At 38.4% G+C, this 219,045-nt stretch overlaps 1 protein-coding gene and 1 long non-coding RNA gene across 5 annotated transcripts; both read right to left on the bottom strand.

Moving 5' to 3' along the window:
* Positions 1-27,413: 27,413 nt before the first annotated feature.
* On the bottom strand, positions 27,414-204,192 carry GRM1 (glutamate metabotropic receptor 1). 4 transcript variants are annotated; one of them, XM_079298907.1, is made up of 10 exons: positions 203,643-204,028; positions 201,282-202,179; positions 166,483-166,732; positions 92,107-92,342; positions 69,444-69,690; positions 63,448-63,616; positions 61,451-61,577; positions 54,971-55,901; positions 38,790-38,870; positions 27,414-28,529 (listed from the first exon to the last, which is right to left on the bottom strand). In XM_079298907.1, the coding sequence occupies exons 2-9, from the start codon at positions 202,042-202,044 to the stop codon at positions 38,810-38,812; spliced, it is 2,784 nt and encodes a 927-aa protein (XP_079155033.1). In that variant the 5' UTR covers positions 202,045-202,179; positions 203,643-204,028; the 3' UTR covers positions 27,414-28,529; positions 38,790-38,809. The 4 variants fall into 4 exon arrangements, with proteins under 4 accessions (XP_079155033.1, XP_079155032.1, XP_079155030.1 ...); XM_079298906.1 differs by having other exon boundaries at positions 27,414-28,494; positions 203,643-203,749; XM_079298904.1 differs by lacking the exon at positions 38,790-38,870 and having other exon boundaries at positions 203,643-204,192.
* On the bottom strand, positions 138,069-142,159 carry LOC306798699. The gene is made up of 2 exons (XR_013773445.1): positions 142,066-142,159; positions 138,069-138,809 (listed from the first exon to the last, which is right to left on the bottom strand). It is a non-coding gene; the product is annotated as an uncharacterized lncRNA (long non-coding RNA).
* Positions 204,193-219,045: the final 14,853 nt, after the last annotated feature.

Raw genomic sequence — 219,045 nt, 5'->3', positions numbered from 1 at the left:
TGCTTGAACCATGTTTTTATAGCCTGGCTCTCAACCATAAAAATACCAAAACAAATAAAAAAACCAAAAAAACCCAAACAAAACAACACCTCCACCCCCATCTGTCAGGCTCAATCTGTAACAAATTATCTTAGATAAATAATAAAAGAGAATGTGTTTTGCTAAACAAAATAGTGGGGTTTTTTAGTGATCATTTCTTAACGAAAAGTATGGAAATAGCATGTTTGGAAGACAGTGTGTGACTACTATGAATGTATGAGAGTGAATGAGGGTTTAATGCCTGGTCACTTTACCTGTATCTGCAGACGAAAAAAAAGTCTTTAGATTCATCATTCACTGAGAAAATGAGAAAATCACTACTATTTTTTTTCTAATTGGTTTGTGAGCAGGATTAGAGAGCCCTTGAAGCCGTTTTCTTTCTTGAGTGTGTATTCCATCACAATGTTCCAGTTCTTAACCTGCCCCTGGCTGTATGTGCCTTTTTTGCCAGATCCTTCCTGAGGAGCAGCACCACTCAGTCCACAAAGAGCTGGCAACCAGGGAACGGGGTCTGAGCACTTTTGCCAGCTGGCTGATCAGCTGAGGGACAAAGACAATAGCTTATCTATGCTTGCTCCCAGGACATTCTTGTCCTTCAGACTGGCATGACTCCTGGCTCAGTGCCAGTTTTCATCACTGTGCTGCTGTTCTACATGTACACAGCTTCTTTTTGCTATAAATATTTATCATTTTGGCATAATTTTCCTTTTATTTGTGGTGGCCATCTAAACCACTGCTGCCTGTTTTCTGCATTGTTGGCAACAATCATCAGCTACTGTCTGGATCTTGTTAAGCTGCAGCTTTATTCCATCAGCCTCTATTCTATGGACACCTCATTGCCTACACACCTCTAAACTGTCTGAACATAAAAGGAAATAAAGACCTCACTCTGGGCATAAATCCCAGCAACTGAACATCTATATTTAATGCTTTTGATATACCCTTCCTAAAGTTAGCTGCAGGTGGCTTTGTCAGTGAAAAGTTTTGCATTTATCCGTATGTAATGTTTCAAAAGCCCAGATTCACTGGGTTTTGCTTGCTTTTTGTTTTTGGTTTTTTTAATCCATCAGGCTCCATAGCTATTTAGAGAGTTGAATTAATTAAAGAAAATAATGAGCTATGCCCGTATCAGATCAATATATTTGGAAATTTCCTACAAGCTAAATAACAATCAAGCTGAAAATTAGAATGTAAATGTTGCTAATTCCATGGACAGTAATGAGCAAGGAAAGGGGCTCTGGTTTAATGTCTGCTATCAAGATTATTATTTGATAGTTTTCAAAGTACTGCCAGGAGAGTACATAAAACTGCCAGTGAGTTTCATATTTAGGTTCAGTATTGTTCATCCAACTGGAGTACTTGGAGCTCAGTTACAATCTCTATCTTGCTTTCCATCTCACCATGGTAACATGAGTTAGGTACCAAATCTTTCTACTTCCAAGTACCTTATTTTGTGAACAGTCTGTTTATGTCAGAGATAATATTTTCAGGCTGTACACTTTATGTCATTCACAAGCAACTCATTCAGCACAGACATCTCGCAGTCCAGTCAATATGAAAATTGTTGCAGGCTAAAATGTAGTGCTGCTTTTTTATTAATAGCTATTTTTGTTTCTCCAATGTCTCTTTTTGTTTTTTTCTCCCGGTAAGACATTCTACTAAAGAAATTTAACTTCTCTAAATATCTTTTTAAGATACCCTGTTAAGTTTACAATCTAGACACTATTTGTTAATCTGTCACTTAATTTATAGAAACAAAAAGTACCTGACTACTTCAGAAATTATGTAGTCTACAGTTTGTTCCTTTGTTTCTTTAACCTAATACTGTAACTAATGGTGTTGATCTCAACAATTTTAAGGGTGTCTATTTGCTTTTTCCATAGAGATCATTCTCAAATATTAACCCTGCCTCGAACATCTGCACAGCAAATTCAGTGCAATAAAGTATTGTGGACCACAAAATGCAAAGCCACTCCTTTTCCAAGCTGTTGTAGCTCTGAGTCAGTGATTTGTCTCTGTGACAGACATACTAAGTTCTTCACACATAACTTCCAGATGAAGGACATTTTCTTCCTAACAGCAATCTGGCTGGTCACAGAGCTCAGGACTCATCTCTTGTGAGCTACTTTTGCAGTTTCTTACTGTCTTAGATGCAAAACATCAAAGAATCTTGTTCTTGGCAAAAGTAAAATCACTTGCAGAACAGAGAGTTACAGATTGCATATATAGAAGTTCAATTTAGAACTGAAGGTGTTTATTCAAAATGTCCCAGAGCTACAGTTGACATTACTTCCTTTTGCTGGGCCTAGGAAACACTTTCTGTCTTACATGTGATTGCGTGTGTGCTAGAGATCAGAGAGCTTTTTCATCAGAATTGATTCTCAGATGTGTATAAAGTTTTAACAACCATAAACAGTGTTTTCAAAAAGCAGCTTGTCACATGACATGTATGGATACCAGCCAAGTTTTTTTTCTTTTTGTTCTTTTTCTCCTAAATGAAAAAAATTCTACTGGCAGCCTCCTATAAACTACTTCAAAGAAGTCTCAAGTCCTTTTTTTCCCCCAGATGACCTACTATGCTGCTTCTTCTCAGAAGTCAAGATGCTTGAAATTTGAGGAGTGTGCAAAACACCAAATGTGAATTTTTTTTTAAACCAATAATGTATTACAAGAGTCCTGACTTTATTTTCAATGAGTTTTTATTTTATAACTCTCAATTACATTGAAGATTTATTTGTAAAGGGGTAAGGCCTGCAGAAAATATAGTAGTTTTGGAAAACTCCAAGGCTGACAAAAAACAGTCTCAATCCAACTCAGTACATAAGTTGTGCTTAGTGTCAAACATATGAGTTAGTGTAGGAAAGCTGAGATTCATGCCTCAGAGCTAACATGTTCCAGTGCTGTATCAAATGACTGCTGAGAGAGCAGACTGCACTTTACCTGCACAGATTTGGCACATCCAGAAGTGAGAGTTTCTTCCATGCCCCTCATTTGCTGGTTTGAAACAGACATCAGCCAGTGGTCTCTTAACCTCTTTGTTTAATATGCCAGTAACTGCTGCCCATTCTAGACAGCATGAATTCTAACCACACTTTGGTGGGTATTTTTCCATGGACTTTTTTCACAGTACAGGTGATTGAAACTGTGTTTTTGCTTAGTTAGGAAATAGTATTCTACTGGAAAAGCCAAGCATTCAAAATTATGAAATGCCAGAAATGAGGCTATCCATCCAACTTTAATTTGGCACCATACATGTGCCAGTCCTTAACAACACAACTATATTCTTTCTCTGTTCCCAGCTCCATTCATTGTGGTGCAGTATGCTTAGAGAATCCAACATCTGTTCACTATTTTTATCCTTGTAGCTTAACCAGTGGCTACACCATGGAATGAGTGCAGAATTATTTCTTTCCTCATGATCCTTTCCAGAGCATACTAGAGTACAATGGTGCCCAAAGGAATGATGAACTTCAATGATCATATGGTTGCTATGAAAGGAAATCTGTCATTATCTCCATTTGATGTCTGTGAAAGTGGGACAAAAATCCTATCTGGAGGCCACACAGGGAGCAATTGGCAGAACTGGAATTTCGGACCCAGTCTAGTGTTCATTCTCCTGGATGAAACCATTTTCCTTTGGGAAGTGCTGAGTAGCCTTGGCTCTCACTGACTGCAGTTTTGAACATTTATGCCTGTTCACCATCACAGCACTGGTAATCTTAAAAAGCTCAAGCTGAAAATAAAAGCCCAAATACACAGAGTGGTTCTATGCCTGAAGCAACAAGAGCAAATGCCTCATTTAAACAGGCTTTTCAATGGAATGATGAAACTGAATGAAATTGTGTATTTTCATTGTCCTAATGTTTCCTCCTTCTCACTTTGGAACCTGCATTTCTTCCTTGTGACTTCTTCAGTGTACCCACGGAGGAAGACACTGCCCATGCACAGAGCTACACTGGGGACAACTGCCAGAACTGGTGTGGCCACTCATGAGCTGGAGCTCTGCTGCCCAGATGAATGTGGGATGGACTGCTCCACCTGCTTTCCTGTGGTGGGATTTGGGCACGTGGCATAAATCCAGTTTCTTACTTCTCTGAAAGTTATTAGGACTTAACTAAGGCTGGAAGCCTCTTACATATGACTGAAATGAATGAACTTGTTCAATGCCTGGTGTTTGAATGATGAATGGCAAATGAACACGCAGTCCTTATAAATACACAGACTATCTTTCCTTGGCAAAATTGCTATTTCCTACCAAAAAACCCCCAATGTTCAACAAGAGAAGTGTTTCTAGTTCTGAGAGGGCAAAAATACTTACAGATATATACGAGGTTTTGCTCTTTCTGTCTCTTTTAAATGAAGGCTGCTCAGATATTTGCAGGGATAATAGCTGTAGAAAATGTTTGGATAGGTAAATCAAAAAAGTTTTCTTTCAACTGTTATGTTCTTAAACTAGACAAAAGAGTGCTAATGTATTTCAGACACAAGAAAGTACATAAATTAGTTTGAAAAATCTGGAAACTAAAAGCTGTGCACTTTCATACCAGTGCCTGAGGTCATGCAATTTCTTTAGATTTTCTGACAAAATGTGCCTCTTGATTAATATAATTTAGCTCAGTTAAACTTGTTAAAGAATAAAGGTAGTATATCCTGTGATAATTGCTGTATGATGAATACATTGTGATTGTCCATTCTTTTGCTAAAATGCCCTCCTCAGTATGCTGTGGAGAGCATATTTTTCAAAGGAATTGCAGCATAAAGAACCATTTCCTGGATTTGTCTAGAATGTGCATTCATAGCTAATTAGCCAAGCCTTCATCTTTTTGGAAGCAGTTAATTGGGCTTGATGTGGTATATGCCCCATAGAATTTTCAGATTAGTTTTAAAACTAGATCCTGTGTGCTTTGATCTGTGGACATTTTGGGTAGCGTGGTTGCATGCAGAGAAGCTCTGCTCTTTAGTAGAGGTTGGCAAACCAGAACAAGTCTTTGTGAAACACATGCAATGAAGTCTGGCAGACCTCCTCCCACTTCAGCACTGACTAGCATGTGGATTTGCTGTCTGTCTCATGCTATGTTCACTTCAAATGGTTCATGATGATCAAAACACACCACTAAATTATCAAGAGAATTTGGTGTTTTTTGTGCCATTAGAGACTGCTCAAAGTTTGTATGACAGCTCACCTTCTCTGCCTGTCCTAAATTATCACTGTATTACACCAGGGTTTTCCATTTTGCATCCTCGCTCCATGAGAGCTCTGAAAAGCTGTGAGAACAATCATCTGGGAGCTCCAGGTAACTGGTACAGTATTTTAAAGAGTCTCAAATTTAAATACCTAAATTGTTTGGTTTTAAGTTCATGCAGCCCATGTATAAAGACTGAAAGCAGAGATGATAGCATATGTGTGGCATATAATTAAACCTCTTTAATGACACCCACAGAGTTCACAGAGTGGAGAAGCACCTCACAGCCGTTGAAATATTTGGAGTTGCAAGGGAAAATTGCTGTCATTGTAAACCCCAAGAACTTGCAGTCAACTTGCACATAGAGAAGACACCAAGGAAGGCAATTCTTGCTGTGAACTTCACAACCTAAACAAGGCTAATGGGCAGCTTGAGCAGAATTATAGAATTATTCTAACCTAAAGAACATTGTCTATTAGTCTCTTTTTGTTTTGGTTTGTGTTTCACAAATGAATAAAAACTCACTTCCTTGAGTGAATTGGGCTCATGGATATAATATTAACAAAGGAAAAGACAAAATGTTCCCAAACAATTTAAGGAGCATATTGTTTCAAGAAAAATTATGCCACAGGCATGGAAGCGTTTGAAAGTATTTCAGCACAGCATGACATGATCCTAGGTTGTTCCAGGACAACTCTCCCTATTTGCAGTGAAACAAATCCATCCTACAGATAATGAACAGGACAAGGCTGTCCTTTCTTTTTTGTTCTCCTTTCTGCTAGGAAGGATAAGCATGACTAGGAATGACTTCTCTTGTTGAGCTGCAAACATTGCTTAATGTATTCTTAGTTGCTTGACAATGAGTTTCTTGAATTGTAGGGTTGCTGTGAAATGTAATGAGCAGACTGTGCAGATAAGAAACTTCACACCAGTGGATCTAGTTTCATTATGTAATCTTTCATTTCTACTCTGCAAGCTTTTGCTTGCACACCATGTTCCTCATCTTTGACACCCTTAAATTAAAAACAGGCCTGCAGGGACCTACTTATATTTAATAATGATCCCAATAAGATGAGTCTTATAAGGCACAAGAAATATATAGAAGTGTAAATTTTTCTCACATTCCAGGCTCTTCTCTGTAAACTAATCACATTTCCTCATTTAACTTGTTAGAATGTGTAGTTATTTGAATGAATCAATCACTCCCTTAAATCCAAAGAGTGATAATCCTTGGTCTTAATTTAAAACTGCTTGTGTTACAATTTTCACCAGACATAAGGATACCATGTCTAATTGCAGAGGCATAAATCATTACTTTTATGGCTCAAGGCCCTGTTCTCAGAGGGTTTTTTTCACTTTTTTTGAAGTTCACTGCAAGGTTGGGTTATGATATTTTTTCATTCACAATATCAAATTTCTCTCCAGTAATCTGACATCTCACTATGACCCGAATTACAGAAGACTGAAGTACCAATGACATATCCAATTATCATGTGCATTATCATAGCACATTGTCACTTCATTATTTGTGTTCCTTTCCTTCCTTACCAAAAGATGAATTAATACAAGCCACCATATTAGTTTATGTGCACGTGTCCAGCTGTTGAACTGTAGTCAAGACAGATGAGGAGAGCCATAATATTGCTAATTAGTTTTAATGTTAGAACTGTCAGGCAGGGATAATTTTTCAAAATTCTGAAAGAGGTGAAAGCGAACTTGTGCCTAAGAATTATGAAATACAGGAAATTAGATAGTGTTTTATAAACATCTCATTCCTATGATTTTTTTCCCCCAAGAGCAAAATGATGTTCACATAAAAAGCAATTGTAACCACACTCCAGTTGTCTCCCATCTTTCCCATCCAATCTCCTGAAAACATTATGACAGCTGTTATCTTTTTTAGACAATTTTGAAATATTTTAAGTATAAAGTTCAGATACTTTTCCCTACTTACTATCAATTTAGACAAAAATGTATCCCCATCCACACTAAAAAAGACACGAAATCTCCAGAGAGGAGGAAGGTTCTGTTTTTTTGATCACCTGTAGCAAAACAAAATCATTAGCAAAACCAACACATTTATAACTTCCTATTGTACACATCAGACAAAAAGTGTTCCTTGTCCTGTGTTTTCTTCCTATCACTATTTTGACTCTATTTGCACAGCAAATAGTTTTTCTGAGAAAAGAAACACACCAATGCTTCTGTTTGATTAGTAGAGATCTTTCCTATTATTGTGCCTCCCTGACATTCTTGTCATAGACTAAAATGGGACAAGGATCTTCTGTTAATTCAAGGTCATTCATTGCTGGGCTAAGCAGCTCTCGGGTAGAAGGGCCTGAGCAGAGCATTTGAACAAATCATTTGTGTTCTTAAGGGATAAGGTCTAGTTTCATAGCTGTTGGGACAAATACTTCACAGTTATTCTGAGAATGACTGATCAACTATGTTTGCTCTTTTTACAGGCTGGATTAACTTTTACCATGCATACTAAGGTTAAAGCTGGATCTGAATCCTGAGGATGTGTCCAGACTGAACACTGCTTCTTTGGGAGGTAGATGCAGTGGGAGCTGTGCAGGGTAGCAGTGCCAGCTGGTGCTGCAGAGCTGTGTCACCTCACTGGGTAACTCTGTGCAGCCAGGCCCCCTTGGCAGATGTAACTGTAGAGAAGAAGGGCAGCTTTTGTCAGCTCCACTTAGGCTATCTGTGTGGCTGTCACAACCAGACCCACAGGGAAAATATTCTTATGTGCTAAGTTTCCACTCAGGAACTTTGCAGAAAAAGCCTTGTTCACAATTCAAAAATTTTGGTATCTCTTCTGCCATCAATATCTGGGTGTGTGAAACAATAAGGACTGTCCTGTCCAATCACTTATTCACAAGGTTTTTTTTATGCATCAAGCCATCTGTTCTGATAAGCTTTTTCCCACCTATTTTTTTCAATTCAGAGCAAAGCATTGTGATCATTCTATTTATACTATTAGCCCAGTTCTCTGTAGCCTACTGACATTTACAATGTAAATTAGTTACAGCAGCAGAGTTTCTGTAGAGCAGGCATGAGATCTTTTCCACACCACTCCCAAGGGATCAGGGGTGTGCAAGAGCAGCTCAGCTGCCTTTGCCCTGCACACCTGGAGGGGAGCTCTGAGGAGCTGAAGCAGCTCCCAGTGGGAATGAGGCAGGATCTGGAGTCAGTGCAGCGAAGAGCTCCAAACCTCAGCAAGGAATTTCTCCAGTGGAGGCTGTGCCACACAGAGATGAGAGGCAGAGAGCTGTATCAGGTCATCCATTGCCTCTGCTTTTGACTCTAGGATTACTCAAACTTTTTGAATAAAATTGCATACCACTTACAGTGAGAATAAATATTTGGGCCTTTTTGTATATCAAAGTACTTTCTGGACTTGGAAAACACAAGAATATTTTAATAAGAGGATAAGGAGAGAATGTGTCGCAGGCACTTCAAAGCAAAAGATGAGCTAAGACATGACAAGAAACAAGTATCAGATAAATGAAGCTGAGATTGTCTGAAAGATGGGAGTGGCTGAAAGGATTTAATGGAGATGCAGACAATAATCTAAATCCCATGTAGGCAGCCCTTGCACTGAGCACTGAGCTAAATAAACTGGATCATGACCAAAGAGACAAATTGTGTACCACGTAACCCCCATCAAAAGTTTTTGCACAGGTGTTTTGATCCATTTAGTGATTAAGGTCACCCAGCAATGTCCCTTCCATTTTTGCAACATACTGTGCATATCTTACTGAGAACTGACAAAATGCATTTTATTCTAAAAATGATCAGGAAATTGTAGTGAACACCTTGAAGAACTGGAACTCAGGAATAGTAAACAATCACAGCACTTACTGCTGAGATGTTATTGGTTTGATCCTTTCATGTATGAATAGGTGAGTTTTCAAAAAGCTACAGTGATGTAACAAAGTTTGCAGTGCAAGCCTGAAGAAAATTTAGGAGCAGGACACAGCTGTGTGTTGTTGCTGTGGGATGATCACAGTGTTCAAGGCTAGGCAGCTCTCATGTATCTTCAGGTGAGCACCATGTAGAAATGCATTTTGGTGCTTTTGTAATGTTGCTGCTTTTATTTTTAAGAAACTTTATGCTTAAGTCTTGTAGGCATGAGTGATACTAAGAAACTGGATTTTTTTTCATCACTGGAATGATCTTAAAATTATTAAGTAATACAGCTCTGAGCAAAAAGAAGTCAGTTCAATATGGAAATATTCACATGCTGTTGCAATTCCTCTTTCCTAACCTAGGGGAATCACAGTTTAATAAAGTGAAGACTTAATACAGTTTAATGAAAGTGAATATGAGAAAACCTTAATGTAATTATGAAAATAAGATCAAAATAAAGTAGTTTTAATCTGGAATGGCTGCCTCATAAGAGCAAAATGAAAGCTAGACTCAGTTTTAAATATACTGAGATGAGAAATGTTCTGAAAATACTTGATCATGCATGTAAATATTAGGCAAGAGAAAGACTCTTTGGTTCCACTTCAGTGATATTAAATGTATTATTATATTAAGTCCAAGAGCACTTGGAGGATGGACATTCCATGGGATCCCTGAGCATAGTGAAGGGGAGTCTCTTCAACCAAGAGAAAGAGAAATGGGATTATGAAGGATTGTTCTTCTCATTTAAAAGAAGATGAACTGATCACCAGGTGATGTTACTTGCACAGTCAGTTATCAATAGAGAAAACAGTACTAAACTGGATTTTCAATTCATTTTAGACTGGATAAATTGAAAAAAAATTTCCAGAAAAATACTAATATAAAAATGATTTTTTAAATCCCATTTTGAGGGCTCTGAGTCCCTAGAAAATTAAGTAGAAGGAAATTTAGGTAAAAGACCTTTACATCAGAAAGTCAAACCATTTAACTATCAGAATGTTTAAAAAAGTACTAGCACTTAGAGGATTAGGAGTTTCCTGAAAAATATTATATAAAATACTTTGAAGTGCGGTTTGTTTGGTTTTTTTCCCCCAACTATTTCTGCTTGCTTTTCTCTCTTGGAACAAAAAGCAAAATAGTTAAACCTATATGAATTTATAACATGGGTATGAACTCCAATCAAATCTATTTGAAGAAAAGGCATGCTTATTTGTGAAGAGCATGTAAACTTAAGAGCTAGGAGGTAAATGTGGCACCAGTGCCATACTGACCCTGGGCTCCAAGGCTGTTCTACAACCCTGGTTTTCCTGCAAATTTTAAGGCTTATGCATGCATTACCTGAAACTTGATAATATTAATTTTTAGACAGGAATGACTGAGAAGGTATTTAAGAATTTAGTTTTGGTTGGAAACTAGTGAGTAAAAACTCTAAGAAGGCAATGTTTCTGTTTTGATGAAACTTTCATGAAAAAGTAGTTGCACCTAGAGTGGTTTTTCTGTTCATAATCAGTATAATATTACAATAATAGTAATTGTCAGGCTCTATAAATATAGGCAATAGAATAGAATGGAGAACCTCTTGATTCAGAACAAGACCTTAAATGAAGTTTACTTGTATTATTTTGTATTGCAAGGTGAGTCGCAGGCAAGAACTCATCAGAGCATTGATATTTTGTATTAAAAAATAATCGGATGTTCACTTGTTAGGTGACTAGAGTTAAAAAATAGAGAGATTGCTCTACCTATTGTCATTGGTCTTTTGTCTTGAACTTGTCCTGCACGTAGTCATATAGCCTGGTGCATTGTGTGGCTCAGAAGGAAGGAGGTGGTCAGAATTATGCAGTGGATTTCAGCATGATACCTCCTATATGCTGTGTTTTTCACCCATGTACCTTGTGGAGTTCATTCAACATGAAAAAATCTCTGGCAATGCTTTCTATGAGCAGCTCCTAACAGCCACTGAAGAGGAACCCTTGAACACACTGCAGCATCTGTTTGTCTTTGGTCTTCACCTTTTGGAAAAGTAATAGAGCACTGTGGAAAGTAGTACTAGTAGTTACTCTTTAGAAACTAAAAATACCACTGGCAGTGCTGCCTCTAGCTGAAAATTCACAGCCACTTACTCAGAAGGGTATAAAAATCTCCAGTCTTCCCTCTAGCCTTGACAGCTGGGATGCTCACAGGAACAGGGCAGGGTGTGGATGGCTGTGCTCCCCAGGAGGGCAAAACACATTTCAGTCCATTCCATTACCTACCTGTAGATAATGCAGCCAGTACCTTCCTCCTAGTGCAATCACAGGCATGAGCTGAAGTCTCACTGTCACCCAGCACAGAAGCTGGCCATGATTTTGTGTTTGGACTGAAAACTACATCATGCTGATAAAGATCAGAGTTAAAGGGCAGAGGAGAAGCAGACAGGGAATTGTTTCCTGCAGTAACCCCAAGGAGGGCTGTGCTGAGCATTTCATCCAAATGCAAGGGAAATCAGGAGTTTCTCAGAGCTGTTTTTGCTTGACAGCAGGTTGATGCAGGCTGGCCTCTGCACAGCCCATCCACAGCAGCTGGGTGCTGCTGCTCTCTTGGCACTGCCATTTCCTGTCCCTGCCACATTCCAAGCTTTGTTTCCTGCACCTGCCTCCCTCTTTAATATCCAATGTCTCTCGAGTCCAGGAGCTTCGTATCAAGCTGGCCACAATTTCCAGGACTTTAACCTCTTGGCAGATTTTGAAATCCTGAAGTGTCAACAAAAATGAATCAACATAATAGACTCCATAAATTAAAATATTTTTAGACTCTCAGTATAGAAGAGTGTATCTGATTAACAAGACTGGTCCTACGTGCAGGTCACAGCACCTTTTGAGTACCAAGATCAGTAACCCAATTCCTCCTGACTGAGAAGGTTATTGGCTTTGCTCTTGGCATCAGTGCTTTCAGAAGCATGGAAGTGCAATGAAATATATATCTTCTCTGGGGAGAGAAGAGAGTTTTAAGCCAGAGATTACTGGAAATCTTGGAGCCTGAATAAGCATAATCTATAGCACTTCCAGATTCTGTCTGTATTTCTCTCCAGGTGTCTGCCATTATCCAGGTCATTCTGGCACCTTTGAGCTTGGAAATGTGTGAAATTTAAAGACTATTGTTTTAAATTAAAATGATGCAAATGAGATAAGGCATGGATAGTGTCTGAAACTAGAGCCAGTGCCTGAAAAGAGCAGGCACTAGGCAAGCCACCATCTGCACAGCCTGAAGAATAATAACCCTGAAATGCTAATCTATGGATTGGAGTTTCTATCTGCTGTGGCTTCCAGCAAGCTTTCATTGAATTTTTCTCTGCAGCTGATACCTATTGTCATGTATGCTCTTAAAAAGGCCAGTGATTGAACAGAATAACATTTTGTTTTGTGCATGGCACTAAAATACACAGAAAATTAAAAGGAACCATGCTCCCACCACCACTCAAGTGCAGTCCTGTGTTCCTCTAACATATACATTTTTACATTTCTTAAGTTGGCCAATCTCAAACCAACCAATTTCAAGTACTAAGGAACTCCATGAGCTTATCTGTTCGTATTTTTCCTTGTATAAGCAAAATTAAGGAAGATGCCATCTTGTTTTTTGGTATAGGCCAAAAAATGAAGAGGAGTTCTCCAAGAAGTTCCTTTGTGTTGGGGAAATACCTCAAATACTATCATGGGACAGGAGCCATCCCCAAATGCAAGAATGACAATCATGTGTTGGAGAAATAAGGAATTTTAACTGCAGATGTTTGAGCTGTGCTGTTCCAGTATGATTCAGGGACAGGTATTGGATCTGATTTAGTCTTTTTAGTATCCCTGTAGCCACTGGGGCTTCTGCATAAAGCAGCACATGCAGAGCTGGAGCTGCAGAAGCCTCACCCCTTCCTGATGCTGCCTGACAATTGTCCTTGTCACATTTGCTGCATTCTGCAAACAGCCTGATTGCAGCCTCCATGCTAAGGACACCTCTCATCTGCTCCACATGAAGTGAATTTGAAAGGTCATACAGTGCCAGCACCTTGAAAGTGAATTCCCTGGTATTGGCAAGCTTTGTGCACTGGGAAGAAGCAAAATCAAACCCACAGAAATGTCTCAACCTCCTATCAGAGAGGCTCCTCTGCAAAGAGAGCTCTGTAATGCTGAGCTGCCTTCTCACCTGCAAAAGCCTTTATCCTTACTGGAGTGTTGGTGCGATTCTGAAAATCCAGCTTCCAAACTCATGAAGAAATTGTCCTTTGGGGTAACACAGATGGAAGAAACATCATTAAGAAAATTAGCATGGGCAAACTCAGACTGGATTTCTCCAAGTAGTCCTATCAAGCAGATTGTGTGCAAAAGCTAATGGCCTTCTCTCTATTAAAAAAAAAAATTTAAAATCGTGATTTACTGCCCTGTGCTTTTTAAAATCAATCTTGAATTATTTCCATGTCTATGTATGGAATTGTCTTTCAAAGTATAGTGATGCCATTAATAAAAATGGCAGTTCAAATGTCACTGTCTATTGTATACTTTGATCTGTGACCTTTGCAAATTAATGTTGCAGTCATGTTGACATGAGAAGGACAAAAGCTTTTGATAGCTAATTTTGCTCAGCTTAGATTCAAATGATATTGTTGTTTATAAACAACCCAGTGAGATCTTTGCATTTGTCAATCCTCCTGTGAAATATTGTCTATCTAAGAGAAACTCATTCTGACTTCTTTTTTGTTTTGTTTTGTTTTATGACTTCTTGGTTATTTTGTTGGATTTTTTTTTGTTTGTTTGTTTGTTTTAATCTAAACACCAAAATAGTGGAGTGGCTGAATTAAAAACTGAATTATTTAATTGTAGTCCAAATCACAGCACATAATTAAAGCACATTTGCCTTCACTTATTGTAGCATTAAAATATGTAATGGTGAGAACTTTTTATTTTACTGGAAGAGTTCTTAAAATATTTTATCCAAATGAACACCTATAATTTTAAAGTTCACTTTTACACTAAAAAGAGAATGAAAAATGTATTTCTTTGTACTGTGATACAACCTGTAGACTCAGTATCTCACCATCAGGTTCACATAGCAATTTGGAAATGCAATGAACAGTAGCTGGGTGTTTCAGCAGTTCTGAAATAATTTCCAAATGCAATAACATTGTCCCTCATTTTTGCAATACCCTCCTCTTCAGTATAGACTAGCCTTCATATTGTTCTCAACAGATGTTTTAGCTAATACCCTGTCAATTGTCATTATAAATCCCAATTTCCAAATGTGTACACAAAGATTATAAACACCTTGTGGTTTCTTACAGCTCATAGTTTTTATCAGAATGTTTCCTTCTGCAAAATCCATACAGCTACCCTGACCTCAGCACCAGAAGGGCAATCATAAACATATAAATAGCAAACTGCTGCTGCAGAGGGTGAGAGAGGTACATCAGGTGCTGCCTTTGCTCTGACTGAAAACGTGGAGGAAGGAAACCGTGGCATAGTGGGAAGATACAGGGCTTGGTACAAGGCTTTGTCCACAGAGGATAAAGGAACCTCAAATCTTTCAAACTACAGATTCATCAGGCACAGGCAGATGCAGATTAGGAGTCAAACCACTCTAAAATAAAACACTTGTGTTTCTTCATGCAAAATGGTGGTAGCTCCTCAGTACTGAGGAATATTCTATGTGGACAGTTTAAAATGTGCTGAATGTTTATCTTCCTCAAATTAAGCAAGAGGCACAGTTCTGAGCAGTTGTACTGTATGCACACTCAGATTCTGGATAAATGTATGAAGCTTCACAATTAGATGTTTTAATGGAGAAGCCAGTGCTCCACTTGACCTGGAGGCATTGATTCTTCTCTAACTTACTTATCTTTTAATGTAATTTTTTAACTTATGATGTGTCCTATAATATAAAATAGTGGTGATGTATCTCTCTATGCAAGACACTTAATTACTTATTACAGAGTTCTCCCTATCTCATCCTGACTTACAAATGTCTGACTGGCATGGAGCTTTTAATGAAATATTTATTCAGGAGGAAAACATTGCTTTGTCAGTTCCAGGTCCTACCTGCCTTCATTAAAGCCCTGCTCTCTCTCCTAGGTTCAGAAGAGAGATATTTAATAAACTCTGAGGTGTGAAGTTTATGGTCATGACCATGTGGCCACTTGCAAAGCTTCTGGGCTCATTGCATGTTGTGGCCAAACACTGATTTTATCCATTCCCACATTTACAGTCACACTTGCTGTTTAGCTTCTTGTTTACCAAGAGAAGAACCATTAGAACCATGGGCTTGATGGTGTCTTTAGAACTTTAGGACTGTGCCTTTGGGCAGTATTCATTCCCTTTTTGGGAAAAGAGGATTTTTCAGTGGTGTCATAGTAAAATGGTACTGGAAATAGGGCAGTGATGAAAAATATCAGTTGCCTTCAGGACAAGCTTAACAAATAAATATTAATTAATAAATGAACTCACAGCAATTTTCCAGAATTATTAAAAACTAACAGCTGAAAAACATGATCACCTATGTTTGCAGTCCCCCTGTTAGTGTAGGAGGTAATGTGTTGCAATGTACTTTGTGCCCTAAATTTGGAAAGAAGCTGAAAGTCTTGTTGGAAGACATCTCCTGTGCTGTGGCAGTAAGGCAGGAGATGTGTTTGGAGCTTGGATTTTTATAGATTTTCACTCTGGCAAGGTTTCTGTGGACAAGGCAAGAGTTACTGAAGGAATTGCCATATTCTCTGCAGGCTTCATGCTTGTGCCAGTTTGAATAATTTCATATTATTTGAATAGGTCTCTAGATGCATATTGAATATGTGTGTGTGTGTGTGTGTGTGTGTGTGTGTATGATCAGATATTTTTATCTTATTGGAGATTTAATACTTTGGCAGTCAGCTCTCAAGTGCTTGGGAGCACAGCCAAGATAATACTTTCTGAAAATATTTTTGAAGTTTTTCTTTTTTGAACCATGAAAAATGCTTCACTTTTTTTAACCTCAGTCTTTTTTTTAATAAGAGGATACTGCCAGCTTTGTCAGCCTCACATTATGTATCACCAACCACGCTTTGTGAATAACCCCAGATGAAAAGAGGTCTGGCATTCAACTGCATGTGTACATTGGCATCCTATGGAGAGAGTGTGCTCAAGGACTCCCTAGGATGTCTGGAGTCTCAGTGCATCACTGTGGAATAATAAAAAACTGCCTTCTTTGTGATGTTATGAAACCACAGTGTCTGATCAATGACCTTTTTATGAATTCCACTGACTATGAGTGATTTACCTGTATATCCTACTGACCCTGTAGGTGAGATACACCTGTCAAAATGGATTCATACAAAAGACTCTGGTTTTCTACCTTCCAATAACAGAAGCCTTATTTATTCAGGAACAATGAGCTCTGTATTCATGGAATCCAAAAATATGCCAGGTTCCCCATCTATAGGATAAAAATATGCAATTCAGAGGGAATCACAAAATAAGAAGAAAAAGGGAAGGAGCATCCAAGCAAAAAGATGAAACCACATCTACTGTTTCTTCCTGATTACCCCCAGTACCCTTTATGGTGTACTTGGAAATTACATAAAATGCCGCTTTATTTATTTATCTATTTATTTATTACTGTCCTATTGGCTGATATATATGTTTCTTTTAAGTTCAGGTGAGCAAAAGGGGCAAGAGATGAACTCTTTTTAAGATGATAAAATGTTTAACTAAATTTTTTAATCTTTTTGTCCCTTACTTCTTATATGTTGCTTAAGCTATAGGGAAATTGCCTAAGTAATCAGAGTTTACAGCATTTTCTCTTTTCTCACACTTTTTTTCTTCACTGAGATGCTTGTCTGTCTCAATGAAGATGGGATGTCTTTTGTTCCATTTTGGACCCATAGGACTATTTGATTGTTCTTTCTTTTCTGATTACAGATTGGAAGGTTTTTCCTTGCCATAGATAAATTCACATAGTTTTATTTTAGATGTGAGAAAAGAAGAAGTTGGCAATACCAGTTATTTGTCATTGCAAATGATCCATAAGAGATTATTATATCATGTTACATCTATCTGTACTAGATAAGTAGCATTCTCACCAATAATGTGGATTATAAAGTAAAATGTTAGGACTTCTTGGTGTTCTCATGTATCTGTAATTTATTTCACCAAAACAGAGACACCAGAGACCTGATGGCTCCTCTGTGGCTTCTTACATCATTCCCCAGCACTTCATGCTGCCTTCCACTGAAAGTGTCTGATGAAATACCAGGGCCCCACAGCACATACACACAACTAAACCAAAGGGAAATGGGTGGGAATGCCGTCATGGAACAGACTGGATGTGCCAGTGTCTGCACATGTAACTAGCTATAGGGAAAAAGGAGCTTTGTCAATCTTTGCAGAACTTTTTACGTCCTTTATTTTGTGTCTTGCCCATTAATTCTGAGCATGTGACACTGTTAAAAGCTACTGCAGAATTCTTCTTGCTAAATTGATAAAAACTGGCTTTATAATGGGACTGAATATCAAAACTAGCACTACTTAGTGAAGGAAGTTGCCAGATTTCTTAAATGAGCTATAGAATAAGCCAAAACAAAAAATAAAAAACCCAAACAAAATCCCACCACCAAACTGATTGTCTCTCACTAGATTAACTGTAGTGCAACAAAAGCTCAAAATAGCACCGTTTATATTGTCAAGTGATTCCCAGATGAATAACTTTTCTTTCATCTTAATAGCACACTGTCAGAATAAGCATCAGAAGATAATGGATGCATCTAGATTTTCAAAAGACTGCTTGACAGTAGTTTGGGACTGCCAAAAAATATGCCACTGAACAGGAATTACAGTAGCAAAGGTGCTTTCCTTTACTTCTGAATTTGGCTGATGGTCTACTCCAACATATGTTGCTGAGGAATGCTACTTGGCATTGCCTTAAAGCCTTAGAGCATCTCCTGCTGTAAGATTTTGTTTGAAGCTGCTTGAAACATTGTTAAATTATTTGGACTTTGATTTCCAACAGTTCAACCAATCTCAAAGTTTAAATGTTCAGATAAAAAACAGCCTTTTGTCATTTAAAAAAAATACATCCAACATTTTCTTTGACAAGCACTGAAATTCAGTCCGAATTTACGATGGGGATTAGGCATGTGCTGTGTCTGCCAGAGGGGTGGGAGGTATTTGGCATGGAGACTGGGACCCTCTCCCTGGAGCAGAGAAATTCTAGATCAGTGGGGAAGCAGAGACATCTGACACAAAGATCACTTCTCCCAGGATGAGGCAGAGATAACAACAAATGCTGTAAACTCCCTGGCAAAAGCAGCCCAGCATCCTGTACTGCTGGGCTGTGGTGGGGCTGAGGATTCCTTGTCACCACTCAGGTACTGCAGGGCTGAGCAATGAATCAACACAGCCCACACCATGAACAGCAGCCATGAGGCTGGTGCTGCTCTGCTGCTGAGTACAAACCCAGGCCATGTTACAGCTTGAAAAAAATGGTCAGTTCTCCCCATAGTAACAGCACTAACATGCTTAAATTAAAGCATAACCTTGTTTTGTTCCTTTTGTATGGACAAGCAAAGACAGCTTTTAAAATGGAAGCAAACACTATTTTCCTATGGGCTATTTTTCTATTCAGTAACAGGATGAACTTGTTTCACGAATTAATCATGTTCATGTAATAAATGAAAATTATGTGGTAAGTGAAAATCATGTAGTAAATGAAGAGGGGAATTGAAAGACATCAGACAACTGTCTTTCATCAAGTTTAAACATTAGTCTTTATTTCCATCTCCAGGAAGCCATATGTGGTACCAAAGTAGCAAAGCTGTGATCTTACTTATGACTTCTACATAATAATATAATATTATGTAAATTGAAGCAGCTTGGCCAAAATGAGGACCCATAGTTAATGGTGTGACCCTTCTCTCTCTTAGTTTTATATACATCTTTCTGTGACTAAGCCCCATGTCTCACAGGAGAGTTAGAGCATAAAATTAGTTTGATTAATTTAAAAGAATTTGAATAAAGAAAACTTGCTCACTTTCTCATCAGTGGAACCAACAAAGCATTGGGAAGCTGCTCACTACCTGAGCACATTCCCTTCACTGCAAGAGCGGGAGAGCAGATGGTTATGTGGTGACATAATGGAAGTATTTGACCTAAGGAATGTCAAAAAAGAGTTCTAAACTGCAGATGAATAATCAGTCTTTGGGCATGCCCTGTTCCAGAATGCTAGGTCTGGGGCTAGATCATACCAAGGCACATTAGTGTAGATTTAGTGTTCAGGATGAGTATTCATAAATAATCACAGTGTAGAAAGAAAAGAATCTCTTCTCTTTTTGCCCAGTGCCCAGTCCTCATTTGTGCTACTGGATCCCTGCCTTGGAGCAATAGAGAAAAGTACCTAAAACTATTAGAAGTGAGATCAACAGCTCAGATTTTATGTATATATATATATTCAATATCTGTGGCCGCCATTAATTTCAGGAGAAGACTATTTATAGAAGGCTATTTTTTTTTCTTTAGATGTCAAAATAAGAACTTAGTGCTTAGCTTTAGGAAAATATTTGCTAATGTTGGTGTTAGTATACAATGTGTCAGCCTCCTCACCTGCCAAGTGGGGAGGACAGTGCTACATCCCACACAAACATGCTACATTGCAGACAGACTGAATCCATAACTATTTATACTCTGTAAAACTCTAGGAAAGGAGTGCTCATAGACTTCCAGAAGTCTTTGAAGGGTTGGAATGTCTTGTACCAGGATGAATAATGACAGGAATATCAGAGGCAGAAAGGACATGGGGCTAAGCTGCTCAAGTGTAAACACATATTCTGTAAGATCCCATGCCATCAGTTTAAAAAAATCTCAGAGGTACTTGTGACAGAAAATGAAGATGTTCATGAGGCTTAAATCTCTCTTGACTAACTATCTGCCTTTAGCACCAAGAGGCCTTTGCATAGAAAAGTGTTTGTCTCCCGTTTCTTCATTCAGGCTTACTCCTTTGTGTCACAGGTGACAAGCTGTTTGTGACAGGAAGATGGAGCACATAGGTAAGGGAAAGCCCTAGCAACTGAGCAAGTAAATACTGCTTGCCGTGGTGTTTTTGCCAGCTGTGCATTGTTCATGCTGCTATGAACAGAGGTGCTGAGGCTCTGAGAGTTCTAAATGCAGAAGGAAAACACAAACAACACAGATGTCTAAAAGCAGCACACTGTGAAAGAAAGATTTTGCTACCCAAGTCTGATCCTGTTCCAGCACTGCCCCATGCCCAGTCTGCCATGGGCAGGGTATGTCTTGCATTGAAGCTGATGACACCTATCTCAAAAAACAGCATTAAGGAGAGAAAGGCTTGGAATATTTTGTAAGTGGTGGGGAAATGTCTGTGCACAGCAGCCACTGAAAATGATGGTATCTATCTTAAACAAATAAACAACCCAGCACTAAGAAGGAAAAGGCTCTGAGTGTTTTGCAAATGCTGGTATTGCAATCTGACACAGCTTTATTCTGGAGCTGAGATTCAAAGCCCAGATCTTCTGGGAAAATTGGTTCTTCTTAGACCTGCCTGCATTTCTGTCCTCCTGAGGGTTAAGTGTGTTGTGGATTGTGGTCTTATTTGATGATTTTAATGGCTACAGCATCTAAGCTTGCCCCAGCTGATGTGCCTTCTCCTTGTGTGATCTTTTTGTTCCATAAGCTTTCACAGATACTTCAAATCTTTCTGTAACACCGATCATAAGGTAACTGGAAATAACAAAAAGGAGGGATCCAAGACAAAATTATTGAACTGTATGATGCCACATCCACAGCTATGACATGTATGCTATAAAAAGAGTCTGGGTAAGAATGAGCAAGAGTGAACTGGCATTGAGAGTGAGAAGGTGAGAAAGCAAATAAAAGGGCTGTGAAAATCTTCTTTTATTTATACACCCTTCTCTTGTGTCCAGACCTGAGCTGAGTTTTTAAATGTATCTAAAGGATTTCTATGCTCGGTTTTCACTTGTGTCCATTGTAATTTTGAACCCAGTTCCCTTATGCAGCTTTGAAATACTCTTGGATAAATGAACATCATAAAGCCATTAAAATAATCAAGAGCTGAACTGGGGACAGAGCTGAGGGCCAGACTGTTATGCACCAAGTTCATGCTCAACAGCACACCAGACTGCCCCAGATGAGCACTGGATACACACAACTGGATAAATCCTGATGTCAGGAACCACAGGAGGGCAAAACTTTCTCATTTTGTTGTTTTTAAAGTCAACACCCATGTTACCCAAGCACAAACAGCACACTGGAGGGCAGGGCAAGCAGCATAACCACCTCTCAAAATGGAAAAGGAACTCAGAAGGAAAATCTCTTGGCACTGTTGGGGAGCTGCAGCCTGACAGGCACTTCCCCCTGCGATTGTGCCAAGGCTGGTGCAAAGGCATCACATCAAATGATAAGAAAAATGAGCAAAAGCAGCCTCAAAAATAGAGAGAAGAACTACATCCTCACAACTGCAAAATGGAGCTTGGGGTGGGAAATGAATCTTTAGGAAACTCAAAAGTTAACAGCACAGGTACTCAGCCAGCTTCTCAAGGAAAATGACATAATTCAAAACTTAACTCTGATTCACACACATTGAGGATCTCGGCACTTAGAGGCTTCAGTTTCTAAATTAGCATCACACAGATGCACATGAAAATCCTGGCACAGTTAATAATCTTGCTAAGTATTCTAGGCATTATTTTTAAGCAGAATAGAAAAAAAATCGATCCAACTCCCCCCACCAAAAAAAAACGTAAAAAACCCCAGCAAAACAGCTGAATAATTACCAAGATGCCTGCCAATTTAAAATATAGTTTAATTGTTTTGTGTAAGTATTCAAACAAAACATGTATAACACATCCAAGGAAAACAGACTCATTTTTGCTTCCTTCCCTAAATAAAAAGATGATTTGTCAGTGCATTTTCAAGTCTAAAAGACACATGAAAAATCTCCTATGTCATACATTTTAGAAAACATTGCTCAGATTCAGCTTCCATGAGAGACATTGCTCCCAGTGGTGCCATTTAAGCATTTTGCCTTGAAAATTTTGCAGTCTGTCTATGTTAGTGTTACATAACAAGAGTAGCTAAAGAATGAAGGGCCAACTCCTTATGTCTGTTGAGACACAAATCACAGGAGCTGTCAGGACTTTGTCAGAAGCTGTAAGGGACAACCCGCTGGCTCCACAGAACGGTCCTGCCTGCCTTTCTTGCAAGAGAGATAAAGGCAAGTTGTTGTCTTTCTTTTAGCTCCTTCTTTCTCCCTGTGTCATTGAGAACAGTGAAGGCCACAGCAAGCCCTCAGTGCACTCAGACCTCCGAGCACCAGCAGCTCAGGGAGTGACAGCATGAAGTTCCACCAAGCACCTGCTCGGGGCTGTACGTGTATCACCGACATTTGGCAGCATGGGCTGCTGGGCATCTGGAAACAACAGCTCATCACACCCTGGATTATGGCTGTAGGGCTGACAGGTCTGTTTAGCTGCACTGGGGGACACCTCACCATGGGCTGCTGGAGGGTAGCTGGGGAAACAGCTCTTTTTAAACAACTGACTTATTTTGAGGCATGCCACAGCACTGAAATCCCCTGTCTCTAGGTGATGCTTGCAAGGAAAATACACTCTTGGTGCATTGCAAAGACACCCTGTCTTAGTAAAACAGGGAGCTGAGCAGAGGCTCTCCTGCCCTGAGCCACTCCTCCAAGCACACCATCTTTCCAGGAGGGAGGTCTTACAGATCTGTTCCTGGTTCAGCCTCAGAGCAGCACAGGGAGGTAGGAGTCCCACACACCATACTGTGGAGTAGGTGGGGGAATGGATCTTATGCCACCTACACATTGCACGGTGTGCAATAAATAAAGTGGGTGGATTAAATGTCATAGATACATACCACTCCTAAACTCTTATCTGTCTGCACTGGTATCCATGCCAGCTGCTTCTCCACCTACCTAGAGGCCTTTTGGTTATGGAAACCCACAACTCACAACGATATTTTACTTCTGTAGAGATACATTGCTCACGCCCACCGTGAAACCAAGTAGAAAACAAATGATCTTACTTGGTACCAAAGAGTGACCTTCTCTCTCAGGGGACCAGTCCCATTCTCTGTGATTTACTGAGATCTGGAAGTTGAAATAGCAAAGGCAAATAATAGCTTACTTGTTTTGTTAGTAGGATAAAATTTACCTGTAGCACTGAAGTGGCAACCAGTAATTCCTGCTCTCTTCTACCATCTCTGCTTTGGAGCTTGCAGGGTTTTCCAAAATGTGAGTCCAGGTCCAGATATGGGGTCTGTGGTAGTACCACACACTTGGCTGTATGGACTTCTTTATCTTCTTTTTTGCTAATATCCCTGTTGGGAATCTTACACAGATAAAAATAGGCTACAGTGTCTGCTTGTCCTTCCCAATGATTTGCAGACAGATACTTGCCAAGTGTCTAGTGACTCACTGATTTGAGAAAAAAACTACCACAACAATGCAATCTGCAAACCCACACTTTTCCCACTCCCATCCATATAAGAAGCATTTTTAACAGTCACTCAGACCTTGTGTAGAACAGATATTAGCAACCTGCTTCCCTGTTTTTGTCTAAAGAGTGATGAATACAAGCCCAGGGCCCAAATTTCCACTGCCTTTTTCTTTTGGTAGCCATGCAAAGTGTACCTGACACCTGGAGACCCAAGTTATTGAGCAGAGTATGAGTTGGAGTAAGTGGAGGGGAGTAAGTGTTGTGTTTCTCTGAGGATGTTTTTGTAATTGAATACACTTGGTCAGCAGAACTTTTACTAAGACATAGATGGAATAAAAGAACAAAACAAAAATAAAAGGGGATAAGAAAAAAGAAAGAACTCTTTGAACAAAGATACTAAACTTTCGGCACTTACCACTGAATGCAATGTCACTGTCTGTACTCCTGCATTGCAGTAATTGTAGGTGGACTGATTCCTCACACATGGGCTCTTGCAAGGCCAGATCCAGTCAAAGAAGTCACAAGCCTATTCACAAGTGTAAATATAAAAATATCTAGATTTTCTATGTTTAGTGCCACTTGTTTCTGAAAATCCCAGCAGCACTCCAAAAAAGCACCTTACTGAAGCACAGAGCAGTTCAGGAGTCACCAAAAAGCCACAGTGTTTGTGAGTTGTAGAGCAGGAGCCAGGAGTCCCAGTACTTTGCTATATACAGAAGCAGTAAAGGTAGGATACAATATGCTAGGGTGGATCAACGCCTATCATTTACAGCTGTCAAGAAAACATATGGCAGTTTCTCTGATGGGAGAAGCAAACATCTCAAAGACAATTTTCAGAGAAGGGCTGGTGTTTTCCCATGTCCTTGGGAAGCAACATCTCCTGTCATTTTCCATTGAATTCTCTCTACAACTTATCTGCCTGAATGCATAGTTACAGCACTTCTGAATTTTATTAGGAAGTCAAAAAGCTGGGAGTTTTTATCTAAGCAAAAATCCTCCAACCCTCCACCATCTCACCTTTATGAAATAATTTAGTCAATACCTACCTCCATTTAAATATCCCACCATCTCTTATTTGTGATGCTGAAAAGGCCTGAAACGATGAATTATTACATATGACTATTTTCTACTCAAGAAACAAAAAAAATAAGTTTTTGGCATTCTATTTTTAAATAATAAATAGAAAATATTTATTTTACAGCATTTTCAATATCATTTTGACAAAAAGGCAGTTTTCATCAAGCATTTGACAGACCAAAAGAAAGAACTTCTACAGAAAGCTTTGTAGCTCATACAGCTGCATATACAAGGTGAATTCTTGCTCTTTAGATATATTTACGTATGTGTATGTTTCAGTTTTAACAATTACAAACTAAAAGCTAATCTACTGAATTTCAAGAAAACTCCTACTCATGATATACTTACATTGCAGTAATAAAATCAGTGCTTAATATGTTCAAAACAGACAGATATGAAAACAGTATAGTACCTTGCCTCATTGCTGTCTCCTCTTCTTTACAAATCTGTTATATTTCTTATCTCTCTCATATCTTCAAAGACTGGCTTCTTAGTGTCAGCTCTGTGCCACTGACAACTTTTGCTTTTGGAAACAGCACAGCAGATCTTATACTACAATTATTAGAATTCATTGCCAGTGCCGTGATCAGCAAAGAAGATGCAGTATTTTTCTAGCTGCTTTAAGCAGTAATCAGCATTTTAAATAAAAGAGGCAGAAACAACAAAAAAATCCCCCTAAAAGCCCCAAGCAACAAAAAATCAACCAACTAACCCTCAGGTGTCTTCAATTCATTACAGAGACATCAATATACTGACAAAAGTGTGTCTTTGGGCAAAGTCATTTTATGCTTTCCACATCAGGATGGCCACAAGTAATATTGAAAGAAGCAAACACTGTGAAATGAAGATGAGAAAAAAGACTTTCTCTGGTTTTGAGTATGAGCCAAACCTTCCAGTACCAATACTGCATAATTAGGGAAAATCTATGAGATTTGGATCTTCAGAAAAGAATTGATAATGAGCAGGGCTTCTTAAAATTCAAGTGAAAAGAAAGAAAAATAGTAGAATTATGATTAATTCAGAAAAACTCTGGTAGAATATTCAAAAGAAGCATGATTAAAATCAGGATTTGCAACTATATTAACAAGATCAGATTCGTTTAAAATATTTTTTTAAATAGAATGTGGAACTGTGGGACAGATCCTTATCCTCACCTGAATTCAGCAGCACAAGCAAAGATCATAGCAACTAAAATCTCGATCTGTGTATGTGTAATAAGCACATTTATAAATGGGGTAATCATCATTATAATTAAGTTCAGGCTACAGCAATTAGACCTGGACTTTTATTATGCCAGTCATTAGGGAGCTTTGAATTAGGCACATCTCTAGGAAACACATGAAAGATAGAGGAGGAGGAGGAATAAATGACAGAACTACAACCACCTGGAAGTGATCTTTAAGCTATATTGTATATTAAATACAAGAAGTGAAAGCATAAGGAAAGAACATGCAACTAAATATCATAAAGAATTTAAAAGAATTGCCAAAAGCAAAACCTGGGAATTTATGCACACATTAAGCACTGATGAAATTTCCTGTCCTGACATGATTCTATTTTAAATTATCTGAAGCAGTGAAATAGTTGAATCACCTTTCCTGTCTCTCACCTGCCAGATTCCTAAAACAGATATTTTTCTTTTTATTTATTTATTTATTTATTTTGTTAGCCACACTTGCTGCAAAACATGTAAAATAACAAGTTCTCAATGCACTGGTTATTAATATCATATGTCTACTTCATAAAATATTTGCAAAACAAAGCACTCTATTATAAGGGTAACAACTCTCAGCTTGTATATGAAAAAAGGATGTGTTAGCACAGCATACAAACCTTCAAAGATCTATTGAATATTTGTAACAACGCGATATAAAAACATGATTTAAACATAAAAATATTCATAATATATAAGACAATCTTCCAGTGATAGTTATTGGACATTACTCTTCACACATACCATACCCACGCATACAGATACACAAACTCACTCTCTTGTCTGGAGGCTCCGTAACCCCCAGGGTGGAATTGCCTTTCTTCCAGACTAACAGTTGTTGTTCTAAGTAAACAGCTATTTCTCAATGCATTTGATTCCAAAGTAACACAAAGGAATGATTCAATGGCATGGCAAAATATGTTGTTTTATGAAAAGGTAGTCAATAAATATTGTTCTGCTACAGGAAATGTTGTGTAACAGTTTAGCCACACAGTTTGCAACCTTATACAAAAGGGCAGTTTTTCTAAGTCCTTATCATATTACAAGTACTATGGCAAGGCTTTCTTCAGAAACTTCTTGAGTCATAACTTGATCATATTTCTTGCTCTGTTCACAATCAGCATTAAAAGAAGCCCAAATCCCCCAAAAAGCAGCCTAGTTTGAAGAACAAATCCTTCAGATAGGAGTTAGTAAGAGCCATGTGATTTCACATTACCTCATCTCCTCTCCCCAAGAAAAGTTTCACAGTTATGCCACCTGTAGAAACCAGGAAAAAAATATTTATGCATATATGTCTCATATATAAGTAGTTTTGTTCCCCTGGACCACACTCCGCCCTTCTAGCTCCTGGGTGTTACTCCCACAGCAGACAGACAGCAGTCATGAGGTGTGCTAATGACTTCTCCAGGTCACACTTCCCAGAGTCCTTTTCAAGCATTGCCAAGAGAGGGTGTGACTAAGTGTGATTATATTTTTTTCCTGTGTGTTGGTGTTTTGTTTTGTTTTGTTTTTTGCTATAGAAGTTGTTCCTTTAGTTTGTGCTTTGTTATAGTTTCCTAACATTTTCCCAAAGTACAAAATTTTTATTTTTAACAGATAGAGAATCTTGAGCCCTCAGAATTTTTTATTTTCTTTTTGTTTCATTTTAGTTATTTAAGTGCAGGATGAAATTTTTGCCCTGTCATTTGTCACTTTGTTCTCTGCACTCTCTCCCACAGCCCTGGGATTCTTGTCTCCGCAAGTCCTCCCAGGGGGCAGCTGCCAAAGTCCTTCGTGTCTTGTCTCTTGCAGCATCTACAGAGTGGACGAGCTTTGCTTATAATCCCTCAGGATGACAGAGGCATAGGTCACATCTGGGGGTGTGCAGAGCACAGACTCTGACACAGGGGAGCTGGGCGCAGAGCTGCCCGAAGCCACCGAATCCCGGAAAGGGGACGGGGGCGTCAGTGCCGGAGAGTCTTCTAGAGTCAGTTTGCTGGTTGCTGGCTCCTCGTCCTCCTCCTCCTCTGTGCTCTTTTCATACACATACCCCTGAATGAGCTTCACCTTCTCACTCTCTGCCTCCTCAGCCGGGGGAGACAGGGGCTCCTCGCTGAAGGCAGCCACCTGGAAAGGCTGCAGAGATGGCTGCTGCGGTGGCGGGGGTGGGCAGGGGGGCCGCACGCCATTCCCTGAGCCAGGAGTGGGGAGGACAGCGTTGAAGTCGGAGATGCCGGTGGCAAACTTGTTGACCACTCCTTGCAGCTGGTCCATGAGAGACTGTGGCTGCAGGGGCAGGGTCTTGGGGGACTGCTCGGGCAAGAAGAGCTGGGTTTCCTCCGCTGTGGCCTGCAGTGGGGGCGTCGTTGCCACCCGCCTGTGCACCACCATGGAAGGACTGCTGGACTGGTTGAGGTGAATGGGCTCTCTATCTTCTTCCTCCACCACATTGCACTGAGTCTTACTGCTGATGTCGGTAAAAGTCAGGCTTTGGCCGTGGTAGTCTTTAGTGAGGGGTTTGATCACCGCTGTCTGATTGCACCCTGTCTCCTGGTTCTTCACATGCACTGAGAGTCTGTGCCACGTATGTTCCCCCTTTGGATCTTGTCTTCCACCTGGTTCAGACCATGACACAGACTTTCCATTAGAACTATGAATAAAATAAAGATGGTTTATTTGCATTTACATTACGAAGACACAGGCAATATAACAAACAAGCCTACAAAAATACTGATTACTTTGCCTCATTTGTAAGCCTCCCCCCTCCAGTTTTTCATGTCCTCTCAGAAATACTATATGAGAAAACAACACAATGATTTTCATCCAAAAGTGGTGTTGGTTATCCATCCTACAGCCAACCTGGATAGGCTAGCCAGCGGGAAGGGCTCTGGGAGAGCCATCTGTGGTTTGAGGACTTGAGCTGTCATTTGGTGTCTAGGTTTGCTCACCATTTTGCAGAGGGGAAGAAAATACACAGGAAAAAAGTTGCAGAAAAAGCTTTAATTAAGCCTGATTTGAAGCTTATAGGAAACATTTTCAAGCTGCTGTAAGAAAAACAGCCCACAGTCATAGCCTGCGGCAAACTGGGTAGAGAGATAAATTGTTGCTAACCCCTCCTTTCCCTTTTATTCCCTCTCCCCCCTAGAATCATATTAGCTAACAGAGAAGTGAAAGACTCCCAGGGCCTCTCTCAGGTAGGAGGTAAATGCACTTCTTCCTGGGTGACTGTTATTTACAAACCAGGCTAAGATTCTGGGACCGAAAACAGTTGTTTTATGTGGGAGGAAGAACAAGCAGCAGCATGACCATGGTGAGTCAAACCCTCCTCACACGGGCTAGGTCCCATAAAAAGACTGGGCAGTTTGGCTGAGTGGGGATCTGAGGGTCAGGTCTGACACAGGAACTGTAGGTTTTTGCATTTCCCTGTACCCCTGAAGACAGCAGCATTGAAAGCTGAGTGAGCAGCTGGTGGGACAGGGAGCTCAGCAGTGCTTTAGAGGACCAAGCAACTGTTTAATTGAAGGTCAGGCAGAAGAGATGGTTCACAAATTATTAAATACATCATCTGGGTGGAAACCAGAGACAGAAATTCTGACCTGATCTGTTCAAAGCAGCCATATCTCCGGGTTTCATGCCTTGGACCTGAAGCAAATAAAGGATTGCATTTCAGGCCCTGAGACTGTCGTGCAGATAGGAGACAAAGTGAGTGGGAGGCTGGCACAGCAGCCTCACCTCCTGCTACTGCACACACCAGAGGAGATCACTTCCCCTACAGCATTGCAGTATTGTTCTTTGCTTTCCTTGCTCAGTCTCATGGTTCTCTTTTTTATGGAGTAAATAAATGCCACTTGAATTTTATATAAAAAAAACCATATTGACTGACTTTGTCATAGCTGAAAGAGACTGGTACAACACATAGTGTTGTAAGTCTGTCAAAACAGAGAAGAAATATATATGACAATGTGCCATTTTTCTGTCGAGCAGTAAGTACTCCTGGAGAAAAAAATAAAGGATTTTAAGTGGGTCCAAGTGGGGAAGCTCATCTCCAACTCCAGACTCCAAGTGCTGGACCTGTGACTCACCACCTCTGTGGGAACTGGGGCACATGAAAGGGCCAATCTAAAAAACTCATAACTCCCCAAAACATGTTTTGGAAGGATGGAGCTGTTTTGATTTAGAGCTTTAACCCAAGAGATAAGATAGCTGTGCTTCCAGCTGAAGAAGGAAATCTCTATATTACAGTGATCAATGAAAAGATAAGAATGAAGATTTAGAAGCATTCTTGTTTTGATCAAATGAGTTATGGTATGACTTTTTTTTCTTGAAGTGCTATAAAGATAAGCAAATGAGTGTAAGTCTTGGGTGTGAAAGATTTTTAAAGTAATGTTTAACATGCCAAGAACTGCAAACTCTTCACACAGAAACACATTTGGTCTAGTCTAACTTCAAAACAAGTCTCTTCTTGCAGAGAGGAAAATAAATCAAGTTCTCTTGTATTTTGCTGATACTGTCACTAAGCAAAGGGCTTTTCTAAAAAAATATTATGATTATCTGCTGCCTTTTATGCTAAGTCCACTTATTTCTTCATACCTAGTTCTGGTACATTGCCTCACTTTTGAATCCCTCCTCACACCATCTGTTTTTTCTCTATCTCATTTTATTTCCAAGATTTTGTATTTTACATCAAAGGCAAGCACAGCTATTTTAAGGAAGTCACTACCTCTCTCAAGTCTTGCTCCTATTTAGCTCATTTCCTCTCTCTCAAATTCTGCTCTTACTTCTTTCTTCTGTAGCACTCTCTATAGTCTCAAGCATAACCATGCTTAAACTGTGCTGGGACTGCAATGTCCAATTGTGAGCAAATAATTTCATCAGGATTTGTTTGGTAGCAATTTGCTCCTTGGGGAGAGCTGGTGCTGCTGACACATCTTGCCTCTGCTTGCCAGACCTCCCTGCTCATGGCTCCAATGGCCTCATGACAAAGAGCTTTAGGGCTGCAGTGGCTCTGTCCATTTGACAAGATCCAAGGATTGTTCACCTCAGATTGTTGTTCCAGCTCTTTCCCTCTACTTGCTCTTCTTGCCATGTCCAAGCACTTCTGGCCTTTTAATGAGTCACATTTTGAGATGGAGTCCCAAGACTGTAATAGAAATATTGGGGGTCTGTCTTCCTGGATGGCTGCCAGGGGGTCACATCGAGTTTGACCCATTCAGGCAGAATTCATCAATAATATGCAAGAAAAGGACTTGTTATGCTGTTATTCAAGAGCAGACATTTTGAATATCACTGACATTTAGATAAAAAGCAAAGATGGGTCTGCAAAACCTCAGACCTGAACTGAGTCTCAGTAAGAGAAGGAGTTGTCTCATTTGCACAAAGCAACGTTGGCAAGCCTGACATTTGCTAAGCGATTGTCATCTCCTTTTTTGTAGGAAGCATCCACTGGAGAAGGTCAAGATCAAAATAATCTGCCTAGAATAATGGGAGAAGGGATGGTTTTCCTCACAAAGGCAGGAGAGGGTACCAAGCCAGATCACAGTTGGGGTATTAAAAAACCTGATATTTAATTGCACAGCAACAAGATGGCACTGAGTGGTGATTTCTTGATTTTATGAATAGGAGGATTATCCAGTTCATACCCACAATGAATTTATTAATCTTTGCTCTGTCCTTTCTCCTTTCAATATGTCATAGGATGTAGACTTCACACTCTGCATAGAAGTGAACTTCTTGGAGTCTCAAGAGATCTTATGGTTTGTACTTGTATATACCCAGTATAAGACTCCAAGTACTATTTGTCCAAATCCTCCCATCTAGTTTACATGTTCAGGCAGATTCCTGGATATCCTATCAGCACATAGGGTGTATTTGCTTCTGCTTATAGGCAAGAACATACTTTGAATTTAGATGCTTTTTTCTCAATTTTCACCACAGCTTTATCTATGTGTTTTGTATTTTGGGGGAAATAGAAGTAAATATATTTTTTGTGTGAGTTTTTATTATTTTCATGAGCAGAGCTATTGCTATTTTTGGTAATTCGAAATTTTGCTTCTTATACATGCATTGATCTTTGTTACATACTCTCTGCATGACTCTGGGGCACTTTCAGCTTGCTTTCTTTATTATAGACACTAAACAAGAGGGAAAACATCAGATCCTAATAGTTACCTGCTGAAATTCTTTAAAAGAACTGATGCACCCAAGTCTGAGACTATGGTTCAAAATACCCAGTTCAAAATGGTTCAAATGCCTGCCCAACAGTAGGGCATGCCTTTAACTTGTTAGACAGCTCACTGTTCATTGTTAAGTATTTCCAGATGCCCAAAATCTGGCCCCTCATTGTGACCAGGAGTTCTCCAGATCCAAGTCCAGTTTCAGGCCAAGAACAGAGTCCCGCTCTTGGCAGTTCCTGGAGGATTTGACCTTGCTGGCTTCCTTGGAGCAGTGTCAAATCTGAGTGCTCTACAGCAGTTGGTTCCTTTCCATACTGCAGGATTCTGAAGATGCCTTACTTTAGAGGTTGGATAGAAAATGTTTCTTTACATCTCAGAGGCTGACTGCTTCTGAGGCGAAAAATTATTGTCCCATTGGTCTAAGGTAAGTTAGTCTGTGCAACTCTCTGATCCGTTTACCAGCAAACTTATAACTTGAGATCCAGAAAACAGAGAATTAAAACACCTTTGAGTCTGGCGTGCCTGAAAGTTTCTACTTTTTTTTTTTTTTTGCCTTGAACATTTTATGCATAGCAATCCCTAACTGACAGCACATGAAATAGTTAAGCAGAGTGGTATGTGTTCTGATGAGGTTAACTCCAGGAACCCACAGGTTGGGAAATGGCTTCAGACACAGTCAGGCAAAATGCTTGAGAAAGGGTCCTTTCTGTTAAAACAGGAAGGTACATTCTTTGATCTGTTAAGTGTTCATCCCCTGTTTTGTCCTTTCCAGATGCCAGTAGTGGTCTGCTATCCTCTCCAAGTGGCCATGAGCTGAGGAAGAATCTTAAGCTTGCTGACATAAGTGAAACTGTCTTTTGAGCCAGCTTGGTGATGTTAGACAAGAGCCAGCACAGATTTAATATATAAGGCTGTTTGTTTTGTTTTTAAAGCAAAAATGGCAATTAACCAGAGAAGAAGTTATAAGAGAAATAATAAATGTTACCTGTCTCATTGCCAGCCAGATGCTTTGGCCCAGCCTACCTCCTTGTAGTCACTGTAGTAACTGAAATGCCACAGCCAGTAGGAAGCACTGGGATTACCTGGCAGTCCCTTCTGTGATGATAAAATTTTAAGAATGAACATAAAATGCAAATTGAGAAGCCTAGCAACTTTGTCAGGAAAAATTAAGTCCTGAACTGTCATACCAGCAACCAAGTGCTGCTCCTCCTTTCAGAGAGCCCAGTTGCAGCCACTGACAGCTGGCTCCAGAGCACAGCACATGCAGAGCTGTCCCTGAACAGTGACACAGAGGTGACCAGCCTTTGGAGGCACTGGGATGCAAAGCAAAAACAAATGCTCTGTTCAAAAGCTGTGCATTGGACAAAACCTTTCTCACCCCCACACAGCACTTGCTGATGGATGCCATCCCAGGAAGCCAGTAGAGGTATTTCTGCCCTACCCACAGGGAGGCAGTCAGTAAACTACAAACTCTCTCCAACCCTGCAGTCACATAAGTGGCAGTGAGCTGCCTAAACCCTGTCCCACTGCTTCCTCACTGTTCCCATGGCCTAAGCTAACAAGCCTAAAATTTAAGTCTAATGCCTGCACTGCAGCACACTGCAGGTGCTTTGTTGGTATCCCCAAGGTCTCTTCCATTATTGTTTCCATTTCCACTGGGGCATGAAATTTGATTAAGGGAGTGAGCAGGTTTTAATCCAGGGTAGTGATATCTCCCTGCTCTGAGCAGCCGCTCCTCTCAGAGCTGCCACAGCCAGCCCTGGTGCTCATTAGCAAAGCAAGCCATGCTAGTCTGCATGTTGCTGCAAGCCTGACTTCTAGAATACTGGTTCTAGGGACTCATCTCTTAAACCTGGGCTGGTAAAACTTCTCTTCATTCTCTCATGAGTGAAGGAGCCATAATCAATCACAGACCCTGTTTGATGTATGGTCATGATTTTTGCCTCATATAATCACCTAAATGCATAAAAGAATCACAAACCAATTTCAGCCTTAGCTCCTTTAGACTATAATCTCTATCTTTGTGAAAAGAGGAACTTAAAACTGTTCTCACAGCATGGCTCCAATGCTTTTGTTTACTGCTGTATAATTAGAGCAACGTTTAACATCACACTTATGTTTCTGGAAATTTAAGTTACTTAACTAACTTTTCCTTGTTGCTCCTCCCTTCCCCCACCCCCCCCCCTCTTTTTTTTTTTATGGACAAAATTACCTTGGGCATGGGATCAAGAGCTTAGAGCACTGCTTTAAATGTCTAATGAAAGCTGCTACAGAAAATCTAGGAAAACATAATGCTGTCACACTGTCTTACCAGGGCAGAACCTGATGATCTGATAATCTTTAGAGGTGTTGTGAGTGAGCTCAAGTCCAGAGCTGCTTTTTCCAACTCTCTGTCTAGCCACTGGTTTATGTAAAATAAATGTAACATATTCATTTCCTTCACAAGTTACTCTAATGCAGAAGTTAAGTGACTTCATCTGAGTTACACATACACATCATCCCTGTGATGAGATCCTGTTTTCCATCCACAGGGTCTCCAGGCTGGGATCAGAGGTTAGGAGTCCCCCTCACCTCTCTGCTCTGGTCACCCAGATGGGGAAAGCTGGAACCAAGACTGGAGTCACTCACTTTACATTTGTGCTACCATAGGAGTGGGTTGCTGTTAGGGTCATACCTGGTCCTAGGGGTAGGGAATTACTTTCAAATCCAAAAGCTCAGATGTAGCCAAATATCCCAAAATAAGTAGATTTATTCACTTTGAGACTTAACTATAATTTTTATGTCCATAGGTGCTTTTGTGTAGCTGTGAATTTAGGGGAGTGAGGGTGGTGCGAGAAATGCTTTGCTTCAGTGTAGTTGAAGTCCTAAAACTTCAGTGTGCATCATAGATCTAACCTACCTAGCTCAACAGAGGTGTGAGAATATTACACTGATAATGTGTATGAAGGTCTGACTACTAATTATAATTACTAATAGAAATTTGTAGTCTCATCTGAAATACAGGAGCTGTCACATTTCAGTCATCCAATATTAATGAAAAACTTTGCTCCACATGTGTGTTCATTAGGTATTTTGAAAAAAATTATCCAAGAACTACTGAGGTATTGCTTTGAGAAAACAATCCAATAGATAATACAAAAATCAAGATAATAAACAATTTGTCAGAAACAGCAAGAAAATTCATCCAGTGATCCAGAAATTAAGATGAGAAACCTGCAAATCAAAGCGAAATTAAAAAGTGCTCTTAGTAATGAATAGCTTTTGAATCTATTTATTTTATTCTTATTAATAAGTAAACCCCACCAAATATTCAGAATGAATTCATCCTACTGAGTATTTTTGATAATTTTTTAAGGATAATAAAGTTAATACATAGTAAAACATTGTGTACATCATCATAAGTCCTCTGTTATCAACAGAGAAGCACATTTGTGTTATCTGAAGGCATGTTCCATGCTGCAAATTCAAATAAATGTATATGACAGTGCAGCCAATGTCAATGCCTGAGCTGAAGCATTTATTCTTACAGACAGAGAAGGAAGCACAGCTGATAGAACCTGAAAACTGAAAATTACAATGTTTTCGAGCAAAAGAACCTAGAAAGCTTAGGAACGTACAAGGAAAATGCTAGAACTAAATTCATTTACAAAAAGTGTAGGTGGGTGCAAATAAGGCAAAATAGTCTGTAGGACTGGGAGACTGTGAAGATCAACGACCTTCAAAAAACAGTACATCAAAAGAAATGCCATGGAGCTGCTGTTGAATAAGAAACACTAATTAATGAACTTTGAATAGAATAAACCCACAAAAATTGCTCATGAATTCTGTATTCCCCACTCAAAAGCACCACACCATGGTGCAGAGATCAGGAGGTCTTTCCTGTGAATGCAATTTAATAGTAATTAAGACAGTTGGAGGTTTTTCCTTGCTTTCTGTAATCCTCTGTGGTTCTGATGGAAAATTATTTGGGCCACCATGGTTTTTACCAAAAAAGTATTGACAAACTGAAAGCTGTATAGTGAACAGCAATTAAAAAAACACTGGGGACATGGGAGAGAGTGCACGAGATAAAACTAAAATATCTGAATGTATTCTGGTTTTTTTTTAAGCATCTCAAAGGCATTAGCACCGAAGCTGAAAGACATTTCACATGGCATAGAGATGCCCAGCTGAGACCCCTAAATGAAGCTACAAAAAGACCAAATTATATTGCACACCCAGGATATTTCCTAGTCAATAGCTGTATCAGAGAAGAAGTAATTCCTAATGAACAGAAAAGCCTGTTGCCTTGGATATTTCCTGCCAAAGAGTGTGCAACCCTTGCAGAGGTAGAGGTCAATGAAGCCCTTCTTCCACAATAACTTATCAGATTCTCTGGTATAATTGAGAATAAAATAAATTCCCAACAGTTTAAACAGGGCTTAAAGAGCCACCAGACTTGCCTTAACATGACAGCATTTTGAGCACTTAACCCTGTGGCAAACTTAGCCAAGTTGCCACAGGAAGCTTAGTCATGAGGCCTCTTGTTTGTAATATACAGCTCTCCCTAATATGCTGCAGTAGATAGAGCAGCCTGTAAAGCCTGTGGGTTTTTTGGGTGTATCCAAAAGTTTCCATGGTAACAAATGTGCAGCTTCAGAAGAAAAGAGCCCTGAAACTCTGAGCTGATGCTTCTGGGTTTTTTAATATGATAATAAAATTTTATGATTCTATATGTTGATGATTCTGCATTTCTAACCATCTCCAGCACTGTACAGAGAATGCAGATGAACATTAGTGAAAAAAATGATGCTAAGTATTATATGCATCAAAACACAAGACAGTTCCAAGAGTCTGCATCTACTTGCTTGTGGGTGGGAGCTGAGGGAAACAATAGCACGTGTGGTGATTTCTAGTGAGTTGGGGTGTTGAAGCAGGGCCTCTTAAGGAAAATCTGGACTTACAAACTGCTGGAGTTTTTGTGAATGAGGCTTGAGACCAGGTGGTGGTGATGGATAGCTGGTGATATGATGGACAATTGCTGCTAAACTGGGCTGTGTAGCCACAGGGAACTCAGGTTGCTGATGGAGGATTTGTCCTTCCCTGTGCCACAGTGCAAAACTGCCAGGCCACTGAACACATCAGCTCTGGCTAGAGGGAGAGGGAAACCTGAGGGGAAGGGATGGGCAGAGAAGCCAAAATAGTAAACTTCATGATCAGCAAATCTGAAAATCTCTTCTGCTTCTTGCAGCCATTCTTATCCGGGCAGCTACCACGGGCATTTGCAAACCTATTGACAGCCTGGAGTCTCACCAGAGGTGTTTCTCAGGAGCTCATGCGGATAACGTATTTTTTTCCGAACTGAAAATGCAAACTGGTCATGCAAAAAGCAGGAGGTTGAGCTATGCCTGTGCTCAGGAGTTTCACAGCTTGTGCCCATGCTTTTTTGAATAGAATCTGTCATTGCATTTGGTTTTGCCTCCTAATAGCATGCCTATGTGTTGGACTCCCATTTGAATTTCCAGACAGACAATTGGTGATCTGTACCCTGAGAATCTGCAGCACTTGTTCTAGCTCAGAAAAGAAGGGCATATTGTTCTGACTAGAAGATAGTAACAATTAGTTGTACTGCTCCTTACACTGCCGGTGTACAGTTTGCCTTTCAGGGTGCCAAATCTGGTTGCTGCACAAGCCCCATAAAGCCATTATGACTGCTCCAAATGTATAAAACATTTTGTGGATTTCTTCTGATCTGCAAATCAGAGGGGTAGGTTGGATTGAATTAACATCATTGCTACATGCCCACAAATTGCATAGACTGTCAGAGACAAACACAAAGCTAGAATGCTTTGCACTGCTCAGAGCACTGCAACAGCATCTCTGGTTGCAGCGAGCGGCACTGCCCAAAATGCTGTGTCAGTGGATCACAGCATCTTTCCACCAAGTCACTGCACAATCTTCCCTGGGGCAGGGAGCAGGACTGTTTCACATCTGCTGCTTATCAGATGGAAATGAGCACAAATCTGGAAGAAATGAGGTGAAGCCTTTCTGTTTTTGCAACAGCTTGCTTGTTTTCTCCCACGTGTTTGTATTTGCTCAGAGAGGGCAGCCTTCGCACTTCTTGTTTCTGAAGAGCTGAACTTCGCTATTGTTTGCTGAATGCAGAACTATGCAGAATCTGAATATCTTTCAGAAATTACAACAGAAAAAAGATTCACTGGTATTATATTGAGATGCTGTTTGCTCCTATGCCAAATCCTGCTGGTTTTATTTACATGTGCCTTCTTGTGATTTCCCTGTTTTCTTCAAATCCCACCAAACAAGTGTTTTCTGTGTTCCCTCAGCTGGGTCTGAATCTGCAGTTCACTAACAAGCACAGGTTAGCAAGAGCTGTGCACAGCAAAGGTGACTTGCCATGTCTAGGCACACAGGATAATGTCATCTCTATGCAAAACTACAAAAAGGAGAAAAACTTTGGCTAAATGGGAAAAGAAGATAAAATTAGTACAAAAAAGAGGACATATTTGCAAAGCTGTAGGCATTTAGAAATAAAAAAGTAAAAGCTGCAAAAAAATTATTCAGTGTCCTCTTCATCACACCTGGACAATTTTTAAAGTATTGTGTGAAACAAGGGGACATAAGTAAATTTCCCATCTTTAATGGCATGCACCACATTTGTCCCATCATTAGACATGATAAACCAATGAGAAAAAGAAAGCAAGGGGTAAAACCACTCTTTGTCATGCAGCTTCTCTTACACATTCACTGCAGGGATTTTTCAAAGCTGCACATGTGCCGACGGACACTGGCTGGTGGGCGAGAATTCTGGCTGCCTCTTCCTGAAGATTGAAAAGAAAAAGACACCCAGTGAGTGGCTATACACATGTGCACACATGGTGGCTATACCACTCAAGAGGTGCCTGTCCCTGACCTATGCCTGTGGGCTTTCCCATCTTTTATCCTCTTGTCACCTCAACTTCCACATAGATTTCTCCTTGGCTCCAGCACAATACTGTTTAAAATATATTTTCACAATGTTCATTCTGCTTCCTGTGCTCAGCTTTGATGCACTTTGCATACCAGATGGCAAGGACTGCTGTGCATCTAGCTGTCAGAGGAATTCATTCCTGGTATTCTCAACATAGGTTGAAATGATAAAAAAGGATCATCTGCCCTTCACATCTTATTTACAAAAACATCACCAAAAGTTTTTGCTGGTGGAGTTTTTAATATATACTCAGCTGTTGCTTTTTTCTTTGTCTCTTTTCCCATAATCTGTTTTTCTAAATGTTTCTTTTTCTTTTGGAGCTCTGGCTGAATAGTCACCAGCTTTCATTATATGTGATTTCACTGGTGTGCTTCTTTTTTTAAAGGAAGCATTGGGTTTATTGAGGTAGACATAAAATGAATAGCCTCCTAAGCACTCTATCTGCAATGATAATTCAATACAGAATTGCAGATTGCAGTTTGTGCTATTAATATGGGATGATTTCCACTTCATTTTTCTTTCCTTCCTTGCCCTGTCAAGCAGATGCAAATTCTCGTTAGTCTTCCCCAGTATCAATAAAAATAATATACACAAATGTGCATGCTTTGACAAAAATATCAGATATATTTGCACATGGAATGCATCACTGAATTTCTGAAAAAAACCAAACCAAAACATAAAACAAACAAACAAAAAAACCAAAACAAAACAAAACCCATCATTTTAGTGCAAATAAAATGCAAATTGAAATTCAGCATTTCTCCCCATTAAACAGTTATAGTGCATGTTTGCCAGACTTCCGTGTACCTCAAAATGATAGATTCAGGGATGGTGTGTGCATGTACTGCACACTCAGCACATGAGCCCAACAAGCCATTCCTCTCACCACATACTGGAGCACAGGAGCATGGCATGATGTACACGGAACACATGCATAACCATTTGGGAGTGGTAGATGCCTTGAGATGACTTCTGAACTATTATGGATAAAATACAAATGGAACATTTTGCTGAGCAATTTTGCCACTTGATTAGTTTGAAGCCTCTAGAAAAATTAAATTCTTTACCAAGGCGTAATGAGATTGCTGAGATTTGAAAATTTAAAAGTGATCATGACTAGGAACTTAGCTACCATGGTCTCTCCTCCACCCTTTTAAAGTTACAGGTTTTATTAGGCTTCTGATTAGATAGAATATTCAGCATTTCTACAGTCTTCCAGTTTTCCTAATCAGTTGAGAGAATAAGAGCTTTCTACTTCCCATGCTTTTTGTTCAGTCACAGGAGCTAATTTTACAAAACAGATAGCAACATGCAGTTGATTATCTGAGAGAAAAACCCAAAACTAAATGTATTTCACATGCATGCAGTGCTGTACACTCAACAGAGGGCACACAGCCACAGACAGCCCTGCTTAGGACTATGGAAAAGGTGGAAGACTTATTTCAGAGCACTGCTTGGAACTTGGATCTTTCTGAGTCAACAGGCTTTGGCAGCATCATTCCTCAGCTGCTGCCCATTCCTGTCACTTACTGCTTACTTTGCTGCACCCCCTTTGTATTTCTTCTTACTCATACATATCTCTGTAGTGAGTTGAGGGCATTTTGTTCTCCAAGCTTTGGGCATTTGTAAGTCTTGTTATGAAGTCCTCCTAAGTGAAAGGAAGAAAGAAGCCTGCTTCCTCAAGCAGTTCAAAAAGTCTCAAAACATGTTCAAAATACAGCAAACTCCTCTCTTACTGTAGCTGCAGTTGTGCACCTCAGGCAAAATTAGACACAGATGTTACATCCAATAGACTATGCAACCCCCAAATGCCAGGTTTGCATTCTGAAGGGGGTAGCTATTGTTAAAATGCTGCCGAGCTCCATCAAAGCAATGGTCTGCCTTTTGATCAAGGTCAAGGGTGATCCCCACATGGTGATGCCCAGCATATAAACAACAGAAATCACCTACATCTCAGGGTTCACGCTTCAGTAGAATTTGAATTTACAGTGAAATTGAGATTTATAGTATGAGAAATGTAGTGCATGTGTTGATTGTATTTCAGTGAATTATCAAATTAATGTCAACTGTATAAATACTAATAAACAATTTTGATGCATTGAATATGAAATATCCTTGTAGGCTTTCTTTTATCTTCCTAGTAGTGTATGCTAATACTGCAGAACTGTGATTCAGAATTAATGCCCAGATCTCTATACCTCTCTTTTTTTTGCTTTTATTTTTAATGATGACAATGTATCTCTTCTTTTTCCTAGTCTTGCAGGCAGTAATAGCACTTCACATACATTTTTCTGGTTATAAAACATTAGATACTCTGCCCATCTTTACAATATGAGGATTAATGAGTCATTTTGGGGGCAGTCTTCTCAAGGGTAATTCCTGCTGAGTAGTTATTTGTATCCTGAGCCCAGAGGCAGAATGGATCTCCTGTGCATTTGAACAAGGAGCTGGCATGCCATCATGAAAGTGTCTGAGCTCTTTATAAGGAACCCCTGGGTGCAATAACAAGGAGTCTGGCAGAGGAAACAGGGTGGCAGTGCAGAGGGTTCCTGAAAGAGGTGGCTTAATTGCTTTACTTTATGTTCTTTGAAGCAGAAAAATGCTTCTGGCTAGTCATTCAGAACAGAGTAGGTAACAAGCCTGTTGAAATTTGCAGTGTGGAATATAAAGGATCCGAGTGAAGAGTCACTCTTACCACCATCTTTCCTCTTAAGTGTAAATGAATCATCCCACGAGGCAAACAGCTGTGTCAGGATTATAGGAAGTGTAAATTGCTATCTGCAATGTTTCACATCTGAACAGCTGTGAATCTAGAAACATTCACCTTCTGATCTGGAATTATTCTCTCTGCTCAACCAGACTTCCCAAACACACACAAACTGAATGAATCTGTCTGGTGCTCAAGAAAACTGAGATGCAGTACAGTGTACTACTTATCATTTCAAGTCATGGTCAGAGATCCTCCTCACTAGATGTACTCCAAGCTGTAAAAAAACCTTTCACATTCCCCATGTGAAAAAAAGTACAGAATAGCATATCACCAGAATTTGTACAGTCTCATTGGAAACAACTGACCATCAATAGCATTAGGAAGAAAGTAAAGTAGGGATGATATTCAAGGGAAGTTAGGTGACGGCCCTGAATTAACTCATTTTAAGAACTTACCTATCTTTATCTAGCTTTAGTAAAGGAAAGGAGAAGCCTTGCACCATGCGCCCTTGACACACTGCCTCACATTCAAGAGCAATTCTTGCTCCAGCACTAAGACAGGCTGCCCTCTGGACTCCCAAGGGATATCTCAGCAACACCACAAACTTTCTGGCCTGCATTTCATCTCCTCAGTGCTCTAGCAGTCTGCAAGGTGACTAGAAAGGTAAGCAAATCTCACGTGCAGAACAAGACCACTAAAGTATTCAAATAAACTCCCATCCCAAATCCTCATCCCAAAGCCTCTCCAGTTCTAGCATCTTCCTGGGAAGAAGTATGTTCCTCTTCAGATGTTTGTGTCCTTGAAAGGTCAGGTTTTATGTACAGTTGTCATAGCTGGATCAAAAGATAACTACATAAAAAAAGCAAAGCCATGTCTTTTTCCTGTAGGATGAAGAGCTGAATTGTCAATGTCTTTCATATGAGCTAGGACCTGTAGAAGATTTATAAGCCAATAGATGAAGTTGGGAAGATGGACAGATTCTTGGTACAATTTAATTTTTAAAACACAAGTCCCAGATTCCAGTCTAAGTGATGTACAGAATTAATTGCCCTGGATTTTAAATTAATTATGCTAATCAATGGCACAGCAACAAGTTGTGGAGAGAAATAAAGAGCCATGGTGCAAAGAGCAGTACAAGTAAAAAGGAGTCTATAGGGTTATTCACCCTCACCCAGCAGAGTGAGGCATATGGATAATTATCACCCACAGAAGACTCAGAAGCAGGGGGGATTTCATGGCACTCCCTTTCTGTTGAGGTGTGAGCATCTGCTGAAGAGGACAGAAGGGTCAATTTCACCAAGGAGAACATAATCCCAGAAGGATGCCCAGAAAGGCCTGGCACTGAGCTGGATAGTGAAGATGGAGCAAAGGCTGTGTGCACTTCAGGTCACCTCAGGGCAGCAGGAGCCAGCTGTGTGCTGGGGAAGCGTTCTGGCCCTCCCCAGTTGCTCCCTTCTGCTGCTCCACCTCCCCTCTGTGTCAGCACATCCTTTGGTGCAATTATTCAATCATCTGGCAGGGAACAACAGGGACAGCTAATCTGGGTCACAACTATGCCAGAAAAAGAAAGGAGAAAAAAATAACCCTCTTATTTCCTGATTTGAGTTTACATGGCTGTCCAGATTTTTGTCTCTGCATAGGCAATGGATGGCATGGGATAAAGGAAGGCTTTGAGTGTCAGTTCTGGCTTAGGGCAGCTTAAATCATTTGATGATCTACAGGCTATGATAGCCCAATATAGCCACAGGAAAATCTCTTGGCTGACTGGGATGAGATTTTCAAGATAACTGATATAACATTAAGGATTAAGAAACGTACATAGCCTTATGTTTCAGAGGATGTGGGAAAGTAAAGGAGGAAGGACTCACTGACTGGGGAGGACAGAGATGCCTGGGGCCACACTGTGTTCCAGCAGATGCTGTAGTGCCTGGGCACACGAGCTCCGACTGCACACAGGGGCAGCCCTGCACTCCAGCCGGTGAGGCCAGGAATGGATCTGCCAGCTGGGCACAGAGCCCGCGGCTCAGCGGGGCTAATGGCACCCACACTAGTGCCTCAGTGCTCCCCAGGCACCTCCTGCCCTTGTCTGCCCTCAGGCATCGCTCCCTTCAGTCCTTGCCACTCTGCTCAGGTAGATAATCCCTCTGTACAGGTTTCCACAGATGATGGAATTTGCTTTCTTTGCTTTGGTTGGTTGCTTCCAGGGTGTGCTGCCTATCTGGTAAATTAACTTGTCTTGGGGTCTCTGAGATGAAAAAAAAACCCGAGTAATGTGAAATAAGTACCAGTTTCCAGACAGTGCTTTATCTGGGAATGCAAGGCTTGCAAACCAGCCAAAACAGGCAGAATGGTACCAACTGAAGATTTGGTTTGTGCCAGGAAAATAAATGGCCAGAAGATAACATTAAAAAAAAAAATCCTTTAAAGTAGAGGGGAAGACTAACAAGAACTAGGTAAGAAGCCATTGGCTTTAATACAAGGATAAGGAAAAATTAATAATGTTGGGTAAAGAGAAGGAGGATCTACTAACTAGAAAGTGGCTTGTAGATGGTTATTTAAACTGAACCTGTGATTCTCTGGGGCTGATCAGTCTGAAATTGCAAACACCAGCAAACAATCTACCAGCAAACAATCTGTGAGGAGTTGCTATAATCAGATCAAGGGGCACTTGTTTTGATAGAGTTTATTATCAGCTTTGACATCTCTCACTGTGATGCTGCAGCACAGCTGCACTAAACTAACAATTTGCTGCTGAAAGGGACAGCTCTCACCCCTGTTCCCCACACCATGGGCATCAGGGACAGTTTCTCTGGTGCTGACATAAGTGCTTATCTGACCTTGAAATCTGTCTCAAGGAATCCAGCAGACAGTAATTCATTTTATTTTCTGTTTTCCTCTTTGTAAGGTTAATTTTATAGTGGAGAAGAAAGTCACATCCTGTACACCACAAAAGAAGAACCACAAAGAGCAGAGAAAGGGAAATAGCTTAAGAAGAGATAAACTGAAGGAGTAAGTTAGAAATGGTAAATTATCTATAATGAACTAACAAAAAACTTGTCAAGTCGGCTTAAAAGTGACAAATTGTGTGATTACTTGCAGCCTGCACAATTGTTTGCTGTTTACACCAATAATGACTTTTAACCTATGCTTGTCAGGTGTGGGAGGCTGAATTCCAGAGCACATATATTCTCTGGAAAATTAGTTGACTTGTTATTTCAAAATTAAATAGTCTCTAACAACTTTAATGTGGAGGCAGATTGATACACTTGATTATATTGATACACTTTCAACCCATGCTTAAAGTGGTTTCTTAGAGTCCTTTGGCACAGCAGAGAACTTGGCTTCTCATGATGGCCATGTTCATTAGTGGCTCTTTGACTGTGTATGTCTTCTGTGTGGTAGAGTCTATTCTACTATTCTACAGATACACCTTGGCATGAAAAAAAGACCAAACCCCACAAAACAAACAAAACAAAAGAAACAAACAAACAAACAAAAACCCCCAACAAAACAAAACAGAAAAAAAACCATGTAAGAAAGTAGGTTGCTCCATTACACACATCTGAATGACAGACATTTAGCGAAGACTAGATCCAGATTTTGGACTGAGTAGTGCACCAGAAGTTAGCCTTTGCTTTTCCATATCCATCTTATGAACATCTGAATCTGCAGATTTAATTTTTAAGAGGGTGTAGAACCATGCCCACCCATATTCCCTTAACAGTGACAGACCATCTTCTCTCTCTGGGGATAGGATTTATTTGTGAATTGTGGAGTCTGGCTAAAAATTAGATGCTTTGTCAGCATGTGATCATAACATCTGCAGTTTGTCTTGTGGTATTTTGTTTTGTGAGGCATCCCTGAATAAAGGGGAGAGCTCATTGCAAGAAGGGATAAACTTGGTGGACAAACCAGAATGCAAAATGCCTTTCATGTCAGCGAAAGAGAAGACATGAAAGTGTTATTCCATTTTTGGGCTCTCATGTGCTTCTTGTGTCCCTAAGCAAGGAAAAGGATTAAATAAATAAGCAGTAGTTCTGCATTTCACATTAGTAACTTGGCACTGAATTGGCAGATGTCTTAATTTGAGGGAAAAAACAAACTCTGGCATTAACTGTACATAGATGTGTATAATACTTGTGCTGTTTTTTAGTCTTGTTCTTATATAAAGAATATTAGAGATCCACATGATATCCTTCAGTACCCAAGTTTTTTCACCCCTAAATTAGCTCAAAGATGTATGAAGTCACAAGGTGGCTCAGAGACCCCTGCAGAACAACTGCTTCAAGAAGAACACCCTGCACATTTATTCTAGCAAGTATTTGAACATGAATTATCATCTATTTGTAAAATGTCACAGCTCTCTTTGTTTCTGCTGAGGTGAGGTGAGCAACAGTGGCATAGGCTGAAACATCCCAAACTTTGAGAATAAAAAGGATGTAAATTGCATTCTTGAGTTAAAAAATCTTAGTGGCCTCTAGAAGACTTGTATTTTCCTTCATTATTCCATTTCCATTTTATATTTCAGAGCATCACTCACACACAACATGGGTTTGGGGATTTTTCTTCCTAAGAGCGGACTTATGAGAGTTGGAATCTGATTTCTATACATAATATAGAGGGTTTTAGGTGCTTAACTGGATGTAACCTTCAACACCTATTTATGCATCTGACACTTTTTAAAGGTGAAATTTTCTTCCTTATTTTTTTTTCACAGAGACGGTTGTAACCAAAACAATGTGAGAGCATGGTGCTAAGCAGATAAACAACATTTGCTTATCCCTACATGGGAACACAATTGTTTTTATCACTCAATATTGAGCTGGTGCACTTTTGCAGCATCCTAACTGGATATGAATAATGTATACAAATACCAAAATACAAGGAAATGTAATAAGTGATTCAGTCAAGCAAGAAATTAAATTACAAGCAGTGGCCTTATTCCTGTGGTTTATGCCAAGAAAGATACTAGCTTTCCCCAGGATTTCTGTAGTGCTGCCTTTGCTTCCTCTCAGTCAGGAAGCAGAGATTATGGTACATAACTATAAAGCTCGATGTGACTGTGTATCTTTTTGTCGTTGTGCTTAAGTATTGAGATTCATTAAACAAAGCTGCCTGCTGCTACAGAAGTGCCCCCAAGTAGGAAAACATTTTGTGTTTCAGTGTCTTGAGAGCTGCAAAACAAAAGAAGGAATGGTAAACTGAAGTTCTCCAGCAGTCCTTTGGCAAGACCCAGGCTGGACTCAGAGATCGTGCCTTAGACATATGCCCTGTCAAAATATCCTGGGAGAACAAAATCGTGACCACCCCTGAAAAGACAGTGGCAAAACTGCCATAAACTGGGAACTTCTGAGAAAGGGACGAAATTGCATAGAACCTCACACAACAGCCCTCTCATCTAACGCGACCATGCACATAAAATGTGGCTCTGACTGGTGATAAAGAAGCAGAAATCTGGATGGGAGTGCAGGTATTTAATGTTTCCTGGAAACTTATTCAGTATAACCTGGGTTTTGTCTGAGGGATGTTTACCCCCACTGCTCTGACTGGGAGGCCACTGAAGAACCTCATAGCTTTTCCAAGTTATATCTCCAAAATGTAGTCTCAGGCACTCTCTGTTTGGCTGTGGATGCAAAACATGAGATTAAACTGCCAGACCCTTTGCTTTTAGCTTGATCACAAACATCCCAATCATAGTATGTAATTTTTCCAACTTCTTCTCCTCATCTTGCCTTAGTAATGGCGTGTGATCAGCTATGCATAAGCTGGCACTCCCTTTAGCTGGTATCATTGGAAGGAAAATTTATGGCTCTTTATGCAGCTATGCCCCTTATTTTTCATTAGAAGGATTAAAAAAAAAAAACCCCACTATCACCAGACTGGATTTTTTACACATATACACACAGATAGACAATTTGGTATATAATTTGATATATGCGTATGCCATGCCTGATTTTTAAATAAATATGGGCTTTAGTAGTTATTTAAATGAGAAAGTATGTAAGTGTGGAAGTGATATCTGAGAGTGTTTTATCCCTTATTCTCTATTTTAATTTTGGTCTGTGGACCAGAACTACAATATATGTGCATCATAATCAAATGCAAATTCAAGGCTATGGAAGACAATATTAGATATAATTACATAGATCTAATTTAACAGACAACCCTGCAGCAGGGCTAGGAAAGATTGCCATTGGAATGTTAAGTTTCACACTCCCCCATTATTTTGTGCTTCTTCCCAGTTCTTTAACATTGGTTCTAAGAGTCTCTTTGGAACCATGTAACTGTCTTCTGGGAGTTTTAAATATTCACTCAAATCAATAAAATGACAAGGACAGAACAGGTTGACTGAGTTTGTTGTATTTTCTTAGATGAAATTCACATCACATCCACAAGAGAACTGGGTAAGAGCTGTTACATGTCATAGCGTTATGTGTCTGCAAAATCATTAATGGTTTAAGACCAGTAAACAGCCCAGCAAAGCCAGCAAACATACTGACTGCTGAGAGAGAGATGTCTGGCATTAACAACTTCAGCTATCCTTTGTGAGCATGCAAGAGGCTTTCCTGAAAAGGCACCACAGCCTCAGGAGAGCGTGAAGGGCTGCACTGAATACAGAAGCTGGGTAAATGTCGGGGTGGGGGGCTGCAACAGGAAAATGAATCAAGCCAGGCTAAAGTGCCACCTGCCTTCCCTCTGACACCTGTGTCACCAAGAGCCATTCTTGAGCTGCCACATCTGCAATAACCTGTGAAGGAAGCAGATTCCTCCATGGTGTGATGCAAGAGTGAACCAAATGTCCAGTGGTCTTGGAATCCCATGCCCTGGTGGGCAGCTGGGAGCCTCAAAGCCATGGACCAGCACTGCACCTTGTGCCCCATGGTGCCACTGCCACTGCCCCAAAAACAGGCTGTGGGTGCCAGCATTTCATTGGAGATTAATGGAGAAGTCAGATATACAGAAAAAAATTGTTAAAAAAACCAACCTCATCTGTCCTGTACAATTTTGCCAATTTTTTTTTGTTTCATCTCTGTATAATTTCCCACTGGCAGAAGTGCATATCCTTTCTGCTGTTCCAAAATTCTCTTTCATAATATGCCATTTCCCTCTGGGATAAGCTTCAGTAGGATGGCTGTGCAGGTAAAGCAGGTTTAAGGGTCTTCTTGAAAGTCCCTTGGAATGTGTTTCCCAAGGTCTGTAATGGTAAAAATTAGGGTCTGTCTTATTGTGTCTGCAATACTACTGCAGGATGTGAGAAGTTTACCCACTGCATCAGTTTTCTAAATTGCAAAGCAAGGTAGTCTACCATCTCCTATTAGATTCAGCAATCATCTCTATTCCGGTTTGGCACTGCTGTAGGAAGGTAAAACTACATGAGATGCTAATCTGTATAAGAAGCATTTAAAGATAATTCTTGTGTGCTGCAGGCTAGATGATGAGCTTCAGGACCAAAGAAAATACTTCTCACACTGGGCTTGTGTCCTGAGGCACAGGATTTAATGTATCTCTTTTACAAGAGAAGGCACAATGGTGACCAGTTATTATTATTCCTGCTTGCATTTCCACAAAATCTACTTGTTTCAGGAGTTTTGATATATTTCAAGCAGACAGAGGGAAGTTTTCCCTGTGTGGCTGTGATAGGTTGAGATAGATGGGTTTGTTTTGACTTCACCTACTTTAGCCTGAAGAGATCAGGACAAAAGGCATTGTTTTACTTACATCAAAAGTGCTTTCACCAATTTGGTTCACATTTTTCTCCCTCTCTCCTTGTCTATATGACCTCTGCCTAAAGATAGAATATTGACTGCATGGTGTAATAACATAATAGTGAGAAGATGGAGTACTCTGAGCACCTATTCCTGTGCAGGGCTGTTAGGTTGGATTAAGTGACAGGCTGTAAAATATCTGCATTTGAGCAACTGCAGCAGGGCATGCTGAACATTTACTGTCTGTGTCCAGAACCTCTAAGTCTTGCCATGCTGCATTGTGTATTTGTCTCCTCCCACCACCACAGAAACCAGTGAACCAAAATCTTCTGGACATACTTGTGCTAAGATTCCCCTCACTATGTGTTTATGGGTGGCTTTGAAAATGAAGGCGGTGAAGAGTCCAAAAGCCTTTGAACCCAAAAGCCTTTGTAGACTGTGAGTGGCCAGGGAAAGTGAGTCCAGAGAAGCATAACTTGTCAGTACAGCTTGCTCAAGGTGAAATGGCAACTCAGCAAGTCAGTTTAAAGAGAAACATTAACTTAAGTATACCTGGAGATAATTTATAACTGGCAAGATGAAGCAGGCAGTTCCCTAAAACATGCTAAGGGAACAGATGTTACTGAGAACCCTGATTCTCAGTCAAAAAACTGTATGTAGGGAGCCAGCACAGAGGGAGAAGAGACAAAGGGAAGCAGGAAGAAGTTACCAGGGGATGTTGTCTGCAAATTTTTATTGGAAAATAATAAATCAAATTTGAGAGATCCATGGACCAGGTGACTGCCTGGACACTGTTCAGACTGGATGTCTGTGATAGCAGTCTAGAGGCATAGACTGCTGAAATGTGTGAAAAAGATTAATTATATAAAGATTAATTATATTAATTAATGTTTGGAAGTACTTTAAATCAGCTATTCATTTCTAAAGGCAGACAGCTGGATGAAAAATATTTGAATGTAAATATACTAAAAGTACAAGGGAAAAGCAGGTAGCCTATGCATTAATGTGGTGTGAACTCAGTGAGTCTGCTAGTTGGCCTCCTATTAACTCTGATTTTTCTACATAATGTATATTGACAACTAAATCCTTAACTACTCTGATTCAAAATGAACTAAAATGTTGTCCAGACCTGGGGTCTCAACCATAAATTTAAAATAATTTATATATGAAGACTAAGGGAGCAGAAAAGCATTGCTGCCTGACCTGGAGTTTATTACCCAAGGACACAAAATGAACTTTCTCCCTGTGGTGACTCCTGCAGCACTGATCCTTCTCCTGCTACTGCAACCCACAACAAGCATGAGAGAAGAGGTGAGCCTTGCTGTGTGGCTCAGCTCTATTTGTGTGCATACTACAGAAAAGCAACACAACAGACCTGCAGGCTGCAGGCCTGACTTAAGTCTCCTGTACATTGTGTAGAGTCCATGTGAAGCAGTGGCTGGAGAAGGCATTTCCTGTACCCTCATCAAAATCAGCATCTGAAGTGTCACTTGCTACTTTTTCTTCATGTAGTACAGCAGAGAGCATTGGTTCCTCAGGGAAAGAATTATACAGGTACTGTAAAAGCGTCCTTCTCTTCAAGCCCATTGACCCTCATAGACCAAAATAACTTTTGTGGCCAAGAAGAAAGCTAAAGATCACAGCAAGATCCATACACAAAAGTTTCCGTCTAACATCTGGAAAAATAAAAAATAGATGCAAAAGGCTTTCCTAACAAATGCTACTATGCCATCATCCTACAATAACCAGAATCTTGTAATACCATCAAGCAGCAAATGAACAATAAATGTTCCCACAAAGCTTCAACACAAACAGCAGATATCACTCTCTCTTCATCTCTTCTGATGGAGCTGCTCCATTTTTTATACATATTTAAGTATTCATTTGACAAGAGGGAAAGAATGACAGTAGCTTGGTGCTGGGGATACTCACAAGGGATCCCTCCGACCCAGATTCAAGCTCTCTCATAGAATAATACAAAGTATCTCCCTAGGGTTTGCACTACAATGCTTTTTTTCTCTGTTCCAAAATAATGCTGGGCAAGAACATACAGAAAGGAGACTTGTCTGGACAGTGTATAATGCAGTTATAGAGCATCCACCTGGGAAATGAAGGAGATGCTCTTAGCCTGAGTACTTTAACTGTTGGGGCAAGATTCCCTCTTGATTTTCCAATGTCTTCCTCTCTCCATGGGAAAAAAAGAATGTCCCCTTGGCCCAGAGAAAAAGCTTACCAGCAAAGCCCAATTCTATGAAACATTTTGAAAGGCCAGAATTTTCTGGTGGAAAACATATATATTCCACTGGAAAATCCCCAACCATGTCTATGGAAAACGATGCTGGTTGCAATTGTTTGTATTTTAACTCAATCAAAGTAAGAATGAGTTCAAACCCTCAAGACTGTGTACCATCTTGAGAGTGCAACGTATCAGTAAAGGCAGTGTGCTTTATTATTAATGTGTTACTAGTTATTATTAACTAGTGTTACTAAGAAATTTATTTTCACTGAAACTCTGTTGGCAATGCTCCTGGGACAGATGTTTTTCAAGATGACTTTTCTGACCTCTATATCCGCACCAGACGCAGCTGAAGGTTTTGAATTGACTAATTGATCCTGTGTTAATAGACTTCCCTGGTTAATTCTTTTGCACTACTTTAGGAAAGAGAAAGAAAGACATTCTTGGCTTGCTCTAGTCCCCAAGCTATACTAGTTAAGCTAACAGCACTACATTGCATGAAAATGCTTTATGAAGGCTTATATAATTTTCATTTGCCCTTGTAAATGTAAACTAGTTTCCATTTTTAAAACTAATTTAATTTAACCCTATATTTCCACACCAATTTAATTTAGATGGATGCCACTTTTCTGTTTAGGAATTGGAATACAATGGATTAAGCAGAGAGGAGATTTGATACAGGCATGAAAATAGATGAAAATTGAAAAGCAGAAAAAAAAACAAGCTAGGAAGAGGGAGAAGGCATGACAAGAAGATAGATTAATAAATCTAGAAGAGAAATCTTTTAAGTGCTGGCCAATTACAGACAGAAAAACGTGGCCACAGAAGAGACTGTTGAAGAATCTAGAAGCAGAATTACTGAAAACATGACAAATAAATCCCAGATTTTGACAGGGAATTAAAACAAACAAACAAACCAACCAAACCAAATTTTAAAAAAAGCCTACACAAAAATATCAACAAACAAAACACAATAAAAAAGGCACAAACAAAACCATTGAAAATCAGTGTGGAGTTCATTCCTGTGGGCATTGAGCATGTAGCAGTAGCTTTAAGTCCTGTTTCAGGAAGGACAAAGTTACACATCAGAGTTATCCAGGTGCTTCAAAGGCTGCAGCAATTTCTACTTTTTCCTCTTTGATTTCCAGTGACTCACTTTTTTATCTGTTGTCACAATGTCCTCAGAAACTTTGCAATGGACTCAGCTAGGAGCTAAAAAATCCCTCCAAAGCCCTGAAATTACTTTTTGTTTTGCCTTGTGACTTTCTTTCCAAAGCTTCATGCTTGTCTATTAAACACCTTTCAGTTCTTCATGCCCATGAACAGAGAGATGTGCTGTCCTTTTCAATCAGCCATCCTATGGTGCCTCTGCACCTGTGCTGGTTTGGGGAAAGAACATGCAGTAACTGCATGAGAGGTTTAGGTCAGAGGTGGGAATTTGGCTTTATAAAAGACATGGATGTTTAACATGAGGAAAAAAAAGGAATACTGACTAGGTATTGAGCTTTTCATTTTAAAAAGCAATTTAAACTCTGTAGAGCTTTTTTTAATTTCATAACACTCACACAGGTTTAACAGAGAGATTGAGAAAATCTTACTAAAATCATGTAACAAACTAATTGCTAAAAAGCTCAGGTAAGCCCTGTTGAATTTTAAAGGTGACAATGATGAGGGAGAAGCTCAACTTTTGAACAGGATGTAATATTCTCTCATATTAAGAACTGTAATCTGAGTATATCACATTTGGATCTTTTAAATTACTTCCTTTTTTTTAAATAAAGATAGAAGAAGACTAAACAAAACAGATAATTAGTTATTAAGTGTCTCATGATCTAAAATATTCAAAAGTACTCTTTTTTTGACAGATATCAACTTAAAGAAACCAGAACTGTCAGCCAGAAACCACACTGCAGGAACACCATACTCATTTCTAAGAGATGTCTGAGTCCCCATCTAGCTACCATAGAGTCAGAGGAAGGTGGATCAGGCTCCATCTTTCTATTTGCGTGGAGTTCAAGCTCTTGGGCAACAGAGAGTTTTGGCCATGTCCTGCAAGTGGTGGCTGCTAGGACTGCTCACCATTCCCTGTTCTCTCTCTGTCTAGCTCTGGAGTCAGCAGCACACTGAGCTATGTATTTGGGTCCCTTATGTCACCATTCCCTTCCCTTCTGACCCCCCCGTCTAGGAAAAAGTAAAATGTACTGAAGTAGCATAAAGACAAAATTGATCACAGCATGGGTTTTCTACAGTATTAAGTCCATCACAAGGACAGATGAAAATGGTTCTTATGCAAATTGAATCAAAACCAACCTAAGTGACTCAGAGAAACCTGCAGATCCCCAAAAAAACTAGAAATAAACTGAATTTTAATTCTATTGGGAAGCTCAGAAATATAGGTTTCACTGGTGTTTTTTTAAATTTTAATTGGGACGAAAATCATCTAAGCTCAACTCTAGCCCTATGGTGGTTCTTTAAAGATTAAAAACAATAAAATAACAAAGAATGCAAATTTTCAGAGAGCTTCTCACAGGGAGATGCTGTTTGAAGTAACAGTTCTCTCTCTCACTCTGCTGCATCTGGCTTGCTTTAATTATTAGCAAGGAAAATAACGAGTTCTATAGATGTGAATGTAAGTTCATTTTCACCATCAATTGACTTCCACAACTTTCACACCAACGCTGAGTTTGAGAACATGGAGAGATTTACACGAATGATGAGTAAGAGTATTGCTCATAATGCTGAGTATTAAATAGAGCACAGGGATAGCATGGAGAGTGCTTTTGAATCACAGTCATGAGGACTGTCACAATACACTACCTTAAAAACTAATGTTCAGTCCTCAGCTTTCACACACAGCTTTTCCAGTGCCCTTAGGCAAGTACATGTGATTTACAAGCATTCAGAGACTTTTTTTCTAAAGGGCTACAGTAGCACTTCAGTTTGAACATGTTGTAGAGCAGCTGCACATTAGGGCGTGAGGTCCCTGTCACAGGCACATGTGACAAGGAGAATCGAGAAGCTGCAAATGGAGCTTGGTTGCTCTGCCACTGCCTGACCTGTCCCAGTAGTAGAGGGAACTGTGCACAGAGCTGCCTTCAGAGCAGGAGAGAAGATAATAAGCAATATGTCAATATCCATCTGGTGCTTAGAACTAGAGGGTCATTTCCACCTTCTCTGCTACACGTGAGATGAAAAACTGTTACATACCTTACTATCAGCAGAACTACAGTCAACCAAGAGAGGATGGCAAAGAGAGGGACATATACAGATAGATGTGTACCTGCAGTCAATCCACTTACTTTGGATTTCCAGCCCCTGGCTTCTTTCTCCGGAATATGTTGAGGAAAGTGTTGGACTTGCAAGGTGCCTTGCCATCCCCGACATGCATACGCACCACATCTGAGGTGGTGAAGGCACTGCGGACATTCCTCTCAGGCTTGGCTATAATGATGTACATTTTAGGAGTGAACATGCACCCCAGGGCCACCGTCACGCTCAGGCTCACTGCGAAACAGGTGGTGATGATCTTGTAGTTGCTCCCGAAATAGATGGGCACGAAGGCCAGCCAGATGATACAAGTGGTGTACATGGTGAATGCAATGTACTTGGCCTCATTGAAATTGGCGGGCACGTTGCGAGTCTTGAAGGCATAGTACGTGCAGCTCATGATGAGGAGCCCGTTGTAGCCCACAGGAGCCACGACGCCCAGGTTGCTGGTATTGCAGATCAGGTAAACCTCCTTGATGCTGGGGTAGGAGAGGATGGGCATGGGGGGCTCCAGGATGATCAGCGTGATCACCAGCGTCAGCTGCACGCTGATGAGAATGGAGGCGATGACCACCTGGGCCCAGGCGCTCATGAAGCGCGGCTTGCGGGTGCAGATCTTCTTCTTGCTGCCCGCCAGGATGCGCGCGATGCGGTTGGTTTTGGTCACCAGGGCGGAATAGCACATGGCGGAGGAGAGGCCCACCAGAAGGCGCTGGAGGTAGCAGGATGTCGTGGTGGGTTTAGCTATAAGGGTGAAAGGGCAGACGTAACCCAGAAAGATGCCAGCCAGGATAATATAGCAGAGCTCGCGGCTGGAGGACTTGACAACAGGGGTGTCTCTGTAGAGCACAAAGATAAGGGTGACAAACATGGTGACCAGGATCCCCAGGCAGGAAAAGACCACAGCCACAATAGACTCTATATTGCTCCACTGGAGATACTTTACAGGGATGGGTTCGCAGCCTGCAGTGTACAGAAGAGAAACAGAGTGTTAGAAAGGCAGCTCCTGGAGAACCTTTTTTGCTGGATCCCAATATAATCCAAACATTAGCATATCTATGTGACAAGGATTATTAAAACCATTTTACAAAGGAGTGAACTACATAATGCAAAAGTTTGGATGAAATATGTTCAAAAAACAGACATCCATTTTGGGTGTTCTGAACATTTCCTCATGATGCTGCAACAGGAAATTAGATTTGGAAATATTTGGTTTTAGAGATACCTGATAACAGGCTCAGCATATCAAAGGAACAGCTGGGAGCAGAATGCAAACTCACCATCACCTCTTCATTTCAGCAGGGAAAGCATTGTTGCAAATGGGTAGTTTTTTTACCTCCTCAGATTAATTTATTTAATCATTATCACAATTACTATTGTTTGATCTACTACATTTTTTGAGAATTATTTTATAAATAATATAAATTAATCCAAGGTCTATGGACAGAAAAATGGTAAGAAAACCAAAATTTTAATGGAATTATATCATAGATTCTACACCTCCTTAGTACATTTCTGCTTTTTTCTTTTCACATTATCTTATTCTTACTTTTTCAAACCCTCTGCTCATTCTTTTCCTACTAAATAATATAATTTAATTCTCTTGGAAAAGTCAAACCCACAGCATATGTATGCCTTCAAGTAAAAACTGGAAAGCCTCTCCTTTCTGACTAGTACAGACATGCAAATGTAGGTATCTGTTAAGAGGGTATTTAGCTGCTCTCTCCCACACCCAAGTTAAAGGAGTCTCTGGATATCTTCCTCACTGTGCTGAAGTAATACCAGTAATAAACACTACAGAGAAAATAAAATAAAATAAAATCCCTTGTGTTAATAAGATGTTATGGTTGTGAAGCTGTTACAGACAACTTTCATTATGGCTTTTTCTAATTTCTTTTCTCGACTTAATAGTTCCAAAATGATTTTAACATATTCCTTTATCCCAAGGGAAGTATCCATGGCCTCCCTACTTCTTGTTTCTGTCCTCCTCCAGTTTCCCTTGGACGCAACTCATCTTTTCTGCCTTTCCCCCACGTCTCAAGTATCTTTCCTCCCAGTGCCTCACCATCCCTGTCTCAGTTTGCCTTACAGTTCAGTTATTTTCTAGCCACCTCTCCACCCAGATGTCTTCATTACAAACTGCTGGTCCAGTTTTTCTCATCATGGACTGGCTGCTCATGAACTCTGCCTGTCTGAGTTGTTGGACATGGCTGAAAAGAACAGGGATAAGATGGTAATGTCAGCAAGTTTGTGTGAGAGGCAATTTTTCCTCTCATTTTGCTGCTAGATCTTAACAAAGACTCTGATGTTGTGATGGGCAAAAGTCGTGCTCAATCTCTTCCTCCTCAGAGTGGAGTTTATTTGCAGAAACCACCTATGAACTAAAAGCTGAGTCCCACAGTTTTGCCTAATTTATAAACATCTTCCACATGGTGACACAAAACTACCAACAGATACCTCTACTGTAATGTAGATACCTGTACTGTAATGTAAAGGCCTTCCTTCCAAATAATTGAGAAGTAAGACAAGTTATAGATCAGGGTTGAACAGTTTTACTGTAGTCTCATTTTGTGAAAGAGGAAAAAAAAATGTTTTTTGTTGAAAAAAAAAAAAAAAAAAGAAAAAAAAAAGAAAAAAAAATCAGCCCAAGGCAAAGTCCTTGACATGGTAAAATTTCTACTTGAACTTTTAACATTTGCCAATGTCATATGACCTGCAAGAAGGTCTTGTAATTCTGTATGTTTTGTCCCCAAGCTGACTTAACTACAGGTATTTTTACACATGCCTGTAACATCAAAAACAACACAAATTACAGCAGTGGTTACCAGAGGTCTTATTTTATAAAGAAAATACTATAAAATAAACAGAAAATTTTATAAAATTATTATTGCTCAATATGACCGGTTAAAGACTGAGATAGGAAACCTGTACTTTTAACCATACTTTTGTAGTGAAATATGAAGGAAAACCTCTTTATTAGAAGTGTGAACCTTTGGCCATTGGCCTCAGCAGCCCTGAGTGGAAGCTGTGTCCTCTATGATTTAATAAAAGACTCAGAATCAGAAGCTCCTGCTCATTGATTAATACATGTGAAGCTTTTCTCATACAAGAAGCTGGTCAGTGGTTGTTGGAAGGGTTAAGTTTCAATATGGACTTTAAGCTTAACAACATCAAGACATGCTTATACTATTCCATTTCAAACTATATTTTCAGGGGTTTAACCCAGATCCAACATGGTAGTTAAGCCTATCGTTGCTTTAAGCTTACCCTGTGTAAGATTTTCTTAGAAACGTTTCATTAAACCAGTGTAATTCCTGTGCACCAGCAAGCCGAGAACCACATATTGTGCAAACTACAAAAAGTTCCCTACACTGCTTATTATCAGCTAACAGCTGGCTATCAGCACCTGTGAAGGTTGAGGGTGGGTCATTTCCCAGCTAGGAGAAAGGGAGCTCTGGAACCCCACTGAGACTGAGGGAGGATACACACGAAATTGTGCATGCATTTACAAAACAAATCAAAACAAAAGGTGGGGGGGGGGGGGGGGAAAGGCACCCCCTCAGCAACTAACCCAAACGTCAGAAAGATCAGAGCAAAAGCCTCACAGTTAAAATTTTCTGGTAAAAGCTGTCTGCTAGTTTTTATAAAGCTGTCTGTAGTTTTCATGCATGTTCCTGAATTTTAAATGTGAATAATTTCCAAGATCAGAAGGCTAATCAATTTTTTAAAATACTATATTCATAGTACAAGGACAATAACAGAATCTGTGATGTTTTCTGAGGTCATTAATACATCCCAGGTAACTGATGGCCCCCAAAACTTTCATGAGTTTTTCATAAACTTTTCATAAGACTATAAAACTTCCTGTCATATCTTGTTTTAGTGCTTATTTAAAATTATTTATGTAAACTGAGTTTACTAGCTTGACATTTATCCTTCTTATATTTTATTTCTGGTACTATAAAAGATTTCTCTTGGCACAAGGTCAAAGGTACTGGCTTTAGAGACTGTTTCTCAGGTCAAATTTTCATCATCTGTGGTGAGAAATCCTTTGTGTCTGCTGAGTCCACTCCACTGAATTCATATTTAAAGGAAGAGATTAGAAAAATATGCACATTTAAAAACAAAATTCAAATGCCAGGAAATGATTGCTGAGCAAAAGAGACTGATTTCAAATGGAGAAAATGAGCACCTTGAAAAGCACGTCTTATGAAATAGGTTAGTATGTGCTTCACATTTCTTAAAAGGATTAAGGATTTTAGAGCCTCCATCTGTGGTGGAAAATGAGTCTAAAACCATGTACTTGTATAGCATTTAAGATTTAAGGCAAAGGGAAAAACAATCTGCACTGTAAGATGTTACTGTCTGTGTCTAGATGCTATGGTGACTGTCAGGGTATGAATACAACACATAAAATCAAGCTATAAAAACATGTTTGATGGGAGTCCTGGCAAGAAAAGAGAATTCCAAATTAAATCATACCAATGGTGACTCCCACAAAGTTCAAAACACAGAGTTTATCTAGATAAATCATCTTCTTCTAAAGATTAGGACGGCATCAGCTTCCTTTCACAGCTTTGTACTTCGTAGTATAGTTCAAGTAAATCAATTTTAGGGGTTAAAAAAGAAGGTTTTTTTCTTCAGTAAGACCGACTGCAGAAGCTGTGCAGAGCAGACTGCCATTTCAATGTTCTCTAGGAAATAAGTCGATGGCTGTGCTGTCATTTGGCTGACGTTGCTGTGATTTTAGAACAGCAGCAGTTCGGTCTCCTTGCTGAGAAGAAACACAAATCAGCAGGTCATCTACTGATTTCATTAAAAGTTAATAGATTGCAACATGCCCTGGAGATTTTTTCCAGCACTGATTCTTTCTGTAACTCTTTTCAGCAGTGCCTGTCATTTAGGCATGACCCCTTTTGAGCTACTTGGAGCAGTTGGTAGCACTGAACCATATTATCTGAAGTACATATTGATCTCTCACCAGGTTTTTGTTCTGTCTCCTTTTTAGTCAATAAATCCCTTTTTCTTCCCTGAAGAGTAGACACAAACAATTCTGTGAACCTCCAAGACCAGCAGAACCTGTTTGTGTGTGGATATCTGCTTTAAAATTAGCAGACACTGGTGTCCTAGGAGCTGGAATTAAATATGAGCTTTTCAAATGGTCAGGATATTATGAAAGGTTCTGTGGATTTTTTGGTTTCTATTAATACCAGATGCATTCCTGTGATTTGGGCCCTTACAGAATGTATTTTTCATTAACTTCTCTCCCTACAGTAATCCACTGACTGAAACTTGAAGGGTCTGAACGATCACTGAGGTTTCTGTATCCTGACAAATCTGTTGTCAGTTTAGCTACAAAACAGAGAAGAGGCAGGGCAAGGTGGTGGGAGTGGGAGGTACAGAATTTACATTTACACACACATCTGGGACATGACAATAACTTATTTTCCATAGAAAACCAAGGCAAATAATGGGTCACATTTCCCAGTCTCTTGTGAGTAAGAGTGTATTTTTACCCAGAGAAGTGGCTAGCTTTCCCTCTCAAAATACATGCCCTGAGAGCTCATTTGGCTTCAGTAACTAGCTTGAAATATCTCATAGAACAGGTTAATTGAAGTTTGAGGGTTTTGTCTACGTGCTAAATGTTGCAGCAACATCTAGCTGTCAGCCAGTCATGGTAAAGGACAAAGATGTGTTAATTTGCACATTTGATCTTTGGCTAAATAATCAGATTGTTTCTCTGACTAGGAATAATGATTTGCTGAATGCTGGCATCCAAGATTTGCATGGGGCAGAGGTGTGTCTAGTCTTTCACAGTGATACAAAGCAAAAGTTAAGGTCAGAGTGATACTTCTCAACGTGTTGCAGCTATTTTTGGGGGGGTAATGGTTATTCTGAAGCCCACAGCAGATGTGGAGGTTAACCTAGATAGGTAAAAAATAAACAGAAGGATGCCAAAGCATGCAACTTATCCAAAGAATATACACTAGGGAGACCAAGGCTAACTCTTTCCAGGCAACTTTTCTCAGGATTTTGTTGATATTCCTCTTGCTAGTGAGTGCAGTGGGAATGATCATTATACCAGAGTCCAGTAATCAGTTACTGAAGGTCCTGAAATCCCAGATGAAGTTCTACTAATTGCATGGTAAAATGATCAGAAAAGATTATTGAGTCAATGTGACAAGAATGCACTGAACTCTTGAGATAGTCACTGCTAAATTGCTGCAAATGCTGCTGAATTCATTAGCAGTCTTAACAGCTTTATTAATACTTGTGCTAAATGAAGGAAAGGAACAGACAGACTATAGCATTTCATCTTGGCAGAAATTTTGCTGTCTTTATTGTCTCTGCTGTTGCACCAAGCTGAAAGACAGTCACTCTAAACTACACTGGAATGTGTGCCCAAATATGTACTTTCAATATCTCTGGATGTTCCCATCTTCCTGTCGAGCACACAGCATTCTCCTTGTGCCCTATAGAAAAAGAATGCATTTGGGGGGGCACATCCCTACCTGTCAGGTCAGCATTTGGCCACCAGCCAAGTTCACAGGCTTTACATGTGAATTCATCCTGAACAAATTCATTCTCCTTGCAAGCAGTGCAAATCCAGCAGCAGCTCACTTCTCCTTTCCTGATCACCTGCAATACAGAATACATCCTTGTTTCTGATCCTCTATCAGACAACAAGGAGGCACACATCACCACCCCCAGCAAACACATAACACAATGCACTGTTTAAAACATGACAGGATTCCTGTGTATGGCACATTTCAAACAGCTAGAAAACATAAATCATGATTTTGTATTGATCCCTGTATTAAAATTTGTGTTTAGGAGTTCAAGGATAACCTCTGGGGACAATTTTATTTTGTTTTCGGGAGAGCTGTTCTGAGTTAAAAGTACAAAACCATTTTCCCTCCGGTACAGAGGCATAGTGAATGTCATATTTTCAATAAAACTTGAGGCTTAATCTGTGAGATGGCAGAGGTTAGGACAAGCAGCTCATGCTTAATATCTATTGCATAGCAAAAAGCAGTAAACAAAGTCAAAGATTAGAACAAAGAGTAATTCATGCATATAAATACGTATATATACATGTACACACAAGTGCTTTCACACATACATACACTCCAATTAATGTGGAAGTCTCTTTGGGGCTCATAACACAAGTATAAATAAAAATTAAAATAAGAAAAAATTGCAAAACATCCAATAAGATCTATTGGGTTCTAGCAGAAAAAAAAATTAAGGAGTTACCAACCTCATACTTTGGAACAGCTTGTTTAGGGACAAATATCCCTGAAAACTTTCTTTCTTTGCTATAAGGGCTGCTAAATGTAATGATCCAATGCCAAAAAGATTATTTCCTTGTCTTGATTCCTAGTTTCATTACCCTGAGGCTGAAAGAAAGATTAAGGATATCTCTGGCTTCTAGGACTCTGACAAAGACTCTGTTCTTGTTTGCCAGGAAGGAGGAATCCAGCCTTTTCTTCCAGATCTTCCTATCTATCTATATGCAGAGATAAGTACAGTAGTGAAATGCAAAATGTTTGTTTTATTGAATACTGGCTTTGTGGGCTTTTTTTCTTTTTTTTGTTAACATTTCCTCATGCAGTGTGTGGAGACAGTCCAATAGATTTCAATGAGAGCTGAAGCTGGCATTTTGTATGCATGCTGTTTACATATACACACATACACAAACTGCACAATCTCAAAAACAGGGAAAAATGTTTTGGAGGGTGGTAAATACCAATAATGTTTCTCCTCCAAGATGCTGCAGTGTGTCACTGTGTCTTTGCCAAATCATCAGTTGCCTATTGCTTAGATTAGCAATATAGAAAAAAAAAAGCTTCAAATGTGCTTATTAAATGAAAATAGAAAGGAAGGTCTACTCTAAGAAGATTTTGCTGAATGGGCTTCTTTCCATTTTAAAATTAATTCATCCATACCATTTTGATAGTGGTGAAACATGTCTCTATGCCATCCAGACATGACTGGTAGCAAATTATTTGTAGCCTGATGCAAGTGCTACTCTTTGATCAACACAGAGTGATTTCATTTGTGTTTCCATTTGTCTTGTGAACATGAGACACAAATAGTTGTGGGGTTTGTTGAGTTTTTTTCAATTTTTCCTTGCAGGAATAATTGCTGGAAAAAAATACCTGTTTCCCATGGGTCACGATATTTTCAAGATCAGCCCCCAAGTGAATCACATCCACCGAATGTTGTAGCAATGACTAAGTGAAAATCTTTCTCACATAAGGTGAAATTCAAATTCTGGCTCACTAGAAAATTCTGTGTCCCTACAAAGGGTAATTTTAGAAAATGTGGGCCTGTATATGGTGTAGTTAAAGAAAGATATTAGTCTAGGAGTCATTCTAAAATTTTGGCTTTCCTGAAGGAAAGGAAGTCCTACCCATTGGCTTGAAAGGAGCTTGCTTGGGTTTAGGGAAAAACACTGACTGGATATTCATATTTCTATAGCAGAAAGTAAGTGTCTGAGGCACACCTTAATCTGGCCCTTCAGGCAAGGCTCGCTGCACACGGACCGGACCATCCCGCTCTTGTTCATCTGAATCCTGTAGTCGTCAATGTTGAGCACGCCCTCGTGCCAGGTCCCAATGAGGACGTAGTCGTAGCGGTTGGGCTCTATGTACTGTAGGTTCATGATGTCATATCTGCAAGGAAAAACCAATGAATCACTGTCCTGCAACATAAAGGACAAAACTTTACCTAGCTCTTCTTTTCTGCCTCATGTTACCCCTTAATACCAGGCACTAGGGTTTCATGAAAACCCAAAGTCCTTTAGAATTTGCAGCAGAATCACAAGAAGTGTCAACTCTGATTGGCACACAATTGCTGACTGTCTGCCTTGCTTGCATTAAACTGTGGCTAAAAAGTTGTGTGTCCAGGAAGAACTGCACACCATAAACAGTAAACTCTGCTGAAGATGCCCATGTAGGCAATGTGTGGATGCTGTGTTTTCAAATAATTTGTCAAAACTCCTTTAACCTTCACTTGGTGTCCCCATGCAGGCTGGCTGTAATATAGCCCTGCTGGGAGCTCTTAAGCAGAAATGCTCAAACTAACCAAACTGGTGTGCCATAAGTTATCTGTAAGCTCTAAGTTCGACAATTCATATTATACAACCCAGTGATTCTGTCAGGAAAAGTTAGCACCTCAGTCATAACATTTACTTCCTCACCCTAGGCAAGTAGGAGAGCACTTCCCAAGACTAAGGTAAGGGAAGCATAAAAAGCTGCAACAATAAACATCCAGCCTACCCTATTGCCTTTCCATGTGTTGGACCTGATGTCTGTACATCCCTTATTGATTATTATTATATTCATTCTTTTACCCACAGAATAAAACTTGATTCTTAGTAGGAAATAAGCAAAAATGGAAGAATGAATGTTGGAGTGTGTACAGAGAGGAAGAACCACAAAAGAGGCTAAACCCACAGCCTAGTCTCTTAAGATGAGAAGGGGAGGACTTTGTTTAATAAATGACAAGAGAAAGAGCGTTGAGAACGAGGAATCAGCATTAGAGCTGAAAATAAAAAAGTATCTTATATTTTCCAAACCTGAGGTTTACTGCCTTGCTTTTCTGTACTGGATTGTCTCAGTCTCTGGAGAAAAATATCTTTTGTTTATAATGAATGTTGCTAATCTGTACATGCTTTAGGAATGAAAGGTAAAGCAAGCAAAATATGAGCCATAAATAAATTTGGGATATTTGGTTGTGTTGAACCTCCATTTTGAGGTTCAAATATGCAAATTTCAACTTTCCCTGCAATTCACAGAGGGAAGAGGTGCTAGAATTATTCTCTAGAGTAGAGCAGAGTAATTTTTCTTAACTAAATTTTTGGGGTTTCTCTAGTTAAATATGATTTAAAGAAATATTTACAGCTGTAATTAGATCTTGGTTTTGCAAATAGGCATGCTCAGATAATGCAAGTGCCACTGCAAAGCTCCACTGAATCCCATGTGAAAAGGGACCCCTGCTACTGAGCTCCAAGCAGGAGGCAGCTCCATTGGTAGGGAATTGGCCACTAATCAAAGGATTGCTTAGGAAAGGGGTAAATTTCAAATTCATTAGTGAAAAATTGCTTCACTTATCCCAGTTCTTTTAAAGGAAGTGCCTAAAAAACCCATGCTGTTTCCAGGCTTGTGAAGAATCAGGAAAACAAGAAACAGTGAGAGTCAGGCATTTCATAATGGATACTCAACATAGAGGAGTAAAGCTCAGTAGAAATATGCATGCCTATTCCTAGAAAGGAAAATGTACTTGGATTTTAGTTTGACCTTATATTAGACTGATACAAAAAGAGTTACTCTGGGCTAGAAAAGTAATTCAGGAAGGGGAAGAAAAGATTACTAAAGCCTCACATTGCCTTACTGGAATTTTTGAGCCCACACGTTTTTTCATTTTTACAAAAATACATCACAAGGCAGAAAGTGACATTAATGCAATATCAATTAAGTGTTTCTTCTGAGTTCTTGTAATACTATTCCCTTTCCTATAGGTTACCTGTCAAAGAATAAAGTATGCAGATTAAAAGCTCTTACACAGTCTTGAGGTATGACAAGTTGTAGTACATTTGCAGCTTTGATATGCAGCTTGAATTTTAAGTGGAAAAATGTGGTCTAGCAAATACACTTGGTATATGGAGATGTGCTTAAGTTCTTTATCCTTTCCTTCTTTTGCTTAATGAAAAATCTGTGCTTTTAGAAAAGACAAATTCTGTGCTGGAATACTTCCTCCCATCCCCTTGTTCACCTATGTACAACTTGAACAATTGTGTCCATGTTAAAAATTACGACCCCAAAAGAAGTGGGTTTGACAAGAGTTGTGAAGCTCTCAGAGAGTAAGACTTCTTGAAGGCAGTTGTATTTCACACACACATGGCAGCATTTAAAGAAGCCATTAAAACATTCAGTGTGTAAGAAAATTAATCCTTCTTTTAATATAAGAGCAAGGTCTCTGGTATATTAGGAAATGATGTGACACAATAGATGGTGTCATATGAGCAAGTTACTTGTAAGACAAGCTAGAATATAAATCAGCTGGTCACAGCACACTCTTACTCTAGTTAATCTGAGATTGCTGAAATTTCCATAGCCTTATGGAAAGCCTGATGCTTGCTATCCTGGAAGACAGGACAGAAAAGAGCAATGCTGAGCAATGCTGGAATGTAAATGGTTGAAATAACCACCAATGAATCCAAATTCCAAAGCAAAAATGCATATTTGAAAAAAAAAAAAAAAAAAAAAAAAAAGGTTTACATGCACGTTTGAAGGCTTTGCATAAGGTAAAATTGATTATTTACTCAAAGCATTGGAGTAGGTAGTGTTGTTTTGACTGAAGCCTGAACAACTACTGGAAATTTTGAACTAAATAGACCTACATGGTTCTAAGTCCAAGTCTAGTTAAGATGAAATATTACTTAGGTAAAATTTTTCTCTTAGTTTTGTAAACCTCAGCATTTCTCCACATATCAAAGATCCATTGTAGGGCTGAAAGTTCCCCTACCTGTTGTCATGAAACATTTTATGGTCAGATTTCTATGCAAATTGTTTGTTCTAGAGAGGTAAGGTTTGACCACAAAGTAAAAGGAGGAAATTACCTAGAATTGACCAGAGCTAAAATGATATCTCTGTATCCCAGAGAAGGAAATTGTGTTGGCTATTGTATCCTTCACAACTTCTCCAGCCATTTATGGAAATTTGAGTGATATGATTGCTACAGAGAAAGAAAATGGGAGCTACTCAATGAAAGTAAAAAGTGCAGCAAATTTACCAGCATGCTCTTAATGACAGTATAGCAAGCACACACAGCTGAGTTTCCAGAGTTGCATCAATGTCATTTTTTTTCCCAGAGGCAGTGCCGTCACAAATGACTGCATTTGTGCCCTTCCAGTAAAAGTTTGCTTCATATTTCTGCATAAGAGATTTTCAAAGAAAAGATTCTTCACAGAAGAAATGCACCTTTGATTACAGGCTTTGTGTTTTCCAATCTCATTCTGATTTAACCTTGAAACCATGAATTGAGCCTGAGACAGAAAAAGAATAGTATTTAAATAAATGGTTAAGGCTTCATGAAGCTGTACAGCATTCAAAACAGGAAATTATGTGAGTGTCAGACAAACATAACTACAGGCAACTCTATCTGCTTTAATCATGATGATGACAATTAGGACTTTGTGGGAGTCAATTGCTCCAAACCTCGCAGATTTTGAAAATTAGGAGAAAGGTGGCTGCCTTCTAAGAAGGAATATTATTCTGCCTTGTGAGGTTGGTTTGTTCACATGATTTGAGGACAAGATATCTAAAAAACTTTTACACATTTGTGTAACATTCTTGCACTTGCATAGAAAAGCCAAAAAAACTAGGAAATTTCATAGCAGGCTGATTTTGTTATATTTAGGTGCTGTATGTAGTGTTTAGCTTTCTATTTTACTGAAGTACAAAAACTCTTTTGGGTATTGACACACTGCTATGGTCTGTTCACTGACCCATGAAGGGACTTTCCACACAAAGCTGTGGAAACATTACAGCCAGTCTGAAGTTATGGACAATTCTCTTAAACCACTGCTGCCATACAAGGATCTGACAGACTGCCCAGATCACAGTTCATATACACATAGCCATTCCCTGATACAATATTGCCCAAGTCATAAATGCTACAGATTGATCCAAGGATTACAGAATGAATAACAAAAAGGTTAATTGAATTTCCTTCCCCAAACTTGCTAGCTTCAACTGTGAAAATACAAATGAGGAACAATAACAAAAAAATCCCTATCTAAAATAACCTATCAAAGTCTAAGTAGGCCAAGGAATCAAGAAAAATGAACCTTTCTATAGACCAAAATGATGGATGGAATAAATTCCATCATTCTGGCATATTCAGAGACATATCCTTATATTAACTCTCTTACATTTTGAATTCAGCAACTGTTCAATCTAATTCTATGCTTGGTACTGATGAGAGTTGTGGAAATGCACTCGGGTGACAAAATAATAAATAAGAATTAGGCTAAAATTGGAAAATTACATCCAAACATCAAACCAAATAGCTAACAGACAGAAAATGCAGCATATGCAAAGCTGGAGTAATGCTTTTATGGACACAAATAGTGTGCAAAAAGCATAAAGCTACACTAAGCAGTAATTTCTCTATATTATCTAAATTATATGTGCAAAGACTTGATTTATGCATTTGTGTTGATAAGTATGTGTTCAAATGCAAGGGAATTGCTTGCTTCTACTTACAAAGCCTAGGCTAACTGATCTCTATCTTTGACTAAAAAAATTCTGAAGTCAAGACTCAACAAGACCAAACTGACTAGCTTTTTGTAACTAATTAAATGTAACAAATTGTTCAAATTTATATACTATTTAAATAGGACAATAGAAAAAAATAATCTAGAAAACAGTAGTAGATTGGTCAGTTTTGCTAATAAAACCTAGTAAAAGAGATAAGAGTATCTTTAAGACCACTTGTCTTCTGAAGACTCTTCGGAGACATGAAAAGACATTAAAAGTCGTTTGCTCCAGAGCCCTCCCTTTGTGTGCTGCTGGCACACAGATGCACTTATGCAATAAGCCCAAAGATGGAGTGAGAGAGCCTTTTATAACACTGTAACAACTCAGTAGGAAAACAAACTTCAGTGAAGCAATCCCTGGGTAGGTTTCAATTAATAATGAATTTTGTACTTCAGCAGCTAAATTAAATGTATTTATAAAAAAGAAAACAAACAAAAAATCCATGTCTTAAAATAGAACCCACAAAACTAAATGAAAGATCCCTGTCAATTTGCTCCCATAAGAGAAACAAAGATGACATCCAAGTCCACCAAGGTCCTGCCTTACCCACTGCTTGGGTACATCCTGTGTCTGCTGGAAGGGCTAAACAACAGCAGCTGCCACGACTGGGACTAGACCCCAAATGAGTGAAACACAGAAACTTCTGCCAAAAAACCCCTATCTTTTGTCCTGTTCTACATAGACTTATCTTTAAATTCTGGGAATGATCTAATTCTATTTGGAGTAAAACAAATTAATGAGATCGTAAAGGAGTTTACCAATCAACACTAAATAGTCTCTGGCAAGATTTCAGCAAAGCTCCAGTTGGAAAAGGATCTGCTCTACAGCTCTCTATTCAAAACCACATCAGGTAAATGCTTCATTAAATTCCAATTATTTGTGTTAGGCTTTATACATACTAATACCCTGATGCTGAGACCCAATAGTACCTTGCACACCAGAACTCTGTGAGTTACAAGGTTCGTTATCTCCAGCAGCATAGAAATTTATAGGCTCTACTGTAGTTCATGCCCCAATATAAGATACCATGTATTGCCAGTGTTATTCCTGGCTGTTGGAAAGACTGGTCCATGCTTTATGGTTCAGAAAAAAAGCCAAAGAAATCTACATCACCAAACACAGTAACATTCCCACTTCCCATCCTCTGGTTTAATTAGTTGAGATGAAACCTCTTTACCTTCCAGGGGCATCTCCCTTTTCATCAAACCAAACTTCTTCTCCAGAAACACCAATGAATGAGGATTTGAGGAGGAACTCCAAAAGCTTGCTGCCATCAATTGGTTTCATAGCATCACACAGTCCAACATGTCCAGGGCAAAGGGAATGATGCATATTTTGTAGTCCATAAGCCATAGCATATATTGCATTGATGACAAACCCCATTTTACTGTCTTGCACATAATTTTCTTCTAAGCTCTCATTGCCTACAATAGTAAGAAAAAAAGTGTTACTATAAAGAAAGACGAGATGACATGAAAATATGAAAAAGCAATGATATATAAAAAGAAATTCCCTTCTTTCTCTTATAAAGTTTTAGAGGCATAAACAAGCTGCCAGTCAGGGATTATAAATAAATAAATAAATTTTAAATTAGAAACATTTAATATATTTTTAGAATTTTTTTTAAATCTCATGTTTTTCAAGGGCAAGATAGCAATGTCCCATTCAGTTTCAATAGCTAAATGATGTAAAAGAGCATCACTTCTTGAGATATCAGAAACAGTTTAAAGTGGTAGTAGATATGCCAGTATAGGATTGCTAGAAAGTTTATAATGGTGAGTTTTTGTGTAACTGCAGCCTGAGAAGACACTGAAGTCTCCTTCCTCCTATCAGGGGTTTTCCCCACACATAGGTTTTCCTTCTGATCTGCAGCTGGGCTGGCACAGTCAGAGGTGCTGACTTTGGCACTTCACATCGGACCCTGCTGGGTCCTGCGCTGCTCCCTGCTCGCCTTCTGCCGGCTGCACTGCAGCGAGCACTGCCAGCACAGACCCCAAGGCACTGCACACCTGTGCTGCAGGGCCCCAAGGCAGCTGGAAGTAAGAAACCTCCTTGTTTTGTTTCTTACCTCTTGAGTCATTCAGTCACAATATGCTCCAAACTGCAAGTTGCTTTTATCTGCAGGCCTCCCACGTTACTCGATGTTTAACAGGCAATTGCAATCCAGTCTCTGTTATTTTGTCTCAGTAACACCTTGTGTACACCAGGGAAGTAGGATGTGTGAGAGACTAGGTGTTAATTGACAATTCTCAAAACCAGGTTGGAGAAGATATTTGTCATTTTAATATGATGAAAGGAGGTAAAAATCTGCAAGTTCACCAAAACTTTCAAGTTATAAATAGTTTCTTACCCTAATGTATCTATGATACGGCATTCAAATCAAGCCATAAAGACTGTCCTTACAGCTATCATTGGAAAAGGCTCTGATTTGGTAGGTCTTCTTAGTTTGCTTGCCCTAAAACTCAGAAATTTCAGCTGGGAATTCATTAGGACAGAAGAGAGCCCAAATTCAGGGATGTCTATCTTGCTTTCCCCAGGTTGCATTGCAGCTGGACAAGAAAATTTTGCCTTAGTAACTATTTTCCAGATGAGCTTAAGATAACAAACAGATATGGTGGTGAATTTAAAAAGCTTTGTGAATATAGCATAATCTGACTGAATGAGTTCATGTGCTCCTCACTGCCATACATTTACCACCAGCACCACCAAGCAAGGAGCAGCTTGAAAGAAACGGAAAGAAATTCTTCCAGACGCAACATATCTGCCACTTTCTGTGTGAGAAGGTTCACAGCTCCCATTCAAATCACTTGAAACATTATTTGAATCAGATTCATGTTGAGAAATACAGAAAGAATAAAAACCTGGTATGCAAGATGACAGAACATTCACCCAGGGAGGCAGAGAACATGCCAGTGCATGTGCACTCTCACTTATGTACAGCATAGCCTAGATATCTGTATGCCTGTATGTGCCAATATGTATAGTCTCAATAAAGTATCTCTTGGTGTGTTTTATCAGCTGATTAGTCCCTTAGGATTGGTACACTATGAATTTATCACTAATTCTGCTTTCTTGTAGCTAAAAAATGAAATTGTTCATAGTCCCTAAGTGAATGAGAGGCAGGAAGAACCTGGGCTTGGCATAGCAGTCCTCTTGTGAAGCTTCTGAGCAGAAGGTTGTAGAAGAGATCACAAAAACAGACACTGCACAGCACTCACTATCTACCCTTTTTTACATGAAAGTTTATCTCAGATCTTCCTCAAATTTTTAATCAATTAAAAATAAATTTCAAAGGAGCATAAACATCAGTAGTGCTTGCAAGAGATAAGGACAGCACTCGTGTTTTCTGAGCCAAGTGTTCATGTGGGTGATGGAGGTAAAAAACAAAATGTAGCTTTTGGAGTTGCCAATGTTTTAAAACAGGCCATTTCCCTTAAGTCTGTATTAACTCAGCAAAACATGCTTTGTATTATCATATTTCAATATAATATGCATACCTCCAAAGAGAATAAATATTTGATTGTTGAAGGATTTGCTTTTGAGTATTTTGGTATGAACATCTAAATTAAGGTTGCGAGCATACAGTCCCACACTGCAGAGGTGACTGCCTTAATGTAGAAACAATTGTATTGTAGTGAAAAGCAACATGTGAATTGGCTGAATGAATTGTCTCCATATCAGTAATATAAAAATCTTTTTATGTAAATTTTCTAGTAAATCCAGAATAAGAAGTCATACTTTCCCTAAAATTAACTTCCCAGAGTCAAAATCCACTCTATTTAATTTTCATCATTGCAAGTTATCGATACACTTACACATTTCAATCTATAAAATTCACTTAAGACAATCAGTAAGAAATATGTGGGGTTTTAAAACAAAAGAAATAATGTAATTGTGTTCAGCCAGAGATAAAACTAAGTTTAATGAAGTTTTCATAGGGTTTTTAATAAATGCAATAGTATTACTATATTTGTCATGGGCTGTCTCTCTCCAGTTGTATTTTTCCTCAGTAAGTCTTTGAAATGTAGCACAGAGCAAAGCAAAACTCTGAACAGTGAAATTATTTTTTTTCTTTGTTTCTCAGCCCTTGGAAGAAAATATAATCTATGATTGATCAACAAAGACAAACAGAAAATTATTTTGTTAGCTTTTTTTTTTTTTTTTTTTTTTTTTTTAATTTTAGAGACCTTAGCAAAGAAAAACTAAGTCATAAGTCATGTGAATACTGGATTAATTGAAGTCACTCAAATTAGACCATTAATTTTTGCATGACCTTGAAGAATTCAGGTGTCCTAAATACCATACTTACTTAATTACCTATTGGATATAATGTAAATCTTTCTTTAACAATTTAAGTTTAACAGCTTCTCAGTATTTTGGGTCATTTTTTAATCACTGGTTTGATTTGAGTCTGTTTCTGTCAGTAAATTTGGAGGATGAGGGCACATACACAATAACTGGAAAGGAAAAAAAGAGAAAAACAGCAACCAAAACCCAGCAAAAAAACTAAGCACCACATCCTATGAGCACACAACTGAAAAATGCTCCCAATAGTGTTAAAAGTGATACTGAAGTACAGGGGGAAGGTAGGAAGAGAAAAGAGTCCAAATTTTCATGAAACTCACTGTTAATCTTTCCATTTACTATAATGCACCTCACAGCTTATTAATAGTAGCTTCAGCTAAGTCCTTAGAAGGATGTGACTGAAGAAGTCATGAATTTAGTTGAGTGCTTTTGCTGTGAAGTCAGTGTGGAGCTCACAGTGCTCTTGAGAACAGAGAGCCTATTTTACAAATCCCACATGACAAAGTGAAATAAAGAAAAAATATGGTATTGGAATTATGGCAAGACACAAGTTAACTATCATGTAAAAGCAAAGATAGGAGATATCTCTTCATATTCAATATAAAATTCAGCACCAAGTATTACTCGTTTGTAGTCCTCAGAAAGGTTAGGGCAGGAGAGCATTTGTGATGGAAATAAATGTAAAAACATTTTGGTTGGGGAATCTCATGAGTACCTAGCCAGTTGGCAAATTTTGAGCAAACACACACATTTGATAAAGAACACAGTCTGTTCATAGATGACTCTTGATCAGCTTAAAAAGCCAAAATCTGTTCAGCAAAATTATTATAAAGGACAATATTTCATCTGGAAAAGGCAGCCACTTTTATGGTCTGCTATGGTCATCTGCTGAATATTTACAGTGAAAAAAGGAATTACCAGCTGTCATAAAAATTATCTTCATTTTTGGTGGTCCTGACAGAGCTATGAAGGTATTAAAAACTGTATATACTGCTTTCTCAATTTGCAGTGGTCCTTTCCAGGACTGCCATGCTTCATGGGAAGGCCAAATGAGATTTTAGCTTTGTTGTAAATTACAACATGGGTGATGGCTGCACTCATCTTGAGTGCTAAGTTACGCCAAAAAAAAAAAAATCTGGAAGAACAATTGAGAAAAAATTTCATTGGGAAAATGAAATGAAATAAAATAAAATAAATCTCCCATACTTGGGTTGCATAAGCCAAGGAGGAAAGAGGGGGTTCCTCCCAAAAAATGCCAGGTAAGAACTGGTAGAGCAGTACCCAGACTCATAGCAAATATCCATACGCATTGGATAAATTGTGGAGGCAGGTTCCTTATGCTCCCCTTCAGTCCCAACATACACTGCCTTTACCACAGGGTATCCAAACACTCGAAAAGGCTTCCTACAGAGGTGGCCAATGCTTCAAGCCTATCAGCAATAGGAGCCAAATGAACACAGCCCTTAACAATCTCCTTTAACTCTGGTCAGGCCCAACAGAACTGAAATTGAAAAACTTCAAGGAAACAAAAGAACCCCCAGTGGCTCTGAGAGAGTTTGCTCATCTTCTTCTCTGCATGTCTGTGAAGAGAGGTGCTAGTGTCATAACATGTCCTTGGAAAACACTGGAAGTCACATAACTTACACTGTCTCATGCTAGAGAAGACTTGACAAACTATGACCACAATAAATTTGTGCCATAGAATCTTACAAGGAGCAGGGCAGAGGGTCAGCATTTTGAACTGACCAGTTATTTTAAATCTGGGACCCTAAAGGTAAGAATTAGAGGTTATTCTGGAAACTAAATGGCACATTAATGGTGATGAACAAACATAGCTAATGATGATTTTTGTAAAATTTTAGGATATTTGCCTACTTAGAAAAGTTGGAACAGTTTTACTTAGATGCTTAAATATTTAACGATGGTTTTATCTTTGCTCACATAGGAGAGAAAATGTAACAAATTCTAAATTTCTGTTTTGTCACCATTCCTTGAAAAAAATTAATTTTATTTAGAACACTAGAATAATTAGGTTCCAAAAGAATTTTAAGATCATTGAGTCCAACCCTTGATCTGACACCGTCAAGTCCACCACAAACCTTTTAATGTGTTTTATGACAGTAGCCAGATTGTATTCTAGTTGGGCTTTGGCCCTTCTAATTTTCACTCTGCATAATGTCATTAAACCCTTGTAGTCCTTCTGAGTTGGTTTCTACTTCACTCAAATGCCATAAACCCTCCCTTTTTTCCTTGAGTTCCAGCCCAAGGTCTCTGTTCAGACAGGTCAGTCTCCTCCCCTTGTTTATTTTTCCACACATGGGAACATTCAATAATGGCTAATCCTCTAGCCATGCCAATCTATGACTGTAAAAAATAATTTTTGCAAAGGGTTTGTTTTAACTCATTTGCCATTATTGATTCAGATGTTTTAGAAACATTGCCAGTTCACTCCCTCTCATATTCTATATGTAACATCTTTTTACATTATCTAACTTCAAAGACAACAAAAACATTTTTTAAAAAATTCATTTCAAGGCACTTCAAAATGAATAACGGAGGTTATAATGTCTCTACATATGGTAAGTACAATGATGTTTAAAACCTGGGCATCTTTTGTTTTTTTCTCTTCATTTCACCTTTTTGATAACAAATACATTCTGTTCATTAATAATGTATGGCTGAATGAAATCTGCATATTTTAAGAGTTAAAAGTGAACTTTTGTTCATGCTACTGTACTCACAATGTCCAAAAACAAGTCACAGGCAACAAGTCATTTAACCTATATGAAAACATATAAAAATCTCATCCAACCCACAATCAAATATGCATTAACAAGAATTCCAAAAGTTTTATTTTCCTGTGTAACTGCCTGCTTTCTAAAGCATTTCAAGCTATAGCTGACTGCCTGTGAGGAAAAGGCAGGAAATACTATTTAGTGACTAGAACAAGCAATTGTGGATCAGGGCCACATGTTCCACTTGTTGTGGGCTGTCTCAATGACTTTGCTGTCTTTATGAGAAGCTAATGTGACCACCAACAATTTGTGGAAGAATTATCTGGGGAGGGGGAGCACATTTTCCAAGCTAAAAAATTCTCAATTAAAAAACATTTGCAATCTTCATAAGACAAAATTGATAGGCTGAAAAATTTCTCACAGACCATAATAAATGCTTAATTCAACCTACAAGAAATTATCCCATCATGGTAAATAATTGTTTCTTTTATGGTTTCTGTTCCCAGAAAACCAGTTTGCTATGCTGTTTTCAAAGACAACAGGATATATGCAATGATTACCACTTCTCACTTTGAAGTCTATCTCTGCAGCAGGGAGGCAAGTCCGAGAGGCAGCTAAATACAGTGTAAAAGAGGAGAGATCCCTTACAGGGATCCCATACATGGAGGATAGAACTATCAAAAAGGCACAAGATGAAACCAGTAACTCAATTCCATTGTACATGAACTATTTTTTTGATGGGATGGAGGTACTCTTTTTGTAAGGTAAAGCTAAGGAAGGATGTATTATTGTTATATAAGACCTTTCCTTAACTTCCCCCAGAGCATCATGTCACCACTCTATAGGAAGAGATGAATTTCTGTATCTAGAACTGCAAGTTTCTCCACCTTTTGGCAAGAGAGGAAGCAGAGCTTTCATGGGAGAAGCTAAAAGGAAAGAATATCTTACAATATGCAGGTTCTGCACCAAATTTTGAAACATGCTTATACACATTCAACATCTTACAGTACTTACGAAGCAATAAATGAAGTTCATGGGGCTTCAAACTTTGCTTTCAGGATGTCATTAAATCAGAAAGGTTTCACTTCCATTCTTCAAATGGTTTTTATTTCCCCAAGCAAAGAGATTCAATTCATGCAATTACATTTGATGTATTTTTCCCTGAAAATCTAGGATACAATTACAGTTACCAGTTGAGATACCCTGCTATTTTCTTTCTGAGCATGGTAAAATCTATGAGACTGTCAGACACTACTGCTTTGTTACATCTGGTGAATGTTGGTTTTTAATTGGGATTAGTATATTTCTATCCTTGTATAAAACTAGAGAAAAGAGAATAGAAACACCCATTTGAAAGCTGGGTGTTCAGCAAAAGCTCCTCAAAAATTTGCACTAGAATTCTCCAAGGCATTAACAGGATGGTAATTGCAGCAATATTTGAATGCAAAGAGTTCTTTTTTATCACTAGCAAAGTTAGTCAAATCACTGATTAAATTCCTTCTTCTGAAATAAAGTTGATACTGAATTTGAAGGGAGTTGGGGTTTTAAAATTTATTTTTACCAGCATATCTTTCACAGATGTCACCTCCAGGCTAAAAGAAATCAGAATGTGAGTTCAGCTATTAAGGTACTGATTCTCTCTCATTTCAGATGTCTAACACTTAAACCTTAGAAGATCAGTTCCCATTTTATATACACTATGCACCACCAGAGTCTTCAGCTTCCTTGTTGCTTTTGTGCATATGCCACATTATTCCCCAGAGTTCAAAAAGAAGTGTCTTCCTTTTGTCTCTCTGTGTGTGTCAGAAGGAGTGGGGAAAGATTTAATTAAATTCACTTCCTTGTTTCTCCATATCGTGTTATGTAAGCACATTAGGGCTTTAAGAGCTTAGTGTCAAAGACTCTGGAACGAGTCTGGCATACAAAAATACAACAGTGCCACAGTGAAGCTGAAATATTATGAGGAGAAATGACTGTACAACTTGCTGACTCACTCATTAATCAGATGATGAGTGAGTGTCAGAGTGTCTAAGCCCAGGGCAGGAGAAAGGGGTCCCAGCAGTGCTGCCAGCTCTATGCCAAGTCTGAATTCACAGGTTCAACCCACCCACCAACTGACTTGGGAGCAAAAACAGAAGGAAACTAATCTGACTCCTCCTTCATTTCCCAGTCTGCAGACTTTACTAAACAGATACTGGAGTCTGAAGCTTGCTCCCCCTCTGCTCTTTCTGCCTCCTCCCAAGGTCTTCAGACTCTTGCACAACTATATAACTCCAGGAGAAGCAACAAGTGACAATGCACATAACTCATGCTTATGCTGAGGGAGATGATAAAGATGTGTTCTAATGTGTCTTTGTCCAGAATAGACAGTCTCCTTTCTGTGACCCAGAGAAGCTAAGCAGGGAATGAGAAGACTTATCATCCTAGAGATGGCTGCAACCTCAAGTGAATGGGAAGACTGGGCATGCCTGATGGCACAGAACAATGCAGGGGTGAGCAGACGGCATGTATGGGTGAGATTACATATTCCCAAGCACTTCAGCTGATGGCCAATGCTGCAGCCTCTGTGTGCCTTCAGAAGAGGCTGAAGGAAGGCTGGAGGCCTTTGCAGCAATTGCCAGCATGGCTTTGCCAGAACTGCATCACTGGAGTAGGAGGTAGATGAGGGCAAAATACGCTTGTGTTGGAGAAAAAGTTTGTTTTCCCCATCTCCATAAATCTGCACTTCCTACTCTGTCTCTTGTGCTGTTTAGTAGTAAAATAAAGGACTTGAAGGGAAATATGCACCGCTGGAGGGCCACGCTAGCAGCACAGCTGTCTGCATGCCAGGAGCCCCAGGAGAGTGTTGTCTCTTCCTTCATTAGGCTGTCCCTGGCAAGGTGTAGCTCTCCAACACCACAGGTTTTGCAATCTACACAAATTGTTCCCATGCATTTAGAACTCCTACCACTGAGAGATGAAGAAACTGATCACAGAGTTGAAAAGTTGCAAGTATGTAAGTCTATAAAAGTATGTATAATAGGAGGAAAAGCAACCAGACACTAGGTAACAAGCAGAGAAATTCCACAAGTTTGTGTACAGGGGGACATGCTGTTAAATGCAGGTCTGAAAAAACCCACTTAGAGCAGATGGCATGACAGAAGCTCATCAGCCTAATAAAGCTTCTGTAGGGAATGACATGGCCTGAAGCCTCTGTGTTTCTTCCCACTAGGCTAAAATTCCTCATAAGAAATATTGCTTACAAAAAATATAGGATTTATGGTTCTATGAGGATGATATGCTGAGATTCCTTCCTCTCTAAACAAGCCTGCAAGCTGGCATTTGAAATCCCTTCTATACACATCCATTGCTATGAACTGTTAAATTCTTGGCAGGACATTTTAGCATTTCGTCCCCTTGCTCCTAGCTTTTAGTGGAATCAACTTGATGAAATAGTTCTGCAGTGAAGACTGTTTTTTAATGAAATAGAAATGGACAGATCTACAGAGTATAGCTCAGTGCAAGGTGAAAAAAACTCAGCCCACTTCAAAGCATAAAAATAAAGATTCATACTCGTGATATTTGTGTGTGTACTCCAATGAAATCAGCTTGAGAAGTACAATTAACAGAATGTTCAAGAGTAAAGCCAGAAAACAAAAATCTGTCAAAAATGATAAGTTTTGAGGTTATTGATGGCCTCATTTTGGCTATTATCTTAATTCCTGTTCTTTGGAATTAATAGATTGTGAAACAACAGAAGAAAATAACTGCTCCTGTTTGAAATAAATTACTTTCTGTATCCTATATCCCCAAGTAAGCATTAGTTCAAAGGTTTTGAAAAGAAGCATGACTTTGTATTTATGTACCATTGTTTTCATGGACGCAGTCATGTGCGAAACCAGAAGTATATGTAAAAATGCCATAATACAATGAAGTTATGGACATTCATTTTTATGCACACTCAAATGAAAATGTTTGGAATTAACTCCATCATGAAACAAGTAAGCTGTAAAGATATTTCATCTACTTGCTGATCATTAAAATAATCAATATTTGGCCATTCTAGCTTATAGAAGTTAATCCCTAATTAAAATACCGTGATCACATGTTGGAAGGCTCATAGAACTGTCCAGGAAATCACATGGAAATATGGTGCTTTTCTATGGTCAAATACTCAAACATGATACGCCTGGCTTTAAACTGGAAATCAATAAAATTCTGACATTGATTCTGAATTTGGATATCCATCAAGTCAGAAGCAGTTTAGGCTAAAAGAAATCTATACCAGTTCAGATAGTTAGGACATAACATTAAATTGCATATTCATTTTAGAAAACAACAACAAAGAAGAGAATGTGAGGTGATTCCAGCATCTTTTTTTGAAACAGAGAGTAATTATTATGAGAGTCTGGCAAACAATTATTATGATTAATCTGTTTTCCTTAAATTCTGGACTGTGTACAGTCCACCTGCAAAATGACCACAATATGTTCTATTACTTATTTGAAATTATTATTTACTTTCTGCAGCAACATATTATTTCCCAGTTCCTATTTTAATTAGAAATTAATATTTCATCCTATAATCAAGAATAATGATGATCTTTTTCTTTGATTGAATAGTTTCTATATTTAATCAACAAAGACACTGATATAGCAAATCAACAAATCCTAACATAGTATTTGAAATCCATCTTCTTATTTCATTAATTGAATAAATTTAATGCCAACAAAGGCATTTGAACGGTCAGCCTCAGCCTTTGCATTTAAAGGACATAGGCAGCAGCACAGTTATTTTAATGAAAGATTCACAAGAAGTGGGAATGGAATGGAATGGAATGGAATGGAATGGAATGGAATGGAATGGAATGGAATGGAATGGAATGGAATGGAATGGAATGGAATGGAATGGAAGGGCTTTTGAACTGTCTCAGACTGTTCAGAGGCCATATTCTCATTGGGTGTTATGGGTTTTGTTGGGGGGTTATTTTGGGATTTGTGGTGGTATTATTACTTATTATTACTATTATTATTATTACTATTTTCTATCCTTTTCTTCTGTCCCCTTCCTTGGGAATATGAAAGCAGAGAATTTAATTTGTTACTATTACTTTGTCTCACATATCTACTTCTGTCAGAGTTCAACAATAAACTATCTCTAAGCCTCTCTCAGACTCCACAGGTGCCTATGCTCCCAAGGCCTCAGGCACCAATTTAATCCTAATATTATTTGATGTAGTTATTATCATAGAGACCTTGGATCTGCCTTAGTCTCTTGCTTTCTTCACATCCTTCTCCCAGTGCCATGAGGATTCTGACCAAGATTGTCTAAGGGCAGGATTCCACAGAAACCATTTTCTACATGACCTGACCTCCTGGGGAGAAACAATTAAAAAGAAAGAAACCTCAATCTTCAATCTTTCCTTTCCCTCAGGTAGCTATGTAACCTTGCTGCCTCACTCACACACTCAATTAAAGACATATTTAGAACTACTATTCTTAACAGATCAGTTATTTGGAACAAGTCTAGCAGATAATAGGTTGCTGCTACTCTTACATGAGACAGAAATGAACACAAAATCCAAGTCATTTACATATGTAAAGAAATTTATGTAGATTTTTATGCTATTTGGCTAGTTTTAATCAAGTTTTCACTCTTTATAAGAAGAAAAAATGCCGAGCCAGATACTCTTGCAGATGTCCCATTGTAACACATTACAATAAAAAAAAATTGAAAGTTCAGGTGATAGGACAGATTATATTTCAAGTGTCATGCTTTTCATGTGAAGCCTGAGACCTTATCTGAAAGGAGATTGAACACAGTAATTGTGCTGCAGCTTTCAGAACATTATCCACCATACAATACTTAAATTAGAAACACGAATACATATTCAGTCACCTAATTAATTGACTTGATTAATGCCTGAACTTCTCTAGCTGCTGTTGACTTTCATGGAAATTATGGGAGATCAGTACTCTTAAAATTCAGGCCAATTTATCTAGGTCTCAGAGCATGCACTTGAGGAACCTGATTTTGAGCATCTCCATCAGAAAATGCTGGTTCAGAATTTAAAATAAGGAACTTTCATAGTAACCATAGAATGTATTAACACCAAATAGGGCAAAGGAATTAACAAGAGACCTATGGCACCAGCAGAAAACCCTAAACAAAAAATCCTGTTCTTTAAAATAGAATGGAAAAATATGATGACGGTAATAAAATACACATATTCATCTATGTTTCTGTCTGACATGGAGACAGAAAATGGAGCAAATCTCAGACTCACTTCCCTCCATTGGTGTAGATTTGTAGATATCTAAGTAATGGCAGTAGTGGCCACCCTAACCAGCTGGGCCATGTTATAAATTATCAGAGTACACACATAGTTTTGGTGAAATTAAGCAAAGTTTTCAAATGATTGTTAGGAGGACCCACGTGTTCCCTTTAACCCTTGCAATATGCAATAATTTAATCACAAAGACCATCTTTATTTTCCCCTCACCCAGACACCTGCCCAGAGCTGTCCTCAGTATCACAGAAATGATCCTTCTTAAAGACAAGCTAAGATTAGAAGTTTCTGAATAATGTCTGCACAAGGACAATGCATCACTGATTAGCAGCAAACTAGAGCTAAGCAAATCAGAAGATATAATAAATGGCCTTAATCTGTATTCACATGTCAAATTCAACAAAAATGCTGAAGCAGATTTCTTTCTGATCTGAAAGAATTTTAAAAGCATCCATTTTAGCCCACCTCTTGTTTACCTGGGTGTAGCCAAACATGACAATGCAGAAAACACTCACAAGAGAATGGGTCCCATGGTATGAATTTTTAGAAAAAATAAGCCTAGATAAACAAAAGTAAGCTGGCCTCTGCAGAAAGACAGTTCATTGCTTAGCATGATGTATGCAGTGCTACTGCTTCAAAGGAAATAGCCCTGCTTTTTCATTCCTATAGAGGCGAGCCTGAATCCAGAGCTAAATTGAAGCTTTGAACTTGTGGGTTCCTCCAAAGCTAGTTTCTACTGTATGAATCTCAAAAATCTCAGCTGAAGGATACATTTTGAAATCATCTGGTTTAGTACCTTGCTGTGCCACAGTGGATTTCTGGCTTAACAACCAAACCAATGTAGATGCAGTATCTTATAATTTTTTCTGAACTCTTTCCACACAAGCAGACTTCTGCACTTCCCCAGACATCCCAGTATGAATGGGAAAAATAGAGATTTATTCTGGTAGCACTACTCTTCAGAGCACACACCTTCCATCAGATTACTCTCTCTTTAGATACTAATACAGCATATTCTGAGTAGGAAATTCTGTGGTTTTCATGGTTTAGGTTTTACATCTCTGGCTCATAATTTATTGTTCTTTATGCCGCTGTCCACAGTCTTTTAAGATGAACTCATTTATTTTAAGAATGCTACTGGCTATTTTTCAGAAAATATCCTTGTGTACAAGATAGACAGGTGTGAGAATGTGGGACTGTGACTACATGTGTTAGCCTCCATTGCTTCACCTTTCCACCTGTATTTGTGAGGTAATGCTGCCTGTGATGACAACCTGCAAAATTCCAAGCTGAATTTAAAACTTTCCACCTACAGGTAAATGAGGAAATGGAAGATATCTAATAAAAGACATGGGGGGCTGACAGAAAACAGTTTGCCTTGTGTTCAGAGCAGTTACTTGTGTTATTTCATCTGGCTGACTTCCTGGTTTGGTTAAATGTTTATATCTCTGCTAATTGTTCTGATGCGCAACCTGCACAAAAAATTGATTTCTAGGAACAAGTCAATTTTTATTTTAACTGTGTGCTTCTGTCCTCACTATGCTCCTGATAAAAGTTTAAATCATCTGTAGTGATCTGAACAGTCAGGAGTGGCCATGTTTCTCTCTAGGCACAGGAGACAGGAGCCTGAAGGAGGCACAAGGGAGCACGATTCAAGTGTCCTTTTCCTTAATAACACCACCAGCTAATCTGTGTAATGGAGAAGGGTGAATGTTACAAGCCTACCTGAGGATTTTTTAATTACAGAAGTGCAAGCTTTTACTGTTAAAATCCAAAATGGAAAATGTAGGAGTAGAGTCAGAAAACTTTTGTCATATGCTGCTGTACTATGTGTATGGTTCTGCAAACTGTCTTCTATACTGCTTACAAAGGCACATGTATATTGGTCCTCTCCTTTATTTCATCACGATGTCATTTTTTTGTTATGGATCCCAAAATAAGTAAGACATATATTTTTATTGTATATTGATAGACAACCTGGTTTAAAAGTACTTTTGGAAATATAAGATAAATGTAGCTGCTTTTTTTCAAACATGCTCACAAAAAGCTAGAGACAAATGAACAAAAACCTGGCCATTATATCTTTTCACATGATACAATTCATGTGAATAATTCACATGGTTTATCACAGATGGGCACATTATTAATCCTCCTCACCTTTAAGCCTTAAAAGCTGCCTGCAACATTGTCTGGGAAATCAAATGAAACTACAACTCTCCTGCCTTATCTGCTGTAAAAAAGACTTGACCAAGAAAGGTAGCAACTAGAATATTTTCAGACAAGATGACCCCAGTAGGCTTTGTTCTAGGTGGCAATGAAATTGCAATCAGTTTTGATCACTAGGCTCTTTTGCCTGACACGAAGGAAAAAGAGTGTGATGCAGGACCTAAATATGTAATGAGAATGCAAAGCAGAGGTGAACAAGTCACAGGATACTTAATGTAAAATATATTTTCAAGTAATTATGGCATATCAATAGCTTGATTCCTTCTTCAAAAGCTTAAAAATATGTCTCCTATACACCACAAAGATGATTTACCAGCAGTGGCTGACTTGGAAGAGTGCACACCAGGCTGTTGTCTTATAATTACTTTTTCTGAATTATTGTAGTGGCAGTAATTCCTAATGTAGGTGCTTCTACTGATGAAAAAATCTCATGGGACAGCTGCTCCATGGGGGTGCCCAGCAGATGTTGAGATCAAAAGAATGCTCCCAGAGAAATTCCTACACACTTGTCTGACACAGCAGGATGAGCCTTAATAATGCCTGCTGGATCTCATTTGTCCAACTCTGGAAACAACTGACATCAGTTCTCACCAGAATTGAATTCACTCCTTCAGAAAAATGTGGAAAAAGATATCCTGGTGTGTGTTGTCCACTGAGATAAGAAAAGGAGAACCCCATGTAATCCCATAGAGATTTATTGAAAGTAGGGTGGGTTTTGAGAAAAAATTCCTGATTTAGAGAAGCTCTGAACTGCATTACTGGTGGCCTGGATGTAATCTGAAAAATGCATTGGCCAAGTACAACTGTGTTTCAGGATGGGAATAGGCAGCCATCAGTCTTCTGTCTTCCCATGTGGTGCAATAAATGCAGTCGAGGAGAACATCACAAACAAAAACAGAAATACAAACATCATGACAGGCATGAGTAGAGACCCTGTAGATCTCTAAAAAAGATGTTATTATTCTTGTCATTGTTTCAGCCAAAATCATTGGGAGGGGCTGTAGCCAAAACTGTAATGTTATTCTATATTATCTCACATCATTGCCAATATGAGGGAAAGGGAGTTTCTCTTGCATGCCCCTCCCGTGCGAGAAAAGGTGGTCTGATGGGCAAGAGTTGATGGTTGGCATTTGGTTGGTATTTGATGAAGTTTTCCATGTAAATAATCTCTTTGCTTCTTTTTTCTATACCTTGCATTGCTATTATTGTTCTGCTGCTGTTCACTTTCTTATTTCATTTTTGCTTCCAGTAAATTTTTGTTATCTTAACCCATGGCTTTCACCTTTTGTGCCTCTAATTCTCAACTCCATTCCTGGACCAGGAAGGGGAAGGGTGTTAGTAAGCAAGTGGCATCTGGTTTGGGAGAGTCTTGGTGGAAGCACTGAATTGGGGAGCACCATTTCTAAACAACCGACATCCTATGTCAGAAAAAAATCCCAAAACATTTTGCTAAAATTATAAGAACTATGTATCTGGATGGGATAAAACTAGTTACTTTTTAATGAGTGGGTGATAATGGTGACAAACACTTAGGGATACTTTTCAGAGAAACCTAACTCCACCTGACTTCATAACCAATTGTTGAAATGCTTAGATAATATTCCACAGATATAAATACATTATTTGAACCAGTATGTTCATGTAACACTGCCTCTTTGTATTGCTTGTGTGTCCCTAATATCTAAACCACCTCAGCACTGTGCTTCACATGTCTTTCAGATTATGGCCATACTAAACGTAGTCTAAGGTCTTTACAGTCACAAAATAATCTATATTCCCTGACATTTTCATCTCTGCACTATTCATACCAAAGCATAAATGCCTCTTCTGGACTATTTAGCTTTCTTCCCAAGCTTTTTCTGCTATCATTATGTTCTGCTCATGATTTAATATATTATGAAAATTTATGGGGGTCTTTCAGAACTGGATAGGTGTGGTGAAAGTTTATGTCTGCTGCAGGAAGGAGATGGGAAAAGATACACATTCTCAGGGCCAAATTTGACACAGTATAGGGTGGACATACAGATCCTTGGCAGAAATGTAAAGCAGAATCCTATAAGCAAGATAGTAACAACAGCACAACCAGTGACTGAAGTATGTGATTATCTAACCACTGCCATCATCCTTTACTTGGCACTCATCAGGCTGCACCTGGTTTGTGAATCCCTAATACAGAAAGACACTGATAACCTGGAGTACCTTCAGCAGAGAGCCATCAAGATGATCTGGAGCTGCAATCCTTGCCCATGAGGGCAGACGGAAGGGCCTGGGCTTGCTCAGCCTGAAGAAGAGACTGCAGCCCCTTATAGCTATGGGGTGGTTATGAAGAAGAGAGGGACAGGTTTTTCATAGTGAAGCTTGGTGGAAGAATAAGAGATGATAGGCATATCTTGACACAAGAGAGGTTTAGACTCTCTTTAGATATGAGGACAAACCTTTTCACATTCAAGTTGTGGAACAGGTTGCCCAGACACACTGTCACCTTGGAGGTTTTCAAGACCTGATCAATCTGGTCTGAACTGATGAATTACTGTGCTTCAACAGGGAGTTGGACTACAGTCTTCCCAAGCTACCTTCTAGACTGAGTGATCCTGTGGTCCTTGTGACTCTGGATGCACTCAGACTGATTGCTTGCAGTTCTCTTGGGCCAAGACAGGAATTAGCAGATAAAGCGATCCTTATGGCATCACCAAAGTATGAGTAAGCATCCTAAAGGGAACCTGGACTATGACCTCCTTTGGAACAAAAAAAATCTACATTTCTTTTTCTTATCTACAACAAATACATTCACTGACAAATAACCCTGCTTCACAAAGATCAATTGAATCGATGAATGAATCATGAATTGCCCACTTTGTTCCACTTTGCTCTATTGAAAAATGTTTGTGCTGATTGCCTGCCAATGTATTTTGTTGTCCCAGCAGATGAACTGCTGTGAGCATAATCTGTTATTTGCATCAGTTCCATTACCAGTTTCATAACTGTCTCTTGGGGTGCAGAGGAGGACTCAGCCCACCTGGTTTACATAAACTCCAGCCATTGTATTATCTGCCAGGAGGAGAATAAGGCATTCTTTAAAAGAGCATTTAGATGTCCCTACAAGTGTTTGTACTGCACTGAATTTTACACAATTTCTGTGTGAGTATGATCTGCATTTAATTTTGGCCTTTGTGGGCTCACCACATGAAACAGAGAAAGATTAGCCAGTGTATTTTTGTGTAGAAAAAAACCCATTTGTTTGGGCTATCAGATAGATGAAGAATACGCATCCTACAAGTCTCTTGGAAAAATATGTGAACTCTGTTGCCTGACATACACAGTCTAACATCTAACCTTGCTGTCAGTGCACAGTCTGCAAAATTCAGAAAAGGCTGAGTTTTCTAATGAGCTGAGATAAGTAGGAACTGTTCCTTGGGGCAGTGCCTGAGGTTGTGTGCTAAGGGAACTTTCTGTCAGGTCTATCCTGGGTCAGATACCGTCTTAACACCTCAAATTCAGAAACAGCCTTTTTGTTACAGTTTAAACACTGTTCTGTTCTGACTTTTCCTCTGAAGGGCATGAAGAATAGTGTGAATTTCTGAATTTCACTATGTGTCAGGGAATGCACAGTTGTAAGACATGCTTTGTTTCCTACAGACTGTAGCAGCTACATGGGATACATTACAAGTACCTTAGAGGCACAGACAATATAAGAAAAATGCTGTACTAGAAGTAGTTTTGGCCTGCTAGATATCAAGGAAATCTTAGGAGAATATCCATGTTCAAATGTGTGTTTTCTACTGTGGTACATTGACTTCAACTGGCTGGCAGGTGCCCACCAAGCCACTCTCTCTCGCCTTCTCCTCAGCAGGACAGGGGAGAAAAACATATGATATAAAAATTAAAAACCCATGGGTCAAGATAAAGGTAGTTTGATTTAAAAAAAAAAAAAAACAAAAACCAAAGAGCATGTTTGGAAGAAAAGGAGAATGTGTTCTCTAACTGTCAGCAGATGATGTCTAGGTGCTTCCTGGGAAATAGAGCCTCAGTATGTTGCTTTGCAAGACAAATGCCTTAATAACAAACAATCTCCTACCTTTTCATCCTGTCTCTCCTCCTTTATTGCTGACTATAACATCATAGGGTGTGGAATCTTTAGGCAGTGTGGGTCAACCGTCCTGGTTATGCCCCCTCCTGGTGTCTTGCTCACTCCCAGCCTACCAGCCTTTGAGGGTGGGAATATGGGATGAGAGAGAGTATCAATGTTGTGTGGACACTGCTCAGCAGTGCCCTAAAAATCTGGTGTGTTACCAACATTTTTCTAGATACCAATACAATGTACTGCATTATGAGGGCTACTGTGGGGAAAGTAAAGCCCATCTCAGCCAGATCCAATACATCTACATGTAATAAAAATTCTATACTTGAATCCTATTGAAGAAGAATATCTCCTATAGCAGCTGGAGAAAGAGGGAAGGAGAGAGGCATTCCATTACAAGAGGCACTTGGCTAAGACATTGCAAAGAATGAATCAAAAATAGCTCCCACTCATTTGGCTGCCACCCAAGTGGGAAAACTAAGTTGTTTAATTTTTGCAAGAAGGGGTGATCCAAATGAGCAGTAACTGCAAGTCTTGATGGATTTGTTCTCATCCCAATAATTTGTTGCTACTGCTACCTAGTTTTAGTAATCCAGATGAGCTATTCTGAAAATGTGGCAAACTACTAGGCATCCTACAGCCTTCATGGAATAGAGCACACTCTGACTTGCTTCCTTCCAATAGTGCTTAGAGCAGATGAACTTTTTTTTCCCCCAAAATATGCATGTATATTCAGGGCTCCATGCAGTATGAGAATTTCTGAAGTCTTCTCAGAGACTGAATGAGGGAATTCCAGCAGTAATTCCTGTCATCAGAGAAGGGAAATTTCTAGGAACTAGCTTTCTCTTGCTTTGTAGAGAATATGCAATCCCAAACTAATGCTGACTCAACATTAACAGGGTGTGAGAAACTGCGGATGCAGCAGCTGTAATTGCTTGAGGAGAAGTCCTTGCCTATTCATGAATGATAAAAATTGAACCTCACATGCCAGTGGCAATTCTGAATAAATTACTCAGTAAACTGATTAGATTTTATATGAGTAAATTATAATGGGCAGGCAGTAACTGAAGATTCTCAACAGATACAAACTTTGCTATTAATCTCCTTTTAAAAACATAGATAAGTTCAAATGTTGTGAATATTTTTTCAATAGGGTATTTGAAGAACACTGTATTTTCTAATTTTTGCTTCTCACTGTTCCTGGGAAACCCCTTGCTATGTAAACACAACTACACTATGCTTGCATATCACAAGACCTTTTGTGCATGGTTCTCTTTTTCGTGATGTAGTTTCCTGAGATGTTCGTTCTCCAGACATGGACAAACTTGAGCAGTATTGCCTTTGATAATTGCAGTCTGCGTTAAAGTATGGGTATGTTTTGAAAGGGCTAGCAGCACACTTCTGTAATACAAAAGAGGTTGTGACCCAGAGATAGTAACAACACCTGTTAATGATGTCCCACTCCTGGGACCACAGGGGACTCAACTTTTCCTTGATGCATGGCCCTATTTGCCTTTTCATAGGAATATTGAGGTAGGAGTAAAAAGCTCTTAGATATACTGAAGATAATGTGTTTTATACCAGCACTGTTACTGATTATTTTCCTAGGGTGATAAAGGAGTGGCAATAGTATTTAAATTTGTAGTACCACAAAAATTCAGATCATCTGTTGGCACTTTTAATGGGTTTCAAATATTAGTGCTTATTTTTTATTGAGAATCATGGATTTTCTCCTTCAAAATTGTGTATGGAGATACTTTGTGAAGGAGGGGAAGGCAATAGACTCCTTTTTTTTAACAGAGAGTTTGTGAAAAGGCCTGCCTCCATATCTGTGAGAGATAAAGAAGGCGGTTTCTTGGCACTGTGGTACCAGACCTCCTTGGAGAGAAAGTCTCCACCAAACAGCTTTGAAGCTGCTAGTATTTAAAGTGACATTCTTAACCTTCCAGAAATGTCAGCTAAAGATATATGCACAGAAGGCTTTGGTGGTGCTAGACAGTCAGCTGTCAGATCTGTATAGTTAAATAAAAATAAGTATTGTATTGCCCACAGATTTGCTGGGGACATGGAGAGCTCTTGATTCTGTAGGCATGGCTTTATTGGGAAAGATTGCTTGTGATGCTTCCCTTTGGTGACTTGAGACATTTATGGATTTTTTTTAGTTGTGTGTGATAAGCCTGAAGTTTATCAGTGGTACACCACCAAATTTAAGAGCTGATTACTTTTCAGCAAAGCCTAAGTGTCACATACTTTGTGTTTTCATGCAAAAATGTACAGCTTTCTAGAGGAGGGTAAGATGTCTGAATGCCTGACTTGACACTATTAACTGTCAGAGTCTACCAATGTAGACAAATGATTTTGTGTTTCACTAGCATTATCAGAATCTAGTGCTCCCTGACATCTTGAGAAGCCCAGAATAATGGGCAGGCATGTGATGATACTTCTTAAGAACTTCTCTCAATCTTGGGATGTCCTGAAAAATTTGGGGTGTAATAAAATAGCCCCCACTGCTTTTCTTGCATGATTTCCTAATTTTTATTTTTAAGAATCTACAGCAATCACTGCCTGAAAATTCACCTACATGTTCTATGCAGAAGTACCCTATGCTGGTCATTTTGAAGTCACCACACAGGGAGTTCCCTTGCCTTTGATTCATCACATAAAGGGTGACTGTGATGGCTCAGAATCAAGTTTTTAGTTTCGTAGCCAAAGAGAGGATGGATAGCAAATTACCCCTGCTTATAACAGCTGCTAAAATTTTTCTTTTTTAAGAAAAGAAGGCTATGCATTTGCACTATTCAAAAAACACTCAACTCTCCTTAGCAATTTTTCTCCTGTTGGCCTGTATCAACTACTTTGTCTGAGTTGAAACATTTCTAAAGCAAAGTAAATATTTACACAAACAATATTTTGTGAAGTCCAAAGTTAATAACTCCTTTGAGAAAAAATTATCAGTATAAACTCAACATAGGTTTAGCCAATCTGGCCTGCTATTAGTCCCTCAGCACCCAGACAGGCCAGCCTGGCTGCCACTCAGCACATCAGGCCAGTTTTTAGACAGTGACAGTATTTAGTGATGTGCCTCAATGGTAAATAGGAGAACTAGGGAGAAACAAGAGGTACTGTGGAAGTTCCTATTAGGAAGTATTACTGATGGAAAGAGAAGAACTAGAGACTATGCATGGTTTATGCAACTATGCAACTAGAATGCAGCTCAGAGAGCATGAGAAGACGACTGAGATTACTGCTAGGGGATACAGGAGATCAAAATGTAAAGAATATGACAGAAATCAATGGGAAGTAAGTTATTAGTTTTGTTTATAATGAAATAACTTTGTATACTTACTATCAAGTATTCCTTTTTGACTACAAATTAAGTACTTACAGACTACAAACAAAATATTTGCAAAAATGATTCAGAAAGTATTGCATAGAAATGTAATCTTCTCTCACTTAATTGACTAATAAATTTCATCTTACTGAAACATTTTAGTTCATTTTTTCAGATTCTAAATGGAAAAGAAAAATTGTCTATGCACAGGTACACTTCTCTTGCTATAAGGTAAGAGTTACTTCCATGTCTAAGATAAGCTTTTTATATATGAATTCTACATAGCAGAAATAAACTACATGTTTTAATGTGTCAAGAATAAAGAAAAAGGTAAAGCAGATGACTGGCCAAGTTTAAGACTCATCAATTTTTCCTTAAAATTGCTTTTCAGCTTAATATTGTCTGTGAATTTCCTGATCCATCAGTTGATCAGAAAACCTGACTTAGAGGAAAAAAGTAGAAATTTGTTTCTATTTTTGTTAAAATTTCATGGCCCTTTATTTTTTACAAGCCATATTTCAAACTTAGGCACTCAGCCTTAGCATAGCCCTAAAACATAAAAACAAAAATGGAGCAAATCACTCTGCAATAGAGCAGAACTAAATTGAGAGGAAGCTGTGCAACCAGCACCAGATACACTCCCATCAGAGCTGAGATTATTATCTATCCAATTTGACGTGACCATCTTTCTTTGCGTAAAATAAATGAAAATAAACAACAACAAACATTTAATTTAAAAAAAAGAAACTAACAAGAAACCCCCCCCCCCCCAAAAAAAAAAAAAACCAAACAAAAAGCCAATAAAACAACAAAAACTCAAACTAGAACCAAGCAAAATATTTTGCCAGAGCACAGATTCCAAACTGGGAAAAGGATTTAAAATGTTTGGCGAGTTACCAGTGCAATTCTTCTGGAAGTTGGGATTCTCTAGCGGGTGCCCTGGAATGCGGCACTGGAATCTGTGCTGCCAGAACTCGGGAAACCAGGGGTTGCGGGTGTTGGTGTCCAGACGCAGCTTCAGGTAGTAGTCATCAAACGCCAGCACCTCAGGAGACTGCAGTTTGATAGTAATGCCTCCATTTGCTTCGGGTTCATAGCCTTCGATGACTTCATCTCTGTCTGCCCAACCGTCACTGAAAAGAGGCAAAAAAGCTCTTATTACACAAAGACAAAAAACTTGTTTTGAAAAAGGAAGCAGCCAAAGGCAGGCCGGCACCCTTGGAAGAAAGTGATTAATGGGAAATCTAAGGATGTAAAATTCAGGCAGAAAAAGGAGAGTGATAGCGACTTGTAATGAGCAGTCTGACTGATTTCGTGCAGAGTGCTCATTAACTCATCCAGAATAATGAGGTTTTATCCTTGTCCTTCTGGAAAGGTTATTTAGACATAGCTTATGCTGTGATGTCTCTGTGACTGAAGAGATTCTGCCTAATTTCTGCTGTCCTATAAGAGGTGGAAACTGAGAAAATTATCGTTGATGAAAAGGAAAACGAGCCAGGATCCTGGATATTTTTCAAAATAGACCTCAGCATGCATGGATCATACAGCTAGAAGAGCAATTCAAATCAAACATGAAGTGAGAATTGTGTTCTGCTAGAGGAGAATGGAGTAAGACTACTCAACCGAACCAAAAAAAACACATGCTATTCTCACACTGCATGGGATTTGTGACAATATGCTTCCCCCTGCTTATTTTTTTTCTTTTTTATTTTTTTTAATTAAGAAACAATGGCTTTCTACTTTACTTCCCTGTTTGTTCGTATATGACATGCTTTTGAAAACCTGAAGATAAAGCTCTTTCTTGTCAACATTACTTCATGGAAAGTCCATCTTAACAGGTTTGAACAAAGTCCAAAGTCCATAGGGCTTAGTATCTGAGCTTTAGTTTAGTTCTTTTCCTTCTTCTTTAGGAGTCCATTGATTTAGTGTCATTCTCCAGTTCTTATTAGCATCCCCTAAGAACAGAACTTTTACAGCCTAATTTAAGTGCAAATATAAGTCAGCCATTGTTTAATCTTAAAATGCTGGGCATGTAATGAGAGAAATAGATAATTCTGGCACCTCAGATCTAGGTCTACTGAACTCAAATCAGCTGCACTGCTTCTGTGAATAGCAGACAGATGAAGCACCTCCAGCAGCAAAGAGCTCAAGAGGAAAAATGCAATTCACCACTGAGAGAATCCCCAGATTCACCAAAAAGAGGGTTGCACCCTGAATTCCAGACAGACTGGTCTGGAAGGCCCTTGTCAGAAGCCTTTTACACACAGCCTTGAGAAGAATGTGGTGCAGACCATTAACAACTGTGGGCATTTATGAGAGACTCAGCACAGATGGGCCTGGGTCTCCACAAAAGAAAATATAGATGAGTTGAAGTAGCAAGCTTTGCCACAGTCCTGGTCAAACAGCTGTAAAGTGACAATGTACTGGACATATGTGAGCTTTTGGTCCTCAGCCACCACACTAAACAGCTGCATGGTTTAGTTGGCATTCACATCAACTCCTGCATCTCTGCTCTAAGCACCCAGAAAGAAAATAGCAGTTCTCCATGGAAATACAGGAAAACCCATGTACTAAATCCTTTCCACATCAGAAGCACAACACAAACCTCTATTACGGAAGTTATTTGAGACATAGGGCATCTGGTAGTGCAGAGTAATCTATATATTCCCTTCAATGTAGTCTCAGGAAATCACAAATCTTTATTTTAAGATGGCACCTTCAAGGCAGGATTTCTTTATTTCCCCCTTTGCCAAGGCCTTGCAGTAGAACCACCCAAAATTTCTGAGTTTACAAGTATTGACAAATATCTTCATACAGAGGTACATGTGTGTGGATGTTGCCTTTCACATGCAGTATAAAAGCAAAGAGCTGAGGGAGATGCAGGGTGTAGGTTACAGGAGGCAGACAGTGATTTTGGACGTGTCCCAAAGGGGCTTTCTCTGTCAAGCTGAATCTGGAAGAAACTGCTGGTTACTTCTTCCCACAGCCTGGGGTTCAGGTTACTCAGTGTCCTGTACCAATATAGCCCAAGTGTCACCCACCTGGTTCAGCCTAGGTTTGACAGCTGCACTTGAATTGCCACAGGAGTGCACAGAGTTAAAAACTGACAAATTTATCCATCCCTGCTCCCTGTCCCAGCAGACTGAATTTCTGGAGAGGGAAAGAAACCATGGTTCAACATCTCTGCATTCCCCCACTCCTCACTTGTCCATATGCTGAGGACAAATAATAAAATGTACTATGTGCCCTTGACTACTTCCTAGCAGACACTGTGATCTAGATAATCCTGGTCTAGATAACCTTACAAAGGTAAAACTATGAAGATCAACTTTCTGGTTTTCACATAATTCAAGATGGAAATTTTCACTAGAGAGGAGAAAAAGATACAGTATTTTTTTTATGTGGGGGAAAGGTAAGAAAGAGATTACTCTTACAGCATGAGTAATTAAGTCCTAATTGCATAATTACCTCATTAATTGTCACAATGGTTTTGGCTTTCAAATGGTAGACTCAAGCAGAAACATTATCGAGTTACAAAAAATTAAGTAAATTAAGCCAATTTTACAAGACCTTTTTGAAATGAGGTAGTTTCACTACTGCATGGATTCCTATCAGCCAAAAAATAGTTATTTATTTTTCCTCTCCCTCTTCCCAATATGTTTAGCTTGGAAAACGGCCACATAAACTCTGAAGGCAAAATCTGCAAAACAAGAGAAAGTGTATTTTGAGTTCTCTAAGGGCAGCTCACCAAAAACTTCCACTAAACTGGAACACAGATTGTCACCTGATGTTTCTTTGTCTCTTTCTGGCCCCAAATATTTTTTATTCTCTCTTCAACTTCCTCAAATTGTTAAATCTGTCTGATAAAATTTATCTTCAACAAAATGTGAAGAAAAAGCACTGGAATCAGAGAAAAAATAGCTCATATGCATTGATGCTCATATGGGACCTTTGCTCTACTTTCAGTAAAGTCAAAGAAGCGGAGTCCTCTAGTTTCTTAGGGGATCCATGCAATCCTAGCAATTGCATCTGGCTGAGCTGAAATTTTCCCTAAGTGGGATGTGCAGGCCTACAAACAGCTGTGGAAGGATTATTAGAGACCTGAGATCCTGTTACAATAATATTCTGGATTCCTTTTTGCTGTTTATATACATGTTAAAAAAAATTGTCTAGTAGCACTGCAGCCCTGGTGTCATATGAATAAATGGACAGTGTCCAGAAGATAGTAGGCAAAAAAAAAGACGTTTTTATTGCTGGGCAACAGCATGTTACTGATGGTCAGATGAAAGTGTAAATGTCAGTGACAAAAATCACAAGACTAATTGCTGAGTCAGCATAAAAATCAAATTCCATTTTGAAAAAGAACCACATACTATTCTTCTGTTGCCAGAACAAGTACATTCCACCTACTATGCTTCTTTCATCCTGCTGAATAGCAAGTAGCACTACATATAGCACTTTTTTGCTAGCCTGTCTTTCTATGTGCCTTTACTAGAGATTTCAAGAAGTGGCCCAATATCCATTACCCAAACTACCATCCCTGATTAGTGTCCATGCATGTGACAATCTAGCCTTGAAATGTGCTAGGTGTCTTGTGCAACTGTTGATCTGAAGCCGTGTGAGGGAGTTTAAAGTGTGATGACAGAAACAGTGAGGGAGGGAAAAGCATGTGGGTGTCAAACTAGCAACCACTCTTTTTGCTCTTAGGAGAGAAAGAACAGGTTTTGTTATGGTTCAGTAGTGTTTATTGCAGTCAAAACGGTCACTGATACTCCGCAAGCTGCTCTTGGTCCAAGTCCCAGTCTGGTGGCTGACATTAATGATGCCAAATCCAAATTTTAATGTTCATTCACAAACAAAAATAATGTGGAAGAGGAAAAATCTCAAAGCTACCCCAGAGGATCAGAAGTCCTTGTTCCCACTATCGCAGAAGGAGTTTGAAAAAACAAAACCTTTTTTTTTTCAATCAGTTTACTCTTCTGTTAATGTGTGACAATGGACATCACTGAATTGTGGCTTAAGCATCTTAGACTCCCTATACTTTCCAAACTGGAGCCACATATATTCTTGTGACTGAAACCCTGGGAGAAATCGAATGGATTTCCAATTTCCTCTCCTCTTCCAAACATGAATACTGTCAGCTGCTTTTCACAAGGGCTGATGAGACAACCAGCAATCAGCCCTTCTATTTTCAGCTCTTCAGGGCTTAACTCTTAAGTGATGCAGCAGCAGCCCTGCTTCTCAGCACAGTGCTCAGAGTTACTGATGCAGCTGCTTTTTCCAAATGGCAAACTCACAAAAGGAAGCATGCTGTTGTTTATGAGAACTGCTTTCCCTGTGATTATTGTCAAGTTAGCATCCTCTCACAGGTAAAGAAAATGAAACACAATTTTAGTCATGGATACTGACTGTCAGTTTGATCCCTGCACCCCTGAATGGTTTGATCTGACTGGTCAAAGCCATAGAGGGCAATTGATTTAGACTCCTCTGACTGGAGAGATGCAATTCCCTTTGCATTAGCTGAGGTTATGTTTTCTTAGAAGTTTTAATTCATGATGAGATATTTTCTTTTTCTCTGGGCAAGTTATAAAAGATATTAAGAGCAAGAAGCCCTTTTAAATGCTAAAATAATTATTTCTGCAATAATCCTTCTGCCTACAGCAGATATTCTTGTCATTATAAAACCAAATAAATCAGTCATATTAACATGATTTCTATCTCTTTAATTTCAAGTGTTCAACCTTCAAAGCAGCTCCCTACAGATATTCCATTCAAACAGGGTAGCAGGGAACTAGGTGACTGTAGCTGTATCACAAAAGCCTCAGAATCTATATTCTTGCCTTGCCTCCTTTCCACAAAACTAAAGGCCATGTCAGTACAGGTCCCCTATCATGCTGATGTACATCCCTCAGAGCCCAGTGCTGAACGCCTTCTTGACACACTCTCAAGGTTTCCAGCTGGCCTGCTGTTTTGTCAAACTTCTAATTTATTATTACTTACATTTGAGGACAGCACCACTCAGGAAATTCAATATTCAATAAAGAGCTAAGACTTGTTAATATCTGTATTTTTAAAAAACAATTATTATATGATGGATTATATACATATATTTTTTAAAGGCTGGACATTTTAATTGGAAAGTGCTTTTTGTCAAAATTGTCTTTCTCTGTAGTAGTCAGACATTGATTTTTTTAGAGGCTCAGGCTCTGCTTCTGTAAAGGTATTTCAAAATGCTACAAAACCCAAATAGTGATAAGTAGCATTTAAATAATTTTGTATTTGATTCTGGCAAATGCCAGTGCTTTCAGTTTACAGAGCTGGTCAGGTATGGAAGCCTGCAAATTTCACTTTCTCATTTTATAGAGGTCTTTTTTGACAGCACCCCACTGGAAAAGCCTGCACACATTCTCCAGTCTGCATGCATGGATGGAAACTCAGAGCTCAGCAAAAGATCAACCCAAAAAGTAGCAGTGTGGCAAGTGGAATAATTTCATAGGAGAAAAAAAAAAAAAAAAAAATCAGTGTTTCCACTTGCTATGATCATAGGTGGCAGAATCAGACCCAGAGTTATTCATTAACAACTCTGTAGCTGACTGCTCAGCTGCTTTCTTCTGGGAGTAGATTTTTTAAAGAATTCTTTATTTCACCAGCCTGATCTGAAGAAAGAACACAATTTCCTTATTGTGACGGAGGATGGGCCTTTTTTCTTGCTATAAGGAGCACTACCATAGATATTCAGTGTCTGTGTAATACATGCCTTAAACAGAAGATGCCATGTAAAGAAAATTGAGACTGTCCGATACTCACAAGTCAGCAACTCACAAAGTGACTTTCCTCCTTCGGCATATGCACTGTCAGTCAATCCCAGCAGTCAGCAATGTCAGCTAAAGGGTTCTGATCATTATTGCTAATGAGTGCTGTTGCAAACATTGGAAACAAAAGGCCATTTTTGCACTTACTCATTCAGTTGATTCACTAGAATTACACACTTGCATTAAAGGATGAGAGCTTTCCTTAGTTGCCAACCAGGAATTTTCAAAAAGTGTAGTTTTACCTGTGTTATGAGTTCTAACGATATTCGGAAAATAATCCCATGACTACAGAAAAGCCTGTATGTCACTGCTGGCAAGGGAAGGCTGAAAGGCTGTGTACTTCACTCTTAAACCTGAGGCCTGCTGACAACTGACTGACTTCCTCAAAACTAGAAGAATCAAGTTCACTAAGTTTTCTTAGCTGAAAGGAAAACAAACAGGTAGTAACATACAATCATAGTTTGGGTTGGGTTGTAAGGGACCTTAAAAGTCACCCAGTTCCAGCCCTCCTGCTATGGGCAGGGACATCTTTCACTACTAGGTTACACAAAGCCACATCCAGTCTGTCTTAGAATACTTCCAACTATAATGTCCTACAGAAGTAAGTGATTTGACACATTTCTTGGTAAAATTCCTGTTCTTGTCAGGTTCTGCTTCATATTGTGACATACAACATTTTTTGCTTCCCATTCATGATTACTGAAGGCTCACAGTCACAGTAGCACATTAGTTATTACATTTCACACAAACAGAAATGTTGGCAAGGGCTTGAAACTTTCATTTAGTCAATCAGAGAAATTTTTTTTAATGAAAGATACTCTGTAAAGAATCTAAAGTTGTTAAATGGTAGTTCACTTTGTTACAAATTATCATCATTCACTTTGTGAACGTTCAAAGTTTTTGCACTGTTCATTTTAAAATGTAGATTATAACCTTGTGGACCATGATGGATTGTATTTTGCAAATATGTATTTACAAAGGTTTTAATTATCATATGCGGTGCATACATTTGCATTCAATTTGCATAATGCAATTTCACTGCCTATCATGCAGGCAATATCTTGGAGAGTCTTTACTGTGAAGATTGCTGATACGTTTGGCATTTTTAAATGTAGTTGCTGCTTTTATGCAGAAAAGGTTTTACTGTTCTCAAGGGTGCACAATGCTGCGTATCTTGGAAAATCAGCAACCATACATGTATTCTCTAAGGCAATGGCTAATTTTTCAAAAGGAATACACATGCTTTCACCATAGACTGACAAGCGGATTAAATCCTTGCTCTGCATGTTTGAAATTCATAACACGAGGCATCATGAAAGCACAATATCTTTTCCAAATGGAGGCATGTGTGTAGAGAAGAATATCTAATTTTAAACATACACACACAAATAGAAAACTTTAAGCATTGTGCCTCATCTGAGGTGCTTCTGGGCACAGGAAATATAGAATAATAAAATAAGCTGAATTGGAATGGACCCACAAACGTCATCAAAGTCCAACTCCTGACCCTCCACAGGACACCCCAAGAGCCGCAGCACGTGCCTGAGAGCATTGTCTGAATGCTTCTGGAGCTCTGTCAGGATGGGTGCTGTGACCCCTTTCCTGGGGAGCCTGTTTCCGTTCCCAAACACCCTCTGAGGAAAAAGCCTTTTCCTGATATCCAGCCTAAACCCGCCCTGACACAACTTCAGCCACATGCAGTTAAATCCAAGACTTTTACCATTTTAATAATACACATAAATCTGAAAATAGAGAGGTTTAGCCTGATATCCCTGTACCAGTTCCTGCAGATTTTTTTGTATCCCCTTGGTGCTGCTTTGCTTTGATGTATGTGCAAGAAGACTCCACCAAAAAATGACCATGGATAGAAAGGCTATGGTCATTTCTACTATAAAGAGCACTGTTATAATCCCTTTTCAGGAAAAATAATTAGGAAGAAATATTCCTGCTTGTTCTTCCAACCCATCTGAAAGTTAGAGACTGAGGTCTTTTCTGTGCAACCATGTAAAGGCATCAAGAATCATCCCCACCTCTGCTCCAACCAGCTACAGTCTTTGGGCTGGATCTGAAGGACTGGAAAGAGAGATAACATATGGAGGAGAAACAGTCTGGAAACACATGAAAAGGTATATATATAAATACAGGAAAGAGATCAGGTAAACACAAGTCCCTCATTGCTCCATGTCACTCCAGCAGATATTACTGTATGCTTGGATATTAATTTTTTGCACTTATGAACAGAATAAAGCAAAGATGTATTCCCTAACTGCAAGCAGAAAAAATGGAAGCATAATTCCTTTCTTCCCTCCTTGTTTTATTTTTTGAGGTCCTGTGAAGGAACAGGAAAATAGAGAAACATCTTAGAATTCCATTTCCATACAAACAATATTTTCAAAAGTAGCATGAATTGCAGTCTTTAGATTTCTCCATAATGTTTGCATATTTTCACAGGATAATCCAAAGTTTCCCTTTAGGTTTATATTTTTAGCAGATTCTCTCAAACATCTCATCTTACAAGAGTTAAGAGAAATACACAGAATTTATAGTCCTTTTCTCAATATAAATCAAATTTTAAATATGAAGACCTAAAGAGGACATCCCATGTCTTACATTAGCTTGGCATTACAGGTTTGCATATGAACTGTTTTTTATACCCTCAACAAGGTTTCTGGAATGGCTTTTCCACACTCATGCTTGAAAACTGAACATTTACACACAATTGTTTAGAAATTGCTTTTTGTAGCCCTTTAAAGAAGCTGTGTCTGCAGAGGAGCTGGCAGCTGTGGGTAAGAGCCCATTATCCATTCCATACCAACACACACTAAAATGGACTCTGAGAATCAGATTGAATAAAATGAAGAACAAAAGAAGAATAATTGAACCCATGATAAAAATCACAAAACTCATTAAGATATTAATCAAAGTTATCAGAATATCTCCATAAATTACTGTTTCTACCAAAACTATTTAAAATTTGTTCTTATCTACCATTCTCTCTTTTTCACATTCTGTGCATAATTTGAACATCCAGATTACTATGAATGTTTATGGATAGAATAATTTCCATTCAAATATTTATAAGATGTTTGCTTGAAATAACATATTGATACTGGAAATAGAAAATTCATATTATGCTAGTGAATCTCCTAAGCACCTAAACCATTCTGGTGAGAAAAACAAGTGATACTTTAAGGCTTGAATAAATAAACACAGAATAAATAGAATTATTAAACTTCAATAACCTACAAGCATAGTGTTGTATTGTGTCAGAAAAGCTCAAGAACTTCTGAGAAACCAAGAAACCAATGAATAATTGAATAATGAATTCACCTGAAATTAGCCAATTTTTTAATGAACAATTGCTGAATATTAAACAGACATAATACCTTGATGTTTTTTTATAATCTAATTTGTTCAGACAATTCTACTATACTTGACCTGAAGCATATGTTAGAGAGCATTTAAAAATGTATAAAAGTATTAATGATTCACCTGTCTGCAATTACTGATGTCATAAAGTTGTAAGTGTCTATTCCTGTAGCTATACACTTATGAAATGAGAAATTTAAGCACAGTCCTATGCTTGTCTAACACAAATTTAGTTCAACACCACCTGGCTAATCTCTATAAAGTTCCTGCTGCAGCAAGCAGAGCTAGAGTAGGACAGTAACAGCCTTTTAGGCATTTAGGTCTCAAGTATCCAGTCCATATGAAAACCAAAAAGGTCCTGAATAAAACTGAAAATTATCAGATATCTTTCTCCGAGGAACCACTGAAATGTGCCATCTTGCTTAAATGTACTTACTAAAGACTAGATCACGAGTTTATCATTCAGATTGTTCCAGTGTTATTCCTTCCAGAGGTCATGCTGGCATCACTGAAAGCTAGGCAGATACTGACATAAGGAAAAGGTTCACACTGGCTCCTGTTAGCATGCAGAACAATGTTATAATATTGCATCCCACAGTAACCTCATTTTGTAGCAGGTGGGGCATAGAATAGCTGTAGTGAGGTGCATACTTAATACTGAGTTTGCATGCAGCAATACCTGCCTACTCTCCTGAGTATCTAGGGATCAGAACAAGCATCTATTAAAGCCTTTTTCTTTAAAAAAAATGATTAATATGCAGACTTACTCAAGTGTAAACATAAGTGAAAATGTATTGAAAGTAGTAGGTTTCATTTGAAGTTATGCTAATCAGAAGTGTATATTGAAGATTTTATTTTAAAAAGTATAAAAATCACTTCTTGGTTATAAACATTAATAAAAATTGTGAGCAGATGTACGTTTAGAAAGAGTAGAATGATTTGCCAAAATGTTGCTCAGACTAGATGCATTCCTACAGGTACTTGAGACATGCTAAATATTGGAGTAAAAGAGTCTTACATACATTTTATAGTGTCAAGCCAAACTGAAATTAAGTAAATGTACATTGAGTAAACTACTAACATTTCATTAGATTAAATAAAATACAGAAATGCAAATAGTCACAATTGAGAAGGCCTCTATTCTTCAAAGTGTCTAATTTACCACATCACCAAATTAATGAACCATATAACCAGATTAATTTCAAAATGGACAAAACAAATATTTATTTATCCTTGTTTTTTCTGTACTGGAGATTGAGAAAGCATCTTTTTTCCTTCTATATCCCAAGTTGTACATGAATTGGAAGATTTCTTCCCAGCAATATGTTTGGATATCTTCTCTGATATCAGACAGTTTCCTGATGGAAACTTTTCTTAATGACCATCTGTCCCAAAAAAGAGATGGAGAGACTTTGCTTCTGATGTAGAAGCTGTGTTTGTACTATTTATTTATGCAGTCATGAAATAATTTAGGTTGGAAGAGATCCCTGGAGATCTTACAGCTTAGGAAGAAATATAGTCCATGAAATCTCTCTTTAAGTAATTTGTCTCATTCCTGTCATTTTCTTTGGATCATTAGAGTCATGTAACTTGGGAGACAACAAATCTGCTACTATAAATTAAGTTTTACACTTTTACTTAGGAAGGTAAAACTTATTTTATATTTCATTAATCTATTGACCCCAGAGGAATCAAAGTGTTCCTAGGATCAAATTCTATTAATTAGTGATGATGTTACAACTTACTAATGGAAAACTGGAGTAAGCTTTTTAAAAATAGGACCTGATTTTGCCTGGCTTTTGAACAAAGGCACAGCTGTGAAAGATTAACTTGACTTTCGTCCTAACAAGAGACAGTGAGAGAGAACTCTTTCCTTTTCCTTCCAGTTATCTAGCCAGAGAAGAAGAATGTGCAAGGACCAACAGAAAACACATACTTGTAGATTGCTTCATGCAGTTTGGGGATGCACAAAGAAAATCTGAAAGGCAATGTGCAGAAACTTGTTTTGAGTAAAAATGCTGCATTTACAGACAAGGAAAGGTGTAAGAGTAAAAGCCAAAGGGAATCAACTAAAGCTTGGTGTCAGGGTGCTGCATGGGCCAGCTACTCCTTGAGGGCTGGGGAGCCAGGAAACCCCCTTGAGGGGGAGCCCTGGGCAGGGCAGAGCAGGGCAGGGCCTTGCCAGTCCAGTTGTGCCCAGGCCACGAGAGCCAGAGACACCCAGGTGCCATGGCCTGGCACAGTGTCCATTCTGTTTTCAGCTTTTTGAATGATTTTTAAAATCTGTTAGACAGAGATGTTTCTGCCCCACAAATACAATTGCTATAGTCATCACAAACATGCAACATGTCCAGGCAGAAGAGAGAATGACCCTTGACAAACTGACCATTGCCCTTTCCTGAAGGTAAGAAAGAAAAGGAAATTCAAAACCATGGAGCAGATGACAAGTCCCCAGTGTTGTTATTTCCTTTTACTTTATGGTTGTATAAGATGCAAAAGGTATAGAATCAATCTCAAAGAAACCACTCACAGAAATCTACCTTTATCAACAAGCTCTGAAATCAAATTTTTAAATCCATGTTTGTACACAAAAATCTGTGAGAAAACTGTGAAAAGTTACTTCTATGGAAGCATTCAAAATAAAAAATAATTGCTTATATTCATCCATTGAAATACTAACAAAACCTACAGAGTTTAAGGTTAGGTCACATGCAAGTTAAAAAAAAAAGAGACCAAAAAAACCCCAAACAGAACAAGAAGAAGAAAAACAAACCTGCAAGCAGAAAAAGGTGGGGAGAAAAAGGAAATTAGTCTTTTCAATAAAAGTATTCTAGTGGGATAAATGTAAGAACAGCAGTCTGAAAATTTGAACACAAGGACTGTTTCTCACAAAAAGGTAGAAGGGATAAGAAAAATTGATGGAAGTGGAGAGAGCCAAATAAAGAGCTCTAGATTTTCTGTATTATGTCCTGTGAGCTGTAGGTAAAGGAAGATTACACAGTTGGTTCTTCTCAGGAGAAACCTGGGATGAGATTAAAAGCCAAACAGGCAGAAAGCTTTCATCTGCTTCCTGTTGTCTTAGACAGGACAAATGTGTGAGTTTTCCAAGTCCCCTTTAGCCTTCTACTGGTGGCCACCTGTGCTTAGTCCCATACCTTCCTCTCTACTTGATTTCTGGTGCATTAAAACTCCTTCTTCCCATCCAAGTGAGTAAAGCATAGGGAATTTTAATGTGCTCAATCAGGAGGAATGGACAGAAAGGAGAGTCCTATAGAAGCCTCAGCATTGAGGGAGCAGCAATTGTACATGGAGGTAATTACTTATCCCTTGTGAATACCATGGCATTGGTTCTGGATCCTCTAACTGTGGTCTGATAACACCCACTTATCTGAAGGATGCAAAAGGAAATAAATGAGATTGCTCAGGATTAGTAAACATTAGTCAGAGAAATTAAGGAATATGAGGGTAGTATCAAGGTCACTTCGATCATGGTGCTTTTCAGAAAGTCCATGCAGACAGAGAGCACAGCAGTCAGAAAAGAATGCAGATCTGTCAGTATTTTGAGTGTTTTAAAGAAGAGTGTATACCGATATATAAAACCATTGGCAAGAAAATAATTTTCTGAGTGAATTGAAACTAAGAGCGAAGGGAGACAGGGAAAGGAAAAACAGTAAATTCCTTTCTGATAGTCAATGTAATTTGAAATATAAATACTTCAAAACCTATCCAATACACACTAATTGTATTTCCAATTGTAGGAAAGGAAAATTATTTAACCTAATGTTCCATTTGATAATACTTAGGAAACAATATTAATAGAAAGAAGAGGTAAAAAATGATACAGTATCTTTATGAAATAACATGTTATGTTTTTACTTAGGAGGGAATAAAAATATAAAAATTCACCAAAATAACCATTACTTAGAATCGATTTTTTTTTACTAATTAATTAGAGTAATATTTATAAAAAATCTGTGCAGTGAATTTCCCTCTGCAGGTATTATTGGGGGAAGAAGGAGGAGATGGGAGAGCTCTGCAGACATGAAAGCTATCTATCATCTATATAGCAGCCACAGATAAAAGCTAAAAGGGAATTTAAATGAATGGGAGTGAACTTTATTTGCCAATCAGTTTTCACCTGTCCTCTAAGTGTTGTGATACAGGGCCCTGCACTCTGTCCTGGACAGTGATCCCTGCTACAGCCAAGCAATCCTTTGCAACCTCACACTTTTCTCTTTCTCATCTGCTTGTCTGTTATTTTCCCAGTTATTCTTCCTTTTTATACTACACAAACTTCACCCTTTCACACTGTCTAGATAATGGGGCTTCATTCCATGAAAGCCTTTAAATATTGTCATGGAGGGAAATTAAACTTCTCAGCCACTAATTTGTGTGTAAGGCAGTATCTCTGCATGGACAGCCAATGATTGCACACTGAAAACTACATTTTAATTCCTACTGAAAAACTAATAAGTTTTGTTGCTTGTTTTTTTTTTACAGTAGGATGCTGCATCAGTTAAAAAGAATTAGCTGGGAAAGACTGGAATTTTATTAGTGGGAACTACAGAGTTTTGGCAGAGGAAGAGCAGAACAATCCCTAGGAGTCTAACTCAGTTAAAAAAATGAAATTACTACACAAATGTTATTTATTTCTATCAGCATCAAGTTTAACTGTGCTACAAGACACATAAAGATCAACAAAATATAAAAGCAATACTTGTATTCTGAATAAGAAGTAGGAAAAAAATCAATAAACCTGTTTAACAAAATTAGAGTTTGAGCCAGTATTTGTCATGGAGCTGCTTGAACTGTCTAAAATGTAAGTAGTAGAACACAATAACACTCTTACTGTGAATTCAATTATGACTTGGAAGCTATATTTTTGCACAGAAAACAGAAGGGAAACAGAAACTATATCTTGAAGACAGAAGTAAAATATCACTCCCAAAAAAAGATAGCACTCTGTCTTATTCTAGTCATATATATGTTATAATGTGTTCCGTACAATTTTGGCAGCCAAAAATCCAGGAAGGCAATAAACAATTCTGGGGGAAAAAATAACGGAAGTAACAAACAATGAAAGTAATATTTACTAGGTCTGGTTTTACTACCTTATTGGGGAAGTCTCTACCTTAGGACTCAAAAGCTGTGGATATCAATGAATTCCAGCTTAGGACTGTGTAGTTTAATATCCAAAGAGAGCAGAGGAATGACTTTGTTATGTGCCTGTCTAATCAATGTCCAGAAATAGCAAGCATTATTTTTCAAGGCAGGTTTGACAGAGAAGTGTGTGATGGGAATTGGTTTAATAAGACAACCTTTTAAAATCCTATGTTGAGGAAATCCTTAGAGAAGCTCATACCAGTATTCAGTTGACAGCCTTCTCTGTAAAAATTTTTTTTCTCTTTAAAGAAAATAAAAATAAAAGTAATGAAGCTCAGGAAGAACAGATTCTATTTCCTCCCTTCCCCCTCCCCTCTTCATGAAACCACATTTACCAGGCCTGGAGTTTTTTGTTATTGAAAGAGAAGCTCATTTAAAGCCAATGAGCCCATTCAATGATAATGGAAATAGATACTGTTCTGCATTCTCCTCTCTTACACCATCTTTACCACATGCAATCTCATCATCATAAACCAATAAACACCAGCCCACGTTAGCCATTAGCTGTTTGCAAAGAACTTTCTCATTTATAAAGAGAAAAAACAATACCAAGAAAAATTACCTCTTTTTATTGCCTCTGAAAAAGAGGTGAGGAAATCTGCCTATCATACAATAATCTATTAGTAATCTATTCTGTGTCTCAACTAAAACACAACACCCAAAACCAAGATGCTTCATCTTCAGAAGTGTTACAGTTTTGACGCACTTATGTTACTGTTCACATCTTCTTCAAGTAGGTTGTTCCTGATTTTTACATTGCCAATAAACCAAATACTTGATTATCAAAGGCTATAAAATTGTAAGACATGTAAAAATTAAGATATTTAGAACACAAAGTATTTTCAGAGACTTTTTAAAGCCTTCATTGCTATTTCATTCATTGAGGCTTTCTTTGAAATTGTAAGAGTTAAGCAATTGCTTTATATTAAATGAAAATTAATATTCTTGTGTTGATGCATGCCTTCAGTAACTAAAATAGAACAGTAATACAAAAGAATTCAAAAATTTAAAAAAAAAAGGCTGCTCTGTCCCACCCTCCAAGGACCGTGAAGCATATTTAGATATTTAGTAAGCCAAGTGCACACGTAACACTAGGGCTAGGAGAAACCACGGTGACTCGTTCCACAGTTTGCTCAAATTAATTTCCCAGAAAATCTATTCACAAATACCAGAAAATATTAATGCAAGATATACCTGCTGCACAGTACTTCACTGACAATATAAAGTCATTCAAAATCCATCTTAATTTTCCATCTTTACAGTACAAAGCTCCTTGAGTTCTCAGCCTGGTCCTACAGGCTTTGACAGTTTTGTAGCCCAGAAAGATGAACACCAGCTACTCCTTAGTGTGATGCTAAATCCTTAATTATTCAACTTTATAATGTTGCTCTATTGGGGCATGGATCTGAAACAGCCACTGCTATCCTGGCATTACAGAAATAGAACAGCTTACAACATCCTGAGAATGTCTGGGATAATTATGGGTATAATGTCTGACTAAAAAAGGAGTAAAATTATTTATTTTCCCAAGTTAAAAAGAAAACAAAGGGTATCTTTTCTCTTGATTCAAAAAGTCTTTGGAATCAAGAGTGCATCTGAGATCTGATATCTAAAATAAGAAGGAAGAAAATAAAAGGCGATGGAAAATATTATTAGTGATTTGGTTTATGTTTCTTGCTCAATGGGACTTGCTCAATGCTGCATGATGGAAATTTTATGCTGAAAATTTGCTTCTAGTTTCAAACTTCATATCTACATAGAAATACTCCCGGAATTCCTTACATCTGCCCTTTTACCTGTACTGGTCAGAATTTTATACATATAACAATCTTCTTCAGTATGGTTTTACACTAATTTCTTTACATGTAAAACATAAATTTGAATCTTTCTTCTGCTTGTTTACATTCTTGGCATTGTTTGCCTTTTTGTTCATTTCTATATTAGATTTCTTTCTCTTTTATCAGCAGCTATACGGGCAAAGTCCTTCAATACTTTTGATATGTGCCTCATCTTCATTTGTCTTAAAGATTTCAGCAGAAGCTAGTTTAGTCATTTTAAGTTCATTATTTCCTATCTTTATTAATGAGTTTACTTCCTTCCTGCAGGTTATTTTTTTCTAATTGTAATTGTATAAGCCTCTCCAATTTTTCTTAACAAACCAGTTATCTCCTTTTATATACGTTGTAATTTCTTTTCTTCACATATGGTTCTTGTTTGGCTTACTATTATACCCTTCCACTTGGAAGAAAACAGGTCTGCTCAAATAGCCAGGCTGAAAAATCATATTCTTCTTATTGTACCTTATTGATATACTTTGCTTATATACATTTTGAAAAAGTTGTTCTTGTAATTTGTCTTGGGAATTTCAGTATGCAAATTGAAATAATGTGAATCAGAAGCAGTGCTTCTAATGTATATCTGATTTAATCTTCAGGCATATGTGTATTACTCACTACTTGAGGGATTATGAATCCTGAGCATACAAGAGTTACAAAAGCATTGTTTGCTTTCAGCAAGCAATTTTGTAAATCCCTTTTAGCCTTTAGAAAATCACAATATTTTCATATTGTTATTTTTTTATACGGTTATGTACGTGTTTCCTATGCACCTGTTCTTAACAAAAAATATCAAAACCTGTAGTTACCTATTTACTGTAGTAATTTCTGTCTTTACAGACCCTCTGTTCCCCAGCTACACAGAGATTTCACTGCTCAGCTCAGCTCCTGTTAGCTTTCCCAGTATCTGTCTTGGACTTGGCAGGAAAGTCACCATGCCTCAACAAGTGCCAGCACACATGCTACCATGCCTCTCCAATGTTCAAATGGATTTGCTCTCATATGGGAGGTGGAAAGAGGAACTACAGGACATTACTTCTGGTAGTGCATTTCCAGCAGACAACATGCCATAGCCAAACCTGCAGAGTTTAACCCAGCTCAGTTCCCTTCTCTGTCAACTCAAAATATACATTAAACTCTCACCATGAATACAGAAAGGTTTGGGTTCATAGGGAAATGGGTAGGGAAAGATGAAAAAGATCTGAAGATTTGCATCTTAGAACTTTTGCATACCTGATTGAAGAGGTATTGCGCATGGGAACTGGGAGATCACTACCTTAAATGCCTGGGGTTTGTGAATCCAGGTTTTTGCTAGTGTTAATGGCCTCAAAAAATTATTTAAAATATTTCCACTTCAGAACTTCAATCAAAGAAATTAATAGAATCCATTATGACATTGCTGTGCACAGGAGGAAGCCCAAAGCCTCTCACTCACAGTCCATTTCTCTTTCCTGAGAGACAGAAAGCAAGCTGTGGGGTTTTGTGGGGTTTTGTGGAGTTGTTGGCTACTTGGCCTTTTGCACAACACTTAGGCAGTGCAACTCGGAGATTAAGAGAAACAGAGGTCAGAAGGTAGTGGCAAGGGAGACAATCTTGGGCAGTGGTAATCCAAATAAAGTCCATTCTTGTTTACCTTCTCTCTAAGAGTTTGTGCCCTTATGCAATCCTGGCTGTGGACAACACACTTCCTTTACAAATGACAACAAAAATGGAATACATCTGGCTGTTCTAGCTTCTGTCATGAGGCTGGCAAGGCATATCAGACCAAGTAAGCAGCAGCCATGGGGAGTAGCTACCAAGATGTTATTAGGATGTGGAAGTACAGGGCATTGGTTACATCGGCCTCCTATGACTGAGCACTGGCATCTCCAGCTCTGATGAGGTTGGCTGCTAGGCAGATGTGTGTGTAGCATGAGGTTAAATCAGTGGAAATGCAATATATCATAGGACTAATTTAAAGTGCCTTGTCAGTGTGTCTTTTGGAACATGTGTTGGTTTTCTGATATGGATTTTGTCTGGATTGTTCTTACATGTGTGTTTCCAAGCCTTGCCAGTAGCACTCCAAGTTCTGCTGCTTTGCAAATTTGCACTCATTCCCAAGGTCTGGGTAGGTAACTTTGAAGGTCCTTGTACGGACTTTATAATGGGAGAGAATCTTTGGGTCAGTTTGTAACAGCAGAATATGAGGACCACTCCAAATAACTGAATCAGAAACAGAAATACATAATTGAAAGTTCAGTAGAGTTGAGACCTTATAATGTGAAGCTGAAGTAGAAGACTTCAACTGAAAACAAAATTTAAAACAATTCAATTAAAATCTGTGGGAACAAACATTTTGGCCCAAACTCAGTTTAAAATGTGCAGCAGCTAGCATGAGATGGAGATGTTGTAAGTCATTTAAAAGTCCAGAAAGGGTAATGTAGAAGACCAGCTGTCCTTAATGGTATGTGTCTATAGGCCATAGATCCTGTTGGTTTACAGATCTCTAAGCTGGAAACAGAAAATCAACTATTTAGTTAACAACTGACAAGAGACATTAGAAATGGTCTCTTTATAGGTACCTCTAACATGGAAAGAAAATTTGCATCATCTTTTTGTATTTAGACCAAAGAGAACTAAACAGATTGAAAAAAAAGTTACATGAAGTGAAGCATTATTCTTTCACTAACTTAAATATATATCTGCTTTGCTTTTAAAAATCTCCCCAGATAAGAGGAATTCAAAGCAAGCCACATTCGATGTACTATACAGGAGGCAGTAGTTTCACAGGCTTCCTTTGGTTTAAAATATATTCCTGAGAATTTTCACTAAGTGCTACACTTTTCTTGGAGGAACTGAATCTATTGAAATGCACAGAGATGATGTTCTGACTTTTGACAGTACAGCAACAGAACATCACAAAAGACTAAAAGAGTGCATTTGACAGGGCTATGAAATAGGACCCAAATTGTACAATAAATGCAAAGATTCAGGCTCCAGAAATATTTGAAAGAAGGCCTAAAGAAGTCTAGGTATTCCAGACTTTAAAAGACAAATGAGTGTGCAAAGTGGGAGGGATGGCAAACTCTGTGGGAAAATTCATGCCAAGCTTGACAGTCTTTATTAGTAGCTGTCAAGCACTTAGAAAGAAGAGCACACAATGGCATTCAAGCTTGGACAGAGATATTAAAAGTTACAGGGTTAATACAATTCCTATTTTTAAGTATTTTGATAACAGTACACAGACCTAGGCATTTTCAGATGTTTTGGAAAATGATTGAAGGATATAATGCTTACAGAATAGGCAGAATACAGGGCTTATGATATCAGAATGACCCCATGCTTTAGCAGAGGAAGAAGATAGGTGAAAGAAGTTTTACATATTCACTAACAGAAAGCTGGCAATAGGAAGAACTAGTCACATAACATTTGTGCTCAGCAAAGGTGTCACTAGTTTAATATAACTGGTTATATATGGCAAAATAGAGTAGGATTTTACCAATTGCAATTATATTGTTTGAAAACATATAATGGACCTAGAAACATACTGATAGAGACAATACGAATCCTCACAAATAAAAGTGCATTATTACACATGGAAATAGCAACAAACAAAATCTGTCTTAGAAAATATAATGCTGGATATTATTTGTGTTACTATAAGGCTACATGGATAAATTTGTTCCAATTTTTTCAAAGGTAGAATTAAATCTGTGTTTGTCAGATACACACTAGAAACTGCTAGGTCTTGTCCTGGTCTACTACCTGATAGGCAGTCATCTCCCCAGCACCCATGTACAGCAAAGCTGCATTGGGTAAATTGACCAAGCTTTGTGGGTGTGATGTAATTGACAGGGATGAGGCAGCTGCGGAAATGTGAATCTGTTTGGATTCAAACAGCTCTGCAATAATTACACAGCCAGTTCTCATTCAAGAATACTGGGAGATGAAAAATTCCAGGATCTGGCAACCATTTTAACTTTGTATCCAACATATAAACTGATTTCTCACCTTGCTGAGACAAGAATCAATCAGAAGCAGATCAAACTAATAGAGATATAGCACTGTGTACTAGAAAAAAATGTATCAGGGCTCATATCTATGTACAAAATTGGAGTTAACTTTAGAGTTCCAAAAGCTTCTTGACTGTTCATGAATCTTTACATGAAACAATACACCAGGATGGTATTAGCTCCTAGCACACAGCTACTCAGCATTAACCTGCTGTCTAGTCTGTCTCTGTTCAGGATAACCCAGAGCCAAGTGGTAGCACAACGCAGGAATTTTCTGGTATTCAAAGACACTAAAGAGATATAGGGCTGGATAATGAGGGCTAGTGATAGTCTGCTCTTTGGGCCCCATCAAGTGTTTAAAACTCCTTTCTTTCACATATGCATAAAACTTCCTTTGTAGAGAATGTATGCTTAGGTTACCTAGAAGATATTGCGCTGAAGCAAAACTGTGTAGAAGATGAGAGATACATTGATATTGTTCTGAGAAAATGTCTATCTCCATCCTGAAGAACTACATCAGCTCTTGAACTAGAAAAGAATAAAACTGAGGTGATAAAAGCAGCAAGAACTCAGAATTTTGAAGAATGTGTTGTCTTAAAAAAACTAAAAGAATATAAGTCTGTGTTACTTGCAGTATCATGAAAAAAAGCAGCCAGACACACAAAAAGTGAAAAAGGGGGATAAAGGTTTATTGGACAGTGTCAGGATGACTAAATGTCAAAAAAACACCCAATCTTCATAAAAGTCAGTGATAAAAATACCATCCTATAAAAGTTGAAAATAGCAGAATAACCTTATAGGAATAAGTGTCCCATTTTATGAATGTGACCTATAGGATGAATTACTAAAATCTTAGCATAGGTAACTGAAGATAAGAAAGACAGCATGTAGCTATAAGTGAATATGCACTGGACTAATAACCTTAAAATATATGACTGAGGAAATTCACATAATAAGCCATAATCCATTTTTAAAGCTTTAGATGTGAAAGGACAGCAGTAACAGGTAGAATATCCATTAAAGGATGCTATATTTAAAGAGAGATGACATATACAGCAAATTAAGAGAAAGTACCTCTCTTCCAGCACTTTTTTCCCCTTAGGAAATAAAATTCAAAGATAGTTTGTGACACTTAAAGACATCCAGTGAAAGTTGTAATGAAGCATACAAAAGGAAACAAACTAAAAAAGAGACAAGTGAGGTAGTGGATCAAAACCAAATTAACTTCATTTCATGAACTCATCATTTGAACCATTCCATAGCTGTACTTCCAGACCTTTCAGAGATGCTCACATTTCTTATAATCCTAGATATTTATATTCCTCTAGAGTGAGACAACCTAATAATTTCCATTCTCTCTTTCAGCTGAATCTTTAAAAGCTTATTTATACATGAAATAGCACCTACCTAATTTACTTCTGTTGCTTTTCAGGGGATGGTGCTGAGCTCACTGTCTCAGAGGTATCTATGGTTCTATCTATTTTTTCCTACAGGCTGTCAGGAGTTTGAAAAGACTAACCAAACTTCTAATTATTGTTATGGTGGCAAAGCCTTGTGCTTTTAATCTGAAAAAGAACACAGATTACAGAGACTAAATCCAGACTCAAGGAATTTAAACCTTGGTTTATTTATCTTTTCTCAGCAGAAATTCTAGGGACAGGAAGATAAAATGCCCATTGAGAAGAGAAAAATTTACAATGTGTAAGGATCTACTGTGCCCTACCCTGACTAGGAAGCATTATCTTAGGTTATAAGGTACTGCATAAGTACCTAAATCTAGTCACTGAAATATGAAATCAAAGTGAAAACATGCTTGAGATAAGGAGATTCCTGAAAGAAACATTAAAACAGTCTGGAGTAAGTACAAAATGTGTGCATGTTAACAGTTACATGCGTTTAGTGAAATGAATTTTAAACACATAGATCACCCACACAAGTTTATCCAAGATGCTGGGGCACCATATGATTATTCATTTACTCATCTTTAAACGGCGCTAACTTCCCAGAAAGCAAAAGTGTGAGGTCTTGCTAGAGACAGCTTTAGAGTTCCTTCTATCTCCTTCCTTCATTTATTCCCAGATACAATCTCACACTGAACCCTCCTCTGCACAACCCTCCTCATAGTAGTCACATTGTTGAGTGGTGCGGAGAATCAATTTGAGTTTAAAGATTGCAATAATTTGCAGTCAAGGCTAAAGCCCTTTCTGATACATCAAGGACCAAGCAGCAAATAGCTGATATGCATGCCAGTTCACTAAAACCTCTCTTAGCTGTATGAAAAAAAGCCCCCAAATTTTTGAAAGACGCTAGCAGCAGAGTTTGAGGGTACAGCTATATAGTACTTCCTTGGATTAAAGTCTACCAAGATTATGAAAATATTATTACCCAGGTATCAAAGCCCTACTGAAGGAAAAGGAACTTTCCAGAATCTATTCACTTTGACTGCAAATATAGCAAAAGGACATGTTCAGATGTCTTTTCTGACATGTTCAGATTATAAACAGATTTGCAGAGATTAGCAAATAATACTTCAGTTAAATTTACTAACCATTTCCAATTTAAGAACAGTGAAAATATGTAACAATCATTTAAACTGAATGACTTTACCAGCTACTACTCAAAAATTAACTGCAAATGCATTTTTGAACTGCTAGTGTAGAAAAAAAAACCCTCTCTGTATCTAAGATGGTAACACAGCACAGCTGAGAAACTGTTATTTTGCAAAAAAACAACCATAGAGAAAACATATGCTGGTCTAAGATGATAAAGGTTAGTCAGCAACTTGGAGTATAACTATGCAGGGCTTGATTCTAGTACCTGTAAATTTTTAAGGTGAATACAAGGTTCATATCAAGCCAAGGTGAAGATTTTAAAATTGTGCTAGTATGTTAAGACAGTCAAGTGTCACTGAGCTTTTTCAGATATTGCCATTTAGTATAAAGAGGGTTTTGTAAACAAAATAATCACAACAACCACATAAAGACAAAATTGTCTGAATCTTTCCTTGGAATAAACAGTAATGTTAACTGACTCACAGTGTCATTTTTAACCATCAGGAATCTTGCTTTTCAACTCTACATATCACAGAGATTAGTAAAACAGGACTGATAGACCTAAGGTTACCAAATATGATTGGACTAATAACATGCGAAGAAGAAATCTTATATAGAGAGAGATACTGGAGGAAAAGCCTCACATGTATTTAGAAATTAGTTAGCTTATTTCTGTTATAATGTTATAAAACTATAGGACACCCTCAGTTCAACACAATGAAAACTTGCCATCTGAATCCATCATAATAAATACATGATGTGACAGAGTTAGAAAAATTGTGACTTTAATACTATTTTTAATGCTGCATAGCTGAACCTGATATCATCAAGAAACAAAGGAGAGGGACATAATATGGTGTTCTTGGCAAGCTGCAAAATAGAACAGGGATCTCAGAATGTGAGACTTATCAAACCTATTTCAAGCACATGAAACATAAAGGATGCAAATAAATCATGATGGTAATGGATTATAAAAATAATGGTCTATAGATGTATCAAAAAGATACAACCTGTGAACAGTGGAAAACAAATAATTTAAGTAATTTTCCATCACATTAAGTACTAAAGGAAAGAAGAATCCAAAGAAAAAATTATTTTTCTTTCCAGACCATAAAAACGCATTTTCAGCTTACAGAAAAAAAAAAACCAAAAAACAACATCCTTTATACTTTGATGCTTTTGTTTGTCTTTGTTGGTCATTTCAATAAGGCTTTATGAAAAAGTATCTTCCCTGTTCACCCTGCTTGCCTGGGTATGAGCACCTGTGGATTTCATGCATTGTAGTGCATGCACAGATATGCAATGGTCACTAGTATGAAAATAACTAATGAGTAGAACATTATATAAAAACATTTATAAAAACATTTACTGAATTTATAAAGCTGTAATCACAGCAAAGTTCCTGTGATTACATATTTCAAATTGCTTCCTGACTGCACCTCCTAAAAATTCACCACATCCCATGTGCATTAGTACTAGGAACCACACTTTATTTAACCCTTTGCTTTGTATTCAGATTCTGATTTCTGACACTTAAAGACCAAGTTCACTTTCTCTCTGAATCAGTCACTCGTAATCTCCCCAGTCATCAAGGCCTCATTTTGAGCAGGCTTAAATCAAAACTATGGCAAATTGTACAGATAAATAAACTGAATAAAAATGAGTAAATAAACCAAACATAAGAGACTAGGCTTAACATAAGAAAACCCTACTGAATCAGCCACCACTGAAGAACACAAATTGTTTGAATTATCTCACACTTTTGAAACCCACCAACAGCTTCCAGTGAACATTTTTGCCTAGCTGGCACATCCCAAACATTTAGTAAAGCTTAGGCTAATATTGCTGTTTATTACTAAAATTGCCTGTGACTTCCTAGGGTAAGATTTTGTTTACAGAAATTTGTAACTTGGAAAAATGCCTCTCTCTTTACCTACTGTTTACCTCAGGTGCTCTTTGTTATTGATATCTTTGTAAAATATCCAGAACAATTTTGTAATTTCTGCTATCATAGCTGCAGCAAAAGATTGTTCTGCCTTTGTAAAAATTCTCTTGTGACTTTCTTTGGAAAAGAAAGTTCTTGCAAACTCCATCTTGAAATTTGTGAAGGCATATAGAACTTTCATTAGACTCTCTTTTGAAAATACACATTTAGTCAATGCTTATCCCTCTCTTATGTGTTCAGGGCCCAGGGAAGGACTCTTGATCAACCTCCTGCTCAAAGGAGCATCAGCTCAGAGGTCAGACCAGGCTGAGATCCATGGTAAAGTGATGGAATCAGGATCAGAGTAAGGAAATCAAACAGATCAAACAGGAGACTCCTGTAGCAGCTTGAAGATCTCCTTAGCCCCAGTAGTCACTTCCAAAAGTGTCACTATTTTTTACCTAGCTGGTATTGCTGCTTCTAGAGACTGTTGTTATAGATATTTAAGACCTACACTTCGTTTTCCCAGAAAAATAGTTATTACAAGAATATCAAAATCAAGGCATCTAAAGATGGAATGCTGACTTATCTAATGGTTAGGCACCAGCAAAAATATTCATTTTTCCTTTGTGTCTAAAACTTAAAACTATGTTATCCTCCCGTCTCAGATCTTTTAGGCTAACAAAAAGATCAAAATATTTATGCAAAGTCAATTTAAAATACTGTTAAAATTTAAATAGTTTGTTTCAATATTAAGATTTTAATTTTTTTCCCTTTCTTAAATACAAATTCCTCTCAGAAAAGACAGAATTTTTCATTCACACGAATCTGAATTAAAATAATTCACTATTTCATAGAGAAAATATTTCAGCTAGAAAAGCAAAAAAATAATTACTTTTATTTCTTCAAAACACACATTATCTAATATGTTCACTCTCACAAATTTCTGTATGCTTTTGGTACCTTCAAAATGCCAGCTACATTATTAAAAATGAGAAAAACCTTTTCACAATCACTGCATTTTCTTGCATAGCTTCAGAATATGAATTTCTTAACAATTAGCTTCTGAACATGCTTGTGAGCTGGGAGAAGAGGGTTAGCTATTTCTTCTTCATAGAAGCTGAATTGAGACATGAGAGAAAACCAGTAAGTATAAACTAATTTGGAAATCCAATAAGGACACCCACTAAGCAGCCTTTCAGACTGCTACTACAGAAATATTTTATTTGATCGATTCTATATGTATTTTACATTAATTTTTATGACAGATTCATACACTCAGCAGTTTTGCAAATCATACCTCAAGGCTTCAAAGCCTGACTACTCACTAAACCCTGTGCTACATGACTTTGTCAGCATTACACAGAAATGTGATATAAGCAGGGTGTTGTGGCAGAAACAGGATTTAAAAAGAAAAAACCAAAAGTTTATCATAAATGATGATGTTGAACTGTTTTAATAACAGACACTTTCTCCTTAGGAAGAGACCCATCAGAATCATTGAGGCCAGCTCCTAGTCCCATACAGCACCATCCCCAAGAGTGACACTGTGTGTCCAATAGCACTGTCCAAGCACTTCATGAAGTCAGGTTCAAGAAATCAGGACAGGCAACTGCTGTAGGAAGAGGTGTTCCATTTCCCTGGAGAGCCTGTTCCAGTGCCCAAAGGCCTTCTGGGTGAAGAACTTTTCCTGATATTCAACCTAAACCTCCTCCCCTTGACACAGCTTCCGGCCATTCCCTTAGGTCGCCTCTTCTCTTCCCCTCATAAGGAGATTGTAGTGAGCTGTCCCTTCAGATTCCTCTTCTCTAGGCTGAATAGACCAACTGATCTCAGCAGCTCCACTCATGGCTTCAACTCCAATCCTTCAACATTTTTGAGGCCCTCCTTTGGGCACTCTCTTTTTTATGTCTTTTTAAATGTCTGTTTAAATGTCCTTTTTAATGTCTTTTTAATGTTGTGACACCCAAAACTGCCCCTAGCAGTCAAGGTGAGGCTGCCCCAGCTCAGAGCAGAGCAGGACAATCTCCTCCCTTGCCCAGCTGTGATGCTGTGCCTGATGACCCCAGGACAGGGTTGGCCCTCCTGGCTGCCAGGGCAGAGCTGACTCAGATTCAACTCAGCATTGACCAGGATCCCTGGGTCCCTTTCTGAGCTGCTGCTCTTCAGGCTTTCTTTCTCCAGTCTATACATACAACAGGGTTGCTCCATTTCAGGTGCAGAATCTGACACCCATCCTTGTTAAACTACATATAGCTAGTGATTGCCCAACCCTCCAATTTTTTGAGGTCTCTCTGCCTTTAATGGAGTCAACAACTCCCAATTTAATGTCACTGGAAAGCTTACTTAGTATTCCTTCAAGTCCTGCATCTGTCATTACTGAAAAGAACTGGACCTAAGAGTTTCTGAAGCACACAGGGCCAATGATGGAGCCCTGTATAACCTCACTAGTGACAGGTCACGAGTTGGATGTCACCCCATTCACTGTAACACTTTGCACCTGACACATGAGCCATTGTTCACCCACTGTTTAACCTGGTTATCCAGCTATGCTGGGCATTGTATCAAAAGCTTTACTAAAATCCAAATATATTACATCAAGTGACCTCCCTTGATCAACCAGGTGTGTTACCCTGTCATAGAAGGAAATCAGGTCCAACAAGCAGGACTTTCCCCTCATGAAGCCATGCTAGTTGATTGAATTTTCCTACAGGTGTTTATCAGTACTTTTCACAATAATCCTTTCCATGATTCTAACACTCACTGATGTGAAACAGGCCTGTAGTTTCTAGGGTCCTCCTTCTTGCCCATCTTGAAAACTGGGACGTTTACAAGCTTCCAGTCAACTAGAGCCTCTCTGGGGACTCAAGATCACTCAATAATTGTTGAGAGAGTTTTGACAACAGCATTACCTAGGTGCTTGAGGATTGTCTGATGCATCTTATCAGGCCCCATAGATTTGCAGGGATCCAGCTGAAGCAGCCGATCCCAAAAAACGTCAGTCAACTGCGAGCTGATCATTCTTGCAGTCATGGTCTTCCAGCTTGATCTTCCTTGTCCTCTTGCCCTCTGACTTGTTTATTAAATGTGTGATATTCCCTGAGGCAGAATTATTCCAAATGGTAGCTGCCTTCTGACACAGCCTTGCCTGTACCCAGAGGAGGTCTGCAGCGTGTACTGAATAAAGCAGTGTCTTATGGAGAAGGAGCCTTGCAGTTAATTAATTAAGGAGTGCTTCATGGCATTCTTAAATGGCAAGTGATTTACTGCATAACTTTAGGAATAAAGTCAAGAAGTAGTTCTCTGTGTGTGTACGCATGTCTGCATCACAAATGTCCTCTTCCTCCAACTAGCTCTTCTTTTTTTAAAAACTTATTTTCTCAGCAACCTCTTGCAATAGAATACAAGGTGTTCATTATCTCCTCTTGTGATATGATATCAGGCAAGAAATAAATTAAGGATCTGAGCACAGATTTGATGATTCATGCATCTTTCTTTTCCTACACAGTTATGTTCGAGATCTTTTTCATACTATCATTATTTTTTCACCAATAAGCAAGGGTCCTCATAACAAAAAATTAGGCCAAGTACATGCAGGCCAGCATAAATAAGTATGCAACATTGAATATGTAGATTTTGTCCCATATTTCATGGTAAAAGCAATTGATCTGTACATATAATAATTTGGTGAACAATATAAGTTTTGAGAGTTCAGAAAACATGTGTACAATTAAAATGTCTATTAGGACAAAATATATTTGTTCTTTGCTCAAGTTTTTGCATGCATGAAATGTCTCCAGGAGTGCTGACAGGTACTGATATGCTTGGGGAGAGGTGTAGGGCCTTAGCTAATCCCTACCCTTGAAAGATAGCATCTGCCCACTGACTAGCAAGTGGTCTTGGGTTTGGCTTCATTTTATTTTGGTATTTATTGGGCAGACAGATCCCTCTAGACTAGCCTTATTAACTAGATATTCTTACATATAAGTGCATTGATTTGGTCTTGTCGTGTATTGCCTCATAATGTTATTTCCAGCCTTAGAAACACAGCCTGCCAACAGGTGCCTACAGGAAGGTCCTACTTAAATTCAGGTTCCCTTAGCACCCTCTTCACTGTTTCACCTCACTGAAGGGCATCTAACATTTTCAGTTCTATCCATCTTTTTCTAATTATTTGCCCATACATGAGACACTTTCAAAGCTCTCAATACCACCTGTGGAAGAAAAGTTCAGTGCTGACTACTAAAGTTGTCAAGAATAAACTTGCAGGATATATAAGTGAAATTAAATGGGAAAACAGCACTGTGCAAAACCAACCAGGTCTTAAGTTCAAGAGATTTAGTTTCATGTTCTGAGTTAGACATCAAAATTTTCAAGGAAGCTTTTTTTTCCTGAAAATCTACCAAGTTTAGGAAAACGTTGGTTGTTAAAACCCAGGTGAGAAATGCATTGTAAAGCAAGTATTGCTTAGGGTAAAGAAATTGCAAAAATTATTGTGTTGGGTTTTGTTTTCTTCTTTTCAGCTTCCTTTTCATTGTTGAAATTTGATTATTATTTAAAAAAAATAAGCAAGCGTTTCATTTAATGTGCAGTAAGGGAGAAAAAAGAAAACACTATTTTAATCCTTTATGTAGCTTACAGGGGGGGGTTTAATCACCTTGGAGCTGAAAATGTGGCTGGGGCCTATCTCATTCAGATCAAATCTGACCACTGCAAATACAAATGAACAAATTCTTTTTTTTTTTAATGGGATATATCTATTGGAATAGTTAATGAGATTAGGTAGTTTGCTTTCAGATGTTTTTGTAAAATATTTGCTGACACTGTACCCCTATTTTCTGCTGCTTTGTTTGTTCTTAATGTGTAATTTTTTTCTATGAATGAGTAAAATATTTGTTTTAGTAAATGACTGAAAAATTGATATCATGCCTAGGCTGGTAAATTTGTATCATAATTTGGAACACTCATGCAGAATAATTAATAATTAGCAATGTCCAGAAATAATATTCTGTTTCTTGTATTGACTGCTACAGGCTGTTTGCATGACATTGTTGCTATATACTTCCACCTCCTCAGCACCAATTTAAAGCTGCTAGGCTTGACTCAGTCATATTGTGAAAAGAATATCAAATTTCACAGCTGCTTTCCTCAGTAGTGGAATATTTAGGGAAAGGATCTAAAAGGAAATGGCAAATGATAAATACACACCTTGGACATGCTTATGGCTATGATAAAGAAACAGTTTCTCAAGCGAGATGTGTGAGAGAAATCATTAAAAACCCACAGAATTTATTGCTCTTTTTTTCTATTTGTTGTCAGTCAAAAAAAAAAAAAAAATCCAAGGACTTTCTGCAAGTTAAATGGTGATTATGTCAGTTTCCAGACATGATATTCAGCTTCAGAACTCTTTCTGGAGCAAAAATATTGACACTGTCCAACAGTGCATTCAATACCTAACACTGACAATATTAATGTATTTTTTTATGTATGTTTAGGAAATACTTGAAATGGATAAAAGTCAGGGAAGGATACGATTATCAGGCTAAAGTGCTTATGTTCCACTCAGAGTTTTTATTGCTTCACAGTGACCTTTTCTTTTTCACATTGTAATGACCACAAACCCACTGCTGCTAACAAAAGTAACAATATCCAGTATTTTGCATAGCCTATTGTCTAGCAAATAAGGTTCATCTTATATTACCATTTAGTCTACAGGGATGCATTTTCAAAATACCACATAGAAAGTAAAGAGAAATTAAGCAATTGTACTCCAATCAAACTCAGCAGGAGTCAAGGAGCTAATACCTTGGGCACAGCTTTAAAAATGTTTAGATGAGCACCAATTGACTGGACAGCACTGGTATCTGCCAAAGGATCTGGATTTCAAGGTTATTTAGACAGCATATGAGTTCTTACAACACTAAATATTAGAATGAGCAAAATCAGAGTTAAGCCAGTGCAATTGCCATGCCACAAAATTTGTTATCAGGACGACCACCAACATACAAACTCTTTCCTCCATGAACTTCCCTTACCACTCAGCAATCAAATGACTAAATCATGTAACACTGTTACAGTCCCTGCAGTGGTGTTTGTGAGCCAGAATCAATTTATCAAATGGGATAAATGTACAGAATTGTCTAGCAGATGAAAATGATTTCTGGATAATACCAGTACAGAGAAATTTATTGGTAGCTGTTCTTTCCTTTATCTGGGAAAAGAAAAAAACGTCAAGTCCCAAGAACACTTACAGAGTGATTTCTAGGGAGGACTTAGACTTGCAATCTATAGTTGCATGAAAACCTGGAGATCACTTCTTTTTGTGCAGGAGAGAGAAGCCTGAAGCATCTGCTTCTGCTTGAATTTGACCATGTCAAAAACTGATCTGGTTCTACAGCTGGAGGAATATTGCTCCTCCCTTGGAATATTCTCACTGTATATGCTGGTTCAAGGAATAAAAAAATAGTGAGCAATAATGAAACTCTAGGGCAGGTACAAAACACATCTTACACAAGGTTTGAAAACACTGTATACCAAAAAAATAAATAATTCATCTGGGTGAAGACCGGGAATATAATTATATTATAGAGAATAATTGGGCCCAACCTACCTGCAGCACAAAGAACTTATTCTATTAGCTGCTTTAAAACATTCATCATAGAAATGCTAGAATTTATGAAATATTTGGCTTAAATAGCCAGTTTCTAGACAAATCCCATGGACAAAATGTTAGATATCTCTTTTGGACAGATATTCTCCCCTTCTTAATAAAGTCATGATTTTTAAAAATTGATTAGCAATAACCTGCGGTAGAGGAAATCTGAACTGGACAGTAGCATCCAATCAGGAGCAAATGTTGAAGAGCATGACAATATTCACTTGAGAGAGGCTTGGATCCCCTAAGAAGCAGCCTAGAACTAGTAAATAGGAAGTGATATTCAGATTACATAGCTACTGGTAAAGTTCATGGAATGAAATGAAAGAAAACATAAATAAGGAAAGTTGGAAATTAGGGTAAAAAAATATAATAAACTACCAAAAGCTGTAGATTAATAAATATATGTATTTATATCACATTCCATCTCTTAAGAACCATTGAATGCAAAAATAAAAGCTGAATACTAAATCCAAGAAAAGGTCTGCTGAATGATCACATTGCAGTGCCAATTGGAATCCCACCCTACATCAACAAATTTAAGAATTAAAATTAGAATATGTGTATATTTCTAAGGAGTCCTGTTACAGAATTTTCTCCAAGTGTAGTTTTATTTATCATTGCAGGAAATGTTAAACACATTTCAAAATATGGTACTAAAATATCTTTCAATTTGAGGCTGAATACTGGTTACTGCTTGTATTGGTCTAATCCCACAAATAACCTGCACAAAGACAGACTTTTACAGCCCTTCAGAAACTCGCTGATTTCAGTGGTTTCTCTGCTACCTGTTCAATAGATCACTATTACATTACAAGTTCAGGACTGTGCTCAGCAGAATATTTAAGAGCACACTTAAATCCATACTTACCCATCAGAGCACTCTATTATAAGCATGTACTCAAACCCCTCCAGTATCAATATGACTTAAATATTTTGCTGACTATGAGCAGATATTTCAACTGGGACACTGGCTGGGTATGCCAGCACATATATACTTCATTTCTCTTCTCTAGCAAGGAATATTTATTGTAATTTACATCCTATTCAAATGCTGGATGTGGTTAAAAAATTGTCAAATTGCATTTGATCTAACACATATTTCTACCTTTAAAAAAGTTTGTTAGAAACACAAGTTTTATACAGCATTTCTATATTTTTCAGAGAACTCAAATATGATAAAGTTTATTATTGTTTTGCTGTGTTGGACAAATTTAATATAAACAGACGAAAAGATAACTCACCTATTTTCACTGCTCAATTCAAAACAAACAGCTCTCAAAAATTTGAGACTAATATACATGAAAATAATTAAAAATTAATAGAAAACCAGGATGTTTTAAGCTGATTTAATAGTAATTTACACTTTTTAAAACTAAAGTAATTGTTCTGAAAACTGCAGAATACCTGGACCTGTAAATAGAATACAGTTAGGATTGTTAGCCTATGTTTCCTATGTCTTGATAGTTACTCAATTTAAAAAAGGTGAAATATTTAATTTTTCACATGATCCCTTTAGAATAGATTACTGGATAAAAAATTACCCACAAATTGTGTTAAAAATAAGCCTTGTTCCTCCAAACCTAGAGGTTGAAAGAAGACTGCATTAATTCTATTTGCAAGGGAAGTGGAAAATGCATAACATACTGCAAAATTTTCAAAACAAATAATCCACAAATTACTAAAAATGAAAGATAATATAATTCAGTCATAAATTACAACCAACTGTTGAAAAAAGTAAAGCAGCAGTCCTATGGGCATAATAAATATCAAAAGCAATTATTCTCTTGTATGCAGATAGCTGAAGTGTCTAGAAAAATTAGTTGTGTCAGTCACAGCCCAAACCAAAGGCCAGTTTTACCTCTCTTTGCTCTAAAAACTTTCCAGTGAGAGTTGTCATTTCTAAAATCCTATTCAGCATTTCAATATCTCTTTTTAATTCTGTACATTTAGAATTGTTTGTGTTCGGATTGTGCTAACTAATTAAGATAGGTTGAAGTTCTCATTTTTTTTTCTGTTGCTAGTGGTGTAACAAACTGCTGTGACAGTCACATCTGAGTGAGACACACAGGGTCTGTACTCAAGGCACTTACCAGCAGCCAGAAGAAAACTCCACCAGCACCTCCTATGCTGCTCTGGGGGTATCTGACATTGATGTTTCTCATTCCACACAACAGAAGGGTAACTTTGGGTGAAATACTTAAGAAATATTGTGATACTGGCAAAAATCTTTTCCTTCTTTTTTTTTTAGGTTAGTAGATTGTATTTATACATATAAGCAGCAGACTTTGCACAGTGTTTTTGAAACAAGGAGTAATACGCAGGCTGCAAAGGATAAAATACCTATGATTAGCCTCTTACCTCTGCAGGCTTAAATGGAGGTAATAATCAGCTTTGCAGTCTACAGGTATAGTTGAAAAAGCAGGAAGAAATCTGATATTCTAGCCAACATTTTAGTCACAGAAGAGCAGAAAAACCTGATTTTATCTTAACTAATGTTAGTAGCAAAAGCAGTTTGAAGTTCAGGCTCTGGTCTCTGAAGTAGCTGGGTGTTCATGAGCACTAGCAAGGCTAACAGGAATACTCCAATTCTTATGGCAGCCTTACCAGAACTGTAGAAAAACAGATCACAATTAAAAACTGTCTCAGTGGTTGAGTAATTTGATAATAACAGTTGGTTTAATGCTCAAAAAGACAGACCCTATCTTCAGATTATTTTTAACGTAGAACTGGCAACACTCAAAGCCTTTTAAAAAAACAAAAAACCAAAACACTACTTTCTGTAAATGCATCATTATAGAAAAAAAGTAATTTTGCAGGAAAATAAGAAATAAGTTTTTTATAAAATTAATACTAATTTATTTGTCTTGACTATGCCATGTAAATTCCCAGAAGACACTTGTTAATTTTTTTGTAATCAGTGTTGTAATATATATGAAGAAAATGAACATTTAATAAAGGAAATTCTGAGAAGCTGTCCTTAAATTCCAAGCCTTTGCATTAGCAAGGCTATATAGTTGTTAAAGGTGCTGTTCAGAAGTTTTTAATCACTGAGTTGTCACCTTCACCACTGAGTTCAACCAGAACTAGCACAGGTTGCCTGGGTATGTTCTGGAGTTTCCATTGCTGCAGATACTCAGAAGCCATCTGGATGGTCCTGGGCAATCAACCTTAGGTGGCCCTGCTTAAGTAAGGGATTTGGACCAAATGCCCTCCAGAGGTCACTTCCAACCTCAGGCACTCTACAATTCTGTGCTTACTCGGAATTTACCGTATTTCCTATTCTGTTCCTTAACTATGAATATTCCACTAAACTTTTCTGAAAAATTCTTTAACAAAATCCTAGTCATGCAACACAAATTCACTCTTTGATTACTATTTTATGTCCTCCTTCTTCCCCTGAGCAGAAAGCAACTTAAGCCTACAGATACTATGAAGAATGTAGAACACAAACTCTTAAATGGCTTTTTTGCTGCTGACACCAGGAGGCAAGCAAGCACAGCTCTTTTGGGTGCTTTAAGGGAGCTCACTAACAGATTGCCAGGTAAGTTCAAATATTTTATCAGGCCCACGTCTTGATCCATCCCATTGTTATTTGTTGTGCATAGAAAAAGTCATTTAGAGAAGGCATCAATGACAGGCTTTAAAGCTTTGTGCAAAATGCAGTTCAACTTGAAGTGACTGCAAAAACAACAGTCTTCATGGTCATCTTTATGGTCGCTGACAGAAACCCACACACCAACACAGAAATACGCTTTTGCTTCCTATGTTTTACAGACAAAAACCTGTCTCAAACAGAAAGAGTTCAATGAACTGTGTCCATCTGGTCACTCCTGGCCAAGGTATTGTAAATCTTAAAATATGCCAAATGGAGGCCATGAGATTCTCAGTTTCAATGCTGAGCCACATGGCAAAAGTGATCCAACAGAGCACTAAAATCTGTGCAGTTCTGTGTGCCTTTCTTTTGTGGAAAAGGGAGCAAAGAGAATTGATAATAAAATGAAATAAGGAGATTGGCACTCAGTAGCCAAAGTCTCCTACAATCTTTGTATTTAATTGTCTTTTTCCTGGCAGTATAAAGACTGAAGGCATTCAAAACCATTATCTTTGGAGAGCTCATTTCTCAGTCAGCTCAGAATGGCTAAGAATCTGCCAGGAGCTGTAATAAACTCTCTCCCAACTGAAATGTAGCTCTAGAATGCAACAGACAGTTTTGTACACCAAAGCACTATGCAGCAGTTTAAAAGAGACAACTAAGAAGGAAAATTACAATTGAAGCAAAAATTCCAAAGGGGAGTGATAGAGGAACGCAAAACATGATTGATGCAGAGGTTCAAAGTGTCTGTGGGCTCTGTACAGGGTTATTTCACTCTGCGTGGGATAGCACAGGAATGGTAGATCAGGTCATAAATCTATGAACTTAAAGCTCTACTTGAACTCCAAGATCCTGAAACACCTTCAAATTCCAGGGCTCAGGTGAACATTCTCCTTGTGGCTGACTGCAGCAGGGATAATGCCTACAATTGAACTTAACAGCTCTCCTTAATCCTTCTGATCTGCCTCTTGGAAAAGCAAAAGCCCACATAATAACATTTGTTGCTCATATTGTGATGTCTCAGTGATGCACAGATTTGAATCACTTGAATTACAAGACTAGATACAGGAATTTTGTGTGTACACACATCTGTCTTGACAATTTCTGTGTTAGAGCGCACAGGTTCATTGGCAATTCAACAGTCTGACACTTTTCTCACATTATTCACATACCTGTCTGTATTTCCATCTAAAAATTCACAAAAATTTCACATGCCAAAAAATATGTGAAACAGTGGGAGAAGCAGTTCCCTACCACAGGTTGCTCCTAACCATCTCCCTGCTAGTAGCCTAGAACATACAAGGTGTTTTGATTCTCTCTTGGGGAAAAATGTATGCACCTAAACCTTATAGAAACAGTTGTGATTCATAGAATTCCTTGGGGATTGGGGTGAAATTTTTTTCTGAGTATTTGATTGGAAAATTATCAGCAGTTTTTTTTCTGCATTCCCTCTCAAACTTGTGGTAAACAAGTGCATTTCTGAAGAAAAATAATCCTCCTTCATTGACCTGAATGTGTTGTTCCACAGCACACTAAGGTTGCTCCACTCTGAATATCACTGTAAAAGACACCTTGTAGTACCAAAAACAAGTTGAGCACTAGAATAGTGGGTCTTCTGTATGTCTGTTATTTCAAATTTATTTTATTTTGGGGGCTGAAAAGGGAAGGTTCTTCACCTTTCAGAGTTTAGTGCAAAACTGTAAATGTAGGTTGCTTGGCAACTGCTTTTAAAGAGTATTATTTGCTCTCAAAGAGACAAGCTGTTATTTCTTGCCTTTTAAAACAAAAACATAAAAGAAAAAATGGAACAAAAAAGAAAATAAATTTAAAAGGTAATTACTTCACCATCAATTAATGTAAATGGCTTCTTTATATGCACACAGTGATGACATGCAAGGTCTTCCTCCTCCCCACCATATGATTTCCAACAGAGAACCTGTAGCAAACAAGTGGTTTTCTACAAGAAGTGCAGCCAAGTGGAACTGACATCTCATACCAACTCAGAAAAATAAATTACATGCAAGGCAATGTATCTCACAGGAGGGAGGGGGGAAGCTGTTAGAGACCAAGGTCAAAGAAGCTCAAAATTTTCTTTCTTATAGGTTCTTACTAGCAGCCTCTTGGGGAAAAGCTGCATTAATCCCTCTGCATATCCCCCCATCCTCCGTTTAGAGGAGGCTGTGAAGGGGCAGAGGCACAGCATTACCAAGTCCATAAAGAAGAATTAGGGAGAGCAGCTGCAAGAGACAGGATCACTGGGCTGCCTGAGGAGGACACCTCCCACCTAGAAATCTTTCACACCTTTTCAAGAATCGAAGCTCAGAAAAACAAACTAGCAATGACTGCTCAAGACAAAAATACAATGGGTCCACTGATTCCACTGCTTCTGTCTGCATCCCTTTTCTTCCTTAGGAGTATGCAACATCTTAAAGCTGCTTCTCCTGGATTTTGCGTGTTTTGGTTTCATGAAGACAATGAGCATTATGTTGCATCATTAATATCAGCTATTATTTAGCTGCAAAAAGACAGCTTGCAAAAACCAGGAACACTGAAGTATCAAGAAAGTGATTCAAATTTATTTGGTATGTGCAGTTAGGATTGCAACTTTGCATGACAGAATGTGTGGTTTATAAAACAAGCATACTTACTTCTCTTGGAGGAAAATTTATGCAGGGCAGAGATCCAATTCAGACTACAGAGGCTAAACACTCCAAAAGAAAGCATTTAAGGTACATGTATGTCCTCAAAAGTCCTTCCGCTCAAGGAATATGTATAGATATATGTGTTTTATCATAACACATATCTTAACCCTAAACAAGTAAGTCAACTATCTTAGAGGTAAGTCAACTACATGAAGGTCTCTGCAGAGCAAATAGAAAGGAGAAGAGTTGGTAATAAAAATTAATCTGAGTAAATACAATAGAAAATTTTAAAATTGCAGGCCATAAATCAAATATACTATCAAGAAGACAAACTATGCAGCAGTTTAATATTCTTCTAATACTGACAGATGAATAGAGGTTAATAATAATCTGGTTTCTGTCAAGAATACCTTGTAGATTGTGAAAGTTCCCAAGTCAAAACGCAACAACTAGCTAATCTTCAGAAAGGTTAGTTCTCCTGAAACCATTATATGGCTAAAGTTAGCAGAATTCATTTAATGTACCTGTAAAGCCTTGCGCCCAGTGAATTTTAATATCTGCTAGCTGACTTAAAAAAACAAAACGAAACAAAAAGACAAAACCAAAAGACATATGTAGAAGCCAATAAAGAGGCCAAAATTCACCACTTAGGCCTGAACAGTTTGCATCATCAAGTATACCAATTGTGTTGCACCACAAAAAAAAATTGTATTCAAGTGATGGATCTATCTCTTTCAAGTCCAAACCTGAGCTACAGTAGCACAAGACATTTTGACTGTCTGTGGATTTAACTTCTCTTTTCTTTTTTTAAAGTAATTTTCCTGTGTAAAAATGCAGTTCTAGCTATAATTGCTTAAGCATTTTGCAGTTTCTTTGACGGTCACCAAACAGAGCCTGATTTCAATATCTTATATTCTCATTTTTAGATGACATTTTAGGATAAAATATGCTTCCACAGGGGGGAACTAAGGTACATTCCTGTCAGAAAATAGATTAAGTGAAATTACTTTCCTGGTGTGTTTCCAACACTAAAAGAAAAAACATCTTTTCTGATATACATTAAAAACAGTTCTTAAATGAATGGCCCTAGGAATCTGTATCTAAATTTAAAAAATATAAAGAATGCCTAACAGCACTACCAAAAAGAAACACATGTAAAACATGCAATTTTATTCCAAAAGGGTAGAAATTATTTTTTCCTTTGCTCGTCATTCAGAAATTACATTTTGTAACTCACTCTACAGATAAATGTCTCATGTGACTATAAGAGAAGAACAAAGGTAAATGCCTGGAGATACATAGATGTGATCCTATACAATTCTGTCTTCACCCTGGCAGTAGAATCAGCAGTAGTAGCACTGCAAAAAACTTTTCATGGACAGTGTTAATAGTACAGAACCTCTAATCATCTCAGCTAAGTTTCAATTTGTTGGGGTGTTGTGCAAGACCTTAATGATGGTAGCAGACACAAGGAAAATGGAGTGGCAGACACATTTTAGATGGGCAACTGAGGAGCTAGGCTCTGCCAGGCCTCTCAGCACAGCAATGGAAAAGTTGCAACCATGTCTCAGTCCAATTTCCTTTTAATCCAAAGTAATATACAGGGGAATATGGTGAGAAGTAATGAGCTCATTTTGCTTCTGTAGAAGTCATAATTGAGTCCAATAAAGCCTGCAATGTTTCTCCAGAGTGGTCCTAGTGTTAGTCAATCGGGTATTAGGCACCTTAGTCCCTAGACATGCACTTTCCCCATAAAACTGTCAATACCACTAAGAAGCATGTAATATATACAATGGTTACTTTTTCAGAAAGCAATCTATTGACTTTTTTCAGTAATTATTGACAGAGTCAGCTTGAACAAGTTAAAAGTTTTTTCCCAGAGCTGGAATTAGAGTAAATATGCATCTCTTTAGACTGCTCAGCCCTTTATAGCCCATGTGCAATGTAATAGGTGCCAGATTCAAAGCAATGATAGTGGTCATTCAAATTCTGTACTGCAGAAGCAAAGATAAAAAGAATGAAAACCAACAGACTGATTTTCAGTTCTAAAGTTAGTATGTGAGCATTGTCAACTGGTGTAACCATCTCTATTGGGCACTTGAAGGTCAAGCCATTCGACCAGGAATGGACAGCCTGGTCTTCCCAGAGAGTCCCTACTTTGGGTTTCTCAAGGCAGGCAGTAGGCACTTGGTTGGCAGAGTCTATTAAGTTCACATTAACTTATTGCTAAAGCTGCTAACACAGCCAGAAACTTGGGTTCACATTCTTTGTTTAAGCAATTTGAAAGGTCCATATTCCTTTCCAGGTGTATCGAGGCATTCGTGAATTCAAAGGGCATCCTTAATTTTTTTAGCCCCAATTAGGCTGAATTTAGGCTGTAGCAAAGAATCTAAACAGAAGAGCATGAAGCAGAGTCTGTTTCTGTAGCCTGGAAGCACAGGTATGGGGAAGATTGTAGCTTTCCCTCACTGTTTCCTGGATTGCTTACACATTTGCAAGACTCTTATTTTCTTTCTTTTTCTATTTTTTTTTTCCCAAACAAACAACGAAACAAGCCAGGAAATTCCTGGTTAGAAATATTCAGCACAGTTCTTTCCAATTGCTTATTCACTAAAGTGGAACAAGAAAACCAGGAAAATTATGGAGCTCTCCATACCATGAGATATCTTTTTACGAGGTAGAAAATATATCCGAATCTAAGTGGGGGTTTTTTTGTTTTGTTTTTTTTTTTTTTTTTTTTTTTTTTTGTTAGAACTTTAACCAAAAACAATCAGAATGGGGGTCACTTGATTTTTCATAGCATAGGTGTGAGCTCTGGTTTGGGGCTTTTTGCATTCTCATTGAGGGAATTCTCATTTTTGTCTGCTCTGTACCTCTCAAAGAGCACGACCAAACAACTTTGAACTTCCATCATTCTAAGGACAGCAGCTAAATTGTGGCAATAAAGCTACACAAGACCAATTTTGACATGATACTATGACATCAATATGCACTACATGTGGAATTAATATTTATATTAAAAAATTGCTTTCAACTAACTTAGCCTTTTAACAATAAGAGACACACCTATCAGCAAACACACTGCATTACTTCAGCAATTCCATCTGAGGTTTAAATAAAGAACTTGTGTTTTGATACTCTTTTGACATTTGGATAACATTCAGACTATATATTAGATTTTTTAGTGAAGCGTCATCCTTGCCTGCAAGCTGGCAGTTAAATTTATCTTTCCAGTAACAGCCTATACTGAACACAGATTTGCACTTCAGTACAAACTAAAAGGTAGGAATTAGCATTATCTGTTGATAATGAAAAAAAATACATGTGCTGGAAAAGAGATTCTTGAGTCAACACAATGAATGAGTAAATACAGTGGGGAGGGAGAGGCCTGAGCTGATCTGACCCATTGAAATGGGCCAACTCTGTTTATCTTGAGAATATAAACCAAAATAAACTGTTCCCAGCCTCCCAGGCTAGTGTTCATCAGACTGCAGAAGGATACTGGCATACTAACACTGCCTCCACAACGAATAGGACTTCTAAATGCTGGACCAGACTGGGCAGCATCCCTAGAGCAATTTTTCCTTCTCCTTATCTCTTTCATTGATAGTTTTTCTTTTCTGCAGTCCTTTCTGCATCAGAAACTTCCACTGGTTTTCTAACATGAAATAAGCTGTATGAACTCTCTCCAGACTTCCTATAGTAAAGTGATTGAGTAAAAGCAATTTTTAGATTTGGAAAGTATATTTGAAGAAATTTAAATCAAAATTAAAAACTTGGAAAACTTTGATCAGCCTGAAGTATGCTTCACAGAAAACAGTCAATGAAATTTTTCCCTGCCTGGAAAAGGTAGTTGCTGAAGTTCTCAGAGAAACAGAATTTCTCTTGTTTCATATCCCCATTGTAAAGCTAATTGCTTAAAATACTGTTAGATGACACAGCAGAAGGACCATACCAGTTTTTCTTTACTGTATTTTTTGCCTTTTTAGGATGAGCCATTAGAAAACATTCTACTTCTCTTTCTCTTTTCAAGGATTTCTCCTGATGACAGGAGCATTTACATGAAAATACAGAACAGGCACTGACTGACACGGTGTTGAATCTCATAAAACTATCAAATTATGTTAGGTTAGAATAAATGTCATTGGCATACAAGAACATAGCATGCTCACTAAAGCTTCTGCATTATTAAGTTTGAATGTTTACATAAAACTAATTAAAGATAGTGTAACAGTCTGTTCAAAATTAGGGAGTTTGGTTTGGGTTTTTCTGTAGAGAAAGGGAAACTACAATTTATTTAAACTACTGTGACAAGTGATACCTGATTAACTTTGCCACATCTCACATTTCTAATGGAGACAGTTTGGAGATTAAGCTGAAACATGTATTCCAGTGAGAAGGGAGTTAATTCCCATTCTGTGTTATCACACTGTGTAAGCAAATACACCTATGCATATCAACATTATAATGTGAGTCAAAAATAATGGATCAAATGATAATAAAAATCTCAACTTTCTTTTAAACTGCTTATAGTCGAGATGTAGCATGGCTGAATCTCAAAACCTGTTACAGGAATGATCTGCAAATCTCATGCAACAAACAATTCCTATTTCAGGCCAGGCTGAGAAAAGGTACATAAAATTCAGGATGCAGTGAGAGAAAGGTTTGTCCAATATTTTGCATAGATGTAAAAGGAACTGTAACAATACAAATACAGCCTACTGAGCACAAACCATTTGATCCAGATAGAGTGGCTTTGGAGGGTGGAGGTACAGGTACAAGTAGTATTCTTTCCTTTGGAAAGTGGATGAAGTCACTCAGCAAAAAACATTTTAAAGTTGTTTCCAGATAAAAACTAACATTTTTTTGAGAATGCAGGGATATAAATTTGAAACAGAGCACTCCAATAACACAAAGAAGGAATGAGAGCTGCCTCTCTCATCAAATGAGTCCCAGGCAACTCAGGGAACAGGTGGGTAAATCAGTAAGGGGATGAAATGCACAGATGTGTGTGAAAAGTGCCATTTACTGAGAGAGACAGCATCAAATGCAGAATGGCATAACCTTCTGCCACTGTGGAAACTGTTAAAAAAGTGACAAATGGCAGGTGTCAAATATGGAAATACGAAGAGGAGTGCAGATATAAAGGGATAAAAAAGAAATTAAAAAAAATAAAGGATCAAGAATCATAAAGGTTATACAAATCTATTTGAATGAAGATTAAGACCACTATTTAAACAGCAAAAGGGAACAAATAAATGATGCGGCACCTAATACTTTTCTGGACTCTGCCTTCAGTAAAGGATTAATCAGTGCTAACCAAATTTTTTTAACAACAGGAAAAAAGAAAAGGAGAGAAACTTGTGGAGTTTTCCGATAAACTGTGGGTATCCCTTTTACTGGTGGGATGAAATTACTGTTTAGAACTGAGAAATGGATGGAGGCAGTCCCTGCACCATTAAGAGTTGTCTTGAAGACCCTATTAAAGAGTGAAGTACTGGAGGGCGATGGGGAGAATTGGAGTGATGGACAAAATCTGACAAACTGGGTTTGGATTTTTTTTAAATGTCCTTCATCCTTACTTCTCTTGTCCAGGTGCAAACATCATAGATACATATTGCCTCTTCACACCTTTCTCTCTAATTTTTGATGAGAATTGTATTTCCACTGTAAATTGTTCTGGATGTTGTAAGCAGAGACCTTTCACTTTATGCTATTAAACATTCTAAGTAAAGAGAATTTCTGGAAAAAGGAGGAATTGCAGGATCTTGCTGGAGGTTATTAATTATCAAATGCATAGTAGTCAGCTTTTTTTCATTTAGGAACTTATGGGAAATGTCACATATTATGGACGTTTGATGTGTATGGTTTTTCATTACTTTAGATCATTACAAGAGAGTAGAATAAGAAAGTTTACCTAAGAAACCCAAAATCTTCACAAAATACAATATATAAGAATAAAATAATTTATTAATATTGCTGTGTTTTAACTCAAAATACTGAAACACTCATAAGCTGAAGCAATTAACATTGGTAGAATCATTCTCAATTTACCAACTGGGTTAACTCTGCTCCAAGTTAGAGCAACACTGATGTATCTGACTGCACAAAGAAAATTCTGGCACAGGTCAACAAGTTAAATCTCTGAATGATCCATTTTTCTTCAGAGCAGGGCAGACTTGTGAGATATTAATGTGTCAACGAACATTTCCAAGCCCAGAAAACCTATATAATTTGAATTTGTGCTCTGATTCATAAATCCTTTAAACTGGTATTTCTAGTATAACATGCTACTTGAAGGGAAGAAAAGGGTTCAGCATCCTAAGAATAGATATTCACAGTGAGGGAGAACATATAGCAGTATCTCCCCTTGCATTTCGTGTCCTGGAGACAAATGCAGAAAGCATGTGCTAAAAGACAGGCAATATCTTTAACTGAAACTGTGAAAATGATACAGATAATTCATGCTTTGGCTGTCTAACACTGAAGACATGTTTAGCTCTATCCTCAAAGTCACAGTTCTTCTAACAGCTGGCTCTGGTGATTAGGCAGAGAAATGTTGGTTTAGCTTGCTGAAGCAATTATGAGGACCAAATTAAAATATCCATACTAGGAATAATTTGCCTATTAACTATTTTCTTCTTAAGGTAAGAGCAGCTGCACTGGATTTTATCTAGGGAAAACACCCAGCATCAAATAAAAACTATGTGGAAGAAAGTAGAAGGCACAAAATTTACTGTAAGGGGTGAAATACTAATGGCATTTGAGCAGCCTGGTCTAGTGGAAGGTGTTGGGAGGAGGTAGCAGAAGAGACAAGATTATCTTTAGGGCTCCCTTCCAGCCCAAACCATGATTCTATGATTACATTTTATTCCATGGTTTGGTCAGGGACATGTTGTATGCAGCTGTTCTTGGGACTCTGAGAGGCCAAAGCAATGTTATAACTCAGATTTTGAGAACAAAAGGTATTTAGAATTTCAACATTTCTTTCCTGCCCTAGTCCCCAGTCTATGTTTATTTTCAACCTCAGCTTTACTTTTCTACTCACACACCATTCCTGAGGATTCACTTCACATCTGCCCACAAAGCTGAAGTTCTGATCCACCTCCTCCTTAACTTGTTCACAAAAGCCCTTGGCTTGGCAATTGCACAGGTCAAATCACAGCATTCTCAGGATGCAGAAATAAGGCAGCTCTCTCCCTATGCTGTGAGTTAGATAAACAAACTGATTGTGCAGATCTCTCTGTAATTTTACAGAACATCTTCTCTGCGTGTCATCTCTTTTTTCCTACGTACCTGTTACATAATGGCTGTGGATGTTTTTAGTAAGCTCTTTATATTGAAGATCATGTCATTAACACTTTGCCATTCCTGCTTATACTTTATTCCTCAGACTTATTCAATAATGGGAATGCTGAGATAATAATAAAGACAAATTTTAAATCATAATGGTAGATATAGAGGGCATTAGTTCCTGCATTCAATAATAAGAGAAAGAAACCAAGGCAGAACTAGACGAGGCAGCTGGAGAGTCTAAGCAGGGCTAGAGAAAGGTACTGAAAAGCCAAGCTGGAGGAAACCCCTGACTTAGACCCAGGGTTAGAACAGAAGAGCAAACCTATGGAAATGGGGTAAGTGTAAAACAGAGACCAAAGGCAGAAGATATCAGGAAGTTAAGGCCAAAATTGGAAGCAAGGAAAGAGGGCAGATATACTGCAGTGGTCAGAGGAAGATCTGTGTATCAAGTGGCATCAGAGGTGTTCAAATCTCCTTCTTTGGGAAAGTCAACAAAAATACAAAAACATCAGTGAAGAACTCAAATTTCTTCTCTTCCCACTATGAAAAGAAACAGAGTTATTTGAATAATGGAGACAGAAAACCTGCCCAGATAAGGACCAGACACCACTTACAGTTACTAAGAAAGCTAAGAGAACCACTGATTAATTAGCAAAATAATTTTCTATAAGTGAATATACAAATAAAGGGTGGATCTAGAAGGGTTAAACAGACTTTGATTGTGAACACCAAGATTTTTCATAATAGTGTTATGGAAAGATCTGAAAAAAATATACTAATTTTTCAGATCCAGAAATGTAATCATACAACAGTGAGCAACTCCTACAGAAGGACTGAAACTTTGTCTTGGTCTCTGCTTGAAAATGAAGGCCTACAGTGGAAGCCATATCAGGCAGCAAGATAAAACAGTGAAACCCATGACTTGGGGAGAGAAGACAGAATTTCTAAGCATTACTTAACTCTTCTATACCAATTTAGCAAAAAATATTCAACCAATTTGATGATAAATAAATAAAGCATGATAAACTTTGCTTGAAATTTTGATTGGCTGATTTTACTTGTCCATTGACTTTTGGAGAAAAATTATAGTTCCTTACAAATTTTAGAGATGCACCAAGTCCTTTCTTTCAAGCCCAACCAGCAAAGAATATCGAGCAGTAACAATTATATCCTGTGTTTGGCTTGTACATCATTCAAGATGATATTCAAGAGTTCCACTTTACTGTGTCAGACAGGTCCAAGTATGCCAGTGGCTCAGTTTGATTAATTATTTTCAGCAAAAAACATACCATTATCTCTCATAGTTCACAACTAATATCACAAAGTTTTACAAGTTGACTAGAAACACAAAAAAATGTTTTCAGTAATTTTCTACATTGTACATACTTGGAAAGAACAGAGTTTGGCAACAAAGACTTTTCTTTATTCCTTCCCCTCTTTCAAATTATTGAGTGTGGTTCCTGTTTTGACCAGTCAGGTATGAGTTCTTTTCTTCTTTGTTGCAAATTGTTGAAGAAGGTGGCAAAATTATCCATATCAGCAATTAGATGACTCAGTGTTTATCTTTACCCAGTATTTGCAATAAGGTAATATACATTTTATCTGGTTGCTGGGTGATGACATCATTGCTGTCCCACTGCAGTTGCTATAGAAACACAACTGGGCTTTTTACAGTCCAGGCAACAGAAAAGCTGAAGAGATTTTCTTGTTTCTAGTTTTGATATATGACTTGTCAGCCAAAGTATAAGATCTTATCACCATGCACCTGATGGAAAACACAAGTATCAAAGGTCATCTATGTCCTAAGAAGAGTGGATTTAGTAAGGTCATTACTAAATGATCAGCTTTTCCTGCAGTTCAGTCCAATTAAACAGATCATGATGCCAGGATGTATTATGAAATGAACTGAGTACATGTGGGCATCTTTACCCTAGCTTAAAAAAACAAGCCTAAATTGTGGTGTTTATACCTCTCCATCACACATACATTTAGATGCTATCAGCTACATGCATATTTTCCAATTGCTTACAAAAGCACAAAAGTGAGCATTAGAGGCAGATAGACTCCTGTTTAAATCTTACATGAAAGTGAAAATACTGAAGAGATCTGGGCAGATTTGAGTCTGGACTAGACTCTGCATTTTGGTAAAACTGACACTGCATATTCTCTCAAGTTATATTGCCTAAGCTTGCCACATTTTCTGAGTGTGCAACATTTGGAATTTGCAGTTTGGGAGAGAAGACTGAAAGATACAATAAGACCATAGTCAATCCCTTCCAAAATATGATCATAATTGAAATCACACTTGATATTTTAGTGGTTTAGTGCAGAAATTTTCATCACTGTTGTGAAAGAAGGCAATTGTACAGATTTCAGAATTTAGTTCTGATTTATGTAGGTTTGAAATGTGGAAACACAAAAGTTCTCTTTCAAGGAAAACAATGCTGTACCAAATTACTTGTGCTGTTTTTTGTTTGGTATTTCATATGAAACAGTTATTTTAAAGTTGTTCTGAAAGGAGAAACTAAGAGTATATGCTTTCACTGAAAGTCTAAAAGTGTCACTTCACCACTGTGAGTCTCAAAAGTCTCTCAGAAACCATTTTATTCAAATCAATGCAATCTATATTCCATGCATTGTACAAAATGCTGCAGTCTTAAAAGAGATATATTGGTTGCAAATCAGCCTCACAGCATGAAACCTTAATTTATGTGTGTACGTGAGGGTGTGTTTACTTCCACACCCATAAGTGAGTTAGATGCCAAAGTCTGAATTATAAAGAAAATTTAATCAAATGCAAGCAACAAAGACTAGATGTTGTTTCAGACACCATGCATCTGTTTTAGGGGATTGGACTGGTTTAAAGGTTGTCTTGGATTGCCCTGCAGTAACTGTAGCAAGAACTCAGTCATATGATACACTTGAGACACTTCAGTTTAGATATCTTAATTTGTAGATAAATCTCAACCATGTATCTGAAAAACAGCATACAATTATTCCATATTAGAATAACACAATAAAGGGGGTGCTTGTAAAGGCAGTAGGAGCTAAAACAGGTGCTGTGTTTGGGAGCTATTCCTCTCTTCCATAGTAATGCAGTATGCTTTCACCTAGAAACTCAAAATTTGGCTTTGAGTATGTGAAACTCCAGGCTTATACAGAAAAGGAGGTAAAAGGGTCTTGGTGCGGTCTCCTATAAAGGCATGAACCTTTACTTGGCAAAGTAACTAACTCAACTATGCTACTAAAGAAATTTTTGTCATGTGAAAAATGAGCTACTGGAAAGACCTCCTCTCCTTGCACCCCTCTCTCACAGCATTGACTAGCTTAGTTCAACCTCAAGTATTCATAGAAACACAGGGTCATAGAATATGGTGAGTTGGAAGGGGCCCATCAGGATCATTGAGTCTAACTCCTGGCCCTAGGCAAGACACTCCAAGAATCACACCATGTGCTGGAGAACACTCTCCAAAAGCTTTTTGAGCTTTGTCAGCCTTCGAGCAGTGACCACTTCCCAGGAGAGCCTGTTCTAGTGCCAAACAGCCCTATGGGTTAAAAGTCTTTTCTGATATTCTACTTAAGCCTCCCCTAATAGCTTCATGCCATTCCCTTGGGTCCTGTCGCTAGTCATCACTGAGAAGAAATCAGTGCCTGTGCCTCCTCTTCCCCTTACAAGGAAGTTGTAGACTGCAGTGAGCTCTCTCCTAAGTCTCCCCTTCTCCAGGCTGAACAGATGAAGTGACCTCAGCAGCTCCACACATGGCTTCAACTCCAACCCGTTACCATCCTTACGGCCCTCCTTTGGATGCTGCCCAATAGTTTAATGTCCTTTATATATTGTAGCAGCCAAAACTGCCCCCAACACTCAAAATGAGGCTGCCCCAACTCAGGGCAGAGCAGGACAATCCCCTCCCTTGCCCAGCTGTGATGTTGTGCCTGATGCCCCCCAAGAAAAGTCTGGCCCTCCTGGTGCCAGGGCAGAGCTGACTCAGATTCCACTTTCCACAGGTCCCTTACCAGAGTGATCTCTCCAGCCTCTCATTCCCTGCTCTATACACACAACCAGGGTTGCTCCATCCCACATGCAGAATCAGGCACTTGCCCTTGTTAAATTTCATGTACTTCCACAGCTTAATTCAGTTTAAAAAGAAGCAATATTGGAAAACCAAGCACAATGCATTTTAAACTTTACTGTAACAATATTCAGATTCACTTTTTTCTAGAACAAAAGTTAAGCAGACTTTCCAAGTGTATTTTCTGATTTTTTGTTTTTGAGGAAGAAATGCAATCCCAAAGTAGACATTGATTTTTATCTGTGTTTTTCATCTCTTTTTATCAGAAATGGATCCAAAACCCAGAGGAAATATTCATTAATAACAAACAATGACCAACCTAGCACATCTGCACTACCTTTTTTTAGTTCAGCAGTGTTGAAAGGCTGCATTTCCTTTTGTAGTACCAGGTTTAGCCACTCTGCTTTGAGACTGAATTAGCAGCATTACATATTTTTAACCACTGAGCTCCTAGAGAGAAACTTATCTGCATTTTCAAACAACAACAGCAATATTGTATGATTTTCATGAATGTGTACTAGTCCTTAATAAACCATTGAGTTTTAAACCATTCTGCAAAGTGAATCAGGTAATTATCTCCTGTGTTAAGGAGTTTATATGAACTTTTATTCAAATAAACACATATAAAAATATCCTAGATTCTGCTTATGTGTTCTTGCACTGGTGAACAATTACATTAAAGTTTCCACTGAAGTCATCCTGCCAACTTCAGCAATGAAGCGTTCAGCTGGATGGGTAAGAAACAGACTCTGCAATTCAATTTTCCTTTTTTACATTAATGCAAGTAAAACCTATTGGCTAATAGTCTAGCAAACAATCCCATGATGAAAATTAACAATATAAGCAGTTTTGGTTAGATACTGAAAATGATAAATTTTGTCAAATGAAAACATTTCTGAAAATGCAAAGTGACTACCAAAGGAGGACTTAGAGAAAATGCCAACTCACATGTAAGTGCAGTGGTACCATCTCTGTGCAACCATGCATTTATTACAGCACTTAAGCAATGCTATCTCCCAAAATGAATAGCACTAAATGGCTTACAGGAAAAAAAAAAAAAAAAAAAAGTTAAAAATAATTAATTCTCCTTTAAAAAAACCTCTTGCAAGACATACTTCCACTGCAGTTTGATTATAGTCATATAATGACAGTCTTTCCTTTTTATTTGTTCACATTATTCATTTAATCATGAAATCTTTTATTTATATGGAGTTGTGCAGGTAATTTATTTATAACAGAGGTCATTTAACTGAACTAGCAGTGAATTGTGCATGAGATCACCTGTGTCCATAGAGAACTCAACTGCAGTGATTCAGATCCCATCAAAATGCAATCAGCTTTTGAGTTGTAACCTCAGTCACAGTACTTAGACCTCCCTTTTTATAAAGGGTTAAGAGTATTTCAGTACAGAGGACTCCAGCAGTTATACCATGTTCTCTAGATGTGTGTTGCCCATTTATTGTTTGCAAATTACAGATGTTAATTCTCATCACTTACACTAAAAATTTTGTCAAGGACAAAAGGAACACACCTTATATACAAAGCCAAGATTTTATTAGCGGCTTAATTAATCTTAACATCCTGATCTGTTCTTTTTAACCTAATTGAAAAGATACTAAAATTTTATTACACACAGAATATGGTATAAAATGTAGTATGATGTATTGCATGCATATAATTATATACAATTCAAATTATATACATCCAAACTTCCATGGTTTTGATGTTTTGTTGACCTTCTTAAGGTTAAAAACTCAGTGAGGGGCAGGGGGGAAATGAAGGGATGCAGAGGAGGGGAGAAAAGTGGAAACTGCAGCATCCAGAGGATTTTTTCCAGGAGGATGGCAGTGTAGATGATTCCTCCTCACTTAGAATAATTTTTAAGTCTGATATTCTACAGACCTTGTTTTTTCTTTACTGTTCAGCAAGACCACAGAACAAATCAAGTTGCAGGGGTTTTTTTGTCCCCCCCCCCCTTTTTTTTTCCTTTTAACTACTCTTGGTAAATCTGTTTCTGGTATAAGAAACTTGCCAAGGTTTCATTCCTGTGCTGGTCACTGGAGAGCTGCTTACAGCCCAGAGACTCAAAAATACAGGCATAGCCTTATACTGAAGACTAGGGTCTGTCACCCTGTGCCTTTACTTCTCTGTGCTGCAGTTCATTGTAGCCTTACAGGTAATTCATTCCACACACAATTAAGACTATTCATTGTGTATTAATTTATTTATTGTGTATGAGTTGCAGAAAAAGCAATAATTATCACAATGACACTATCAGAGAGAGCTGAACAAACACCAAAAAAGTAGGTGATAGTCATAGTCACCTGGTCATTAGATAAGTGGTGCTGCAAGCTAAAAACAAATCTCCAGGAAGGCCAAAATAGAGCCAAAGGGAAAATCTGTGGCCTATTACAAGCAAAATTGTCCACAAATTTACTGGGCTACAAGGTTACATATGTCGTTTGAAGAGACAAAAATAACTTCTAGCTGGTGGTTTCTAGGACAAGAAAAAAATATCAGTGACAGATTTCCACAGCAAAAGTGCATCTGGAATCCACCTCTGAACACCATATGTAAGATAAAGCTGACAGTAACATGCTTGAAGTTAAGTCTGTTGTGGTTGGATTATGCATCCATGTAAGATCCAGGAAATTATGTAAGTCACCTACGTACTGATAAGCACAAAGACGTATTTGACTATACTTGACTATGTTATACTTCAGAGTAACAAGATGCATATGTATAATATTTTCAAGCACACCCCAGTCTTTCCCTAGCCCTTCTGACTCATCTGCTTAGTTGAAAAATTCAACAGAACAGACCTCAAAGGAAAAACCTGAAAAAATACTTTAAATTTTGGCTTCAGAAGTCTCAAAGACAACTTGCTCTTCTAGTCGTCTATTTGGTCCCATGTAGTCACCACAAACCCAGACCAGTCCATTTAATGCCACTTGAGTGATGTCTAAGATTTCATTGGGAGGGTGCTTGCAGGTCCAGATGTCAGACTCAATGATCCTTGTGAGTCTCTCCCAACTCAGCTGAGTCTGATTCTGTGATTCTACAGTGTGACAGGCAAAATTTTTCATGCAAAGCTTTTATCTTTATCGCTACACATTGACTCATGATTTCTTCCATATATGAGCACTTCCTGTTGTTTTAAACTACCTTCCATCTACATCCATATCTATTTTCATTGTTTACTTATAACTTTAAAATAAGCCCACACTATGCTAGGTCTGTGATTAAAATATTTATGGATGTTGTACAGGTGTCATGGGAACCAAAAAAAGCAGCTGTGTTTTGTAAATCTACCAGGTTGCTAAGCAAAGAAGCATCTTTTCCCTTATAGACTGGGTGACTGCAGGAGATTTAGGGAAGATGCAATCTTTGTAGAAAGGAATACCACAGGTAATCAGAAAAGAATAACTCTAAATTTCATTAAAGATTTCTGTTTGAAAACAGGGGATGGTCTGGAGGGGAAAAAAAAAAAAAGTGTCCACTGCAAAACCCCCAACTCATTAGATGATATTTTTTTCCTCACTTTATTCACACCACATGAAAGAAGCAGTTTATTATTTTCAAATTGTGGTATTGCCCTTCATAATACAGGATTTCACAAGAGTTGATCTTATAAAAAGTGGATAGGAAGCCAAAATTTTTGAAAGGAAAAGTTCTTCACATCCAAGGCAGACATGTCTAGCAGGTTTCAGCTTCCAACCAAACTGTTGGTATGGCAACAAAAGACATTAATAGTTCAAAGACAGAATTTATAGTGTGAGATATATTGTATATTCACTTTCAAAAGCACGTTTTGAAGTCTCTGTTACTTGATTAGTTTTAAAGGCAGATTCTTTTTGGTATATATTTTCCAAGTTAAATTGATCTAATAAAATTCTTCCAAAAATTATTATAAATAATTACTACTTCCTCAAAAGCAGTAAGAAAAGACAGTTTTATGATCAGTCCCACATAATTTAAGCTGCTCATGTTTGTGAATAGAATTTATATCTTGTTCTGCTTCTCTGTCTGGCACAGTTTCTGAAATTTCACTGCGGGGGATTCTGACATTAAAGTAACAACATATCAGGTACAACAAAAACACTGATACCTTATAAGTGCAAATATATAATTTCAAGTATCAAAAATGAATGATAATGAAAACCAGCCCTTACCTCAAAATAGTATTTTTTATAGCCTGACATGCTAAATCCTTTTTTATATAATGAAGTGAGTTGCTCATCTAGATGTTCTGAGATAAATGATACATAAGGCAGTCATCTCCAGGCTCCATGCATCTATCTAGCTTAGTCATTCTGTCTTAAACATGCTGAACAGCAAGATGTCAAAAATGTCATCAAGGCAGCATTTAGGCCTCTGGCATTGAAGAACATTGAGCATTTTAATGTACCAACAGCCCATACTGGCAGATGATAGGAAGTTGGGTTGATTTTCACCACAGAAAATTAAAAGACATCTCTGATGCTCTCCACATGTTGACCTTAATTCACAACACCCATCAATTCTGAGCCGAGGACATCCATGACCCTACTTGATTGGAGCTATACTACCTCATATTTAATAATTTTCCAAAAGGCTTGTGATATACAGGTCCCTATTTTTCTTGTTAATATATGAGAGCAGATGGAAATATAAAATACCAACTACAACATCTGGGTTCTGCTAGTAGAATGGCCAGACATTTCAATCTGTGAGGTGCATCTCTCATGTATGCTGGTTAAAAAAAAAAAAACAGAATTGTCAACTCCACCCTTTACTGAAGCAACTAAACATCCATGCATTGGGTTTTTTTACTAGAAGCTACTCTTAATTTTACATTTGTATTATTAGAGCCATAAAAAGTAACCTCATACTAATCATGCATCACACTGCCTTCTCTAGTTTGTATTTGTACAATGTGAAGATGCCTTCACAGATAAGTTACTAAAGCATATTAGATCAAACAGGCAATGTGAATTTGCTTTGTAGGTTACTCTACTAATGGAAGCACTCCAAGAAAACTGGCAAAAGATGTATTTGTTGACAAGATAGCACAGTGTATTAAAGCAATGCATCTCCAGAGAAAACAAATCAACAACAGCCAGTTCATCACTTTCAGAATTTATTAGCTCAAAGAAATTTCAATTCCTGTACAGGCTCAGTATAGAAGAATGTGTGCATGTATGTTCCACCAGCTTTCCAGTGGACTCACAGCACTACACTCTGCAATTCAGTCAAAAGCTTAGCTAAAATTCTGATACAACACCTCTTTTCTAAAATCACATTTTAATTTTTTTATGCCATAGCACATGGATACAGTTTGAGCAGCCAAAGGTAATATTTTTTCATTTTTGGAACCAAATTTACTTTTACCTTTACTTACAAAGGCTATTACTGTATTTGACTTGACTTTCTATCAGTCTGTATGTCCAGCAACTAACCTTCTTCAGATTTCAGAGAACTTACTAAGATCTTTAAATACTAACTGAAAAAACCAAAGAAATAGCTAGCTTTTTGTAAGAGTTAAATGTGTTTTCAGAAGTGTTTGAGTGCAAATACAAAGCTGGAAAGCTGAAGGAATAGAAACTCCATGTGAAATGCTAATGTGAAATGTCTAACATTAAAGGATAATGTCACTTTTCTTACCTTCTCCTTACACCAGAATTCACTATTTTTCAGATCACTGTAATGAATACTTTTCCTAATGGATATTCAGCACTGAGTTATTGACACCAATTTGTTTCAGTAACAAATGAATTCCAGAAGCACCATAACAAAGTACTTATTGACTGTCTAGTCATTTCTACACAGACCCCAGTGAATAACCACAGACCCTCAACTTGGCACCTCCTTCCTTTGACCTCAGACTCAGCAGTAGTCCCTCGGGTCCCACTCATGCTGATCACCTGGACAAGAAGCAGAAGGGGTAACTTGAGCTCTTATGGAGATAACACTGCTTTGGGGGCTCCCCTCTGCACAGATGTCAGTTGTGGTAAGACTGATAAAACTTTAATTCTGAATAAGTTTACTTGTCTGCAAAATCTGTTTGAAATTGGCCAAGAGTCTTAATACTTATTCTTTTTTATACATTTTTTTTTCCCCCCTGTACAGGCCAGGGTAAGGGAAAATGAATTTTGACCACATTCCTTCCCTTTCATACTCACTTTCAGAACTAAAATTTTAATAACTAAGAATTCAGATGTTCAGCTCTTCCAGATTTAGCCTTTCCATTACAAAGTATGATTGTCCATAAAGTAAAAGTTATACTACATTATTAAAGAGTGCACTCAAAAGTTATTTTCTTTTTTTTTCCACCTCCTTCTTATTTTTTTTCCTTGTGAAAGGGAATTGTGTGTTAAGTTTAAAAGCATTACAGCAAGGCTGTGAAATAAGAGCTTCAACAAGCTTAGAAATGGAATCATTCTTGCTAATGAAATGCCCCAGATTCCTAAGCTTCCCTAGGATACAGCCAACTCCTATTAATATTATTAGTACTAGTAATAGTTAAAGACAACTGAATGATAGATATCTTTTCTTTTGGCATCTCTCACAGTTATCCAGAATTGTAGCCTTTATAAGATTTTTTTTTTTACAAGGTATTTCTCATTACTGACTGATGGCACTTTTCTTGCCAATACCAGATACTTCAATTCAGAAGTAGTATATCTATACTTTTTTCTTCAAAGCCACACTTTTTTCCTTTGATTAATGGGAGTTTCTAATTAAAATAAACAAAATACCCAATATAATGACTGAGAAACGCTTAAATATTTATGTTAGAGACAGTCACCTCGGTGTTTTTAAATAACTTTTAAAAAATTAATTTCCAAAAGAATTGGAAAATTTATAGAACAAGTGTTGAGATGTGAAGACTTCTACCAGTATTTAGGTCCAGCCATACAACTTATAATAAAAAGTTAATGGGATCACCATACCAATGAGTGTCTGTTACTGAATGTTTGAGAATTCAGTTTCTCATTAAAAGAAGCAGTGCCATTGGAATACAAATGTAGCTGACATATCATTTGGTATCACTATTCAGAAGACAAAGACAGCTGTCCTCTTTCATTTGGATGGCTGCATTTTTGGGTGTTGAGCAAGATCTGCTCAGCCTGTAAAGGATGTAGATTTTTGCAGTTTTCCCATAGTATGTTATGCAGAAACTAAAGTCCTTTTTTTCCCCCCCGAAATAATTTAAATAATTAGTAGTATATTCCAGTTAGATGGAACACATTTGTCCCTTGTGATCTTCCTTACATAACCAGAGTACCATTTCACTTTCAGCATATTTTTATCTCATGACAACTGAGGGAAATAGACAGTCACAATCAGTGTTCCTAAATAATACCTGGATACACAGACCTAATCTATAGGACAACAGCAAAGCATCAACACATTAATTCTCAAAACCCTCCTGCAGAGAAACAAAGACAAGAAAGCATTACAATATCCATTTCACAGACTACAAAAAGACCAGATATTTGCAAGGGTCATCTATTCAGGGCAAGAAAGTAGGAATAATGGTGATAAACCAGCATTTTCCTACCATCAAGTTTTAGATAGAGATTGCAATTTCCCTTTTTCAAGCTGAAAACAACATACACTCCCCTCAGTTTGCACTCCGAAAAATTAGTCAAAGACAAGTAGCAGACCAATCTGTACAACTGAGTTAAAAATAGGTCAATAAAGTAGCCCAGGCCTGATACAACTAGAGACACTAAACATTATTATTTCAAAGCATGCTGGAAAAAAAAACCAACGAACAGGTATTTGTGCTGATGGGCAGAAATAAGGATGAAATACTACACTTTTTTCTGTTCTCTTAGTAACTCCTACTTCATGATTTTTGGTGACTGATCTCAATTGACTCTAGGTCTTCCAAAAGTCAGCTATATTAGAAATGTCAAGCAGTGATTCAAAATCATTCAGTACTAATTCAGCTGCAGCTGACTACAAACACAAAATTCAGGATTCAAATCATTTGTCTAAGGTCTCAGTCTGATCTGAAATAATACAAATCATGGTTGCCACAAACTTTTAATCTTTTAATCAAGTACAAGACAGAGTGTGAACATAACCCAGAAAACAGTCTCTAAAGAATATGTATTCTGATACATTAAAAGATTTCTAAAAAGGAATTTGATTGCACGTGTTGTCCACTACATGCTCTACCCTGCCATAAACAAAACACTTGCCAGACTGCAAGTGTTTCTTTATGAATCTTCCATACATGATGAGTATGTCTGTACCTGCAGCTCAGCATTGCAATCCCTCCCTCATCACATACACTGAGACTCCACATTTTCTAGGCTCAGCAAGCCTCACATCAAGTTCTGCTTCTACCTGATGGCCTCCTGAAAAGGGAAAGTTAGGGAACAACTGATGCAGAATAATTGCAGCTGCAAAAGAAACCGATAGTTATGAAACCTCAGTGCTTGAGACTGATAGGCTCACTCCATTATTTAGAACATGTTAATTAGCATATGCTCTCCAAATTTCTCTCTGTTCCTCTTCTTGGCACATAGGAGAAAGAACATGAAAATAAGTGTTAATTCACCTTATAAATTAACATGCACACAGTGGGGAAGACATTATTTGAATATTTTTAGCTTGAGTAACTTCACAATACATAAATCTAAATCTTGTCTCACAGCTATATTAAGCAACCAACCACTAAGGATCTGGTATCAAATATCAGTGGTAATGTGTTAACAGAGTTTTTAATTTTGATATAACTGTGGAGCATGTCAGTCGGTAATCAAGAAGCGCTTAGCAAGAATTTCTTATTCACTTTGAATTCCAAAAAAGAAAGAAGGTGTCTGATAAGAGATCAAGAAGGAATAAGATAGAAGGAATTAAATTTAATAGATGAGAACCTAGAGAAAAAAACTTGTCCTTAGGGATGCTGAGCAGTTCAGAAAGTTCTCCTGCACCACTAACATCCAGACCTCAGACACTGATGCTTAAAAATAGCAAATTTATTGCAGATGGCAACCTGGAATATACAATTGACCATTGAGAGAATTTTTCTATTAAAAAAGGAAAACAAAAGCAGATGTTCAGTGTTTTACAGATCTTAAAAGGCAAAATTTGTAACACTGAGGGACCCTTCAGAAAGAGGTGGTATTAACTACAGAGAGATGATGACAATGATAATATGCTGTCTTTGTTGTAAATATCACCCTTTGTTCCTCAAAACACAGGGCTGCTATTTACACGTTACTTACAGGCAAGGTTCCGTTTTTCCTCTATGTCTGAGCAAAAGATTACTTAATTACATACTTCCATGTAAGAAAATCACTGATTCACATCTGTCTTTGTCTTAAAATATATCTCCCTTTGAGCCAGCAGTATCAATTGCATTAAATATGCCTAGTCTGCATGCTGGTGTAAATTAAAAGTACATAATCTAATTTTGCAACACAAAAAATGGATTCAAGAAATTAGCATTATTTGAAGTTGAAAAGTTAGGAATCTGTTCTGCTTAAATTTACACCAAATTGATTGTGGATGTAAAGGCAAACTGCTGCTCTATTATCGCAAATATGATACAGTCGATAACATCAGTATAGATCATAAATTTGGGTAATGTTTTCTCTTTAAAATAGCCCAAAAAATTCTGACATTAATTCCCTCTGATAAATTTTAAACACTAAGTTTCAGATTTTTTCTTTTTTTTTTCTTTTTTTTTTTGCATAGAAAACCTAATACTTAAAAGCATAAAATTTTTATTAGAAGAAAAGTTCAATACATTGCATCAGTGACAGGTTCTATCTCTACAGGCTGTCAAGCTTCAGGAGAAATCTAGTTTACAACATCAGAAATCAGAGGTTTTGTACCACTCAACAGAAACCAAAAAGGAGTCCAGATGTATCAGAGCAGTTGCCCAAGGACCCAGAGACAGACCTCTGAAATCCACCCCCCCACCCCTTGAGGTTCTGTGACAACAAAAGAGCCTCCAGCACTGCTGGCCCCAGCAATGAACCATGGCTTCATTGAATGAATCACCACCCTAAGGTCAATAGTCCCCACACCAACAGTACCACAAAAGACTGGAGACAACTTCAGTTTTCTCTCCTCCCTAAAAAGTGAAGCCACAAAGGCTCTTCAAGTTTAGTTGAGGAGACCCATCTTCAACGAGCATTTCAGGGATTGTCAAGTACAGCTGCATATCCTAGTGACTCTAGTCCCAGCTCACAACTGAATGGAAAGTTATGAGCAAAAATGCCTCAACGTCATAAATCTACCTCCTTTTTATAAAAAAATAAAGAGTTTCAATGCTACTTCTGAGAAAAACACATGTAAATTATATAAGCACATATTTCCCAACCTTAAATTTATTTTGTGAAAAGCAGGAAATGCTAGACAATAGGAAGCATGTGACTAGAGAAATGGCAAAGAAGCACCTACTTAACAGCCCTTTCTCACTTCTGAATGTTTGATTGGGTATTCTATTGACACAAGTTCATCTGCTGGTTAATAAATATTTTGGTGTAGAGATATGCCTTTGTCCTCTCAAAACATCATGAGCTTTTTTGGCTACCAGATATGCTCCAGAAATTATAAGAGAAACTATGGAGGTTCAATTAAAGATGAGCTCTTTGAGCATGAAGCAAAAGAGAAAAAGAATTTTAAGAAAACATTAAATATATCATAGAGTGATTAAATAAGATACAACAGACTCTTACAACAAGGAAATCATGTCACCTGTATGAAATGTGGTTATAAAGACTATAGAAGAAAGATTAGACAAAAAAATACATTCTGTCTTGAAAAAAATCACAAATAGATGGCCTATTTATTAGAACAAACTTATCTCAATTACACTGAATTCAGAAACAAAATTACAAACAAAAATCATAGTGCACCCCTAGATAAGGACCAAGGCACAAATGTAGGTAAAACAAGTATAAAAATGCTAATTTCCAGTGTCTTCAACATTCTATCACTACTATAAAACTATAACATCCTCCTCCATGACCACATCTAACATAATTTTATTTTATACATCTATTGGCTTTTAAATCAAGTTGCTTCTTTGACCTTTCTTATTGCAAGTCTCAACTTGTTTCTGAATCTCCTTCCCTCATGTGTTATAGTCATCTTAATTAGCATGATTAGAGTCAAGTTAGATATATTGACAATGACTTTGCTCCTTCTCTGCTACCCCACTATATGTTATTCTGTGCCACTTTTTAAACTGCAATAGAATCTTACTGCTTATATTTTATGCTAGTAAATTGCTATTTACTAGTTCAGAATAAAATGCTCAACTATAAGTGCATACTGTTGGAATAATTTAAAACCAGAGCCTAATATTCACTACCTTTTTTAGGCAAATCTATGCAGAACAAGAACATTGTCCCTGCACCCTTGCCCATATAGCCTCAGTATGAAATGTGACAAAAGTGGGAAGTCTAAGGGGAGGAACCACCACATGTCCCAGAGGACCAAAGTGATCCAAGATACAAAAACCCTACACCAGAAGGTGACCTACAGCTCTCACGTACTTTAACAGGGACCCTTCTATTAACCAGGTGAGAGAAAGAAATTAGGTCATTGTCTCTTTACTGACAAAATTCCTTCCTTTCTTAGCAACAGAAGGGATGGTGCCAGCACAAGATCATTTTCTGTCCTGAAAGGCAGAAGCATTTAATGAAAAACTTGCTTGTGTCTTTCTGTATACATGCTAACTTCCTTATCTGGAATTCCTAGACATTCCATGCATGACTTGGCATGTATCTTATCCCTGTAGCCAGTGGAGTAGGGAAACGGGATAGACAGAGAGGTGACTTTAGAGGTCAACTAGGTCATGGGTAGAGAGCTCAGCACAACTGCTCTCCTTGCTCTGGTACCACAGGAAGATCCTAAAGATCCACTTTTTAAAGTGGAGCATGAAGCTGGGCAAGGGTCTCTCCTCCTTTTGCTGGCAGAGCATTGCATACAACTTGGAGCTTCAGTGCTGCAATACATGTTTGCAGCTATTTTCTGGGGTGCTGTTTAGGGAGTTTTAATTCTGTGCTCTCATGTGTATATTTTTGCAAGTGTTGATAAGAGAATCCAGCAGCTAAGCTACATACCTTATGCTCCATCTCCTAACACCAGTCTGAGACAGATGCCTTGCATTTTCAAAGCACTGCTTCATGCTGCTTCAGAGCACTCGCTTTTGGCATTTTGGACAAAGAGATCTTCTAGATGGCTTTGCCAAAGACCAACACTTTCCTTAAGGATAAAAGCACAGCTGATGCATACAGATTACATAAGGATTTTGAAGCTAAGTCATTCTATGAAGAGCCAACAACCCAGATGATAGTTATCATGAACAGTGTATTCCATGATGCTGAGAAGGCATGTAACACTGTCCCAGCTCTTAAGGTCTACAGAACTTACATTACATTTGTGTAGGTCACAGAAAAAAATTGAGGATTGTATCATTGTCATTATCCATAAGAACATGGAGTATCAGATGAGTGAAAAGAGTAATAGATTTTGTTCTGTGAAGTCACTATCAGACAGTATTTCAAAACCATAACTAAAAAAACCAAGTGAATAATACATCTGCTGGAAATGACACTTCTAGGGAGATCAAAATTATTCACCAGTTTAGAAATGATGGAGGGTTAGATGTTATGACAATTTATTTTGACATTTTCTAGAAGAAATAGTTTCAACATTTTCAAAATAGGTGCATTTTCTTGTTATTTTGAAATAGCATATTTGTTTTAAAATTGACAAGTTGGCTCTGGACTTAAGAAAAAATGTTTTGGCAAAGAATAAAATTCTTCCTGCTGAAAAAAGAAAAACTATTAAAGTCATTAAAAGTTGTTTCAGGTTGTTATAAGCATTGCTCCAGAATGTTTAGTTCAGCCACTAAACTTTCAAAAAAAACCTATAAAAATCAATCATTTGTATAGATCTTAGAAAAACCAGCAGGGAGAAAAACAACTGGAGATGCATACATTTCAAAGACCAAGGTCCTGAGGTTTGTTTTTCCTTGGCTACCACCCACTGCAGCATAAATTGACTTCTTAGGTAATAAACCCAAGAAAACATATGAATATAATTTGGAGAACTGCACAGCTGTTTTTCTATCTGTATATCTGCCCCTATTCTTTAGCTCTCCATGTACTCCATAATGATCAGTAGACGTGACTCCTTCAAGAGGGATGCAAATCACTCCCTACCTCAAGAGGAGACTTGAGTTACACAGCAAGGCTCCTCTTCTGGTTCTCAGTCCAAAAAATTTCTGGCAGTTTCATTTAAAGGGATCCCAGAGTTTCATATTAAGTTACATACAACATGCAATAACACACCAAATACAACAGTTGATGTCTTATTTTTATATTCAGTTCAATTTATGCTTGGAGTGTCTCCACTATTTCAGCTTTCACTGTACTACAGATTTAGGCATTAACAATGTATGAAGTTTATTTTAGAGGATGCCAGGAGCAGAGAGTTGGAGAATTTGGGTAGGTAAGGAACAGGTATATGAAGGTCTGTTTGTCTAGGGACTCAAAGTGATTTGAGGTTAAGAGGAAAAGTAAATTTCAATCTGGTAGAACACCTTGCAATGAAACAGCCACATTCTTCAGTGGAAACTGCAATCTCAAAACAATTGATTACAAGGAGCTCTGAATATTACATGGGGATCACAAATTCAGTTCTCTAATTGAAGGACTCTGGGTAAAGAAAGCTTCAAAGTTTAAAAGATGAAGAACTAGATTTGACAGCACAACTTTCATTGCCTCCAATCCAGGAAAAGGAGACTTTAGGTAGGTTTCCATCACCTTGCAGAATCTGTTTCTGAAACTGTCAGAGAAATGGAAGCTTTTATCAGTGTGCCAATGCAGCCAGAAAGAACCACAGAACCTTATTAAACACTTTCTTCTTCTAGCTCCCAGTCAACCTCTTTCCATGGCTATTAGGACTTGAGGCACAGCTGTTCCTGCTGATTCTGAACACCTTCACTTAAGCAGTGGAGCCATGACCCTCATGCAACATCAAAACAAAATTTTCTTAAGCACATTTAACTGATCTCCCTCTTCTGCTTGGTGTTCGGTCTTTCCTGCACATTATTTCCTAAAACATTTTTATTCCGTTTTAAATTATTACTATTTGCAGTAATGATTAGCAAACTTAATTATGAGCCAAAGTTATCCTTCCTTGTATGGCACTTCACTGACCTAAAATATTGTCCTTTCCCCAAAGCATTTGTAGCATGGAGGACTTGAAAAATAGTGCTTTTATTTAGAAAACTACATGAGGACAAACATGATGCTATATCTAACAATGAAAATGAATCTAGGTAGACTCATATTCCCTGTTCCATTAGAAAGACTTGATTTCATTAAAACCCAGAAAATGTAAAGTACAAAGAAGACATTACCTTATATTCTGACTAATGTTGGGAACTCACAGACACCACTTAGTTAATAGCTTAGGAAGATCAAAACAAGAACAACATCTGGAATTTCTATACCAAGGATGAAAATCAAAAGGAATGTCAATCACCTGGCTTGAAAACAAAATAGCCAGACAACATTCTAGAAGATACATTGCTTCACAGAGGATAAAAAAAAAGTGGAAGATCATTATTTGAATCACAGGCACTAGATCTTCATCACCAAACACAATCCTAAAGCATATAGATATTTCTCTTTTTTTTATAGGTAAGTTTTTGGTATCAGAAAGATATTATTGCACACTTGCTTTAAGAGCCCAGAAGGACACTTGTGACACTACCACAGCAGCAAGAAAATAGAAATCATCCCCTGATATTTTAGTGGAGAGGTTCAGTTCAACAAAAGCATTCTTGTGTGGCCTGATAGGCCAGCAGTCCACCACTTTTTCAGTCTGGTGTCAAGATTCTGCTTTTTCATATATCTTAACATATCTCAGTCTAGATAAGAAAAAAATCATCGCCTGTAAAAAAAACCTCTTAATCTACAGACTTTTATAACTCATCCTCCCCCACTTACACATTCTATTTGCCTTTCTATAATGGATGTTTTTCCTTTCTCACCTTTTAGTGCCACCTCTTCTCCTTTCTTAGCCTTTTATATTTCCTCCTTCTTAATTCTGCCTCCATCTCTCCACAGATGCAATTGTTACCCTGCTGGAATTGCTGGTTGTAGTTACTTAAGTCTCCTATCTAAGAGATTTTCCCATAAACATAATGACAAACAGATAAAAGAAATCAGTCATACTTGGACATAGACTTCTTGAGAAACATTGTGCTCTATCATCTATTTTTACTAATCTTAGTGATAATGGAGAGTCTTGTAAATGCTGCAAACTCTCCATTGCCATTCAAGGTGCATTTAAAATACAGTGTAATCACCCTGCTGAGACAAATTCCTCTGAGATGCAAATGGATTAACACCTCTAGTTTTGTGCTCTAGGTGTTCCACTATAAACCAGTCTGGGCACTGGCCTTAGCAGTGGAGCTTTCAATAGACTTCAGCCTTCAGTTTGTTTGCTTACATTACGGTACCTCTGAGTTCTCACACCCACTTAGTTTGCAAATCTGATAATGATCAAATGTCAGCTTCCAAACTCAGAACATTGGCCAAGTCTCCCCCTTATACCATTGTCTCCTCAGAGTTTAGTTTCAAAATACCAGGGATAGCATATGAGATCCAATTCAAGTCAATTACAGTATTTCAGCTCTGTAAAGACGGCAGTGGTTAATGTAACAAACACTCCATCTTGTATTTTTTAATGGAAATAATAATGCAAAGTCCATCAAGAACAGTTGAAAACAAAAGTACCAGTCTTACACAGCTGCATAGCTACTTTTGAGGGGGAAGGCTCTTCTTTGATTGCTTGTTTCACATCCACAAACAAAAAGAGGATACAGTGTTCCTAAAATGGTAGGTTTATTTAATCATAGCTTTAGGTGTAGGGTGCTCATCTGCCAAACACAAAAGAAACACTTGATGGAGAAGAGCCATGAAATTAACCTGCTCCTCAAGCATCTCCTTTATACAAGTAAGATTTTCAAGAGCAAATTTTGCTTATCTCCATTTCTGATTAAGGAAACGCTAAGAGTGTTCATGACTTAACAGAAAGGAAACCGTACCAGCACTGCAGATTTTTCATTGCTCAAAATGTCAGGTGCTGAAGAGTTCGAGAAAGTCCAGACTCAGGTAAATAAGGCAGAAAGACCAAGAAAGAAAGGAACAAAATGCAGTACACAAGCAACTGAAGAATGCAAGTAATACATAACAAAAAGGAAGCAGCTACAAGTGCATATTCATAGATACACTAAAGGAAGAGTAGAGAAAATGCACAGATTATAAATGGTTACCCATAATAACTCACCCTGCTGTGAGAAATAAGCAGAAATCATAACGAGTCATATTCACATTCTTATTTCTGCATAGAGAATTACTTAAATCTGACCTATTATATACAGCTTCCCTGTTCCTCATGCTGACATGCAAGAGATGATTTTAAGCCTCGTCTTAGCAATGAAACCAAGGAATTGAATTTTGTTCTGCAAAGCATAAAAAATAGCTCACTCCTTTTCTATTAGTGAAACAATAGTAGTACACTTTCTTTCTAGTACTGACTTGCATTATATTCTCCCAGTATTATCCTCAAAGAGCCAGGAAGAAAAACCCCTTAAAACTGATGCCACACAGAATGAATAAATACAAACAAATCACCAGCATGGAAAATAACTGTACGAGCCCTAGGTATCAAAGCTTACCCACAAATAGCTCATAGTGAATAATGCATATGGTTTAAAGTCAGTTAAAATAAGTGCCAGGTCACTTATCAGGCAGCAGTGAATTTGCAAGGCTTTGAAACAAAATTCTATTGAGTCTTCCTCAGAGGTACAAATAACTAAAGTAAGATAAAGGTAAGTAAGGGCTGGAGTGAAATGTGGCCAAGAGCTGGCCAGTCTTTTAGTCCTACAGCAGAATAGACTGGTGGTACTGAAAAGGCAATAGTGAAGCATGAAAGAGCCAGCTTTGACTTTGTGAAACAAGTTCTTGACATCATTGAGTCCTAAAGCACTACTGTGCCTCAGAAACTGAAAGGCTTTTTCTTGGCTGAAAAACTCAGCAGAAAACCAACAGGCTAAGAATCTATCAACATAGGCCAATTGCCTTTAGTCCACTTTAATTTCTGCTTTTGAGACATTACGTATTTGGCTGCCAGATGACAACATTTGCATGACAACATTTTCACAGTGCCTGTTGATACAGATCCTTCAGGGCTAGCTTGCCTTCAGATTAATTCAACTCCTCAGACTGCTGAAAGTTGTGCACATTTTCCAGGCTTGGAAATGTACCAGGGTTCTCCAGCAAAGGCCATTAGGTTAAGGACATTTGTAAAAGGAAGTAAAAAAGTAATGGAAAACAGGCTGTATATAAAAGAGTATACTTTCTCCACAGCATAATAACCTGCTCTTTATATTATCTTTTCTGCTCAATGAGCTGAAGGTTTAAACAAACACTAAGTTTCTGCACTCAAAGTGCAGCCAACTGATTATTCACAGGAGCTCTAAAGCTTCTCATTCTCTCCTTTCCAGGATTCAGGAAAAAGGTGCTTAAATTGCAACATAAATTATTTTCCCCTTGGTGTGCTTTGCCTGTCAAAATAAGGGTTGTTTGTATGGGCACAGCTCAGGGAATTATCATTATCTTCAGCCAATAACTCGACTACATTATCAATGTTTTTCTAGTGATCCAAAGACTGGAAATGTTACTAACTGATTATATAAATTCCAATATTGCAGGAGGAAAATATTTTTATGCTACACATGTCAGGAAATATGAAAATAATTATTCTTATATAATAATGCATAATTATGATTATTAACTCAGGTAAGATTAATCTTCAGTTTCTGTTTTTCCTCTTAAAAAAGGTGATTAATTTTCTGCTTAGACTAAGAAAATAAACCTTACAAAAAATGATAGGATTTTATATTTTGAGTGAAGGTTTTGCTCGTGTTTTTTGCCAGAACTTCTTTAAGCTTCATTTCTACTGAAGTACTAAGAGGAACTGGAAGTAAACCATAGAAATTTGAAAGGTTACAGTATTAGGGCCTTATTTTACTGTTGTGAGAAAAACAAAACTCTTTGGTTCTTAGCCATTTATGAAGAACCTCAGCCTCAGAGACATACCTGACAAAGTCTGGCTCTACATAAATTATGCAAAGACCCTTGAAACCACATAATTTAATATGATTCATTCACAGAAAAGTACATTATTCTCCAGCTAAGCAGCAGCCATCCAGGTCCTGGTTTCTGCAGGAGCATTATAAAACATATTGCCTAAAAAATAATCCATTAACACACAGCACTACTTAATTCAATTATCTAACATCCATATTAATTCATAAACAATAAGCAGATTTTGTACTTTTGCAGATTTTCAGGGTTTAAAACTTCGAAGAAAAAGGTAAATTATTTCTGTCAGGATTGGACCTTCCTTGCATTCTCTTGGATGTTATTAGCCTAGATAATTCTTCCTGCACAACCCATGCCAAGACAATTTGAAAACACTGAAACAAGTCTTAGCTTGCTTTGCTACGTAAGAAGCAAACTTCTAAAAACTTCTGGGACTCTACAGATCCAGAAATGTGAGGGTTTTTTCCCCCACAAGTTTTACCATCAGAAAGTTCAAGCATCACATTTAGTAATGCGTTTTTTTGTGTGCTTTTATTTTTTTCTCCTATTCCAGTAAGTTAAACAAGTAAAATATACATTCCTCTCCTTTGATAATCAACTGCATTACATCTTCAGAAGCAAAAAAAAACCACTGGCCCTTTACTGTCTCTCATTTATGTAAAATGTACATTAGTGGCTACCTTTAAACAGCATATATTGCTTTAAGACATGTTTCACAACCTGTTTTCAAGCCAGCAAGCTTTCATACAACTTTAAGAACTGAGTATTTACTTTATTAAGACATCTTAACTTATAAATTGGCATTTTAATAACCAATGCTGCTTCTACTTTAGTCTTATGTATGTATTCTTATTTTCTTAAAACATTTTTTGTAATCCATGACATCTAGTCTTCTGAACAATAGCCTGGAATTTTTTTTCTTTCAAGCTTCTGTATAGACAGTAGAGTGACATATGACTGTTGTCCAAGAACAAAAGATAGCCAAAGCTGCTGTTAAGCTAAATATTACATTCTATTAATTATTTCTTATCACAGATAGTCTGCAAGCAGACTCAAGTACAGTCTAAACATACCATTTCACATTTGCATGGCCTACCATTTTAAATCCTTATAAACACAGCTCTTCCAGGAAGTCTTTAGATAGAGTGGCATGTAAAGACAGACTGTAAAGATCCTAAAGAAAAACTAACCCAGAAGACTGATGAATGGTCTGGGCTTTTTCCTATGCCTTCAAGCTATTGGAGACCTAGTGTTTCATGTCTGTCAGTATAAAACCTTTTCTGGAAGGACAAAAAAGAATTTACATGGACTGCTAGAAGAGTCTCACATCTGTTGGTGATGTTATCTGTTTCCTCTAAAGTGGATCCACTTTAGTAAGCACCATACTGAAAATTTTGTTACAATCTTCTGTGAAGAACTAGGAATAACAGACACCTGGCTGAAAGTTACTATGCTGTGCCTATTTTTATTGCATAAAGCAGAAAATTGAGATATCAAAAAAAGGCAGCTTTTAATAAAATTGAGTTCTATCTGCAAAAGGTCATATCTCACCGACAATTTCTATACACTTCATCCTAATTTAAAGCACTGAGTACATACACCAAAAGAGCTAAGGGTTAATACATATTTTTAACTATTTCTGGATGCCCATATGAAAGATTTAATTACACCAGATGAAAGCAAGTAGTGAAAAGATAAAAGAACATCCCTATATTTAAAAAATTGCCTACTGCAATATATAAATCCCATTTACCATATATATGTATCCTTCTTGTATTTTCAGGTCTCTGAAAAAGTAAGCATTGGGTTTTTTAATTAAGAATCAAAATGCAATTCTTCTCAAACACACTGCTATTTAATTTGCACTTAATATGCAATCACATTTTAACAATGGATCAATATTATTATAGGTTAGAGGGTAAACAAAATATGCTTGCTCAGTATCAGTCCTCTTGCATCATGTAATTCTGTTTTCATCCACACAAATTATAAATTCCTATCATAGTAAACAGGTGGTAGACTGCAACTGCTAAATGAACCATAAATAAGTTAGAGTTTTCTAAGGACATGTTCTCAAGTTGCAGACTTTAACGCTAGCAATGTACCCTATTACAAACCTTGGTAATGTTCAAGAAATGGTCCAATGTTGCCAAGTGGGACTATCTTAATTGACAATACTTTGCTTAAATGCCAACTTCAATTAGACTCTGAAAGCATTTGAAAAATTATTATGACTTATTTCAGCTTTTCATAGAATCTACCTCAACTCTGATATAGGAATTTGAATCCAAAACCAGTTAAATCTCTGATTATATCTAAATGCTTATTTTAAAAATCTTCCATTAAATTAGTATCAACAAAAAGAAATATTAAAAATAGTCATTCTAAACATCTTTGATCATGGATGTATCAAAGAAAAAACAGTCCTCTTTATGCAGCAAGATGCATGGAAAGTAAACCTTTGGGAGGACCTTGGCATTTTTCATTGATTTTTTGTAAATATAGGGCAGCCCATGTGACAAAAGACATGGTGCATTGGAGAACAGAGTACATCATCTTTTTTTCAGCTAGTCAAAAGAGCAGTCATTCTCTGATGGTCATCTTTATGAAGAATATTCCATCAACAATAGAAAACTCAGTAATTTTATAAGTAATGCATGAGTCACTGGCACCAGGGACTCATTAGGGAGCAAGAGGCAGGCAATCTTCTTAGCCACATATGTGAGGTGGTATTTGTGATACTCTGATGTTGTTTGTGATGTCAGAACTGAATGAAAGAGAAATACATAACATCATGTTTTTGGCAGTGCAAACTATGTTGTCTGTAATCTTGGCCAGTAGCCAAAAGCTCACTCAGCCACTTGCCAGGTACCCTACCAAACAGGACAAAGGTAGAAAACAGGTAGAAAAAAAACAACCTCACAAGTTAAAATACAGAAAGGGGGGTTGCTTAACAGATACCATGACAGGCAAGAGACTCAACTTGGGGTCAATTAGAAGGATGTCTTGCTAATTAAAATAGATTCAAACAGTGAGAAACTTCTGTCACTTCCTTTTGCTTCCTTGCTGAAAGACTAGCTTCCTGACCAGATTCTTCCACCTCCCTCACTAAATGAGGTTACAGACCCATTAATTTCTGCTACCACTTTTTGACAGCTGGGGTGATTATTGTAGATAATATTAGATAAACCCTGTTGTAGATAAGGTTTGGGTCCCTGCCTTAGCCATGGTGTCTTCAAGTGCAGAGGCCCTCCTTCCTCTGCTGTGATGGAGCTGAAACAGGCTCAATAGGCTCTGTGTTAAGGAACTGATGAGGCTGACTGGGGTAGGCCATAAAATCCCAAGCCTTGGAAGGTGATAACTGCCCCAGGCATCTTCCAAAATCCTCCCAACACACCCTGCTGCCCAGGGATTGACCACATCAAGTCACATTTCTCTGTCACCTCACCAAGTTGTTTACTCTTGCACTTGGATGGAATCAATTTCCACCTACCCAGCAACATCAGATAATAGGACCAAACATCTTACAGTGATAATACCTTGCCAATATTTTAAAAAGTGTCACTTGAAATTCCAAACCATTATTAATACTGGCTTTTGAAGGGGGGCAGTCAAAAAATTTCACCAGTGTGTATTCTGAAAGCTCCATCATCCTATAATGAGTTTTATTAGATACATAGAAAGAACAGACTTGCCCTTCATAGTGAGCTGACAGTAGAGAATCCAACCATACCTTTAAAGCATTCAAACTTTCAGGAGAGATCTCACTACTGACACTTGAAACTTACAGTTCTATAGCAGCCCATACAGCAACATTAATGGAGACTGTCCAGCATTAGAAAGTCCACAGAAGCAAAGCAGTACCTAGTGCTTTACAAAGGACTACTGAAAAACAGCATGTGTGCTAATAGAAAGCTTCCTTCATCAAATTCCTCATACTTTTACACAAACCATTGAGTGCAGGAATTTGAGAACAAATTGTGAAAACATTTTTATTTCCAACTATTCATCTAAAAATTTCTCTTCTCTAATGACCTCAGAACATCTCTTAAAACTGGTCATTTCATTTACTTTTAATTTGCTTTACATTACCCATAAAGATGCTGAAAAGTCAGTTACATGCCTTTTCTTGATGCATGAACTCAGGATATATAGGAGATTCATCAATCTATTAGATTTTCACAAATCTAGCTGATGCTTCTTAAGTAATATAAAACCCAGTGGCCGGCATAAACATGATTAGACAAATGAGGTTGAACATCTTGCTACATAATCTCTTCACATCAAAACTAATTTCTGCTAAAAGAGATATCACCTAAACTGCCTTAAGAGTAGAGTTAATTTTTAGCATGGTTTTCACCACTGTTTACTCCAATTCTATTCAAATATTTATTTTTATACAAAAAAAGACCATTTTTTGCCTTCTTTCCCTTTCATTATCAGCCCATTTCAAAGTCTATCGTAATTTCATAGTTTAATAAATTCTCACTGATTCTCTGCTACATTTCAACCCTATCAATTCCAGAATATATGCCATTCTGCCTCAGGCAAGATTGTAACCTCATCTATTGTACTACATTAATTCCAGCTTCCCTTCAGATTTAGGGAAAGGAATTCCCTTCTCACTAAAATAGACTCCCACTTCCACTAGCAAAGGAGACAACTTCAGATTAAACAAAAATCAAATTTAGTTCCCAGCTCTTTTTCTGATAGCATGAATTCACTTAGCTAAGGCTGTTCCAGTCTACTTTGATAAATAGCAATATTGAAAATGTAGCAGGAAGAGAACTATTTAGCCAGGTGTTCCTTTGCAAAGACTTCCTCTTTACAATGAGTCAGAGCAGAGTGTAATAAAATACTTGATAAAAATGTGGCTGATAATAAACCTGTGAGTAAACTAAAGGCTTTGTTTAGCTCATTATTGGAAAAAAAAAAACTTGATTTTACATTCACTCCCACTTCCCTCAATCAAATGAATGTTCTTAAAAGGCTCTTAGTTTTTTGCTTAGCTGGGTACTTGAATAAAAAAGACGAAATAGCACAAAGTAATGTTAATGTGTGCCTTGGTTCCTGTTTGTGTATAGATGACCAAATTCATAGCACTGCAGTTCCACTGCAACTTATTCACAAGTTTGCTAATTTGCCATTTTTTAAAATCACTTAATTAGGACAATTCAAAAGAAACTTTTTAGTTCTGAAAGCACATAAGAACACGTGCAAGCCCTATAGTACTTTTTATTTCAACCAGCTGTTCTGCACAATCCAGACTATGCAAAGCAATAACCAGCCTGTTTTACAATTGACAGAACCCATTCAGCCCAAAAAGGAGTCTCCCATACTCAATTACCAGCATGACAGAAGGGTATGTGAAAATCTACCTGAAAAATACATAGTGATTTCCAAATAAATTCCATTATTCCATTTAATAGGTGAGCATTTCTGACAAAAAGCTCAGAAATACACTATTGGACAAATTGTAAGACAAACAGCTGAAATTTATGCACTAGTGTTTTGTTTGGTAAGGGCTCAGTGTCAAAATTTAAGCTTAAATGTTCCACATATTCAAGGAGTAGCGGTTTAAGTTGCCTAATAGGAAACCAAGGTTTGTGGCTTAATTCAGGAGTTTTCATTTATTTTTTTCTCTGATCAGCATCAAGATGGAGCACCAAAATCAGTGAACAATGAGACACTGCTACAGTGACAATACACAAAGAAAGCACAGCATTGCCCAAAGCTTCAGGGCATTTACTAAGAGACCAGGGATGTTGTCACTGAGACTAATTTTATTATATTCCATTTCTTCTGTTCTCTGAAAACCCATACAAAGAATGTGTCAGTCCCAAAGCCTTCCATTATTAATTTCAATTGATGCAATCTAAATGATGCACTTGAACATGTACAATCTGGAACACATATTTAATACAGCCTTACTCTTTGTTCCATTTTAGTGCTGATGGCTCTCCAAATGTGCTCTCTCATTTTCACAACCTTCTAGAGATACTCTATACTCCCAGTTTCAAACAGATAGCAAACAGACAGCAAACAGACTGCAACAAAAAAAATATGGAGACTTAATACTTCCAGTCTATTCCTTAAGCCAGAGTAGGTATCTGACTTGGAGAAATCATAACTGTGGGTTTTGAGGAGAACAGTACCATAGCACAGAGCAAAAGGAGAGGATCCCAGCCACAACAATGACAGAAAGACTTAAGGGAAAGAACAGGACAAAAACAAGGCTGATAAGATCAGATGACAATAGAAGTTAAGTAGGCATGGGAACAACTGACAAAGGCCTTGAAGGAATCAATTTAAACTTTCCTTCAAGGAATGTTAAAATTACAACTAGAGAAAGAGTAAATAGAAGGATTAAAGCAGACATGATCAATCTAACAGAAAATATCCATCATTTGAGCAATGTTCATCAAGAAAAAATGGATAAAGACACCACAGAAACCAAGGAGAAAGTCAGTGAAACCTCAAAATAAGAATTATCACAAATATAGAATTGTAGATTAAGTATGTGATGCAACTAAAATTACCATATTTCAGTGAATACCTAAACCCTAGTAGAGCAAAGCAACCCTTATCATTTAGATAAAAACAGCATTTTTCTGTCCAACATACATCGGCACTGTTATTCTAGTGATATAAAAACACACATGCATACTCATTTAGCCATCAGCAAGTCTGATGTTTTAAAAAGCAAACCAGCCTCCAAAATATCTGTGCCTCAGCTTTCAACAGCAAAGATCACAGCAAAGCATACAACTGAGAATGCAAGGTTGTGATCATAAGACTGGAAAAAACTCCAGTAAACAAAAACACTTGGTAATTGCAGTTTCAAATTATGAGGGGTCATCCTTAGTTAAAAACAAAGTTTTGTCACATGTCACAGATGACATTTTGAAACCAGAATTCCCCACTCTGGTCAAAAAATTTGTCCATGAAACATTTCTCTAGACTGTGCAAAAGACAAAAACAGTAATGCCATATATCCATATAAAAGAGTTAGTCATGAACATTTACTTCGGCAAAAGCTATACCACTGAACAAGCTGGCATACATCTTCACATCACCATCTTGAGAATCTGCACTACCATCTTGCCAATTTTTTTCATTCCTTAGACAATTAAATATGGAAATTAAGCTGCACATTTCTGAAATCAAAGGCCTGCCTTGAGGACAAGAGGGAGAAGAAAGGCAGAAAGCACACTCAGAGCCTTACCTTCCAATTAGCAGGAACTCCCCCAGCACTCCGAGGCGCCGCATGGCAATGAGGATGCCCCTGACTGTCATTCCCTCGCAGAAGCAAACCACCACTCTAGCCTTGGGCAGCCTCTCCCGCAGCTTGCGGAGCAGGCGATCAAAGCTCTTCTCACCAGCGTTGCTGTAGATCTTGTCAGAGTGAGCAATGCAGAGACCCTCTTGGGCAGCCAACTCTTTAAAGGCTTCCATTCCACTTTCCCCATAATTTCCTGTTAAAGAAAAAAATAACATGCATTTAACCAATTGAACTGTGATGGGAAATTGATAGTTCCTCCCACCCCAAAACCAAGCAGCATTAGCAGAAGGAAGAGCAAAAGAGATCCTTCAAAGTGAACTCATGCTCAGAGTTCAGTAGAGCATCAGGATATCCATGTATCAGTGGGTCTTAACAGAACTGGAAACAGCAAGTTCATTTTCTTACATTGACTTAATGGAAGATAGAGGGGATATTAAACAACTAATGGATAGGTAGAAAAGGGGGCAGATCAGACAATAAGAAGTTGAATTAACATTTCTATGGCAAAACCCACAGCCAAGCTAGTTTAGGAAAACAGTAATAGGAAAGAGAAAAAAGGATTTAATTTGAAGCTGTCTGTATCACATGCAGTCAATATTCACAAAAGTGAATGAAAGATGGATGCAAATTTAAAACACACTGATCTGGTAACATTTTCAGTCACACTAATTTGACCAAGAAATGTTCATGACTACTAAAATGCAGGCTTGATGATGTCTCAGACTAGGAGACTTTCTAACTGAAAGAACTTCAGAAATAACCCTTTCCAAAACAGAAATATTTGAACTGTGTGGTACAAACTACATATAAAAACTGATTCACTTCTATTTATACATTCAGCAAGCCAGAACAGTTTTACTAAACTCAGACTGCCTTCTGCTATGGAAGCAGGTGAAACACCAAGTTTTCTTTGAATATTTTATGCCTGACATGAGTGCACAACTTAGGATGAACATCCACCACCTAAGAGGAACAGATGGATTAAAAAAAACATGTATCTATTAACAGTAACAAGAAATGTTACATTAATTGGATGCTATCCATATCCATAATGTTTCCTTAATTCAATGATACAGTAAAATCAGATATGCTGATCCCTTCTAGACCTAGACCTTTTCAAGCAAGGGGTGATTGAAGAGGATTTCACCATTTCTGACAACTGGTTTGAAACAGCAAACTGCAATGAAGAAAACTTCTGAATCAGCATAAATTTCTTCACAAAAAAAAAAAAAATTAAGTTCCTCAAAAGTATAGCCATCAGAAAGAAAATGCAGCAAAAGACAGTTCAGGCACTCTGTATAAATCCAGTAGAAATAAGTGCATTTTTCCAAAAACATGGACCATTTGCCACAGACCAACACTATGACAGTCATTGTCATATTAAGTTGCAGACAAACCTGACAGGTCTAGTGTCAAACACAAAACTGAAGTTCCCCAGCCCTTTGCACTGAACTGCCCTAGTTTCTCATAAATTTGAGGCAGAGCAGAATGGCCTCTTTTCTATCCTGTGACTCAACATCATATTCAGCAATCAGGTCAATTCTGCTTTTTTTTCCTGTGAGCCAGGCGTACTCCAGAGCAGCAGTCCTGTGTGGCTGTGGGGAGGAGGGGAAGATCTGTGCCTGGTGGGAACTAACACCAAGCAGCCCACCCTGTAGCCTCAGCACTGCAGCCCCATCCCACAACTCTGTACTTGAATAAACACTGTGGCATTTTCATATGCTGAGAATGACACAGATGGAGGCATTTCCAGATATTTATAGACCAGGACCTGCAATCACCAAGGGACTCACTTCCACGGCAGTACAGTTTGAGCCATACTACTTTGATGACTTGCCTCAGGTCCCAGGCTGAGGCAGAACCTCACACTGGCTTGTCATTACCAAGAACTTTATGCTTCAGAAGAATATATTTCCCGATTTCATCTGGAATTTTGTTCAACAGAAACTCCTTTGAAACCAGTAGTTGAGTAGTCATACTTAAGGAGGGACAGGAGACTAAACTGAATCCTATTAGATGTTTAGGCAAGGCATATTTAATATATATATATAGCAGATTTCTCAACTAAGTTTTAAGAAAGGGTTTTGTCATATCAGTACAGCACTAATTTTTCTGTAGTTCAAGTTAATGATTGCAAGAAATGAAAAATTAAATCAATTTGGAATGATTTTTCTCTACTTTAATTTCGATGCAATAACAATTCTCAAACCTAGTCACACCTATACTAACAGTACAACAGCCTATCAAAACATATGCTAAGAGGAAGACTGGTGTCTACAAATTCAGTAAGTGTGACAGTCTACAAGGAAAAAAGCTAATTAAGATCAGGAACAGCATGAACACAAGATGGAAAATTTGCAGCTCAGAACGAAAGATTTCTAATCCTTATTTGAAAGTAGCACAACAGCTGCCCAGCAGCAGCACAAAAGTCTGTTGTTTGTCTGGAGCTTGCTCAGCTCACAAAAGCTTTAAGTAAAGTAGCCTTCTGCAACAGCCAGAGATGAGACTTGGTGACCCAGGAGGTTCCCTTAAAATCTGTTTGCTCTCCTAGAGCAAGACAAATTGGTGCACATCTTTTCTCTCCAGGGAAAAGGATCAAGGATAAAAAGAACACGTGACATATGTTAAATATATTGTTCAATGCAGTCAGTTAGCAAGGTATGGACAATGTAAGGGCATATATGGAATATAAAATACAAATGAATTCTATGCAATAAGCAAGAACGCAGCTATCTATACCAGGTTGGTGGATACATCCATTTCAATCCATACTCAGGCAACAGCTGAGAGGGGAAACATGTAATGAAAAATCTCTGCATGATTGTAGTGAGTGAAGAGTTACATCAGGGCACCAGGCTCAGACCCTTTTATCGTGTGAAAGAGCCACAAAATAAAAGATCTAATCTTATCTGAAACTGCCTTTTACTTCCAGGATCTGCTGTGAAAGGCAAAATTATTGCTGCGATTTTCTTTCTGACCTCTATCCAAAACTAGGCAAGCCAGTAACATACTTTGAGCCCCACAAAACATTGCCATTTTTAAACCTTTTTTAATGACTGTTCAACTTGCATCCTATTAAAAAAACACATTTTCCTTATATTCTTCATTCAGAGTCTGTACAGCAGTATAAAAGCAAATACTAAACCTATCATGACTGCAATTTTACCAAGAGGATTTTCACAGCACTTTTCTCTCAGTGCCAAAGGATGCTTTGCTTCACTACTGCAAAAATTCTAGATAAGGCATTTCTGAGAAGGATCAACATATCTAAAAAACACTGCTGAGATTTACATAGAGTGGTAATTATTCTCACTCATTGCATTCCATGCATTAAATATCTTAATAAAAAGATTAAGTTTCTGTAGTAAAAATCTGAGATGTTACCTTGATCAACAGAAGACATACAAAAGCAGAAACTAAAAAATTCAGCCTCATGAATTGCTCCTGTGAGCCAGTAAGTATTACATTTGTTCCACAACTATATTGAAACTAGTACTCTTCACTTGTATTAACACTTTAGTAGTGTGGGGAGCAGAACCCATGAGTTCCATCTAAAAGGTTTATGTTATTTTTTTTTATTACAGCTGTTCAGCAAATTTGTCCCCATTCTCTTATCAGGAGAACCATTTGTTTTTCATTTATGAAATGGAGCAGAAGCAGCTCAGCAGTAAGGTGCTTATGAGAATCTTGGAGATTTTTTTCTTAAGGGATGCATAGAATGTCTGTGTAGGTCTTCCCAAGCCGTATAACACTTAGTGTGTTGTGTTTTCAGAGGGCTTGAAAACAAAACTCCGTCCCACAATCTCCATCTTTGAATGAAATCAGCCATTGATTTATTTGTGGAATAACAGAAGGAAATATGAATCATTCATATTTGAGTTGAACAGAACACTTCCTTGAAATATAGGCTAATCATTTAAAAAAAAAAGTCTTAAAGACCATAATGCTGAAGAATAAGATAGACTGTTCTTTCTTGCTCTGCTTTCAGTATCAATAGGAATTACCAATTTCTTAAGACCCATTTAGAGAAAAAGAACCTACAAAACTAACAGCAGAGAACTCTGCCTGGAAGAATTCTCCAATGCACTTAAAATGACAAGAGGTAGGGAGGAAGAGTTACTTCAGCTACCTAAGCCTCACCTACCTTCAGGTGAGGTCACCTGTTGCTCTCCACTAGAGAGTTATTTGCTTAATTTATTCCTCAAAACCATGGCAATCACAACCTGGATCACAAGTGATGACACAAAAATTCCCATATAGCTTGCAAGCACTCAAAGGTAATGCACCAAATAAGACAACCATAAACTCCAGTTTCACTGCAGGGCACTGCAGAGGTAAGTCATATTGCAAGAAAGTTCCCCTTTTCAAATTGACAAGTGAGAAACTATTTTGTCCTTTTCTTTCCTCTTTCAATGTTATGATCTCTTTTTTTGCCTCTCCAAAGCTTGTAAATACATTGCTGGAGGTATGAAGTCTATTTGATTGTCCAGCATTGATTCACTGCAAGACATCTTTTATTCAGCTAATTAACTACTTTTTTGGCAGAGAAAATAAGATGAGAACCAGAGGACTGTGTTACATACCAGCAAGTAATAACTTTTTAAAAATCTTTACTACTGCAAGGGAAAATTATTTGGTTAGAGCAGAGCAAGGACCTGATCTGATTCTGAAGTTAGTTCCTGGCATATTGCAACAATTTCCATAATTTGCAAAAACTAGTGATATTAAATAAGACAGTAACTGTACATTTGACAAATGCAAAACTGAAAAGATGGTAAAGTCTGGGACCACTGAACAGAAATAAACAGGCAGAAAGGACATCACTTTTCTCCTATAATATGGTATGCTTCCCTATACCACAGGAGCATCTTTGCATAGGGTCAGTAAACAAGAAAAAAAATCGAGTTCTCTACTTTTAATGCATCTATTAGAAGCACCATATTAAATAATCATGTGTATACTCTTAGTTGATTACAAACTAAAGAATTTCAGCCATGAGATTTAAGCTAGTATGTTAGTAACAAGTTGGGAGCACAAGCAGAATCAGCTAATGAATCTGAAATGACAAGCAGTCACTTTTTAAGCTGTAATCATTCAACTACTCATCAATTTGTCCACACTTTTCATTGGGAGAGTTACAAATAAAAGTCAAAGTTCATATTTATTCCCTGAAGGTAGCAGACTGACAAAAATCCAGAAAAGCTGTAGAAAAGGATCTGCCAGTGTATGTTACTGAGGTCTATCCCAAACACAAATGCTATGTTCATAGAAAGCAGCCCTGCTGGCACACAGCTTCCAGGGCCAAACTGTCACCATGTAGCTTCTGCCAGACTTCTTTGTGACTGAGAAAAGGACAAGGATCCAACACTTACATGTGTTCCCAGAATATCGTTTTCAAGGCCATCCCACTGGTGTCAGGAGGGGCTACATTTTACCAGTTATAAGCTATTCCAAGTAGAATTTGTTTTTACTTTTCCAGTGAATTCTCTACACCTAATGTTGACTTTGCTACCTAAAGCTCTTTACCACACACTTTCTTTTCAGAGTTCAGATAGAAAATTACGTTAAGGAAGCTTCCTTTGCTTAGTAAATTTCACCTCAAGTGTTTTTAAGGAACAGCTTCAAGGCAGCTGAGTTAAACTATGAGAGTACTTCACAAACCCTAAAGTACTGGCTACTTTACAATAAATAGAATTCTGGGTGGATGTAGGCTCAGATTCTGTTACCAGTAGAGAAAATATCAAAATTACAAACTTCACTTGACCTAAAATCTCAAACTACGAAGCTTGAAAGGAAAATCTCTACCACTTATTTCATTATGAGTGGTTTACAGAAGAAGCAACCCAAAACCTGCTTTAAAAAGAATGCTGAAGTGGCTATTTCAAGTTCTCCAAGTACAGCAGCTTTGAAGAGAAACAAGTTCTGAAAACATTGGCCCCCAAGGACAGTTTAATACAGGTTGAACATCACTGTAACTCACTAGAGGCTCTCCCCTGTCCTGAAAACCAACTGGTTACTGCTTAGATTAGAAATGAGTACATGAGTAGCTGGACCCAAAGTTGCTCATAGCCTGCTGCCACACATTGGTATCAAAATCCTCCTCACCACCTTCATCTTGCCTTCCAGAGCAACCCATGGTTCTCTGCTAGTCAGTGTTTCCCTTATATTTCCCTAGCTGCTTATCTGACACTGTCTTTTGTGTTGGATAGAAGTCTAACTGCCCTTTATCTATGAAGAAAATTATTATTAGAACTGGAAATTACACCACAAGCACTTCATCTTCATTTAAGCTTAGGAAAGTTTTCTGGCTCCATCAGAGATTTTCAAGCAATTGCACTCTAACCTTACAAAGGCCAGAAGGGTATGTTAAATGAATGAACTGAGTTGTCTTTAGTCCACTGCAGATCTCAGCCATCTATGCTTACAGCCTGTTTCCTTCAGGCCCTCTAGAAAGGCAGAAAGTGAGCAGTTAAGGCCTGTCTAGTCTTTTTCATTTTCTCATGTTAACCAAAACTAAGTATAAGGGAATTTTTTTTTTAAATCTGACATGCTGGATTAGATGCTTATTACATCTATTAAACAATACATTATGCCTAACATAATTATTAAAATAATATTATATTACAAATACAAAAACTCACTTTTATGAAATGCTAGGTTACTTCTTGTCATTAATTACAAAATAAGTACATTTTACCAATGGCTCACCATAGCAATGCATTACCTTGATAAAGACAAAGGTAAAATTCCACCACTCAGTAAAATTGTTATATTTAAGCTTTCATCCTGAAAGCAGCAGGTGCAGTATCTTGAACAACTAATTGAAATTCTTGTCAGAAATACAGCCACAGGTGAAGTCAGTCTGAAGTAATGAGACCACTAATGCTAAATGACATTTCCCTAATAAGACAAATGCCAAAATGTAGCATCATGCCATTTTTTCCCCTAAATACATTCAAAGCATACACCCAGTGATTATTTATTATGTATCTACTGAGCAGTTTGAGAGGTTTATATTCTAATGAATCAGCTCCCAACCTAGCTGACATACAGTACTTGTAACAAATTTGCTTACTGAACTTCATCTTTCTGTTCAAGACTTATCAGCAAGGGGCTTCCAGTTTTCTTCAGAAAATATTAAAATTAATCTATTAATGTCTAGCATTAATAGTTGGTTCTCTTGGTTGGCATTGGTAGAAAAAAGCTTCTCACTTGTTCATGTTTCTTGAGGAGTCTGGAGAAAGTAAACCTAAGAATAAAGTTTCAATTCCTATAACCTTTTTGGTTTAAGCTTGACATGATTATTACATTTAGTAAAATCATTTACAAAAGTAGTTATAGCAAGGATACCCAGAAGTGACATCAAAGCAGGAGAACAATATTCCCTTTTTTTTTAATGTGAACAGAAATTTCAAAATGAAAGAAGTATATCCTAAGTTCTGCTCACATTTTGGCAGTTTTGCAATTAGGTTAGCTCTCATTCAAACATAAGATTTTAAACCTTGGGCAATCAAATCATGCATACAAGTACCCTATTATGAGGGTTTGAACATAATGGAATTAAAATTTAGAATCATATTTCTACTAGTTATCTGCTTTCTGAACCTGAGGACACAATCAGTTTCCGAACTTCCCTTATAATTTAGAGAGTTAGAGATGGCTATTTTATTTTAGTGACTCAAGATACTCACAAATTATATTTTTATGGGCTGGCACTTAGAAGGCCAAACTTCACTAAATGCTCCATGAAGAGTCAGCAATACTATGACCACTCCCCAATAATCTGCACTATCAATGGCTTCAGGAAATATCTGGGAAGGATGTTAGAAGTGAACATATTTTCTGAGGAGTATTTCGTAGTAGTTTTTTTATGAGAGAGACGTTAGTGCTTGGACCACTGAACCACCATTCCAATGGTTAAACTATCAGATGTTTATGAAGCTTTAAGAGAGACAAACATATTCTTAATTTTTATTCTTCACCAGCTGTTAACACACATCATTGAAAAAAAAGTCCAAAAAGCTACTGAGCTACAACACCAGAGCTGCAAGCTCATGACCTATAAGGCAATTTTAACTTCTATACAATTGCTAGACACTGATGCATTCCATTTATGTGAGTCACATAAACAAGCTCGAGAGGTGAATTATGTTGCACCTAGAATAACATCTAAGTAAGAAATCTTGGTCTTTTAGCTAAAAAACTATACCTCAGGTTTTTTTACTATATTGTATCTTATCCACCACAAGCAAACTGTTTATCTAACAGGAATAAAAACCAGCAGCTTTTTCACAAACAAGAAGATAAACTTTTTGATGTATGTGTTATCAGCTCCCTGAATACTGTAGACTTATTATTCAGAAGAATATTAAATTATTTTAGAAATAATTGGCTTTAATTTAAATATGCTTCAGAAAAACAGTCACTGCCTTGGTTTACATGTCCATTAAAGGTTTTGATGAAAATTAATAGAATTTCATAATATTATATGAAATAAATTCCAAACAAAACAAATTCAAATCCTGAGTTTGAAAGGTTCTCTCAGTAATCAAGTTGAGGAGAGATACATATACTAGCATTTCCAATTGAATTCATAACTGCAAGGATTGCCACAATAAAAATCTTTGAGTTACACAGTATTAAATGTCATATCTGCTGCTGAATGGTGATCATATGAAATACCTTTTCCCAAAGGCTACTCTAGTATCTGCATATGAAAAGGTGATTTAATGTTAGAAATTGAAGCAGAGCTAGTACAGGAAATTAATGTAGAAGCTGAATTACCAAAAGTAAAGAACAAAATTAGGAGTTTACTTTACACAGCTCCCACAGAGGTAACATAAAAGAATGAACTCTGGAAGTGCAGTCTTGAGAGCTAGCAAGAAAGGGCCAAATGCAAGTAGGAGAAAGTGATAAGCCTGAACACATGAAATATTACACACAGGTCTGCACCTGTAGTCATTATGTCAAGATAGACACAATTGGCACTAAAAACAATCTTTTACTAAAATCTTCTCATGCTTTCTTTCAATGGACTTCTCTCGCCAACCCTGACCCCTTCCCTCACAGGCAGCACCACACAGCCCTGACTCCTTCTCTCCTCTCTTTTTCTTCCTCCTTCTACATGACTGGCTAAGTCACAAGCTGTCCTTTACTCAGCTGCCGCACCCTGTCTGTCCCTCACACCTTGTTTGTTTCTTCCTCAAAGCATGTCCCTTCCTCCTCATAGCACAGGCAGCAAACTCCATCCCAAACTGCATCACACTCTGGATCTCCAACTAAAACTAACTTACAGCCAGCTAACCCACTCTTTTATAACCTCCACCCTCATTGGGCAGGCAAGGCTGTTTCCACTCCTTGGCAATCAGTACAGGTGTAATTCATTGGGAAAGATTGCCTTCTGCATTATCCTTACAAACCACCTTCCCACATGCACCTGTGCAGTTTTGGAGGCTGCAGCCCAGGGATGACACTTCAGACAGGTTGAGTCCTCCCATACCTCCACCCATTCCCACATTCAGAAATGCTCCCAAGTCACCTCCTGTGCTCCTGGACCTAATGGAGGAGGCCTTAGGAATGGCGGGAGGCCTTTGCAGCGCTCCTGATGTGGTTCTTAAAGCGTCATACATCTTTGAGAAGATGGGGGCAGTGCTGCTACATAGGCCTGTAAAATTTCCCTCTCATGTTGGAGGGAAAACAGAAGGACCTTTTGCTGGGCTAAGAAATGGAAAAAAAAAACAAATCATGGAGAATGACAAAAATATTGGGTTTCTTTCCCAAGCATTGTAGACATTGAAGTTTTGCCTCCTCTACAGCCAGGGCTTACAGATAGATCCCTAAGGAATGGCTTCTGGGTACTCACAAGTTGTGCTGACATCCAGAAGGTCCCAGCATCCTTCTGTTCCCAGCTCCTGAACCCAGGCATGGCATTTCATCATGGCTTCAGCTGCTCTGTCCTCAAATAAATGTTCCTGGTAAAACTCATTGAGGGCAAGGAGCGGCCTTCTGTCAAAGGCCCGCAAAATACCTGCAGGCCTCAGGGAAGCTGGACAAGTCCTGCTTGCTCCCACCACCTTGTCTTTTCCCAAATTGTCTTTCTGAGGACCAAACTCCTTGGAGAAACTGGGCACCAGCAAAGTGGCCAAGGGGAGATGGCATTGGTGCCACAGCCTGGGACAGGGCAGAACCCTGCAGCCATGGCAGCCCTGGATGGGGCAGCTGAGGCACCCTCGCCCAGGGGAGGCTGACGGCACGGTAGGCTCCTCCGCCACTGCGTGTCTGCGTTATTGGGAGAGGAACCGGGAGGAGAAGGAGAAGGAGAAGGAGAAGGAGAAGGAGAAGAAGAAGGAGAAGAAGAAGGAGAAGGAGAAGGAGAAGGAGAAGGAGAAGGAGAAGGAGAAGGCAGGTGACCACAGCTGGAGCAGTGGCAGGTGCGACATGCAGGAGGGAGGCCGAGGCTCTCATACAGCGAGCTCATCCCAAAGCAGCAGCAGCTGCTGAGGGCAGGCAGCTGTGCTCGCGCAGTGTCTCCAGGAGCACTGTGTCAGCTGCTGCCAGAGCAGGCTGTGAGGTGGCACCATGTGAGGCAGATTTGGGTGGCCCGCCGGCCTCAGCTGTGGCACCCTGCTGACAGTGAAGAAGCAAAGCTTTTGGCCTTGACAGTGGCCAAAGGGCAGCATTGACATGGCTGTGTCTGATCTCACATCTCAGAGCCAGGAAAAATGCATCTGCAGCTAGGCAGGTGTGATCTTCTTGGCAAGAACATTATGGGGAACTCCTCAACCATTCCATGTGGTTGCTCCAGCTTTGGAAAACAGCACAACCCCCTGTTTGCCAGGAGTTTTAATGAAAGTATTCATCAAGGAGTGATTTTCAGTGTGTTCAATATTTCTGTTGCGACTAAATCAATAAATGATTGACATAGATACCTCTTGATCTTATGACAACATGTATGGTAGGTCTGATCTGCACATTAAAATATTTCATATATTTCCCTCCAGAAACAAATCTATTTATGACAAAGAAGAATATAGCAGTTCAACAGATGTACTTCTACCACTGGGAGTGCCAGAAAATCCATGCCTAAAGCTCTGACTGGGCACTGTGGAGGTATATAAGAGACTTAAAAATCACTTTTGCTTTAAACACTATTAAGATCACCAAAGAACTTTGGGCAAACTGTATTAAGAGGCTGCTACCATCAAAGTCCACCTTCTCACCATCTCTGTCACCACCATCCCACCCCAAATATGCCTCCTGGATTTGGGAAATTTGGACTGTGAGCTCACCTGATGGGAACTTGAGATAAAATAAAATAAAATAAAATTTTGTTCAATTATCTCTAGTCTAAGGAGAAATAAACAAGGCTGAGGGAGAAGAATGTATTGACAAGGAAAGCTAAACCCAGCAGCTGTGTTGAAAATCAGCTCTGGCTGGGTTTGGGCTGGGAGACCATAGTCCACAGACTCATTTGCTGAGGCCAGGTTGGGACACTTTCCCCACCAGCCAAGGGGGAGGAGAAGAGCTTTTGTGTTTATGATGGCAAAAGTTCTGGTACAAAGGGGTTGAACACCCCAGAGGTCTTCCAGAGGCTACAAGCCAGGTAAGAAGCAGACCTTGCAGAGAGTGTGCTCTCATTGTGGCTCAGTTGTAAATCTCCTCCAGTCACTTTCACACAGGACATTCACATGAGAGGCAGGTGTCTTGTTTCAAAAAAGGTCATAAACTATCCAGGATCTCAGAAGCACTCCCCAGACCCTTTCCTAAGACCTTCCACAGATCCAGAGTGTGTTGCAAAAGACAGTGAATAACTCCCCAGTGCAGAGGAGGTTTTGGCATGCTCCCACAGATACCTGAATGTACTGTGTGTTTCATGGGACCCCCACCAGCAAGAGGACCAGAAGTGAAGGACAAATGGAACACTGCTGTATCCACAAGAGTGGTGAATATCTTTCTACTTAATCCTCTCTCTGACATTTTTTTCTTTTTCTTTCCCATGTTTCTTCTGCTTTTTCTATTTATTTCTTTCTTTCTCTGATCCAAGAGCACAAGACATTACAAATTCCATTTTGGCATTCTATAACCTGATATCATTAACATGCTTCTGGTATGAAATAACACAATGTTCTGTGAATAGATGTAAGCAACAATAAGGAAGAAGATGCTGAATCTTTCAGATGTATAGAAGGTTTTCAGACCAAATATCATTGATTTCTCATATCTAATCCAAATATGAATGAGTGAATTGGTGCTGATAGCAAAACACATGTGAGATCAAAAAAGTAACATTTTTCAGTTTCTATTATATTGGACTAAAGAAATCTATTAATTTATTTCTTTGTTCCTTTCCTTTCTTTTGTTTTTTAGAAAAAAAGTTCACTTTCTCTTCAAATTAAAGTAATTACCATTATCCTTCAGTAACACAAATTGCTATTAAGCAGAGGTGTTAAGTTGGCCAAGTGTTAAAAGAAAAGAAAATCAAAGGAAAAGGGAGGGCCTTTATGACAGCAAGCTCATAAAAGGTTCATATAAATGTTAAATAGATGGAGAGGAAAAATAGGTCTTCTTAGATAAAAAAATCAGCAGTGCAAAGTCCATTGCAAGTTCTGTATACCACTAAGGTTTCACACAAAATCTTTCTCTCTCCAACAAAGTATTTCTGGAATTAAAAATATAATCTGTTAGTCTTTTATGGAAGTCAAACCTAATCTTCCCTACTCCATAATATTTGTTAGATTTTATGACTGTTAGTACAGAACCAAGATTTCATGAAAATGCTAATGCTTCCCCTGTTATTGTGGAAAGAAAATAATGATTCTTCTTAAGATGTAACTAAGAGATATACAAGTCACATGCTACTTTAGATGTCACTGATATGTCCCTTTTATTGATTGTAAATATTTCCTTTTCATGCAATTGAATAATTTGTTTGTATGGTTTACATGCACTTATCTTTTGAGGAGTTGACCATGATACTGTGATCTTACAAGACACCTTTAATGAAATTAGGTTTGCCTTACTCTGTTTTGAAAAGCAGTCTCCTGTTAGGCTCTATGATTAAATTGGATTAAAAGAGTGATGTTTCTGTATGTATGGTATCAAGGAACAAACCTGCAGCTGCTTGGAATAAGGAATTTCAGGGCATCTGCAAATCTGCACTACAGGAGAGCATGAGAGAGAGATGCTCAAGGACTGGGTGGATCACTTAGATGAGAAGGATTCTCCTAGAAGGTGCAGAATGCATTCAGCTGTTTCCTTATCAGCAGTGTTTCTCTGTTTCTAAAATCCTACTGTATTTTTTTGCCATCTGTGTGCTCAAAAAGTAGTTAAAGGTGTGTTTGTTTAAAATACGGTCTGAATGTAAATTTGTCTCCTTTGAGACTGTTTGAGCCTCAGAAGGTAATATTGAAATTAACCACTGTTCATTTCCTTTGGTATCATCAGGATCCAGCTCCTGGGAGAAAAGACAGTAAGTCTAAAACCATACACAAATTGTTGACACAGATTTCAACCTATTTCCTTCATGGATTCAGTTTAAACCCCTCTAGGATGCTTACCCAGAGGAGTAAGGAGATGATGTGTGAAATATGCACCAATTCCATGAGTAATGCATTGCAAGTCCTTCCAAGCTGTTGTTCTCCCACATGGAGAGCAAAAGATGCCCATCAAAGACAGTCTGGGATGACTATTTGGGTAACACAATGGCCTCTCTCCCTCTGTCATTGTGGCCCCTTCCTCCTCAGTAGGGCTGAGGGGAGGGTGTGAATGTGTTTTTGATGCATCTGGGAAGGTGAGCACAAATGCAGATGGTTCCTCTTGGAATATCACCCTGACAACAGGAATTACTGGCACAATCACAAGCAAGCCCTTTCTGGCAAAATCATTGGCAACAATGAACCTCAAAATTATGGACAACTACATTTCTTAGACTTTTCTATAGTCCTCCCTCCCACGTAACAACAATTAGGTTTCATATTTTATGTGTATGGGATCTTGTGTCTAAGATTAACTTTTCCTCAAAAACATATATCACATTGCTATGGTATTTCCAAATTAACTACAATCTTATCCTATACATCTGTCCAAGTTTTAATATAATCTGAAAAGCATATGGTTATGCATATTAACATACTATGAGAAGGAGATGTGTTAGGCAGACCTCAATTTTCAGTTAAATGACAGAGTGAGGACAAAAAAAATCTACTGTTTGAGGATGCATATTTAACTTATTGAATCTGAGGTTACATGTATATACAAATGCAAACAGAAGAAGAAGTTGGGGCTTATATTTCTGACAATTTAAAAAATGCTGTTGCAGCTTGATGCAGAGGGAAGCCAAAGGATGAAGGTTGTGTAAGGTTGGAAATTTTAATAAATATCAGCAGCAGTTGCCTTCTCACTTTTGCCTCTCTCAGTTCCAATGTTGCTGTATATATTCCTTAGGTGCCTGTTGTCTGTACAGATGCAAGCAAACTGTATTCCAGCAGATACAGCAGTACAGCAGGGCCATGTTTAAAAGCACAAAGGCATAGTTGACAAAACCCACTCATAGGCTTTTGGGAATCTAAGAGATAAATCAATAATCTTTTGAGATTAATTAAAAGAACCTTCAGTGTACAGAGTGGAAAACTCTAAGAAAACTATAAGAAAACCCCAGGAATTGTTACTGAACTCTGGAAAACATCAAATACATCTTATTTGTGAGTGAAAGAGTCAAGGTAAGATTACCAAATAACCAGAAAAGACAAATGGCTCTGTAAAAAGCTTTTGAAGTCTGCTAAAGGTCAGCTGAAGTAAAAGATACATCTTTCACTTCATCAAGATATATCTAAAAATGAAATGTATTACTTTTTCTGGTCCCTGTATGGGCCATTCACTGAAGAGCTAGACTCAATTCTTGTGGGTGTCTTCCAATTCTGTGAATATCCTGTGATTCTGTAAAAAGGCTTTACCCTATAACAATAATAAAGGTTGATGACCACTGGCATAGTATTTTTGCATAAAAATTTCCATTTTTATTTAGTTTGTCTGCCCTAAACTTAGGTTAGTGCTGACTGAGGTATTTCAAGCTCTTATTAAATTGAAAACAAACATTTGCATGGTGCCCCGTTATAAGAAGTCTAAATTTATCTGGACTGAATATCTACTGACTTTATTTTTCAAAAACAGAGGCTTAAGCAAATGGCTGCTGAAAAAAATGAGGTTTCCAGGCTTATACAATGCCTCTGAGAATTCTCACAGTATAGAATGACAGAACTTCCAAACTGTCTTATTGCATCTTTCTTAACTAACAAAATGGACATATCAAACTAATAAGGCATTCTAAAAACAAAATGAAGAGATTAGAGAGGAAACAAAATAGGATCTGATAAAAAAGACTTATATCCCCAGACTCCTCTATGGGTAAGTTTCACTTCTTATTTAAAGATGATATTTAAAGATAGCATTTTTAATGCATTGTCTGACAGTTTCTGCAGTTACAAAAAAAAAACCCAAAAAAACAAACCAATTAACATACAGGAATCTCTGAAATAATCTATAGCAAAGCAGTTTGCAGCCAAAGGAACTGTATGTGATTATCCTGTTCGTCCTTTCCATTCACTAAGATTTTTTCATTGTTCAGTTGTGGAGGAAAAGCAAACACTGTCAGAAAGACAATGAGTAGCAGCTAAGATTCTCAGCACTGAAGCTCTCAGTGATGCTGGGACCAAGTTTGGTGGTACACTCCAGGGACACCTGCCCAGGGACAATCAGCTCTTTTCATGTAAGTGTAAATCAACCTCTGAACTAGTGCAGTGGCCTGCAGCTTTGTGCCCTGTCCTGCTTTCTAAAATAGTGGTGGTTGATAACCACTTTCACTCAGTGAGCTTTAGAGAAGCCTCATTGTAACATCTAAGGAAAAGCTCAGAAACAGCAGAGCTTTTATCTGGAGTAAAACCCTGGTGTGAGGAGTTTTGCTTGGCACTTCTCAGCTGAAGATTAGAGTTTATCTCAATAACCAGCAAACAATAATGAGTAATAATAAAACCTGAAAAATCTCTGCAATATCTTGTTGGAACACTCACTGCCAGCATTGCTTTCAACCCTACACTCCAAAGAGAGCTGTAACTTATGTTTAATAGAAACATGACTTGCAAGAGTTCCCCCCAACAGCACTCGATCTTCTTTCACATTTCATCGGCAGTTATAATAAAATAATATTTGCGTTTCCAGTGAAAAAATCCAACCTGAGACAGAAAAAGCTGTTAATAACATTGTACTTTAAAATGTTGTGTTGTCACACAAGTTGCCTGGGAATAGACATTAAATAGGACAGTTTTCCTTGGCAATATTTATCAGACTAATTACTTCATTTTTCTTACAATCTAAGAAGCTAATGATTTTGCTTATTTTTGAAAGTGCACATCTACCTATAACAAAAAGTATTGATGATCAAAGATAAATGGATTTGAGACAAAAGAAATCCAAATCTGAATTATCTATTATACTGACATCATAGTGCTAGGGGAAAAAAATGAAGCATCACTTCCTGAATTGCATCCACTTTAGTTACATTTTGTTATAGATCTCAGTTCTGTCAGAATGAATTAATGCAAAATTTAGTACTTCACTTTTAACAAAGAATAAGATTATAATGGCATTTCAATTTTCCTTCATCCTCTTGTTACTACTTGATAAATGCACTATCACAAGCACTGCTGCTCATTTGACATGATGCCTGCAATCTTAATTTAACAAATCGGAAGAAAATGTAAAGGCAGAATACTCTCTGGTTTTCTTAACATTTCTTGAGATCTCTGCAAACAATTTTTTTCTTGATGGCTTAATTTGAGTGGATTAGTAGGGGATTTTTCTCCCCTCCTAAATAATGTTTTATTCTGAGTGGGCATTCATGTTAACAGAGGTTGATGAACATAAAACACAATGCCAATGAAAAACATCTGAAGCACTTCTGTATGTTTATGTATGTATACAGACTGAAAGACAGACAAGCTGGTTTTGTTTCTTACCAATGGGGTGCTATGAAGCTGATTTTTTAACCACAAATTACCCTTTTTCTTTCTTTTTTCATAGAGTTATGTCAGAACACTCTAGTTGGAATAGACACTTCCCCTGAGAAGGCTGCTGTGCTTATCACCCTTGAGAAATAAAATACAATTGCTTCTTCAATGCAGAACCCAACTGCAGGCACTAAAGGCACAACAAGGACTCAAGTGACCAAATGTTGACTGGGCAATCTTTCTGAGCAATACCATTAGAGATTTGCCATCTTCTGAACACATGGCACCACCAGCCATCTGCTATACAGGGAGCACTGTAATTAGAGCTGACTCAAAGCTAGTCAAAAGCATTAGCAGATGGCAGGAGGGGCCCTGGGATTTAGGGACAGGTGACAGCTTTGGGGCAGCAGGTTGGGTGCTACTGGCAGATCCTAAAATGTGGACCTTTAAACTGGGCAGCAGAGCTGGGCCTTCCTCTGCCTCTCACAGTAATCCTCCCCAGCCACTTTCTTTTCTTAGATCTGAACTGGCCTTTCTCTTATGGAAAAAATTAAATTATGCCATTTGGTCAGTGATTTTGCAGTCCAAAAGGTAAGAGAGAAGTTTTAGAAGCTGGAAACTTCAGAAAAGAAAGAAAAAAGGGATAATGATGATGATGGGTCAGTGCTAGAAGCAATTCTGCAGAACAGAACCAATCTTTCAATAAATTTTTATTTTCTGTATTTTTGGGAAAGAGACAGATAACGTATACATACCAGAAGATGGTGACGGTGTTGATGATGATGATGAATGGTAAAGTCCCTTCCCAACTCAGAAGGAAATCAAGTGGCAGCTCCAAAAGGCAGGCATTTTTACATGGATGTGTTCAGATAACTTCTGACAGAAGTTGCTGACGAGCCTCTGAACTACTAGAAGCTATTTTTGATAACTGTTGGAAGTTGTGAAGCTCCAGAGGTCTGCAACAAAGGCAGTGTTGTGCAATATTTAAAAGAGTAAGCGAGTTAATCTGAGTAATTACAGGTCTGTCAGCCTGACATCCGTTTTGGATGAAATAACAGGTTATTTTGTCAGCTGACATGGAATTTTTGTACAAAAAAAATACAGGAATGAGGCAGTGTAAGGGTTGCCAATCATTATGTGTATGTGGAAACTAGATGCTTCCAATTCAGTTATCCAAATCATCTCTTATAATTGAATTTATAATCTTGTTCATCAAAAGTAATATAGCCAATGCAACACTATTTAATTTCCACAGGACATCTACCTTCATTTTGCATGAAATTTTGGCTATGAACCTGGAATGATAAGAATCAGTACTGCAGACATAAAACAGATTAAAGTCTGGCTGGTAGGTTTCAACATACACTTGCAGTAAAGGAACACTAATTGATTGGGTGTATCTTTATTGTGTCCCATAAGGATTTGTCCATAGATTTTACAAGTTAACCTTAATCAGTGACCTGGAAAAACAAAAAATACAAAAGCATTACCAATCATATTTGTAAATGACAGAAAGACTGGGAGACAAGTTACCAATGCAGTCTGATGTAGTTTAGTGAGTAAACTGGACATAGACAAAGACATGCAGTTACATACACACATAAATTTAAACTTTCAGGGACTAAAAACACACATAAGGGATATGGGAGTCCATCATGGGATGCAATTACTGGTGTGGCAATTATAACAGATAATCACTGAAGGTAATGATAAGGCTAAAAAAGCATAGAATTGGGGTTTAGTTATGTAAATAAGTGTGGTACTGTAGTAACAGAGATTATACTATCTTAACTCTAATTCACAGTCTTACAGCTGCTTCTGCCCTTATATCCAGCATTACAAGATTATGGAAAAATAGTGACATCTCAAAGAATAGCCATCAAGATCATGGAAGACAGGAAGATGTGACTATAAGTGCATTATATAAAAGCAGAGTCTCTTTCTCAAATCAAAAATAAACAAACAAACAAACTCCAAAGCAACATCTAAAAGTAAAGCATTAAGCGGGTTTTAATTGTAGAAGGAACTAAACTCTAGGACAACATTTCAAGAGAACATTGGTGTTAAGGAACTTACCAGGCTGGATTTCAGAGTTAAGTGCACACATACAATTATACAAATATAAGGATTCCTCGAAGAAAATATTTGGAGAATGGTGTGATTTTAAAGTTGAACTTTGTCTTGGGAAACCTCAGTTCACGTGGCACTAAGGCTAGACTTCTGTCTCTACTCTGTATTCCTAAAATATATCTTCTATTTCAAAGCAGTTAAAGTTCTCATAACACCACAACTTCTGTAACTCTTGGTAGGACCTTAAAAATGGAGAGACTTTGTAACTGAGAAGTATGAAATGTCATTTTTCTGTAATATATTCCTATATCTCATCAGTACAGCTGGTCACACAGTTTTCAAGGCTATTTAAGCACAAAACATGCAACATAGGAATTGTCCATAAGAGTGCTTAAGGCTGTAAATCAAGATTAAATAATTTTACACTTCTAAGTGCTTGAGTGGCTAGAGTTTGAAATGCTAATGCCATTATCTCTAAGGTATTAGTTGCAAAGGTTTCAGTGTGATGTTACAAACTCAATAAGACTCTGCAGACATAAAAGTTCAAATCAAGCAGTTCAGCATTTAGAGCACTCATCAGAAAAGTGGGCAATATAGCTTTAATTTCAACACGAGAGAGTAAGAAAAGATATCTTTCAGATAGGCTTAATCACTGAATTAAGTGTTTCTTGAGCTGAACTCTACTGGATCTGGCTGCAATGGAGTGAATTTTCCTTATATCAGCCTGTATGGGGCTGTGTTTTGGATTTGCAGCTTCTTGTTCTACCTATTGTCTCTCCTTGTCCCTTCGGTACAGAGTGGGGAGGCTGTGTGAGAGGTTCACCACTGGGCAAGGTCAACCCTCCACAGGGGATAACCAGCACATAAATAGTTCTTGCAAAATATTGCAGTGTCACATTTCAGAGTAATGCTTTAGAAAATGGTAATCTCTTCTTCTCAGGGAAAATTTGATCCATAACCTCTTCAGTTAGTGTAATCAGTGAGATAACATTTATAATAAGAACCCCTACCATGTGTCCTTTCTTGGCTCTTAAGAGCACCCTGGGATAAAACATTTTCTTAGTATTGAAATAATTTCAGTTTTCCAAAGCACTTTCTATAATAAATACATTAATTAATCACTTATCTCTAAATCCAAGGTGTAGCCAATCATAATTTCAAGGTGTGTAAGGCTTAATGTAAAACACTTCTTGTTTTGTTTTATTCTCTTCATTTAACTGTGACACATATTTAGATCCCTCTTTTCTACTGGGCCTACTCCTAATTAGCAGTGAGCAGAACTTCTTGCTACATACGAAACTTAAATGCTCTGAGTAAAATCAAAGTTGCAGAAATTAAGGGTAAAGCATCTGTGCTTGCAGGTGTGCCCCACCCCTTCCCTCTTTCTATTGAATGTATGCTTTTGCCTATTGGTTCTCCAGACTACAGTATAGAGAACACCCTTTTCCCTTTATTCTAAGTAACAATGGACTTTAATATCACTAATATCATTAGTAACAGCACAAAGAGGAGTGAAATTCAAATATACGTTACCACGGAGCAATTCTTTATAGAGATTTACACCTTTAGAATGTATCCCTGAAATCGTTCTACACAAAAATAAGGCAAACTGAAGAAATTTTTTTCTATTTGTAAAATGTACAGGCTTTCCCTCAGGTTCCATGTTTTATAGCCCTCTTTCCTCATATACATGTACAATGTGCTTATATGCACGTATATTTGCCTTGAAATTGTATCGTAATTAAACCTAGACATTTTCCTACAGAAATCAGTGGCAAATCTTCAATGGACATTGAAGAAATCAAACTGAAAGTTAATCTTAATATTAAAATAATTTAGAGGCAAAAAAAAATAATTATGATATAATTGTAATTACTACAAACCTTTTTTCAAATTCTCTGCCTGTGTGAAAAAAAAGTTTGCAGGTCAGCTCAGGCATTCAGTTTTTTTCAGTCCAAAGAAAATGCACTTGCTATTGACTGAGGACATGATCATACACTGTGTGCTTCAGAGAGGCTTATACCTAGTTTTCCAAACTGCAAAAATCTAGTGGATTTTCAAGTTAAAAACTTGAAAAGAACAGCACTGGAGATGAGTCATTTTGCAGTACTTGTGTGCTTTTCCAGAAGGCACTGTCTTCTGAAAACAATGAAAAGCCAACTGAGATTTTTAGAAACTGATCTAAGTGTCAGTATAGATTCTGAGATATAGGCCTAGGAGAGGGAGTTGTAGGAAAGACTAGGAGGCAACACACAGAAAGGTACATGGTATGATTATTATGGGATGGGATGATGATACCTTGAGTCAGAGTCAGAGTCAGTTAGAAGATTCATATAGGATATTTCCTTTTCTAAGGTGCTGATGCAGAAAAAGCAAATAATTCAACAAAAATCCTATCATATCAACAAATTTCCCCCCAAAACAAGGCAGCCCAAGGTAGCTTCCAGTCACCTTCTGCATGCTGCTGTTAGAAAATGAAACCTGCCTACTTAGAAATGAAGCCCAGATTATTCTTAATATGATCTATATATATATATATTTTAATTTCTGTTTCACAAAACACTGTGTGTTCTGAATCTTAAATTAGTATTTGTTAGAGGCTAGATAATTTAAGACAGCATTCTTGGGAGTTGAAGTTTGTAGAAGCATAAGAAGCCTGGCAACACCAAAAAAGTCAATGGCCTTTTACATCAGAAGTCTTTGTGTGACAGTCACAGAATTAGTTTCTTTCTTTTTCTTCTTTGTGTGTTATTTTCCTGCATGTATTATGATAAAAGAGCTGCCTAAGCTCAAGAATTTAAGCACATACAAATTAGCACTTTAAGATTATTCATTTTAAAAGAGGGAGAAAAAAATCCAGGTGACATTTACCATAGTGCAATTCAGTATAGCAAATGAGTAATTAGAGCAAAGCAAACAAAATACTTTAAAATAAATGATAGTGTTTTACACGGGTAAATACAATCAAGTTCCAATGCTCAGTTACTTGCCTGCTTCCTTTGATCTTCTATTCATAAAATTAGAAAATAATCAGAAATTAGAAAGCCAACCTAATCAGTTAGCTCAGCACTCCACTTTAAATTAATTAAGACCACAGCAACTAACTTTTCCTGTCATTTCAAAACAGCACATCCAAAATCCTGCCCTTTTTCTCCAGTGGGTTACAGCTGGTCTTTATTTAACCCACTCATCATTTTTCACAATCCCTAGATATGCACAGTTCTAAGGCTCTTTGCTTTCCCCGTAGACTAACCCACTACAGTCCCTTACAAGGCTTATAAATGTCTACTCTATCAGTAGAAAGACTGTCTTAATGTGAGATAAGCACACCTGGCCTCATCTTGTAAGGCACTGGGCACTATTGTGATGCCACCTACCCCCAGAAACTGTATTGTCTAAGTATGTGGTCAGCTCTTGCCCTCCATAATGCACGTACTTAAAGTTATGATAGCATTCACTTGCCATATGGGATCCAGCAAGAGCATTCTGCACATTACAGGATTGTCACATAGCATCATCACAGCTAAATTCCATTCAATAGCTCTTATTGGCTTCATTAAAGCCAAGCCATAGTTCTGAATACAGATGTTTTACAGAACTTTGAAGACAATTTTATTATTCATATGTCCTTAGGATATGAACTATAAAAAGCAGTTATGTGACTCTGGATATTTGTGGTACCAGTGTATTCCTGTTTCGCACTTCACAGACAACACATCTGTGCCAAAGGTGGAATGCATTATTTCACATCTATTTGGACTCAGTAGAAAAGTCATGAGCAGATGTGACAAGAACAGAAGATTTTACGAACATGGGTATACTCTAAGTTGCCTTGTAAAGGGATATTAAGATGTTCATTGCATGAAGGGATTGTGTTATAACATGTTGGTTGGGATCTGAAACAACCAGAAAATATTGATGTCAATATTATATGTGTTAGGATTAAAACAGATAATCAGAAATTCAGCACTGAATTAATTTTGAGAAAAACTATTGGGTAAGAATGTTAATTAACCTAGCTATCAAGTTCTTGTTTTCTTTCATAGTGTTTCTCAACTCATTCACATTCCAAGGGCTGTCACATGAATTAAATGATTTTAGGTACAAAGAAATATTCTGATTAGTGAGGCCACTGGAAAATGTCATTGCATCTTTTTAGAAAACCTGTTTTCTTCAGTCACCAGGGCCAACATTTATGTTGGCAAATAAGAGAATAAGTGAAATATAAATTCCACATGAAAATTGGAAATTCGCCCAAGCAAAAAAAACCAGTAGGAACTGAGGCTCTGCAGTCTTAGGGCAAAATTAATTACAGGCACCAAATGCTGATGAGAGGACAAATATTGACTTAAAATACTGCATGTAAACTGAAAGAGTAGGCTGAATTTGACTGATGGGATTATTTTGTCCTGAGTTTCTCTTCTTCTACAATCAGTATCCACAGCACAGGATACTTTGGATGTCCCCAGGCAGCTGAATAAACCAAATATGAGGCTACTCTTTATATAAAATATTTTTCTCACCTCATTACATTATTAAAACAAATTAACAAGATTTAATGGTAGAAGAATTTTTAGCTCTTATTATCAGATCACTACCACCTATCAAATTCCAGTCCATACGTTTGCTCTAGATCCAGCTGTGCTGTGTCCAGTGAGATGCATTTCAAATATGACTGTTCTGGAATATCTGCAGTTAATTTTGATTAGACAACATCAAAAGTTTGAACTTTCCTCGGTCATTTATCTCAGTGATTAATCATCAGCACAAGTAAAAATATTGGTCATTTTTTCTAATTGGAATTTGTTGTCTCAACAGCAATCAGTGCTTGTTTTGCGTTTAACCATTAGTATACAGAGCCCTGTAGTTCCCAGTGGCTTTGTTTGCTTGGAGGAAATTAGGCATTTTTGACACATAAAACTGCATCTCCTTTTGAAAAACCAGACAGATTAAGTTGGTTTGAATTCCTGCTATTAAGCTCATTTTTCCAGCCCTCAAATAATACAGAATTTTATCCATATCTCTTTTCAATATTTTAATATTGATTTTTAAAAGTTGACAACAGAGCTGAACAAATACCAAAATTAAAAATAATAATCCTTTGATTTAGGGGAAGTTCTCATTTCTCAAGCATGACATTAGTTTTTGGGTTGGGAATTTTTTTATATATAGTTCCTCTATAATCACAAAGTGTACTAGGACTTCTTTCAAGGACACAATTCTCCTATGTAAGCTGCACTTGATGGTCACCCTTTACTTGCTGAGATCAGTGTGCTGACTTTAAATTTATGGGACATCTGTTTTTCTGACATTGCAGGGTGGCTTTTTAATAAAAATATTCTGTAATACTGATTCAGTGCTTGAAAAGAAGTCTAAGATACTCGATCTTCACTTTCAATCTGTAACTACCTAGTTTGCATTTTCATCAGGGAATAAAATCAGGTTTGTTTGAGAAGAGTTATTCTTCATAACATCACACTGATTGGTTTTAATTTAATTACAATTTTTTTGTCAGCTGAAGTCTGCATCACTATCTTACAATAGTTTTGGGGATTACTGTCTTGGTAGCCAGAGCTGTCTGGCACAGCTCATTTATCTTTTGTGTTTGGATTTTTGGGATAACTCAATTTTGTCCATTTTTGGCTGTTCTATAATATATTGAAATCAATATTTGTTGACTCCCTCAACTTCACAGCATCGGTTTTGCACATTACTGTCTCAATGACACTTTTACTAGATCCTTATGCTACCCTTTTTCAGGATGCCAATGCTGAAGGGCACAACTAGGGAATGGTTATGGGTATGCATTCAATAGAGTATTGTTTATCTCTTTCTGAGGTTGGTGACAAGTCCATAAGGAACTCCTGGAGAATCTTCCTGTTGTAACGTCATTTCCAGGTTGGCACTATGTGAGAAGAGAAGGAATTCTGCCTCTAGGTGACACATACTGGCACCATGTCACTTAGTATGCCCAGACTGAGCTGTCACATATTGGTGTCTTGGTCTAACTTGACAGTGTACAAAGAATTACTTGAGTTGTCCAAGTATCTACCTGAAAGAGGAAGGTTAAGCTTATTTAACAGGAAATGCAATGACACCCGAGAGACATGCTTGTAGTGCCTTCAGGGTGGAAGGGAATAAGAAAGGATTAAGTGACACCCAGTCTGCCAGGGCTGCTGCCAGGGCTGCTGTTTGGCTCATCCCCCCTTCTCAAAACCTTCAAGACTTTTGTTCCAGTGGAGCAGCTGTCCCAGCTCAATACTTTTTTTTCTATAGCTGATAGCAATAGAGTTTTTGATCCAATGCTGAATGGGTATATCCTCCCAGGAAATATGGCCTGGAAAATAGGGGCATTCTCCAAAAGAATGCTGCCAGCCTTCTACTGTAACCGCTTCTGAATAGTTCAATAGAAGTGGATTTTTACTTTCCAGTCTCTCAAATAATCCTACAATTTTCCATAACCCAGCATTTCTAAACAGTACTATCAACATTCAGTGTCATGTTTACTGTTTTGGCAAGACACTGGAATATGCTCTTGTGGGACTTGCAGTTAGGGAAATACATTCTCCTTAGGAGGATCAGCAATTTCAATATCCAGCACGAACTTCTACATGTCAAATTTCCATTTGCTGAAGCCTTTCCCCAACACCACATGGGTAAGAAAGGCTTATATACAAGCTTCAAATGTTTTTTCACTTCCTGACAATTAATTGCAGATTTATCTTTTATATTCTACTTCACCTAGGAAAAGATACTAAATGTTCCATGGAACCTGGCCAAAGATTTTAAGAGAGTAGTTATGAACACTTATTCAGACTTCCAATAGTTGTCATTTCAGCAATATTAATGTCTGGTTGTTATTGCTGTTTTCAAGGATGAGTTTTGTGTGAATAAATGTCTGGGAAATTACTGGCTTGTACAAACCCATCTGTATTCACAGATGAATAAGGATGAATGTTGTTAGTGAAACAACTGCATTTAAGAAAATGAAGATTTGTGCCTCAGCCATTTTGCAAAGTGAAGCATATATTAAATTCACTGGGGAACTTGAATGGGAAGAACTAGATTCAGCCTCCTTCTAGTTGGAAGGAAAATGTTATGCATCTGAATCTCCTCTAATATCTATGCAAATCCAACAAACACAGTTTTGTTTTTGCCCAATTTTACACTACTTCCATTTAACTATGGCATACCCCAGGTGCGGGATTCACAACACCTGCGGATTTCTGAGTATTGTCAGCTCAATAACCTGAAAAGATAACATCTGATGGCTGTGCTGAGTTCCATTCAGGGTCCTCTGGACTCAACAGAGTGCCACCAACTTCAATGAACATTTGACAGGAGCCTTATTGCTGCACTTGCCCTCTGCATCAGCACGAGACATGATGCTCTCTTCTTTGTCTATCAGAATGGCCAAATGCCCATGCTTGAAATATCACTGTCAAATTTTCAAGAGACTTATAAATCATTGATGACTGTTAACATAATTCAAATATCCTTTATGAAATTAATTTTTTAATAAAAATATTCAAGACAGATTATGAATGAAAATTATTTGAACAAAGGACCATTCTACAGAACAAACAATATTACTTGTCAGTAAAATGAAGCATCTGTCTCATTGGTTTTTGATAGATACAAGCCATTTAGGTAGTGGATCAGCAGAAGAGGAAACACCTTGTGATGCACAATGCCCATGTCACAAAATTCTTTCAAGACACTGGTTGTGTAGGTAGTAGTGCCAGACTGTAGGTGAGATAATGGGAAATAAAGGCAGATGCGGATCTTACATACTGTGCATTGCTTTCTTTTTTGTGTGTTTCATGTGTTACTCATTTGCTCATTGAGCTCACAAAGTAAGAATTAACTCTTGATTTAGTTTTAAGCCATATACAAATTGTTAAGACCTAACTATCCAAAAAGGTAGTCTGCAATTGTGATTGTACTTTATTGAAATACTAAAAAACCACATGAATAGCAGTCAGGAATATGTGAAAGGCTGAGAGCCAAAGTTGCAAAAGATTCAAAAAAGCTAGCATGATTAAGCAAAAAAGTAAATTTCGTTATGCTATTAAAATAAACAAAACAAAATAAAATTAAAACAAATACTTTGAAAAGTCTAAGTTGTGTCTTAATGAGGGAAAGAAAACAGAGTATACCTTGACAATTGAAATAGAAAACCACAAAAAAAACCCCAAGATGAAACAATTCTGAGACATAAAGGCATAGAATCTAATAACCCACCATTCTCCAAATAGTCAAGAAATGGGAAACTAGCCTGATATTCAATGATAACCAATTATATAAAGAGAGCACTCAGGGAAGATAAAACCACAACAGAAAAGTTAAATTAATTCTCCCAGTCTGCACTGCCTGTGAAGGCAGATAGGACAGATCTCACACAAAGGTAATTTCTTATGTAGGATAGAAATGAACCATTGTCTCGGAGCGTCGATAGAATGTGTTTTAGAACAAATCCAAATTCATAAGGTGGACTTCAATGAATTTCCAATACCAGCTAATTTTTATTGTAGCATGTTAACACCAGTTACAGGGGCCTTAGCACAAAAAGAAGCAGTAAAGTAGAAAAAGAAGTTCCATATTTTCATGTATCAGTTTTCATTTTTAAGTGAATTTATGGAGAGTAGAGATGCATAGAGAGTAATCCAGTGAATAACAGAAATGATATTTCTGCAGACTTCAGATATTTCTTCACAAAACTAATTGGTAGGAACAACAACAAAACTGCATTATGGTACAAATAAATATGCTGTATCAGGGAAAAACTAACACAACTTTTCAGAAAAAAACCCCACATATCTCAGAAGCTAATTAGACTTCTTTTTTGGAGCAGGTAACCATATGAGTAATACAATCACTATAGAGCACTTAGGATTTAAGAAAGCTTTTGATGAGGTCTCTTATTAAACTCTCTGACAGAAATAGAGGTAATAAAGGATATAACAGAAGGTCGTGGATTAGTAATTGGCTAACAGATAGGAACCAAAGTGCAAGAAATAAAATTTGTGTTAATAAATTAAGGGTATCACACATGAAGATAACCCTATGTGCAATGGCCTCTGAAGTAAGCCTTACCATTTAAGAGCAAGGTTTTATGGTAATTTTAACGTATTTTCTGACAACATCCATTCAGTGCATGGTGGCAATTATAAAATTAATGGATTACTGGAAGTTTATCAGGAAAGGTCTGAGAGCAATACTGAAACTGTTATCTCACAAGGAAGTTTAACCATGGTGTACCCCCACCCTGAATACTGAATACAGCTCTGCTTGCCCGCATTTCATATTGGAATTAGAAGTACAGAATAATAAACAGGATTAGCAAATGAAGAAGTTTTGTAGACTTCTGAAGGTAATGCAGCTATCAAAGAATAGTTTTAAGTGAATAACAGGAAACATTTGTTCTCACTAGATACAATTAATTTATAAGATTGAGGGAGAACTTCTTTACCATGAGTGTTACTGAGCAGTGGAACAGGCTGAGCAGTAAGCCTGTGGAATCTCATCTCCAGGAGATATTCAAAAGCCATGTGGACAAAATCTTGAGTAATATGCTTTAGTGGACCCTGCTTGAGCATGGAGGCTGCATTAGATGACCTCCAGTGGTCTGTTCCAACCTTAACCATTCTGTGATACTCTAGAGACCAAAGTACAAATGATACAAAATGGGATTGGACAAACTTTTAAACATTCATTGGTGGCTTGCAGCCCTAGGACTTGGGAACTTGCTACAGACTGGAACTGTGGGGGTGTGCCTTGTCCTGCTCTTGTTTCTTTTCATATTCAGCCTCTCTTTAACAGCCAATTCCTCTTGACAAAACAGATTAATTAATGCATTAATTAGTAATAATAGTAATAGTAGAAACAGTGTTTGAGAAAACACTTGAAAGATCAAACTGCAGACCTGAGCTGGTTACCCGCAGGATATTTGTCCTTTGCACATCTCTCTCCAGCCATCTCTAGTGATAACCCTTAGCATTCCTTAGACACCCACGAGTGAAAGGACAGTGTGTTTAGGTGCAATTATGTTCAGTGAGTTCCTGGCCCTCCAGTTCAGACTGCAGGCACAAGTATTAATTACTGTCATCTGTGACAGTGGCTTATGCAGCATGCACTCCTGGCACCCAGAAGGTAAACTGGAATCCCTGTATTGCTCCACGTGGGTCAGGGAGCCCCAGCTAGCAATGGCTTTGATCAGCGTTTTTCTGGGCTGCATGTGGCAGGTGCAATGCTTCTGGTCTCTCACTACAGTTACCAGCTCACTAATGTATCAGGCTCCTAAAGAATCTTTCTCAGTGGGTGACACTACCTCTGTTGTACGATTTAACTCCACATAGCTTTTTGTTTTCTGTGTGAGAAACCTCAGTGCAAGCACCTCCATGTCATGAGCCATAGCTTCAAAGGTATATTTTCACATAGCTTCTTGAGAAAGCTGAGGTCATTTAACATTTTTTAAAGTCTTCAGTGAGACAAGAAACCTGCAAGAGTTAACAAGGATTGTAGGACATAAAAATCTGATAACAAGGACATAATGTAGAAAAAAATAAAGCACAAATGAATGCATTGTGCTGACTGATAAATATGAACTCTAGCAGTATTGCTGAGAAGGCAGGCACAGGAGTTCGATGAACCTTTTGAGCTGACATAACTCATGCAGCTGCCAGTTGTGTAGTTGAAAAGCTATACTATTTGTGAATTTAGGTGTAATGCAAAGCAATATATTTTCAAAAAGTAATTTCTCTTGGTCTCCACAGTTTTTGTCACCAACTATATCTTTCCCAATGTTAATCTATGTAAATTATTCTCCCAGCACCTTCTAATTAACACAATTTGTGCATTCAGTGTAGGGATACTTGTTTTAAAACTAATTTCTGTTTTCTTTGGGACATATGCCTTTCCTTTTTTTTCTGTCACAAAGCCTCTGAAGATGGTTAGTGAAGCAAGGCAAACACAGAAAAATATAGATTGAAATATGCATTTATGAACACACATTTCAGCACAATCCATACCACCACATGATCTTAACCTTTAAGACATTTTTATAATTATTGCCATGTATAGAGACATTTACATACTCTAAAATTTCAAACATTTGAACTGGAATTCCTTATCTCTGTTGCCTGACAATAATTTTATCAAAAAGTATTAATCATTGAGTGACACCATAGAATTAATAGAACATCATTAGAAGCACCTTCTGAGAAATTAAGCACAATTTTATGGAAATCATTCCTTTGAGCTATTTGATCAACACAGCCCCACTTATCTTTAAAAATAAATATTATCTTCTAGCACATCTAAAGCTATTTTAGTTCGTTCTACTGAATGAACCTATTTCTTGTGAAATTTGCAATAAAGTGCAGGACTTTCTCCTTTCCATCCTCTTTCCAACATAGAGAACCACGCTTAGGAGTTTCCTGCGCAATGGATAGTGTGCAGCAGTCAGGTTATCAAAAATCATTGTGAAGATAATATACTTACCATCTACTTTGATCTGAAAGTCTTTACAGTTGTGCCATCTGCTTCCTCGTAGTTCATTTTAAGCCTTAGACTCAAGAAAAAGGAACAGCCTGGCAATGTGAATCTGACAAAATTTAATCAAGAGCAGAAACATCTCACTGTTCTCTAAAATTAATTTCTAAACAGTCCAAATTTGGTGCAATTATCTTAATCATTCCATTCCCAAAGTTGCTTCTGCAAAATCTGCATGTTAATCTGTTGGAATGGAAATCTTTTTTATAGAGGGGTATTTGTACAATAAAATTTAAGCATGGTCCATAAATAGCAACTCAGCATTCAGATGAATGTTCACACAGATTTTATAAGGCTAACAAGTAGGCAATGATTGAAAGGAAATCCAGGTACAGACTAAGTATTTCTATTTGCTTATTCAGAAGTGAGGTATTCAGAGGATGAGGTGATAAAAGGACTACTTACACCATCATCTCTCCTCCTCCATGTACAAGAGGAGCAGCTAAAAGTGAGGGATTTAGTGGAGAATTCATGCTGATCACTAGCCAGGGTGAAGGTGTCTTGTGGGTTTTGACAGTCAGTGTAACCTACAGCCATCTCATAATCATTCTGCATTTTCTGGTGGCAACCCCAGAAATTCATTAATTTCTCTGCCTTCAGCATGAAAGCAGCACAGTGGTGGAGCTCACTATCTCTTGCCTCATTCTGGAGGCAGCTCAGGGGCTCTTCCCCAGGAAAGGAAGAAAGTGTCCTGTGAAATTCTTCACAGTGTTACAAAATCACCAGTGGCTGCCTGGTCTGAGTTGAGAATAATACCAGTCTCTGAGTTTCTCTTGCTAAAGACCAGAATATCTCTCTTGGAAAGTTATCCTTGGCTAGTGTCACTCCTTCTGCCCTTATTACATTAAGGATTGTGCCCAATTTAACTCATGTGCTTTTTGATGCCTTTGATTCCTGTAGGAAGCTTTGGTTCAAAGGTAAGCATTCACTTATGTGCATTTCAAGATAAGAATGACTTTCAAGCCTAAAATCTGACATGCAGTACATGCCAAGAACTCCAACACTGAATTATCTTTGAAAAAAACTTTAAAAAATAATAGATTTGAAAATGCTTTGCAACTATGGTTTACGCTGACAAATGCACAGATTTGTTACAGCTTTTAATGACTGTTGCCCATTCTGGGAAAAATTTGACTCTCATGATGGGCAACAATGCTCAATTGCTGATGAGATAGTAAAATAACTAAACCCCTTTCTTTCTTCTTTAATGTGGAGTTTTATATATAAATTTTAATCTGAAAGGATCGAAGTGGACTTTTGGAAATAGATTTTATTCACTAACTGATAAGTTTTACCCAGGTAATGTTTATACTTTTTAATAAACCACTGTGTAAAAAACCCCAACAGGTCTGGCACATCTCCATGCATCTTCATGCTCCAGAGTGTAGAGACTGAGTGTAGTTAAAAGTCTTCATCACTAATTAATTATCATATTGGCACATGAAGGATAAATTTCCATGCCAAATGCAAACTACTTAAGGACATCCTCCTACATGGATGACCTCTTCATATTCATTCTTCTGGCATGTGTAAGCCTCATGTTAAGAAACTTGGGCAACAAACTGTGTGATATTTATTTCTGATTATCGTTAATTGTGTGCCCAGGTATCGGTTTGGGCATTCAGCCAACTTCAGTTAGGCTGCAGGAGTTGAGGAATGGTAAGCAGAGGAGTTGGATGGTTCAGGCTGGTTCAGGCTCCTCTCTCTGGGCAGTTTCCATGTCCCTGAGGAGTGTGGCTCACTGACATGGGCGGTCAGTCAGCTCAGTGGTCTCACTGCATCCTCTTGTGGCTGGGTGCCTACAAGAGCTGAGCATTGTCCATCCCCAGGAGAACCAGAGGTCAGGTAGGAAACAACGAGCTTTTCTCCTCTGGAAAGGGGGCCAAACTGGATCTGGGGCAACTGGAAGGGGAAGGAATTAACTCCTTCACAGTCTCAACTGTGCTTTTCCTAGAAAAGTGCCTCATCTTCACAGTTCCTGCTGAAGAGACCAGTGATAACCCAGAATTCCTCCCTGCACGTTTTGCAGCCCACCACAAAGACAGTGTAGAGGCCTATGAGTAATTGTGGAGGAGGAATGTTTCTGACTACACTTTATCCCCATATTTCCAAACATAATATGGATGGAGCTGCTCTGCTCATGCAGACTATTATTCAGAGTGGCTTTGTGTTGTCTGGGAAGAATGATTTCAACCTTAACAATACAGTGAATGCATGGGATTTGAAACAACAGAAATGCAACCATTTACACCGATTTTCATGAATTCTAATTTCACCTTAAAGAGAAGGGGAAAAAAAGTCTTTGGAATCTACCCAACAGCAATTGGGTGAGGGTCAAAAACTTGTCTTTCTGGAAAGAAATGCAAAAATTGAAGCTTGTTACATAATTTCAGTGACATTTTTGGCTTGAATTTAACAATAAATGAATGGCAGACACAGATTGATAATAAAAAAAAAGCAAATACGAATCTCAAACTGCATGATCTGTAAAAGTGTTGTGACCTTTCCTAAGTGGAGTGTTGCCCTGTGAGCTATCCCTATTTTCAGAAGTATCACTTCAGAAGTCTAAAAATATCTTACAACAATTATTTTTCATCAGTCAGTAACACTCATAAAAATAGGTATCTAATTAAAATTTTTCACAAGCAATGACTGAAGTTGCTGCTTATAATGATCTTTTTTTTTTCTTTTAAATGAACCTTCAGAGGGTGTTGTCTTTTCCAAACGAGGTAAGGTCCACTAATGTTAACAAGAGTGGGACAGAGAGGCAGCCAGTCCCTTGAGGCAACTCATCAGGCACAGCAGAGCACCCCAGAGTGCCTTGAAGGGAGAGATGACTATTTAGATCAACAAAGAATTTACCCCTTTCATGTTTATTTGTCATTCTGGCCTTCCACAGGATCTAATATCTGTCAACAATAGAGAATCTTAATAGCTCATGTTACAGTCTTGCTAGCAGCTCATTTTCTCATCTGAACAGGGCATAAATGAACTGTAAATGTCAGGTCATTGCTTCATGCTCTCACTAGTCCCCTAGCCCCCTCAAATTGCAGCACTTCCTGGGTTTGGTGTCCAGATCCATTCAGTTGTCTTCTACATGTTTTTAATATGGAGGTCTTCCTGGAGATTCTTTTATTTTTTTCATCACAATATATCTTACCTCATTTTACTTAGTCATCTCTGTGAGAATGAATGGTGTGGAGTCAGCTCAGTAAACACAGGGAATCATAAACCATAAATCCGTACAACAGATACACTCAGGTAAACAACAGTTGTGAAGTTAGAGCAATAACATGGCCAGATTTGCTATTTTATACTCAAAAATCCCATTTTGAGGACTACAACTGGACTGCAGAAACATCAGAATAATATATCACAAGAGTTTATTTTCTATCAAATGCAATTACTGCTGCAATTTATGTTGGTCCACCTAGCCTGGCTATAAACCAGGCTTTAAAACAATCTTACTATTGCTATTTTCCTTTTGATGTTAAAAACTAAGAAGACCTGTTGACTATGAACAGGTTGTGCAGAGCGATGGCTTTGACTGTTGCTCAAGCTGCATGAGCCCCTGCCTGCCCTTTCCCACGGCACCTGGCTTTGCAGGGGCTACCTGGACAAGGGAGGGATTTTCAGGTGTCTTCCCTCCCTGTTCGCAATCAGTTCACACGCAGCAAAGCCAGCAGCTAATCCTGGAGCTCCTGCCGAGCCCCGGTTCCGTTTTGCCAAACTCCCCGAGATGGCAGCGACCGAGCGCATCAGCCCCACGGATCCACCAGCCCCACGGACCTGCCCCAGCCCAGCCGGGGGAGGCTGCCCGCCTCAGATCCAGCTGCTCACATCTGTTAACTTTTATTCACGACCACGCGAACCACTCTGTGTGGGAATAGGCTCAGGGCCGGGTCTGCCGGGGAGACGCCCGATGTCTTGCGGGCGCTCCTGCGCCGCCGAGCCCCGCTGTCTCTGCCCGCACCGGGGCCCCTCCGCCCCGCCGGAACGGCACCCCCGCGTCCCCCCGCGTCCCCCGCTCGCCTCACGGTGCGCTCCCGGGGAGGAGCCCAGCCCCGGCGGATGGCCCGGGCCGGCCCGGGGAGGCGGGGGCTGCCCATTCCTACCCACCTTCCGTGTGCACGGCCGAGACGTAAGTCCAGTTGTAACGCTTGACGATGTCAAGCATGGCCCTGGCTTGCAGCGTGTCGGAGGGGACCACCCTGAGGAAGTACTTGTACAGCGTTTTGTCGCTCAGGTCGATGCTGGTGGCGGAGTAAGCGATCTGGGGGATGTCGAAGAGTTGGAGCAGATTTTGGACTTGGATAGCAACTGAGCTGGAGCCAGGGCCGATGACCCCCGCGATGGGTTTTTTCACTCTGCTCTGGGGCTGGGTCTGCGAGTCGGAAATGCAGCGAGTGCCTCCGTCCCTGTCGTCCCTGATGGAGATGAGGGAGTCCCGTATGAACTCTATGCTCTGCTCCAGGGCCACGGAGGAGTGCCAGCAGGAGTCTCGGATCTCGCTGCCCAGGGTGATGTTAGGCAGCAGGACCGGGTCTGCGTTAATTTTATCCAAAGTGTGAAACATGGCTTCGACTCTCTGGATGCCGTATTGCTCCCGGATTTCCCCGCACTTCCTCTCGGGCACTTTCTCGGCTGGTGGCTGGTGATGCACAGAGAAGAGGGCCCCGATGATGACATCCCCGTCCATCCGAGCCACCGACCTCTGCGAGGAGGCTGCAGAGAGAAGAACCTTCCGACCACCACTCTTGGGCAGCACGTCCATCTCCAGGAGCAGAGCGGGGAAAAAGACCAGCAGCACACCAATCATTTTGTTGCACGATGTCATCCAGACCCAGGTTACGAATTTCATGGGCTCTCCTTGCCTGCACATGGTTTAAGGACATATAGGAAATGGCATCTGCTTCTCCCCGACGACGGCCAGGTTGCTCCAAATACCATCACAGCGAAGCCTCACAGCATCACTCTTGAAGGTGCCAAGACAGTCGTCATCCTACTGACTTTTAACCTGGAGGCATAGAAAGAGAGGATAAAATGGGCTAACCAGGAAACTGATGTTAAACCTGAGCTCGATAAAGCAACCCCGCACGGTTAGAGATGACTGCTCTCTTAAAAGCCCAAGGCAATTTGCTTCAATAAGCCTCTCAACGAGAAGTTTCAAGAGGGATTAAATCATGTATTTATTTGCCTTGATATACGATCAGGCATACTCACATATGTTGAGTTTCTACAATCCTTTTTGCGCCTGCTTTTCATGCCAAGGCGGCTACTTCCCGCACCTCCACCCAGCACACACACCCCTCTGCCCCCGGGAAGTTTTAAAAGTTTCAGGAGGTAGGCAGCTCGTCGGAGACGAGCCCTAGTCCCGCCTCAGCGGCCCCAGTCCTGAAAGCAGAGTGACAAGCGCTTCTTCCTTTCTGTTTTGATTACCTGAAAGCATCTCTCTCAGTTTAGACATTTCCTTTCTCCATCCATAACGTGAGTAAAAGGAGAAAGCGAGCAGCCTGCCCTACCAGCCAAGGGAAATGTCATTTAAAGGTCAGCGAAGAGAGGAAGACTAAAGCACTCCGCAGTTTAGATTAACTTTTGCATGTGTAGGGGGCAAAACTGTAATTCAGACAGGGACAGACACATGAAAGCAGGGGAAAATACATATTAGTTACTAAGGCAACAGCGGGCAAAGCCCCGATGTGCTTTACCGGCACGCCTGCCGTGCAGACAGGCTTCGGGCGGGGAGCGGCGGCGAGCCCGGCGGCAGGGCTTGGAGCGCCGTGCCGGGAGGGAAGCCGCCCCCGCCGCCGGGAGCGGGTCCCTGTTGCACGCCGAGCCGTCAGCACCCGAGACAGCGCCCGGCAGCCGCTGCGGAGCCGGACCGCGGGCTCAGCCCCGCTGCGCCCCGTCCGCTGTCTCCTGTCCCACTGTCCCGACACCCCGCCGCCTCGGCGCTACGGTGTCCTGCTGTCCCGCTGTCCCGCTGTCCCGCTGTCCCGGCCCCGCCACCGCCGGCTCGGCCGCCCGCCAGCACTGCGGGGCGCTTCCCCAAAACTTCTGCCCCCCGCCAGGCGCTGCTGCCGCGCTGCCCCCGGGTGCACAGCACCGTGTCTCTCACACACTGGCACTGCTCGCACAAGCACACTCACACCCGCACACCCTCCCGGGCTCGCAGCCCCCGCGGCACGCACAGCCCCGGGCTGCCGCCGCTCCGTCCCTCTCCGCCGGCGGGCAGGGCTGCGGGGGCCGGCGGGGATGCGTGTCCGCCGAGCGGAGCTGGGGCTGGAGACGGTCCCGGGGAAGGCGACGCTCCGAGGGGAGCAGCTCCTGGCAGCGCGTCCGCAGCGCAGGCGGGCAGAGCCGTCCGCAGTACTCCCGCGGCAGCCCCGCGGCCCCGGGGCCATCCGCCCGCCCTGCCCGCCCCGCGGGCCGCGCACGGCCGAGCCGCGCCTGCCTCGGAGCGTCTCCCCCGACACGTACCTGGCCGGGCGAGGCAGCGGCTCCCTGCCTGCTGCGAGCGGGCATTGGCGGCTCTCCGGCCGCCCCGAGCTGGCGCGCTGGCGGCGGGGCGAATGCTGTGGGCTGGGCGCGGGTGCCCTCTGTCTTCAGCACCGCTCCACCGCAAGGAAAAAAACAGGTCATCCCGGGCTCGTCCATTATCTCATACAGAAGGATCAGTCATTTTCTCCCCCTCCTTAAATTTTTTCGGCTATTGTCTTGTAAACGAGTAAGGAAACATCACCCGGAGTACGCTGCGGCTGCAGGGGAGGTGTTGGCTCTCACCTCCCGTGGCTCTTAATTCATTCTCTTCCTGCCTCTATTAGCAAGAGCGAGAGTTAAAGCAAGAGGCTGCTGCTAGGAGGGGACCGAGACCACGCTCGGGAGACCCGAGACAATGAAATGTGCCGCTCTGCCTCACGGGCAGGGCTTCGCTATTAAAATAAATATTTATATTTGGAGGGAAAAAAACGAAACACAAAAGACACACTGCAACAAGATAAATCACCTGTAAAGATAAAGGCATAAAAGGCATTCAGACTGCAGTTTTCAGGTCAAGATGAACCTAAATGAAGCACGTGAGAGGCATGCCAGATTAAAATAATACCAGATTGAATAATCATAATTCAGACGACCTGCTTGCATCCCTAACACAGGTCTCGGGTGTTTTACTTGGCTGTATGAAAGTTAAAGTTAGATTACCTCCCCGCTGGGAACTCTATAGATATTTGCCCTACTTTTGAAAGAAAGAGGCAAGGACAAACATTTAACTATTGCTCATTCAGAGATGGGTTTGCAGTGAGTGCTGCCTCAGGGGTGTCTTCTCCTTGTGTCAATATCTGAGCTGTTTTTATTGTCACACAGATAATTATTTGTCTGCACTGTGTTTATCCATGAGCTGTATTTGTCATGCAGGACCCAGCCCAGGGGGTTGCTGATGCCTCTTTCCCTGCAAGTAATGTTTCCCTATAAAGGAACCAGGGTCAGAGGGGCTGCCAGTCCTCTGCTTGTGGCCATGAAACTTCCCTAAGGCCAGCCTAGGGCAGTTCTGCCAGGGCAAGATCTGGAGAGACATTCAGATGTGCACAAAAGGAGGAACAAATTCCCCTTCACCCACATTTCCATGATTAAACTTCAGTTTGTGCCCTTGACACAACGAACCCACAGCACATCAACAAATTTTTCCAATGGTTAAGTTTTAGTTTGCTTCTCTGGCTTTGGCATCAGAAGCATTTTCAAATACTCCCACTGGTTCTTCCCAACATGCAGCACCTTGTAGCCTTCCCCCTCCTCTAACCTGGCCCTCACAAAGATAGCAGGTCTCTACGCTGAGGCTCATGCAGAGCTGTCACACAGAGCAGTTCTCTCCCGGTGATGGTGTGACTTTTGCTGAGACTGGAAAGCAGGTCACTGGGTCTTGATGCCCAGCCATGGCTGCAAATGCTGCCTCTCCCACCCCTGCAGCAGCAGGTGGGAGTAGGTGGAAATGAGCAGAAGTCTGGGGCTCATATCAAGACACCTGCATATCTTTAGGAAAGGCAAAGGAAAGACAGCATTGGGACTGGAGTGGCTTTGATCTTCCCTGACCATCACAGGGGAAGCAAAGGCTTTCCCCACCAGGAAGACAGCCCTAGCACTGCTGCCTTTATCCCAGAAAGAGGCCAGAGTCATCCCACTGCCTTTTGCCCCTAACTTCTACACATCCTGGTCCTGCTGTGGCCCACAGATCTAATATTCATCCGCTCAGAAACAGCCCATGTACCCAGTCCTGCCACCTTCACAAATTTCTTAACATATGAAAGAAAACAATATCATACCCTTTCTCATCTGCTAAGCATCCTTGAGGCAGAACATGGGACTGCATTTTATTCAGAGATATGAGTTGCCACCAAGCTGGGAATCACAAAATCAGAGCAAGGCTGGAGCTGTCTTGTAAGCAGTAATTCCTTTCCAAGGGAAATTGCCTGCTGTTAAATGTTTTTTCTCTGTGAAACGAAGGACAAGTGAATAATTTTCATATTCCCATGTTACACAATTTAAAAATCACTTGGAGGTTGATTGAAATATTCTGTTTTGATGGAATCCAAAGTGTTCTGCTCTGTTTTCTTTTTAAACATTTTATACAATGCAGAACAGTTTTTGCTTCAGATAAAATCAATAATTAACATAAAATGGATGTTCCAGCATTTCTTCCAAAAAGCCTATTTTTTTCCACTCCTATTTCATCAGATTTCTCTCTTTCTATAGGAAATTTTCTACTGAAAATGTTCTGTTCAGCTCTTATGAGAAAGGCCAGTGTATTGTAGAAAATTATTTGTAAGGAGGTTTGTTTGGAGTAGCAATGGCTGAAGCCTGGAAACCTGTTTTGTAGAAATCCCACTTTTGGTTTCCCTAACATGGCTACTCCCTCCTCTACTTCCTACCAAGAGACAAAAGTCAGATTGTCTGTCTAGCTGTACAGACTCTCCAACTAAATTATTGGGGAGATTTAAAGCTGTTCTTCAAGGATTATTGCTGCTAAAGTTATACAATTTTATTCTGCCTTGGAAACAAGTAGAAGGCTCATGCGTTCCTGGATGAAGAAAATTGAAACATATACCAGCTATCTGATAAATTATCTCCAGTTCTTTTTATTCTGCTCACTCAGCAGCTTTCCTTTCATGATTTAACAATGTCACCTGCTATATATATATATCTACGGTTGTAGATATGGAATTGTTTGCTTGTGAACAAAGATTTAGAATCATCATCCAGCAGGCTTGTTTAGATAAAACAAGGATTTTATCTTACTAATATATTCAATATATTTTCTCCTTCTCTCTTAGCAAAGTAAACATTTCTCATAGGTTTTTGTTTAAAATGTGTGCCAGCTACAGCATTGTTTTCACCTCCCTTCTTCTATTTAGGCTTTCAGATTGCCCTATCTGCAAGAAATAAAGCAATAGCATTTTTTAAGTTTTGATTGCTTACACTTACTTGCTGCAACTGCTAAGAAATGAACATAAATGGATCGATGTCTATATGATTAATGTATATATGGAGCTTTGTAAAGGTCTGAGTGCTCAGCTGTTCCTTGTAGTAGTAGATCCATTAAAATTATATGGAATTAACCCATGAAATTTAGGACTCACTTCTGAGATAGTTAGAAACTCGTAATATCTTCTACACAAATCTATGACTATATAGGATTACTCATTGCTCTCTTTTTTTTTTTTTTTTTTTTTTTTTTTGGCTGGAATAGACACCACTTGAACCCAAGGATTCCCAGAAATTTGAAAGCTAATATCAGTAGTCATCCAACACCCTCTTGCTCACTGTCTCAAGTCACACTACTGTCAGTATATTTTATAGATTTGGGTGATTTTATATTCTTTTCAAAAAGTTCCTCCTCTGGGGCTTTCTCAGGAGGAAAGCATTTGCCTGGTTATGATTTCAAATGTCTTTCAAACAAATGTGAGATCCAAATCAATGCAAAATTCAGTATTCAGGGATGTCTTCTAAATTTTTTACACCCTCTGAGGATTATAGACTCCATGAAGTGATAAATAGAGCAGATTTATTCAGACAGCAGTTTTCATCTCTGGCTAGAAAAGCTGTTAATAAGCTAAGAGTAATTTTTTCTACATTTAAAAATAAGTAACTGATTGCTTTTATAGCTCAATATTAAAAAACTTTCAGCAGAAGTGCTTCATGCCAGCTGCTGAGGAGGGAGACCAGAAGAATGTGGTCCAGAAGACAAAGTGCCTGATCTCCCCTCAGTCGAAACTCATCTCACAAATGGTCCCCCTGCCACAAGCCTGTGCCCTCCAAGCACTGGCATGCAATAGCCAGAAGCAGCTGGTTTCCATTCCTTACAGAGAGGCCACGTCTCAAATCTTGAAGGTTTCCTGGGCATCTGCTCTTGTGAAACCTAACTAGAAATTTTGGTCTTATGGCAATGCTCCCAAATAGTGAACAAGAAGTCAGCTGAATGTCTTCTCTGCTGAACAACATGACTGTTCAGTTCTGGATAATGTTTAAAATCATTCCTGTATTTATTTTCTAACTGCAAAAATGTACTTAGGGTGCCCCCTAGGCCAAAATGCTACACAGTGTTTACAACATCCTCTCACATCAATTCTATCCAGTTTGATTAATTTTGATAAAACTCCCTTGCTATGAAATCCCTTGATTTCACTGAAATTATCCCCTGAGAAGCAACATGAGTAAATAAATGAATCTCTGCTGGGACTTGCATACCAACAAGCTTACACTACATCAGGCCAAAAAGAAAAGTGCATTTCAAAGTCAGAGGTCCACAGTTCCTGAGCTTCAGCCTCTCAATTTAAAATCCACAGACTTCTAATTTAATTTGGAAATGTCAGTCTGAATCATTCTGGCTGAACTCACCAGACAGGGACTTATATAAGTGTGAAAGGAGAGACAGTACCTTGGATATATGGAATTTAATACAGATTAACGTGACAGGTCTACTTAATTAGATTGTAACTAACAGGACAAGGAATTTAACAAGAAGTCACCATCCCTTATGGAGACAGATTTGGTACTCTGTGGGAAATACGGCAGCTGAAGCATCAGCTAGCCAAATTTTCCAGTGATTTTCAAGGGCAGCTCCATGTAAAGCTATCTGCAGCAATTCAGTCTGGTCCCAGTGAAAAGTGGTAACACCTACATATGGAAAGGAAGTCCTTGCTGTGTATGTGAAGAAAAAGTGCCCCTGCTCTCTCCTGCCATCTCGGCTTCCAGGCTGCAGCTGAAGATAAGAAAGACCTCAAGCTGCAGACTGCAGTTACAAAAGGAACCAGGAACTTGTCAAGATCCAAAGTTTATTCAAACTGCACAATGTAACAACACATCTCTGCGCTGCTCCAAGAGAAACTGCACGCAGCTAGTAATTCCTGAAATTTTCCCCATGACTGCAGCAAGCACTGAAGAAAACAGCTCTGTGTTTACTGGCTGCTATTCATGTCCTTCATTTCTCCACACAGAATCCTTACAGATATTTTGTAAAACAAAAAGAAGGAAAAAGTTAGTAAAAATCACAAATATCAGAGGTGGAAAAAGCTAGTAGTCTTTTCCAAATGAGAATCTTTTACGCATGAGTAAAGAATCAGAGGAAGTTTTACAAATATCAATTTAGCAATTAAACAATGTATGACAAATACCTGTCATACTCTAAAGAACATTTCCAGTGCTTAAACAAAAAAAAAAAAAAAAAGAAAAAAAGAAAAAAAAAAGAACCACAAAAAACCCACAAAAAAAAAAAAAACACCAAAAAAAAAAATGGAAAAAAGCCCAAATTAACATGATGAATATCCCTCGTTGTTAGTTTTTCCATTTGCAGTCTGTTGCTGTTTATGTAACACTGTATACATACACTTTTTCAGCTTCCCTAAATACCTATTTTTGAAGCATGCAATAGCAAATAAAATAAGGAGGAATGGAATACCTTAAATATTAGTAGGATTTTGTGGTGACCTTTAACTGAAATATTCTCATTTTCAACACTGCACCTCCTTTATGTACTCGTAATTGTTCAGGATGGATGGAAAGGATGCCTTAAAATCACTGCTAGCAGACCTGTCAGCTGTATTCACTTTTTTCTTGCTGTACCTGGTAAAATGACCTCAGATATGTCAACTAGGGGAACTTCCAGCCTATTGTTCCAGTTTTACAATCATTATTTTCATTATTTTTCCAAATGTAGGCAATATGACAGAATAGCACATCATTGTGTAGCAACTCCATAAAATTATTTAAATCTCTGCATGTTTTGGCTGGGATAGAGTTAATTTTCTCTGCAGTAACTGGTGCAGGGCTGTGGTTTGGATTTGTGCTGGAAACAATGCAGAGATAACACAGAAATGTCTTTGCTACCGCTGAGCAGCACCAACACAGAGCCAAGGTCTTTTCTGCCTCTCACCCCACTCCACCAGCCAGGACACTGGGGGTGCACAAGGGCTTGGGAGGGGACACAGCTGGGACAGCCTGACCCCAGCTGACCCAAGGGATAATTCAAACCATCCAATGTCATGCTCAGCATACAGAGCTGGAGGAAGGAGGAGGCAGGAGGGGACATTTGGAGCAATGGTGTCTTTCTTCCCAAGTGACTGTTACATGTGATGGAGCCCTGCTTTTCTGGGGATGGCTGGACACCTACCTGCTCGTGGGAAACAGGGAATGAATTCCTTATTTTGCTTTGCTTCTGTAAATGGCTTTCATTTTTCCTATTAAGTTTCCTTCATTTAATCCCTGAGTTTTCTCATAAAATACCAAGTAATACTGTATGTATTTGTAATATATAGCTATTACTTAAAGCAAGACATACACAACAAGAATCTGACACCCAGAAATAGAATGAGGATATGGTGCACAAACTGCACTCCTTCAACTATTTGCAAATTGCTTGATACCTTTGTTCAAAAAGTTGATGCAGAAAAGCACCGTTCCCACAAAATGAAAGGATAGTTAACAGCATTATAAAAAATGGTTCTCACTAAGTGCTTACACATTTTCTGACATCTTCTGTGCTATAACAAAACAAACAAAAAAAAAAAAGAACAGTATCAGATGACATATGTTTCTTTACATACTTATTTATAGTCATCATAAGGAGTTGCCTTGATAACAGATTATCATTTTGACTTTCCATCCAAGCAATGCATTTCTGGAAGCATTTCATTACTTCAGGATCTATTAGAATCATTGTGGTAACTCTCTTTCCCCTCATTTCCCTGACAGTATGCTGCTGTGGCTTTGATGACAGATTAATTGCTTTTTCTCTGTGGCTTCCTTCTGGTGAAGTGGCTGCACTGTCTCACTGGCCACCTGCCACTGCAGGAAGGTCAAGACCTTGATCCCTACTGGGTTGCCTGGCTTCTCAGCTAGTTGCTATAACTGGTTGGTCCTTGGGGTGCTTCAAATCCTGGCATCTCAGTTCCTCCAGAATCAGACATTCTGAGTCTTGTCCACCAATGCAACTCTATTTGACCTAACATTGAATTTATCACAAAAATTGCCTTTATTCAGGCAGGAAAACAAACATCAAGTGTAACATGACCATGGGTGATGAAATGGCTAAAGTCCAGCTGACCCAACAGCTTGAATTCATTGACTGTGAATGCCTGTCCTCAGTAAGTACATTCAAATGCTTTTTATCTCAAATTTCCATCAGCTAGCTGCCTTTTGTCATCTTTTCTCAAAGTAGGCAATATTTCATTTTAATCTCAAATCCACTTATGATTAATGGCTCACATTTGGTTCATGGATTAGATCACAGAGCTCCAAACACTCTTAGATGTTTGTTGTCCTATTATCTTCCTTAACCACTGATATAATTTTTTGGCTCTACTTGAGCAAAACATGCTTATAAGGCATTAACAGATTCTGATTTTCTATAAACATTGAAGTAACAATGTTCTGAAATGCAGACCCTCTCATACGCTTTGAATTGACATTAAGAATTTGCCTAAAACCATTTGTTTATTTAAAAAAATCTTACTTACTATTTGTAGCCAAGGGGCTGGATTGAAAATGATCAAAAAAGGAAGGCCAGGAGCAATGAAGAAAACTCAAAGAGAAGAGCCTCACTCAATTAAAGAGCACTTTTATCCACCTTGTCTAAGGAAATAAAGCTAGCATTTTAACTGTGTCTGTTGCCTCCACAGCCCCTTGCTGACAAAATACCAAAAGCATCCAGTATGCGATTGCAGGAAAAAATTCACTGAAATTTGGAAAGGTGTCAAAGGTAAATATATTTGTTTAAATTTTTGAATATCAGTAGTCAACTAGAAGTAGACCAGCATAACTACCCACACTGGGAGAGAGGTAAAATTCTTCACTCTGAGGGAAGCAAGGCAGAGACAGGCTGTCCAGAGAAGCTGTGGATGCCCCATCCCAGGAAATGTTTAAGTTTAATGGGGTTTCCAGCAACCAAGTCTAATGGAAGGTGTCCCAGCCTAGGGAAGAGGGCTTGGAAATAGATGGTGTTTAAGGTCCCTTCCAACCCAAACTCACTGTGATTTTATGAAATAGCCAGCAGCTGTTACCAGGTGCCCAGGCAGCACAGCTCTGGGCCAGCTGCAGAGTGGGGTGTCCCTCCTGGGGAGGGACAACTGAGTCCTCACAAGAGATACTTTCAGGGGTGGAGAATGGAGCAGCCATTAGGCAGGCTGATGGTACTGATTGTGCCTGATTACCAGGTTTGTGTAGGAAAGTGGGGTCCTCAAGAAACCCCTATTCCCCTCATCTATGTAAATCAAGTGTAGATTATTAATTGTAACTCACAAGATGATTCTTGAAACTTGTTTAGGAATGAGGAGATGAAGGGCCAGAAAGAGCACATGGCTGAGTAGCTGCATTGCAATACTGTAAATAATAGGTCATAGTTAATCAAGCTTTGCTTCAGTAAATTAAGAGAACTCACTAAAGAGATAATGTCTACCTAGCAGTGAGTTGCATTGCTTAGAAAATGTCCACGCACACATGATGATTCTATGTAAGCAGTGTGTTCTTGTGGTTTTGAAATTTTCTGTACAAGTCTGTTGTGAAAGCATATACTAATTTCATGGCATAGTCTTTATTTCTATTCTAGAGGATGTTTATTCTAGAGGATGTTTTCTCAATAAATATAGTATGTTCTTGTTTTCATAGCATATGCTTGTTTTTGTTTCCTTTTTTCTTAGCAACCCTTATAAAAAGACTTTTTTCATCACCACTGCACTTTTTATTTAGATGTAAACCATAAGTTCCCAATAAGTTAACCCAAACCAGTTCAGCCAATTTGGCAGCTACTTTCACTACAACTACTACTTGCTTATGCTGCATATAAGCATCTCAATTCCTATTGTGTTTCTGATTTCTAAATGGTACCTTCACTTATTTTATATTTTCTTTAGCTGGCTTCTATTTTTCTCTAAATTCCAACCACTGCCAACAGGGGATACAAATCTGTTCTTTCCGATACAAATCATTATTTCTTCTTGCTCTCTTTTACCAGGCAATGTAATACACATCACTCAAATTTTCAATCCATTTTCTAAGTTATCCTAAAATTTGATTCTTCAGCCCAAACCCACATGAGAAGTCTTTGTGTGCCTTCGTTTTGTGACTACATGTAAACAGACTGATGACACATATATAGGATTTAATCCCAAGGAAAATTTGGACATATGCTTAACTCCACTCTCATTTAACACAGCTTTTAAGTTTGTGCCCTCATTTTTCTTTTTAGAAATTGAGGAGGAGGGTAAGGAGAGGAACCCAGGGATATGTGGTGAGAAGACTGCCTTTAGCTTTGATTATGTAGTCCATTTTTAATTTTGTTCATTCGTTTCTAACATAGTAAAATTAAAAATTACAGTAAAACTAAAAAAACAGTCTACCAAGTAAAAATTCAGAGGAAGTACTATTCTATGAAGCGAGGATGACACCTGCTTTCCCTGCATCTCAGCTATGCCTAACACCTCTGCATACACTTTCTAGTTCAAAACCCCCACAGCTGAAGAGACAGAAATCTTGGCCCATTAGGTGTTAAAGAATCCTGATGCTGGAAGACCAGAGCTCACAGTGGCTCCTTGAGGCTGCAGGGTGCGTGTGAGAATGGGGAAGATCTCTAAGGAGTGTTGAAAAAAGTCTCTTAGTATTTCACAGTTGTAAATTGTACTTTCTAGAATGCTGAGATTAGACTGCTTTATCTCTTTTTCTGATTTAACTATCTTGTTTGAAGATATGAATGTGGGTGAGAGGAAGATGTTATTGGTTGGATGCTATTTTTAATTTCATAGTGTAAAGAATGCATTCAGAAACCTTTACTTTAAAGGCAATCTGCATTCAATGCTGGTAAACAGTATCAAATTTTTACACTGCTTATTGGATAATTTTTATTAGATGCAGTTCTTACTCTGTAGGAAGAAGCATGCAATAGCCACAATAACTATGGTAATTGTGTACTGAAAGTCAGATATTCAGGAGAAAGCTATTGTTTAGCATATAATAGTTCAGGCCTGTGAGATAGGGAAGTGTCTGCACTTGAAAGGACAAACAATAAACCTTCCTGCTTGGAAGCAGGTTTTTCTTATATTACTTCACTTTACACATATCTTAAAGATCACTTAAATTGAAGTTTCCTGCTCCAAACAGCACTAACTTCACCAGAACTCCTCAGAAATGCAAGGCATACTTGGGGAACAAGCAGCCTGGCTTCTCAGGAAACCACCTCATCTGGTGCAAGAAACAGATGTGCAAGGGGCATATTGCCTGAAAAAGGTGGCACCAAAACATCAAACCACACTAAACTCTCATCAGGCAAACCCAACCCAAAGAAAAATTTCACTGAGTCCAATCAGCAAACTGTGTAAACTCTCAAGTCACAAGAACTTGGTGTAGATGCTACCTATATTTCCCTTCTCAAATGGTGCTGGACTTTTGGCTTAAGAGCAAGGAGCAAAAATTCTGAAACAAGACTATCAGCTGTAATAATTCTTCTGGAGTTAGCATGGTAATAAAGCAAAATGAAACTTGGCATCCAGGGCTATTTTTGATGGATAACTCATAAATAATGGTGAGTGGCTGATTTTCTGCAAATAACCTAAGCTTTCTGCACTGCCAGAGATGTCTTCAGGTCTTCTGACAACACACTCCTCAGCAATGCCCTGATCTGTGCCCAGAGCAGCAGCAAGTGCAGGGAGCTCACCTGACTCTTCTCTTCTCCAGGATCCCAGCAGCAGCAGCACATGGCACTTCCACACTTGTAATCACTTGGGTTAAAACTGGATAATGTGGATATTTCCTACCAGGTTAACCTTTTCGGGAAGGCTTCCTGACAAATGTGGTTTCCAAGTAGGAGTGAAAGGAAAAACCACCCTTGGCCTTGGCACCCTCGTTGCTCTCCTTGTGGATCAGATATTGTAGAGCTCCCAGGGGGCTGGTGGTGCTGGGAGACCCCAGCAGGTGTCCACAGGGCAGAGCCTGGCAGCCAGGGCCCATCCCATGTCCCCAGCCCAGCAGGGATGGCCAGGAAGGTCAGTCTGGGCTGGTGGTGGCCCTGGGGCCCTGGCACCAACATACCAACTTATGCTTTGGGCAGCAGCCAGAACTGTTGCAAAATTGATCAGCTGTAAACAAGATGTTTACCAAGCCAGCAGATAAGCATTACTTGTTTTGCTGATATCTCTACACAACATTGTAGTATTGTTATTTATATCCTATGACAACTTAATCATTTATCACTTTCCATCTGTGCTGCAGACCAGGATTTCATCAGCAAGAAACATCTGCAGGTCCATAAACATCCCAGGAGAATATTTTCACAAAAGTTTTGTATCATGTTCCTATCACTTAGAGAAACAAACCATAGTTAATGAAATTAATACTTTGTTGGAAAAGGGAGGAAATATTTATTTTGTTCTGACCCCATTACTTTCTCTCACAATCATTTTTCAAACACAAGCCTGTTCATCTCATCTCCTGATAGCTTCCAATTACCTTCTCAATTAAAAAGGTTTATTTTTACTCGAGCAGGGTCATGAGATGTAATATTTCACTGTTTCACTGTGTGACAAGGTGGGTTTTTTTCCCTGACTGCGCTCAGTGATGCACAGTCATTTCTGCTGACTCATTTCCCCAGTCAGAGAATGTGGATGCTACCAAGCCCAGCTGGGAGGCATGAACAGTTCTGTGGTACACAGATGGGGCACCATGGAGGACAATGCCTTGGAACAAAACAAGAAAACTCCTCAGAGAAAGCATGAAGGAGATTGGAGTGAAGCATGGTATATTATTGACGTTTGTGCACAAACTCTGGAACTGTAGGGCTACATAAATGGTTATACATCAACCCTAGTGAGAGCATAGTAGACACAGAATCAGTTTTTGTTATTTTACGGCTAGAACAAAATCCATACATCTGGATTTGGCTGGATGAAGAAAGGCAAAGTAGAGAGTAATAACAAGAAAGTATCTACAGTTTCTGGAGATTAAAAAAATATTAAAATTTGATTAAAAGTTTCTGCCATTTGAAGTGGCTGACATGTACAGAAGTACCAAAATACTTAAATTGCCTGCACCCCTTGTGCTGGTGATAAACCACGACTCAGAGCTGCTCATTTACATGGGCTATTCCATCAGTCCCCATTAAGTTGAGGTCCCTGTGGTACTATGTAGGAAAACATACCAAAACACACATTTGGAGCCCCAGACTAACTTTTCATTGCTCACTGCTCATTGTATTTCTAAATTTTAGGCTAAAGACAGGCAAAAATATAGTTTGATTAATAAGCCTAAGTGTACACATATTTAGAAATACATTTACACCCAGAGAAAACACCCTTTCTCATTAGTTCAGGCTGTTGCCTTAGTGAGTTCATGCCCCAGGTAATAGTAAAATCTCAGCTCAGAGATGACTCAGGTGTCTTCTACTAGAGACTAGCTCCAGGGACCCACAGTGCCCCACATGAAGGGAGTCCAAAGGCTTCTGCTGTCTTAACACTTCTGCCCGAACAGCAGCAGCATCAACCACCACAGTCGGGCCTCTCCTGTTCCAGATTTACTGCACCTTCCAGGGAATAGTTGTAAGGGACCAGGTGCCAGCAGCAGCAGGAAGCAGCCAGTCCTGCTGCCAAGCTGAGATCTGCCTCGCTGTAATTCCCCTACAGCTCAGTGTCACATCCACCTCCCTCGGACACTGCAGAGAGAATATCCCTCTGTCTCCCAGCAGAAATGCTGGCACTAACAACATCCAGGGAAGGTGCAGTTCCCTGGAGCACGGGGCAGTTTGCTGACAGCTTTGGGCATCTCCTCAGCTCTTCCATGCCCTGTGCAGTCCTTGAGTCAGCACAGCCTGCTCCTGCACCCAGAGCCAGAGCAAATGCTGGGCGGTGCACAGCCTGCCCCCTCTGAAACCTGCCGCTTCTTGTGACTCACACAGCCACCCATGCGGGCTCTAAGGTGAGGTTTGGACAGATAATTGAATATAATAGTCCTCTGAAGAGAATTATTATCAACCCTCTGCAACAAAGCTACACGAACCTTTATGTACTTGTTTTAACATCAAACCTTGTTCAAGAAAACATCTGTGCAGGCAGATTTTCAGCAGTGTTAAATAGCACTGATTTCGGGCTTGAGAACTGCAGATCTTTCTATACTTCTAAGTTGATAAATCAAAGAAATAACAACCCTGATAAAGTTCATATTTTCTTTGACAGAAACTACCAGGACTACTTATCACTTCTTCATGAGGAAAGAGGCCAAAATAAAATAGACCCAGAAGACTGCACATTTTTGTTTCAAATTTGATTTGATTTATTTCCACAGGATAAAACATAGGTAAGAATTTTGCAAGCAGTTTTTGTTTACTTGCTTTTTATATTACAGAACAAGTTATGAATTCAATTCTTCTGTTGCCAGAGTGTGAAAATCAGCATTTTTCAGTGCCGAGAAATACATCTCTAATAGATAATGTCTGAAATATCTCTGTCGTGAGAATCCTTCAGCTCGCTTTCAAACCACTGTGCCCTGTATTATATTACAAACATCCATATTTTTAGGCTAAATTTCCAAGTGCTTTTACTGATTTTATATAAACATTTGATTCATTTAATACCATTTTTATCAGGTTTGATTTTTCTCAAGAACTGCAAACTTTTCCTTTATGCTTTTTATTTACATTAAAAACAGGCTTATAAAGGAATATTAATGCAATGAAAGCACCTTATTTAGGTATATATTGAAATAACTCCAAGAACTGGATTCCAAATCCTACATAGCAACTCTAGATCATGTCCTAGATGCAATGACATGGTTATTTTTTTTTCTGCTCTATATTTAGATAGTCTTTTTAGCTGTCCTTTTCCTCTTGGAAAAATGGAGATGGGCTTAACTCCCACCAGTGACAGATCAGCTGCTGCTGTCAGTCCTGAGGTCAGGTGTATCACCTGGTTTTGACAAAACCAGCACGTAGCTCAGCTGAGTGGCAGATGGACAAGAGTGTACAGGAATTGTGCATACACATGAGCTGAGACAGATGGACTGCAGTGTGTTATTCTGTGGGGTGCAGCTAGATTCCCCCAGGAGATGCTCTGCTGGGAGGCATGAGTGGTATGTTCAACTCCTCTGTTATGAGGAGACAGAAAAGAGTGGAAGCCATGAAGAAGTGAAAATGTGGAGGCTTGCATCATAGCTCCATGGTGTTTTTCCCATGCTGGGTTCTCAGCTTACTGGCTTACGTGATTGCTTCTGGCATACAATAACATTCTGCTCTTTGTAGCTCTCCAAAAAATATTTAAATCCTCCACTCTTTTGCCCAAAGCAGCATTATGCACTGTAGATGGTAGCAATTATATAACACTTCCAAAGTCCCACTATGATAGTTAGATTATTTTCTATTACATACACCAAGTATGGAAGTTGGGTAGAGCTTAACCTATGAAAATAATTTCCTACCAAGGCAGAGTACTGCTCAAGATTTTATTAATCTGGAATAGGCTGGAACAATATTATGCCACCACTGGGGTCCCTCTTTCCATTTCTGTCACATGGTGATTTTTATCAAAGGAGCTGAATGGATTTTTCCTGCTAGTTAACTACCCAGGTAACACATGAGTTTGCTGAGGCACAGCATAACATACAGTCATTGTAGTGCAGGGAATAGAGTCTATCTGCCCTCAGTTTTATTCATTTGCTACAAACATTCACATTTCCTGCCAGATCCAATTTGGAGACAAATACAATTTTGATTTTCTTTAGAAGATTTCTGCTTGCCTTAGCAACCAAAGAAGGACTTTAAAATACCACAACAACTAACACGCTGTTTCCTCCATCCTCTCTCAAAAAGGAAAGCCTTTGCAAAGTAGCACGCCTCCTGATTTAATTTGCTTACTCTTTCTGGGCTTTAAGTGTTACTACTGAAAGCACAGGGGGATTTTTATTCATAGGCAAGGGAGGCTATGTTCTCAAGTGTGGTCAAAAAAAATCACATGGGCTTATTTTATGTCATATTCTCTTATTTTTATACTGTTCCTTTGTATTTTGTTAGATTAATTGGCAATTATCTTCTTTCATGCACTGAAGTTCTTTAGAACAGCAGAAAAATTACTGGGTGCTAATCACAGGGGTCCTCAGTCATTAGCTGCTGAATAGAAATGGGGATTTTTCCACCTGGCCTCAACCCTTATTTCAAAATATAAGTTTGTAAGTGGCTAGACAGAAAAGCAAAACTCCTTAAGACAAAAGATGGACATGGTGGGTGGAGACCCCTTTGCATCCTTCCAAGAATTGCCTCAAACGTCCCTGTGGAGCTAAGAGGCTTCCATGAGATGTGGGAAGGGGGAGATGACCCTTATCCTTGCAGTCAGGGGGAAGAGGGAGTGATGCCAAGGTGTCATGGCTC

The sequence above is a fragment of the Erithacus rubecula genome (assembly GCF_903797595.1).
Source record: "Erithacus rubecula genome assembly, chromosome: 2".
NCBI classification, from domain to species: domain Eukaryota; kingdom Metazoa; phylum Chordata; class Aves; order Passeriformes; family Muscicapidae; genus Erithacus; species Erithacus rubecula.
The sequence above is the reverse complement of the archived record's forward strand: the minus strand, read 5'-3'. Positions and strand labels throughout refer to the sequence as shown.

Bases quoted from the DNA above. Each gene is read 5' to 3' on its own strand.
- GRM1 (XM_079298904.1), bottom strand. From the start codon at position 202,044: ATGTGCAGGCAAGGAGAGCCCATGAAATTCGTAACCTGGGTCTGGATG. The intron at 92,343-166,482 runs GTAAGGCTCTGA...GCCTCTTTTCAG, and splicing joins GAGTTCCTGCTAATTGGAAG to TGACGGTTGGGCAGACAGAG. The intron at 69,691-92,106 runs GTAACTCGCCAA...TTACTATTGTAG, and splicing joins CTTCCAGAAGAATTGCACTG to GCAATGAGAGCTTAGAAGAA.